The 288358-nt window shown below is 41.2% G+C and overlaps 2 protein-coding genes across 21 annotated transcripts; one reads left to right on the forward strand and one right to left on the reverse strand.

Annotated features, from left to right (window-relative positions):
* Positions 1-6719: 6719 nt before the first annotated feature.
* On the reverse strand, positions 6720-137157 carry LOC148035083 (folate transporter 1, chloroplastic-like). Of its 19 annotated transcripts, none has more exons than XM_087680021.1 (13): positions 136876-137147; positions 97202-97550; positions 96953-97029; positions 96782-96858; positions 96417-96579; positions 50986-51082; positions 18773-18846; positions 9072-9182; positions 8831-8911; positions 8739-8759; positions 8584-8651; positions 8279-8463; positions 6720-7288 (listed from the first exon to the last, which is right to left on the reverse strand). In XM_087680021.1, exons 3-12 carry the CDS (start codon positions 96962-96964, stop codon positions 8346-8348), a joined length of 822 nt encoding a protein of 273 aa, XP_087536147.1. In that variant the 5' UTR covers positions 96965-97029; positions 97202-97550; positions 136876-137147; the 3' UTR covers positions 6720-7288; positions 8279-8345. The 19 variants fall into 19 exon arrangements, with proteins under 19 accessions (XP_087536147.1, XP_087536146.1, XP_087536137.1 ...); XM_087680020.1 differs by lacking the exon at positions 136876-137147 and adding an exon at positions 98903-111373 and having other exon boundaries at positions 97202-98773; XM_087680011.1 differs by lacking the exon at positions 97202-97550 and having other exon boundaries at positions 6722-7288.
* Positions 137158-252865: 115708 nt separating this feature from the next.
* On the forward strand, positions 252866-280636 carry LOC148035084 (mitochondrial carrier protein CoAc1-like). 2 transcript variants are annotated; one of them, XM_087680032.1, is made up of 9 exons: positions 252866-253023; positions 253232-253548; positions 253683-253886; positions 254209-254294; positions 254388-254595; positions 254787-254889; positions 279896-280080; positions 280190-280309; positions 280425-280636. In XM_087680032.1, the coding sequence occupies exons 3-9, from the start codon at positions 253683-253685 to the stop codon at positions 280515-280517; spliced, it is 999 nt and encodes a 332-aa protein (XP_087536158.1). In that variant the 5' UTR covers positions 252866-253023; positions 253232-253548; the 3' UTR covers positions 280518-280636. The 2 variants fall into 2 exon arrangements, with proteins under 2 accessions (XP_087536158.1, XP_087536157.1); XM_087680031.1 differs by having other exon boundaries at positions 252912-253054; positions 253232-253886.
* Positions 280637-288358: the final 7722 nt, after the last annotated feature.

Consider the following 288358-nt stretch of genomic DNA (forward strand, 5'->3'; position numbering starts at 1 on the left):
TAGGCCATGATTGTTTCCATGCTTTGCTATTAAGCACTCTTCTAGTAAGTTGCAGCAACTTCCTTCTAAGGTTCTCAACTATGTTCTGTTTACCTTGTTTTATAATTTCTATTAGGATATTGGCAAAGCTTTGTTGTTGTACTTGCATCATTTCTTCCATTACCCTTGTATTTTCTTTTGCCTAGTTCCACTCACACTCTGATTGTGCCAATTTTATTTCTTTGTTTTTTCTCATCCTTTGCTCACCTTTTTTCCTCTAGCTCCCTCTTTAATTGCTCTTACAATTGTGTCTTCATATTTACTTCTCCTTCTAGCCAAGGCCTCGTCCTTTATGGCTGTTGCAAATTTGTTTTCCAGCAACACTCAATTCTCTCTCTCCACTTCATATTGTTCCTACAACTCGTCATGCCTTTTTCCTGTACCCTCTCTAAATTTAAGGATTGTTAATTCTTTTTTCAAGTTGAAGGACTTTCTAATTGCCTCTATCAATATATTGTATGGGTCTATTTTTCCTTTTCAAGGGCAGCTAAGGTGGTCTTTCTTTCCTCATCCACTTGATCTCTTTGATCCTCCTATTCTTTTCGTAGATCTTCAAACTCTTGTGTAAGGCTTTGCAAGAGTAAATGTATAAAAGTCAAGGATCCTTCAAACTTTTGTGCACTACTTTGCAATAGTAGAGGTACAAAAGTAAAGGATCCTTCAATCCTAGATACATTAGGTGCTCTTTGTTCAAATCCTACATCTATGTTTACTAGCCTTTTAGCACTTCTCTGGTAGTGACTTTCTCTGATCTCATTTAGGAGAGGGCTACAAGTTTTGCTTCCAATTTATATACCCTATCTTTTAATTTGCCCTTGGATTTTCCCTTAGCCGTGGTTGAAATAAATCTTGTGATGGTCATGATTGGGCAATGATGCCTTGCCTTTGTCAACCACTATGAAAGCTACGAAGTTTCTATTGCACTTGGACGTGCACCTTGGTTGGTGCATGCTTTTGTCAAAATCTCAAATTTGGACCCCTTGAATGCTACTTCTTCGGCCATTATTGGTTTCTCTACAAACCTTCTGATAGCTAAGGCTTAATCCTTTACTTCTTTTCTCCCAAGTGAAGTCTTCCTCTTGTTGCCTTTGCTTCCGTTCCTCCTTTTCATTTCTAGATTCCTCCTTAGCTCTTTCTACAACCTTCTCCTCCTTAGATGCAACCTTCCCCCTTTTAGATAATTTAACGTGATGAACTTTCTTCTTCCTCCCTCATCAGAGGTGGTTGATCTTGGGTACTCTAGATATGCTACCTATTTTTGTTATAGAGTTTCAACTCCAACACAATGTGGATCCTAAAATATTTTTCTTATCTCCATCGATGGTCATTCTAGTGCTTGAGATTGAGAGGTTTCTATTGTTGTGCATTTTTGGTTGATTGACTTTCTCTTTCTTTCCTAGCTAGACTTCCCTTGGAGGCTCTGGCTTGATGTTTTCTTATAGGATTTTGACCATGCCTTGAGCTTCCGATGTGTTTTTGTAAGTTGCATCTTCCTTTGCTTTTTATTGCAAATACTTTACCTCCTCCACCCCTAGATTAGTGTAGGATCTTATTTTGATATTCCTTCGAGGAAAGACACTTCCAACACAGATATGCTAGGAGGCTTGGGACCTTTCTTGCTTATAAGCCATTGATGTCACCTCCTTTGTGATTGTAGTCAAGATGTCCCGGAGCCCTGCCAATGTAGCATTGGTTGTAGTCTTTTTCCTCTCTACTCCCTTGCTTACTACTAGTGTGGATTCAAATTCTTAACATCCTACAGTTTAAGTTGACACGCTCCATTTCTAAGCCCCTAGCTCTTTTACCACCACTCACTCTCAAGGCCCATCGGGACAACACTCCAAATGTTCACAATCACAAACCTTCACAACATAATAAGGTAGACATACCCCTTGGGAAGTGCATCTCTTTTGATTGTAGGTTCACAAAATGAAGATGAGTGAAGACCCCAATGACATCAATGACCCTTGAAACACTACTTTCTGCCTCTCCTTAGCTATGAGATGTACCAAGACAACCAACCCTCATTCCCTCTCTATGTATAATAATAAACCAAACCCCACATCGGCTCCCTTCATCACTCCCTAGTATCATCCTCTTCATGACCCAGCAACACCGAATTTGAAGAGTAACCAAAAGACAACAGTTTTCTATATTCAACTTGGTTGAAAAGAATAAATAACTTATATCAACTTTTTCTAAATTTCAATCATCATCTAAAATGTTTTGGAGTGAAGAGAAATTAAGGAATAAGAAAGTACAATAAGTTCTTAAGGCTTTCATGAAGGTTCTAAAAATGGGGTAGCAAGTTGAAGCTTCAAGCATTAACCAAATCCTCTTCCTTCTCCTCAAAGACACTATTGCGAATGGTTGAGGCAATCGAGGGTGGAAGCAAGATTGATAAGGAGGCTTATGCATCTATAGCAAGCCCTTTATGAATCTTCTTTGATAGGTATCAAACATAGACATATGAATCTTGATGAGATAAGTCCCTAGGTAAACAAGAAGATAAGATAGTAAGTAATACGTTCACTTTGCTCTTCCTAGTGCAAGATCTCTCTCTTGAGTCTCAAATTTCTTGCTTACAGATTACACTTCATAAATTATCTTTGAACTTTCAATTGCTGATTGTACAAGAATTGGACATCAAGATTTGTTTTTTCACTTACATAACCAACATACTAATAAGCAAAGTAGCCACAACATTCACAAAGAATAATCAACCCATTAAATGTATTGGAAATTAGTGAAAGGATTGAAGAGAAAATACCATTCATTTCGAAAGGATATTTCTATGTATGAAGTCTTGGGTACAAAGGGACCAAGGATTTGATGTATGAAGGCAACCATCACTCCTTGCATAAGGCTACATAATCCCACCTAGGTTATGCCTATGGCATTTGAGGGAGAATTCACTTTAACCATGCACATTCGCGATTGATCTTGAGATTAAAGGCTCCTGAGATTTTAAAATAAGATAAAAATCTTCAATTTTTTCCAAAAATATGGATATTTAATCAATTAAATTGAAAATTCTAGGCCCACCACATATGGGAGGGGCAAGCTATTCAAATAAGCAATTCTCTACATAGGTGTGTTGGTCATTGTGTTGAAATGCTAGCTTTATCATGTATGGAAGTTCTAAGGTATCCAATTAAGTGACCCTCAATGGAGGAGGTGTGTCGGTCATTATGTTAGTTCTCTAGCCTTTGAAATTTATCAAGAGCTTCCTTGCTAATGGGTGTTGTGGCTCCTAAGATAATTCATCTCAACTTATTGTACATGTATGACCCAAAGTTTGCGTTAAGTCTTCATTGTACCAAAGAGGAATATCAAATAACTTGACTTGTAGATACACAATGTTAGTAATCTAAGTAGGAAAAATTATGCATCTTAAAGATAGCTTTAAAATGAGCTATGAAACTTCTATGATAAATTAGGAGCAATTTTGTCTAGGTTGGTCCTAAGTTGGCTATGGCTATCAACAAAGCCCTCTACTTGGCATCCTTAAATGTTGCACTTTATACCAACAACGCATAGGGAGTCTATGATCTAAAGAAGCTCTTAAAAATCAAACTTAAAAAGCTCAAGAATTAGACATGTTTCCAAAGAACCCAACTTGACCTTTGAGCCTAGGTTTGGCTACATATAATGAGATATAAAGCTAATGGACCATGTTGTGATCCAACTATGGTGTTTGAGAGTCTAAGAATGGTTTGGAGTGCATGACATGACATGGTGCCATGTTAAAAAGCCTCCGAGATCAACCATGAGTGAAAGAAGTTTGATTATGTTAACCAAGATGCCATTAAAATAGGCAAAGATTCGAACCTATGGATCTAGATATTGGGTCTCTACTCCCATTTTCACTTCACCTCCTCTGATCCATTATTAAAATATCACAGCTCATAGTAGTCACCTTTATTTCTAGTTCATATGTCAAAATTACCCTTGTTTTTTAACACTAAATATTCTTCATGATAATCGACACGGTGCTTTTTACCTTTTAGTTTGATTTCATCCCAATTTACACCTTCCCAAAACCTTTCAACTTTTAAGGTTCTACAACTGAAGTGTATTTGGACGAGAACTTCACATGTCCTAATACACGTTCCATTAAAAACAAGGTCTAATTTCACAAGATTAACCTAGTCACACTACATTAAGGTTCATTTTTCACAAGCTTCATAATGTGACGTATTAAAAACAATGTCTAATTTCACAAAATTAAACTAGTCACACTACACTAAGGTTTATTTTTCATAAGCTTAACCCAATCAAAAGGCATGAAGGATGTCTCGTGCATCTTGTATAATAATCATAATATTATTGGCTTGTGTCACAAACACACTCATTTCATGTTTCTAAAGATGAGCCATGGAAAGCATAGAGAAGGTTTCAATTCATGTTGTGAAAGACATGCCATGAAGGACATAGGGTGCAAGAGGTACAATGTAGTTATACATCCTAAGGGCATCATAATCATGACTCCAAACACAATCTAAAATGTAAAAAGAACAAGGTTTATAACTAAGATGGCATTTTTGTATTTGTGCATAAATAATTGTCCTCTTGGATGATTCTCACAACTTCAAGATACTCACCATTGAAAGATTTTGAGAGCCTAAACTTATCTTATTCTTAGAGCTTGTGAGCACTACTTATATACAAAAACATCAAGTCAAGTTATAGTGCAAAGAAGGGATTGATTAGTCATGAAGAGATAACCATGGGTCATCAATGGAAATGCAACTTTAGATACCAACTATCATATTCTATAAACATTTAATGATGGATAATATAACTTTAATAGTTGTTGATATGCACCTTTAATTAATAAGCCACTTATTATCCTACTACTAGTAACTATCAACCTAGCTATTAGTATAATATTAAAATATGTATCAATAGCTATTAGATTAACTATTAACCTAGCACTTAGCCAACTTGTAATGACAACATTGATCTAGCTATTAAACATGCCATAACTAATAAGTATTACTAGCTATTAAACACATCATGAAATTATGGCAAGAGTCCAAAACATAACAAAGTTTACTAATGTCTCCTCTCTCAAGCTTGTGTTATTGTAAAACCAAGGCATTAAATGTTTATTTTAAGATATATGTAGCAAATCCATCATGATAATAAGTCAATAAAACATAGGGGCTATTGTAAAAGCTATATTCTATTGGAAAGTGTATGATGTGAGAACTTCATCGATTTTGAAGCCACATGTGATGTGTATCATGTAAGCATACTCATTGAAAGTCTAGAGGTTTAACCCATTGGTGATAAATGGACATTTTTTCAACCTATATAGTGCATACAACTATCAAGGTAGACTATTAGATTTTCATTCACTATATCATTGATAATCAACACCCTCTTCAAGAAAATATTAAAAAATTATTATGCTTATTCTCCATGTAAAGGGCCTAATGACTTTTGCTTGGACACATCTTTGTGATATGAATCTAAAGTTAAAGTCATTTTAGTGTTGGAAGACCTACAAGTGGATACTTTGATTGTTGATGTAGCCACCTTAAATGTCTTACCACTAAGGTGCAACTTTTACTGGATTGCCTTATTTGATTGACCTCTCCAATCAATACCCACCGCTATCTCCCAACAAAGTCTATTAGAAAGCCTAAACAAGCTATGGCCTTGTTTAGAAAATGTTGAATTGATTATCATTGATTTTGTCAAAGTCGAAGAGAAGTAGAACAAGAGTGGAACGTTGTGTGGGATATCCCCTATTATAAAATGGTTGCGTCATTCTTTAGGTTGCATAATAGAGGGAGTTGTAACATCCCTTAGGGTAAAGCAACATGGTCTAGGATATCGCCTTTTATGAAATAGCCACAAGTATAAACAAAAATAAGGACTTGCATGGATTTGGCACACAATTCTGCTTATGAAAAACGAAAACCCATCTCCATATGAGCAACTAAAGGAACATGGCCGCAAATTACTAATTAGTTGTATATTTTAAGTTTTTACTTATGATACTTGTGTCATATCCTAAAGCTCAAAATGGAAGCTAAGACTCCCAAGTCTAGCCCTTGTATCCTTGTTTGTAATTAAATATCTAAAGCTTATGGGTCATATATTCAGATAAAGGTAAAGTGTTGCAAGCAAGGATGACAAATTTGAAGATCCTACCATTAGGTATATCCTTTCCATATGTGTTGCTTCATGTAGCAATGTTTATGTAAATACACACCTCACCATACAAAGCTATGACAATTTTGTCTTTGAAATAGAACACCTTAATCCCTTCAAAAAACATAAAAGAGGATATGGTTATTCTACATGCAAATAGCCTAAAGACTCTTTTGTGTAGATGTAGCTATATACTATCAATCTAAAGTTCAAGTTATTTCAGTGTTAGAAGACCCACAAGTAGATCCTTTGATTGTTCATGTAACACCTTAAATGTCCTACCATCAAGGTGCAACTTTTGCTGGAGTGTACAAGTTTAAGGTCATTTCAATAGTCCTAACCGACAAAACATGATCAACGAAAGGGAACCTTGAATGGGTAACGTTTTTAATATTGTAACAATGTAGCAAAGGAAATAATTTAAGATAATAATTGTGAGAGAAATTTTATCTATATGGATATTAGAGGGATCAATTCACTACAACATAGGAATACAAAAATTGACATTAAATCCATCCATAAAAGGTTTTTTGGTATTACATTTCAACGCACATCCAATACAAAACAAGACATTTCCTACAACATGGTGATTTCTTAAAACAAGATACTCTACACCATATAGCTTTACCCTTGTGGACTAAAGAACGAGGCCATCGTTTGATAAAAATAGATCCTACACAATGTTCTTTTATTTTTGTTATACTCCTCTTTTGACTTTGACAAATCTTGCAATAAGTTTATTAGAATTTTTTGGAGGGGAGGAGACCATGGCTAATCTAGCCTTTTAGTAGACTTTGTTGGGAGATAGGAGCAACGTTTCAATAGGAGTTCAATCAAATAAGGCAATCCCCTTGCTTTCTACAAATTCTTATTCTTTGCCAAAACAATGATGTGCTTCCTACATTCGTGTGCTACAAGCCATTGAAGGATACTTTGAGTGAAAAGTTACTCTATTATTGCACCCTCACCATAGCTTTGAGACATGAAAGGAGTACTAAAAGGTCAGCAATCCTAAGAAATAATGTTGATCCTTTGCTAACAAAGACAATAAAATTGGCCATCCTTCTATTGCATGGGATTGTACCTGTGAAAAAAGGAAACATGTCTCCATATAAGCAACTAAAGCAATGTGGCCCCAAAATACTAAAATCAATTGTATGTTTTAAGTTTTTCCTAATGATACCTATGACATATTTTAAAGGTTTAGAATAGAAGTTAAGAGTCCAAGTTTAGCCGGCATGTCTCTATTGACAATTCTATAATCAAATGTTTAACACTTAAAAGTTACATCCCAGGATATGTGGTAAGCATTGCAAGCAAGGTTAACATACATGTTTCAAGAGAATCCTTCCCTATGTCTATCTTTACTGTGCATGTTGGTTCATCTAGCAGTAATTTTGTAGATACACACCTCATCATACGAAGGTGTGACAAATTCTTTCAAATCAACTTCAATGCTTTACACATATGTGGGCAACTCTATGCTACATTGACCTTTTATGTAGTTGCAAACGGAGCTATGATGAATAGCAACAAATCATTTCACAACATTATGTCAACAAGAGAAGTCATATGCTTCAAACTTCAGTCAAAGAGAGTGGACTACAAGAGACTACACACATCAAGGCTTGTTTCTAGCATTTCACCTATGACATCTAGACAAGATGATGCAATACGACTATGGAGCAATACAATACCTTTGACTTGCAAGATGCATATGTTTAGAGATATTGGGTGATAGTGCAAGTGATTCACATTGTAGGAGAGAAGTGCCCTCTCACAAATTTCATTTCGGGACGTGATACACAATTTGCCATTGTAGACTACTATATTGATTGTTTTGATAGCACTTGTACTAGCCTTTATCCCTCGAGAGTGGCCCAACTTTGGAGCTCTCAATTCCCAACACATTGTTCTATGGATATTTCTATTGGGGAAGTGAAAATAGTATCATGCAAGCTTTGGTGCGAGTGTCATTAGCCTAAAAGTCCCCATAGAACACAAGTCCGAGAGGCATCATTTTTGTCAAGCCTTATGGATCACTTCTTTATAGAAGCAATTTCTAGTGCCTTACCTTGGTGTTTGAGTGGAAGAAAAGCCATGGATTAATAACTCTTCCAGCCCAGAATGAGTGGACGATATTATCGCTTTAGTATTCTCAAAACAGCTTCATAAACAAGAAACGTCAAGGAGGACGCAGGCACGTTCTTCAACAAATTGGGCACCATTCCTTTGTATAAACCACGCACTCCCTCAAACCTAAGCAATGCATCAAACATGATGAAGGTTTAGACCTGTTAAGTTCCAGTAGAAGCAGAGAACCTAATTTGAATCGCATTCACCCATAAATTCATTTATCTACCAGTAAGATCGCCTCACCTCCATGTTTCTTGGAACGCATGCCAGCTGCTTGCATATTTGGACACACCCGAAGTGTCTGGCCGTTGCTGAAGATGCAAGTGCGAGCTTAGAAAATACAGCAACGAAAATCCAACATCATCGGCTTGAAAATCCATGAGTGAAAGAAGTAATACCTGAATCCTTGCTCGAACCACCTGGCAAGAAGACACACCCTTGTCAATTTAGATCCAAACGACAGCGTGTTGACATTTAATAAGACAAATACCTGATATGGGTATGTCACAGACGTGGCCACTACTTTAGAGAACGCACCCAAAATTGCGAAGTCCACCGGCTTCTGCACATGCTGAGCGAATCAATAATTCACACAGTACTAAAGTTGAACACCAGAATCTAACATGCCTCTTTACTGGCAGAGTCTAACCAACATGCTTTTCACTCCCATTCACTGAGCAATTCTCTCTTTTCATCAATGGCTACAATTTCCTTATAGGAAACAGGATTACCAAGAATTCCTCTCCATGATCCTTCAAATGATGGACGTTTTCAGCGCGTATGTTGTTGACAAGCTTCCGTCCCTCCTCATAAGCCATGAATTGAAGTGAACCATGAGAGACCTAGAAGGCAACATGAAAACCATCTATAAGGAATCTTGATTGAATAATAGCGGATCTTCGCACAAACCTGGTTACATGAGTTTAGAATGTGTACGTGATACACATCTGCCAATGCGATGCAGCATTGGCAGATGATTTTTTAATACATTTGTTTGTAGAAGATCCTATAACTACCAGACGTACAAATAGGCCATCTAACTTTACCTAGGAAAGATTTGAGGCAACTGGGTCAAAGGCAGCAACGCAGCACTAGTAGGCTCGACTGTCAACTATGGCTTATATGACATAATTTCTCTTCATCCCACCTTTAAGTTTACCTTTACAATAGAGTTCAAGACTGCGCCTCATAAAATAGTAGGATGCATAATATCATCTCTGTGTGACTAGTTCAGCCATGCCCAAGTTGACCAGTCGAAGGGTTGACCAAATTGACATCTACACTAGAGATAAAGTCAGATTTGGTGTACATTTTAAAGGCTACAATGAAAGCTAACAAACTAAAGCACTTGGTTGTCGGCAAAAATAAGAAACATGGTTGGACAAAACACAGTCGGGTAAAGTTTAGGGCCCCTCTCCTGACCAACAAATCTGAGTTCTAAAACATGGTTGGCCAAAACACAGTCAGGTAAAGTTTAGGGTCCCCCTCCTAACCAAGAAAACTGAGTTCTAAAACAAAACCCCAAAAATGTAGGAAATTTTCTCGAAATGCATCTCGGAGGCTTTGAAATGTTTCCATTTGGGCTCCCAAAACACTGTTTCAGCAACTATGAAATATACATATGACATTGAGGGCCTTGTTGAGCCAACAAATCGTAAGGACAGAATTAACAAGTAACTATCATGGATTAAGTCCTATTTTAGCTAAAAAGAACAACCCCAAAAAGATTTAATCAGTACAATGGCAGCTTATTTGATGATATGACAAATGCACAAATATCCGCTATGTAAAGACATGACGTGCACTCCAGATTTGTGTATTTTATTGCTTGCTGTAATTAGTGCTTCAGATTATTTACCACCCTTGTTGAGAAGGAAGCATGGTTTTAGGCCCGCTCTCTTGGAGAGAAACTCTCTCCACAGTAAACTTGAGGATCAAGAGCTTGTCCTTTGTGGAGTCCTTACCTAGGCCACTACAGGGGGCCCCTCTTGGAGGGAAACCCACTCCATATATCTAAATCGACAAACTTGAGGATCAAGGGCTTGTTCCTTGTGGAGTCCTTATCGACTCACCAAGCTCCCACCATAGAGGATGTGAGATTCACCACCTAGGTGGCCATGAATGCCCTTGACATCCTTTGTTGGACCATCTCTTTCCATCCTAGCACGCACATGGAAGCATGTACCTTTCGTCTCTCTTTTTCTCCTATGGCTGTAGCCTGTAAACTCTTCCTTTTGGAGAGATGACACCTTTTGTTCCTTGGTTATCTTGACCCATTTTGAGGTTTTTTCTGCCTCCGTTTGGGTATGTTTGGTTACCTATGCCCAAGTATGTGCTCTTTTTGTATGTTCAATAATCTGCGGTAACTTTGGTTTCAGCTCTTGAGCGTTTTCAGTTATTTTCCCCTCTTCCTTTTTCATTCTCTATGTGTTTCTGGCAACCCCTACCTACTTCGCATAGCTTGCTTGCTTGTGTTATGCACGCATCTAGGTGGTGTTGGATTTCAACCATCACTGTATACTCTTCCTTAGTCCTTCACTGTCAGCCCTCCATGATATTAGCTGCACACTCATTTCTTCGTATGTTTCAACTTTCCAAAACAGGAAAAGCAGCCGCAGTTCATCAAATTTTTCTTCCTTTGAGTCAATCAATTCCTTTGCCATTTCTCTCCTTGGTATCGATATAGGAAGAGAAGTTCTCAATGTTGGGAAGTTTCACAAGAAAGTAAAAGGTAAAACAATAGAAATACAAAGTATGGAAGGGCTCATCAATGTGTCGTTCAAGTTAGACTATCATAAGAGAGATTATTTCTTTAAATAAAAGATACCAGACTACTAATAAACAAGTCCATTTAATGAATACTTTAAAAAATAAATTTACAAAACAGGCCTGTATAGGGCTTCAATGATACCATAATATGAGAAGTTAAGAAATAAGAGTCTATTACAATGTCTGAGTAAACAGCAAATCCGGCAGTCTGTAATGCTAAACCATGTGGGACTCCAAGTGGAAGAAGGTGCGAGAATCCCAAGTATGAAGAAAAGCATCTCTCCTCCTCATACACTCATAGTCTTACGTGTGTCTCTGAATCAATAGAACTTGTCCTTGTTAGGTTCTTAGAGCAAGTGTGACTTTTGGTAGTTCACAACTATTTGAGGTCAAACTATAAGACCCATTTTGCACTGCAATGACTTTCTTAGTATAGCCCATGCAAAGATCTCTTTCAATGCTGTGTATTTTCTTTTAGGGGTCTATAGATACCAATATTTTCCATTCCAGATCTGTTCCATACTAGTTTGACCACAAGCTCTGCCATCACGTCGCCTGCTACCCCTGCCTCCCGACTACTCCCTCATGCTCAAGCCCGCCCTGATCGTCGCCTGCGCTGGTGCCCCCTCCTTCCCCGCCTGTGGCCCACCGCCCCGCCAGTCTTCTACTCTGCCCCGCCCTGCCCATCGCCCCGCCCTGCCTGTCGCCCCTCCCCGCCCTACCCGTCCCCCCACCTTGCCCATCATCCTGCCCATCGATCCCCCCCCCCCCCCCCGCGGCGCACTTCCCCCGTCCACAACCTCGGACCCATTCGTAGCAAACACAGCAGTGTTCCCCTCCCTTGCCATAGATTCCCCCACCCTCCAGTTGCTCCCTCCATCTGCAGCAACCCCCTCCTCAGGTAGCACCGCGACGTGATTGTTAGTCCTCTCAGTAGGGACACGGAATGGAAACCCTTGGTCAGACGCCGGTGCACTCAGCGAGTGCCCCCCAATCAAACACCTTGCGTGTAGCCCTCTCTGAGGAACAACTCTTAGCCGTCCGAGTTAAGGAGCTGGAGCTAATGGAAATAGCGATTTATGGTCAGGTAGTAGGACATTCCCCAGCCAGGGCCCAGCTTCGGGATTGGCTACACTCCACATTGCGCATCGGGATAGCGCAGATCGAGGAGGCGGTCCTATTGGGCCAAGGGATCTTCATGGTCCGGCTCAGCTCGGCAAACGCAACTCGCGAGTTACTCGCCAGTTCACCATATGCGTCCACGAAGGGGGTCATACACATGGTCCCTTGGTACAGCGGCTTAATTGTGGAGGCATTTGCACTCCACAACAAGTTTCTTCGGCATCCGGTCACTCTTCTTTTCACCGGCCTAGCGATTGAGTATCGCCAGTTGGTGAAAGACTTTGGAAGGCTTTTCGGCAATATCCTTCCCGCGTCCTTCACACATGCAGTGATAGCTGCAGGAGTCCCAAAGGTGCGGGTGGCAATGAAAGAGGTCAAGAATATCCCACAGTTCTTAGAGATTGAGATGGGCGGGCACTCCTTTAGGCAGCAGGTCATTGTGACGGGACAGCCAAGGCAGTGCCTGCGTTGTCACGACTTTAGGCATCAGGCAGCAAGTTGCACGTGTTTCGGAGCCGAGGTGGCTCTGCCGACAGGCCTGCAAGTGGACGCTGATGGCTTCACACGGATCCAGAGACGACAGAGAGGGAAACGGCAGGGGGGGGGGGGGGGGGGGGGGGGGGGCGGGCAGCCTGCGTCTCAAACCCAGCCTCGGCAGTAGGGAGCAGGTGGGCTTGCGACACCCCCTCATCAAAGCACTCCACAACCCCCTCCTACCCCCCCACCCGGCAAGACCGCAGCCCCCCACATCCACCCACCCACGCCACAGACTACCTCTCCTGAGTCCCCATAGCCCCCATACCCACCTCCCTCCACATCCCAGACCCCACCCCCCCCCCCCCCCCACTGACCCTCGCCCACAGCCCCCCACTTCCAGGACCACAAGCCCCCTCCCCACACCCGCCATGTACTTCCATCCACCCCACCATCCCTTGAACATCCTCCCCCCCACCACCTCCCGTACCAAACACCTCCCCTGATCCGCACCTGGTTCGAGCAATCCCCCCCCCCAGACCTGCCCCCTGCCTCCGACAAGAGGTGATGAGCCACACATGCCTACATACTCTTCGCACCAGCAGTCCTCCCCCTCCCATACAGCCACCAACTCATCCACCCTTGCCACATGTCACACCTTCCCGAGACAGGCACACCTGTTGCCACAGGGGTTCTTCCACAATGGCCCATGGTCCTACTTGAGAGTTGCGGAGCGCGAAGAGTTCCCACTACCTCTAGAGGTGGGGATCTTCGTGGTTCGTAAGTCGAGGAGGGGCAAGGCCCATCTACTAGCACCACCGGATGGACCAAACTATGCCTTTTTCCTTCAGTCCTCTCACTCACGGGAGTGGATGACCACACAGATAGAGAAAGAGTTGAAAAGTCAAGTGGCGGACCACACCTCCCAATGGATGGGAGAAGAAGGACTAGCACTGTTTGCACAGCGGTGGCCTGGTTGCATGATGGACATTAACTGGTGGGCTGGTGCCGAGGTCCCTCACCTGAGCGTTATCTTTCGAGCCCCTCCACAGTGGAGAGCTCCGAGGAACGTGATTCAGTGGCCCCTGGCACAGGCGGCCCGTTTCTACTATTGCACAGAGTCTGGACTCTCAGCATGGTTGATAGATGCATTGATAGTACCACCTGGAACTTCTATCACCCCGTTGGTCCAGCCGAGGGCCACCATGGGGGAATGAGCTCACCGTCCAAACCGGCGGCAAAGCGTATCTACATGCCTCATAGCTTCTCCTCTTCATCAACAGCCTCCACACCGAACAGATGCCTGTTCGGGCAGTCACAAGTTTCCCCATGAGCTTACATCTTGCATCCTGGAATGTGAATAGCCTCCACTATAGTGGGACACGTGGTTCCAGGAAATTGATTGTTCGGCACGAGTTACAGCCTGCCCTTGCTAGACGAATCGACATCTTACTTCTACAAGAGCACAATCTCACCCCTTCCCAGGCCCAGCGGGTAGGGAAGGTACTCCCAGGCAGCTCGCACACTTACTAGGAGCACGCCATAGGTGTCCACGGTAGGAGTGGAGGCGTATACACCTCTATTGGTCTGAGTCTTACCGCTTGTGTTCGAGACCATGGGAAGATAGTGGCAAGGAGGGTGCTATGGATCAGATTGGATATTTGGGACTCGTGCCTTGGAGTCCTTAATATCTATGCCCCTACGGAGGTTAGGGCACGCAGCAAGTTCTGGATGGAGATTGCGGAAGGACTCCCAAAGGTGGACTCCTAGATTGTTGGAGGAGACTTCAACAACCTCGAGGCTTTGGAGGACCAGCAGAGCAGAGGGAGAAACTACTAGGGCATGGCTAGGGAGGAGAAGAAACATGGGAGGTGTTTCTACTAGCAGTAGGAGCACGCAATGCCTGGAGAGACCCTGCTTTCCACAAGAGGGAGAGGTCGTTAGACTTCTCTTGGGGATACAGGCGGCTAGGTGGAGTTCTGCTGGAGCGGTTGGACAGGTTTTATGTGGGAGAGTGGGGAGGCTCTCGGGGAGGCTAGATTGGGCAGTTGGCGGGCACCACGTCCGATCATTGCCCGGTTCTCCTAACACTAGATCCCCCAGCATCTGCTCTAGACTCACGATCTTGTCAGATCCCTAACTCGATCTACAGGAGAGAGGAGGTGACAAGACAGATAGAGCAGATTTGGACTAGAGAGTGGGGCACGAGGGGCCAGATCGCAGAGGAGGTTGTTGAGGCCCTAGCTGAGTCGAGCACAATCTGCCAAGAAACAGTCATACATGCCAGGTAGCAAAGCTGGGAGGAGGAGAGAGCACTCCGGTGGGACCTTCCAGCCACGCAGAGATTATTATAGGTGGCACCAAGGGATCCCACTCTCCACGCACAGGAGGTGCGTGCACAAGCAGCCATTTCTGGCCTAGAGGACAGGCGCTCAGAGTTCTCTTTCCGCACCTCAGCAGCTTTCTCGGCGCGGAAGAGGGACACGATGTGCAAGGAGTTTTTTCAGGTGCACCAGTCTTGCACCTCTCGAGAGCAGATACACAACCTCCGAGATCAGTATGGGAGGACCCGTTCTAGCCCAGACGAGGTGATGGAGATTGCCACCGACTACTATAGTCGCCTCTTCCAGCAGGAGATAGCCTCAGCTAGAGGACAGCAATGTAGACAAAAGGTCTAGGATAATATCCTATTCCTCGTCACAGAGGAGATGGGATGCTCCCTCCTAGCCCCCTTCACAAAGAAGGAATTAGAGGAGGTTTTCCATACACAGGATGGGCAAAAATGCCCGGGAGAGGATGGCCTCTATAAGGCTTTCTTCACTACCTTTTGGGAAGTGGTGAAGGACCCCCTACTGTTGGCCTTTCAGGAGATTTTCACTTCAGGACAGATGTTAGGGAGTCTATCAACAGGCCTTATCAGTCTTCTCCCCAAAGGGGGAGACCGGTTGGAGCTTTCCTAGTGGAGACTGATCACCTTATTGTCAGTGGCCTATAAGGCACTGGCAAAGATGATTGGTAGGCAACTACGCCCCTTGCTTCCAAACATCATCCATGACACATAGACAAGCTTTGTCTAGGATAGGAGCATCCTGGACAATGTATTCACCTTCTTTGAGGCGACAGAGTGGGCCCAGTACAGTGGGCAGAGACTGGCCGTACTACTCTTGGATTTTGAGAAAGCCTATGACAGGGTGGATTGGGATTTCCTAGAGGGCACCATGGTGAGGTTGGGTTTCCCCCAGGCTTGCATTTTCAGGGTCTCTGCACTTTACAGATCGGCCACCAACAGTGTTCTCATAGGAGGGAGTGGAGGGGAGGAGTTTCGGCTCGAGAGATCGGTCTGATAGGGCTGCCCCCTGGCCCTGTACCTGTTCCTTCTCTTTGCAGAGGCGATGTCTCACTTCCTCAGGTCATGTGTGAGCGGTTTACGTGGCCTCCAACTTCCAATAAGAGAGGAGACCGAGTTATTAGACTCAGACTATGCAGATGACACAGCGCTCTACATAGAGGACGACGAATTGATACTGGAGAGAGTGAGGTTGGCTCTTGAGGTGTTCTGTACTGTAGCAGGAGCAAAAATCAATTGGTTTCCTCACAGACCCGGACTCTAGCATGGAGTGGAGCGTCCACCTGGGATTTGGATGGGTGAGCAAAGGATAGACCGTCCAGTACCTAGGGTTCCAGGTGGAGCTCGACATCACTCCCGCCCAATAGTTTATTTCAGTCCTCAATTCTATTCGGAGGAAGCTGACCTACTGGAGCACGGCTCTCCTCTCACTAGCCGGCCGAGCCCTGGTAGTTAACCAGGTCCTCCTAGCAACGACCTGGTACATCACCTCATGTTGGTGCTTCTCCTCCTCCTGTGTAATATAGCTTTGCCACCTAGTGCGGAATTTCCTTTGGTCCAGGTCAGATGGCTCCAGGGATTCCACGGCCAAGGTGGCGTGGGCGACCATTATACGACATCGGTCAGAGGGAGGGCTTGGGATCATAGGCCCACAGTATCAGAGTATGGCCCTCCTGGGCAAGCTAGTTGTCCGCGGCCTCACACCGGGAGGGCAGACTTAGAAGGTTCTATTGTAGGAGGGTCTTCAGGACTATAGACTGAGGCTTGGCGGTGAGTGGAGGCCGTCCCTGAGATGGATCTTCACGACAGCCCAAATCACCCCCCCAAATCACCCTTCCTACGTAGCTTGCTCTGTGTGTGGCAGGGCCTCCGTAAGGCCCTTATCTAGAGCCCTCCAAGCTGCCAGGAGGAGATAGATCGTTAGCCGGTGATTTGGAACCCCTAGGTCAGGGACCGGGAAGGGGCACAGATTGGCAAATGCCCCCACATCCAGTGGGCTGGTTGGGAGGCTCACCCGGCTCGTACAATCAGGACATGGCAGGAGGTATACAAGATGGCGGACGAGGAGGTGCTTAAGCAAGCTTCAGGCTGCCAGCAAGAAGTGGAGCTGAGGAGAAGGGAGATAGACGCAGCGATACCTTAGGAGTGGCTTCCTTCCCCGATCCAAGAGCCGATAGAGCCCGGGGAGGTATGGGTTGCTAGGTTTTCACTAGCAAGCATCCCCTTACAGGTGGTAGGAAGAGTGGGTGGCGCTCCACCTGGGACCTTTTTCACAGTGCAGGAGGGGGGGGCGTCTGGCTCTTGACAGAGGGCAGCAGGACGAGTGGATAGCTGTCCTTTCATGGAAGAGGATCCAGGTGGTTGGCTTTCAGGGGAAGACATGGCGGCTGGACCCTTTGGTCTTTTGGCAGGAGCTCAGGGAGTGGCGCCTCTGGATCTGGGAAGGAAGGCCACTTGATGAGATGGAGTGGGATCCGGGAGAATGGCTTTGGCCAGCCACTACGGTCGCCAAGAAGCCACCGAGGTTCCTGGAGTACACCACAAGGATTGGCAGACACGTGCTGATGCAGGACATAGACTGGGCGCCGCCATGTAGCAGGCATTGGGCGGAGCACAGCATCACGGAGCCGTTCAGACGGACCTTTTGGCGCTGCCTATGGGATAATTGGAGGCCAAAGAGGGTTTCGCACTTTTTATGGCTGGTGCCACATGGAGGCTTGGCGGTGGGAAGCTGGCTTGCCCAGATGCAAGAGGGAGTTTGTAAGTGCTGCACACAGCAGCTGATGGAAACCCCAAAGCACTGCCTTTGGTCGTGTGAGGTGGCACAGATCGTGTGGAGAGGAGTATGCCGCATCCTACACCGTATAGCACCCAGCCTTGGATGTATCTCTTGGGGTGCTTTCTGTTGGCTGGCGGTCAGCCAAGGTCGTCACCTTCTGTATGAGGCCAAGATACAGGACACGATATTCATGATCGAGGTAAGGTCGTGCGTAGTGGTGGGTTTAGAGGCTCTACCTATCCACTAGGTACTGGAGCCCACAGCAGACCGCTTTGAGGTATGGGAAATCATAGGGAGTCTTACTGGTTGGCATATCTGGAAGGCGCAGTGTCAGGTAGCTTTCGGGGAAGAGAGACCTTCAGTACAGGCAACCCTAGCGGAGCTCTAGACCTCCATCATCCACTTCCTTCGAGGCCGATGGGATCAAGTGCAGGGCGAGTCCAGGGCTCGTCAAGAGCTCCGAGGTCATTTCATGCGCACTTGGAGCGGCCAGGACCTGTTCTTCGTAATGCAGGCACGCAGCCCTAGATGGTGATACAACCCCCCTCCATGGCTTCTTGACCCTATCCCCCCCAGACCGCCTCGAGAGGCTTGTATATATGATGTATCTGTGACTCTCACGAGCTCCAACTTCGTCTATTGAGCATGAGCACTTCTTTGTATTTAGATTTTTTCTGAAGTAATATGATTAGCCACACTTTATTTGCAAAAAAAAGATACCAATATTTTGTAGTAAAAACTCGAACATTCTTTTCCTTGGAAAAAAGAAGCCTAATATACAAATTATTACACAATAAAATTAATATCAAAACTTGCATAAGAAATTTGGAAGTTACAAAGCATAATAGTGTTGATTGAAGGAGGAAGGAATGATTACATGAAGGCCACTATGACGTGTTCTAAAAATTTGACAAGGCATGTCCACAAAACGATTCACTTACAAGTAACAAACTTGGTCCAAGACCCTTGTAAAGTGCTTTCCATCCCTCATTCTTCACAATGTTGTACAATGCATCTGCAAAATAAGAATATTATTTAGATTAGAAACCAAAAACAAATTTTCTAGACTTTGCTAATCAATGGTAATCAAACAAGTCCAAACCAAGTTTAAAAATAGAAAGTTCCACCTCATCCTCGATATGTCCTTTTCCCTGCCATACCCAGTTACTTCCACAAGAATCCTTTTGCTGCGGTCCTTGCTCGGACATAAGAGTTGCGGTCCTTGCTTGGCACAGCTATTGCCACAGGAGTTCTGCAGTGGCCCATGGTCCTACTTGAGAGTTGCGAAGTGTGGAGAGTTCCCACTACCTCTAGAGATGGGGATTTTCGTGGTTCGTAAGTCAAGGAGGGGCAAGGTCCATCTACTAGCACCACCGAATGGACCAAATTACACTTTTTTCCTTCAGTCCTCTCACTCAGGGGATTGGACGACGACACAGATAGAGGAGTTGAAGAGTCAGGTGGCGGACCACATCTCCTAGTGGATGGGAGAAGGACTAGCACTGTTTGCACAACAGTGGCCTGGTTGCATGATGGACATTAACTGGTGGGCTAGTGCCGAGATCCCACACTTGAGCATTATCTTTTGAGCCCGTCCATAGTGGAGAGCTCTAAGGGATGTGATCGAGTGGCCCCTAGCACAAGCGGCCCATTTCTACCAGTGTATAGAGTCACGACTCTCAGCATGGCTGATAGATGCATTGATAGTACCACCTAGAGCATCTATCACTCCTATGGTCTCGACCGAGGGCCACCATGGGGGACTGGAGTTCACCATCTAGATTTGTAGCAAAGCGTATTTGCATGGCCCATAGTTTTTCCTCCTAATCAACAGCCTCCACACTGATCAGATGCCTGTTCGGTCAGTCGCAGGTTTCCCCATGCGCTTACACCTTGCATCTTGGAATATGAATAGTCTACACTACAAAGGGACAGGTGGTTCCAGGAAGTTGATTGTTCAGCAGGAGCTGCAGCTTGCCCTTGCCGGACGGATAGACATCTTACTTCTACATGAGCACAAGCTCACTCCCACCCAGGCCCAACGGGTAGGGAAGGTACTCCAGAGCAGCTCGCACACTTAATGGGAGCATGCCTTAGGTACCCACGACAAGAGTGGAGGCGTATGCACCTCTATTGGCCCGAGTCTCACCACCAGTGTACAAGACTATGGGACGATAGTGGCAAGGAGGGTTCTATGGATCAAATTGGATATTGGGAACTCGTGCCTTGGAGTCCTCAATGTCTTTGCCCCTACGGAGGTTAGGGCACGCAGCAGGTTTTGGGTGGAGATCGTGGATGGACACCCAGAAGTAGACTCTTGGATCGTTTGAGGAGACTTCAACAACCTGGAGGCTTTGGAGGACCAGCAGGGCAGAGGTTAAAACTACCAAGGCATGGCTGGGGAGGAGCAGGAGGTGCTCTTGACTATTAGGTTTAAAACCTCCATCTTATGCTCATTTGTATGTCTTTGGATGTGAGACTTCCTGCCATGTTTCCAAGGACAAGTGCAATAAGTTAGATTCTAAGTCCATGAAATGCATTTTTCTTGGTTATGTTGATGTATGTGAGGTGGGCTATCGCCTATGGGATCCACTAGCTTGGAAGGTCATCCGCTAGCCAAGATATTGCTTTCCATGAGAAAAAATGCATAAGTAGTTTGAGCAAATCATTGAGGTACAAAAGGTGATATTTTAGGAGGAGTCTCTTATTATTGTACAACCAACTAGATAGCTTGCAATAATTAATGCTCTAGTAGCCCAAGACCATGATGTTAGATAGGATATATAGGCTCCACAACTTATTTTGTTGGCAGTAGGAGCACGCGATGCCTGGAGAGATCCTGCCTTCCACAGAAGCGAGAGGTCACTGGACTTCTCTTGGGGATACAGGCGGCTAGGTGGAGTCCTGTTGGAGCGGTTGGACAGGTTTTATGTGGGAGAGTGGGGAGGCTCTCGTCGAGGCCAAATTGGGCAGTTGGCGGGCACCATGTTTGATCATTGCCCGATTCTCCTAACACTAGATCCCCCAACATCTGCCCTAGACATACGATCCTATCGAGTCCCTGACTCGATCTATAGGAGGGAGGAGGTGACGAGACAGATAGAGTTGATTTGGACCAGGGAGTGGGGTAGGAGGGACCGAATCCCAGTGGAGGTTGCAGAGGTCCTAGCCAAGTTGAGTAGAATCTGCCAAGAGGCAACCATACGGGCCAGGCAGCAGATCTGGGAGAGGAGGAGAGAGCTCTCCGGTGGAACCTTGCAGCCACACAGAGATTATTACAGGAGGCACCAAGGAATCCCACCCTCCACGCACAGGAGGTGCGTGCGCGAGCAGCCATTTCTGGCCTAGAGGACAAGTGCTCAAAGTTCTCTTTCCGCACCTCAGCAGCTTTCTAGGCGCGAGATGGATCTTCACGTCAGCCCAGATCACCCTCCCCACGTCACCTTTCCTACACAGCTTGCTCCATGTGTGGCAGGGCCTCCGTAAGGCCCTAATCCAAAGCCCCCTAGGCTGCCAGGAGGAGATAGACCGTTAATCGGTGATTTGGAACCCCCATGTCAAGGATCGGAAGGGGCATAGATTGGCCAAGCACACCCATATCCAATGGACTGGTTGGAAGGCTGGCCCAACTCGAATCATCAGGACATGACGGGAGGTGTACAAGATGGTGGACAAGGAGGTGCTGCAGCAAGTATCAAGCTGTCAGAGAGGAGTGGAGTTGAGGAGAAGGAAGATAGACGCAACAATACCTCAGGAGTGGCTTGCTCCCCTGATGCAAGAGCTGATAGAGCCTGTGGAGGTATGGGCCGCTTAATTTTCACCAGCAAGCATCCCCCTACAGGTGGCAGGTAGAGTGGGCGGCGCTCCAACCGGGACTTTCTTCACCATTCAGGAGAGGGACCGACTGGCTCTTGACAAAGGGCAGTAGGATGAGGGGATAACTGTCCTTACGTGGAAGAGGATCCAAGTGATCGGCCTTTAGGGGAAGATATGGCGGCTCGACCCTTTTGTCTTTTGGCAGGAGCTCAGGGAGTGGCGCCTCTAGATCTCGAGGGCAGGCCACTTGAGCTTGAGTGGAATCCGAGAGAGTGCCTATGGCCGGTCACTACAGTCGCCAAGAAGCCACCAAGGTTCCTAGAGTACACCGCCAGGATTAGCAAACATGTACCGATGCAAGAGGATATGGATTGGGCGCCATCATGTAGCAGGCATTAGGCAGAGCACAACATCACGGAGTCTTTTCGACGGACCTTCTGGCGCCACCTATGGGATAGTTGGTGGCCGAGGAGGGTATCATATTTTTTATGGCTAGTGGCACATGGAGGCTTGGCAGTGGAAAGTTAGCTTGCCCAAATGCAAAAGGAGGGAGGTTGTAAGCGCTGCACACAGCAACCTTTGGAAATACCAAAGCACTGCCTTTGGTTGTGTGAGGCAGCGCAGCTCATGTGGAGAGGAGCATGCCACATCCTTCGCCATATAGCACCTATCCTTAGATGTATCTCATGGGGAGCTTTCTGCTGGCAGGCAGTCAGCCAGGGCCGTCACCTTCTGTATGAGGCCGAGATGCCGGACACAATATTAATTATCGAGGGAGGGTCATGCGCAGTGGTCGGTTTAGAGGCTCTACCCATCCGCCTAGTACTCCACAGCAAACCGCTTTGAGGTATGGGAGATCATAGGGAGTCTTACTAGTTGGCATATCTAGAAGACGCAATGTCAGGAGGCTTTCGGCGAAGAGAGACTTTTAGTACGGGCGACCTTAGCAGAGCTCTGGACCTTCATTAGCCAGTCCCTCCGCAACCGACGAGATCAGGTGCAGGGCGAGTCCAAGGCTTGTCAGGAGCTCCGATGTCATTTCATGCACACTTGGGGCGGCCAAGACCTGTTTTCCATGATACAACCAGGCAACCCCAAATGGCGATACACCTCCCCTCCATGGCTTCTTGCCCCCATCCCCCCCAGACCACCTTGAGAGACTTGTATACATGATGTACTTGTAACTTTCATCAGCTCCAGCTAGTCTGTTGAGCATGAGCACTCCGCTGTAATCAGTTTTTTTGAGTAATATAATCAACCACATTTTACTTGCCAAAAAAAAAGTAAACAAGTACTCATGAAAGAAAGCTAGAACATTGTTTCTCAAGATATGGACACCTGTTGGCTCCAAGCTCAATGTCTCTCTCGGTATTTCTTGAGATTACCAAGACATTGTCCCAGTTTTAATACAATTTGCTGATGTTTCAACAGTTTCTTGCATCATGCCTATTCTTCGGATGCCCAATAGCTTGGGCATCTTCATTGTTAAACTATCTAGGTTCTTCCTCTCACAAACAAGAAGGATTTCTCACAAATTGCGAGAAAATCACATTCTTTGTGATAACAAAGTTATCCAAAAGTACATGGGCTCAGGATTTCAAAGAAGAAGAGAGGATTTCAGCCCATTGCATTGTAATAACTTCTTCTGATGAAATGACCAAAAACGGACCCAATACCTACTAATAATGGAGTATGGAGCTGTCCAATGGATCCCCCATGTGGAGAGGCAAAGATTGGCTACTGCCCTGACTCCATACACACTATCCGCTCATGCTCCATGACTCAAATTTGCAATATCTGCAAGAAAAAGAAGAATAATTGTCTCAAAACTTGGGCTACTCAAATGAGAGACAAATTGATGCCAAATAGCCAAATCAACTTTCTAAATGAACAACCAGCTGCTATTAATCGAAATTCTATTTGATTTAGGACTAATTAATCAATGGCTGATTAGTCATAAGTGACTTGCTCAGTAGACCAAACTTAAGCATCAGATGTCCATTACAGCTATGTGAGTTACTCTCTAGACAAACCATTCAAATGATTAGTAACTCTAAAGCGCAAACTTTTAATTTAATGGAAGTTTACCATTGCACCTTATTCCTTTTGTCTTAACCTTGCACCACATAGCATGTGCACTCGGTCCACTACATGCTTGGTGTCAACCAATGCAATGGCCAACATGGCCAAGAGCTAGATGTATCAAACTTTAGATTCATTTCAATCAAAAACCTTGGTGAAGTTTAATTTAATGGAAGTTTAACATTGCACCTTATTCCTTTTGTCTTAACCTTGCACCACATAGCATGTGCACTTGGTCCACTACATGCTTGGTGTCAACCAATGCAATGGCCAGCATGGCCAAGAGCTAGATGTATCAAAATTTAGATTCATTTCAATCAAAAATCTTGGTGAAGTTTAATAAAATCACTAGGTTCATTTAGCATTTTGGTGACATCTGCTGCCTTTAGGAGAGAGGAAAAAAGGGAGTTAAAATTGGTAACTATCATTTTGTCAAAAGCATTCATGGCATGAAAATCCCACGAACTATATAATTTCTTGTGATGCCCTTAAATTTGCCAAACTTCACTTCAATAAAGTTCTACTTCCCAAACATTAGCCAAACTTCCATTAGATGAAAGTTTCAATCTTTTAGCCTTAAATTTTCAAAATTTCAAAGATTCTAAACTCGTTATTTGGTCTTACCCTTGTGTCACAAGGCCTTGACTCTCTCCATTACCCATGACCTTCATTGATAATGTAATGGTCGCCAACTCTAGAGCATGAGGAAACTAGATTTAAGGTACTTTGATTAGAAATTTCTTGTGTAATTAGTTTAAAAAGTGTATATTCACATTTCACATTGGTGACATACCCTCCTCTTGAAACATTGCAAGCAACCCCAAAACACTCAAATAGAATCCAATAATGCATACCAAAGAGCAATACATGTGACAAAATAATTAAGGAACATTGCTATTATATAAATTATACTAAGGCACTCTAGTGCAGCTTGCTGTTGCACTAAGATCATTGGATTCTGTTGAATAAAGTACTCTCCAACTTGTGTCTCCTTTGGAAATGTCTCATTATAGACCTTGAATAGTTGAACCATCCCCATGCCTTGCCACTCAGCAAAGAGTCATACTTGCATACAACTCGATCTTGTCTTAGTATCTTTGAGACTAGAGTAGATGGATCTCTTTGTTTATCCACATACACATCCAACACTTCCTCCTAATTGTGCATTGATGGAGACCCTTGGCTCTACAAATGCTTGGATGGCACTTCATTAGAGGCTCTTCAACAACAAAATCTTTGTGGAGGAAGCCTGTTGCCATGAAAGGGGTGTTAAGCGTCACTTGACCACCCCCTATACCCCAACCCAAAATGGTTTGGCTGAGCGGATGAACGAATGCTTAATCAAGGGAACTATTTTATGGCTAGATGGTTTGGGATAGCTCTTCCACAAGTCCAACAAAAGTTGTATCTTCATTTTGACCTTTGCATCTAGGGTTCCGAGCATCCTTGGGCAACTTCTCTTTTGTTATATTGCTTAGTATTCATAAGGTGGACTCTCATGATGGGGCATTTATCTGCCATCTACTTCAAAGGTGGACTCCAAAGTCCCCTTTCCACGTCCTCACTAGGATTGAATGACTCCACCTAGAAATGACTTCCATTTCTCTCTCTGAGCAATATTTCCTTTTGTTTCTTCACAATGCGAGCCATGAGAAACCTAAAATATAAATAAAGAGAACTAAATACACTTTAATAATTTTTTTATTTATCAAAATTTTTAAAAATCCTTAAACTCTAATTTTGTTTCATGAGTAATTCATTAGATAGTTGTACGATACGAATTATCGTGTATTTTAATTGTAAGTGCTCAATGTTATAGGACCCAAAGTGTCACTTGCTAAACATACCAAAATGAGAAGCATCATGATCCAACTAGATGGGATTGATGCAAAAATTCTTTTAAAGGATGTAGGAACAATGCTAATAGACAGCCTCTCAAAAGAATATAACTCAAGAAATGACACTAATAAATTTAGAAGGTATTATTTTGGAACATGGTGCTTCCACTTTGTTGTTTAAAAAAAAAGAGCTCAAAGGACAACAAACCACTACCCCAATGAAAGATGTTGTCTTCTACTCAAGGAAACCTCCAACAAAGAGCACCAAGGTCAACATTTTCTTAAGGACAACTTCTTGAAGTTGCAGGCTACCACCACAAGAACAAGCCTGAGTGTGTAATGCACTAGGTCCTAGTTTACACAACTCAACAGAAGATGAGAGAATCCAAAAGGCAGAAGAGATCCTCAAATTTTTGTTTACAGCAGTTCAATTAGAGATTTGTACAGGTATAGATTCAAGAAGCCAAGCATGAGCCAGCACTATGAATCCACAACGTCACCTACCTATCCTGTCCAAGACAGCTCTTCACTCTGGCTCGAATTTGCCATGAACAGTCTTTGCCACAACCAAACCATGAACACTCCAGCTCGCCTCAATCACATGAGCACTCTAGCTCCTGGGCAAGGCTTGTTCTTTGCTGCTCCTCACAACTAGCACGATCAGCAGAAGATGTGATGCTGCACACATGATCACCCATGGTCCACCACAACACCCTTTTCAGCTGCCAACAGTCGCCTTTAATAGGCTGTTGTTAAGTGTGCAGTCCCAACACTTTAAAATGAAGCAGCCGTTTATTTTTCCTAATTAAAATAACTACTGACCCTTGTTGCAAGGTTGTTAAGCGTGCAGTCCAACACTTCAAAAAGCAGCCGTTTATTTTTTCTTAGTTAAAAGAACTGCTGACCCTTTGTTGTAAGTTTCACCACATCAACGATTAATGATCAAACTAGAGAAAAAGTGAAGCAACAACCCAACTGCCTTGCATGGATTGCTCCACAACTGCCCTGCACATGATCTGTGTCATCATCATGAACTGCTAGCTACATATGCGATCTGACCTGCTCACCTTGACATTGCCAGCCACACGGCTCTCCTGCCATGTCATCCTGCCTTGATCATGATTACACAAGCACTGTCCAGGTGCATTTGAAAGTGCATGAAGTGCAAAAAGATTAGACATAACATAAAATACTGTTAAGTAATCCAGCAAACATAATGGAGCAGAAGACAAACAATCAATAGCCTTAGGGATCTAAATACCCTCTTCTAAAGCCTTGTACTTATCCAAAGGAGAATCAATGTACATGTATTCTGCCCATAAAGAAGCCAATCCGCCGAGCATCAATTCTGAACTAACCAGCTATAATTCAAGAGGGCAATCAGATTTCAATGTAATTGATTGTTCTTTGATCAATTCTCTTCAATTTCTTCACATTGCTCTCTATCACATTGATCCTGACTAGTTTCAACAATTTTTGTCCAAGGCACTCCACCCTTTTGCACACTGACCAACCTGTAGTGGCCTCCCATCAGTCGTGTATACAAAAATACAATCATATTCTCATATTTATTAGTCATCACTCCACCCTTTCGCACACTGACCCACCTGTAGTGGCCTCCCATCAGTCGTGTCTACAAAAATACAATCATATTCTCATATTTATTGGTCATCACTGCCTTGGGCCAAACGCTTTCTGGAAGTCTTGAATGTGATAATATGGATGGGGAGATCTCAACTGCAATTCTATATGCCCTTTCAATTATTCTGTTTGGGAAAAGTCAATACGTGCAGTTGTTTGAAGATACCTTTTTACCTGCACAAATTTTAGAGGTCAGGGGCAATAAAGTCACCTCCGTTATCATTTGTCATCTTCTTAACCAAACGAAGTCAGTCATGAAGATCATCAACCATTGCTTTAACCTTTAAAGGATAAACCTGTATTATGAGCAAGTAATAGAGTGGTATCAGCCACCAAGACCAATCCAAGGTGAGACATGTGATTAAACTTAGGTCTCTCCTCTGATTTGTCCTCCCAAGAAAGCACATGATACACCACTAGAATTTCCATCTGCAATGAATTGGCAGCCAGACTATCCTTTGCCAGATGCCATTGATGATTGGACCTTGCAAAGCACCATTTTCCATGAACAAACCAAATGATTGAGAAAAATTGATGCAGATGTACAAAACTGACCCTCAGTATTAAGTACATGCCCCCATGAACCCTAAATCTTCGTATTATGGCAGCCTGCACATATGAGCACAACAGAGATTCTGAAGTTGTAGAACTCTCGATGATCATCATGGAAGCATCTACATCATGTTTGCTGCATTTCACAGCCAGCTGTGTATTAGAGCATGGAGCCATTTCCTCGGCCATCTCCTCAATGCGTGTGGACCATCTCATCTTCTGCCTCTGTATCCAACCCCAAAGAATCAACCACTTGGGCTATGAAAGCCATATTGAGCTCTGACATGATGACAAAAGGGTTGACTGCAGATTTATCTTCAAGGTTGCTGCCCACTGCCCCTCAATGATTCTGCCTCTCTTTTTTTTTTCATGAAGATAATTGAATTAAGTAGTAAATATTTACATCAGACCATCGGGTCAGCATTGAAAATAACAGACATGAAGGAAAGTCTACACAGACTCTAACACAGAAATGTCACACCAAAAGAACAGCTGGAGTCGAGCGAACAGTATCCAACCAAGGAGCAGCGATGTCAAGAAGAACTAGATCAGCAGACACCATAGAGGAGATTTGCCACAACACTAAACCCCGGATTCAGGCCACATGACCATGAATGCCGGATACCGAATCAAAAATGAAGGCATTCCGAGTACGCCAAACATGCCATCGGGCTGTCCATCTAAGGAAATGGAAAAGGCAGGGGTAATCTGAACTCGAAGAGGTCATGGAGATCATCTTTCCCATAATCCACGAACGATGTATTCTGCCTCTCTCTTTTTTCTTTCGTAAATCTCTCTCTCTCTCTCTCTCTCTCTCTCTCTCTCTCTCTCTCTCTCTCTCGTTGGGTGATTGTGAAGACTCACCCCTAGCTGGACTGTAAACCTGCACAACTGCCTGACAGTGCAAGGGTTGTGAAGGTTTGTTTATTGCCTGCAGAGCTGTGTACCTGTCTTAGAGGTCCTGGTTGTCTTGGTCTGTTGCGGGATTGCAAGACTGTTCACAGCACGTCTCCTGGACTGTGTGATTGTGCAGCTGATGATCTGACTGCCTCACCGGAGCTTAGCTGGACAGCACGTTTGCACAGCAGGTCGTCCTCTCTCACTCTCTCTCTGACTGGAAAAGCAGGTCCGCTCACAGGGAAATGGGTGGGCAGAGCTGCTATTTCTGTTCACAGGGGCAGGATGCCACTACAACAACAGGAATAAGTACAGGTCTGGGCACAGGGCAGAGCAGCGTCTGCACAGGCCTGCTAAATGCCGCTTCTCAGCAAATCTAATGCTCACTGGCAGTACTAGGGCAGCAGGTGCCAACCTGCAGAAGGTTCAAGCTGCACGTAGGATAGGGCTGGCCCAATTCATGGCTCAGGGTGGCACAGAGCAGGGCTCGCTCTCCCTGCAACACCATTCCTTCTTCTTTTTTGCAAATAAAATGTGGCTGATTATATTACTCAAAAAAACTGATTACAACGGAATGCTCATGCTCAACAGACTAGCTGGAGCTGCTGCAGAAACACAAATACATCATGTATACAAACCTCTCAAGGCGGTCTCAGGGGGATGGAGGCAAGAAGCCATGGAGAGAGGGTATATCGCCATCTGGGGCTGCCTGCCTGCATCACGAAAAACAGGTCCTGGCCGCCCCAAGTATGCATGAAATGACAACGGAGCTCCTAACGAGCACTAGACTCGCCTTGCACCTGATCCCAACGGCCGCGGAGGGAGTGGATGATGGAGGTCCAGAGCTCTACTAAGGTCGCCTGTGCTGAAAGTGTCTCTCCGCCGAAAGTCTCCTGACACCGCGCCTTCCAGATATGCCATCCAGTAAGACTCCCTATGATCTCCCATACCTCAAAGAGGTCTACTATGGGCTCCAATACCTAGCAGATGGGTAGAGCCTCCAAACCGACCACTACGCATGACCCTGCCTCAATGATGAATATCGTGTCCTGCATCCCGGACGCATACAGAAGGTGACGGCCCTAGCTGACTGCTTGCCAACATAAAGCTCCCCATGAGATACATCCAAGGCTGGGTGCTGTACAGCGAAGGATGCGGCATGCTCCTCTCCACACGAGCTACGCCTCCTCACATGACCAAAGGCAGTGCTTCGAGGTTTCCAAAGGCTGCTGTGTGCAACGCTTACAACCTCCCTCCTGCATCTGCGCAAGCCAACTTCCCACCGCCAAGCCTCCATGTGCCACCAACCATAAGAAATACGATACCCTCCTCAACCTCCAACTATCCCATAGGCAGTGCCAGAAGGTCCATCAGAACGGCTCCATGATGCTGTGCTCCGCCCAGTGCTTGCTACGCGCCCAATCCATATCCTCCTGTATCAGTACTTGTCTGCCAATCCTGGCAGTGTGCTCCAGGAACCTCGATGGCTTCTTGGCGACTGCAATGGTCAGCCATAGCCACTCTCCTGGATCCCACTCCAGCTCATCAAGTGGTCTGCCCTCCCAAATCCAAAGGTGCCACTCCCTAAGCTCCTTTCAAAAAACATAAGGGTCCAGTCGCCATGCCTTCCCCAGAAGGCCCACCACCCGAATCCTCCTCCACAAAAGGGCAACTATCCCCTCATCCTGCTGCCCTCTATCAAGGGCCAAACGCCCCCCCCCCCCACCCCTGAACGGTGAAGAAAATTCCTTGAGGGGCGCCGCCCACTCTACCTGCTACCTGTAGGGGGGTGCCTGCTTGTGAAAACCTAGCGGCCCATACCTCCCTGGGCTCTATCAACACTAGTATCGAGGGAGCAAGCCACTCCGGAGGTATTGTTGCGTCTATCTCCCTTCGCCTCAACTCCACTCCTCCGTGGCAGCCCGATACTCATTGCAGCACCTCCTCATCCGCCATCCTGTACACCTCCCACCATATCCTAATGGTACGAGCCAGGCCAGCCTCCCAACCAGCCCACTGGATGTGGGGGCGCTCGCCAATCTATGCCCCTTCCCAATCTTTGACCTGGGGGTTCCAAACACCAGCTTACAGTCTATCTCCTCCTGGCAGCCTAGGGAGCTCTGGATTAGGGTCTTATGGAGGCCCTGCCACACGCGGAGTAAGCTGTGTAGGAAAGGTGATCTGGGGGGCTGACCTGGGCTGACGTGAAGATCCATCTCAAGGACGGCCTCCACTCACCGCCAAGCCTCGGTCTACAATCCTGGAGACCCTCCTGCAAGCAATAGGACCTTCCAGGTCTACCCTCCCAGTGTGAGGCCGCGGACAACTAGCTTGCCCAAGATGGCCATGCTCTGAAACTTTGGGTCTATGATCCCAAGCCCTCCCTCCAACCGATGTCGTACGATGGTTGCCCACGCCACCCTGGCACGAGAATGCCTAGAGTCGTCTGACCCGGACCAAAATCAGTTCTGCATTAGGCAGCGAAGCTACACTATGCAGGATGAGGAGAAGCACCAACGCGAGGCGATGTACCAGGACGTCGCTAGGAGGACCTGGTTAACCACCAGGGCTCGGTCGGCTAGTGAAAGGTGACCCGTGCTCCAGTAGGTCATCTTCCCCCGAATAGAATCAAGGACTAGAAGAAACTGCTGGGCAGGAGTGATGTCGAGTCCCACCTGGAACCCTAGGTACCAGACGGTCTGCCCTCTACTCACCCATCTAAATCCTAGGTGAACGCCCCACTCTGTGCTAGAGTCCAGATCTGTGAGGAAACCAACTGACTTTCACCAATTGATTTTTGCTCTCGTTGCAGAACAAAATACCTCAGCCAGCCTCACTCTCTCCAGCATCAACTCATCATCCTCTATGTAGAGTGTTGTATCATCTGCATACTCTGAGTCTAGCAACTCAGTCTCCTCTCTCACAGGAAGTCGGAGGCCGCGTAATCCGCTCACACGAGACCTGAGAAAGTGAGACATCACCTCTACAAAGAGTAGGAACAGGTATGGGGCAAAGGGGCAGCCCTGTTGGACTGATCTCTCCAACCGAAACTCCTCCCCTCGTCTACCACCTATGAGAACCTTGCTAGTGGCCGATCTGTAAAGTGCGGCGACCCCGTGAATCCAAGCCTGGGGGAAACCCAACCTCACCATGGTGCCCTCTAGGAAATCCCAATCCACCTTGTCATAAGCTTTCTCGAAATCCAAGAGTAGTACGGCCAGTCTTTGCCCACTGTGCTGAGCCCACTCTGTCGCCTCAAAGAAGGTGAATACATTGTCTACCATACTCCTATCCTGGACAAAGCCTGTTTATGTGTCATGGATGATGTCTGGCAGCACGAGGTGTAGTCGCCTACCACTCATCTTTGCCAGTACCTTATAGGCCACTGACAATAAGGTGATCGGTCTCCACTGGGAAAGCTCCAATCGGTCTCTCCCTTTGGGGAGAAGATTGATAAGGCCTGCCAAAAGGCTCCCTGGAATTTGTCCTGAAGTGAAAATCTCTTGGAAGGCCATCACTAGGGGGCCCTTCACCACTTCCCAGAAGGTAATAAAGAAGGCCTTAGAGAGGCCATCCTCTCCCGGGCGTTTCTGACCATTCTGTGTATGGAAAGCCTCCTCCAGTTCCTTCTCTGTGAAGGGGGCAAGGAGGAAGCGTCCCATCTCTGTGACAAGGAACGGGATGTGATCCTAGACCTACTGCCTACATCGTTGTCTTCTAGCTGAGGCCATCTCCTCCTGGAAAAGGCATTTGTAGTAATCAGTGGCAATCTCCATCACCTTGTCTGGGATAGAACGAGTCCTCCCATACTGATCTTGAAGGCTACGTATCTGCTCTCCTGAGGTGCGAGGTTGGTGCACCTGGAAAAACTCCTTGCACATCGTGTTCCCCTTCCGCCCCCAAAAAGCTACTGAGGTGCGCAAAAGGGAACTCAGAGCGCCTGTCTTCTAGGCTAGCAAATGGCTGCTCGTGCTCGCACCTCCTGTGCGTGGAGGGTGGGATCCCCTGGTGCCTCCTGTAGTAGTCTTTGTGTGGCTGCAAGGTCCCACCGGAGCACTCTCTCCTCCCAGCTCTACTGCTTAGCCTGTATGGCTGCCTCTTGGCAGATTCTACTCGACTCGGCTAGGACCTTTGCAACCTCCTCTACGATCCGGTCCCTCCTACCCCACTCCCCAATCCAGAGCTGCTCTATCTGTCTCGTTGTAAACACCCCGAACAACGTAGTATGCTTAACAATTATGATATTCGCTTGTTTTCGAGATTTAATATAAAAGAGAATGAACACTTAAAGCTGAAAATGAAAATTACTCACAAAATTACAACCATGAAAATGTAAAAGTAATGGAGACAAGATTGAGGGTTGAAGATGGGCAACCCCCCCCCGAAGGAATGTATTTCTGCTCAACCCAAGTCCCTTAGGGAAGAGCTCAGTTACAATCAACCTGAGAGTGAGAAAAAGTAATTCTCACTCTCACAAGATCATGCAAAGATGTACAAACACACATGCATTATCTATTATGCAATGATAAGAACTGATTTCTTTACAGTATGAGAGAAGAAAAAGGGGAAATCAGCCTTTCTCCATCGTTGATCAGCAGTACATGGATAGGGCTTGCTTCTTGTTGCTAAAATGGAAGAAAGAGCTCGAGAAGGAGGTGCTGTAATAAATTTACAGGCTTGTTGTCCTGTAAACAGCAGTGATAGAAGAGGGAATATGGAGGAATTTGATAATGGAGAAGTGGGGGATGATGATGGGGATGGATGGGGCCAATTTCTAACTATCTGTGGGTGCTGTACATGAGTTTACAGCAAAGAAAAATGATGTTGAATGAAAAAAAACGAGCTCTTATTTATAGGAGAGGGGAGAGCTAGTACAAAAGGGGAAAGTGGAGTAGCACAAGACAAGTGTCCAGCCACATGTCATGAGATGTGATAAGTGGTGGAACACTTGGAAACTTGTGTGACAAGTGTCTTGACACTTGTCTCTTCTCTATGGCCTTCCTTTTTGGGTTGAATACTGTCAAGAATAGAAACAACCAAATTTAGTAAGCACAGTCAGAGTACAGAACTTACTATTTTTAGAATGACATCCCTATTTTTTAGGACTAGCATTTTTAGGCTAATTCGAGGCTCCTAAATTTTAGGGACCTCCTAAAATTTAGGAATCTCCTAAAATTTAGGGACCCCCCCAATATGGGTGTCATATGAAAGCTTTTTCCGTGTACATCGCAAAAATGGTATCCGAATCTTCATGTGACTTTCCTATGCAAAGAAATGTGCATTTCAAGCTTTCAGCCCACACATGCACATTATACAAGCATTTCATGATCTTGCCATCTTGTTGATTGTAACTGTATGTTCTGGTGGATCTAGCCCACACTTCAAGGCATCAATCCTTTCTGTGTGCGAGTCTAACCCTGATATGCGTGAGTTCTAGTCACAGGCGCTTAATCGGGCCATATAGGTGGAAGTGTGAACTATCTTTTCTCTAACCCACCGTGTGGGTCCACCATAACCTGTGACCACTCATCAGTGGCCAGCTCCAATGCACTTTTCTTTATATCTAATTAGTGCAAAGGAAATAAATTTAATAAATCATTATATAGACAAATTAATGAAAAAGGATACAAATTCTGTTTCTATAGAGTTGTGACAGCCCTCTGGCTTTTATTCAGCTGTCCTCAGCTGAAAAGCTTCTTGATATTGCTGTAGAATATTTGGATAATCCTTCATGAATTTTTCATCTACCCACTGTGCATCTGTTGTGGGTAGATTCTTGAATTTTAGTAAGAATTTTCGTGTCACAAGGCCACTTCTCGTGGTTCGATCCTTGAGAAACAAAATCTTTTCAGGTTCCAAGAGTTGCTCTGTTTCTTCAACTTCTGGGGGATCTTCAGTAATGGGTTCCTTTGGTTCTGGTCCTATGTAAGGTTTTAGCAAACTTACATGAAAAGCATTGTGTATTTTCCAATGAGTAGGAAGCTCAAGTCGATAAGAAACTTCATTTATTTTCTCAATCACTTTGAAGGGTCCAAAGTATATACTGGAGAGCTTTGGAAAAGATGAATTTTGACCAGAACCTTGTTTGAGCCTGCTTTTATCAAACTTTAGCAAGACATATTGACCTTTTTCAAAAGCCAAAGGTCTTCTTCGTTTATCCGCTTGCTTCTTTTGTCGCTCTTGGGCAACTTTGATAGTGGCTCGAACTTGATCCATTGCGGTTTTTAAATCTGAAGCAAACTCATCAGCAGCAAAAATCTTATCTTTAGTGCGAATAATTGGAGGAGGAATCACTTTACCCTGTACTATTTCATTTGGAGCTTTCCCTGTGGATGAGTGCACTGTATTGTTGTAAGCAAACTCCAATAATGGAAGATATTTCTCCCATTGTGACTTATGTTCACTAACATAAGCTTTCAACATATCCAAAAGAGTGAGATTCATCACCTCTGTTTGGCCGTCAGTTTGAGGATGAAAAGCTGAGGAGAACTTTAAAGTGGTTCCCAAATTCTCAAATAAAGCACGCCAAAAGTTACTTGTGAATTTGGAGTCTCTATCTGAAATGATCTCAGAAGGCATACCATGTAATCTGAAGATATGTTGAATGAAAAGTCTTGCAGCTTGTGCGGATTTCAATGTTTTATGACATGGAATAAAATGTGATTGTTTGCTGAATCTATCAATCATGACCCAAATCATATCATGACCTTGAGGTGTTCTTGGAATACCTGAGATGAAATCCATTGTGATAGATTCCCATAGATCTTTGGGCACTGGAAGAGGTTGCAACAATCCTGGAATCTTCTGCCTATCATATTTGGATTTTTGGCATACCAGACAAGCCTCAATGAAGTTATGTGTATCTTTTCGTAATGTTGGCCAATAAAAGTAGCACTCAATTGCACACTGAGTGGCTGCCCTCCCTCTATGCCCTGCATAAGGGGGTTCATGACTTTCTTTAAGCACCTTTTGTTGAACAGGAAGAGTGACACAAAGGCGATTGTTCATGAGAAGGTAACCGTCTTTGATGGAATAATCTGGATGAGAACCTCCTTGCTGTAAATTTGACCAAATTGCTGCAAAATCAGTATCTTCATCATAAGTATTCTTCATCATTTGAAAATCTTCATGATGAGCCACTGTAATAGTTGCAATGCGAGGCACTCTAGAAAGTGCATCAGCAACTACATTTTGTTTCCCTGGAGTGTACATAATTTGAAAATGAAACATAGACAAGAAATTTTCCCATCTTGCATGTTTCTCCTGCAAATGCTTTTGAGTCTTGAAATACTTCAAGCTTTGATGATCGGTTTTAATAAGGAATTCATTGCCTAAAAGATAATGTTTCCATATCTTTAAAGCATGAACCACTGCTAAGAGCTCCTTTTCATAAATGTCATACCTTTTCTCCACATCATTTAGACGGCGGCTTTCAAAGGCTACGGCATGGCCTTCTTGATTTAGCACTGCACCAATACAATCACCGCAAGCATCTGCTTCCACCACAAATGGTTTTACCAGATCTGGAATGATAAGAACAGGTCCAGAAGTAAGAGCTGTTTTCAGCCTTGTGAAGGCTGCCTTCTCTTTTTCCTTCCATTGGAAAGAGCTTTTCTTCTTTGTAAGGTCATGAAGTGGAGAAGCCATATGTGCAAAATGCTTGATGAAGCGGCGGTAATAAGAACATAAGCCAAGAAACGATCGCACCTCATGTACATCACGAAGATAAGGCCATTCTTGGATTATCCTGATCTTTTCAAGATCCATCTGAATCCCTTCAGAAGAGATGGCATGCCCAAGGTAATTTATTTTATGCATGAAAAATTCACTCTTTTTACCATTTACCAAGAGTTGATTTTGTTGTAGTAATTGTAGAACAATTTCCAAGTGTTGATGGTGATCCTCTTCATTCTTGCTAAAGACAAGAATATCATCAAAGAAAGTACCGACATATTGTCGATGCTCTCTAAAGATGCGCTACATCATTCGATTAAAGGTGGCTGGTGCATTGGTTAATCCGAAAGGAACCACTAAGAATTCATAAAGACCGTATGAAGTGCGGAAAGCAGTTTTGTGTACATCTTGTGGTATTACCCTAATTTGATAATAACTACTCTTTAGATCAATGTGGCTAAAAACCTTTGAGCCTCCTAGACGATCTAAAATGTCGTCAATTCTGGGAATAGGAAACCGATTCTTCACAGTGATTTTGTTGAGGGCTCGATAATCAATGCACATCCTGAATGTGCCATCTTTCTTTTGAACAAAAAGAACCGGTGAACAAAATGGTGAGCTACTTGGCCTAATTAGCCCACGGTTGAGTAGGTCTTCGACTTGCTTTCTAATTTCTTCTTGTTGAGGACGGCTCACACGGTATGGTGCTGTATTAGGAGGAGAACTGCCCGGGATAATATCAATATGATGGTCTTCTGGCCTTTCTGGGGGAAGCTGATAAGGAAGATCTTCCGAAAAACAATCTTTATACTTTTCCAAGAGCTGAAGTTGCTCTTGGTTTTCAGCATTCATATTATCTTTTACATCAGTGACATAAAGCAGACAACATTGAACACAATCCTTAATTGCTCTAGAGACTTACATATGGCTTACCATAGGTATGGTGTCTCCAGAAACTCCAGCTTGGATCTCGTACTTCTTACCTTTGTTGGTGAGTTCTACCTTCTTTTTCTGAGAGAAGATGGTTGAATCTACTCTATGATTCCAGGGCATGCTAAGAATCACATCGCAACCATCAAGGTCTCCGATATAGAAGGTATCTTCGTCACTGTAGCCTTGAATTTGAAACTTGAGCTTGCCAATGTAGGGTATCACAGTCTTCACTGTGTCACCTTCATCAGCATTTAAAGCTTGGCGAACTTCTGCCAGAGTGTCCATCTCTTCATTCTTTAATCCAAGCTCTTTAGCTAATTGCAAGGAAATGATATTTTCATTCGCCCCAAGATCTATCAAGAATAGTGCTTGCTTACCTTGCAACTGTCCCCAAGCTTTTAATAATTTGCACGTCTCTGGAGTGTGAGTTGTGTTTGCAACTACATCACTGATAGCATTGATTTTCACTGGCGACTTAGGCTTGTTGTCAGAATCCTTGCTTTGTCCCTTGTTTGGACATTGCTTCGCTATGTGGCCTGTTTGTCCACATTTAAAGCACTTCCCTTCTTTCATGAAGCGTTGCTTTTCTTCTTCGGAAAATTGCTTTGCTTATGGGTATAGATTGGAGCGAAATTGAGGAGCATTAAGAGGTGCATAGGGCTTCATCTTCTTTTGATTTGATGGCTGCTTTTGCCACTGTTTTTGTCCTTCATTTGGGGCTGAATACTCCTCATTGTCAGCTACTCTCTTGTTATCATTCTTTTGGAATGATTTGTTTCCATTGTGCTCCATTTCCCATGTCTCAGCATGGTCAATGAGTTCCCTGAGACTAGAACAATGATAATGATTAAGAGCAGTACGAAGTTTAAAATGCAAACCTCCTTGAAACTTCCTAAGCTTTTCCGAACTGCTGATCTTCTTGAAATGTTGGACCTTCAAAAGTAGCTCCCAAAATCTCTTGGTATAGTCACCAAGTGACTCATTTTTCCTTTGCCAAAGCCGATCCCATTCCATTTTTATATCTCTTTTGAAATGAACAGGAAGAAATTGGCTTTGTATCATGCGAACAAAGGACTGCCATGATTTTGGGGCAGCATGATCATATTCCAACCACGTCCACCAAGTATGGGCTAAGTCGGTTAAATGTAAAGCTGCAAACTTAATCTTTTATTTTTCTTTATACTTGTCACGACCATACAAAATTTGAAATTGACGAATAAACTTCAAAAGAAGATCAGGATTTCGGGAACCATCATACATACTGAACTTGATCTTCTTTTCAAGTTGAGATAGTGACTTAGTCTTCTTCTTCTTCTTATGCCTTCGTCCATGCTCGGATCTTGAGGTTGAAGATGATGAAGTGCTTGATCGGGATGAAGATGGAGACGAGGGTGAAGAATGTCGACGCCTTTGACGATGATGAGGTCTTCCACGAGAAGGGTGTGACTCTTCATTACTAGAAGAGGATCCATCAGAATAGGCGCCAGATGACTTTGAAGAAGAGGATGAGCTTCGACGCGATCTCTTTCTTTGTCTTGAAGTAGAATGGGACTGCCTCTTAGAAGTAGTTGGACTTCTTGATCGGCTCCTTTCATTGGTATGGCTTTGTCTCCTTGAAGTAGATGGGCTTCTTTCCTTGAATTCTTTGGGATTCTCAACTTTTTCTAGTTTGAGAAGTTGCTCACGAATTTGCTGATTCTCCTCTCTAAGACTTTGAATGGCTTGAAGGATAGCACTCGATTGATCCATTGAGACTAAAGAAAAAAATATGCTCAAGCACTCAATGCAAGGGCTGAAAACAAATAAACTTATAGTTGTAAGCACTACCAGTGTTGGGGGTGAGGACCGAGCCAAAGCTCTGATACCACTGTAAACACCTCGAACAACGTAGTATGCTTAGCAATTATGATATTCGCTTGTTTTCGAGATTTAATATAAAAGAGAATGAACACTTAAAGCTGAAAATGAAAATTACTCACAAAATTACAGCCATGAAAATGTAAAAGTAATGGAGACAAGATTGAGGGTTGAAGATGGGCAACCCCCCCCCCCCCCCCCCGAAGGAATGTATTTCTGCTCAACCCAAGTCCCTTAGGGAAGAGCTCAGTTACAATCAACCTGAGAGTGAGAAAAAGTAATTCTCACTCTCACAAGATCATGCAAAGATGTACAAACACACATGCATTATCTATTATGCAATGATAAGAACTGATTTCTTTACAGTATGAGAGAAGAAAAAGGGGAAATCAGCCTTTCTCCATCGTTGATCAGCAGTACATGGATAGGGCTTGCTTCTTGTTGCTAAAATGAAAGAAAGAGCTCAAGAAGGAGGTGTTGTAATAAATTTACAGGCTTGCTGTCCTGTAAACAGCAGTGATAGAAGAGGGAATATGGAGGAATTTGATAATGGAAAAGTGGGGGATAATAATGGGGATGGATGGGGCCAGTTTCTCGCTATCTGTGGGTGCTGTACATGAGTTTACAGCAAAGAAAAATGATGTTGAATGAAGAAAAACGAACTCTTATTTGTAGGAGAGGGGAGAGCTAATACAAAAGGGGAAAGTGGAGTAGCACAAGACAAGTGTCCAGCCACATGTCATGAGATGTGACAAGTGGTGGGACACTTGGAAACTTGTGTGACAAGTGTCTTGACACTTGTCTCTTCTCTATGGCCTTCCTTTTTGGGTTGAATACTGTCAAGAATAGAAACAACCAAATTTAGTAAGCACAGTCAGAGTACAGAACTTACTATTTTTAGAATGACATCCCTATTTTTTAGGACTAGCATTTTTAGGCTAATTCGAGGCTCCTAAATTTTAGGGACCTCCTAAAATTTAGGAATCTCCTAAAATTTAGGGACCCCCCCAATATGGGTGTCATATGAAAGCTTTTTCCGTGTACATCGCAAAAACGGTATCAAAATCTTCATGTGACTTTCCTATGCAAAGAAATGTGCATTTCAAGCTTTCAGCCCACACATGCACATTATACAAGCATTTCATGATCTTGCCATCTTGTTGATTGTAACTGTATGTTCTGGTGGATCTAGCCCACACTTCAAGGCATCAATCCTTTCTGTGTGCGAGTCTAACCCTGATATGCGTGAGTTCTAGTCACAGGCGCCCAATCGGGCCATATAGGTGGAAGTGTGAACTATCTTTTCTCTAACCCACCGCGTGGGTCCACCATAACCTGTGACCACTCATCAGTGGCCAGCTCCAATGCACTTTTCTTTATATCTAATTAGTGCAAAGGAAATAAATTTAATAAATCATTATATAGACAAATTAATGAAAAAGGATACAAATTCTGTTTCTATAGAGTTGTGACACTCGTCACCTCCGCCCTCCTATAGATCGAGTCAGGGATCCTACACGATCAAGTGTCTAGGGCAGATGCTGGGGGATCTAGTGTCAAGAGAATCGAGCAATGATCAGACAACGTGGTGCCTGCCAAATCTAGCCTCCACGAAAGTCTTCCCACTCTCCCACATAAAACCTGTCCAAGCACTCCAGCAAGACTCTACCTAACCGCCTGTATCCCCAACAGAAGTCCAGCGACCTCTCCCTCCTATGGAAAGCAAGGTCTCTCCAAGCATCACGTGCACCTAGCACCAACAGAAATACTTCCCATGCCTCCTGCTCCTCCCTGGTCATGCCCTGATAGTTTCTGCCTCTGCCTTGCTGATCCTCCAAAGTCTCCAGGTTGTTGAAGACTCGTGCAACGATCCAGGAGTCCATCCGCGATCTCCACCCAGAACCTGCTGCGTGCCCTAGCCTCTGTAGGGGCATAGACGTTGAGGACTCCAAGGCACGAGTCCCCAATATCCAGTCTGATCCATAGAACCCTCGCTGCCACTTCGTCCCGCGGTCTCATACACAGGCGGTGAGACTCGGGCCAATAAAGGTGCATACATTTCCATTTCTGTCGTGGGCACCTATAGCGTGCTCCTAATAAGTGTGCAAGCTGCCCGAGAGTACCTTCCCTACCCATTGGACCTAGGAGAGAGTGAGCTTCTGCTCCTGCAGAAGTAAAATGTTGATCCGTCCGGCAAGGGCAGGCTACAGCTCCTGCTGAACAATCAACTTCCTGGAACCACATGCCCCACTGTAGTGGAGACTATTCACATTCCAGGATGCAAGGTGTAAGCTCATGGGGAAACCTGCAATTGACCGAACAGACATCTGTTTGGTGTGGAGGCTGCTGATGAGGATGAGAAACTATGGGGCATGCAAGTAGGCTTTGCCACAAGTCTAGATGGCGAACTCTAGTCCCCCATGGTGGCCCTTGGCCTAACCATAGGAGTGATAGATGCTCCAGGTAGTACTATCAATGCATCTATCAACCATGCTGAGAGTCCTGACTCCGTACACTAGTAGAAACTTGCCGCCTGTACTAGGGGCCACTCGATCACATCCCTCACAGCCCTCCACTGTGGAGGGGCTCGAAAGATAATGCTGAAGTGTGGGACCTCGGCACTAGCCCACCAGTTAATGTCCATCATATAACCAAGCCATTGCTATGCAAGCAATGCTAGTCTTTCTTCTCCTATCCATTGAGAGATGTGGTCCGCCACCTGACTCTTCAACTCCTCTATCTGTGTCGTCGTCCAATCCCCTGAGTGAGAGAACTGAAAGAAGAAAGAGTAGTTCGGTCCATCCAGTGGTGCTAGTAGATGGACCTTACCCCTCCTTGACTTGTGAACCACGAAGATCCCCATCTCTAGAGGTAGTGGAAACTCTCTGCACTCCGTAACTCTCTGGTAGGACCATGGGCCACTACGGAAGAACTCCTATGGAAACAGTTGTGCCTGTCTTGGGAAGGTGTGACAAGCAGCAGGGGCAGATGAGCTCGTGACTGTGTGGAAGGGGGAAGACTACTGGTGCGAGGAGGATGTAGGCGTGCGTGGCTCATCACCTCCTGTAAGAGGAGCGGGAGTGGGTCTGGGGAAGATTACCTGAAATGGGTGCGGATCAGGGAGGGTGCTCGACAGGGGAGATGCTGGAGGGGAAGAGGATCGAGAGATGGTGGGATGGTCGGAAGTATGTGGCGGGTGTGGGGTGTTGTGCTAAGAAATGCACTTAGCCACTTAAACAGCCCCAACACATGCTTAATTTAGGCTTATTTTAGCCAAAACCCTAAAACAGGGAGCGGGTCAAGAAAGTTAAGTGGAAGAGAATCTAAAACCCGTTACCAGCTTGCTGCCCACACCCTAGTCACGGAGGACATCTCAGCCCTTGCTGTCCATCACTGTTCCCTACAGTCTGGCGCATGTTTCCAGCCCTCCGCACACTGATTGCTGCTGTTTCTGCCTGGCAACTGACTGTTGTTCATCTGCACTGCTGTCGTACAGCCTGCCATGCCAGCAAACTACTGCGTTTGCAGGCTCCAGCTGCCACCCTGACAGTTTTCTCTCTCCTGCTGCAGTGGCTGCACTGTTTCTCACCTGCCTGCGTTTTTAGTCTTTCTCTCTCCTGCAAGCTGTCCTGCCTGCGTTTTTAGCCTTTTCTCTCCTGCAAGCTCCGTTTTTAGTCTTTCTCTCTCCTGCAGGCTGTCCTACTTGTGTTTTTAGTCTTTCTCTCTCCTGCAGGCTCCGTTTTTAGTATTTCTCTCTCCTCACTGCTGTCTGCATCAGATCCAGCTTCTCACTACTGCGTTTGCAAGTGTTCGACATCCGGAGGCTGCCTTGCTGCGATTCGGGATCCATTTGGAGTATGACACACTCTCCAACTCATTACCCCTGCCCTGATCCTAGAGATACAGGAGTTTGAGGTTCAGTATTCATTCACTGCATAGTGTGTTTGCTGCATGAGCATCGTATTATTAGTAGTCATATCATTTCATTTATTCGTTGTGTTCATTGTCTCTGAGTTACTCTAACCCTAACCCTAACTATGTTCTTTTTATCAGTCTATGCTTTGTCGTACGGTTTTTGTTTATGTTTTTGTGTTAGGGTATTTTTTTTTACATGGTATCAGAGCCTGGTACTCTCTGAGAAACCTAGGCCTTTGATCTGAAAGCTCTTCCCAAGAAGCAAGAACAACAGTAGGTTCAAATGCCTTTGAACACATCAACACCGATTCAGTCTCCAGATCAGCCTATGCCGAGAACCGAGCGAGAGTGGGCCGATCAGCTTGCTCCACAAAGTTCCGACATGGTGGGAGAAACATCTGAGTAGATGGAAGAAAAAATAGGCAAGCTGACCTCTAAGAAATATAAACTGATCATAGCCTATCGACAAAAGAAGATTGAGAAGCTCGATCGAAGGATTGCCCTTCAAGAAAAGCTTCTAAATGAAGGTAAGCATGGATTTCACTCTTCAAATGTTGCACGTAAGTCTGATGATGTTGCAGGGCCGTCGAGACCTCCATCAGGGATGGGCCCCCCTCTTGGAGAGCAAGATCCGGAGTATGCTCCATTTTTTCAGACTCTTCCGTCCTCTTCGGTGCAAGGTACTTTTGATTCATCTTATGTGCCTTCTTTTTTTACCTCTTCTGTTTTGCAATATACTAGTAGAGATCATGTGGAAGAAAGAGTCCAATCTGTTGATTACGGAAAAGGTCCTCTAGAGGAACAATTCTTGTATGTTAACACACATCACGGGGATTATAAGAAAAAGCCAGGTAACTCTTCTTCTGTCCTTCCTTTTCTGTCTACTTCACATAATCAGAATGAATTTGGTGTTCCTTTCACTTCATTATATGGTATATCATCATCTTCACAGTTTCATTTTCAGCCTTTAATGATAAAAATGAACAAAAAGAATCTCCACCTCATACACCTCACTTTCAAAACCCACCCATCCCACCACATTCTTCCGCTGCTTCACCACTTCCATTTACACCATTTACATTTCCATTTTAGACACCTCATGTTGCACCGCACATCACTCCGGGGGTTTATGGAAACATAGGCACATCCTTTAAGACCTCATCCTTCTCTCAGCCGAGTGGTGTTCCACCTACCTCATACACACTTTCGGGATCATTGCAGCCTGGGTATCCCACTCAGTCTCTCCCAAGTGTGGATCAATTGCCTCCACAGTTTGCCTCCATGGCATTGCTTAGTGGACCTTCTCGTTATAATGTTGTGTCACAGCCTTACTTTGGACAAGGCTACTGTGTCCCAGTGCCTCCACCTACACCGGCACCTTATGGAAACATTCATGTTCCAATGTCTCCGCATCAATCGGCACTCATTGGACACTCACAGCCTACTTCTGCCTACCCACCTCTTCCCCCTCCTTACTCTTATCAGACACTCTCACCTCCACCATCTTTTCCACCATCATCTTACTCCACCTACTCTACACATCATGGTTCTAGCTCATCTTCTGCTAAGAATGCATTTAATGACAAGACTCGTTTTAACGGGTCGAACTTTACTACTTGGTCGAATTTGATGAGACGTGTCCTTGATTCACAGAACCTATGGGATCTAGTCCAAGGGTTGAAACCCCACCCGATTCCGCAATTGTTCCATACGAGGTCGTCCGCTCATGGAAGGCTAGGAATGCCTTCGCTATTGTCGAGCTAATGTAAGGCTTATTACAAGAGTTTCATTCTCAGCTTTAGCATTTTGACTTAGCGTCAGAGCGATGGGTACACTTGACTGACCGCTATGCGGCTCGAGATAGGACCCGTCGTATTAATCTTGACCATGAGCTTCAGCTTTTCAAAATCACTGACCCGGATGACTTGAAAGTCAAGTTGGCTGAGTATTGGCATCTCCTCACTGAATTCTCCACTACGGGGACTTCCAAGTCCTCTGACGATTAGGTCACATTGTTCCTAAATAAACTCCCCAAGAAATACTTCAATTTTGTGGAAGGAATAGTTTCAAAGCCTACCATGCCTACATTCTATGAATTTGAGTGTCAGTTGTTGCGTTACGCACGGTTGTTCGATCAGTTTCATATGAATTCCTCTTCAGAGGGGGCTCTTCTTGCTCATTCTCAGAAAGGGCAACAAGGGAAGGGCAAACCAAACCAAACCTCCACTCAAAATCAAAATCAAACTCAAAAGCTAAATCAATCTGGGGATTCTCAAGGAAACTCCCAGTCACAACTCAAACCTCGGTGGCAGAATGTACCTAAAAAGAATAGGTATTGTCAACATTGTCAAAAGGCTGGCCATTTTGACGACGAGTGTCGATCAAAGGCACGAGGCACAGCACCAAAACCTAAGTCTCAGACCCCCGTCCCTCAGTTGGGCAACCCCCAACAGGAAAGGCAAGGTGATGGCAAGGGGCAGTTTAAAGGTCAGACTCACACTGCCACCGCACAGTCATCTCAGTCGACAATGTTCTCAACTCCAGAGGGCTTGTCTGACTGGTCTACAGAGGCCCATATCGTCTCCATAGAGACATCACATGCGAGTCTCGTCCACATTTGTGAGTTGCTTCCCGACGAGGTTACTGCAGAGGCCCACTCGTCACAGCCGAGCACTTCAGCTCCAATTTGGATTGTGGACAGTGGAGCTACATATCACATGACTCCTACAGAGGACATTTCCGTACCCGAGCCCCTGCAGCCGAGCGGGTCCATGTAGGAAACAACTCCTCAATCAAGATTCAAGCTCAAGGTTGCATCAGTTTTGCCACTGACAAGGGTCCGAATCTGGCTTCGTTGGACAATGTATATCATGTCCCTCAGCTTAGGGTGAACTTGTTATTTGTTCAGCAGCTTTGCCGGTTGGGGCGAGCAGTTTTCTTTATAGCGACCACAGTCCAGATCCTTGACTCTCTGACTGGTTTAGTGATTGCTCGCAGTGAGGCACAGCCTAATGGCCTATACCACATGACACACTTTCTGACCGAGCTAACCGCTGAAGGCTCCATGTTCCATAGCTTCCAGGCCTTAGCCACATCTCGGGGGCCTACGCACAATGAGCATCTTTGGCACTTTCGCTTAGGGCATCTTGGTTATGACTCACTTTATGAGTTGTCACGCCGTGAGCTGGTTGAGGGCCTTCCATGCCTGAAGCTAGCTCGAGATGTCTGTAAAACTTGTCAGCTTGGGAAGCAACACCGTACCCCATTTCCTCAGCAGTCTACACATAGAACTGAGGATCCTCTTAGACTGATTCATGTTGATCTATGTGGGCCGACATCCACTGCTGCTTTGAACGGCGCACTGTACTTCTTTTTGATAGTGGATGATCATTCTCGATACATGTGGCTATACTTCCTCAAGCATAAGTCAGATGCTTTCACATATTTTTCTGCTTGGATGATGCTGGTTCGTAACCAAACTCGTCGTCATGTTGGGTGCATGAGGAGTGATAGAGGTGGTGAGTTTATCTCCCACGAGTTTTCTGAGTTTCTATAGAGGCATGGCATTTCTCGCCACCTCACCTCTACCAACTCCCCCTCTCAGAATGGAGTCATAGAGCATAGGAACCGCACAGTCATGGAAATGGCACGCTCTATGCCGTTCGCAGTAGAGCTTCCTAAGCGCCTTTGGGTCGAGGCTATTAACACTTCGGTGTACATCCTCAACCAGTGCCCGACTGCGGCTCTTCCTCAGAAGACCCCGTATGAGGCATTTTTTGGCTCTCGGCATGTTATTTCCCATTTCAGAGTCTTCGGGTGTCGTGCGTACATACGCACGCCTGATGACAAGATAGGAAAGCTTACTCCCCGAGCTGATCTCCTTATTCTTGTGGAACATTCCTCTAAAGCGAAAGCTTATCATTCTATTGTAGGAAAACTTCTTTGGTTAATTCACACTAGGCCAGATTTAGCTTACTCAGTTAGCATACTAAGTCAGGATTTCACAGCACCTAGGATGTCACATTAGATTGCATGTCTTCGTGTGTTGCGTTATTTGCGGTGTACTTTTTCTTATGGCTTGACATATGGTTCTGGTTTATGTTTGCAGGGGTACACTGATTCTAATTGGGCAAGAAATCTTGACACCCGGCGTTCCCATGGTGGCTACCTCTTTACCTTGGGCACGGCTCCCATTTCTTGATCCAGCCGTAAGCAAGAGACGGTGGCGGCTTCCACGGCTGAGGCTGAGTACCGGGCTCTCTTCGATGGCACCACCGAGGCCATCTATCTGAGGAGTTTACTGGCGGCACTTCATTTTCCATGTGACTCTCCCACAGTTGTCTACTACAACAACCAAAGTGCCATTGCCCTTGCAGACAATCCGATCATCACACCACAGACACGGCATGTCGAAGTCCACTTTCACTTTTCCAGAGAGCAGGTTGAGCTAGGCACTATTCGCCTAGAGTTTGTGCCTTCATCAGATAATTTTGCGGATATCTTGACCAAAGCGGTCAACCGGCCGGTTCTTCAATACCTGCTACCCAGGATCGGCTTGCGTACACCCTCTCCTACTTCTTCAACTTGACGGGGACAGGGTGCTTCCCTCTTGCTTTACCTTCCAGTTTGAGAGGGAGCAGCTTCTACTCTTGATCGTGACAGTGATAATGCTTATAGTTTTTAGACATTACATTCATTTATTCTTTTATATTATATTATGGACATTTGTAACTTCATCCGCACTATCAGGATAACATGATTATAACAGGACACTTGGACAAGTGAACAATTCCCTTGCGAGGGCACTGTCCCAGTGTCACCGTTGCATAGCATATTGCATGAGCATGACATTTTGCATCTCCCTTTGCATTACCCTATGCATTGGCATTCTGTTCATGTCAACATGCATCTGTGCGTATTTATCCCTTTTCGGCCTTTTGCAGTAGTCGACTCTAGGATCCACCATATTCGTAGCATAACACATGACAGTTCTTCTAAAGGCAGTTTCCCTACCCTTGCTTGCTTGCTTGCTTTGCTTGTCTTGCTAAGCCCACCGTTTTTTTTGCCTCTCACATATTCAACACATGATTGGCACATACACTCACTTTTATCATCCTTAGGCACTTATTCTCGTCAATGCGAGGGATTGGCTTGCTAGTTTTGTGAATAACTTGGATTGAAAACTCTCTTTATCTTTTCCTATCTGTCACTTAATCGGCCGCTGTCCCTATATTACTTATGTATTTTCAAAACACTTTTCAAAAAAAAAAACAAAACAAAACAAAACAAAACAAACAAGTCCATTGTTGATTCCATCCGCCTTTGTAGGCCTTGGTAGGCCCTTGGGCAGCCGACGAGCACCCTTGGTCCGATGCCCTGACCTCTCTGGGGTGATCACTTGGGCTCCCTTCGTAGGCCACTGGGCAGCCAACGTGCACCTTTTGTCTGATGCCCTAGCTGCTTTGGGGTGGGACGCCTTGGGGTAAATCAAAATTTAGACTGGCCTACTTTTCTCGCCCTATTTTAGGCGTGAGAGGTGGTGTTGTGCTAAGAAATGCACTTAGCGACTTAAATAGCCCCAAAACATGCTTTATTTTAGGCTTATTTTAGCCAAAATCCTAAAACATGGAGCAGATCAAGAAAGTTAAGTGGGACAAAATCTAAAACCCTAATTTTCTATAAATTAGCAGCCAACCCTCCACTCTTTCACAATCTCGTTTTTGCAGGTTTCAGGTGTTATCAGCTTGCTGCCCACACCCCGGTCACGAAGGACATCTCAGCCCTTGCTGTCCATCATTATTCCCTACAGTCTGGCGCCTGCGTCCAGCCCTCCACACGCTGATTGCTGGTGTTTCTGCCTGGCGAGGTATGACTGCTGTTCATCTGCACTACTGTCGTATAGCCTGCCATGCCAGCAAACTGCTGCGTCTACAGGCTCCAGCTGCCACACTGATAGTTTTCTCTCCCCTGCTGCAATCACTGCGGTGTTTCTCTCACCTGCCTGCAGTCGTTTTTAGTCTTTCTCTCCTGCATGCTGTCCTGCTTGCGTTTTTAGTCTTTCTCTCTCCTGCAGGGTCCGTTTTTAGTCTCTCTCTCTTGCAGGCTATCCTGCTTGCGTTTTTAGTCTTTCTCTCTCCTGTAGACTCCGTTTTTAGTTTTTCTCTCTCCTCACTGCTGTCTGCATCACATCCAGCTTCTCACTGCTGCATTTGCTGGTGTTCGACATCTAGAGGCTGCCTTGCTGCGATTCGGGATCCGTTCGGAGTACAACACACTCTCCAGCTCATTACCCCTGCCCCGATCCTAGAGATACAGGAGTTCGAGGTTCAGTATTCATTCACTGCATAGTGTATTTGCTGCATGAGCATTGTATTATTAGTAGTCATATCATTTCATTTATTCACTGTGTTCATTGTCTCTAAGTTACTCTAACCCTAACCCTAACTGTGTTCTTTTTATCAGTCTGTGCTTTGTCGTATGGTTTCTGTTTATGTTTCTGTGTTAGGGTATTTTTCTTAACATGGGGGGGGCTGGTGGCTGTGGAAGGGGCACGCTGTGGGCCAGGGTCAATGGGAGGGAGCCTGGGAGGTGGGGGAGGGTGGGTGTGGGGGCTGTGGGATCTCAGGTGGGATAGTCTGTGGCACAAGTGGTAGCTGTGGGGGACTGTGGTCCTGCCGGGTGGGACAGGCAGGGGGAGCTGCAGAGTACTCTGCCGAGGGGGCATCACTCGCCCTCCTGTGCCCTACTGTCCGGGAAAAAGTAGGGTGACTGGGTATCTGCAAAAACTATTGTGAAGCGCAAATGACTCCACTATGAAGCCGCTATACCAGGGAACCATGTAGATGACCCCCTTTGTGGAGGCATAGGGCGAGCTCTCCTTCAACTCACGGGCTGCGTTCACAGAGGTGAGTTGAACCATGAAGATCCCTCGGCCCATGAGCACTACCTCCAAGATCTGCATTGTACCAATGCGCAACGTGGAGTGGAGACAATCCCATAGTTGGGCCCTCGATAGGAAATGTCCATCAACCTGACCAAAGATCGTTGTTTCTTTCAGCTCCAACTCTGTGGCCCTGATGGCCAAGAGCTGTTTCTCAGAGAGGATGATGCTCAAGGTGTTTGACTGGGGGGCACTTGTAGAATGCACCGGCGTCTAACCAGAGGTTTCCATTGCGCGTCCCAGCTGAGGACCTACCACTCACACTGCTGCGCTGGCGGGGGGGGGGGGGGGGGGGGGGGGGGGGGGGCGATGGATGGCGGGGAGCTGGTGGCACATGCCACAGGACAGCCGGGGGCGCACTGGAGATGTCGGGGGCGATAGAGCAACGAGGCGTTTCCTTTTTTATTTCCTAGTACTTGCACATTAAAATAAACTGAACAGCCATCATCTCTTCAAAGCTTAAGGTCCATAAAGGCTGGTTTTCACTGTTGCCCCAATTTGGAGAGAACCTCCCAACTTTCATCAATCAGAGATAGCCTTATCTCTGAAATAACAACCATCTTCTGAAGTGGGCTTGCATCATACAAAATCACCTTACTGTGGCCTTCATGCGCTTTTTCCTTTTTAACAAGGCATAAACAGTCTCTTTGAAGATGTTAATGAAACTTTATTTTTCTCTTTCAAACACTTCCTCCTACTCATGCTCTGATAGGAAGAGTCATCTTCAAGAACTGAGGCAACTTCCAAACCCCTTTTTGGTTGCAAACTGATTTAACCTAGAAAGCATCACAGGTTTCAATTTGAATACAAATAACTACATGTTTCTAGCTTTAAGTTTGCAATCCTTTCACCCCCACATAACTTCCCATAAAACCCAATAAAACTGTTGTTGAGAAGTGAAATCCCTTTCAAGATGAAAAGAAAGTCATGTCCTTACAAACTGCAAAATATAGGTGCCAAACTTCTTTGTGAAAAGAGCACTCATGCTGATCAGCTCATGAGCTTTTACCTGTGAACCCTAAATATGGTTTATGGCCACTCAAAACTGGAGCTTGAAGTTGGAGACGAGTTTTCACAAGCCATATTGGGTTTGTTACAAGACACACCTGCCCAAATCAATAAGATATCTTATCTTCTCAATACTAACTGTACAGGTCCCAGGAAATCTATCATAAGATTAGTAGTTCATGTGAGCAAGGTTAATTGTAGAAAAGTTGAAACATCATGTCACATTATCATACATCAATTTGAGCCTACCTCTTGGGAAAACTATTAACCTTGTCACATGAACTACAATATCGTAAGATTAGTGGTTGTTCTAGACTGAAGATTCTTTGCTGTATGCCATTATCCTATTTCAGGATTGAGAAGCTATGCATGTTAGGCATGATCAGCACTTGAGTCACTGCAGTTCTACAGCAAAGAAATGTCATAGCTGGCCTTAGGAAAACACACTACACTTTCAGTTTTATATCTCACAGGACAGGCAGGTTTTAATCTATGCTTCCCAAGCTAACCTGGATTTTTTTTTTTGGATGACAAAAAAGAGTGGGGAATTAATTACTCAGAATAAAAATACAACTAAGTATAAGTGGTCCACAGTCTAGCTGGAGCTAATTGCCAAACGAATCAAATATGTACAAGGCATCACAAGGTGTCTAGGGGAAATGGGAAAGAGACCATCGTCTTTTGCCATCTTCTTTTTTCTTTTCTTGGAACGACGCCAAAAGAAAAGGGGGAAAGGAAAACAAAGGGTTTTGGTGTGGGGGTGGGGGTGGTGGTGGTGGGTGTGTGGGTGGTGGTATATGTGGTGGGGGTGGTGTGTGGGTTTTAACGGTTTATGACAGCACCGAGGCTTCCCATCTTGTCAAGTGAAAACCAAGCTATTCCAAGCCCAAGCATGAAGGAAAAATTACCAAAGCTTTTGTCAGTGATGCAAGCTGCCTTGAGGTTGCTCCCATTGGCCTCAAAGGGATTGGATGATGGATGACCAACTCTCTCCCAAGAAGCTCCCACACTTCCAATGTTGTGGGCTCAAGTACATGTTAGTTGGGCAATGCTTCCATGACCACCGCTACACAAGGAATCGGCCTCAATAAGGCAAATCATGCCATGCATCTTGCCTCATAGAGTAGATGGCATCTATGATTGATTGACTGCCAGCAAAAAGCTCCAAAATAAGGCACTCGAGGCCGGGCTCTACTCAACAATGGCCCGTATAGACTGCTCTCCCAAATGGGCTACGCTCCCTCACAAGACCACAAACAATGCTTTGTGGTCTCTAGGTGGCAAAACTATAGGCAACACTAGTAAACCCTGTCCTCTTGCATCTAAGTCAACCAGCACCCCCAATTAGCCACCAATCATAAGATGTACGAGACTTCTTAAGTACTAGCTATCCCAAAGGCATCTTTAGAAAGTGTCCTTGAAACCGACCTATAGATCTAATCTGTAGGGCAATGAACATAAACTTATAGCATGCACACTCTTCAATTCAACAAAGAACATGAGAGCTAGAGTGCTCTTGCACTGTAGACAACATCAAATTGGTGCTCAAGTGAGTGCCCCTTACGTTATTTCTTTAATACTAAAGATGAGCCTTTACACAAACCACTTGTGATCTGCCCGTCAGATCAAAATGGTTGTTACGAATCAGCACTCTTTTTGCTAATGATTCCTCGTGTGTCTGGCTCTTCAATGGACCACATTCGCTTCAGCTACTATGTCCTCAATCGCTCTCACCAACCTTGACTAACAAGCTTTGTCTCAATTACACGCTCAAGCTAGTGTGACTACAAGTCCTAGACTAATCTAATGAGGCCTCAACCTTGATTGACCAACATGTTGAGTTAGTTGCAATGGAGCTTCTGTGTAGAGATATAGGTTGAGAGAGAGAAGAGACAAAGATACATGATTTGTGGCACTACTGAAGAGTGTGTACCTCAATAATGATTTTAGATAGATATATTGTACTATGTACAACCTAGCACTTACGGGCGAATACGGGCACTACCCTTTATCCCAACAACCTCCCCCCTAAAGGCAATGTGCCCAAAGGTAGAGGAAAAGAATCAGCTAAGAAGTATGTACAAAGCTGAAGAGACTATACCTATCCAATATCCATAATCTGCCGGCAATGGGCAAACCTCTCTGCTAGAAGATCTTTCATGAGAAGGCCTGCAAGGTTATCATCAGTGTGTACCTTGACCAACTCAATGCTCTTGCTATCAAGTACTTCTCTGATAAATGGTACTTCACCTGTATGTGTCTTGTCTTTATATGTGAAAGATAGGGTTCCGTGCTAACATGATAGCACTCTGACTATCACAATGGAGAACAGGAACCTTAGTTATCCCAAGCTCAGCAACTAAACATGACAGCCATAAGGCCTCTTTGCATGCCTCAGTGGCAGCCATATACTATGCCTCCATAGTAGACAGTGCAACACACTTCTGCAGCCTAGATATCCAAGAGACAGATCCCCCTGTGAAGTTAAACACATATCCTGTAGTGGACTTCCTACAATCTGCATATCCATCATAGTTTGCATCCGTAAAGCCAACGACAAATGTCTTCTACTTACCGAAGAAAATGCACAAATCCTTTGTGCCCTTGAGGTATCTCATAATACCTTTCACTGCTTCCCAATGCTTCTTGCCAAGGTTTGCCATGTACCTGCTAACCACTCCCACTACAAAGGCAATGTCAAGACGTGTAGCAACCATAGAATACATCAAACTGCCAACAACTGAAGTATACGAAATCTTGGCCATTTCTGCCTTCTCATCATCAAATGTAGCGTTGTCCTCTACACTGAGTTTAAAATATGGAGGCAATGGAACTCCGATTGCTTTCCCCCCCTCCATATTAAAACGTTGTAAAATCTTGAATACATACTCCTACTGAGATGGATAGAGTAACCCCTTCGATCTATCTCCGAGTATCCACATCCCAAGAATATGATTGGCATCACCAAGATCCTTCATGTCAAAGCTGCCATGAAGACTTTGCTTCAATGAATCCAAGGCATGAGTATCCCTGCCAGCAATCAGCATGTCATCAACATACAGGACCAAGATAATCAGGCTGCCATCTACTGTCTTCTTAGTGTGCAAGCAGTGATCAACTTGACTTCTCTGAAAGCCATGAGATTGCATGAAAGTATCAAACTTATGATACCATTCCCTCGGTGCCTATTTCAACCCATACAAACTCCGTTTTAGTTTACAGACCATCGTATCTTTGCCTTTACCAACAAAACCTTCAAGCTGCTACATATATATGTCCTAATGCAGATCACCATGTAAGAGTGCAATCTTTACATCCATCTGTATGAACTCCATATCTTCAGCTGCAGCTAAGCCCAAAATGGTTCTTAGAGTAGCCATCTTGACTACGGGAGAGAAAAATCTCATCAAAGTCAATTCCATGTTCCTGCTTGTACCCCTTTGCAACTAATCGTGCTTTGTACTTTGGTGAAGAACTAGAAGTGACCTTCATCTTGTAAACCACTTGCATGGAAGAGTTTTCTGCCCTTAAGGCAACTACACCAAGTCCCAAGCGCCATTCTTATCAAGTGGTTCCATTTCCAACAGCATGGCCTTGAACCACTTCTTGCTGTCCGGTCTAGTCATTGCTTCCTTGAAGCATGACGGCTCACCACAATCAGTAACCATGACATAATCTGCAGTATACTGCACACCAAGAACAAACCTATTGGGCAACCTTGAAAGTTGGGTTGACCTATGCAGAAAAGGTTCTGCATTTGCTGGTTGCCGGGCCTGCAAATCTGCATTTACAAGTCGCTGTCCTAAAATACGAGCCTGTAATCCTGCATGTATAGGTTGCTGTCCTGAAATTCCAACATGCTGTCCTGATAGTTCATGCTGTCCTAACTGCATGTTTTCAAGCTAAAACTGTGGTGTATCATGGGCAATACCTTGCTGGTCATTTCCAGCACCATTTCCTGCTTTCAGGAATATTTACAACAGGTATATGCTGCTGTCCACTGGGCACAAATGGTTGTGACGTCATTGCTGCGTACTATCTTTCTTTTCTCGGGATCCCAAAGTCTATAACCCATCTCACCCTCGTCACCGTATCCTAGAAATATGCATTTACAAGACTTTGGTTCTAGTTTGTTGCGTACTTCTTTCCATATGTGCACAAAAGCCTCGCAGCGAAACACTTGCAAATGAGCATAAGAAGGTGGCTTGCTTGACCACTCTTCCTAAGGGACTCTCCCCCTCGAAAGACCTGTTCGGTGACCTGTTAATTAGATGAACGGCTGCCATAATAGCCTCTACCCAAAAGCCATGGGGTAATCCAGCATGAGACAGCATCGTACGGACCTTATCTTGTATGGTCCGATTCATGTGCTCTGCAACTCCATTTTGGGGTGGATTATGAGGGGTAGTGAGCTCCCTCTTTATCCCCTTGCTATCACACAGAAATTTCTGAAACTTGTCGAGCACTTCGTTCTTGCTACAAATAGGGTAAACCCATACCTTTTGAGTAGCATCATTGACAAATGTGACAAAGTATTTCTTTCCTTTTTTTGCAAATAAGTGTGGCTAATTATATTACTTCAGAAAAAACCTAAATACAAGAGAGTGTTCATGCTCAACAGACTAGCTGGAGCTGATGCAGAGTCAGAGATATATCAAATATGCAGGCCTCTCAGGCGATCTAGGGGGGACGGGGGCAAGAAGCCATGGAAGGGGGGGTGTATCGCCATTTGGGGCTGCCTGCTTGCATCACGAAAAACAAGTCCTGACAGCCCCAAGTACACATGAAGTGAAGACGGAGCTCCTAATGAGCTCGAGACTCACCCTGCACCTGGCCCCATCGGCCGCGAAGGGAGTGGATGATGGAGGTCCAGGGCTCTGGCAAAGTCGCCTTTACAAACAGTCTCTCTCCTCCAAAAAGCTCTTGACACCGCGCCTTCTAGATATGCCATGCAGTGAGACTCCCTACAATCTCCCATACCTCAGAGCAGTCTACTGGGCTCTAATACCTGGCGGATGGGTAGAGCCTCCAAGCCGGCTACTACGCACGACGCAGCCTCAATAAGGAAGATCGTGTCCTGCATCCCAACCTCATACAGAATATGACGACCTTGGTTGACTGCCTGCCAGCAAAAAGCTCCCAATGAGATACATCCAAGACTGGGCGCTATGCGGCGCAGGATGCGGCATGCTCCTCTCCACACTAGCTCCGCTGCCTCACACGACCAAAGGCAATGCTTGGGAGTTTCCAGAAGTTGCTGTGTGCAGCGTTTACATCCTCCATTCTTTTGCATCCGGGCTAACCAACTTCCTACCGCCAAGCCTCCATGTGCCACCAGCCATATGAAATACAATACCCTCCTCAACCTTCAGTTGTCCCATACGTGGCACCAAAAAGTCCATTGGAAAGCATCCGTGATGCTGAGCTCCACCTAGTACCTGCTACGCGACAGCGCCTAATCCATGTTCTCCTACATCAACATGTGTCTGTCAATCCTCGCTGTGTACTCCAAGAACCTCGGTGGCTTCTTGGCAACCGCAGTGGCTAGCCATAGCCACTCTCCTAGATTCCACTCTAGCTCATCAAGTGGTCTCTCCTCCCAAATCCAGAGGCGCCACTCCCGCAGCTCCTTCAGAAAACATAGGGATCCAGACACCATGTCTTTCCCCAAAGGACCACCACCCGAATCCTCCTCCACAAAAGGACAACTATCCCCTCATCCTCCTGCCCTCTGTCAAGGGCTAGATACCCCCCCTCTTGAACGGTGAAGAAAGTCCCATGTGGGGCACTGCCCACTCTACCTACCACCTATAAGGGGATACCTGTTGAAAAAAACTTAGCGGCCCATACGTCCCGGAGCTCTACCAACTCTCATACCGAGGGGCCAACGAGCCACTACTGAGATATTGCTGCATCAATCTCCCTTCTCCTCAACTCAACTCCTCTCTGGCAACCTAATGCCCGCAACAACACCTCCTCGTCAACCAACCTCTAAACCTCTCGCCAGGTCCTAATGGTGAGAGCCGGGCTGGCCTCCCAACCAGCCCATTGGATGTAGGGGCGCTCAACAATCTGTACCCCCTCCTGATCTCTAACCTGGGGGTTCCAGATCACTGACTAGCAGTCTATCTTCTCCTGGCAACCTGGGGTCTCTGAATTGGGGCCTTATGGAGACCCTACCACATACAAAGTAAGCTACGTAAGAAGGGGGATCTGGGGGACGTAATCTGGGTCGTCATAAAGATCCATCTCAAGGACAGTCTCCAATCCCCGCCAAGCCTCACTCTGCATTCCTGGAGACCCTCCTGCAGTAGGACCATCCAGCTCTGCCCTCCTGGTGTAAGACCGCGGACTACAAGCTTGCCCAAAAGGGCGATACCCTGATACTCTGGGTCAATGATCCCAAACCCTCCCTCTGACCGATGCCGGATGATGGTCACCACCTTGGCCTGAGAGTCCCTAGAACCATCCGACCTGGCCCAGAGGAAATTCTGCACTAGGCGGCGAAGCTGAGCAATACACAACGAGGAAAAGCACCAACATGAGGTGATGTACCAAGCCGTCGCTAGGAGGACCTGATTGACCACCAAGGCTCAGCCTGCTAGGGAGAGGCGAGCAATACTCCAATAGGTCAACTTTCTCCTAATAGACTCGAGGACTGGGAGAAACTGCTGGGCGGCAGGGTGATGTCGAGTCCCACCAGGAACCCTAGGTAGCGGATGGTTTACCCTCTACACACCCATCTAAATCCCAAGTGGACACCCCATTCTGTACTAGAGTCCAGGTCTATAAGGAAACCAACTGACTTCCGCCACTTAATTTTCACTCCTGCTGTAGTACAAAACACCTCAAGAGCTGGTCTCTCTTTCCAACATCAACTTATCGTCCTCTATGTAACGTGTTGTATTATCTGCATACTCTGAGTCTAGCCCCGTCTCCTCTCTCACCGGAAATCGGAGGCCATGCAGCCCACTCACCCATGATCTAAGGAAGTGAGACATTGCCTCTGCAAAGAGTAGGAACAGATACGGGGCCAATGGACAGCCTTGCCGTACCGATCTCTCTAGCCAAAACTCCTCCTCTCTCTTCCCATCTATGAAGACCCTGCTAGTAGCCGATCTGTATAGTGCAAAGACCCTATGGATCCATGCCTAACCTCTCTATGGTGCCCTTAAGGAATTCCCAGTCCACCCTATCAGAGGCTTTCTCAAAATCCAGGAGTAGTACAGCCGATCCCTGACCACTGTGCTGGGCCCACTCTGTTGCCTCAAAGAAGGTGAAGAGATTGTCTAGGATGCTCCTATCCTAGACAAAGTCTATCTATGTGTCATGAATGATGTTTAAAAGTACGGGGCAGAGTCACCTACCAATCATCTTTGCCATTGCCTTATAGGCAACTGGCAACAAGGTGATCGGTCTCCACTGGAATAGATCCAACCGGTCTCCCCCTGGCATCCACCTAAACTGAAAATTTCCTGGAAAGCCAACAGTAAGGGGTCCTTCACTACCTCCTAGAAGGTGTTGAAGAAGGCCTTAGAGAGGCTATCCTCTCCTGGGCATTTCTGCTCATCCTGTGTGTGGAAAGCCTCCTCTAATTCCTTCTCTGTGAAGGAAGCTAGGAGGGAGTGTCCCATCTCTATGACGAGGGTCTGAATGTGATTCTAGATATGCTGTCTGCAACGATGTCCTCTGGCCAACGAGGCTGTCTCCTATTGAAAAAGGTGTCTGTAGTAGTCGGTGGCAATCTCCATCACCTCATTTGGGCAGGAGCAAATCCTCCCATACTTATCTCAAAGGCTGCGTATCTACTTTCCTGAGGTGCGGGGCTCATGTGCCAGACAAAACTCCCTGCACATCCTGTCCCCCTTTCACACCCAAAAGGCTACTGAGGTGCAGAATGAGAACTCTGAGCGTTTGTCCTCTAGGCCAGCGATGGCCGCTCGTGCACGCACCTCTTGTGTGTGGAGGATGGGATCCCTTGGTGTCTCCTATAATTATCTATGCATGGCTGCTAAGTCCCTAATTCTCTCTCCTCCTCCCAACACTGCTGCTTGGCATGTAGGCCTGCCTCCTAATAGATACTGTCCAACATGGCTAGGACCTGTGCAACCTCCTCTGCGATCCGGTCCCTCTTGCCCCACTCCCTAGTTCAAATCTGCTCAATCTGTCTCTTCACCTCCTCCCTCCTGTAGACGAAGTCAGGGATCTGACAAGATCGTGTACCTAGGGAGAAAGTTGGGGGATCCACTGTTAAGAGGACCGGGCAATTATAGCAGATAAAGTGGTGCCAGCCAACTGCCCTATCTGGCCTCTACGAGAGCATCCCCGCTCTCCCACATAGAACCTGTCCCCCAACCGCTCCAGCAAGACTCTGCCTAGCCGCCTGTATCCCCACGAGAAGTCCGACGACCTTTCCCCCCTGGGGAAAGCTAGGTCTCTCCAAGCGTCACAAGCTCCTACTGCCAGTAGGAAGACCTCCCATGCCTCCTACTCCTCCCCAACCATGCCCTGGTAGTTTCTACCTCTACTTTGCTGGTCCTCTAAGGTCTCCAAGTTGTTGAAGTCTCCTCCAACAATCCAAGAGCCCATCTTTGGGAGTCCTGCTGCAATCTCCACCCACAACCTGCTGCGTGCCCTGACCTCAGTGGGGGCATAGACATTGAGGACTTCAAGGCACGAGTCCCCAGTATCCAATCTAATCCATAGAACCCTCCCTGCCACAATCATCCCATGGTCCCGTACACAGGCAATGAGGCTCGGGCCAATCGAGGTGCATATCCCTCCACTCCTATCGTGGGCACCGATGGAGTGCTCCCAATAAGTGTATGACTTTCCCGAGAGTATCTTCCCTACTTGGTGGGCCTGGGCGGGAGTGAGCTTCTGCTCTTGTAATAGTAAGATGCCGATCTGTCTAGCAAGGGCATGCTGTAGCTCTTGCCGAACGATCAGCTTCTTGGAACCCCGTGCTCCACTATAGTGGAGGTTGTTCACATTCCAGGATGCAAGATATAAGCTCATAGAGAAAACCTGTGACTAACCGAACAAGCATCTGTTTCGGTGTGGAGGCTACTGACAAAGAGGAGAGGAGGAGCTATGAGGCATGCGGATATGCTTCACTGCCGGCATGGACGGTGAACTCCATTCCCCCATAGTAGCCCTCGGGTGAACCATGGGAGTGATGGATGCGCCTAATGGTACCAGCAGGGCATCTATCAGCCAAATTAAGAGGCGAGGCTTTGTGCACTGATAGAACTCGGCCGCCTGTGCTATTGGCCACTCGATCACGTCCATCGGAGCTCTCCACTACGGGGGGGCTCGAAAGATAATACTCAGATGTGGGACCTCGACCACAGCCCGCCAATTGAAATCCATCATGTAACCTGGCCACTACTGAGAGAAAAGTGTCAGTCCTCCTTTTCCCATCCACTAGGAGATGTGATTTGCCACCTGGCTCTTCACCTCCTCTATCTGAGGCATCGTCCAGTCTTTTGTGTGAGAGGTTTGAAGAAAGAAAGCGCAGTTTGATCCATCCGACGGTGCTATTAGATGGACCTTGCCGCTCCTTGACTTGCATACCACAAAGATTCCCACTTCCAGGGGAGTGGTAACTCTCCGCACTCCGCAACTCTCAGAGCGGCGTGGGCAGACGAACTGGTGGTTGTATGGGGGGGGAGGGAAGGGGGAGCTAGACAGCTTGTGAGTGAAGGATGTCAACGTATAGCACTCCTCACCTCCTGCAGGGAAAGGGGAGGGGGGGATGGGTCGCCTGTACTGGATGGTGATAAAGGAGGGTGGTCGGCTAGGGTGATGATGGGGAGGGGGAGGGCCGAGGGATCGAGGGATCGAGGGATGGTCAAATGCACAAGGCGGATGTTGGGGGGAGGGGCGAGGGGGGAACCGTGGGGAGGAGGGAGAGGAGGGTGTGAGGGGTATGTGTCCCCAAGTGAGGTAGCATGTGACACCTCCGTGGGTGGTGGGTGTGTAGGCCTGTGGTCTTGTCGAGTGGAGCGGGGAGGGGGGCCATGTGGCGTTCTGCCATGGGGGGAACGCTCACCCTCTTTCCCCCTGCTTCCGTGGCTGTGTACAAGGGGCTGGTTGCAGCCCCGCCTGCCATCTCTCTCCCTATGGTCTCCGGACCCATGTAAAGCCATCCACATCTACCTATGGGCCTATCGGCGAGGCCGCCTTGGCTCCAAAGCACGTGCACACTGCTGCCTGATGCCCAAAGCCATGGCAATGCAGGCACTGCCCTGGCTACCCAGTCACAATAACCTGCTGCCTAAAAGAGTGTCCACCTACTTCGATCTCTAGAAACTATGGTATATTCTGTCTCTTTCACTGCCACCCGTACCTATTTAAAGCAAGACTTTAATGGCCAAAAGATTGAAGAGGACAATTTTGAAGTGCATGAAATTTCCATAGGGTGAACTCACCAGTAACTCACGAGCTACATCTGCTGAGGTGAGTCGTACTATGAAGATCTCTTGACCCATCATAACCGCCTTCACGATCTATGTTGTGCCAATGCGCACTGTGGAATGAAGCCAATCCTGAAGCTGGGCCCTGGATGGATAGTGTCCTACTACCTGACCGAAGGTCGCTATTTCTTTAAGCTCTAGCTCTGTGGCACAGATTGCTAAGAGTTGTTCCTCAAAGAGGACGATGCACAAGGTCTTTGACTGGGGGGCGCTCATAGAATGCACCGATGTCTAACGAGAGGTTTCCATTGCACGTCTCTGCTGAGAACCTACCAATCACGCTACTATGCTAACGGAGGGGGGGTGTTGCTGCAAATGGAGGGAGCAACAGTAGGAGGGGGGGAGGGGGGATCCAGATGCTCCTGTCTGGTAGTGGGGGAGGTACTGGTCTCCATGGAAGGCTAAATCCCGATAGAATACATGAGTGGGGACTGCCGGACGGGGGCCGCAGGGCTAGGGAAGCGAGGGCACCACGAGGGAGGGAGGGGGGCGGAGGGGAAAAGGCCTGTTACAAGCTTTGGGCCACGCGGGACATTCTGGTGGCCAACGAGGCAAGGGGGTGGTTAGGCGAGAGGCCAACGCGGGGGGGGGGGGGGGGGGGGTTTTGGTGGAAGGACAAAGGATGAACTGGCGGGAGAAGGGGGGTGCACAGCGCCAGGCTGTAGGGGAGCATAGTGCAACTGGACGAAGGGAAGGGAAGGCTGGGTGGCGAAAGGAGGGGTAGGCGAATGCTATTAGGGGCGCGAGAGGCACTGGGTGAGAGCGACGGCGGCATTGGGTGGGTGCAATGGCGACAAAAGCGTGACGGGATAGGGAACTCTTGTTTTTCAGTAACCTAGGCCGAAACTGACTAAGTATTTCTTTCCTCCTAGAGATAACCCTGGCATCTAACATACATCGAAAATTGAAAGGTACTAACTCTAGAGGCAAAGATTTTAGTGAAAGAGACTTTTTATGAAATTTCTGCGCATGCTTACTATAAACACAATGATCACAGTGCTCAAAATCAGCATAACGAAGATAAGGCAAGTAACCCAAACGAGAAAGTACTTTCATTCCTGTTTGACTCATGTGTCCCAATCAGCCATGCCACAAGGGAACACTTGGCTGCTCAGTCACGGCAACAACATGGTCGTGCACACTAGATACATGGAGAGGATACAAAGTATCGCTCTTTGAGCCTCTGGCAATAACCCTAGATCCTCTACAGATCTTCCATTTCCCATCGCCAAAGGTGGTATGAAACCCATCGTCATCTAGCTATCCAAAACTAATCAAGGTCTTCTTAAGCTGCGGTACATGCCTTGCATTCTGAAGAGTGAAGACAAATCCATACTGAAACTGCAATTGCACACTGCCAATGTTTGCAATGTCACATGCATAATTGTCCCCAAGATGGGCAATACCATGACGACCTCTTGTATAGTCTGTAAACCACTCACAATGAGGGGTGATATGAAAAGAGGCACCTGAATCCAAAATCCAAGTGTACATGTCATCACCTGTATCGGCTATCAAAGCATGTGCACTGAAACATGAAGAGACGAAGAGAACATCATTCCCACTATTGCTCTCATGGCTAACTACATTCACCTCTTCAATCTTTACAATGCTCTTCTTAGCAAGCTGACTCTTTTTTTTATTCCTTGTCATCCGTCTTCTTGCCCTTCCCTTTCTCTTTCTTCAACTCAATGGTTGAGCGTGCAAACTCATTTAACTCATCCCAATCGTCCTAGTCTACATCAGCTGGTTTTGTTCCCTTTACTTTAATCGGCTTTGCTTACTTCTTCTGCAACAAGATATTATAGCACTGCTTTTGCCAAACTGCAAAGTTGTGTGCTCCTTCAAGCTTCTTGATATGCATAAGATGATTGTCATTGTTGCTAGCCATGATTCACAACCAAATAACTATATGATAGTAAATGACAGCTAATACCAACAATGGAAGCTCCAAAATCCACTCAGTAGTATATTAGGAATATTTCCAAGTATGTAGCAGCAAGAACATACATCAGTTCATTGCCTAAAATGCCTCAAAAGCATTCAATGACAGTAAACATACCAATTTCCTGACAAAAACAGAGTGCACTATAGAAATTCCTAAAAATACAGGTGGTTGTCCTGCAATTCAGGAGTGCAGTCTTGGCATTCAAGAAAAATCTGTTCTAAAAATTCATAACTGAAATAACCTCTCAAACTGACTAAGATTGAGCTCCAAAGATCATACAAAGCTGCTCAAAACATCACCATAATGTTCTTGCATGAAAATATATCAAATTTCCTGACAGTGAGAAATGCTGTCTTGAATATGCAAGAAATTGTCCTGAATGTACAGCAGTAGACCTGTAGGTAAAGCTGATCCAAAAATGAGCTTTAATCACTACTCAAATGCATTCCGAAATCAAATCAAAGCAGGTAACATCAACCATAAGCATGAATACATGGTTTAGAATGCCCGAGACCAAGTCTGGAAGCAAGACATAATGCATACGCAATCAAAATGTCATTCAGCCCTGCTATTCCAACATCCAAATCTCTGTCAGAACCAAGCAAAATGATGACTCTAATCACCCCAAAACGATCTCTAATCATGGACATAACATCTCCAAGTCATATAGTACCAAATGGGCATCAGATAGTCATCACCTAAGTGAATCATAAGCATTATTCACTCAAGAAATAGTTGCTACCCTGTTTCCAGCCACAAATATGTTTGCAAAATGAGCCAAATTCTTGCCAAGGTTAGCACAAAACGGCCTCAAGACAATGCCACATGGTTCCCAAAGCATCCAACATCAAGATACATCCAAGTAGCTATCATATGAGCATCAATCTCAAGAGAGCAGGTGTTGCCCAATTTATTACAAATCTGAATACTGTGTATTTCAGACTGAAGCTGAATATATATCAGCCCCAAGTGTAATACTACACTTCAATGCTCAATGTTTAGCATTAGATGCAAAGTCTGGAGCACAACCACGAAGCCAAATGAAGAGGAGCAGCTGTTGTAGGTCCTGAGTATGCTGAAAACCAGATCTGCATACCACGCTGATGGCGCCCTCAGCCCTGAAGAGATTGGAATGTTGGTCCAAGTGTTGGAGATGATGGGGAGGGTCCCCAAGTAGCCAATGATGGCTGCCAACAAGCTCAAATGAAGAGGAAAGCTTCAAGCTTCAGAAAGAAGCTTCAAACCTTGTTGCCCTACCTGCAAACTCTTCACAGTGAACTCTTCTTCAACTTCAAGCTCCTGCACCTGAAGAAATGCCAAGCTCCTGATTGCATGAACCAAGCTCTGATACCACTTTGTTGAGTTAGCTGCAATGGAGCTTCTATACAGAGATGCAAGTTGAGAGAGAGAAGAGACAGACACACACGATTCACGGTACTGAAGAGTGTGTATCTCAATAATGATTTTAGATAGGTATATGTACTATGTAAAACCTGGCCCTTACGGGCGGACACGGGCACTACCCTTTATCCCAACACAACAATCTTAGAACTTTGCCCTAACCAATGCACCTTCAATTCACTATCAAATTGATCTAATTCAAACCTATAAACCTGCTATCCATAAACCCTAATCTCTCACATGCATTTGCTCTTGTTTGGATGCTCAATTTATTGCTTTCAATGGCTGGAAAATTAGATTTGCATGTCTGAATACATTTTCTCTCATGTGTGCAGTGAATCTTCAATAATTTGGCAATCCAAAACAAGGGGAAAATCGAGGCTTTTGGTTGGAATGTCTTCAGCAACCAATTTCTACAATCCCTAGACATTGATTTCCTGTAAACAGCAAACCCTAATTCCGATATGTTGTAAAACAGAGCTTGCTCTGCCTAAGAGAGAGTAAGGAGAAGGAGGAGATTGATTCCCAATAGTCCAGCACCATGGGGTGGTTGCAAAACACTCTCCTCTTATTGTTCATTGTGAAAAATCGGCAAGCATACATCTTTTTTTGTTGCTACAGCTCTCCAAACTTGGGCTGCTCCAAAAATGAGAGAGAGAAAGAGAGCCCCAAATAGCCAAGATCAAATTTCCAAACGAATAACCAATTGCTCCTTAATCAAATCACGTCTTTGATTAAGGGCTAATCAATGACTTGATCATTATTCATAAGTCAGCTACTCGCTAGCTAATCTTTAGCTTAGGGCATGCTTAATAAAAGTGCCCGAAGTGAGCTGCTCAATGGGCAAAACTTTCAATATAACTCAATTCTAAGGTGCAAACTTTCAATTTAATAGAAGTTTCACATTGCATCTTGATCCTTTTGGCCTTGCCTTGTACCAATAGTTTGCATACTTGTCCATTGCATGCCGCGGTATCAAATCTCTCACTCCTAGTGCAATGGTCACTATGCCAAGAGCTAGGGGTACTAGAATTAGAGTTCATTTTAATTAAATCATTAAGCCCATTTGTCACTTTGGTGACAGCCCTTGCAAGTTCTATCATGTTATGCTCTACATGATGTCCATTACATGGATAGGGGGTCCAGTCCATATCATCTTGCATCAAAATGTTTGTCGTTTTGTGTCATATAGGCAAAAAAGTTCATTGTCATCTGCTGCAAAACTCCTATAGGATCGTTGCATCGTCCTTGCCTACTGAAGGATCCCCAACCCTACATTCAAAGCCTTCCAAGCAGCCTAGAGAATGTATGCACACCTTCCAAGTTGCAAACTGTTGCTATGTAACTAGCATGTCTCCTTGGATAGGGTGATACTAACCTGATTTAACACCAATACAGCCAGTAATTAATTCACATAAATTGAAATACACATTTTTCCACTTTAATCCTGGACAATGGATAGGCTATTGGCCTCAAAACTGATGCCCCTTGCAGTATTTCTTTAGCTTTTATTGCAAATGGATGGAATACAATTGAGATTCTCTAATCTCCTCCGCTAATCTAAGTGCCTCTTGTTGTGAAAACTGACCAACAACCTCCAAACCAATTTACCCCTTGGTTTGCTGGGGATTGGCCTTCACCTTGCTCCTTGAAAGACAAATTAAGCCCCAAATCTAATATGGACTAGTTGCCCACTTGAATCTCCTTGAAATTTTTTAATTTTAGCTATTGAAATTCAAGTCCTAGGCCGTCAATTTTGAGCATGCATCCCAAGGCTAATTTCTGCTGTAAATTAGAGTTTACAGCAGCGATTATCCAATATCTCCACCTTTGATGACTCAAATTATTGGAAAATGTTCAGGGCAGTTGAGAAATGGCCATAGTACCAAAGAGAATGTCAAAGAAAGAAATTTTAGACTTCCATTCTGAGAAAATGGAAGAAATCTATTCCCACGTTGTCTAGACAGCCATGAAAGTTATCTCCACTAAAATGGAACACACCAAATACAATATTATTTGGCTGAAAATAGCCCTCAAACTGGTGTCACCTAATGATCTAGTCTCTTCAGGTATTTTTCTGCCTAAGTCACTCCCCCACATTAGAGGATTGTGTTTCGCTCCCTTGATAGCTGGCGATCATCCTCCGCATTTTCAATGATATCAAAGAACTAGATTCACTCCCTCGATAACTATCCTTTACCTTCCCTTCACTAGAGGTGTTGCCATCATATGCAGACACAACAATGCAGTTATCTTTTGAGCTTCGACTCCACTGTATCAACTTTTCTTCTCATAGCATGATTTAGTGTATCATCATCGTGTGCTTTTTGTGTTTCTAAGTTCCTCTTCTCTCTCAGTGTTTGCCGTACACACACTCTGTTTCTCCTCGCAAAATTTACTATCTCTCTAGTCTCTTTGTTATTTTCTTGACATGATACTAGAGCCTTTTTTTGTTTGTCATTTTTCTTACATGGTATCAAAGCCAAAGGTACTCAATGAGCCACAAAGATCTTCTGCATCAAGGAAGGCAAAGATAGGTTGTGCATTGGGCATCATCTACTAATTTCCCTCTTCATTTCTCTTACATCACCAGGAGATTGAGATACCCTTCTCTTCCTCTCCAACCCACCCACCCTTTTACTGGTGCTATAACCTCTCCACAAGTAGCTATACAAATCACTAGGTGCTCCTCTTCCAACATCATCGGCACCCCCATCGATACTTGCCAACATGGACCCTTGCTCCCTACGCCGCCGGAGTATATGCGTCTACTCCTAGCCACTCCTTGTGCCACCTCTCCCTTTTGGGCCACAAAGTTTATTCTGCACCGGATTTTAGATTTTTATGCTTAAGCCAATAAGGCACATCTAATACGCACTAAGCTCTTTTGAGCCACAAGAGGACTGACTAGTACCATGGCCTCCTCGTGACCGCCGCAATGCGCTACAGAGGTTGCTTCTACTTCATCTAGGGTTTCAGGAATGCCACTTCGACAACTTGCAGTTCTAAAGTCCGCTCCACCGCAAGACAGTGATTGTTGAATATTGCCCCCTCGGCACTCCACTCCTTCATGAGATAGTGCATGTTCGACACATTTCATTATGTCGGCTCAGCAGTCCGCTCCATTGAGAGATAGTGATTGTAGCCCACCCTTGGCTCAGCATGACCCTCACCTATCCCCACCCTCGACTCAAGTTCAAGAGGCCACCATTGGGAGTTCTTTGACAACTTTGACACCCTAGGTACCTTCCTTGACACAACCGACAGCACTTTCTTCGTCCTCATATGATTGAAGTCTATGATCCATTAGTCTTTAGATTTCCTCTCTTATTGAGGGGGATGTACTCTCTTTGCCCTCATAGGGGGCTTCTATTTCTTCAACTTTAGAGGCCCCTACACCTCCATCCTTAGAGAAACCCCTACTCATCATGAAGTTCATCCACCATTTACTCTTTTGGAATGGTTGTCATCAAGCAATTCTTTCTCCTGCAGATTATCCAAGATCTTTGGGTACCGCCTAGATCGAGGCATTGGGGATTCAACCACGACTTGGTGACAAAGGCCTTCAAAATCCTTCCAACATGGAGTTATGGAGCTAGTGGCTTCTCTCTCGAGGTGAAGTTAGGTTCTATAGTTCATCCCGTCTACAACTCCTTGCTACAAGTTATCTTTTAGGTGGAAATCTTGAATCTTCACGATCCTCTACATCTTCTTTGTATCTCTCTTTGCTCCTCTTTCTTTATCCTTTTTTGGGCCTGAGAGGAGGTGTTAATAAACCACTTTTTCAGTTTAAACACTTTATTTACCGTTTCACACTAGTAGCCCCAAAAATGGCTAGTTTTCACATTTTGGCCACTTTTTCAGTGGGCACCCATATAGTGGTACGCCACCCTAGATAGCTTGCGCCTATAAATAGGCAATCACTTCATTCATTCTTTACTATCTTCTTCAGTTACCACCACCACTCTTTCAGTCATTATCTACTTCTCTTCTTCCGTCACTCTGATAGTCTTCCCACACCGTTGCCGCCCACCCCCCCTTGCGGAGAACATTGCAGTTCATAGCCTTCTTCCACCTGGCATCAATCTCCACTAGCTGGCATCATCTTCCCCTCTGTATTTGCTGCATCCGGAGTGCCTCCACCAGCTGGTGTCAGCTCTCATCATCTTGGCAACTTGCTGGCATATGCGTTTACCATTTGGAGGCCTTCTCTTTGCCAAGTGTCAACTTCCTACACCTGGCGACCGCATTCCGCAATTGATGATTGCCTTCTTATCCCTTGCTCCAATCCGACACACCCCAAGTATTTGAGTTTTGCAACCTAGAAACTTTCTCTGTATCTAGCGTCATCACCTGATTCTTGGCATTAGCATCTAGGCTGCTCCCCTTGCGTTTGACAACTCTTAACACTCTGAGATTTGCATTTTGCTGCCCAGGTTACTCCCCAACATAGGGGACTGTGTTTTGCTCCCTTGACAGCTCGTGATCGTTCTTTGCATCTCCAACGGCATTAGAGGACTGCAGTTTGCTCCCTCGATAATTGTCCTTCACCTTCCAATGATTACTTCGATAGCCCACTTCCCAAAGAACTGCATTTCTCTTCCTTCACTGTGCAGATTTCCACATGTGTTGCCGCCTAATTCGAATAGGACAATGCAATTATCTTTTGAGCTTTGGCTCCATTGTATCATATTTTCTTCTGCTATCATGATTCAATGTATCATCACTATGTTCTTTTTGTGTTTTTGAGTTCCTCTTCTCTCTCATTGTTTGTCGTACACACAACTGTGTTTGTCCCCACAAAACCCTACTATCTCTTTGGTCTCTTTGTCATTTTCTTGAAGTGGTATCAAAGCCTTCCTCTATTTATCATTTTTTTGACATAGTGGGCTATAAAATCATCTGCTACATAAAATGGAAGTATTTCCTTGGAAGCTTGTTAAGAAACAATGTATCTGATTATTTGCAGACTTAAGAAGCCCCATGGTAGAGAACTCAGCAAGGAGCTATTGACACTCAGTCGACTTAACTTTCAAGTCATCCCAATCTAGAATTTTAGAGTTTCAAATTGATATGACGAGTCATATCTGGAGCCGCATAGTGGTTAGTGGAGTGTGTCCAACGCTTGGATGCTAAATCAAAATATTAAAGTTGTGAATGAAATTCAAATAATAGACCTTGCATAACTTCAACAATAGCAAAGGCATTCCTAGTCTTCGATGAGCAAATAACCTCGTATGGAACAAGTGTAGGATCACGTTGGGATTCCAACCCCTACACAAGATCCCTATGAGTCAAGGACATGTTCCATCAGGTTTGACCAAGTAGTGAAGTTTGACCCACTAAAATGGATCTTGTCATTAAAGGCACGTTTGATTGATGAGGAGAAACAACCATGAGGTGTTGGATAAGTGGAATAGGATGGATAAGTAGGAGGTGGAGGAGGTGGGTAGGCAAAAATATTGTAAAAATGTCCAATGGGTTCCGATTGATGCGGAGGCACTAGAACATGAATGTTTCCATAAAGGGCCACTAAAAATGGAGACACTGGGACACGTAAGCCCTATCCAATGGTTGGTTAGGGCACAACATAGTGACTAGAAGGCCCACTAAGTAATGCCATGGGGGAAAATTGTGATACCAACAGATCCACAGTTAATGATGGCTAGGTAACATTCCCAAGTCATGAAAAACCAAAAAGTGTGTGGATGGGAGGATGAACCTCCATCACGGAGAAACCACTGGACTGAGGAAAATGTGACATTCTAAAGGACATGCCTAAGGGTGAAGGACCCCTTGGTGTGATGTATGAAGATATGAAAGATGCACTTAATGGAGGTTGAAAGAAGATGCAATGAAACAAGTGGGTGGGATGCGTGGGAGATTAAATGGATTTATCATTTGTGTAGTAGTGGGAAATGAGTTAGATTCTTTTTGTCCATTAAATGCAAATGAAGAAAAATATGATTCACTAAAATTAAATTGACCATGAGATGTAGAAATTGAAGAAAAAGATAAAGAAAGAGCACTCATTAATGAATCTTGCAACTTTTGCTTGTCTTTTCTTCATTTAAAATAAAACAATCTATCCTCTTTGGGATTATGAACCAATACTTCGTATGAAGAGTGCTTTCATCTCGAGCATCACCAATATCTTAAGGGAAAGAGAAAGTAAATTTAAAAGATTAAGAAGTATTAATATATATACTTGACACAGGAGTGAATGAAGGTGGAGAAGTGTATGGAAAAGAAGAAATAGGTAGAGATGGAATTGATTATGGTAGAGAGAAAAATGGTTTGTACTACATGCAAGTTTCCACGTTAGAGTGATTAGTCCTTTGTGGAGTTGCTATTCTTCGTGCAACATCATCAAATTAGTGCAGCAAATCTAAAGGGAAAAACTCAAATTTAGCTTCAATCAGCTCTTGAGCTCAATACATAAGAATGAGATCATATTCGGCTCGTGAGATCTTGTATAGTCTCTAGACTCTATGGTAATCTGAAGACTTTCCAGCCATGTCAGAAGTAGCAAGAGAAAGCTATGAGGCCCACTCCATCTCGTGTCTTGATGTGCTAGGCACAAGAACATCATAATGATGTGCTAAGCGCAGGAACATCATAATGATGTGGTGAAGATGAGTTCGAAGTCATATTGCCCTCCTGTTGTTCTAGCTTTTTGTGAAGGGATTTCAAATCAAACACCGAGGTTTCATCGAAGAGAACCATACCATGTGAAGAGATATCCTACCATAGAAACATAAATAAAAGTGTATGACAAAGCATAAACTCAATAGAACATAGTTAGGATTAGGGTAACTTAGAGACAATGAACACTGAAGATTTAAATGATTGAATACTAAATAGGCAATGCTCATGCAACAAACAGACCGTGCAGAGAATGAAAATTGTATTCTGAACTCTAGTGTTTGGAGGATTGAGACAAAGATAATGAGCCGGAGAGTGTGTCGTACTCCTAACGATCCTGAATTGCAGCAAGGCAATCTCCAAGATATCTGACAGTAGTAAACATAGCAAGGGTAACGGCGGATCAATATAGGACAAGTAGAGGAGAGAGAAAACTTCAAACGCACAAGGCTGATGATGACATGGCAAGCTGATAGCAGCAAAAACGCACATATGATGACATGGCAGGCTGAGGGCAGTAAAAACGCAGCTATGATGATGTGGCAATCCGTATAGTAGCCATAGATTACAAACCCAGCAGTTTAGCAAGTCGCCAACTATAGATGATGTGCTTGATCAGCAAACGTAGCAAAAATCAATGTAGACTGCATGATGGAGGCTTAAAATAGGTGCCGAATGGATGGAGATGAAGTTAGGTAGCCTCTGCTGAGATGTCCTCCGTGGATAGAGTACGGGCAACGAAGCTAGATCACTTGAAACTTGCAAAAATGAGATTGGGCTGAGGGGAGGGCAGCCTACCTATTTATAGAAAGTTTGAGGACCTCATACCACGCACCGTTTTAAACTCTCTAAAGCCGCGCACCATTTTAGGGTATTCATTAATTAAGCATTTTAGGGCTATTTAAGAGGCTAATTCAACATGTAATGCTTATTTTAGCAACACACGGTACCCTCCAAGGACTCCCAATCAACCTTGTCATAGCCTCAAAATGCATTTTCACTTTTTGAACAACACAAGAACGAGACTTCTTTTGGCTCTACCAATTTTCTATAAAAGAAACTCTGTGCCCACAACACTCTTCAACCCTGGTCTTCCTTTTGGCCTATCCCTGTCTTCCACAATCACTGCCATCATCATTACCATCATCATCTGTGGTGGTACCACTGCACTCAGGATTTCTACACGGAGGATGACGCTCTCCCTCAGCCCACTCCCACGAGTCACTAGTTGTTCAACATCTCTACTCCTTGAGCATCACATCTGTATCGTCTTCTTCTCTCATTCTTATTCAGCATTCCTTCATTCATCAAACTCTGCTATTTCCCTCTTTTGGTGTTTTTGAGTTTTTGTTTAAATAATTGTGTTTTAATTGTCTTCATACATTATGTGTTTTCTTAATGAAAACAACCTTCCTCCTCAAATCGAGTGGTAAATAAACTGATTTAAAAATAATTACAGCAAGCATAAAATTCACATAAACTCAAAATGCACACTTTATCACTTTAGTCTTGGACAATGGATAGCATGTTGGCCCCAAAACTGATAACCCTTGCAATATTTCTTTAGATTTTATTGCAAATGGATGGAGTATAACTGAGATTCTCTGATCTCCTCCGCTAATCCAAGTGCCTCTTGCTATCAAAATTGACTAGCAAGTCTTCAAACCCATTTGCCCCTTGTTTTGCTTAGGGATTGGCCTTCACCTTGCTCTTTGAAAGACAAATTAGGCACCAAATCTGATATGGGCTACCCAGCCTCTCAGATCTCCATCAAATTCTTGAATTGCTACTAGAATTCAAGTCCTAGGCCCTCAATTCTAAGCACACATCTTGAGGTAGCTATCACATTTCCACTGCAAATCACAGTTTACCGCAGAGATTTTCCAATATCTCTACCTCTGATGACTCAAAGTAGCTGCATTTTGCTGAGATAACTTGAGAGGTGACTATAAGATGAGATAGAATGTTGTACATAGAGAAATATTAGAGTTTCATCATAAGAAACACACAAAAGGTGCTGTTACCTTGCTCAAACAGCCATGGAAGCTCTCATCTATGACTTAAGACCACCAAAAAGGCCACTCCTCTTTTGTATGCTCTTATCTGTACCAGAAGGATCTTGGGTTGCTGTCATTTGTACCTCAAGGGCTCCAAATTGTTGTCACTTGCTATAGGATTGGCCCCTAGTGGCTGCAAATCATATCGATAACATCTCCTTGATATTTAATAGCTTCCTTCTCTCTCATAATGGCTGAAATAAACTTCCACCAAACCCCAAAAACGTTTTCTCCACTTGCATGGGCAAGTTTGGCCAAATCGCAATCTTCTAATCCCATTTTTCAGCATTATTCAACTTATTAAATTAGTTTTTAAAATATTAAATTTGAAAAATAATTTAATGATTCTTCTAGTGTCTAGAAAAATAATTCCACAAGTCAATAATTAGATTGGCTAGGCCAATTTGTCTTCCAAGTATCCTTGTGCTGTTACTAGTTTTTAGACCAATAATAATTAATGAATTAATACCTAGTCTCTAATGTCACCCATTGGCATTAGTGAGCAATAAATTGGTCTAGGCCAAAATTTGACACCGAGTACCACCTAGTGCCTATCAAACAACTGCAAATGTGACCCCAAAATAATCACGAACTGGTAGTAAAAATTAATCAACATCAATGCAAAAAACCGATCCCAAAAGTGACCAAAGCATGTCTATGGCAATTAACTGCCTCCTTTTGCTTTTCCTGAGATCTCTAAAGTGCATAATTTATTCTTGCATAGGCTATATCCAAGTTTTCCACATAACAATCAGCCTCAAAGATCTTATCCTTAGTTTAGAAGATAGGCGGTACCTTCTTGCCCCCTCAACCACTTGAAATGGAGCTTTGCTAGTGGAACTATACACTATATTGTTATATGCAAACTCGACTAATGGCAAATAGTGCTCCCATTGTGTCTTGTGATCTGAAACATAGCACCTTAAAAGATCCAATATTGTAAAATTTGCTTCCTCAAATTGACCATCTGTCTATGGATGGAAGGATAATAAGAATCTAGACATGGTATCCATATTCTTAAACAACCCCTTCTAAAATAAGCTGATCATGCGAGGATCTCGATTACTTACGATAGATTCTAGCATACCATGATACTTAAAGATGTACTGCAACCACTTGAAGTTCATAGTGAGCGCTCACACCCTTCACGTCGCAAGCCCTCCCCCCCATCACATCTGATCGCGCCCGCCCAGATCATTCGCACTGCCACGTCAGCTGACCCCCCCACGCCCCGACACCTCGCGATTGTCTCATGCCCCGCCTATCTGTCTGTCCCCCGCCTCGATAGTTCGCCCCCCCCCCCCCCCCCCCAACAAACTCCGCCACCTGTCACTGCCTATATCCCAACTGCCCCCTGCCGCCTGTCTCCACCTATACCCCGCCCGCCCCCCTGCCACCTGTCTCCACCTGCCCCCCGCCCGCCCTACAGTCCCTACCATACCTGCCCACGCTGCTGTCTCCCCCTCCCCCCAACACACTGTCTCCATCCACAATCGCGGTTCTATCTGCGGTGTCCAACAAACGCCCCTCCCCCCAAACTACCAAAAACAACAACCTTTCCCCCCCCCCCACCCGCCAGTTGCTCCCTCTCCAACAACAACCTTCCCCCTCAGGTAGCACCGTGACGTGATTGGTAGTTCTCTCAAAAGGGTTGCGCAATGGAAACCTCTGGTCAGATGCAGGCGGACTCAATGAGTGCCCCCCAGTCAAACACCTTACGTGTCGTTCTCTCTAAGGAGCAGCTCTTAGCCGTCCGAGCTAGGGAGTTGGAGCCAAAGGAAACAGCAATTTATGGTCAAGTAGTAGGACATTCCCCAGCCAGGGCCCAGCTTCGAGACTGGCTTCACTCCACGTTGCGCATCAGCACGGCGCAAATCGCAGAGGCGGTCCTAATGGGCCAAGCGATCTTCATGGTTAGGCTTAGTTCAGCAGACGCAGCCCGCGAGTTACTTGCAAGTTCACCATATGCGTCCACGAAGGGGATCATATACATGGTCCCTTGGTACAGTGGCTTTATTGTGGAGGCATTTGTGCTCCACAACAGGTTTTTTCGACACCCAGTCACCCTTCTTTTCCCCGGCCTAGCAATAAAGTATCGCCAGTTGGTGGAAGACTTTGGACAGCTCTTTGGCATTGTCCTTCCTGCATCTTTCGCACATACAGTGACAACAGCAGGAGTCCCAAAGGTACGGGTGGCAATGAAAGAGGTCAAGAATATCCCATAGTTCCTAGAGATTGAAGCCGGTGGGCACTCCTTTAGTGCAGCAAGTCATTGTGACGGGGCAGCCAGGGCAATGTCTACGTTGCCACGACTTTGGGTATCAAGCAGCAGTGTGTACGCGTTTCAGAGCCAAGGCGACTCCGTCAACAGGCCCGTAGGTGGATGTTGATGGCTTCACGCGGGTCCAGAGACGACAGAGAGGGAGACGGCAAGGGGAGCGCAGCCAGCTCCTAAGACACAGCCTCGACAAACCCCCCACTGACCCTAGCCCACAGTCCCCCCTTTCCAATGCCACCACCCCCCCCCAACACCCGCCATGCACCTTCGTCCATCCCACCATCCCTCGATCCTCCTTCCCCCCACCACCTCCCCTACCGAGCACCCCCCTTGATCTGCACCCGATACAAGTGGTCCCCCTCAGACCCACTGCCCCTCCTCCCACAAAAGGTGATGAGTCACACACGCTGATACAAGTGGTTCCCCCCAGACCCACCGCCCCTCCTCCCACAAAAGGTGATTGGCCACACACGCCTACATCCTTTTCGCACCAGCAGTCTTCCCGCTCCCATATAGCCACTAGCTCATCCACCCTCGTCGCCCATCACACTTTCCCGAGACAAGCGCAATTGTTGCCACAGGAGTTTTTCCGCAATGGCCCATGGTCCTACCTAAGAGTTGTGGAGCGTGGAGAGTTCCCACTACCTCTGGAGGTAGGGATCTTCGTAGTTCGCAAGTTAAGGAGGGGCAAGGTCCATCTACTAGCACCACCGGATGGACCAAACTATGCCTTTTTTCTTCAGTCCTCTCATTCAAGGGAGTGGGCGACTACACAGATAGAGAAAGCATTGAAGAGTCAAGTGACGCACCACATCTCCCGGTGGATGGGAGAAGGACTAGCACTGTTTGCACAGTACTGGCCTGGTTGCATAATGGACTTTAACTAGTAGGCTGGTGCCAAGGTCCCACACTTGAGCATTATCTTTCGAGCCCCTCCACATTGGAGAGCTCCGAGAGATGTGATCGAGTAGCCCCCAGCACAAGCGGCCTGTCTTTACCAGTCTACAGATTTACGACTCTCAGCATGGCTGATAGATGCATTGATAGTACTACCTGGACCATCTATCACCCCTATGGTCCAGATGAGGGCCACCATGGGGGACTAGAGTTCGTCATCCAAACCGGCGGCAAAATGTACTTGCATGCCTCATAGCTTCTCCTCCTCATCAGCAGCCTCCATACCAAACAGATGCCTGTTTGGTCAATCACAGGTTTTCCCATGAGCTTACACCTTGCATCCTAAAATGTAAATAGTCTCCACTACAATGGGACAGGTGGTTTCAAAAAGTTTATTGTTCGACAGGAGCTACAGTCTGCCCCTGCCAGATGGATCGACATCCTACTTCTACAGAAGCACAAGCTAACCCCCACCCAGGACCAGCGGATTGGGAATGTACTTCCGGGCAGCTCGCACACTTACTAGGAGCACGCCATAGGCACCCACGGCAGGAGTGGAGCCGTATGCACCTCTATTGGCCCAAGTCTCACCACCTGTATACAAGACCACGGGATGATAGTGGCAAGGAGGGTTCTCTGGATTAGATTGGATGTTGGGGACTCGTGCCTTGGAGTCCTCAATCACTATGCCTCTACGGAGATTAGGGCACGCAGCAGGTTCTGGGTGGAGATCGCGGACGGACTCCCAGAGCTGGACACCTAAATCATTGGAGGAGACTTCAACAACCTAGAGGCTTTGGAGGACCAACAGGGCAGAGGCAGAAACTACCACGGCATGGTTGGGAAGGAGAAGGAGGCATGGGAGGTCTTTGTGCTAGCAGTAGGAGCACGCGATGCCTACAGAGACCATGCCTTCCACAGGCGGGAGAGGTCATTGGGCTTCTCTTGGGAATACAGGTGGCTAGAGGGAGTCTTGCTAGAGCAGTTGGACAGGTTCTATGTGGGAGCGTGGGGAGGCTCTTGTGAAGGCCAAATTGAGGAGTTGGCAGGCACCATGTTGTCTAATCATTGCACGGTTCTGCTCACACTTGATCCCCCAGCATCCGCTCTAGACACACAATCCTGTCAGATCCTTGACTCGATCTATAGGAGGGAGGAGGTGACGAGACAGATAGAGCAGATTTGGACCAGAGAGTGGGACAGGAGGGACCGGATAGCAGAGGAGGTTGCAAAGGTCCTAGCCAAGTCGAGCAAAATCTGCCAAGAGGCAGCCATACAGGCCAGGCAACAGAGCTAGGAGGAGGAGAGAGCACTCCGGCGGGACCTAGAAGCCACGTAGAGATTATTACAGGAGGCACCAGGGGATCCCACCCTTCATGCACAGAAGATGCGCACGCGAGCAGCCATTGACAACCTAGATGACAGGCGTTCAAAGTTCTCCTTCCGAACCTCAGCAGCCTTTTGCACGCGGAAGGAATACACGATGTGCAAGGAGTTCATCCACGTGCATCAGACTCGCACCGCAAGAGAGCAGATACGCAGCCGTTGGGATCAAGATGGGAGGACTTGTTCTAGCCCAAACGATATAATGGAGATTGCCACACACCGACTATAACACGCATCTTTTCCAGCAAGAGACAGCTTCAACTAGAGAATAGAGATATAGACAACAGATCTGGGATCACATCCCATTCCTCATCACAGAGGAGATGGGACGCTCCCTCCTAGCCCCCTTCACAGAGAAGAAACTAGAGGAGGCTTTCCATACACAGAACGGGCAAAAATGCCCAGGAGAGGATGGCCTCTCTAAGGCCTTCTTTACTACCTACTGGGAAGTGGTGAAGCATCCCCTACTAATGGCCTTCCAGGAGATTTTCACTTCAGGACAATACAGATACCAGGGAGTCTTTCAGCAAGCTTGATGAGTCTTCCTCCCAAAGGGGAAGACTGGTTAGAGCTTTCCCAATGGAGACCAATCACCTTATTGTCAGTGGCCTATAAGGCACTGGCAAAGATTGTCCAGGATAGGAGTATCCTTGACAATATATTTACCTTCTTTAAGGCGAAAAATTTGGCTAAGCACAGTGGACAGAGATTGGTCATAGTACTCTTGGATTGGGATTTCCTAGAGGGCACCACCCTTTATATAGATCGGCCACCAGCAGGGTTCTCATAATTGGAAGGCGAGGGGAGGAATTTTGGCTAGAGAGATCGGTTCGACAGGGGTGCCCCCTGGCCCCATATCTGTTTCTACCCTTTGCAAAGGCGATGTCTCACTTCCTCAGGTCACGTGTGAGTGAACTACGCAGCCTTCGACTTCCAGTGAGAGGAGACTAAGTTGTTAGATTCAGAGTATGCAAATGATACAGCACTCTACATAGAGGACGATGAGTTGATACTGAAGAGAGTGAGGCTAGCTCTTGACGTGTTCTGTTTTGTAACTGAAGCGAAAATCAACTAGCAAAACTCGGTTGGTTTCCTCACAGACCCGAACTCTAGCACGGAGTGGAGCGGATGTTGATTTGTTGGTTGCATTTTCAGAACCGCTTGCTATGACAGTGGAGGACATGTATATCACTAAAACAGATGTGATAGATGCTTTGTTGTCAGCTCATGACAGTTTGTCACAATTGTGGATTGTTGACAGCGGTGCTTCTTTTCATGTAACTCCATCTCTGGAGTGTTTTTCTACTTATGCAAAAGATAATCTCGGAAAAGTCTACCTCGGCAACAATCATGCATGTGATATTGAAGGAATGGGCACCACACACCTGGCTCTAGAAATTGGTCAAGAATTGATACCTCGCATTAAAAAGAGTTTGCTTTCTATTGGGTAGCTAGACAGCAAAGGTTACTTCACTACTTTTGGTGATGGTATGTGGAAAATACAAAAAGGATCTATACTAGTCACTAGAGATGGTAAAAAGGGGACTTTGTATTATCTCTACTGCAAGGCACTTCCTAGAAAGTTTGTTGCAGTTACTGAAGTACAAGTGTCTTGGACACATGAGGCAAAAGGGTTTGCAAGCACTTTCTTCACTTGGAAGAGTTGATGTGAAAAACTCAAAGCTCGACTTTTGTGATGATTGTGTTCTTGGTAAACATGTAAAGAGTCCATATTCTCATGGAGCCTCTAGGAAGGCATGTATCTTGGATTTAGTCCATTCTGATGTTTACACCATGCTAATAAAAACTCATAGTGGTTTCCGTTATTTTGTCTTTTATTAATGACCATTCTAGGAAGCTATGGGTCTACTTGCTTAAGTAGAAAAGTGAGGCATTGGATGCTTTTAAAAGGTTTTATGCATTGGTTAATACTCAAAAGGGCTTAAAGTTAAAATACATAAGAACAAATAATGGGAAAGAGTATATATCTAAAGAATTCAATAAGTTTTGTGATGAAAATGGGATTAAACGAGAGCTTACAGCTCCTTACAATCCATCATCTAATGGAGGGGCTGAGCAAATGAATCACACGTTATATGAGAAGATTCGGTGCATGCTATCCACAGCTAATCTCTCACAATCGTTTTGGGGAGAGGCACTTAAAACCGAGGTGCATATTTGCAACTGATCTCCACATTGTGCACTTGAAAGTGGCATCCCTAAAGAGGTTTGGTCTGACAAACCTGTTTCATATGACCACTTAAGAATCTTTGGCTGCGAATGCTATGTGCATGTACCTACTAATGGCAGAACCAAACTTGACATGAAATCTCATAGAGGCATCTTCATGGGTTATGGAGATGAAGGTGAAATGGGCAATAGAGTTTGGGTTCCAAGCATCAAAAAGGTGCTAAGCAGCCGGGATGTGCTATTCAATGAGTCAAAGCTGCTGGAAAATGTCACATCTAATGACTCAGACAAAAAGAAAGTTAAATTTCAGTATGACTAGTTACTTGAGCAGCCATCAGCCACTGAAAATTCAGCTCCTTTTGATGCTGATTATGACAACCAGTGTATCATTATTGAGCCAGATGAAAATCGGCAGCAAGGGGATGTTGAACATCAGCTTGAGCACCAAAATCAACATGCAGAAAATGAATTACAGCAACCTGAAATTGTATTACAGCAACCTGAACATGCAGTTCACCAGCCAAACAATGAGGTCATTGACATTCCCTTGGATGTAGATCCATTACGTGATAACACAGATCATTGGGTAAGAAGTTCTACACGTGTCAGAAGACCTATACAAAGATTTGATCCTTCTTTGGACTGCATTTGCTCACAAATGAAGGTGAGCCTCTTACGTGTAAAGAGGCTTTATCATGTGAATTAAAGAAAAAGTGGAAGCTAGCTATGCAGGAAGAAATGAAGTCATTGAATCAGAACGATACTTGGGATTTGGTTACATTGCCGAAGGATAGAAAAGCCATTCCTAACAAATGGGTTTATAAAATCAAATGTATGGATGGCAAGCCCAAATACAAAGCCAGATTTGTGGGCATTGATTTTCAAGAAGTGTTTTCCCCTGTTGTCAAAAACACCACTCTTCGAGTGTTATTTGCCATTGTAGCATCTATGGATCTTGAACTTGATTAGATGGATGTTAGAACTGTGTTTCAACATGGTGATCTAGAAAAAGAGCTTTACATGAAATAGCCCGAAGGCTTTGTTATACAAGGAAAGGAGCATTTGGTATGTAAGCTTAAGAGAAGCTTGTATGGTTTGAAATAGGCTCTTAGACAATGGTACAAAAAGTTTGATGCCTTCATGCTCTCACATAGATTTAAAAGGAGTAGTGCATATCACTGCCTATATATTAAGAAGGCTGATGATGGAAGCCTTATTATACTTGTGCTTTATGTGGATGATATGCTTATTGCTAGTAAGCATAAAAGCCAGATTAATGCATTAAAAGACAGTTAAATTCAGCCTTCTCCATGAAGGATTTGGGTGCAACTGAACATATTTTGGGCATGCATGTAACACGAGATAGAGAGCAACAGCTCTTATTTCTCTCACAAGAAAAGTACATCAACAAAGTACTTAATCGTTTTTCTATGGCCGATGCTAAGCCTCTTGGTGTATCTTTTCCACCTTATCTTAAGCTTAGCAAAGCAAATTTCCCAAAAGATGATAAGGCAGTCAGTACTATGAAGGATGTTCCTTATGCTTCAGCTTGTGGTTCACTCATGTATGCTATGGTGCCACTAGACCTAACATTGCTTATGCAATAGGAGTTGTAAGCAATTCATGTCAAATCTTGGCAAAGCACATTGGGAAGCAATGAAATGTATTTTACCGTACCCTAAGGGCACGGCACACAAAGAAAATGTATTTGCTATGGCAAGGGTACGTTAGATCTATAGGGGTATTGTGATGCAAACATGGCAAGTGACTTGGATACTCGCAAGTCTACTAGCGAGTATATCTTTACCTTGATGGGTGGAGCGATTTCTTGGTTCTCTAGATTGCAAAAAATAGTAGCACTCTCTACCACTGAGGCGGAATATATTTCAGCCACTAAAGCTTCAAAAGAAGCAGTTTGGCTTGGTCGTTTGGTCAAGGATTTTGGGCTGCCCATCAAAACACCTGTACTTAGATGTGATAGCCAGGGCGTTGTATGCCTGGCTAAGAATGCCATATTTCATGCATGTACCAAACATATTGATGTTCGGTATCATTTTATCAGACAGGTTCTGGATGATGGTCTAGTCACCCTGACTAAGATCAAATCACACGATAACCCTGTAGATGTTCTCACTAAAAGTTTTGCAAAGGCTCCACATGAGCATTGCATCAGACTTGTGGGAGTTGGTTAAAGGTTCACTTCGAACCTTTAAGTGGGAGGTTGTTGGTGTAAAGGCCCTTTACGAGCTCTCCCATGTATATATTACTTCACACATGTGAACTCACCCTAGCGGGTGTCTGTGTACCATACCCTAAGTATAAATACATTCTTTTTTTCTTTGTGTGTACCACACTGGTACACACCTATCGGTCAACTCTCACTCTCACACTCGCTCACTTTTCAACGCCTCGATTGATGTGCATGCTCTCTCTACTTCTACTCCTGCTCATTATCCCCTCTGCCTTTTGCAGTCGGGACTCCCCAATAACATATCTTGGACCTTATGGGAAAAAGCAACAAAGAGCAATATATAGCATTCGGCCATGGGAGATCTTCACTCTGATCCACATGTATCACGTGTCGCAATCTCGTGCCATGATGTGGACTCTCTCCTGTGACTCTTGCCTAATCAGTATCACCGCTACTCCTAATCCTCGAGTGGTGCCCCAATATCTCGTGCAACTCCCGTATATGGACTCTCATACATATACCTATACTCTGGGCAATTCCCTCTTGGGACTCTAGTGCGTCTCTCTAATCAAAATCAGCTCATGATCCTCCATCACCTCCCCCATCCTCCCTAGGTATGTCCATAATAAGCCATTACAATTCTATATTGTCATCTGTATCTCTGAAATGTCTATCTTAAAGGCCGCATGCCCCTATTCAATTGCCTTGTCATCAATGATGACTCGGCCATTGCCTTCTTGCCCTCCTTCCTAGCTTGGATTATTTTGGGCATCTTTGCATGCCTATGTTCCAACTTGTATCTTGGTATGGTCATCGTCAAGGTAGATAGGATCCATGAGAGTCCATGCAGTACGCCTTTCTTCCTCATGAAGACCATCCTCTTCATTTCATCTTAAAACCTCAAGATGAGTGTGCACTTTTGTGGGTCTTTTCCAACTCTCCAAGCTTTTGTAAAGGGAAGTGCTTCTTCGTCTTTGTATCTGAGGCGTATGCACAAGGCCTTATGAAACCAGCCTTCCTTCTTGGAATGGGTGGTGATAACCTGATTTAAGAGTTAATTACAGCAATAAATAAATGCACATAAAATGAAATACACACTTTACCATAACATTCTTGGACAGTAGGCACCCTGTTGGCCCCAAAATTGGCGCCCCTAGCGGTATTTCTTTAGCTTTCATTCAATTGGAAGGAGTACAACTTGAGATTCTTCAATCTCCTCCTACTAACCAATTTCTCTTGCTGTCATAAATGTCCAGCAAGCCTTTTGGGTCATTTGCCCCTTGTTTCACCCAGGACTTCTTCTCCAATTTGACCCTTGGCTGGCCAAATGCTGCCCAAATCAATTCGGGATGGGCTGGCTCCTGAAATCCCTTGATAATCTTCAATTATCAGCTGCTGATTTCAGTCCCTTGAGCCTTCAATCTCTGGCACGGATCCCAAGGTGGCTGCTAAACCCTAATTTCTGCTGTGAATTAGGGTTTACTGCAGAAATTACAGATCAGCCCACCAAAAATGACTGAGATCCCCTCCGAATGGCTGAGAATTGCTGAGAATGGCTAAGCATAGGTTGAAGGAGATGAGAGAATGCTGTAGAGAGAGAAAATTTTGAGATTTGTCGCAAAGAACTTATCAAAATCTGCTGCTCCCCTACTGTACCAGCCCCAAACGGATGCAGCAACAACAATTGGAGCATCAAAAACTGTGATCTTCAGGAGAAAGTGCATCAGCAACAATTGCCAGCTTCCCAAGGTCAAGAATATGCAATCTCCATCACCAAAATGGTCTCCAATGGCTGGGAATTGGCCCCAAAAGCTAGCAGCAACAGTCCAACACCTCTTTCCAACAGCTCCAAAATGAAAAAACGAGATTTCCCTCTCCCTTCAGCCCTATTTATCCTTTCCCCCACTTGCACGGGAAAGTTTTGCCAAGTGGCAGCTTTCTTAATCTATTTTCAGCAATTTCCAGTCATTTAATTAATTTTCAAATTTAATTAATTCTGAAAATTAATTCAACCCTTAATCCATGCCCAGAAAATTGACCTTGCCCATCCAAAAATTAATTGGCTAGGCCATTTGCAACCCAACGTGGTCCCATGCATTAATTGACCCTTGAACAAGCATTAATCCATTAATTAATGCCTAGTCCCTAGTGTCACCACTGACACTTAATGTCCAATTAATGGTCCTAGGGGCAAACTGACACCAAAATTCACCTAGAATCTAACAAGTGTAGCTTGTTACAACTTTTGCCTTTAACACCCATCTTTTTCACAAGGTCCTTCGGCCTTCAACTGTGAAAAAGTAGCTTGCACCCCACATTTGCAACACATGTGCATCTTTTAATTGCACATTTAATTAATCCTTTAATCAAATGTCAATTAAACATAAGCAAAGCATTAAATTTTCACGTCCTCGTGACACCTTATCATTCTCCTTGGGCTATGAACCCTCTTTGTCGGGTATGCCATTAACCCATATATTTAGTCGCCTTGCTTGTCTCATCCTCTCTTTTGCTAATGTGTATTCACAAAGTGTACCTCCTCCTTTTGATTGTCTTTTCCCACCTCCTTTTTTATATTCTTCTTCACTATCTCTACCCACCCTTGTTGCGTGGCCTAAAGCTTAGCTCTTCAATGTTACAATCTCTTCTTTGAGTTGTTGGATGCCATTACCACAGCTGCCTTCTCATTCTCATACTTCGGTTTCACTTTCAAGTTTTGTGATTTTGTCTAGTAGTCCTCCTAGACTTGATTAATGTTGTTGTCCAAGGTTTTTTCTGTATTGTTGATAACCACTTTCAAATTTCAATGCTTTCTCTAGCATATCTAGCTTGGCTTCCATGTTCGCCATCTGTTTGTGATGTTGTTGATCTTTGTTTCAAGTTTGGGTGGCTACATGAATGGCAAGGCAAGATGACCAAGGCCCCCAATGATGATAGTGGATGTGTGGATATAGGCAAGGGTTGCAAATGAGAGAGCTAACATGAATGCAACTCCATGAGAGAGAGAGAGAGAGAGAGCTCTTGCAAGTGCACAAGCTGAATAGATTGATGTGATACATGTTGTTGTAAGTACAATGGTTAGGGCCTCATTATATAGGCCTGAGGCTTTTTCTAAACCTTTGACCCTTATTAAATGTTGGAAGGTGTAAAAGGTGTTCACACCTTTGACACACGCACTTACACACCTAAGGTGTGTTCACACACGGGAGCATGTATAAAACTAACAGACCTTCCTTCGGATCATGGGTGGCTAAACGCATGACACGAAACACAAAGAAATGAAAATGGCAAGGTCTTACCTCAAAGAGATAGTGTCCAGTCCCATACAATGATTCTAGAAAAGGAGATATAAATGAGAGAGGTGTAACATGAGGATGACATGGACTATCGAGAAGCTCAATGAGGGAGCCTTGTACAACATATGAAGCTTCGCCCATATCGCTGAAGCAATCCTACAAAAGGTGACTACTAAAAGAACCTCTTCAGAGATACAACGAAGAAGGGAAGAATATGCATGGGTATAATCGGAATCCTATGTGAGCACAACTTCCTTGTGGTTGTCCTTGTTGAAATCAACTATAAGAGTAAGGTAAGGCATGGTGCAAAGGTTTGTGTACATGATTCAGAGGTTGATCAAAAGCCAACATGGCTCAAAGGCAATGCGCACATGACCAAAGATCAAATACAAGGGTATAGCTTTTGGGATCAACTCAAAGATCATGCCTAAAGTGGTTATACAAACCCCTTTGAAATGGAACTTCTAATATAATCATAAAAGGAAAGTACAAATCTTTTCAAATAAAAATTATGGCAACGTATCCACACGGTAAATAGATGTGTTGGAAAGGTCTTAACACATGCATTAGCATGGTTAGTGTATAATTAATTCCAAACACATTATTTATTTATTTATTTATTTATGATTTAATTCAAAACGCATATTGATAAAAGACAATGACATAATAGATATATTAAGGGCCTTGTTAGAATAGGTGGCTATTCAAGGTCACTATTAGATAGGGTATCATCATTGCCAAAAGACAATGATGATACCCTATCATCATTGCCAAAAGACAATGATTGAATAGATACATTAAGGGTCTTGTAAAAAGTAATAGGTGGCTATTCAGGGTCACTATTAGATAGGGTATCAACAACACTATAGTGGGTGTGTTGTTTGTCTTGCTGCTTGCCCTTTTTTTGTACCATCGGTTAACAATGTGACCAATATGCTTGCAATATCAGCACTTGGGCAGCTCTTTCTTGGTGTAAAAGGCTGACAGTGCTATGTCAATGTCAATTCTAATGAGGAACAATCAAAATAACCTATTTCATGACTAGGAAAAGAAAGAACAATGTAATGTTCGAAAAATATATGTCAAGTGTAAGTAAAAAGACCTTATGACAAGTGATTATATATTATAAGAGGAGACAACAAATCCTAGTATTTGACATTCGCAATTTCCACACCTAAATTGAGCTCACCATGGCGCCAATACCTCTTTGCTTTAGTATAGTTGCTTTTTTTGGTTTTTTAAGTAATCGGCATCTTTGTTGCACCTTTCGTTACCTAGAAGGACAATGACTATCTCCTCATATTTCCTTTCTCCAGATATCTTGAGAGCTGTCACGATGTCATTGAATTGTGCTTCTTTCACCAAGCTCTTGAGTAGTGCAATCTTTTTATCATTGTCATTTAGATGACTATTGAGACCAATCAATTGTTGATAACAGAGACTTAAACGATTGAGATGCAGCTTGAAAGTCTCTGAAGGATTGTAAGATCTACTAAACAATTGCATCTTCAAAAATAATTTGGAATTATTAACATCTTCCCCAAATGTGACTTGAAGGCCATCCCATACCTATTTTGCCATTTCTGTGAGATAAAGATAATGAAGAAGGTTGTCAAAGAGGCGGAGTCCAAAGATGGTGAGCGCATTGTTGTTCTTCTCGAGCCATTCCCAATGAAGCTCTAGTTTTCCCCAAACATGCTCTAGCTCGTTAGTGGACACAACTCTCCATGCACATTCCCACATAAGTATGAGCCGAATCTTTGTCTTCCAAATAGAGGACCCAATGCTCAAGAATTTCTCAATTGTGATGCCATATCTTGAGATCCCAATGATGGATGCCAAGGAGAGGGCTCAGATTAAATAACCCCAAATTTTGTGATAAAATTTTTGGAAATTTTTAAGGGGGAAAATTTGAAGATAAGATTTGGGTAAATTCAAGTGATTTAAAGTTAGATTTGATGATTGGTGCAAAAAACCCCAAACTTTACTAAGCAAAATTAAAAATTTTCAACTAAAAATTGAAATGTCCAACTTCATGTTAAAAACATTAAGCTTTAAGAAAACCTTATCATTGTTGAGTCAATGGCATGCCGGTAGTTGCAGAAGATAGGTGGGTCAAGGGACTACAAGCGACAGGCACATGGCTTGAGAAATGGCTCCACGCAGGGAGGTCACTACACAGGGCTGATGAGACAGAGATGTGATGCTCCACGTATGTGTTATGCGGGATTGGCGGCAGTGCATGGGCGGTGACACGAGACAAATCTATCGGGCAGTAGTAACACATGCACTGGCAATGTGGATGAAGATGGAGCATAATTGGTCAACGCACAACAAACCAAGGTGCAAAAAGGTGCCATGGTTGTGCATAAATAGCTTATTATCATGAGAGGGGAGCACAGCCGGGCCATGGTGGTGCACAGTTTAGGGCATCATCATCTTCTTCTTCTTCTTCAAGTGTACTACTAAGGATAGCCAACTAAGGCAATGCATGAACAACAACAAAGGTGATGTGAACATAGTGGTGGTGAGATATGGCTCTGATAACACTATTGGGTTCAACATCATGACGAGAGAGATGGGGAGAGAGAGAAAGAGCTAGCTAAGGTGGATTTAACTCCATGAGAGAGAGAGAGAGAGAGAGATAACTATAGCAAGTACACAACAAGGTGAAAATATTGATGTGATAGATGTTGTTGTAAGTACAATGGTTAGAGCCTCATTATATAGGTCTAGGGTTTCCCCTAAACCTTTGACCCTTATTAAATGTTGGGAGATGTAAAGGGTGCTCACACCTTTGACATACTCACTTACACACCTAATGTGTGTTCACACACGAGGGCACGTATAAAACTAATACTCTGTTTCTCATGGGGACATGAAATTTTGAGATGCTTTAATCTTGCTAATAGCATTTGATTGAGTTATTAATCAAATGTACAAGGTTGTTCAAGCACATGTGATGCACATGGCAAATATTCCATACTAATAGACCGAGAACCCTAAGGATGTAGTCGATGTTAAAGGCAAAAGTTGTGATAAGTTATGCTAACTGGGCTTTCTTAGTCAACTAGAATCGAATTTGACCCTAGGGCAGTGGTTTACCCAATAAGTGTCTGTGGTGATACTAGGAACTAGCATTAATTAATTAACTGATGCCAATCTAAGGGTCAATAGAGGTTGGAGACCACTCAAGTTGCAAATGGGCTAGCTTTTTAATTATGGATGGGCATATTTAAATTTGGACAAGGTCAAAAGGGCTGAATTTAATTTTAGAATTATTTAATTTTCAAAATTATATAAATGGTTGGATAATGCTGAAAAATGGGTTTAGAAGGCTGCCTAGCAAAAATGCCCACAAGACTAAAAAACCTTCTTGGAGGCGAGAGAGAGAGATTCAATGCATTTAGGCTAAGGAAAAGAAAGAGAACAGGCTGTTGTTCTGAGTTTTCTGTTGTGGAGGATCTTCTAGATGCTAGAGGAGCAAGAATCACGCATCTAATGCAAGCGACAGCAATTCTAGGACCTTTAAGAGTTGGAGATAGCTGATTGAGACAGGCAACAGTAGTTTGAGGCCTTTCTCGCGTGAAAATCAGAAATCTCTCTCTTCTGGCATTCTCTCACCTTCTCCAGCTTGTGCTCAATCATGCTCAACATTTCTTAGCCTTTTGGATCAGATTTTCACTCAATTTTGGTGGAAGCAGAGAGATATCTGCTGTAAACCCTAAATTTCTACAGAAATTAGGGTTTGACAGCCACCTCAAGACCAGTGCCAATTGGTAAAGGCATTGTACTCTAAATTCAGCACCTGAAATTTGTGTAATTGTCAAGCAATTCAAATGCCAGTCCATTCATTGTGAATTGGGGCAGCATTTGGCCAATTGATGGTTCCATTTGTGCAAGTCGCGGGTGAAGAATCAAGGGATAGTTGGCCTAAATCGATTGTTGATTGTTGCTACAACAAGAGGCTTTTGGAACAGCAAAGGAGATTGTGAATCTCAGCTTGTACTAATTGCATTAGCAATCAAGTTAAAGAAATACCGGAAGGAGCGCCAGTTTTAGGGCCAACGGGGTGTCCAATGTCTAAGATTATTAAGGTAATTTGCACATTTCAAGTTATGTTCGTTTGTTGATTGCTGTAATAAAGTGCTTAATCAGGGAATTACCACCCTTTCTAAGAAGGAAGGTTAGTTTCATGGTTCCATCGCCAAAATACCATCAATTCCGTTGAATTGGTGGGCCCAAGGAACCTAATTGAAGGTTAGAAGCTTTGCTCTAGTGCTGAAATTGCATTCAGCTAAGCATTACAACAAGAATGTTGTCACTTAGTGAGATGGGATCAAGCAAGGATGATGCCTCTCAATCTAAAAATTCACAAAGTGTTGGGAAAAATGCAATGCTTGATCTTGGACAAGGCATGCAGCATGGACAAAAAGCCAATAATGTTGGTTTAGACCAAAATGTGGATCCTTCTTAGCCTTTAGAAGCTGAAAACTAGCAAGAGCAACTGGAATTTAATGACCATTTTAAATATCAGCTCAGGACAGCAGCTGAAATGTTAATGCAATTGGCAAATGATCCTCAGTTCATACACTTTTTCAACCCCTTAAAGGAGGGCAACAAAGGCAAGAAGAGAAAACCACGTTCAAGAGGTTTAGGACAACAAGATGCACCACAGGAAGAGCCAACACAGTACCATGATGTTCCAAATGTGGGTAGTGAGCATAAGAAAATGATACCAGTGGAGCAATTGATTCAAATGCAAGGCCAACTTGGAAGTGTCAATCCAATGTTTTTTGGACACCAGGGCATGCATACAATGATGGGGCAGCCACGGCACTTTGTGGCACTACTGGTAGTATGCAAATTCCTATGCACAATCACATTGCAATGGTCCAAAGCATGCAAACAAGAATGTTTACTAATGCATCTGATGCTCCTAGCATGTCACATACACATGAGAGGCTAGTCAAGTGGATGCAATGTTGCATATTAGTTAAGTTGGAATTGCAACAATGTGAAAGTATAAAGCATTGCAATGCTCAAGGGAAAAAAAGGCCTACAACCCAGTGGAGGTTTGAGGCTAAGTAAAGTTAGAGGTAAAGTTTCCATATGTTTCTTGGTGAAGCTTTAGCATTGTTTCACCAGTAGATACAAAGTGGATGGAAGAGGATGACTTGGTAGAACCATCCTCAATTGTTGCGACTTTACCAAGATGTCTTTCACTTAGAGTGGACTTCAATTCAAACTCAGCCAGGTTCAACAGAGCAAGGGTCTAGAGTATTGCCTGATGCTCAAGGGAAAGGTAACACTTCCACTCTGCCAATTGTGGACAGCTCTCGTATGTAATGGATCTTGAATGTATTCAGCATGCATCCAAGGTAATGTGCTAATAGTATGTCTGCCATGAGATCACTAATCAGTATAATAGTCACTGTGAGATGTATGCAAATGAGTATGAGTTTCACCCGGGCATTGAAACTATACTTTTGCATCAATGTATGATAAGTTTGGCACAAGTTTTTGCTACAGTTTTGAGACAAAATTCTAATCAATTTCAGCTCAGTTTTTGATTAGTTTAAGAAGCATTTATGGTCACTTTTGGGATCAATTATGCATTACTTTTTGCATTGATTGCCAATCAGTTTTTGCAATGAGTTTGTGATCAGTTTAGGGTCGAATTTACAATAGTTTGTCATCAGTTCTCGAATCACTAAATGATCACTTTATGATTAGTTTTTTATGATTAGTTTATGCTCGGTTTTCAATAGTTTACAACTAGTTCCATGGACGGTAGCATATTAGTGAATGCCATTGATAGTTTTAACCATGGTTTATGCTGAAAATATGCTTTACTGTGGTTTTGAAGTCAGAATAGTTGAGAAACATGAGTTACGAATGTATCCAATGGGTTTCTAACAACAATTCTCAATTGTCTTTTAGATTTATGTCATTTATATCCTGGCTGAAGATTTTCAAAAAGGCTTGGGGGCATGTAACATGGTTGGACAATAGTGTACAATGTTGTGGCTATGATGCCTCATGGAAATTCCAGTGCAATATGCTTTTCCTTAAGGACAATGCAATGCAATCGAGGACGATTGCAAGGATTTCAAGGGGGAGGTCTATCACGAGGACGTGAAATTTTGAGATGCTTTAATCTTGCTTACTAATCAAATGTGCAAGGTTATTTAAGCACATGTGATTCCTATGGTAGATATTCCATAATAATATGCCAAGGACCCCGAGAATACAGTGGGTGTCAAAGGCAAAAGTTGTGATAAGTTATACTCATTGGGCTTTGTTGGTCAATTGGAATCAGATTTGACCCTAGGGTAGTGATTTGCCCAATAAGTGTCACTGGTACTAACACTAAAGACTAGCATTAATTAATTAATTAATGCCAATATAAGGATCAATAGAGCTTGGAGACCACTTCAAGTTGCAAACGGCCTAGCCAACTTAATTATGAATAGGCACATTTCATTTTGGGCAAGGTCAGAATGACTAAATTTAACTTTTAGAATTATTTAATTTTGAAACTTGATTAAATGGTTGAATAATGCTGAAAATGGGTTTAGAAGGCTGCCCCTTGGCGAAAATACCCATGCAAAACTAAAAAACGTTTTTGGAGGCTAGAGAGAGAGAGATTAAGTGCATTCAAGCTAAGAAAAAGAGAGAAAACAAGCTGCTGGTCTAAGTTTTCTGCTGAAGAACCTTCTCGAGGCTGGAGCAACAAGAATCAAGCCATTTAATGCAAGGGACAATAATTCTGAGTCCTTTAGGAGCTGATGACAATTGATTGAAGCAAGCAACAGTAGTTTGAGGCTCCTGGTAGCTGGCAACAATATTTAATGCTGTCTAGTATAGGCAGCAATCAAATTTCAAGCCTTTCTCGCGTGAAAATCACAAATCTCTCTCTTTTGGCATTCTCTCATCTTCTCTAGCTTGTGCTCAGCCATTCTCAGCATTTCACTTTGGTAGCCACCTCAAGACCAATGCCAATTGGTGAAGGCATCATACATTGAATTCAGCACCTAAATTTTGTATAATTGTCAAGGAATTTAGATGCCAACCCACTCATTGTAAATAGGGGAAACGTTTGACCAGTTGATGGTTCCATTTGTGTAAGCCTTGGGTGAAAAGTCAAGGGGCAATTGGGCTGAATTGATTGTTGATTGTTGCTACAGCAAGGGGCTTTTGGAACAGCAAAAAGGATAGGTAGAGTATCATATAAGCAACATTCATTGTCACCTCTATGACATATATGAATCTTAGCCGAGAAGTGTGGCTCAAGAAACATCCATAAGCATCACTACAAGCATGGCATAAGGAACAACATTTTGTGACACCATTAGCCACACTTATAGATGTTGCCTATGCTGCATTGAATTGCATTCCTTCTCCCCCCACCTTTTCCTTTCTTCCCTTGTAGTATATGTCGCTACAAGATTTCAAAACACAACTAATGGTGACTACATCCATGGAAATACCTTTGCCTTGCATGTGCCATCTGAGCAAGTCTTTGCTTCTACATGGTTGATGAGAACCTTTGAGGCTAATGTAATGACCGCTTGGCATAATTTGGATGCTTCCCAATGTTAAAACTTAGAGCAATATAACAAAAAGTTTTGGGAAGCATTGCTGCTCATTACTTCTTATCATCCTATGCACTTTTAGGAGCAAATAGAAAAGTATTGTGGTGGCCTACCCAAAGTAATTCGTGATTTTCACATAAAAACAACAACAATATTGACCAGCATGTCTTAATTTATAGAAACCGTGAACAGCAGATGCTTTGCTATCTAGTAAGTCCTTTGGCTTCCAAGGACTGATGAGAAGTCAAAAAAGCAGTCCTGTAAAACTAAAAAGAGGCAGAGGTCTGAATCTATGACTGAAAAGAGGTGAAAACAATGAGGAGGAACATGGGAAAATGCTGCCCAATGGAGCAAATTAATGGCTGCAAATAAATCTTTTGTTTTTTAACAAGAGGTTCACATCGCAAAGGACTGTCCTAAAAGGCAGCAAGCTGATAATGCTGAAAATAAGGGTGAACAGAAGGGGAAGAAGCCTAAAACCACCATTGGTTTGGTCCCCGATGTACTCAGTGATCAGCCCAATGATTGTGCAACAAAGCTCTGTTGAGCTTGTGGTAAAGTGAGGGATCAGTGTATTTTGAATTATTTTGATCCAAGTGGGTGTGCAAATTCATCCCCACAAACATTTTCAAGTTGGGCACAAGTTGACCTTCAATCTCTCCAGGCCAAATCATCAGATCAATAGCAATTTCTTCAATTATATTTGCTGCTCCGCTGCCCATGTCTTCAATTGGCAAGCACAATTCCCAAGGAGGCTAAGGGTTTGACAGCAGTAGATAACTACTGCCCTTCACCAAGGCTGGAAAATTCTAAGAACTGCAGAGGGAATGTCAGAAAATGAAAGGGCAGGCTGAGGAGAGAGAAATTTCTGAAATTTGTCACCCAAAATAGCTGGAATCAGCTGCTCTCCCTGCCAGAACAGCCCATCCAACCAGCATTCGTCTACAGCTCCATGCCCTCCAGATGCTTTTGCCTGCTCATGTAGACCCTTGGGATGTTGTCAGCTGCTGTCAAACAGCCTCCACAAGCTATTGCCTGCAGCTTCTGGCCTCTTCTTAACACACACCCAGCTCTAAACTACTTGCTAATAGCTGATTCTCTCTCTAAACTGCTACACTCACTGAGAATGGCTGAGCAAAGCCTCTTTGAGTCCCCAAAACAACCTCTCTCAGTTTGCATGGGCAAGTTTGCCAAGTGGCAGCATCCCAAAAACAATTTTCAACATCAATTAATTAATTCTCACAAATGAATTATCGAAAATGATGAATTCCATTTAACCCAACCCATTAATTGGCCTCAGTCCATATCACTTCATGTGCTAAGCCATTTGAAACTTAAAGTTGTTCCCAATCTAGCATTAATTAATTAATGCCTAGCTCAAATGTCTCCACAGGACATTTCTTGGGCCTAATTAATGCTCTAGGGCCAACTAAGACCGAGCACCTACAAGTATCTGTCCAAGACAGTTAACTTATAGCAACTTTTGCCAATGTCCCCCAATGCATTACTTATCTTTTGGACTATCATTGTGCCTAAACTGACTTGCACTTCACATGTGCACAACTTAATAATGCCAATACACATCCCCTGACCAACCTCCCCGTTGAAATCCTGACAATCGTACCCGATTGCACTGCAATGTGACATAAGCAAAAGTAAAGAACTGGAAATATCATAAGGCATCATAATCAAAGAACATCGGCCACTACTGCTCAACAATGCTACCGCCACATGCTGAAATTACCAGTCCCCCCTCTCTCTTGATTGATCGATCAATGAATACACACTGAATACTTCAATCACACATGTGCAGAAGAAGCCAATTGAGGAGGAGAAGAGAATTATGGAGGAGGATGGTGTTCATTCGGTTGCCACAGAGGCTAATACTGCTGAGGCCCCCATGGCTGCCAACACGCTTCAAGATGGCCTTCCTCCTGTCTGAGGTGGTGTGAGAGCATGTCTCCGCCAGCCTCATGCACTCTGCCACAAACACCTGCAGCATTGAGCTCTGGATCTATGCCACCACCTAATCACAGAGTCTCTTGTGGCAAAGCTCCCACGGCCAGCCCCCTCTCCATCAGCTTGGGCCTGATGCTTCCAAGATTAAGCCTGGAACCTCTGAGGAAAAAGGGGATGTGGACCTCCTGCTGGCCAACCTAAAAAAGGTTGAAAGCTGCTAGAGAAGGAGAGAGCAGCAAGAGAACAGTTAACCAGGGTTGGAGAGGCCCAAAGAGATGTAGTGCAGGAGACTGTCAGTACAGCAGGCACAGGGGTTTGTAGGCTGACAGCACTATACTGGTGATAGGGAGGAAGGGGAAGGCAGATAGCGACAGCGAGGTGATGGCAGGGATGAAGAGGGTGAGGAGGAGGCTTCAGACAATGGCTGCAGGATCAGCCACAAGCAAGCAAGCAGAGCAAGCAGGGCACGAGTGAAGCAGGGAAGACATTAGGTGGAGGCAGAAGACTTTAATACTTGGAGAGTTAGGAATGTAAATTGTAATTGTGAGTGCTTCCCCATTCCCTACTTTGGCAATCCCCCATATGTCACTGTTCCTTTCCCCATACCATGTTTCTATGTTGTAAGTTCACATCTCCTAAATGACACGGTTACTTGATCCTGAATTTGTAGCCACTGCACAATTGCTACAGGGGCAATCGCTCCACTTCTTGCTTTTTCTACAAGGCTTTGCCAGGTTGCAATTATTGCCAGCCATTCTTGGGATTGTAGATTCTTTCTTGCTCTTTCCCAAGATGGAGGATATGGTGTTACAGAGTGGTTGGTCATAGGCTGTTGCCAAAAAAGTAAGTAGACACAGTTGGTCTTTGCATCTTCAACCATAAAGAGTTTATACATACTACCAAAAACCTCATCATCAGTTTACAATACAATACAATAATCAGTTTAAATGACCAATGTTTGAAGTTTACACGTTCATCAGATGAATGTTTCAACACCAATTTCCAGTTTGCGTAACCAAAATGTTTGAAATGCAAAACTAAAAACCACAGCAACGAAATGTTTGCACATCGTAGATGAAGCAGTACAGGAGGACTGATTTTGTCAAACCTCCATGTTCATCAACATCTCAGATAAAATTCCTAATAGTGTTATCTTAAGCAAAGACACATTCCATACAAGAGAACCGGCCTCCGCTGCAGATATCATATGCAGTCCAGCAGTAGGGTCCTTCCCAGTCATGCGTTGATTCCAAGACTTTATGTTGCTATACCTGAGAAAACTTGTAAACTTAATAACTAATTACAGTATGGTTCAAGAGAATCTTTTTGTGCATGCATGGTCAACATGAACTTCACACCTAGATTTTGATTGCAAGTGAACCTTTTTGATAGATTTATCCTAAAGCTAAAATACTTGGCAAAGGCACTTCAAGCCCATAAACTTAGTCAAAACAGAGCCATTTGCATGCTTACAAGAAAAAATAGAATCCCCATGAGATACTTGATCCTAAAATACCCGGCATGGCACCAGCATAGAGTCCTTTCAAGCCCTGAAAACAATGTTCAGATCAGCTCAAACTTTACCACATTCTCTTTTTTTATGATAACAAATTCCGAAAGCCCAATTCACATTAGAACCAATACCTCAGTACGCATGATTGTGTATAAAGCATGACCGGTGCCCCTATATCTGGGCACTACTGCTTCACGTCCATCATGTACTGCATATGAAGGATTATATGAGGATGAGACTTGCAAAGACAGACAAAAGAACACTAACACAAAATGTTTCAATTTAGCTAGCTCTGCAATAATGCCAACGAACATCCTCAAATGTTTATTCTCATTTACAGCACTATTTGTTGAGTAAAATTCTACTTGATTGATGTATACCAATTGAGTCAATCCTCCAATCACCAGTAGATGCAGGTCCAAACAACAGGCACCATAATTTGAGATTGCCCGCTAAAATCCCTTGCAAACAGTTTTGAAGAAATGTGATGACAACACTTACATCAAATCAGTAGCTGTATAGGTTCAATGACCTAGATTAGAGCCAACAATAACACTTCCTTTTGCTTCATCAAGTGTGTACAAAGTATCACCACAGCATGATGATTTGTCCAAATTAAACAGCAGATGTTTTGGTCTATCAACCTCCATAACCATCTATTTATTTTTTCAAGTCATCTCATGCCCTTCGAGCCATTTTCCACACACGCACATCCTAAAGCCTGCACTCCTGGGTGGAAACAGCAGCAAGAAGATGTATCTCAATTGGCGATGTCCAAGAAAAGGTACAGCAGATGTGTCCTTGCCAGTAGCAGAATGCAAATGCATACCAGACTGATCAACACAAGAAACATCACTGCAAGAGAGATGCCTTTGAAAGTAAAGATATTTCACGTCTATGTTCTTGATAAGAAAAAAACAAAAAAAAAACAACTCACTCTCATTCAACGTACACAGTGAACAAGAGAAGGAACAATCACTAATGATGAAGCAATAAAATGAGTGTAAAACGATCCCCTATAAAGAGACCAAACATAAGACACCACTCGAATTGTGCCAATGTACAAAAATAGGGGTGCCCACAATGGGCATAACCAAAATGAAGCTTGACCCACTATCTCAACACCCCTTATCAGAAACTTTCATGAAAACAACATGGAGATGAGATGAGAACCCAAATGAAGCTCCACAGAGAAACTTGGCAAGGAAAAAGCACGCCCTCTCTCAAACTACTAAGGTGGGGATCCAACCCAAACTCTTGCAAGTCGCTGATAAGTTTGCTTGAGATAATACGTCAGTGAGGACATGAGCCACAATGTCCTAGTAGGGGCAGACTCCAAAGTAATCACATGTTACCCAATCTAATGCTTGACAACTAATAATGAACTCCTATGTGCTTGATTCATGCCATTGCTAAAACCAACCTTCCTTCTTGAAGAGGGTGGTAATTCCCTGACTAAGCAGTTAATTACAGCAATCAGCAAATTAACATAAAATGAAATGCACAATCTACCTTAATAAACTTCGACAATGGACACCCTGTTGGCCCCAAAATTGGCGCCCTTTCGGTATTTCTTTAACTTTGATTGCTGATGGAATGAGTACAAGTTGGGATTCGACGGTCTCCTTTGTTGTTCCAAAAGCCCCTTGCTGTAGCAACAATAAAAATAAATTTGGACCAATTGCCCCTTGATTCTTCGCCTAGGACTTGCACAAATGGAACCAACAATTGGCTAAATGCTGCCCCAATTTACAATGAATGGGCTGGCATTTGAATTCCCTCATAATTACACGAATTTTAGGTGATGAATTCAATATGCGATGCCTTCACCGATTGGCACAGGTCCCAACGTGGCTATCAAACCCTAATTTCTATAGAAATGTAGGGTTTAGATCAACTAAGATCACTCTACTGTCCACCAAATTTGATTGTTGAGATCTTTTGACAAATTACTAAAGAAGGTGAGAGAAAGCCAAGATGAGAGAGAAATTTGATTTTCTTCATAAGAAAACCCTAAAATTTTCCTACAACTTGCTGCTTGCTCCAACCTGCATTTAATGAGACTATCTACTGCAACGCACCTCCAAAATGTTGTCATCTAATCAACAATGTTGTTGCCAGCCTCTAGAAGGTCTCCCTGCTGTCCCCTGCTTACTGAAGCCCCTAGAAGGCAATCTTCTGCAACAAATTGCTATTCCCTTATCAAAAAATGGACCAACTCTCTCTCTCTCTCTCTCTCTCTCTCTCTCTCTCTCTCTCTCTCTCTCTCCAAGATTATAAACTAACTAAATGATTGAGACGCAACCCCCCTAAAACGTTTTCTCGATTTGCATAGGCATTTTTGCTAAGTGGCAGCCTTTTAAACCCATTTTTCAGTAATATCTAGCCATTAAATTTATTTTCAAAATTAAATAATCTTGAAAATTAATTCCAACCTTTTTGACCCGCCCAAAATTAAATACGCCCATCCATAATTAAATTGGCTAGGCCATTTGCAACCTGGAGTGATCGCCAAAACCTCTATTGACCCTCAAACTAGTGTTAAATTATTAATTAATGCTAGTCCCTAGTGTCACCACCACTGACCCCCAAAGACCAACTAACATAACTTATCACAATCCTTGCAATTAACACCCACTGCATCCTCGAGGTCCTTGGCTTGTTACCATGAAATAACTGCCATGTGTATTACATATGCTAAACAACCTTGCACATTTGATTAATAACTTAATCAAATGTTATCAACAAGATTAAAGCATCTTAAAATTTCACATCCCCGTGGCAAACCTTCCCCTTGAAATCCTTGCAATCATCCTTGATTGCACTTCATTGTGTCAAAAGAAAAGCATGCTGCACCGGAATTTCCATAAGGCATCACAATCACAACATTGGCCACTGTTGTCTAACCATGCTATATATTCCAAAGCTTACTGAAAATTTTAAGCTTGCACAAACATCACAGAACTGTTGCTAGAAACCCATTGGATGCATCCATAAATCATGTTTCTCGACTGTTTTGACTTTAAAACCACAGTAAAGCATATTCTTAGCATAAACCATGGCTGAAACTATCAAAGGCATTTACTAACATGTTGATGTCCATGGAGCCATTTGTAAACCATTGAAAACTAAGCATAATCTGATCATAAGCTAATCACTTGCTGATTTAATAACTTATCACAAACTGACACCCACTGCATCCTCGAGGTCCTTGGCTTGTTACCATGAAATAACTGCCATGTGTCTTACATATGCTAAACAACCTTGCACATTTGATTAATAACTTAATCAAATGTTATCAACAAGATTAAAGCATCTTAAAATTTCACATCCCCGTGACAAACCTCCCCCTTGAAATCCTTGCAATCATCCTTGATTGCACTTCATTGTGTCAAAAGAAAAGCATGTTGCAGCGGAATTTCCATAAGGCATCACAATCACAACATTGGCCACTGTTGTCTAACCATGCTATATGTCCCAAAGCTTACTGAAAATTTTAAGCTTGCATAAACATCACAAAACTGTTGCTAGAAACCCATTGGATGCATCCATAAATCATGTTTCTCGACTGTTTTGACTTTAAAACCACAGTAAAGCATATTCTTAGCATAAACCATGGCTGAAACTATCAAAGGCATTTACTAACATGTTGATGTCCATGGAGCCAGTTGTAAACCATTGAAAACTAAGCATAATCTGATCATAAACTAATCACTGATTTAATAACTTGTCACAAACTATTGCAAATAAGACCTCAAACTAATCACAAACTAATGGCAAAAACTGAACTGCAACAACCAATGCAAAATTGATCCCAAAAGTGACCATAAAAGGTTCTCAAACTTATCAAAAACTAAGCTGAAATTGATCTCCAAACTGAGGCAAAAGTTCATACCCAACTCATCATGAATTGATCCCAAACTAATGCAAAGTATAGTCTCAAAGCCATGATAACAACCATGCTCATCTGCATACATCTCACAGTGACTAGTACACTGACTAGTGACCCCATGGCAAACATATTGTCAGCATAGTACCTTGGATACATGTTCAATACATCCGAGATCCACTACATACAAGAGCTATGCACAACAAGAGGACTGGAAGTGCTACCTTCCCCTTGAGTATCAGGTAATACTTTGCATCCTTGTTGTGTTGAACTTGACTGAACCCGAATTGAAGTCGACTCTAACTGAAAAGCATCTAGGTAAAGCCGCAACAATTGAGAATGGTCTGCCAAGTCATCCTCTTTCATCCATTTTGCATCCATTGGTAAATAATTCTGAAACTTTACCAAATATCTTCTAGAAACTTTATCTCTAGCCTTTCTTTCTTTCTATACCAAGATCTACTCAGGTACCAAAATCTCATCTAGCTCCTCAACCTCGGGCTGAATTTCAGCAGACATATCCTCTAGCACATCACAACGAAAAGGCCTCAACGAACTGACATGAAAGGCATTGTGTATCTGCTAATGTGGAGGTAATTTCAGCCGATATGCTACATCGTTGATCTTTTTCAACACTTGGAAGGGCCCATAGTATCGCATACTTAACTTCGGATACAATCTCTCTCTTCCTTTTATCTTTTTCAGCCTCGCCTTTCAAAACGCACCAATACATAATTGTCCTCTGTAAACTGCAAAGCACATCTATAGCAATCAGCTACCTTCTTTTGCTTTTCTTGTGATCTTTGAAGTGCGTACTTTATCTTTGCATACACTGCATCCAAGTTTTCCACATAAGGATCAACTTTAAAGATCTTGTTCTTAGTCTGCAAGATAGATGGTATCTTCTTGCCATCCTCAACCACCTCAAATGGAGCTTTGCTAGTGGAATTATTCACTGTATTATTGTAAGTAAACTCAACTAAGGGCAAATACTACTCCCACTATGTCTTGTGGTTTAAGACATAGCACCTCAAAAGATCTAACATTGAGGAATTTGCTTCCTCAAACTAACCATCTGTCTACGGATGGAAGGATGATGAGAATTTCAGCGTAGTATCCATATTCTCAAACAGCCCCTTCCAAAACAAACCGAGCATCCGAGAGTCTTGATCACCGAGAATTGACTCTAGCATACCATGATACTTAAAAGATATGCTACAAAAACAATCGTGCCATATAATCAGCCTTTATTTTCTTCCTCACCGGAATGAAATGGACTTGTATGCTAAACCTACAAGCGATAGTCTATATCCCATCATTCCCTATAGGTACCCTAGGAAGCTCAAAAATAAAGTCCATTGCAATGCTTTGCCAAGGCCTATTTTGGAATATCCAAAGGCTTCAAGAAGTCCAACATCTTTTACCTATCATACTTTACCTCTTGATATACGATGCATGTCCCGATAAACTCTTCTATATCATGTCTCAAAGTTGGCCAATAAAAGAAATGATCCACTGTCTTGAGTGTGGCATCAATACCTTTGTATCGTGCATATGGAGGATCATGACTTTCAGTGATAACTCTAGGCCTCAACTACTTTGTGACACAGTCATCCATGCATCATCAAAAATTCATCTCTAAGCACAAAGTGCTCATGCCTCGGGCCATTGCAAAGTTGATCATAAATATTAGCTAAGTCCAAATCAGCAATATATTACTCTTTCATGGCATCCAACTAAGTAATAAACCATGTTGACGGCTGAAATTTATGACTTACGTGACATTGGATTAGTCACAACAATCTTCTTACCATCAATATGTACAATCTGAAAATGAAACATAGAAAGAAAAATCGTCCATCTTATATGCTTCTCCAACAACTTTGTCTACATCAAAAAGTACCTCAAAGTCTAATATATGTCTACACTGTTAAATCAATCTAGCAACAAATAATATTTCCACGTACACAGTGCATGAATTATAGCCAAGAGCTCTTTCTCATAGACCTGTAAATTCTTCTCTACACCGTGGAGAATTCAGCTCTCATAAGACACAGCACAGCCATCTTGCATAAGAATAGCTCCAATGCTATTACTATAAGCAGCACATTGAACCACCAATGACTTCCTTGGATCGGGCAACACAAGCACAGGATCTAAAGTCATCTTATCCTTCAACTTTTCAAATGCTGAAATTTCCACTACTATCCATCTAATTGGTACATTCTTCTTTTGCAAGGCATACAATAGAGATGTAATTTTAACAAACCCAAGTACACACTTCCTGTAGTAAGAACATAATCCAAGTAGGTACGGATCTCATACATGTTTCCCAAAGGTGACCATGATCATATTGCCTCAACCTTTACAAGGTCCATCCAAATACCATCAACCGTTATACTATGTCCCAATGTGTGGATTTCATATAAAATGAATTCAATTTTCTTGTCATTGATAACCAACCTATGTTCACACAATTCATTGGATACAATTTCCAAGTGTCTCCTATGCTCTTACTCATTCTTTGAATAGACAATTATGTCATTGAAGAAAGTGCCCACAAATTCTCTATGTGGCCTAAAAGTGTGATCCATCATTCAATTAAAAGTGGCAGGAGCATTCATAAGCCCAAACGGCATGATAAGAAACTCATATAGCCCAAGGGATATTTTGAAAGCTATCTTAGACACATCCTCCAATCTAATGTATATCTCATGATATCCGCTTTTCAAATCTATATGACTGAATATGGCTGCCCCGTGCAATCTATCCATAACATTATTGATCTGAGTAATTCGAAAGTGATTCTTTACCGTGATCTTGTTCAAAGAATGATAATCAATGCACATACACAATTGGAAAGTAATTCTTTATCGTGATCTTGTTCAAAGCACGATAAACAATGCACATACGCCACAAACCATCATTTTTATGCACCAAAATAACTGGAGAACAAAAGTGTCAGACATAATAACCTTCAGCCAGGCAAGTAGCCCAAGACGGCCATTAATTAGTGTGTCCTAAACAAGGGCAAGAAGTGCCAAGGTCCGAAGCTCGGGGGATACCCTCAGATTTCTTACTAAATTGGGCAGGACTTGTCTATTTGGGAACACCGGTCGGGTGCACCATGAAAACAGGCCCTAGAGACCCAATTAGAAGGTAGGAAGAGGGTATATTTGGTTGGGAGGTGAGTAAGACACACAAGAAATCTTCTTCTCTCTCACATTTGGTATCAGAGCGCGCGGGTTTCCAAAAAAAAAAGATTTGGGGTTTTTTTTTTTTGTTATGACACACAGGTGAGATCGTGCGGCAATCACGAGAGCGCACAGGAGTGGGCAGCATGAAGGCATCTCTGCAACACGCCACAGAAGACAGCACAGCGCCTCTTTTTGGTGACACCCACCACAAGGCCCAGCGCATAGTTGCACTCGTACGTAGTACGAACTGGTTTGTACTATACGGTTCGTACCATACCGTACCGTATGAAATCGTACCCTTTTTTTTCTTTTCTTTTCTTTTCTTTTTTTTTTTCGTGGTGGTTGTTGGTGGTGGTGGTTTGGGTTGTTGACTGTTGTTGTTGTGGTGGTGGTGGTGATGATTTTGTAGCCTTGATCGATCAACCAAGAAAAGGGGTGGAAGCTTGATTAGACTCCTCATACATGTTTTGTTATGATTTATCCTAGAGCCAAAGGCCATACATAAGGTATCCAAGGAGTTCCAAATGTTTCTAATTGATGTCCCATCATTTTTCACAATATGTTAGTGTCATCAATAAATAAATTCAGCACCATTTGAGAATCATCAAGTAGCTTAATCCTATTGATTTTACCTTTGTTCACATCTCATTTTGCACCACCCAACCCAAAGCAGTAGTACACATTGCTAATAAAACTAGGCCAGAGGATAGCTTGGCCTAATGTACCTTCTGAGAGTACACGAATTAGTGAATGTACCATCGGTAGCTGCTTTAGCCTTAGCAATGCCAAACAAAACCATAACAAATTTCATAAATCTTTTATCAAAACCTTTGGTGGTTTGTTTAGTAATTGTTGGTCTCACACGTCATTTTGGCCTCTTGTAGATATTAATAAAGCATCTCATGTCATTTCATCTCTCTCTCTCTCTCTCTCTCTCTCTCTCTCTCTCTCTCTCTCTCTCTCTCTCTCTCTCTCTCTCTCTCTCTCTCTCTCTATGCGACAGAGAGCCAGAGACAGAGGAACACTACATCTGCCGATGCACTGTATATTATGACATACGAGGTAGATACCACTGTCTGTTTCGAGAGGGTTTTGAACCCCTGATACGGATCATGCAGTTTGAGGATTAGAGATGCTTGGGATTTTTCCTCTTGGAGCTCCAGAGGCGTAGAGCAACAATTCTACGGAGTAGGAGGCCCCCACAGCTCGGTTCACATAAACAGAGAGCAGTCACTGACTTTTTCACTGATACACGACAGAGTATGGCAGATACCACTACTACTGCCACACAGCCTACAGGAGTACATCATCATTGGACCTCATCCTCTGTAGGTGTCCCTTTGGATAGAGCAGTGGCACTTAGCCGGTCTAGGCGCCCACATCCACGCGGACGAAGGCCTAGACATCCACACCACAGACAAATTAAAGCCATCATTGAGCGCCACAGGAGACAGATGCCGAGACGCCTCAACCATGCAAAGGTACACCTCCCTAGAGAACAGACATATCATTGATGGAGAGTTTTCCTTTTCCTTTCTCTACTCTCACTTTCAGATCACTGACATATTTCCCCTTTTATAGGACACTACTTCATTTCTTTTTCAGTCTTATAGGCATGTTTTTCATCTTTTTTCTCATTCCAGATGAGAAGCACACCATCATTGTATGTACTGCTTTGGTCTCATAGGCCACATTGGCCTTTTAGAGACGTTAATATACTCTCACTCTCACTCACACACACACACACACACACACACACTCTCTCTCTCTCTCTCTCTCTCTCTCTCTCTCTCTCTCTCTCTCTCTCTCTCTCATGTCATTTCATTTTGGTTAGATTTGCATCTCATCCCACCACCTGAGGATTGAGACATGCAAATGGGAAGGTATATAGACAGAAGAACGCATATGCCCACTATGTGGCAGAGAGCCAGAGACAGAGAAACACTACATCTGCCGATACACTGTATATTATGACATACGAGGTAGATACCACTGTCTGTTTCGAGAGGGTTTTGGACCCCTGAGACGGATCATGCAGTTTGAGGATCAGAGATGCTTGGGATTCTTCCTCTTGGAGCTCCAGAGACGCAGAGCAACAATTCTACGAAGTAGAAGGCCCCCACAGCTCGGCTCACATAGACAGAGAGCAATCCCTGACTTTTTCACTGATACACGACAGAGTATGGCAGATACCACTACTACTGCCACACAGCCTACAGGAGTACATCATCATTGGACCTCATCTTCTGTAGGTGTCCCTTTGGATAGAGCAGTGGCACTTAGCCGGTCTAAGCGCCCACGTCCACCCGGACGAAGGCCTAGACATCCACACCACAGACAAATTAAAGCCATCATTGAGCGCCACAGGAGACAAATGCCGAGACGCCTCAACCATGCAAAGGTACACCTCCTTAGAGAACAAACATATCATTGATGGAGAGTTTTCCTTTTTCTACTCTCACTTTCAGATCATTGACATGTTTCCCTTTTATAGGACACTATTTCATTTTTTTCAATCTTATAGGCATGTTTTTCATCTTTTTCTCGTTCCAGATGAGAAACACACCATCATTGTATGTATTGCTTTGGTCTCATAGGCCACATTGGCCTTTTAGAGACGTTAATATACTCTCTCTCTCTCTCTCTCTCTCTCTCTCTCTCTCTCTCTCTCTCTCTCTCAAGCATACATGCCTCTTATTTGTATGATCATTCATGTATGATGTATCCACTCCTATGTATGTACTTGTAAGTTGTAGCGCATGTTGCGCATGCGGCATATGCCATAGAGGTTTTGGTGTGTTACCCTTAAGTATTCATCTTATATACTCCAATAGCATTGCTATTTAGACTCTTAACATTTGTTCTATCATCTATAGTTCAAAATAATGAAGTTAATTTTTTTCGTACTAATATAGTACCGTACCTTATAAAATCTTAAGGTACCATTTAGTACCGTATTTTATCGTACCGTACCGTACCGTACATCTCATATCTAACAACTATGGCCCAACGGTAGCCCAAAATCACGCCAATAGCACCACCAAGGCCAAGGCACACTTCATCACATAAGAGAGCTCTCTGAAAGAATGACTATCTCCCTTTCACCTTTTATTCTTGGTAAATTCCTTGTGGCACTCTGCATGTGGGATAGAATCCCGTTTTTACCAAGCTTGTGAGCCCTCCATCCCCTTGTAAAAAAAAAAGAGTGTTTTTCTCCTCTTTTCTGAGCACATTTTCTAAGATCTATAACTTCTTGGTACAACATCCAAATTGCAAACCGATTTTACGAGCTGCGAGAATGATTTGAAGACAAGCTTTTGAAGCATTATCATTGCCAATTGAGCTTGGGAGCACTTCCGAAATTTCGCGCCAAAGTGACCTCTTGAGACGGGCAAAAATTGGGATTTTTGGGCTCCATGGGAGAGAATATTAGACATAATAACCTTCGGCCGGGCAAGTAGCCCAAGACGGCCATTAATTAGTGTATCCCGGACAAGGGCAAGAAGTGCCAAGTTCCAAAGCTCAGGGGATACCCTCAGATTTCTTACTAAATTGGGCAGGACTTGTCTATTTGGGAACACCGATCGGGTGCACCATGAAAACAGTCCCTAGAGACCCAATTAGAAGGTGGGAAGAGGGTATATTTGGTTGGGAGGTGAGTAAGACACACAAGAAATCTTCTTCTCTCTCACAAAAAGGGAGGTAAGTTGGACACAATCAGCCCTTTTTCTGACAGCTCATTCACTTGATTCATAATCTCCTGCTGGGCTGCACCGACTCTATAGGGTGGCTTATTAGGTGGGCTACTTCCAAGGATAAGATATATGTAAACTAGGTCTTCAAGACCAAGTATCTTGCCGATGGGACCTCAGATAAGCATAAGGCACGGCTTGTTGCCAAGGGATTCTCTCAAAGGCTAAGTTTGGATTATTTTAAGACTTTCGCACCGATCTGATGTCCTCCATTTGAGATATCTTGGCTTTGGCCACCCAATACCAATGGCCCGTTTATCAAACGGAGACATAAAGTCGACCTTTTTGAATGGCATCTTAGAGGAGGAAATTTATGTCTCACAACCTCGTGGTTTGGTTGTGCAGGGAAATGCGGACCATGCTTATAGGTTGAGGAGGGCCCTCTATGATCTGAAGCAAGCTCGTAGGGCTCGATATCAATGGATTGATGGCTTCTTCTTGGACAATGACTTCCATCAATCACATCATGACCCCAACATTTATTACAAGGTTGTGGAGGACATGTACATCTTGGTCATCTTGTATATTAATAACCTCATCATTACAGAGAGCAACACAGGAGGTTGATCAAACTCGATAGATATTGAGACAGGAGTTCCACATGACCAATCTTGGGATCCTAGACTTCTTCCTTAGCATGGAGATTTATCAAATGACACAATGTATTTTTATCTCTCATTATAGGTACATCTCCAAGCCTCTTTCGAAGTTTGGTATGGCTGACTATCGGCCTATTTCTTGCCCCATGGATCCAAAATCCAAGCTTTTGGCAGCAATAGATTCCTCAGTGATACCACCTGTTACAAGTGCTCATTGCCTCTTTGATCTAGCTGATCCACACTCGGTCGGGCATCTCTTCTATGGTGGCTTTGTTGTCTTCTTTTATGAAGAATCCTACTCAGGCTCACTGGTGAGCAGCTCTGAAGTTCTACGCTACCTACACAATCCTACAAGATCTTGTATGGAGAGGGGGCCGCTCTTTGAGGACGGAGTGACTTTAATTGGGAAAGTGATATGGGCTCGATAGTCTACTACTAGTTATGCCTTCTCCCTTGGATCGAGAGCTCTCTCTTGCAATAATAAGAAGCAACCTATTGTGGCTCTTTCATCTATAGAGGCCGAGTACAGTGTCCTTTGTTCTACAGCTATGGAGGCAATTTGGATCCATTGTTTGTTGGCAAAGATCGGCTTTTCACAAATAGGACCTACAAAGCTGCACATGGACAGATAGAGTGCCCTCGCTTTGGTGAAGAACCCCGTGTTTCATACTCACATAAAGCACGTTAAGGTTAAGTACCACTATGTTCAAGAGCGGATTATGGATTCCGAGTTAGTGGTGGCCTGCTTTCCTACTGAGGACAATGCAATAGACCTCATCACAAAGCCTTTGCCCAAGGCTTCTATGCTTCATCACATGAGATTGTTGGGTCTACTGACACTCCCGCAATTTGAGAGGGGATGTTAGCCCAATTTGAGAGGGGATGTTAGCCTGTCACTTTTAGTATTGTCAGTCTCTCATCTCCCAGTTGCGCAATCCTGTCAGAGTCTAATAGAAACATTGGAAATCTAGCAAATTAGCATGCATTTCTCCTATTTTAGGCTCTGTTCTTATGCCTATCAATCAATTTCCATCTCTTGTCACTCACACGCTGTCAGGTATGCCCTGACATTATTTATATCATTTTTGTATACAGTCGGACTGCATTTATTGAGTCCTATGGTGATTTCCAACTGGTTGTTGGCCCATTTCTACAGGTCGGCCAGATTTGGGGAATTTCAGCTATTTATAACCGGTCCCCCTACACTTTGGTCATCATCTGCTTATGCAAGCTGCTCCTTCGACTCCGGACACACTCCTCCATCTCTAATGCTATTGCCACCATCATCATTTCCAGTAAGATCTGGTGCCCTCACTGACACCTTGGGCTGCGTGCAAGGACTGATCAGTCCTCATGTTTGTATTCAACATTTATTTCAATCAATGCAGATTTCTTTCTTCCTTCATCTTCCTGCACTGTGTTTGAGTTCCTTCTTGTGTTGCGCACTCTCACAAGATCAAGCTGATCGCAAAGGTACTTCAACGAATGGTGGTCAAACCATATAATGAACTGGATGTCATACAAATAATGACACCAAATTTTAAGCACATGGATAACCACCAATAGTTTCTTCTTCTAAGTGGTGTAATGTATTTGGATATCCGTGAGCTTATGGCTCTCAAATGCAATGGGTCAACCATGCTAATAGAGAATAGCACCCATAGCATAATCACACATATCAGTATGAATCTCAAAATGTATATTCGGATCGATAATCTGCAACATCACCCTACGCACCACATTGCAACTCCACCTTAGACCAAAACGAGGGCAATCAGCATGGCGCCAATCATCCCGTCTCTCTCTCTCTCTCTCTCTCTTTCTCTCTCTCTCTCTCTCTCTCTCTCTCTCTCTCTCTCTCTCTCTCTCTCTCTCTCTCTCTCTCTCTCTCTCATCCACAACTAGTCCTGCTGGCATCACATGTGTCATCAGCTTTTGTAAACGCCCTGAACAACATAATGTGCTTAACAATTATGATATTCGCTTGTTTTCAAGGTTTAATATAAAAGAGAATAAACACTTAAAGCTGAAAATGAAAATTACTCACAAAATTACAGCCATAAAAATGTAAAAGTAATGGAGACAAGATTGAGGGTTGAAGATGGGCAACCCCCCCCCGAAGGAATGTATTTCTGCTCAACCCAAATTCCTTAGGAAAGAGCTCAATTACAATCAACCTGAGAGTGAGGAAAAGTAATTCTCACTCTCACAAGATCATGCAAAGATGTACAAACACACATGCAATATCTATTATGCAATGATAAGAACTAATTTCTTTACAGTATGAGAGAAGAAAGAGGGGAAATCAGCCTTTCTTCATCGTTGATCAGAAGTACATGGATAGAGCTTGCTTCTTGTTGCTAAAATGGAAGAAAGAGCTCGAGAAGGAGGTGTTGTAATGAATATACAAGCTTGCTGTCCTGTAAAAAAGCAGTGATAGAAGAGGGAATATGGAGGAATTTGATAATGGAGAAGTGGGGGATGATGATGGGGATGGATGGGGCCAATTTCTGGCTATCTATGGGTGTTGTACATGAGTTTACAGCAAAGAAAAATGACACTGAATGAAGAAAAACGAGCTCTTATTTATAGGAGAGGAAAGAGCTAGTACAAAAGGGGAAAGTGGAGTAGCACAAGACAAGTGTCCAGCCACATGTCATGAGATGTGACAAGTGGTGGGACACTTGGAAACTTGTGTGACAAGTGTCTTGACACTTGTCTCTTCTCTATGGCCTTCCTTTTTTGGCTGAATACTATCAAGAATAGAAACAACCAAATTTAGTAAGCACAGTCAGGGTACAGAATTCATTATTTTTAGAATGTCATCCCTATTTTTTAGGACTAGCATTTTTAGGCTAATTCAAGGCTCCTAAAATTTAGGAGCCCCCCCAATATGGGTGTCATATGAAAGCTTTTTCCGTGTACATCGCAAAAACGGTATCAAAATCTTCATGTGACTTTCCTATGCAAAGAAATGTGCATTTCAAGCTTTCAGCCCACACATGCACATTGTACAAGCATTTCATAATCATGCCATCTTGTTGATTGTAACTGTTTGTTCTGGCGGATCTAGCCCACACTTCAAGGCATCAATCCTTTCTGTGTGCAAGTCTAACCCTGATATGCGTGAGTTCTGGTCACAGGCGCCCAATCGGCCATATAGGTGAAAGTGTGAACTATCTTTTCTCTAACCCACCACGTGGGTTCACCATAACCTGTGACCACTCATTAGTGGCCAGCTCCAATGCACTTTTCTTTATATCTAATTAGTGCAAAGGAAACAATTTTAATAAACCATTATATAGACAAATTAATGAAAAAGGATACAAATTCTGTTTCTATAGAGTTGTGACAGCTTTTGTCTCCTAATACATCCAGTCTAGCTAGTAGCACACGCCATCACTTTTCTCTCTCCCAATACGACCTTCTGTCTCCCTCCCTCTCACTTGATTAATTTTTTTGCTTCTTCACGATACCACAACCTACACAACAATCACATAAGGTTTAGGGTTTAAAATCATGTTAACATTAGCATTTTCAGCAAAATCAACATTTTAAAAAACAAATGAATAATATCAACATTAAATATTCATGTCATATCAATGTTTAACATCCCATTAACATTAACAATAACAATTAAATTGGCATTAAATATCGAAGTTGGGACAAATTACTAATGTTAAATTGAGTCGCAAAACTTTGATAGTTGACGGTGGTCTACCATGCCCTCAAAGTGGTAGCTCCCCAAGCTCCAACAATCAATACAACTAAAAATATTTGCATACTAGCATCATCTCAACACAATCTAAGCACAAGTATGAGACAAAAAACATACCTTGTTGTACTTGTCACTTCCAATGCAAACCCGTTGAGCACACTACTCTCCTTGGCAGTGTCCTATACCGCCCTAAAGCATGCACGTAAAGCATGAACCATGATGATTCCGTAAGTAAAAGTGGTTTTCTGCACATCATTGAATCTTGGGCCTAGCAAATAGACACTCTGATACCACTGAAACATCCACCTAGGATCTAACATACACATGAGACATGACACATGCTATATCCTCAAATATAAAGGGATTGAACATCACTTGTTGAAAATGGAGAGAGAGAGAGAGAGAGAGAGAGAGAGAGAGAGTGTGTGTGTGTGTGTGTGTGAACACAAGACAATGAGCAAGAGTGGGCAACACTTCCGCACTCAAAAGATGCAAGTGCTAGAATAATAGAATGAAAGCACAATATGTCTTAAGTAAGTTAGACCTATCCCTAACTCAACTAAAGTTAATTTAGCTCTGAAACTAGCTCTAGAAGTGGTGACACAACTTATTAATGTAGTTGTGTTCACACTACAAACCAACTAACTAAAACATTGGGCACTGCCCACAGAATTGGAACATTCTAACACCCCCCTGCAATATCAATGTAGTAGAAGTACACGAAGATCAATCATCAAAGGGTAGCAAGTCCAAGGACTTTCGAAAAGGCCTCAAACTTCCCACGAGAAAATGCTTTGGTGAAAATGTTTGCAACATTCTCCTATATAGAGACATACATCAAACTAATCTCTCCTACATAGCATCTCTCTCCAACATAATGATAATATATGTCAATGTCTTTAGTACAAGCATGAAACACAGGATTCTGTGCCACTGCAATAACAGTCTCTAACTATCAAAAAGAATGGATGTAGAACCCTCCAAAGAAATCTATGGATTAGCCAATAATCTACGCAGCCATGTACATTTCATTATTATTGTGAAAGTTGCCTTGTACTTAGCCTCACAAGACGTGGTAGCCATTGTAGGCTTTTTCTTACTTAGCCATGAAATGCATGAACGGACTAGAAAGAAACAGTGTTCACTAGTAGACTACCTAGTGTCTACATCACCAACCCAATCCGAATCACTGTAAGCCTATAGATGCAAGTCTCCCCCCTGGGAAATAATAATTCATGTGATTGAGTACCTTGCAAATATCTGAAGATCTGCTTAATAGCTTGTCAATGTATGGTCCGTGGGTTGTGCATATACCCGCTCACCTGAGATACTACATACTAAATGTCAAGGCACACGTTGCAAAGATGAATAAGACAGCCAACAGCTTGGCTGTAAATTGCAACATCAAACATCTCTTCACCATCATGCATAGACAGCTTCAAGCTTGGCTCCATATGAGTGCATATAGGTTTGCAATCTTGCATATAAAATCTATGTAACAACTTATCCACATATGACTGTGACATGATGATACTATGCTGATTTTGGGGAGCTGAATCCCCAAATAATAGTGTAGGCAACCCATATCTAACATAGCAAAAGCATGTTTTAATTTAGCTTTAAAATCTGCATTTTTCTCTCTGTAGGTCCAATGAGCAACATGTCATCTACATAAAAAATGATAATCAGCTAGTCCCCCCCCTATATTCTTAATGCGCAAAGTGGGAGCAATCAAACTATTTTTGAACCCTTTGCTAGCCAAATAAGCATCAATTTTAGAGTGCCATGCATGAGGAGCCTGTTTGAGACCATAAAGAACCTGATGCAACTTGCATATCATGTGCTCTTTCACTTTAACCACAAACACTGGAGGTTGTTATACATAAACATCCTCATGCAATTCCCCATTTAAGAATGTTATCTTAATGTCCAACTGATGTACTTTCGAGCCATTATGTGCAGCCATTGCAATCACACATCTCACCATACTCATACAAAATGTAGGAGCAAAAGTTTCCTCATAATATATGCCTTTCTTCTGTGCATAGCCTTTTGTTACCAACCGTGGCTTGTACCTATCAATTGTACCATCAACTTTACATTTGAGTTTGAAAGCCCACTTCCTGCCAATGGCCATCTTGCAAGGTAGTAGATCCACAAGATCCCATGTACAGTTAATGGCAATGGAGTCCACCAACTCCTCTTGCACGGCTTGCATCCAATGCACATCTTGCTGAGCTTCGTCCAATGAAGTAAGCTCATCATCATCCAACAATGAGCTCATAAACGCATACTCATCACAATCATCTACTTCTGTTATATCAGCCAAATGTGGCCCCCTGCATCATGTGCTACATGCCTAGCAACCCATCTAGTACACTGAGGCGATGGGACATCCATTTTATTCTCTTGGAGAGTTTGTAACAACCATCTCAAGACTATTTTTTCTGCATTTACAAGAGCCCTTTGATATTGAACTGTTGCCTCTACTACATGTAGCAAATCCTCATTAATATCCTACTATTTGGGACCATATGGAGTAGCAACAGCTTGTTATAACAGCATGTCCTTCCATTTACAATAGGCACAGACTCCCAAGAAACTGGTAAAAGGCCTTCAAAAACATCACCAATGTCATGTGTGGCTGGCATTTGAAACAAGTCATGTGAAAATGCTGCATTTTGAGCAAATATGGCATCCCTACTAACAAACATCTTCTTCGTGTGTGGGTCATGCATGTAATAGCCTTTGCTTTCTAAACTGTAGCCTATAAAAATGCATTTTACAGCCTTATCACGAAGCTTCCCACAAAGCTTTTTCGGAACATGCGCATAAACTATGCAACAAACACCCAAAAGCAGTCAACTTTGGATTTCTTGCCATACTAAGCTTCAAACAATGTGATCGTCTTCAAAGCCTTTGTAGGTGCACGATTTAATACATGATTAGAACATTGAAGCCCTTCTAACCAAAATTTAAAGGCAACCCCTTGCTTTTCAACATACAAGTAGTCATTTCCATCATAGTGCAATTCTTCCTTTCAACAACTCCATTTTGCTGAGTCATTCTAACAATGGCTTAATGTGTAATGCCACAATCCAACAAATATATCTCAAATGCACGAGACATGTATTCCCTCTTTCTATCTATGCAAATTATCTGCACTTTTAAACAAATTTCAACCACAAGCTTTGCCCCAAGATGCTTAAAATGCATGAATACATCAAATTTAGCCTTCAACCTATACACCCATATATACCTCAAGTAGTCATCAATAAATGTAACAAAGTAAAGATGACCCCCATGTGCACGTGTCCTCATCACACCACAAACATCAGAGTGAATAAGCTCCATTTTTTGGACAGCACGCACTACACCATCCTTTTTGAAGGCAAACCTATGCATCTTTCCCAAAATATATCCCTCGCATGCATGAGAAGGTGGAATCTCCACTGGAGGCCACAAATCTACCATATGACACATCTGAAGGATCATCAAACTCCCAAAGCTCATATGTCCATAACGGGCAGGCCCAAGCTTCACATTCTGCATAGTGGGCATAAGACTAGTGAGTGCCAGATCATCGTGAGATTGTCGATCATAAGTGTCTTATAAAAATAAACCCTTGTACAGGGTGTCAGGAAGCCTGAGTACATAGTGCATCTCTCTATCTCTGACAATACATTTGTCATCCTCAAAGATGACTTAAAAGCCATACTTATTAAAAGTAGAGATAGACAACAAGTTCTTTGTAATGCTAGGCACAAACAAGATATCTAGAAGCATGAAATTAGAACCATCTGCAACAATAATAGTGACTATCCCAATGCCACATACATCATAATTACTATTGTTCACACACGTGAGACGCTTCCTAGCAAGGGCTTAATGCAAAGAGGTAAACAAGCACTTCCTAGAAGTAATGTACTTTGAAGCACCATTGTCAAAATGTTTGATGTGTTTCAATAGCATTAAATGTTGAATCAGCCATAGAAGAATCATAACTACATGTGAGAAATGCATATCCTCCTCTACCAAATTGGTTGAAGCATTGATAGCTATTGATTTGCTAGTTGATGTCTCTTGGACAACCAAACCGGAGTCTTTCTTCTTCTTCTTAGCCAATCTCTTTCGGCACTCATCAATATAATGACCTGCTTCTTGCAATGATGGTATTTTCCCTTCTTTTTAGACTTATCTGAGTCTTGGACAAGCTTGTTTAATGGCTGTTCAACATCACCCTTTTGCTTATTTATTGCATTTCACCTAACTTTTCCTTTGCCTTTGAACTTGAAAAGAATAGCCATATCACCTAAACGTAATGCAACATTCTTCCGAGTCTATTCCTTTTGCAGCAAGAGGCTTTCCAACTAGACAAATATAAAGGGCTGCCCCCCCCCCCCCCCAAAAAAAAGACAACATCAAAGAGGTATGGAAACCAAGATATGAATCTGGAAGAGAGTTCACTGTGATGTTTATTAATTTAGCATCCTAAATAATCTCATCAACATTAAGCAGTTGCTCATGCAAATCCTGTACATGAGTAAGGTGATCTGTCATGCTATCAACCTCATCCATGTTTACATTTCTCAACTCTCTACAGAGATGGAAGATCCTAGTTGCAATGCGGACAACAAATATACGCTCCAATCTGTCCCATCATGATTTTGAGCTCTTGCAAGACTGAATGTGCGAATGATGGCCTTTTTTACTAACAATGCTATCAAAGAAAGTGCCTGAGCATCCTTCAAATCCCATTTCCCTAATCCTCTGTCCAAGGGAGAGGAGCACCACCAGCATCAACAACCTGTCCTCGAGTGTAACCCTGAGGTGTCTGAGGTCCAATATCTCCTTGTTGCTGCAAATCCCCTATTACATAGTCCCATAAGTCCTTCACAATAAAAAGGTTGCAGACCATAAAACTCCATAAGGAATAGTTTGTGCCATCAAGTTTGTCCTCCTAAGTGAGCAAACCAAGAAAGCTGCTCTAATCATTATTTTCCTCATGTGCCATACTATTAGTAATGGAAAAAATATATGTAGCCAAATACTTCAATGCTGAAGTATGATGTGTATGCCTCAAAGTACCAAAAATCCCTACACAATTATCAAACAAGTGTCAAACTGCATTATAAATGTCAAAGTGTACACAATGTCACCCAAATTAGCACTTAGCCACAAGAATAACAGCAATGCCCTATTATATACTACTGTAATATACCTGTCTCGTAATGTGTGTCCACAAAATTACAAATTCCAACAATTTAATGCAAATTCTCACCAAAATTTCTAAATTTTCCAAAAATCTACTACTCAATCTCACTATAGTAACAATTAAATGTTGTTGTACCACTAATTTCCTACCTTGGAATGCATACAAGGCAAAAGCACCAAATTTCTTCTCAAAATTTCAAAGAAATTGAAGAAATTTATACCTTACAATCCAAATTTCTATAGAAATGTCACCTCGGACCGCATGCAAACAATAACATAGCCACAATTGTGATAGGTTATGATAACTGGGTTTTGGTGGTCAATTGGTATTAGATTTAACCCTGGGACAATTGTTTGGTCAATAAGTGTCAGTGATGACACTAGGGACTAGCATTAATTAATTAATTAATGCTAGTCTAAGGGTTAACAAAGGTTGGGGACCACTCCAAGTTGCAAATGGCCTAACCAATTTAATTATGGATGGGTACATTTAATTTTGGGCAAGGTCAAAAGGGCTGAAATTAATTTTTAGAATAATTTAATTCTGAAAAGTCATTTAATGGCTGGATAATGCTGCAAAATGGGTTTAGAAGGCTACCACTTGGCAAAAATACCCATGAAAGACTGAGAAACGTTCTTGGGGCTGGGTCTTACCCATTTAGTTAATTTACAACTTGGAAAAGAGAGAGAAGAAGCTAAAGTCCATTTTCTAATCAGAGAATAGCAATCTACTACAAGAGACAGCCATCAGGAGATCTCAGTAAGGAGGGGATAGTAGGGAGACACCTTCCAGGGGCTGGCAATAACATTGTTGATCAAGTGACAGCATTTTGGAGGTACTTGGCAGTAGGTGATTGCATTAAATGCAGATTGGAGCAAGCAATAGGCAGAATTTAGGGTTTTCTTGCGACGAAAATCAAATTTCTCTCTCATCTCGGCTTTCTCTCACCTTCTCCAATCCATTCTCAAGAGATCTCGACCATTTCGAGTAGATCTCAGTCAAATTTTGTGGACAACAGAGAGATCTTTGCTTTAAACACTAAATTTATGCAAAAATTAGGGTTTAGCAGCCACCTTCGGACCTGTACCAACAAGAGAAGACATCATACACTGAAATCAGCACCTGAAATTCGTAGAATTAATAGGGATTTCAGATGCCAAGCCATCCATTGTGAATTGGGGTAACATTTGGCCAGTCGGTGATTCCATTTGTGCAATTCCTGGGTGAAAATCGAGGGGCAATTGACCCAAATTGCTTGTTGATTGTATATACAACAAGGGGCTTTTGGATTAGCAAAGGAGATTATACTCCATCCATTAGCAATTAAAGTTAAAGAAATACGGAAAGAGACACTAGTTTTGGGGCCAACCGGGTGTCTATTGTCCAAGATTGTTAAGATAATGTGTGCATTTCACATTATGCTTAATTATTAATTGTTGTAATTAACTGCTTGATTAAGTTTTACCACCCTATCCAAGAAGGAGGGCTGGTTTCATTGTATTAGAAATGCCTTGGTATAGAAGAATAGATCCAAACATTGATTGGAATCAAAATAAGTTTAGATTCTGTTTCAAGAATAAAAATGTTTAATGTGGGAATGCAAAGAAATTATATTCCCATCTTAGAGTCTAGAATTAAAGAACCTTGGATTGAAGATTTCATCATTACTTTGCCCCCTTTAACAATTTTGTTGTGCCATGTATCCTTTTGTGCCTCCATTGTCCGGTACATAGTTCTGGTGCAAATAGAAATTCTCATAACGAGTTACCATCAAAGAGACCAAAAGTTCATCACATTGATATCATTCCTAAGAGCTCGCCTCCAAATAGGCAACCCTATCGTGTGAGTCCACCAACATAACAAGAGAAGATTATGACGCAAGTAAATGAGCTCTTGGAGAAGGGTCTATTAAAGCCTAGTTTCTCGCCTTTTTACTCTCTAGTCCTCTTAGTACAAAAGAAAGATGGATCTTGGTGCATGTGTATAGACTATACGATACTCAACAAAATCAAAATTTGAAATAGATTTCCCATTCCAAGAATTAATGATATCTTGGATAGATTAGATGGATCCAAAGTATTCAACCGGATTGACTTGAAGAGCATCTACCATCAGATAAGGATTGCTCCTCAAGAAATTTATAAAGCAACATTCAAAACAACATTTAGTTTGTATCAGTTTCTTGTGCTACCATTTCGTCTCACCAACCCTCCTACAACCTTTAATAGAATTATGGAAAGAATCTTTAGAGCACATCGGAAGTTTATAGGTGCTTTCTTTGATGATATTTTGGCTCATTCAAAAGATAAAGAAAAGCATATGCAACACTTGAAAATAGTGTTTCAAAAACTCTACAAACCCAAACTTTATGTGAATGGAAAACAATGTGAATTTTTCCTAGAAGAGATTCACTACTTGGGCCATATTGTATATCCGAATTGACTAGTGCTCGTGAAGTTCGAAGTTTCTTGGGATTATACTCTTATTATAAGAGATTCATTAAATAGTTTAAACTCGTTGCTAGACCATTGCATCATTTAACCAAGAAAGTAATGGCATTTCGGTGGACCAAACTAGAGAATGAAGCTTTTGAAGCTCTAAAATTCTATATCAACAAAGGACCTATTTTGATTATACCTAATTTGTCAAAATTTTTCTTTGTGGAATAAAATAGTGCTTTCAGAGACTGCATTGGTGCAATCTTAAACGAGGAAGGACATGCAGTTGCTTGTACAAGCAAAAGGTTACAAAATGCAAAAAAAAATGTTGCTACCTATGAAAAGCAGTTAATGGCTATTATTCAAGATTTAAAAGATTGGAGACATTATCTTTTAGATGGCGAATTTCTCATCAAGATAGACCATGATGGCCTGAGATATTTTCTCAACCAACCAAAGATTTATGAGAAGCATATATGATGGGCCAATTATTTAGCTCAATTTAACTTTTAAATACTTCATATTCATGGGAAGCAAAACAAGGTAAGATTTCACTAGTATAAGAGATATATATGCTTCTGATAAATATTTTAAAACCCTCTAGAAGAGTTTACAACTTGGTGAAAGTCTTATGTTATCAAAGATTAATTTCTTTTAATGGAAAATAAGTTATGCGTTACTAAAGATTTAGAGCTAAAGTAATGAAAGAATGCCATGTGGCTCCTCATGGTATTTTGGCCACAACCAAGGCACTTAAAATGTATTTCTTTTAGCTAAGTCTTCGACGAGATATTGCACAGTTTGTCAAAGAATGACTCGTATGCCAAAAGATTAAGGTTTGATCATCAAAAGCCTACAAAGCTTTTGCAACAACCATTACCAATTGTGAGCCAAACTTGGGAAAGCATTGCTATGAATTTTATTTTTGGCTTGCCAAAATCAAAAAATAGCAATGATGGTATATTAACTATTATTGATAGATTTAGCAAACATGCTCATTTCATTCCAATCAAGAAGACTATCGAGCCTCAACATATGGCTATAAGATTTATCCAACAAATCTTTAAGTATCATACATTACCACAATTCATTGTGGATGATTGAGATCCACGAACTACTAGTCTCTTTTGGCGAGCTCTTTTTGAAAATTTTGATACAAAGCTTGCTTTTTTTTCTTCTTATCATCTGCAAACAAATGGTCAAAGTGAGAGTCAATCTCACAATATTGGATATACTAAAATGCTATTGCCATGAAGCCAACCAACAATAGAAAAAGTATTTACATTTGGTAGAATATGCTTATAATAACACAGTTTATACTTCTATAGGTAACGCATCATTTGAGATCGTATATGGACAACCACTCTTATTACCTATTCTCAAAACAAAGGAGAAGATAATTCATGCCGATGGGTTTGTGCATAATATGGATACAACTTTGGTCCAAGTTAGATGAGCTATCCAATGATCTCAAGAAAAACAAAAGAAAAAAATAGGTGAACATTGAAGGCACTTGATTTTACAAAAAGGAGATTGGATGTGGCTGAAATTTGATAAAGCTTGTCTAAGAAGCTCTAACAAGCCTTCATCCCAAATCACTAAGCTCACAACAAGAAATTATGGGTCATTTCAAGTCATTGAAAAGATCATTGATGTTTATAACAAGCTACAACTTTCAAAGAATTGGAGAATTTACAATGCTTTTCATGTCCACCTTTTGAACCCTTATGAATGGCCTCCACTATTGAAATCTGCAACAAAGGATCCACTGAAGTAGATGAACAGGAGGAGATACTTCAACCAAAGCAAATAGTCTTTCATATGATTGGGAAACGAAAAAGCCCTCAAAGAAAATATGGCTTCATCTACCATAAGAAGATCTAGGACACCATACTTAACCTAGCTGCTTTTGTTGATTGGGTGATAGCTAGTAGACATAAGGCAATTCTCATCAGTATGGATTTTGATGAAGCATATGATTGCATAAGTTGACACTTCATTCTTTCAACCATGGAAATCCTAGGTGTTGGTGACTAGTATGCGAGGATGGTCAAAATATTGTTCTCTAATGCCTTGGCCTAGGTATGCATCAATGGTTCTCTCTCAAAGGAATTCTCCTTACAAAGATCTATTAGACAAGGCTACCCCTTGGTCCCTCTCTTTTTGCTATAGCCATAGAATACACCGCATGCGAAGGTATGGTACAGTGTCACGTACAATGACATGCGTGCCAAGAAACTTGATGAGGAGAGAGAGAGGATTGACAAGTCCCTTGAGCCCATGCATGCTGGTTAGGCGAAGTACGGATGGTCTATTCTATCTGATGGATGGAGTGACCACAAAAAAAGTGGGGTCATCAACATCCTCATCTCTTGCCCACTTGACACATATTTCCTACGAGCGGTGGATGTAGACACAAGGGGAAGGAGAATCATTGCCTCATTCATGTATCACCACAAACAGCAAGCCATCATTGAGATAATGCTTCTAAATCCATTATTTTGCAATCTCTCTTTTCTTTTAACCTCCCAAATTTATTCTAACTTCATCATGTATAATCTTGTAGGTTGGGCCACAAAATGTGGTGCAAGTTGTCACAGACAACACCTCGAATTATGCATCTATGGGGCGAAAACTTGAGACCAAGTTTCCGTCCATAGCATGGACACCATACACTACACATTGTATAGATCTTCTTATGGAAAATATTGGTAAGTTGGAGTGGGTGGTGAGGATTGCCAACAATGCTTGCACAATCATTGGCTTTGTCAACTCCAAGGTTCGAGTTCTTGCGATTTATCCCTCATACTCGGACTTGGATTTGAAGAAGCCTCGAAGACTCAATTTGCAATCGTGCGGCTTCTCCTCGAGCGTCTCTATGACATTCGCAATAAGCTACAAAAAAGGTCGTATCAGATACGAGTTCAAGGAGTGGCTTGAAGGGGAGTCTACATCAAGACAAGTGGAAGCAAAGATCGTTCAAAGGCTTTGTTTAAATGAGAAATTTTGGATGGATATAAGAGACATTGTCATTGCCATCACTCCCATCTACAAGGTATTTCACATGACAGACAATGGGGGGGCTACTATTGGCCTCCTCTATCATCTTATGGCGGATGCGATAAAGGAGATACAATCATCGACCATCTTAGATGGGGAGGCCTCTTCTTCATGGTATTCTTTTTGTTTCTTTTTTTTTAATGATTCATGCTTCTTTTTAGTTTTAGATTTTATAATTTATATTGTCTCACTCTTTTTCTTTTCAAATTTTACCTCTAAATCTCCCTATAAATCTATATCCTCTTACACCTATTGTAGTGATATCTTAGATACCACCCCTAAAAGAAATGATATTCTTTTTTTGACGAAGAAGAAATGTGAGTGGATGAAGCGACCCATACATGGGTTTGCGGCACTCCTACATCCCGCCTTCAGAAAACCCTCTCCCTTCATGGATGCCAATTTCCTTGTCGATTGCGATGCCTTTCTTCCAAAGGCTTTTGCGGAAGAGCACCATGGTGTTTGCCTTCACAAAAATTCGTAATAACCTTATGTCTATTCCCTCATGCACACCAAAATTCGTAATAACCTTAGCGCACGATAATTAGAGCGACTAATTTATTGTTGCTCCAATTTACGCATGCTATGCAACATGCATGAGATGTCTATGGCAAGACCGGTATCGTATATCCAATTTTTATACTTCTTAGTTCATAACTTTATTCATAGATTACGAAATATATTTAGAGAAGTTTCATTTATTTAATCTAAGTTTTTCATCCTTTAAATGTATAGATAAGTGTGGATTCACTCGAGCTCTCTGCTAGCGCACTTAAAAGTGTGACTCATGAGAGAGACTTAGAGGAGAAGCAAATATTTAGGGAGCTTTACTTGGAGCTCCAAAAGATAGACCGGCAAGTCTCTCACACTCATGCACACCATGGCCCGTGCCCGTGTTGAATCTTGATATTTGCCCTCGCGCCGGTAGCAATGTAGCTTCCACTTCGGCATCCACATCGACTGTCCGTGATGCTCGTAAAGCCCTCAGATGCTACACAATGCATGGAAGTAGCTTGAGAAGTACTCCTAGTTCGGCCCAAGAGGACATACCTATCACTACCTCTCACATAGAGCTTAGAGAGCCTGAGTATATTGACAAGGGCAATGTCATTAGTGAGGGTGATTTTGTTGAGAAGGGTGATGACTCCTCAAGCGGCGACGCGAGGATGCTTCCACCTTCAATGCCGAGAATGATATGAGCACCTAGAGTAATCATGTATCTTGATTCAAATTGAGCCATGGATAATGGCTTTTATCTCAATCCTCCATTTTTGTATACTTTTTGTGTGAGATTGCACATTTGGCTCATAATAAAGTTGTCAATTTCATTATTCATGCTATACTTTTTGTGTGAGATTGCACATTTTTGTATACTTTTTGTGTGAGATTGCACGTTTGGCTCATAATAAAGTTGTCAATTTCATTATTCATGCTATACTCTTGAGTCTTGTTTCAACACTCTTTTGGACTTACTTTTGACTTGAATCTCTAAGTTTATGTTTTGACTTTTAAGTCCAAACATTAAGCATAAACTTAAAATTATATGTATTTTTCTCTTTCATCGAACATAAGTCCAAGATTTATTAGTCTGATTAGTACCGTACTAGCATCAGACTGTACTAATCGGACGCCATTGGACCTGACGACTAGCGTCCCTCTCAATGTGGTGTCAATTCCTCTCTTTTTTTTTCGTAAAGGTGTCAATTCCTCTCTCTCTCTCTCTCTCTCTCTCTCTCATGGTGATAATTGATCAAGTTGGCCCCACACTTATATATTTGAGGTCTTTCTTTCTCTTCATTTGGAACAAGCTCTCATGTTGAGATTTCAACCACATGCTTTGTACTCTCCTATCTATATCTCATCCATGAAGCACCTTCTACTTAGCTTGATCTACTCCAAGCACTAAAGAAGAAAATCAATTTGCTGCCTAAACTTTGCTAAAATTAGGGTTTCGAAACCCTCATTTTCAAAATTGTAGCAAATCAGCCCTTTTGTATATGATTCAGGCACTCCGTGCCCCTAGTTTATTTCAATAAATTCCTATAAATGGGGAGGGGTTGGTTCTCCTCTCAATGTGATGTCGACTCCGCTCCCCTCCCTCCCTCTCCCCCCCCTCTCTCTCTCTCTCTCTCTCTCTCTCTCTCTCCTAATTTTCATGGTGATAATTGTTCGAGTTAGTTAAGTTCAAAGTATTGCCATTCCCACATTCTTATCCGCACTTACAATGGAAACAACTCCTCTATCAAGATTCATGGTCTAGGTCATGTCAAGTTTGATACTAATGAGGGCCAAGATCTCACTTCATTGGACAACGTATATTATGTCCCCTAGCTTGGGGTAAACCTTCTATCATTCAAAAGCTTTGCCGATTGGGACGAGTAGTTTTCTTTATTGCAACAACAATCAAGGTCACAGACTCTCTGACTCGTTTAGTGATTGCTCACGGCAAGGCACAACCTAGCAGTCTCTACATGATGACTCTATTCCTTTCCCAGCAGACAGTCAAGGACTCAGAGTTTCACCACTTCTAGCTTTAACCACCACACAGAAGCCTACGAACAATGAGCGTCTTCGGCATTATTGCTTCAAACACCTTGGATACAACTCACTCTATGAGCTGCCATGCCATTAGATGGTTGAGGGCCTTCCACACCTTAAACTATCCAAGGATGTCTATCCAACCTATCAACTTGGGAAACAACGCCGCACACCATTCCCTCAGTAGACCTCACATAGGACTAAGACATCCCTGTGATTAATTCATGTTGATCTTTGTGGGATGACATCAACTGCCACCCTTAATGGTGCATTGTACTTCTTTTTTATAATGAATGATTTTTCATGATATATATGGGTGTATTTTCTAAAGCATAAGCATTCACCTACTTCGTAGTAGTGGTGAGTTTATCTCCCAAGAGTTTACCAAGTTCCTACAGGAGCACAACATTTATCGCAAACTCACCTCTACTAACTCTCTCTCTCACAATGGAGTCATAAAGCTCAGGAATCGAACTGTCATAAACATACCATGCTCTATATTGCTCACAACAGAGCTCCCTGAGCACCTTTGGATCGAGACAGTTAACACTTCAGTATACATCCTCAACCGGTGCCCAACTCTAGCAATCCCTCAGAGATCCCCCTTCAAGGTAATTTTTAGCACTTAGCCTGTTATTTTCCACTTCAAAGTTTTTCGGTGTCACGCTTACACACACACTCCTAATGATAAGATAGGAAAGCTCACTCCCCGAGCTGATCTTTTTATTTTTATTGGATATTCCTCTTAGGCAAAAGCCTATCATTTGTTCGATCCTTGGACGAACAAGATGATTGTCCGAAGAGATGTCATTTTTTATGAGAGGGATATTTTGCAACCCATATACCAACCTCTCAGTCGATTTGCCACCTACTATATCAAAGATAGTGCTATCTGAGTCAAGTTTGCTATCTGCTCCTGACGACCCACCTCTAGAATCAGCACCCAAGTCCCCCTCCACGAGACCTACTACCTCATTGTTACTAGCAAACCATGCAAGATTCAAGGATCCTTCCACCGGACTTTACTCCAGGAGGCCCTAGAAGATCTACCTAGCTTGCACCTTGAAACCAGCTTGCAAATCTAATGTATAGGGTAATGAACATAAATTTACAACACACACACTATTCAACTCAGCAAAGAAAATAAATGATACAAAGAACTTGAGAGCTAGAGTACTCTTGCATAGTAGATGACACCAAATTGGCCCTTAAGGTAAGTATCTCTTTTAAGGTATTTCTTTAATATTGAAGATCAGCCTTTACATGAACTACTTGTGACCCTCCTGTGTGATCAACATGATTGTCACAAATCAGCTACTAATGATTTCTCAAACACATGGCTCTTCAATGGATCATATTTACTCCAATTGCTATGCCCTCATCTCTTGCCAACCTTGACCAATAAGCTTTGAATCTATCTAAATTGCACACTCAAACGTGTTTTCAAGCATACAAAGCTACAATCACTCCAATCCTGACCAACATATAATTAAGAAATGCATCCATGGTCTCTCACCACTACCACATTGCAATCAATGCAAAATTCGCATAAATCTCAATCCTAGGCTGATCCGATTTGCCAAATAAGGTCTTAGTCCTGATTGTCCAACAAACTTAAAGCTTTGCCTGGGCCCTAGCCAATGCACCTTCATTTCACTGTCAAACATAAGTAATTCAAACCTGTAAACCTATTGTTCATAAACCCTAATCTTTGACATGCATTTGCCCCAAGTGAATAAATTTTCCTTGATATCTGCCCCAAACCTTCAATATTTTGGCAATCCAAAACAAGGGGAAAATTTGGAGTTTTGGTTGAAATGTCTTCAATAAGCAATTCTATACTCATAATGACTGATTTCTATAAACCCTAGCCACTAATCTACTATAAATTGCAAACCCTAGCCCTTGATTTACTCTAAATAGCAAATCCTAGTTCTGACCTGCTGTAAAGCAGAGCTTACACAGCCCAAGGGAGAGAAAGGAAAATAAAGAGATTAATTTCCGGCTGTTCAACACCTCGAGATGGCTGCAAAACACTCTCCTCATGATATTCATTGCAAAAAATCAGCAAGCATATCCTTTTGTTGCTACAACTCTCCAAACTTGGCCTGCTCCAAAAGTATGAGAGAAAGCAGGAGAAAGAGAGCCCCAAATAGCCAAGATCAAGTTTCCAAATGAATAACCAACTGCTCCTTGATCAAATCACGTTTTTAATTGAGGGCTAATTAATGACTTAATTATTAATCAATAGTGAGTTGCTCACTAGACGAAACTTTAGCTCAACTCCTACTTAATAACTTAAGTATCCTACGTGAGTTGCTTGCTAAACAAAACTTTCAATGAAACTCAATTCAAATGTGCAAACTTTCAATTTCATGAAAGTTTCACATTGCACCTTGTGTCAAAAGATGACATACCAACGAGACAGTAGGATTTGTGGGGAGGAATACAAAGTGAACTCGGCAAACATGGAAGAGAGAAGAAAAGAGAGAAAAAACTATGATGGATGGAATAATGAAGTTCTGAATCATGGAGTGAATGTGATACAAGGAAACAAGGGTGCCATAGCACAAGGAAGATGATAAAGACAGCCACGAACCACGATCCGCAATGTCCTCTTGAAGGGATGTGAGGACAGTGGAGAGGCTCGAGAGAAAAGGTGACGGGCTGAATGAATCAACCGTAAAGAATGAGTAACATAGACAGCCTATAAATAGACAAGAGACTGTCTAGGGTGCCGCCCGGAGGGAGGGCGTCAGCTATCTAGGGTGGCACCACATTGTGGGCGCCCAGTCCCTTCTAGGGGCTGTCCATTGTGAAACGCAAAAGCAGAACGCAAAACCCTAAACACAAAATGCAGAACACAAACTACATGTGAAGGGTTTCTCAACAACCCCTCTCAGGCCCAAAAAGGGAAAGAAGAGAAGAGTGAGGTGGAGATGGAATGCCACATGCTAAAGAATGCCCATGCAACACGTGCCACTTGGACAATGTTCCTCGTGGGAAAATTATTCACTTGCCCAAGCGCCCTAGTACAAAGATGATGAAATCATGCAATGCGTAGGAGGAATGTTGGACTTTGTGTGGTGCCGAGAACCATAAGGATATGCCCGTACTCGATCTCAAGAGTTGGCTCCATGCTGACCAAGTGACCAAGGCAAGAAGAAAAGGAGGAAGAAGATGTAGAGGATTCCTAAGATCCAAGATTTTCACCTGAAAGGTAACATGTAGTAAAGAACAATAGACAGAGTGAACTAGAGAACCCGAAACTCAACCTCGGGAGAGAAGCCACTAGCTCCATGCATCCATGCAAAAAGGAATACGAAGGCCTAGTCACCAAATCGCAGCTAAACCTCAAAGGCCCCGATCTAGGTAGATCCTCGAGATCCTGGGAATTAATAGGTGAGATGACTGATGGAAGGAAACCACCCCATCCAAAGGTAGAAGAAGAAGGTAAAAGGCCTCCGCCAAGGTGTGCGAAGGATTGAGCGGTGGGTGGGGACCTCCCTTGAAACTGGAGGAATAGGAGCCCCCTCTGAAGTCGCAATAGATGTAGATGCCCCCTCGGAGGGCAAAGAAAGATCACGCCCCTTTGAATCCCCCTCTAAGTAGATAGGGAATCCAAAAACTCATGGATCACGGACTCCGAAATGTCTTAAGGATAAAGGAAGTGCTACACAGAATATCACCACTAACAGTCTGGTTGAGCTGCCAGCAACACGGAGGAGCCGCTAGCAGTCTAGCTAGGCCACCAACAACAGAGAATAGCTGCTAGCAGCAAGGAGGAGCCGCCAACAGTCTAACTGAGCCACCAACAGTAGAGAACAACTGCCAGTAGTAGGGAGGAGCTGCCAGTAGCAACAAGGAGAAGCCGCCAACTAACTGGGAGGTAGAGGCAGCAACAGCAGCCCTAAACACAGGCTGAAAAACAACAAACGCAAGAGGAAGTAATCGTCGGTTAGGATGTTGATGCAGCGGAAGAAGAAGAGAAGTGGGTGCCAAACCCGCCACCGGCCTTTGTCTTCACTGGAGTGGAGGATCTTTGCCACTATTTGAGCAAATCTAGCTCTCATACCATATCAACAGATAGTGTACCAGCGAGAGAGTAGGGTTTGTAGGGAGGAACACAAAGTGAACTCCGCAAACATGGCGAAGAGAAAAGAAGGGAGAAGAAACTTTGATTAATGGAATGATGAAGTTCTGAATCATGGAGTGAATGTGATACAAGGGAACAAGGATGCCGTAGCACAGGGAAGATGATAAAGACAGCCACGAACCACGAACCGCAATGTCCTCTTGAAGGGGTATGAGGGCAATGGAGAGGCTAGAGAGAAGAGGTGACAAATTGAATGAATCAACCGTAAAGAATGAGTGATAGAGGCAGCCTATAAATAGGCAAGAGACTATCTAGGGTGGTTCCCGGAGAGAGGGCGTTAGCTGTCTAGGGTGGCACCACACTGTGGGTGCCCAATCCCTTTTTGGGACAATCCACTGTGAAACGTAAAACGCAAAACGCAAAACCCTAAACACAACACAGAACACAAACTGCATGTGAAGGGTTTCTCAACACCTTGTTCCTTTTGTCCTGGCCTTGTCCCACATAGCCTGAACACTTATCCACTACATGCCCCAGTGTCAAATCCTTCACTACCTATGCGACGATCACCATGCCAAGAGCTAGAGATACCACAATTGAAGTTCATTATAATTAAAAATCTTCATTAAGTTTTATTCAATCATTAAGTTCATTTCTCATTCTAGTGACATACCCCCCTCTTGAAATATCACAAGCAACCCAAATTGCACACTGTTAAAATCCAACATGGCATACGAAATGCCCAATCACCAATTCATGTTTTCCAACAACCAAGCATAGTGCCATTACTACATGTTTTCCAACAACCATGCATACTATCATTGCTGCATGTATTGTCAATGTACAATTATTCATATATGTTTCCAAGTAACCAAGCACGCTGCTATTACTCCATGTACTAGCAATATATAATTATGTAAGATGATAGTCATTGCACTAGTAAACAACCAATCACAACTGGACAATCCATGGCTATTAAAGTGATACTTACTACACTATTGAAGTGTTTGCCACACTAATCACAGTAAGTCTTGTTGAGTGTTGAAATGACCTATTTTTTGGCTGATTTTTTGTTGTTTTTTAAAGCTGAATGGTTGATTTTATGAGATGATTGATTGGTTTGGAAGTGGTTTGAGAGTGTTTTGGATAGGTTGGAATAGTTTTATTAAGCTCATGATGTTTATTAGTAGAGATGTGATGTTCTGATATGTTCTGATTGGTCCTGATTGGTTCTGATGAGCTTCTGTTTTGTTCTGATTTGTTCTGTTTTCTCTCTGTAAGGAGAGATGGAGTATTGATTGATAGGGTTTGAGATTGTTTGAAAGCTTATTGAGTGATTTTTGATGGTTTGGAATGGTTTTGGTATGAGTTATGTGGTTCTGATGCTTTCTGTTGACCTTCTGTAACTCTCTGATGAGTTTCTGGTAAGCTTCTGTAGACCTTCTGTATGCTTCTGTATGTGTTCTGATGGATGAGAGTGTAGCTTGGGAAAATTTTCTAACCTTGGAAAGAGGTGAATACAAGTGCAAAAGAGCTAAAAGAAGTCAAAGAAGTAGCTGCTGAAGACTCAAGTAAAGACTGGAGTGAAGTGACAGTGGTGAGCTACGAAAGGACACTGTAGTGGCTCCGGTGCCTCTTCATATCAAACATACCTCTTGGGAGGTGTATCCACGACCTAAAAAGGATTATTGAGAGTGATTATTGAGAGATTGTAGTGAGGATATGATGTATTATTGATGGAGAGAGAGAGAGAGAGTCAGAGATAGTCAAATCTATCAAAACATTGTAATTGTATATGAGAGATTGAGAGAGAAGACTATGAAGACATTGAAGATGAATACTATGTGATGTATTTCCATTCAAAGATGGTGTATTCCTTTGCTTTCTTTGTTATATTGATGGATTTTGTGAAGATATTGAAGAATATGGTCGATTCTATCAAATCCGTGGGAGATCTACATGATGCTGCATGAAGATTTGTTGTGTCTGGTGTTCTTTTCTTCATTCTGATCATATAAAACCTAATAAAAAAGCTTGTTGATGTTACAAGACAGATTTTCTTGCAAGAGAATTCCCTTTTCCTTGGTGTTCCTCTTGGGGCTCCAAGTCTCAAAGCTCATTGTCTACTAAGAAGGGTGCAACAAACCCAATAGCTTTTTATTCAAGCAATGTGAATCCCTTACAAAAGCATCAATCTCGACTTAAAATTGGCCAAAGAGTCTTAATTGCTTTCTCAATAGCATTACTACATCGATACTCTACAACTATAAACCCCAACTTCTTTTGACACCAAAGTCGACTATACATTTCAAAGAATCCATCCCATTCAGTTGTCAAACTCAGTATAGCATATGCTTTTCCTACTAGCAATCCAAACACACCAAGCTACCACAATAAGAAATTCACCCATTCCCATATCAACTATGTATCATCCTCAAAGCTCACACCTACAATCAAAAGATCAGATGTATAAAAACAGCCAATTAACATATGCAAAAAGCCCTCAACACAAGTCCATGACTAAAGCCTTAAAGATCATGAAGACAAAGGCTTTGGATAGCTGTAACTTACAGCACTACAATAGCTCATGTCACAATGCAACTGATCTATCATGTGGCCATCCAAAAGCCATACTTTGTGCAAACATGAATTTGCCAACAATGCAAATAGAAGCAATATCCTCAAGTGCATTCCAAAAAGCAACTCATATCTCTTGCTTAGTTCTTCAAGAACCAAAGAGAAAACCATGCACGAATCCACATGCCACACTCTAATGCTTTCACAAACACTATGCTCAACAAGATCTCTCAATCACCTATAGCCGCTACTTTACAAGACTTATGCCCATAGCTATGGCTTCTTCAAAAGACTTATGTCTATGGCCATCCCTAGAGATCCATACTGCTTCACAAGACTTACAGTCATGGCCATCCCAAGAGATCCACATTGGTGACAACATAAAGCATTCCATTCAAGGTATGCATTTAGTGTCGTGCACTTTGCATATCAAGCAAAATACAATGACACAAAATGACCCGAAGCAATGTATGCACTACTACTACCATATGCATATCCACAACTATAGTCCAAATCACAATTATCCAAAAAGTATGATACTCAATGCTATGGTAAGCCTCCATACACAACTACATAACAACATATATAGCATCTAGAACACTAATCAACTATCTACCATGTCATCAGCAATTGATGCACTTGTTGTTCTGCACTACTACCTACCCAATCCCGCCATCATAGAGTTGCATTTGTTGTTACCAAACATCATCGTAGACTGCCTGCTACATTTCAGGATCTATTAGGGTATGACACACTCTTCATTTCATACTCTCTGTCCAATCCCTAAGACATGAGTTCAAGCTTCAATATTCACCTTGCATATTGTGTTTGCTGCATTGAGCATTGTACTTTGTACTTATTCATTATTCAAATTTATTAATCTTCTATGCACATGGTCTCTATGTTACCATAACCCTAATTGTGTTTCTTTATAAGTCTGTGTTTGTTGTACAATTGTGTTTGTATTCTATTTTCAAGCATTTCTTTACACCCAGCTACTATCCTAATCATCACAGTCTGGTGGACTACTCTAATGAATACACCTTCGCCTCCTCAATGACAAGATTATTACTACTTTCAATAAAGGAAACCTTGCATGTCCTCATAAGAAAGGCATGCAAATTGCATCTTCATACAATCAAAACCCCTTTTGCCACCCGAGGGGGGTAGAGAGAAAGTGCTTGAAGAATTACTTAAGGCACAAAAGGCAAAGAAAAAGTCAATAAGGTTGTAGTATGCTCTCATAATGAAGGATTTGATTTAAATATTCTAACCTTTGATTACTAAAATGACATTGCCTAGCCCCAAGCGCACAAATGTGACAATCAACCCATACAAGGGAACACCATGCACTCCCTTGGGGAAGTGTAGGATCCCAAAGACACTAGAAACTAAAAGTATACACCCTATCTTCTCTATGTTTCCAAATTGGAAAGTTTCGAGGAAATAAATTTTTCTTGGAAAGAGCTTCAATTGAATAGATGAGTGTAACATCAACTTTGATATCCTTCGATACTGCTTCTCCCTAGCACTTTTTCAGCTTTGCCTAGCCATTGGTTTGTTATAATGACTACTTAGGCTGCCTTGATTGCCATGTCATCATACATGCTCCAGCTTGCTGCATTTTGTAGTTTTTTGCATCAATCTACTCTGTGCTTTCATCTATGTGAGGTCATTTTTGCATTTTCAATACTTTTCTTCACCAATCTTTGCTCCAACTCGTGGTTATTGCACTTGGAATCTATCTTCGACGAATAATATACTCTCTTAACACCTCCTTCAGCCCACTCCCATGAGAGTCGTCGATTGTTGGACTACTCTACCTTTCAGCCCACTCCCATGAGAGTCGTCGATTGTTGGACTACTCTACCTTTTAGCATTGTATACATACATTCATTTTCATTAGCGTTAATTCAATTTTATAATATTGTCTTCTACTCTGCATTTTATATTTTTGTCTGAGTTAGTGTGTTTTAGTTGTTTTTCCACATTTTGTGTTTTCTACATGCAAACCCTAGCATAACTTCACACAGTACAAGAGCTTATGCTCTACTATAGAGTATCTTACAGCTATCATGAGCCTTGGTTTATGAGAGATAGACAAGCGATACGTAACCAACTTACAATGGTTGAGACACCTTACTCTTGAGAGGCTATCATCTCTTCTTAGGCTTCTCCTTCAGTGGAGACCTTGAGGGGGCATTATGTTCTCAACGAGGAGGACAATTCATCTTCCCCTATCTTCACTCAACTCTTTGATAGGAGATACACAAGTCAAAGTCTATTGGGTGAAGCTAGCCACCTCTCCACTGAGGGAAGGCATACCACATTTTAGACAACTAGCGAATCCTCCTCTTACTATCTTCATCACAATCATGCCCGAAGTCAAGTTCATATAATACTTTTGATTTGTATGAACCAAAACTTTTCTTTGTTACTCTTATTGTGCAAAATTTGGTTGTGACTTGTAAGTTGCCATGGAAACCACGACCAATATTAATATGTTAATGTCCATAGAGGCAACTCTACAGACAAACATGTATCTTCATGTATACCTACTATGTTACCTCTTTTTCTTTTTCAATTAGAAAATTTACCTACCCACAAGTGCATACCACCCTGCACCCTAGTGTCACAAGTGGTGCACCAATGGCAGCATAGACAAGTGCTGAGATAAATTGTTGAACACAAGACAAAAGAGAGAGAAAACGGATGAACACTGCAAAAGAAGAGAACTCAAAGACATGCCACGTATGGTGGAAGGTGCCTCGTACAATATCTGAAGCTTCGACCATATCTCGAGAGAGGTCCTACAAGAGTTAACCGCCGGTAAAACTTCTTTAGAAATAGATCCAAGAATAGCAAAATAGGCATGCACATCATCTGAAGCCCATGTAAGCACAACTTCCTCATGGTTGTCCTTATCAAAATCTTCGGAAAGTGGAAAAGGACACTGAGGACAGGAAATAGCTCAACAAACAATGTACCAAATCTGCTTTTGCACGAACCAGACTTCCATCACAGCGCTCCATATAAGATAATCAGTTCCACGTAAATTATCATCTCTAGAAGTGCATGGAGGAGTTTTATGTAGAGGATAAGAAGAGAAGATAGAAGGCACAGAGAGAGAAGACACCCAACCAGACAGCACAAACTGCACAAAAATAGAGTTCACATGCAGTACTCCCACACTGATCACAAAAACACAATGCGGCCACTACCAAAATCTGCAAGAAATAGTCAAAAGATATCACCCAGCAGTGGAGAATGGTCAGATGCTGAAAATGCAGGAAATCTGAGTAAAAACAGCAGATGATAGCAGTACGGGGGCCTGCCAAAGGCAGCCAAGTGGGCACAGCCTGAAAACACAAATCTTGGGAGGGCTGACAGCAGCTGACACTGCATTATACGCAGAAAAAAACAGAGGAAAATCTGCACAATTGACAGCAGCCAACAGTCGCCTGATTAGCAAATGAAGGGAAAGACCTGAAATCAATAGAGAAATCGCAGCAGGAAAGTGCAATCGAATACCATGTCAGAAGTGGTGGAGCAAAGGAAGCATAGACAAGTGCTGAGATAAATTGTTGAACACAAGACAGAAGAGAAAGAAAACAAAAGAACACTACAAAAGAAAAAAATTCAAAGATGTGCTCACGAGATGGAATCCATATACCAAACACAAGACTGTCACATACAACTATGAGTCACTAGCTACGTCAACACCAGCACTGGCTCCTCACTCCAACAAGAAGTTCACCTGTTGAATGATAGTGACTAAGGAGGAGGAGGAGCCCCTCCAAATATAGGCACAAAATAGGCCAAATATAGCAGTTGGTTGTCCAACATTAAATGCTGGTCAATAGGCATAAAATGCCACAAACAAATCACTATAATAATCCCTAAAATAATAATGATGTGCCCAACCCTATCAAGCATGCACAAACTCACAGTTGAGCTGACAATCCTGCTAACACCTAGTACTCCATACCTTACACTTATCCACAAGTGAACACGCCTATCTATCCTAACATGGTTGTGTTGGGTATCCCCTCGCTCCCCTAGGACATATATCCATAGCCACTCAAATACGGGGATATCTATCGTCTACTTATGGTGCACGTTTACGCAATCCATGGACCACTCAGATATAAGGATTCCCACATCTTCTTATTGTGGGCACTTTGGTGCAAGCGCCAAAGTGTGCTCAAGTGTCCTAACCACCCTTTCTATTCACCACTTAGCATTGCACACTCCAATTGCTACAACCAAGAATGCTTCTACTGATAAGACTTGTTTTAACAGGTTGAATTTCACAACTTGGTCGAACCTAATGCAACAAGTACTTGAGCCTCAAGGTCTTTGGAACCTATAAATTGGCCTAGCAACCACATCAAACCTTCAACTCATCCATTCCAATCATATCTGCCAATGGAAGGCTCACAATGTTACAACACATGTCAAGTTGATAGAAGGGTACTTTCTGAGTTTCACCCACAATTATAGAACTTTTCCCTAGCATCCAATCGCTGGAGTCATCGCATTGACCATTACGTACCAAGAGATCAAACCCAACATATCAATCTTGGTCACAAGATACTGCAAGTTCTCCAAGTCAGCATGGTGGGGTTTAGGCACCGACTCCCCAATTCGCCACCACAAGCTAACTGAAGTCAGATGATGATCAAACCTCTTGCTTATTGGAAAGTGTTGAAATATGGAAAATCTAAGCTGCGATAAGTTTGCATACGCATTCTACATTTTGCTTTCAATGATTGTTTGAAACTCTTTCAAGCGCCCCTAGCTAACAAACATCGACTAATGGGTGCTCACAGCTGCCCTGACTTATAAGGTTTCCCCGTAAACTTCCAGACACACTGTGCGGATATCCTTGCGCATCACGCTTAATCTTCGGGAAAAACCGAAAACCACAGAAACCAAATAATGAAAAACAAGGAGGAGAGATCCCGGCGTAAACCTTGAAAACGAGTGCGGACAACGTCGAGAGGGTGGAGAGCAACAACCGTAGTTAGACCCGCCACTGCTCCAGCGACAGCATTCTCGATTTCCCATGTTGCCATAGCCTCTCCGCTTACGCCATAGAGCTCCAAGGCTCTCTCCTTCTTCTTCTTCCTTTTCTCTCTCTCTCTCTCTCTCTCTCTCTCTCTCTCTCTCTCTGCGCGCCAAGTCAGCATCTGAATTTTCCAGGGACTGATGGCAACAAGAGTTTCGTAGGGCACACATGCTGGAACTCACGTTGGGACTCTAGTTTTCAATCTCGGCCCATTTTCTTTATTCACTATCAGAATGCTTTCTTTATCGGAAATTTCAAACTTGCACCTCGTGGCTTAGATTTTGCTTCACATGTGCCCTTGTAACTCTATTGAAGAGAATAGCAAGCAAAACATACAATCAATTAAAACGGTATTTCTTTGTTGAGTTTGAGAAAAGAGATATGTATGTAACTTTCTAGTTTAGTTAAAAGTTTACATGTGTTTTTTCGCAAATTTAATGTGCTTGCAATGAGCTTAAACAAGAGTGATATTGCTTGCTTTAGCATAGAGAAATTCCTTCAAAAGTCATGTTGTTAAACATCTTGGTTAAAAGAATCTTGGCGCAGAGCACCTACTAGTAAATTGTCATACAATTAGGGTAGAGTCTAAGGGCTCCGCCTAGTGAATTTAATAATCTTAAAATTAGAGCACAAGAGTGAAGTCCACTAAATTAGATTAGTAGAATCCTAGAAAAAAAAGTGAGGGAAGTGAAGTCTTTGGGTGCAATTGCTTGGCTTCCCTCACATAAAACTCTCTCTCTCTCTCTCTCTCTCTCTCTCTCTCTCTCTCTCTCTCTCTCTCTCTCTCTCAGGGAGCCTAAGGTTTTGCTTGGGGAGTTTAATATGCATGTGTGTGTGCGTGCATATTTTTATGCACATACACATTTGTATAGGTATTAGAGTTGGAAGACATTAAGATTCTATGATGAGTCACAAGGTTTCAAGGTAGGCAATGTTTACAAGGTTTAATTGGGACTCTAAGATCGAGATTTCAAGGTGGATAAGGAGCTATGGTTGGCGCACAATGAATGCTAGGGTACTTAGGCTACAAGGGAACCTAATTCATCACATAGTACTTTACTTCCCTTTAATGGCTTTGTGTATATCATGGGTGTATACTCTTTAGTAGGAATTTTATTGGTTTTGTACATATCATGCGTATACTCACTCTTTAGTAGGCACTTTATTGTGCATTTTATTAGGCTTTAGTGGGCATGTTAGTGGATAGTGGGTCAAAACATTTGTGAGTTAGGTGATATCGTTTACAATCGTCAAGCCAATTCTTTAGGCCTCTTAGCAGCTATATAGCCCCCAACTCCTCCGCATCATCATCTTGGCATCACTTGCATCCTTCGAGAGAGGGATTGGAGGTGTTATGGTTGATCAGTAGTAGGTGTTGTTTACTCTAGTAGTACTTACTTTGTTCTTATGCTTTTTTTTTGGATTTCATTGCCATTCATGAGCCCTCTCTGATTTCATTATTATTTCTTATCCATTGTCCATTATGTTGTGTTTCATTGTAGCATACCCAGCCCACCCTTGGCTAAGCCAAAGGAGGTAACATTTAATAGTTACTTAAATACCTCTTGGAGACTAGCACTATCTAGACCATATGGATGTTATAGTCCTTCTCCATACAAATACACAAATTAACAAAAATTTCATGAAACTCATGAATTGCAAGAGAGAAGAGAATAAAGAAAGGGTGCATGACACAAGATTGTGTACAATCCCCCCACCCCCCAATACACAACAAGCACCTCCCCCATGCATGTATTTATGGATTTGTATTTAGCTTTTTGTGCTAAAAAATAATTCAAAAGCATCCTCTTTTTGAACTCTTACTTTATTTGAATGATTGCTATGCTTTTGTCCTAATATTGTCTAACTCCTATTCTAACAAACATTGTAATATATATCAAATATTGAAAATTCATGGGAAATTTTTTTATTCTTCTCCCGTCGGCAACAATCGAGCTGGAAGGGGAGAAGGGAATAGAAGAGCTAGCAAGCTCCTCGCTGGAGCTTGCTCAGCCTCACAGCCATGTCGCCTGACACGTTAGGAGAGGGAGGATCCCCCTCCCTCCCCTATTTTAACAGACGAGGGCTGCTGTGATGAGGCAAAGGGACGGCTGGACGTTGCATTGACGGACGGAGGGCCGGATATTTTGGAGAAGAGACGCCATACGCCATCATTGCAGAGAGGGAGAGAGTGAGCCTCTCCCCTCGACTCGTGAGGGTGTGATCTACCCGCTGCCAGTCCTCCCAGCACCGTCGCCTGCACCGCAGGCCTCGCCGCCTCACAAACATGCCGTCAGACCGTCGCCGATACGGCGTTGAATTTCCCCTCCTGCCACGTATGAAGCAATAGAAGCTAGTGAAGAGAAGCTTCTAAGGGGGCTAGATAAGCCCCCTTTCACCCCCCTTGTTGTGCCTTTCAAAAACCTTTCACCCCCCCCCCCTGTGTCTAAACCCCCCTTTCTGATGGGTGTTAGAACCCCCATGTTTTACCCATTAACCCTTTCCCGTAGGCCTTAAAAACCCTTTTCCTCCCCGGTTGTAACACCCTATAACCCCCTTTTCCTTGGGCTTCAAAACTACTCACCCCCCTTTCCCCTCGGGGTTAATCCCTTAAACCCCTATTCCTTGGCTTTGGAACCACCCCTCTTTCCTCCGTGTTCAAACCTTCCCTAGTCCCTCCCCTTGTGGCGTATTGAAACCCCTTTTCTCCAAGTTTGACCTAAGGGTCCTTCGACCTTACTTATAACCTTTACGGTTACTATATTCTCTTGGAGTTCTCTCCCGCACCTTGTGTCTTTTCCATCCCTTTTCATTCCTCGTTTGAACGAGTTATTAAAAGGCCATTAAGCCTTCCCCATGGCTTCAATGGGTCTTAGTCGTAAAAGATTCTGAAACACCCTTTCGAATCCCCGACTTCAAGGAGGAAGCCTTCCAAAAACTACTTTCGACGAGCGGTGCAAGGGAGCGACATTGGAATTCTAAGGAGGAGTTGTAAAGCTGCTTCCACGTCCAAAAAACTACAATTGCGATGCCTCCTAAGAAAGTCCAAGGCGTAGCCGCAGGAGAGTCATCTCCGGGCATCCATGTGGATATCTCACCCCAAGCCCAGGTTTTCCTTCCTAATTATTATTTGATATTGTTATAATTCAATATTTCAAGGTTAATTGTTAGAAATAGGATATATTTTTGTCCTAGATGCTCACGACGAAGGAACTTAGTCGTTAATACTTTTAATGAAACATGCAAAATAAAGAAAGCATAAAGGCATTTCTAGCAAATAGCTTATGCATTGAAATGAATTATAAGATTAGATTATTATCCATTGAAATAGTATACTTCGATTAAGCCTAGAAGTATAAACTACATCTCGTACTATTAATCCATATCCTCTTTGCAATGAATCATCATGGAAAGTGCAAGCATGAAATGATTCTTACGATGCATAAACTCTAGGAAAATATCGTTTGTCAACAGCATAGGCCTGAAGGGAGTGGCAGCTTCAGTTACCCCCGACTGCCTGCCTAACCCTAACCAAGGGGGGTGTTGACCGCGCCGGGAAAGTGGACCGAACCCGCTGCAAGAGGTCTCTCCGTTGAGCGCTACTTGGAGCAGGAGGACGCTTGGGTGCCAGGGGGGCTCTGGCTGTAAATCCCTCGTCTTCCGGGTCCTGCACAAGAGGCTAACGTGACTCGGGATTGGATCTCGAGGCCCGCATACTAGTCTACGGGCGGAAACTTGGAATAGTGATCCCTGTGGATTGCTGGATAGCCTTCGGGCGGATTGTGGATAAGCCTACGGGCTGGACTCTTTGTATTTCAAAGATAAATATGATAACATGTTAATAAGGAACTTGTCTGATATTGTTTTTCTATGTCAGGTGATAAGATTACGTGAAGGAACCAGTGCCTAACAGGTTAATTAAAGAAGCTGATTGTTACATGTCCAACTAATGTGTTAGGTAATTAAATAACTAAAACAACCCGAGGAAAGTGTGGAGGATGGGCCATAGGTCCGTCCTACGGATGGGTGGTCCCAGTTGGCCGGGAACTTTTCTCAAATTGCGATGGACAGCAGGAAGATCGTTAAAGAACACGAACAATAAAAGCGTTGATCTAGAGTTATGATTAAACCCGATTTATGTTGTTTTAGGGGAACGGAATGGGACTATGCCTTATGGCAGAGAGGTTGAGCTTTGCATCCCTCTCGTTTCCCATTCTCCTTGAACCAAGTGCAGCGTGAATTCGCTTCAGACTTGGCGTTTCTGCGTAAAGTAGTTCGCTTGGGTCCGACCCTAGTTGCTGTTAGGAAATGACCAATCAGGAAAACGCTAATTCAGGTCGATCCTAAGTGGGAACGGCCAAAATACTTCCGCTACGTGGCAGACATGGAAAGCCCTAGATCGCAAACCCTGTAACATTCCATGGGAGTGCCGGGCGGAGCTTTCTAGACATCCTTTCCGATGGACTGCTAAGATGTGTCCTGGATGATACTAGTGGACACGTTACAAACATATTTTAAAGTTTACAAAAAATAATAATGATGATCTAGCCCTTTAGGCCATGCACAAGAGTTATATCCAAATAAATAGATTACACGTGCATGCATATAATATCTTTGTACTAGAGAGCATCCAGAAATACAATAATCTCATGCTATGAAATACTCAATAATAAATAATTTCTACCCATTAAAATGAGCTCCTCAAAATATTTATTCCATATAACTTTGTCTAATAATTTGCTCACCATAATACAAAGCACACTAACTCCATACCACCTATCTACCAAGTATAATGCAACCAGTATCACATATGGATTTACGCATAATAAGTCATAATCGTACAACAAATAGACAAAGAAATTTTACTAAAATAAATAAATAAACATCATCTTATTTTCATAGTAGCTTTCATAACATTGCTTGGGGGTTAAAAAGCAACCATGCTCATTTGATAAAACAAACAAACCTATATGGGTCCCTAACTATATGCTAGTGTTGCCTTATGCACCGAATCTACACTATCAATAAGGAAATCAAAATGTAAATGTGATGCCTCGTGTAGTGAGTCTCTACATATCCTATGAAAACAAGGCAACCATGGATTTTTATAGAATACATGTAGCAAATCAATGCCCATCGAATATTAATATGATTGTGAGTGGTAGGCAACTATTAGACAATTATAAGTCGAAGTTAGTATTAATTTTTGAATCCATTGAGAGCCCTCAAGAAAATGGATTATATATTTAACTTGATACCAATGGTATTGATTACCAATTCTAATAATAGTTTGGTCATGGTCAAGAATAACTTTAGTTACTAATATTTCATTGTCTGCTTCTAACAATGATGGGTCATCTACAATTGAAGTTACTAGTGGGGTCCCCTTAAAAGGTTTCAATAAACTAATATAGAATAAATTATGAATTTGCCAATGAGAGGAATGCTTAATCTGAATGCATTATCATGGATTTTATAAACAATACCGAATGGCCCATAGTATCTTAGAGCTAGTTTAATTTTAAGATGCCTTTCAATGGATTTCAAACTCCTCTTTTAAATCATTTTTGTTGAATGTAATAGCCTTGTGTTTCTTATTTACTTGAGCTGCTTATCTCAATTGTAGTTACTTAATATTTTTAATCACATCTTTTTTAAAAAAAATCATTAGCTAAAGTATCATGAGCTAAAACATTAGTAGCAATGATGGTCATAGGGACAAGTAATTTCTTGCCATAGACGACTTCAAAGGGTGCTCTACTAGTAGCACATTGTGGACTATTATTGCAAGAAAATTGGAGGGTAAGTATTGGTTCCAATTGTCTGATTGGTCAATTGTGTGGGATCCAAGAAGATCAAGGATAATAGTATTAGATGCTTCTGCTTGACCATTGGTTTCAAGGTTAAAAGTTGAGGTATAATCTATTTGAAAACCTATATTTTTAAATAATACTACCCAAAATTGATTACAAAATCTACCATCACGATTAGAAAGTATTATCTTTGGAAATTCGAGATGAGAAAATATTGTATTAATGAATAGTTTAGTAGCTTATGCTCAAGTCAGTGTCTTTTTACAAGGGACAAAGGAAGCTTGTTTATTAAATCTATCCACTATTGTCCATAATGTCATTCATTGTGTGTAGATATCATGGGAAGACTAGTAACAAAATCTATAAATATTTGCTCATGCTTCACTTCAAGCCTGTGAAAATATTCCAATGCCTCTATGTCCTATTTAGGCTGATGCATGAATTTCATTCATTTCAATGTTCCTAGATGGTGTATTAACACACATCTTTCTTTGATAATACAAGATTTAATCAACATACATATAATGATCAAAGAGAGAGGTATTAATATTTTGAGATCTATGCCATACAATAGAAAAATTAGAATTCAATGTATATGTAGGAATCATGGCATCAAAAGTTTGAGCTTTGATAATAGAAATACAATTCAAGTACACTTTTAATTTTATTAAAACCAAGCAGATGATGTGACAAAACATTTTTGCTAGCCCTATGACTCGATGCATCTACAACTATGTTAGCATATCCAGTTTGGTATTAGATCATTGAGTGAAAGTTGTTTATGAAAGATATCCATTTGATATGGGAATCAAAGATGAGTGATTGGTTCAATAAGTTCTTGATGACTTATTGCTTTGTTTTGATAAAAAATTAAAATCCCATAAGATAATGTTTCTAGATATCTAAGGCATGCACGATAGTCAATAGTTCATTATCATAGGTACTATAATTTCATTCTAAAGATTTAGGATTTTAGCTTACTAGGTAATAGGGTGATAACTTTGTATTAAGGCCTAACTCACTAGCGTTACTCACTGCTAGAAAGAAAGGCTGGGAAAAATCTAACAATTGGAGTATAGTTGCATGGCTCAAAAGATATTTTAAAGAATCAAAAGACTTCTACTAGCTTGGACCCCATTAGAAAATAATTTTTTAATGCAATAACATAGTTAAAGGTAAGGGAATCAATCAAAAATTTCAAATACCATAGCGATTCCTTCAGTAGAAACTATATATCCCAAGTACTTAATTTGATTTTGGAAAAACAAACTCTTGACAAAATTTGCATACAAGTCTTTTAACTCAGTAAGTCAAACACAATTCTAAGATGCTTCTTATGTTACTCTTCCAACTTACTAAAAACAAGAATATCATCACAAAAAGATAGTCATATCATCCATGCAAGCATATTAGTGCATTGGTAAGATTGAAAGGTATAAGTGTAAATTCATAATGATTAAACTATGTCCTAAATGTAGTCTTAAATACATTAGTTAAATCCATGTAATTTTGATGTATTCATTTAATTCATTTGGATAGACATAAGCAAAGCAGTGTTTACATAAATCCAATAACTTTTTTTATGAGGTGGTTAATCCAAAAGATTCAGTAGCCTTGACTTCAATCACAAGAATTATACATGCTTTTTGCTATTTTCTAAGGCTTGCTTGGCTTGTGTGTGACTAATGAGTGGAAATAATTCAATTGCATGTCAATAACTCCAAAGTTATGGGGTACATGTGGCAATCAATGTTTGGATTGTACTAATGCCTAAAAGGCATACCCAAGATCATGCCACATGATTGAGGAGATGCAACTAAAAAATCAAGCTTTTCTTTATATGTACCCATATATATACTTTAGCCCTTCAATTTTTGTGTATCCCTATATCTAACGTCCGAACTGCAAACTTGACTTTATACAATGAAGAACTAGTCTCTAATTGTAATCTCTTAATCAAGTTTTTAGAAATAAAATCACGGGGACTACCAACATCGTGGCAAATAGTAACATTGAAAACTTTTGCAAGACCTTTCATCTTTAGCAAAGAGTGCAAAGAGATATGCATATCTAATTTTCCATGGTTTGATACTTCTTATTGTAAGGAATGCATAGTCTAATTAGACGTGCAATCGCGTACTTTCTTGATGTTGTGCAAGTGAACCATGATATTATTATTGTCGGATGAAAGTTTTACTTGAGGATTTTCTCAAAAGTGACTTTGACTTGCTTGTCTGCAATGGTAACAAGTAACTTAAATCTTTTGTGTTGGGCATTGAGGTTTTACCTTGTTATCTCTAAGATTTTATTCGGCCCCACTTTTTTGTTGAATTTTGAAGGCTGGTTAGGTTGAAAGGAATTATGACAATAAGAATTGAAAGGTTTCTTTGGGTTGGGGGTTGTTGTTGAAGGGTTAGGATTACTTGGCTTGTTGTCCATGAAGAATTGAGGCAATGTTTTGGAATTCTTTCTCCACATCATGGGCATAGAAAATAGCATCACTATAGAAGTGGGTTTAGAAGATTGAGCTAAGCTTGGATGCTCGTCTTTGTATTTGCATTTCACGTTATCTTAGGAACTTTCTTAAGCATGCACAAAAGCAAAATTTGTTGCCAAAATCTTTTAGTGTAGGTAGCCACACTATCCCTTCTTGCCAAGACAAGTTTGCCCAATTTTACCTTGTATGAAGATGGAACTAAGGTGGAAAGAAAGATTCTTTAACTTTTTTTAAAAACTCATTCCAAGTTTTTGGTCGATTCATGTTATGATGAAGGACATTCCACCATAGCAATGCTTTATCCATCAAATAGTTGATGGCATACTAGATTTATTTATTTTTTCTAAGAAAGCTTCTTTGCCAAAATAGTCATCAAACTGGCTCAACTAAAACAAAATAGTTTTTCCATCCTCTTTACCATCAAATTTAAAAATTGAAAGCAAATGAATTTTTAAATCTTTCCCACTCTCGACGAAGATCAATTTGCCACTATAAAGTTATCTCAAGAAGAGGTGATACCATATTGAAGGTCCCAACATTATTGATGATAGAAGCCCTTGTGTAAGGACAATCTTTTAAATGATTCCCATAATAAATAATTCACGTACAATGGTAGTTCATGCATGTAAATATTCTTTTGGGAAAATTTAAAGCTTTTAAAAAATTTGTTTTTGCATATAAAATTGTCAATACATGTGCATGCAAGGTTTCTTTTGAAACCTTAGAGAATGATAACATGTAAGAAAGAGGAGCTAATGATAGGGCTTGGTTTTTTAAATTAAAAAACAAATGTTTAAAAAGAACACTTGCTATAAAATCGATCCAATGAAGTTGGATTGGTGGACTACATTAAAAAATAAGTCCTTTGAAGGTTTTTATGGCAACCGTTCAAAACAATCAATTGAAAAATCAAGGCACAAATCCGTAGTGCAAATTCAAGCTATCAATAAAATAGTGGGACCAAGTTGGAAGTGTAGTGCCAATCAAAGGGCAAATTTAGAGTAAGGACAATGATGCGATTCAATCTATGGTAGTCAATCTCATTGGGGCTACAAGTTTAGAAAAACCCACTATGCATGTCCAAAACCAGTAATGAGCATCGTATTAAAAAAGGTTGGTGGTTTTTCTTTCCAAAGGAGGCCTTTGAGTTCAAGGATGTTCGCACACATTTTAATACACGAAAGAAGTATGAACCATAAGATAATGCCTTTACCCTAAGGACAAAATAAGGTTCTCTCCTTATGATGATATTGTTGATGAATCCAAGGATGATGGATAGCTCTTCTTGATATTGACTTCTAGACCTATCACCTTGTTTGGATACCAATATTGTGTCCTTCACCATGTAATTGAACAAATTAACAAGAAAAGAAATTCATGAAACTCACAAATTCCAAGAGAGAAGAGAATAGAGAAAGAATGCATGACACAAGATTGGGTACAATCTCCCCCCATGCATGGGCGAGCACCTCCCCCATGCATGTGTTTGTGGATTTGTATTAAACTCTTTATACTAAAGAATCATTAAGAAGCATCCCCTTTTTGGGCTCTTGCTTTCTTTGCATGAATTCTATGCTATTGTCCTAATATTGTCTAAGTTCTATTATAATCAATCTATTCTAAAGTTTACAAATAATAATAATAATCTATACCTTTATATCTTACACAAATTGAAGTAAATCATATAGTATGTATGTACATATAATATCTCCACACTAGAGAGTGTCCAAAAATACAATAACTTCGTGCTATAAAGCACCCAGTAATAAATAATTTCTATGTACTAACATTTGCTCCTCAAAAATTTTATTAGGTATAACTTCATTTAATAGTTCCTTGCCATCTATCTACTAGGTATAATGTAACTAGCTTCACACATGGGCCCACAGATAACAAGTTAGGATCATGTGGCAAATAGAGAAAGAAAATCTACAAAGATAAATAAAGAAGAATATTTTTATATTCATAGCAATTTTCATACAATAGAATACATGAACTTGGTTGGTTGCGGGTAGTCTCTGATTCTCCAAAAAAACGTCAAGGCCTCATTCCAAAGGATTAACCTAAGCATCCTTACTTCTAAGGTCTTTCCATAAACAACAACCTAATATTGTCCATTTGTAGTAGTCACTTTACAGCCAATCATTATGAGGGTAACTAACATTGCTATATAGCTTGTCACCTTGGAGACATATATCCAATCATCACCGGATATCTCAACCCTTCTCAAGTTCATATTCCAGTCTTCTTTGGACTAACACCCATTTATCTCAATTCAAATCTTCCAATATCCTCAAAAGTTAGGCAAAGAGAGACTTTTTTCGATCATAAGACCAACGTGGAAACATGGAGAGCCCTCCTTGTTTTAGAGATACCATAGGAGCGAATCTTCATCCTTAGGGGCATTTTCACGAATTGACTCCATCAGCCAATGTCCTGAACAATGCTCTTCCTAATTTGTCATCAGCCAATGTCCTGAATAATGCTCTTCCCAATTTGCCATCAGCAAATCAATGACATGGTGGAGGACCTTGAGAATAGTCCACAACCATACAATCTCCACTCATTTGATCCATTCATATTCTTTACACCAAGTGAATACCCTTCTCTTCAAGTAGTTACTTTAATAATCACAAATAGCAACCAACCAAGTACAACAACAATCCTTTCAAATAATTCAATCACTTCAAGGTTACAAAACTACATGCACAATGCATTTGAGATAATACAACCACATAAGCCTAAGCCTTATATAGCAATGCATTCACATATACAATAAATGATAATCAACATACATATAAAAAGTAAATAAGTATCCACTTAGTTATTACATTAGCTATCTCCTTCTAGTGGTCCCTGAGCAAACCTAAGGTATCTTTTAATAAGAGTCCAATATTTTGTTTGAGTTGCTCTAAGCATGCATTGGAGAGCCCTTAAGTGATATGTTTCCAATAATTGTTTTGAGCATTTTCCCTTTGATCTAGTTGAAGATGATACCCTAGAATTCACTTCCAATTATATAACATTTGGGTTTGCTACTCAATATAGGGTTGTTCTACTAAGGCAAGGTTATCATTCCATATCATCCTAAAACATCGCTCCTTTAGCAAGAATATAATTATGTGGCTATTATCTATCATTCTCACTTATGGGCTTAAGATATTAGTCTTTTTCAATAATGATGGCTTGCCTTAGTTAGCATATCAATAGGAGGTATGGTTTGTATAGTGTGTATAGTGAGAATTGGATAGATATCCACACACACACACACAGACACACACACACACACACACAGAGAGAGAGAGAGAGAGAGAGAGAGAGAGAGAGAGAGAGAGAGAGAGAGAGAGAGAGAGAGAGAGAGAGAGAGAGAGAGAGAGAGAGAGAGAGAGAGAGAGAGAGAGAGAGAGAGAGAGAGAGAGAGAGAGAGAGAGAGAGAGAGAGAGAGAGAGAGAGAGAGAGAGAGAGAGAGAGTGTGTGTGTGTGTGTGTGTGTGTGTGGTGGGTTTACCACTTTGTCAATTGCTTAGATAAACAATGAGAGTGTATTGAAATCTAGATAATATAACCAATATAATATCTCTATTGTATGAAGAGTCAAGAGTGTGTGCATGATTTGCCATTTTTTGAAGATATTAAAGGTGTGATTGTGTTGTTTATGGGGGTTGTATGTTGAGCAATATTAGCAAGGTGGCAACAATGGGGTCTTCTATAGAATCAAGAATTGAGGCAAATGGTCACAATACTTCAATTTTTGGGAAATTTCTTCAAGTCTATAAATGAGTGAAAATTGATTGTCCTTTGAGCTATAATGGCTATAAGGAAGGATTATGAAGCATTTGAGCATTTAAGCCTTCTCCAACTAATTGAAATAGTCATTTTTCTTCAATTCTAGATCTCTCTAATTCATTTGTTAAGAGAGATCAAAGAATTGAAGCTTCTATCGAATCTTACTTTAATTCATTGTTAGAATGAGCCTCTTATTCAAAAAAGTGAACTAGAAGCCTCTTGTATGCATTCATGGATTACCATTGGGCTTGAATCTTAACTAGGAAAACTTGATTATGAGTGATTCAGTCTTTGCAAATTTAATTGCTAATCCATAACCTGTGTTTGATTTCATTCTTGATAAATTTCATGCAGGAGAGTAACTATTTTATATGGGCAGTGAGTCGTTGATCCTAGTAAGTACTCTTTAAAAGTTTTACTTATTACTACACAGCCATGCCACTTTCAAGTTTAGAACTAGGTCTATCATCTCATGCTATCCCTAATATCATTTAATACTCATAGACCCACCTGTTTACTTTAACTAAGGTCTAGGGAACCAAGACTTGATTCAGTCAATGTAGCTAACCTGATGTTCAATTAATTCAATGTTACATTTTTTTTAATGAGCTCTCATTTCATACATAATACTAAGCTTTGAGGTTGACGTGCAGTATTGGGGAGCCAACTCTTTGGTTGTGTTTCTTGATCCACATGGTGTTATCCCATGGTCTTGTTTGGGCATCCTTTACACTTGCGTAGCAATGAAAGAACTCAATTAATGGTGGGATAGATTGGTGAATTGATAAGTCACACACATGTACACACACGCACACACACACACACACACACACACACTCTCTCTCTCTCTCTCTCTCTCTCTCTCGCTCTCTCTCTCTCTCTCATGCACAAGGGGGCTTACCCATTTAGAAGAGGGTGAGAGGGAGGCATTTATAGTTGATTAGGTTAATGGGGGGAAGTGAGGCAAGTGTGAGGTGGCATCCAAAGAGGGAATGGGGGGTGTGGTGGTGAGAGGCATCCTAAACAATGAGCAAGGTGAAACGAGCAAGAAAAAGAACGTGCAACATCACAACTTTTAAAGAGTAATAGAAAGTCCAAAGAGTGTTCCCACACGATCTATATCACAATAATATTAAAAAGTCTTTCAAAGGCCAAAGTACTACTCACAACTTTCATAAAGTATTAGAAATGAAAGTCCAAAGAGTATGACAATTTTATTTCATAAATTTCAAATACGTGTAAGAATCAGACAAAAGGTACTTCTACTCACACTTTCAAAGACATGCAACACATAGATCGAAAGCCCAAAGAGTATTTCATTGCTATCTAAATGAGAATTATGTGTCACCAAAAAGAAATAGTTAGTTTCAAGTTGTGTCTCCCTTACATAAAGAGGAAGTAAAATGCACCCAAGAAGAAGATTTTGCACACAAGGTTGCAAAGGAGTGGAAGTAAAGGAAGATAATTTTATAGAAATACATCATAAGTTTTTTATTTTTCTCTCTAATCTTAAGGGCATCCACAACACGATCTTAAACATTATTGTTGCCTTAAATGCTTTGATCATCCAAGGACATGCATTTTCTATAATGAAGTTCCTTCATTCTTTGGTTGCAACGTGGATCACAAGCCATATTCCTCGCTATAGCATCCGTGTACTCTAGCAAAACATTATAAATAAATGCAAAACAAGTGTATTCACATCACATCAACATAATGTTAATCAAATAGTCTACAAGAAAATAATTCTAATTTAGTCTTACTTCTACTTACAAGGTTCAAATATACCTAAACACTAGACAAAAGGCCAAAGGAGTACTCCATCACCATGTGAACGAGACTTGAATGATACCAAAGAGAAATACTTAGATTCAACCATTTGAGCATTGTAACCCTAAAATGATACCAACACAAAATATAAAATGATTATAGACACCAAATAAGCAAATGATCCCAAACCATGATAAAATATTAATGTCAAAAGTTTACACTTTATAATAGTCTAGATGCTCACTAGTCATTATATGAAGAGATGCCCACTACAATGTCAATTGCATCATCATCTACTTATGAGCTGCTAGCCACCACCTCAATTTGACTCTTCTTTGGATGAAGAAGAGGTAAAATATGCAATGAAATCAACGTCTCATCATCATCCAATGAAATACACGAGCACTGTGTTTGGAGGCAGCCCTGAAGCAATATAGCGATGGCCACATACTAAAAATTGTCTTGACTCACCTCCACCTTAGCAATTGCTATCTCCACATAGCCATAAAGCGAATGATGCAAAACTAAAGCATGATGCCATATTTCCATATCAAACACATGTGCATCTCTCTCTATCCATCCCATAGGAGTGAAGGTAATGAGCCCTAAAGTGGAAGCACAGAGCGGAAGCAAGAGCTATGGTGGGGGAGAGAGAGAGAGAGAGAGAGAGAGAGAGAGAGAGAGAGAGAGAGAGAGAGAGAGAGAGAGAGAGAATGCGGGAACTCCAACAGTCACAATATGTGACTGGCCTTCCCCTTATTCAAATGTCACTAAAAGAATAAAGAGACTAAAGTGACAGTGATGGGAACTCGCCACCTATAGTAAGTTGACTTGACATCCATTTGAGAAAGATCTAAGTCAAGTTGAGCAACCAAAGCCAGTACCAAGCATAGGATAGTCATATTCACAATAGGAGAAAATACTTCATCAAAGTCCTTACTATGTTCCTAGTTGAAGCCCTTACATGAGCAATTGATCTAGATTTGCATCCTAGCTTGGGGCATCCAACATGAGTACTTTTCAACTTATACACCCACTTGCATGGCAAAGCATGCTTGTCACTAGGCAAAGGAACCAAATCCCATGTATGATTTTTGTGCAGTGAGTCATACTTTAACTGCATGGCCCTCTTCCAATAGTGACTATCACCTCTATGCATGGCCTCATCATAAGTAAGAGGCTCACTAGCATCTATTACAATAACATAATTCATGGAGGGCTCAAATCGTATACACTGTTGTCTGTCTCTAGTAGATCGATTATGGGGCCTATGCATCTTGTGAAGCATTAGCGACCTAGGCCATGGGGGCATCAACTGCTGTTGCTGCAAGCTCTCTAGCTGGCTGTACAACAATAGGAGGCTCCTCCTAAAATATCACATTGTGTAGCTCAATGACAAGCTCATGCTGCTTATGCATTTTCTTCTCATGAAAAATAAGATAATTGCTACGAGGGTAACCTTTCAAGCTTGTGGATCCCATTGGCAATAGCCCATCTCATTTGCATCCCCATAACCAAGAAATATGCATTTCTTAGACTTAGGATCTAGCTTATTGTGCTTGTTCTTGGGTACATGGTAGAAAGCCTCACACAACCAAAGACACGCAAATGAGTATATGAGGGAGGTTTTCCATACCATACCTTCTCTGCAACACCTTGATAGTCAAGAGCAATACATGGGGACCGATTTATCAAGTGTAGGGCAGTAGTAACTGCCTCAGCCCAAAAATATTGTGGTAAGCTTGCTTGGCTAAGCATACTATAAACTCGCTCTTGAATCGTCCTATTCATATGCTCAGCCATACCATTCTAGGGTGGGGTATATGGGGTAGCCAATTGATGCTTAACACCCCTCTCATCACAAAACTACTCAAAGGCGGAGACATACTCACCCCCATTATCTGACCTTAGGCATTTCAGCATATACCTAGACTGGTTCTCAACCAAAGCAAGCCAATGCTGAGATGTAGCCAAAACTTTCAATTTTTGCTTGATAGAATATGCCCAAACCATTATGCATATAGTCATCAATGAAAGTAACGAAATACTTTGCACCATCTAACGACTTGCAGGGCATGGGACCACATATATCCAAATGAATAAGAGCCAAAGTAGGCTCACCCATGCATGTCATACTAGACTTTTTATGCACATTGCATGTCTACCTACCATATAAACAAATGATCACAAGACTTAAAACACTTATATTCAAGGGGTGGAAGATATTGCAAACATGTAAGTATTTTCATTCCTTTTAAGGACATGTGCCCTTAAACAATGCTTACTCATCTCCTATAGCAAGAGAAAAGTTTGAGCAACAACCTAGGAACTAGAAGAGTTGAAACAGTTAACTGACTTTGACTCTTTCTTTTTGTGAAAACGGTATGCTCTATGTCTCCAATGGGAACAAGAGGGCTACCAAATTATGATTAATGCTAAAAAAAAGGCACGCAATTAAAACCTCTGAGTACCATTCAACCTACGTGGCTCCTACCTCGTTCAGAGTATTGGCCATCACTCACGATCGACCTTTAGAATAGTATGTTATGGCCCATCCCTATTTGGATCGAGACTCCTAACCAAGGAAGAATGTCACATTACTATCAGGGCAATGATGCCACAAAGATACACGTGGAACTGTATCCATTGCCAAAATATAGTCAATTGACCTAGATACAAGCAAGGGGTAGAGAGTATTGGACTTAGTACCACGTACAATGACAAGATTCCTACATGTAATTTTCCACGAGGAAACACCAAAAGAAACTACATAACCTAAATTATCCAAAGTGACAACATGGATAAGATTCTTCATGAAAGTTGGTACATGGCGTATATCATAGACAGATCCATTGAAATTGCAATAGAAGTGAAACCACTCTATATGAGCAGTCACATGAAAGAAAGCCCATGAATCTATCAACCAACACTGAGTATATCTTGACAAAACATCAGTTAGCTGCGAAGTATCAAGAGAAGGAGTTGCAAGTATGAAATCATTATTAGAATCAGTCTAGAAAATATTACTCTCTTCAATCTTAACACTAGACTTTCTAGGGAGAATGCTACGATAATCATTTATCCTATACTTTACTCTTACCTTTTTCATTGCACTTGTCTTCACACTTTATGGCATTGTGGCCGAATATGTTTTGCTTTGCCATAGTAATGACAAGTCAATGAGGACTTGCGGCCATGGGACTTACTATGAGACTATCCATGTGATTGAGAGTGAGATTGTTGAGAGTCTCTCCCACGATGGTCATTACTGCTCCTACCATTATTGCCTCTAATTGTCAAAGCATGAGAGGTGCATAAATCATTGACATTCTTTTTATCAACCTCTTCAGTCAAGAGTGCACCCTCTACATCTTGCAACTGTAACCCATCAGTAGGTATGTTGGCACACATAGCAATATGAAAGGTACTCCATGATTCAAGTACTATAACTAAGGGTAACAAAGGAAGAAGAGTGCTCTTGAATTCCATCCCCTGTGAAGACAAATGATGAAGAATGGAATGAAACTCATTTAAGTGGGCTGACATAGAAGTGTCCTCCTTCATGTGAAGGTCCATGAGTTCTTTAACTAATACATCTTAGAAGCAAGGCTCTATCTGTCATAGACTTTGCGAATCTTTCCCCATAATTCCCATGTGGACTGCCCATTAGAGGCAACATTATAGAACACTTGCTTAGAGAGGGGTAATATGATGGTGGACTTACATAGCTCATCTAATTCAACCCAATCCTCTAGATCAATAAGTTTGGACTTGACACCCTTATGTTTCAAAGGCCTAGCCTACATTTTTTGCACTAAAACTTGCCAAATTTGCCTTCCAATAGCTGTAGTTGGTGCCATCCAACTTTTCAATTTTAAAAATAGCATTTTCACTCAAGCCACTAGCCATAATGAAGGCAAGCAAATACACAAACTATCAAAACAAGTTGTTGTAATTACTGGAAACAGCCCTAAAACCACTGCCAAATCATGTTGAAAAACAAGGGGTATTGACCAAGTAATGAATTGTCCACAAACTCAATGCAAAGAACTATCAAATGGAGGTGATTGCTCGTATAAACAGTGCAGTAAACCGCAGTTACAACATGTTGAAAATGAAGTATAATAGTAAAAAATCAATGCCAAAGAGGGGCAATCACTAATATAAGACAAACTACAACTGCTAGGAAATAGCTCCAATTAGCAGTGAGTGAAATGCGACTAGCACTGAGAAGAACCATCATGCATAGAGTGGGCCTCATGGGTAATAGAAGAGACCAATTAAAGGCACAAGGGATTGAGCAATGTAACAAAAGCTCAATACATAACCAACCAAGATGCATACTTCACTGACAAGATCATGGCAGAGATAGGTACCGGACCAAGAGGAATATCAAATCAGCCCACTAAGCATCAACGATGTACATACAACATTATAAGAGTATGTACATATCACCAAGTTCCACGGTCTCATTGAAACTCCTTCAAGCTCAACTACGTAACCAAATGCTCAATGTAATATTCAAGTGTCAAGTAGTGACTCTTCACATGATGTTTTGAGCAAACAAAGCTCAAAACATCACGTGAAAGGCATCCATATGCCTCAGATCCAAGTAGCATATATTCGAGAGCATAAAACTCGATATGTACTCTTCAAGCCCGTAACAACAATGGAAGCATAAAACCAATCAAGGTACTAAAGTATCCAATGTGGCTCAAAATGGAGTCTCAAATTTCACCATAGACATGTCCAATCCCGTACATTAGTGCCAAGTATGTACTTTAACATTTGTTTGACCTGAGAAGCATATAAGTCTTCAATGCATAAAGCTTTCAAGTAAAATACTTGTTGTCCACTGTATATTCAGCAAAGAACCTTGCTTGAAACTTAGTAAAGAAAGCTCAAACCTATCCAACAAGCATCTCAGGTGTATGACCATCAGTGAAGCTCAAACAGTGAAGTAATGGTTGTCCTTGTTGCATGACAGCATGCTATCCTATCGAAACACTGAATAGCTGAAGCATTCAACCTCAAACCAATACTACAAACTGAGTACCAATGCTGAGGAGGGAGGCAAACAATGTCTACTTAATGCCAAGTGTCACACGGGCCAGAATAGAGCCGCCAATGTTTGGAGGAGAAGCATGGAAGACTAGTCTTAAAATAGATGCAAATCATGATGATGTTACTGTTGGTCCTGCAGGTGCTAATGATTACTACTGTGTACTTGTGTTGAAGCTCAAACAAGGGTTTTCAAGCTCTCAAACAAATCTCAAGTGGAGGAAATAGTCGAGGAAGAAGCGAGAGTAAGATTCATACCTCGGGAAGATGAGGACTGAACTGCCATGGAATCTTCAAGTTGAAGCTTTTCTCGGGCTGAAGTGAACTAAAGAGAAGAGCTCCTCAATATCAATGCAATGGCTCTGATACTAGTTGAAGGCAGTGAGCCCTAAAGTGGAAGCACGAAGTGGAAGCAAGAGCTATGGTGGTGGAAGGGGGGAGAGAGAGAGAGAGAGAGAGAGAGAGAGAGAGAGAGAGAGAGAGAGAGAGAGAGAGAGAGAGAGAGAGAGAGAGAGAGAGAGAGAGAGAGAGAGAGAGAGAGAGAGAGAGAGAGAGAGAGAGAGAGAGTGCGTGCACGTGCGCGCGCACTTCAATAGTCACAATGTGTGATTGGTCTTCCCTTTATTCAAATATCATTGAAAGAATAAAGAATGAAGTGATAGTGATAGGCGCCCGCCACTTGGAGTGTTGTTTACCGTAGCACAGAGGAGCGGGAAATGGAAAAAAGGAATAGCAAAAGGCGTAGGACAAAAAGAAGAAAAAGGTGCCTTAACCGACAACCAAACTGGAAAAAATGAAAAGAACAGGCACGACCCTCAAGAAGTCTTAACGTCGCCCAAGGAGAGTAAAAGAGTAAAAAGCGCACCATTAAGTGCGAAAACGCTCCCAAATCCTTATAAGAGAGCGCCAGGCTCAGTCCTGTGCAAATTGTATGCATTAGTTGGGGGTAGGATAGACTAGAACGGTGGGAAATGAGAAATGGGCCTAGGCTAATGGCCGGCCATGTAAAAAAGGGGATGACCGCCCATGAAAAGTAGGGGATGTATATAAAGTTGAAAAGTGCACGAGAAGCTCATTCTTGTGTGTGGCCAAAGCTTCTTCTTCTTCTCCTCTTGTTTCTTGCCTTCTTCCTTGTGCTTGAGAGAGGGATTGAGAGAGTGAGGGAGTGATTGTGTGGGAGTGAGGGATCTTGGAGAAGAAGCTCTCCATCTCCTCTCTTCATCTTCCCTTCCTCTCTTCTCTTCTCTTGTCTCGCGTGAGGCTATGGAGGATGAAGCTCTTGGGAGAGGGATTGAGGTTGCTTGAGCTTGCCTCAAGGATCGTGGAGCTACCGGTGTGCAAGAAAGAGGAGGGTGCTCGATCGAGCATCAAGGTAAGCTCACTACACCCATAAGGTAGGCATTGTGCGTCGACTATGTGAGAGGTAGCCATGGCCGCTCGGTTCGAAACACTTGAGCAATAAGTGGTCTGTAGGTCTCGGGGTAGAGCTTGTAGCTCCCCTCCATTTTGGTTCCGTTGCCGGGACTGACGGAATCGAGCCTTGAGTGCCGCGCGCATCAAATCGAGCATAGAAGTAGGGTTTGCAGCCTAAACCGGTGCTCGAGATAACTAGGAGATTTAGGAGGGTTTAATCCGTGAAACAAGTAAGTATTTGGGTTTGTTGGAAGCATTAGATTAGGACTACCATTCTGCATTTCTGTTTTGCATGTTGGCTGCACTAGATTAAGGGTAGATTAGGTTAAGAAAAGAGAAAACAGAGGTTCTGGCTGCTGCTGGAAACAGGGACTAGATTCAAGTTTCTGGGTGAAACAGGGAAAGGGAACTGGATGTAAGGTTTTGCAGTGCTAGGAAAGGACCTTAAGAGGCTTGGGAGGCCAAGACAAACCTCATTTCTTTGGTTAGCCGAGAGAGAGAGAGAGAGAGAGAGAGAGAGAGAGAGAGAGAGAGAGAGAGAGAGAGAGAGAGAGAGAGAGAGAGAGGGAGCTTCTGGTTGACAGGAACAGGGAGCGCTATCACGATTCTGGATGCCATCGATTCGTGCTGCTCCAGATGAGTCTGGTGTTTTTTAATAGTGCTCTAATTAGATATGGAAAGTCTGTAGTGATTGTGTGCAGCAGACATTAAGAGGGATCCAAACGCGTTGGAATCACACCCGCACGCAGTCGGGGACCAACTCGCAGTGGTCCGATTCCCAGAATCGGACCACCTGAATCCTGGGGTCGGACCGTCCAACTCCCAGAATCGGACTGTCCGATTGAGAGAGTTGGACTAGCTCTGTTCGATTGCAGGAATCGGACCACCCGATCGGACGTGCCACGTGGCACTCGGACTGCCACTAGAGTCGGACCATTATAGTCGGACTCGGACCAGTCCATAATTGGACCACTTTGAAAATAGGACCACCCTCTTGATCCGATTCCCAGAATCAGACCACCAGAATCGGACCAACCTCGTCCGACTACTAGAGTCGGACCAGACCTGTTCGACTTCAAGAATCGGACCGTCCGACTCCTAGAATTGGACCAGCTCTATCCGATTCCCAGAATCGGACCATCCTGCCAGAAGGAAAAGATAAGGATCTTTAGTTGACCCTACCACAGACCTGATCCCTAGGACGCAACCCCGAACACCCCCAAGACCTAGTTTGACCATTAGAACCTCAGAGACCAATCAAACTTAGGGCAGAATAGAAAACGCAGCACACACCTACAGAACGACCGTAGAATAGCCGGGAACCGAGTTGAGAACTCAAATTAGGCTGGGAATGTGGGTGGAAACAAGGTGGAGTTCGCATTAAACGCTTTCTGCATCGGCACTTCACTCTTGTGCCCCACTAAGTCTGCATAGCAAGAAAAGAGAAAAGCCTATTTTCGCACCAAGCACCATGAAAGCACTAAGCACAACGTGTGAATAAGGATCGCAGCTGCTTTTGAATAACAAGGAACACACCATGATATCTAACAACATTAAGGAACCCACTAGCAGGAGAAGACCCCAAGACTTAGACAGGTGCCTGAGTGCCCTACTAGTAGTACCTGGAGAAGACACGAAGACAGGGGAAGCAACAAGGTAAAGGAGTGGACGCTGCTGGAGCTGATTGGATTCATTGACATCTTCGTGGAGCTGGAAGCAAAAACAATGTCAGGATCAAGAGGCGAACAAGGGGAAGACCAATTAGACTTAGGAGAATTTTCAGCCTCGGTCCAGGAACTGGTCCACGACTACGATCTACTCACCAGGACCGTGATCCAAGGCAAACCTGTAGAGGAAGTGGTAGCTAACCTGGAAGAAGAGAGAAGAGCTATCAAGAGAGCACTGGAAGGCATAATTGCCTACAACCATGAGCAAAGGGCTAGAAGGCTGCAGCAAGACATAGATATGTACGAGGCTAGACGAGTACTAGACCTAGCTGGAGCAGCCAAATCCGGACCGAACGTAGAGAGGGAACGGGCAGTAGAGGCTGACATGACATTGAGTGAACTGGTAGCAAAGCGACTCATGGACAATACGTCCGTGGAACGGAGCGCTACTACCCTAGCCACCGCACTACTATCAGGATTAGGAGCCATGTAAGGGGCTGAAGGGTAGGCTAGAATCCCCATAGTAGAAAAGCAACTAGCTCGATATGAACCTAGCAGTGACCCGTACAACTTCATGGAGCAGTTCGAGCAAGTATGTGAGGCAAACAGTCTTACTGACCCTGCGCAGCAAGCTTAAGCCTTCGGCCTGTGCTTAGGCAATAAGGGGAGGACCTTGTATTCTAGTCTGGATGATGCAGAGCGTACGAACTTTGCTCGCCTTAAGGGCCTCTTCATCAAGAGGTTTTTGGAGGTGGGGTATTCAGATAACCTCATTGTTAGGTTGATGAATATCAGTCAAAGGGAGAAAGAGGACGTTAGGGATTACGTCACTCAGGTGCGCAGCCTCTACAAGAGAATCCCTGCCAATGAGCGACCTACCGAGAGGGTAGTGTCTACAGTGTTCATGAACGGGATTCGAGTCTTCGAGGAGGCAATACGCATAGATGATCAACTCAGGGAACGTAGCATGAGGACTACCAAACAACCGAGATAGTGCAAGCCAGAGGGACCCTGAGAGATCAACCACTTTGGGGGAAAAAGCAACTGCTAGTGTGCAGGATAAGGGAAAGAGTATAGACCACGACCAAGGGATGGCGGAGATGAGAATGGAGATTGCACGGTTGCAAGAGCTCGTGAGGAAGCCTGTGAGATCGCATGTACAATGTGTATACTACGTCGGCAATCACCTCCCAGTTGAGTGCCAAGATCCTAGATCTCGACCGTGCTCAAATTGCGGTAGATTCGGGCATGATGCAGTGCATTGCAGAATGCTGAGGAGATTCCCATACACGCAGCAGTACAACCCTCCATACTTAGGTAATAGGCCACCTAATTTCTTTGGCAGGGGAGCCCAGTTAGCTCTTCCAGCACCGACTGACTCAAGACCTACCGTGCCTAGGCTGGAGATGAACCCAACTAGTATACCCAGGCCACCAGGGCCTTTTGTAACCCACCCATCTAGCAATGCTCCTGTTCATTTTGTGGAGGAGCCTAATGAGGAAGAAACATACGTCAACCCGTACATATCCTATGACGAGGAGGGCAACCCAGTCCTGATGGACTATCATCCAGTGTCAATGATGGCTTTAGGAAGAGGAAGAGGCAGAGGCTTTGGAGGGCCCAGTCAAGATCCAGTCACATGCTAGACTTGCGGCCACCCAGGCCACATTTCATCATGCTGCCTAGAACGAGAACAAGCTAACAAGGACAAAGCGGATCTCCGATGCACAGAGTGTGGAATCACACATCTGTTTCCTGACTGTCCTAGGCGGAAGCCATCAACCAGCTCTGCCAACATGCCAACGGTGCTGTTGGGGCTCTTTGGAGTGGAAACCTTTGGTAGTGAGGATACGCCCATCCCACTACATGCTATGACGCGAGCTCAAATGAAACAAGCAGGTATCTCCTTGCCAGGGCCAAGTAACCTTGATGCAACCTCAATTGGGAAGAAAAGCCGGAGGAGACGGAAAAAGAGAACCGATGCAAAGATAACCCTTAAAACCGAGGAAGCGACTACGCTACGGGAAAGAAGGTCACGGACGCAGAGGCAGAGACCTCGGCCCCTAAGATAGCTGAGCTAGGGAGTGCCAAGGTAGGGGAATACCCCCACCCCAAACGGCAACTCAAGGCTATAGCCAAGGACAAGGAGTGGGTCAAGGACGCCCAAAAGCACCTCGAGGATGCTGAACCCATATTGGAAGATCCTATGGACGACTTCTCCAGTGTGAGCACACCAGTCTCACCCTCAAAACCACAGGCTGCGAGCATACCTGCACCACTGGGAGCGACTCAGCAGCAAGGCCGGGGGAAACTTACCAGGGCAGATAGAACGCATGGCCTAGAACTACTAGCCTCAGAGGAAGACAAGAGTCCAGTAACCTCCTCACAACCTTGTTGTCCACTCTAGTAACTCTAAGCTTGGAAGATCTGCTTAGGTAAAATCATTCCTTGTGGCAAGAGTTAAAAGACTTGATTGAGGGACACACAGGACTTGCGGGTGCTGATCCACAAGATCATGATGTAGTTACACGGATCCCAAGTCTAACTCTACACTCAAATCCTAAGTCTTTGCACATCAATGCTTTTTGGGAAGGCACTGAAATGCACGCAGTTTTGCCCGTTCTAGCCTTAGGAGACATGACTCGAAAAGGAATTGTAGACACATGCGCTGGTGTTAGTGTGCTAAACCATGCAGTCTTAGAGGCATGGGGAAACCCTCCTGTAGAGACTGCTAGGTTTAATGTCACGTTAGCAAATGGAATGAGGGTAAGACTATTTGGGATCTTAAAGAATTGGCCAGTAAAGATTGCTGGTGTGCAATTTTTGGTAAACTTCATTGTCATGAAGGGAGTGGATTACGACATACTATTAGGCCGACCTTGGATGAGGAATGCACGTGTCATAGAGGACTGGGGCAATGGGTCGATTTTCCTAGGGAATAGAACTAGTGCAGTGAGGGTAGAGATGGACACTTGGAAGACGACACCTGTTGACCTAGCTGCCATCTCGGCTATGCTAAAAGGCCATACTCAAACGACCAAACCCTATGGACCGCTCACTAAATATATTCCTTGCCCTGAGGATGAGAGGGATTGGATGCACATTTTGGCAACCATTGACCTACCATTCTCGGATGAGGAAGAACCATATCGGCAGGCTGCTAAAGCCGCAACCATGACAACTGAGGAGCTAGTTGTGCCACTTTGCATGATGGCAGGAAGCTCACTCAATCTGGGCAAACCAGCCTCGTCCCACATCCCCAACAACAAATTAGAGCTTCAAGAAATCGTAGAGTATCTGACCAATAAATTGGACGGCAATTTGGCTGCTAACTTAAAACGTCTACATGATCTTTTAGCTAAACCAGAATGGAAATGGACCAAGGTCCACGACCTGAATTTGTTATATAACTGGGCTTTAGTTACTGATGACAAGGAGATTGAAGAGGGAAGCTTAGGGGATGATGAGCAGTCAAAAGGACAGGACTCAGATGATGAGGAGTATGAGGACTGTCACTCTACGAGAGAAGAGAGTGAAGAAGAGATAGACACAATAGAGTACGACACGGAAGGAAAAGCGATAGAACAAATCAGGGCAGACTCGAGGCCTAGGAAAGAAGGGACCAGTCAGAATGACAAAGGAGTCATGCGGATGGAGTGTGACAGATCCTGGCTAGAACGCATAGGAGCCGTGGATTACGAGCAAGCCGGAGTAGCACAACCATGGGTAATCCTTGTGCTCAAGACGGATGCACCTACGGCACTACGACCCCCCTGGGGAAACACCTCCCTCAAGTGAGGAATGCGAGATTAACTCAGAGTCAGAAGTCAGCAGTGAGAGCGATCTCGAGATACTGCAACCCTCTAAGATCAAATGCACCAAGGGAGACTTGCTAGTCCACCTGAGGCGCAAGAGGCTAAAAGAGGAGGCCAGAAAGCAAGCAAGGGACTCGGAAGCAGAAAGGCAAAAGAAACTGCAGGATCTACCCAAACGGTTTACAAAATTTAAAAAAGGGTGACAAAGTGGTGATTCTGTTTGGTGCAAAAAGACAAGGTCAGACTAGTGAACCGATCGAGGGACCCGCCAAAGTCAAAGAGGTTAACTTGGCTGGGGAAGGTGAAAAACCAAGACCGGTGTTCATTGCAGATGACTTGGCGGAGGATGAAGAGACCAAACTCGTTGCGCTCCTGCAAGAGTACATTGACGTATTTACCTGGAATCCCAAGCACGCCCATGCAGTAAAAGAGGAGATTGATAAACTCATGAGGGTAGGATTCATATATGAGATCGAGCACACGGACTAGGTATTACCTATCATGATTGTCATGAAGAAAAAAAATCCGAGTGTGCGTGAACTACAAGAAAGTGAATGCCGCTACGAAGAGGGATAACTATCCTTTACCTTACACCGAGCACATGCTTGAGAGGGTAGTAGGAAAAGAAGCCTACAGTTTTCTGGATGGTTTCTCGGGCTACAATCAAGTGCAAGTGCACCTCGACGACAGGAAAAAGATTGCCTTTGCCACGGAATGGGGTGTATTCCCCTACATTGTCATGCCTTTTGGGCTAATGAACGCACCTGCAACTTTTCAACGCCTAATGTGCACTGTTTTTAAGGACATGCTTAGGCACAAACTAGAAGTGTTTGTAGACGACTTATGTTTACACTCTAGTTGGGCCGAACACTTGGAGAAATTGAGAGCTATTTTTGAAAGGTGTAGGTTGTACCACCTCTTGTTGAACCCCTTAAAGTGCCAGTTCTGGGTGAAACACGGATGCATCTTAGGGCATGTAGTGTCAAGGAACGGCATTGCTACTGACTTTTCCAAAGTCAGAGTCATTGTTGACTTACCACCACCCGATAACTACAAGGGAGTTCAGTGCTTCTTAGGACACACTGGATATTATCGACGCTTTGTACTAAATTACGCACTAATTGCTAGACCATTGTACAAGCTATTGATAGTATTCGAGTGGACGGAGCACTGCCAGTGCGCATATGAGGAGTTGAAAAAGGCTCTTACGACTGCACCAATCTTACGAGCCCCAGACTGGAACATAACGTTTCATGTACACATAGACGCCTCTAAGTTCGCTATTGGGGTCGTGCTATGCTAGCCTGGTGAACATAACTTGGATTACCCGGTGAGTTTTACCAGCAGGCAGCTCACAGAGACCGAGATGAACTATTCCACGATAGAAAGGGAGGGGTTGGCCATGGTATTTGCGGTAAAGAAATTTAGGCATTACCTCGTCATCATTGAAGAAACAACAATCTTTGTACTCGTTGTTAGAATCTTCCTCATTAGACTATTCATAATCAGCTAGGTCTTGACATCGCGTTTCCTTTTCATTGGTTTGACTAAGGCTGACTAAGGCCCAATTTTTTACATCAAATTCAGGTTGTGAACCTTGGTTCACTGCCACATGGGTTCATCCAAGAGATCCTCGACGGTTTGAGATAAGCAGTTGGGTTGCTGGCTAGCTTGTCCGCTAGGTGCTCTAACATCTCATGGAGGTCTCATTTATTGCTTGGAATATGGAATGTAACAGGGGTGGGCCATCTTTGCGAGCTTCTAGCCATCATGCAGATTGGTACTGAGGGAGTGCCACTAGGTTTACCCATTGCCTTAGTGGCTTGCTCATACTCCTCATTATCTGAGAATGGCAGATTGATCATGGCTAGCACATGCATCCAATCTCACTCATCCTTAGGACAAGGGATATACTTGGTGAGTGGCATGTACAATTTTCTAACTTGCGTATCACCCTTTAGCATGGCTAAGATGGCATCCAAGTCGATTGAAGTGGTCTTCCAAGTGTCCATCTCCACTCTCATAGCTTTCGTTCGATTGCCTAGGAAGATCAGACCATTGCCCTAGTCCTCTATGAATCGCGCATTCCTCATTCAGGGCCAGCCTAGTAGCATGTCGTAGTCTACTCCCTTCATGACAATGAAGTTCACAGAAAACTGGTCACATGTGATCTTCGACTCCTAGCCCTATGAGCAATGAGGTCGTAAGTGTTGTTGCGCTCTGCTTTGCTGACATGTTATCTAATAGTTGCTTCATAAGAAGCTCGCTCAACATAAGATCTCCCTCTAGTGCTCACTCTCTCCCTACGTGAGTACTCTTGATCGATTTCTATTTGCTAAGGCTAACACTCGCTGGATCTCACCCATTTCTATGTTATTTCACAAGCTTCTAGCGTGTTGTTCCTAGTTGTATGCCACTATGCCTTGCAAAGCTTCCTGCGCTAGTCTCCTCTCCTCTTCAAGGTCTGATGTGATATCCTCAGATGGCCTACCGTGGTGGTCCATTCCGGTTTGCAAGTTGTACTTGCTCACCATCTGTTGGATTTCATTCGAGAAATCCCCTAGATCGAGCTCTTTGTTGCGTCTACAGTTCGTGCTCATCTTTGCCATATGTGCAGTCTCTTGTTCCACCAAGGTGTCGATGAGGTTGATTAAATCAAGTAATTCACTCCTACAATGATGTCAGACCTTTGATTCGTCTAGCTATTGTTTTGCGTCTTCCTTTTGGTCTTACCACGTGGGGTTCTTGGTTCTTCCAACATAAAAAAACAATGTGGGGTGCATTGTAGAATGCTAAATGCAACTTCAGCACTCCTGTCTACGTTCTTGGTTGAATAGGGCTATAAGCTTGGTTGTCGCTAGTTGCTCTTATTGGTCTCTAGGGTTTATGTTATGTCCTTCTGCTCAGTCAACGTTGAGGATCTACAGCTTAGTTTGGCGCTCTCAACGAGGTGGATAGCTAGCAAGTTGGCTAATGTCATTGCTAAATTTGCAATTCACTGGTTTTTCGTTTCTTACGCTAGAAAGGTGTTCTATTCATCTATATCGCTCTTGGGAGTTCGTATGGCTATGATCCAGGTTAGTGAGGGTCTATAGATGTCAAATCTAACAAATTCTAGATTCGGCCTGACTGGTCTGAATTGCAAGCTTCGAGTATCAGATTCGACATGTTCGAGTAGCCTAGGGCTGAATGATATTAGGGCCGAATATGAGGGCTAAGCATCCAAGGGCTAACATAAGGCCATCCGAATGCCACTTGGCAAGGTGGGTTGAATGGTTGATCCTTCGATTCAGACGGCCCAAATAGTGTGGCCCAAGTGGACCAAATGGTAGTTAGAAATTGGGTGGGCTGAATTTTAGGTGGTTGAGTCTAGTTGGGATGAGTGGGTAGAATGTAAGCAGGTCGAGGGCCGGTTCTGGGGCTCGACCAAGAGTGGTCCTCTGAATCTAGGACTTGACCGAGAGTGGTCCTCTGAATCTAGGACTCGGACAAGCTGAGTGCAATGACGTGTGTTGGCAAGGGTGATGATTTTGGCTTGAATCAATCGATTCCTAGCATCCTAGGTCATGGGCACTTCTACAACAGATCAATGGACAAAGATCAAGGTTTGCATATACCTAACGTGCTCAAAAACCTTGGAAACAAATCGATCAATCTGCTGCAAGGGTCTGGTCTCTCTAAGCTCTCTCTTTCTCTCTCAATGCTACTACTGCAAATGAGCTCTCCCTTGACCTCTTGGGTTTTAAACCCTTGACCTTCCCGCACTCCGCTTGTGACATTAATACATCTAGGTGCTCCTTCCCCCATTTCTTCCTTGTTTGTGCCCTGTTTGGGCCTATTTTATAGCATCAACCCTAAAGCTTCTTGCTTTGATTTCTCAATCCTCTCGGGTTTTAAACTCTTGCCCAACTGCCTTCCCACCCCTTGCAACATTGACACATTTAAGCGCTCTTTTCCCCCATTTCTTCCTTGTTTGTGCCCTATTTTACAACATCAACCCTAAAGCTTTTTGCTTCGATTTCTCAATCCTCTTGGGTTTTAAACCCTTGCCCAACTACCTTCCCGCACTCCCCTTGCGACATTAACACATCTAAGCGCTCTTTTCCCCCATTTCTTCCTTGTTTGTGCCCTGCTTTACAGCATCAACCCTAAAGCTTTTCGCTTCGATTTCTCAATCCTCTTGGGTTTTAAACCCTTGCCCAACTACCTTCCCGCACTCCCCTTGCGATATTAACACATCTAAGCACTCTTTTCCCCCTTTTATTCCTTGTTTGTGCCCTGTTTTACAGCATCAACCCTAAAGCTTTTCACTTTGATTTCTCAATCCTCTTGGGTTTTAAACTCTTGCCCAACAACCTTTCCGCACTCCCCTTGTGACATTAACACATCTAAGCACTCGTTCCCCCCATTTTTTCATTGTTTGTGCCCTATTTGGGCCTATTTTGCAGTATCAATCCTAAAGCTTTTCACTTCGATTTATTAATCCTATCCTACTCTAAATGCAAGAAAAATCAAAACCCAAATACTGAAATGAATCCTCATACTTGCCTAATCATCAAAAAATTCAAATACTTGTTGTGAAGATTAAAACCCTAAAATCTCCTTCCTATTCAAAGCTCCGGTTCAGGGATGAAACCCTTACTTTGTTGCTCGATTTGAGGCACGCAAGTGCTCAAGCTTGAACTTATTGGTCTCAGTAGCAACAGAACCAAAATGTTGTGGGAGCTCACACTCAACCGCTAAGACCCACGGACTGCTTATTCTTTCAAGCGTTTCAAGCCAGTACAAATGGCTATCTCTCACCTAGCTGACACGCCTTCGATTTTACGATGGTGTAGTGAGCTTATCTTGATGCTCGAATGAGTAGCCTCCTCCCTCAAGCAACTCGATAGCTCCACGATTCGAGATGCAAGCTCAAGCAACCTTAAGCCTCCACCTTTAAGCTCCATTCTCCATAGCTGTGTGCAAGAGGAGAAGAAGAAGAAGAAGAAGAAGAAGAAGAAGAAGAAGAAGAAGAAGAAGAAGAAGAAGAAGAGAGGAGATGATGGAGAGCTTCTTCTCCACGATCCCTCACCCTCACACTCTCATTCCCTCACATTCTCACACTCCCTCTCTCAACTGCACACAACTAAGCAAGAAGGAGAGAAGAAGGGAAGAAGAAGAGTCCACTTTAGCCACACACCAAAGAATGAGATTCTCATTCAGTTTTTGAGTTTATATACAAAACCCTTATCCCTTTGGGCGGTCATCCCCTTCTTTACATGGCCGGCCATGGCCTAGGCCCTCTTTCCTATTGTCCTCCTATGTTCTTAACTTCCTTTCTACTGCTTGTCTAACCTTACAATTTGCACAAGAGGGAGCCTGGCGCTCTTTTACAAAAAATTTGGGGGCGCCTTGCATTTAAAAATGCGCTTTTGCCTTTGACTTAGATATTGAGGCCGCTCTTGTACTTTCAGCCGTTTCTCTTCTTGCTTCTTTCTTTGTGTCCGATTTCCTTTTGGGCATCTCTTTCAACTCCTGACTTGTGCTTTTTCACTTTTTTGACTTTTTCTTGTGCTAAGGTTAACATCAAACATCCACTTTAGTTGTGAAAGCCTCAAAAGCTCTTTTGCAAACTCCAAGTTCACTTCTCTCCATATTGGATCATACCCCTCCATAATCTCATGAGCTACCAAGGTTTGCTTACTAGCATGAGTACAAACATAGATAATAAAAACTTCCTTCTTCAAAATATACCCCTCCTTTCCAAATGCAATATTTAATCCTCAGAGATCATCCCTAAGCCCACATACCTTGGTATATGGGAGAAGACAACACAACGATAGAGGGGGCACTCATGACAACTAGCAATCCTTATTTTCCTCAAAATGTCCTCACCCTCAAATATAATCATACCCTCTTCACTTTTTGTGTTCTCTTTAGTTAGAACCTCTGGGTGCACCACATATGGTGTGATTTGCAATTGTGTTAGATCATCAACATTGTGGTCTAGGTCAACTTGCTCTTCCTGAGATTGATTGGCTCTTCCATCATGTTTTTCTCACCCACATCCTCAATTATTGTGTCAAGAGTGGACCTCCCACTCTTTCTCCATTTTCTACCCCCTCCCCTATGTGGGGAGATACTATGACTGAACAAATCAAAGCCCAAACACACATATATGACTTCAAAAATGTTTCTTAACTTTCAAAGATAGAGTGAAATATTACGTCATCATAAAATACATCGTGTGGAGACATTGCAAGCAAACAAGCTCCAACAACCTTGTTAGGGCTTGAATTCCACCACATATTTAATGCTATTTCATACCTTAGTCTTTGTGTGGATGTAGTTATGTGGGATCAATCTATGTAAAAATGACCTTTTATGTCATATGATGTCTTTACCTGAAATACATGTGTCTATCTTGAATTTGAGAAGTTGTATCTTTTGATATCAAATGAATGAAAGTGAAAATGCAAGATGACAATGCCACGCTTTTGCTAGTCATTGATGGTTGATCTTTACTATCATGTTTTGTTTCCCTAATTATTGAAGTTGTTGATTATGAATTCCTATGTTTCAACAAATTTGTATGTTCATGTATTTTCTATTCTGGTTATGATTGGCCAGAACACTTTGGGGATCCTGCTAGTTTCATGAAAATAATTCTCTTGATTTAGGCATCAGGAGTAGAACCAATTCCTGTAAGATTAGGCGACAATATTAGGTTTCAGGAGTGCTGATGGCAATGAGGGTGTATTAGGTGCCTTTATGGGGAGCATTTATGTCGGACAACTACCCTTATCTCTCCAATACTATCCTTACCAAGAGCAGGTCCCAAGAATTTAGGAAAGCCTTGGCAAGGTAGGAACAATGGGTGGCAGGTTTGGATGATAGGAGTGGAGTAGAGGGATTAGGCATGTTGGATAAAGAGCAGTTTACTGATGCAGGGAGAACCCTCTTGGAGTGCATACCTCTACTGGTACTTCAACAATGTATCACTCTTCTAATACTTCTATAGAATCCCCTCCATCTCCTTCAAATACACCTACTTTGTTAGAGGATGATGAAATTGTATTACCCTCTAACTATTAGGATACTCCTCCTAGTCAAGCATTTGAAAGATTGTAACATATAGTGTTAGGGAGAACATTCCTTTTGCATAGTGCAAGGATTCTAACCAGAAAATCTTTGAGATTTAATCCTTTACCACCTTAGAGGAAGTTAAAAAAGTAAAATATCATGAACTTGAATCAATTAGCTAACACAAAAGTGCAAGCATTTAAATTTTCAGGTAGGAAGAAGGAGGATCCTAACTATCATGTTACTCAATTTGAAACTAGATGGATAGCCAGTGGATTTAATCAGATGTATGGAGATTAGGCTAAGTTGCAACAATTTGGAGCCACTCTATAGGGAAAAGCAATGGATTGGTTTTCCAACTATGGCATGGCAGCATTTAATTTGATATGATAACTTAAGGATTACATTTTTGGGTAGGTTTCAAAATGATAAAATCCTTGGAGATATATTTAGAAAGATCAAGAATATAAAGCAAAAGAGTATGCTGGTTGAAGATCATGCCCAAAAGTTTAGGAACTTGCTGAATAGGTTAAATGCTGCTAATGCACCATCAATGGGGATGCAAATAATTTATTTCATTAAGGGATTGAGGGGTAACATCAGGAACCCCATTGTTAATGTGGAGCTAGGTCAAAATGGTACATTAGATACTATGATCTAGGGGGTTGCTATGAGGGTTAAGAGAAGGTTGGGCATTTCACGATCAAGGGAGTCATAAGGATAATGATTCTTCAGGGCCAAATTTTGATATACAGATGCAAATTCCAAATAAAAAAAGTGATACTAATGATCAGGATAGTGATTATAGTTTAAACTCAAAGGATGAATCCACTGATTTGGATGACGAGTCTAGTAGACAGAAGCATAGCAAGAAGAAAAAGAGACCAGTTTCAGAGAAATCTAAGAAGAAGAAATCAAAAGGTAAGTAAAAAAGGAGGATACAGGAGACAAACTAGATAAGAAAATAAAACAAAATTTGAAGGATTTGGGTCTTTCTAATGTCAAGAGGAAAGAAAATATTGTGAGACATTAAACTAGGACTTATTGGTACAATCCTAATGTTAGGATGGCACTCAATGATGCAGCCTAGACCAAGATTTGCTCATTTAGTTGTAGCCAATATGGTTATTACTAACACAATGCTTCAAAGGCCCTTTAGGGGACCTAGAAGAATGTAGACAAGGCAGCCTTGGGAAGATGTTCATCCACAACAACAAACTACCCAAATGAGAGCATGCAATTATTGTGGAGGTCAAGGACACTTTGTCGGGGACCAAACTATGAGCTTTGGGCAAGGCATAGGATTGAGAGAGGAATACTAGTAGCAAGGATCCACAATGACAAAAGATTTGCAGGAGCTCCTCATCCATAGCATCTACTTGCCCCAGTTGCAGCAATCCTTATAGAATTATCTGACCAAGATGATCAAAGGCAATTTCATGGTGGTACATTTGCTGCTGGTTATGAACAAATTCACAAGAACAAATTCAAGAAAACAACGAGGAGGTGTTAGGTAATTTGGATACTGTAAGTATGTATGCTGAATGTGATTTTTCTAATTGTATTAAAGTTGAGGATTATTTGGACGAACCTATAGTATTAGCTATTACCAAAAGTCAAGAATGTCTGAAGCTTGATTGGCAGGAATGAGAAACGACAAGGAAAAAGGCAACAAAGCAAGTTGGAAAATTGCAAAAACTTATTGAAAAACTAGAATTTGATCAAATTGATGATGTAGGGGATTTAGGTATTCAGAAGCTTGAACTACAGGAGCATGTTCCTAAGTAGCATGATTAGTTCTCTAATTAATAGGACTAGTTTCCTAATAGTGCAATTTGTGGAAAGTTACAACAAAGAGGTTCAGAAGAGCTATTTTGAGCTCTAACAAAGTACTCTTTGTAGTTAACCCTAGAGCATATATTGGATTTAATACCATGATTTAAGGAAAAGTTGCTCGTGAAGATCAAGCAAAAGCAATAGGAAGTTCTTGAATGTATAGGAGTTCAGGATCAAGTAGTTCTTGACCGTCTGAATAGTTGTACCAATCGAAGTTGTGGATTATCAAGTGTCTACTATTCAAGTTGAGTATGCAAGAAGAAAGCATGATGATGTCATGTTGGATGGGGGTTAAGGAGTTAATATACTTCATGAATACATATATTTGGCAATCAACCAGGAGGAGCTGCTACCAACCCCATTTCAGGTCAGGATGGTAGATCAAAGGAGGTTACAACCCTTGGGTATCCTTAGGAATCAACAAATTAGAGTGGCTGGCTTGAAATTTAGGGTGAGTTTTGTTGTGTTAAGAATGTCAGAAATTCAAGGTGAGTTTTTTTGTGAATGTTAGAAATTGGGGATTCTTATACAATGCTCTTGGGTAGACCATGGTTTAAATTGGCCAAATTGACACAAGATTAGGGAAATGATTATGTATGTATCCCTAGAGGACTCAAGGAGATCAGATTCTCAGCAGTTAATAAGGTAATATTAAAGAGTTCTTGTAGACCTGTAGTAGCTCAAACTATTAACCTTGCAGATGAAGTGGAAGATGAATGACGAGGAGGAATTATTTCTTTAGAAAAAACCCTCTATGATTTCAGTCTTTAAAGTAGATGTTGACAGTATTATTCAGGAGTACTAGGATCATCCTATGAGTGCAAGAAATGAAGTTTTGGAACACCAAGCTATTCGAATTGCAATCCAAAATTAGTGTAGGACAGAATCCTAAAAGCTTTCCTAAAGTTTAGGAGTAGCCTGAATTTTAGGACAGGTTAGGGAATGAGCAACATAAAGTGGTTCCGGGCCCTTTGTTGATGCTTCTGACCTAGCTGTGGGAGCTATACTTATGCAGGATAAGATACCTAATTGGTATAGACCAATCTATTATGCAAGCAAGAGATTGAGTGCTCCTAAAAAGAATTATTCAGTTATAGAAAGAGAAGCACTTGGGATGGTTTTCTCTGTGCAGAAATTTAGGCATTATTTGTTGGGTAATCAAGTAATTTTTCATGTGATCATCATGCACTTTTGTTTTTAATTAACAAACCTTAGTTAACAAATAGGTTGGCTAGATGGATGTTGTTGTTGCAAGATTCCTTAAAATCCACATGTCTTCTTTTCTCGTCCGCATAGACCTTCATTGTCTCTTGAGCTTTATGAATGTTGTCCTTGCATTGCTTCATAAGGGCCTCCATCTTTTCCAACTCCTCATGTGCTTGTGGATTTACATATTCATGAAACAATGCGGAGGGTACTTGTACTTTGTAGCCATATAAAGCTTTAAAAGGAGACATTCCAATGCTCATATGGTAAGTATTGTTGTAACAAAACTCTGCAAGATGGAGCCATTGGTCCCATGCATTTTGTTTCTCATGGAAAAAGTGCCTCAAATAAACTTCTAGCCATTTGTTAACTCTTTCGATTTGTCTATCCGTTTGTAGGTGATATGAGGTACTAGGAGTCAAAAGAGTCCCCATTGAAGAGAACAAACTCCTTCAAAAGGTGCCCATAAACTTAGTGTCACGATCGAACACAATCTTCAGTGACAAACCATGAAGTACATTCTATGAATTGTTGAGCCACTTGCTTTGCTGTAAATTGGGCCTTAGTAGGGATGAAATGGGCTAATTTAGTCAACTGATCAACCACCACATAAATGCTATTCCACCCAGGCTTAGTTGTAGGCAATCCCACAATAAAATCCATAGAGATATCAGTCTGCTTGCCTTGAGGAATAGGGAGTGACTAAAGTAAGCCGTCGGGTAGAAGAGATGAGTCTTTATTTTGTTGACATGGAAGACATTGCATCACATAATCCTTGACATCCTGCTAAATGCCCTTCCAATAGAAGATCTTATGGATGTTGTCAAATGTTTTGAACAGCCCGTGATGACCCACTAAAGGTGAAGAATGCATCTCATGCAAAATACGGTCTTTGAAAGAGGATTGTGGTGTCAAGTAGACTCTACCATGATACCATAAAAGAACCATTGCGCCATTGAAATTGGGATACTCTTCTCCTTTTCCTTGCTGAAATTCCTTCATCATCTTTGATGCTTGGTCATCAAGCAAATATTCTTCTTGGATGTCATGAATCCAATCCTTATGTACAATTGAAATTGAAGATAAAGAACATGCCCACATACGTGATAAAGCATCCGCCACAACATTATCTTTTCTAGCCATGTAGGATATTTCAAAATCATAGCTTTGAATAGTAGCTAGCCACCTCCTTTGTTTAGGGGACAAATTTGGTTGGGAAAGGACGTATTTCAACACACAATGATGGCTTTTCACCTTGAAATGGCTGCCATATATATAGTGATGCCACTTTTTGATAGCATGCAAAATTGCCAACATCTCTTGTTCATAGACATGTAGTTGACGCTCCTTGTTGTCAAGCTTGCAACTTTCATAGGCTATAACTCTATGGTCTTGATACAAAATAGCCCCAACTCCTCTTCCACTAGCATCCGCACATATGATGAATTCCTTAGAGAAATAGGGCATATAAGAATAGGTGCTGAAACTAATAGAGATTTCAGCTCATTGAAGCTCTTGTTAGCTATGGAGTCCCAAAAGAAAGCTTCTTTCTTTAGCCTATCGGTCAAAGGAGCCACCACATGAGCATAATTTTTGATAAACCTGCTATAGAATGACAACAATCCAAGGAAACTCCTCAAGGAAGTAGAATTCGTAGGAGTAGGCCACTCTTTGATACATTTCACCTTGCTAGGATCCACACGAATGCCTTGCTCTCCTACAAAGTGACCCAAGTATTCCACTTCATCTTCCATGAAAGAACACTTTGATATTTTGACAAAGAGTATGTGTCTTCTTAATATGTCAAAGACCTCTCATACATGCATCAAATGCTCATCCTTGGATTTGCTATAAATGAGGATATCATCAAAGAATACAAGAACCGTTTTGAACAAGAAAGGCTATGATATCTTATTCATGAGTGCTTGAAAAGTAGCAAGCGCATTTGAAAGCCCAAATGGCATGACCAAGAAGTGGTATAACCCTCTTTTAGTCCTAAAGGTTGTTTTATACTCATCCCCTTTCTTTATTTGAATTTGATGATAGTCCGAATGAAGATCAATATTGGTGAAGATCTTTGCATCTTTGAGCTCATCCAAGAGGTCATCAATGCGAGGAATCGAGTATATATTCTTCACCATAGACTTATTAAGCTCCCTATAATTAGTGCACATGCAAAAATATTCATCTTTCTTCTTTAGCAATAGCACAGGCGAGGCAAACAGAGATTGACTTGGCTGAATTAAACCCATTTGCAGCAACTCTTTAACTTGTATTTCCACTTATTCCCTTTCAAACTTTGACAAGCGATAGGGAGATTTGTTGATGGGTTTTATGTTGGGTAGCAAGTCAATAGGGTGGTCTACCTCTCTCTTTGGAGGCAAAGATGATGGTTGCTGAAATAAATCTTTGTATTCCTCCAATAGCTCTTCCATTCTTAGATCCTTTTGCTTTGAAGAAGATGATGGCTTATTTGGTAACTACTCTTCATCCACTTTTGCAAGCAAAAGAGTAAATATGCATGACCGTGCATTGATTTCTTTATGCATTTTCTTCATAGAGATGAGTTCCATTTACTTTTGACCAATGCCCTTCAATATTATAGGCTGTCTATTCCATTGGAATTCCATCATCATGTTTTGCAAGTCCAAATAAAAATTTCCAATGGTTTTCAACCAATCGCAGCTAATGACAATATCTATGGGACCCATTTCCAAAGTGATCAAGTCCACTTCTATAATATATGAAGGAGATAGAGTAACATGAGTGTGTAGGGATACTTCATTACTTGCAAGTCAAATAATCAAAAATTTATGAATTACACCATTTCTGCAAAGAAATACAAGAAATACACCATGTTTGCAAGGAAGCCATAGCCAAGGTAGCTAGGCATGAAATACTATTGCCATGGAAGGCTGAGAATCATATATGTAAGCTGCAACATGAATACTCACCTCATGTTAAGGTGGGACATGGTATACACCCCATATCTTGGTGGCTAAGAGCATGCACCCTCTTAGTTGGTGGGAGGAAGGAATCTCAAAGCATGTATTTCTTGAAATGGCAAAAAGATCAAACATGATTTACATTGGCACCCTCTTGCCTTTTATACTCCGGTCCAAACTAGGCTAATTTTCTAATCAAAGCAACATGAAAATTAATTTATTAAAATCCATCCCTGCCCAAAAGTTTTGTCCTCAAAACTTTGAAGAGTGAAAGGACAAATGAATGATAAGTGTGAAGAAATGAGAGGCCAATGCTGAATATCCTTATTGAAGTTGTCCATTGAAGAAGATAATCTGCCATTGAGAACAATCTCCAAAGTAAGCTCAAAATAGTGGAAATCTAGAATGTTGTCTTGAACAAGGTCGTGATAGTAAATGACCCATAAATTTGGACTAAAATGTCCAAATTCAATGTTTGAGGTGTAGATACGAAATACGTATCATAAACATGACTATGATTAACATGCTACTGCTGCCCAAAAGAATTAGGGTCTAAATTGGCATAATCATCATGATCATAACCATAAAAAGAATGCTGCTTATAAGAACTATGCCCATACATTCCATCTTGTACTACATATTCACGTCTAATCATGCCACCATAATCGAATCCATAACCATTCATTGGAGTAGCAATTGATCCTAACATATGATGTCCATAGACATTACTTCTACTTACATTAAAGTCTCCACATGCATGAGTTTGATGGTGCCCAACATTGCTACATAAGATATGAGCACTATGTTGTCCATAAGACCCAAGATATGCATGATTTTCTACGCAACCATCAAAATTTTCATGTCTGTCACCCCTGTGGTACATGCTATCCATAGTGACCTATTAGTACTCACAATATGAAAGAGGGTGAATAATATGAAGCAAGAGAAATGGGATAGGGCAATACTCACAATAGTAACTCACTGCTCATTACTCATTCCTTACCATTGTTTCCATATTTTTTTCTCATGGAAACATAGCAATGTCAAAATCCAAGGTTAGGAAGTGAGAATGAAGCATTATAATGGATTTAGGTGATTAGAACTGAAAGGTAATACTCAATTGAAACAGGGGAAGCTCCAGGTATTAAAGATAGGCTTCAAGATTAGTGAATTAGGATTGAAATACACTCTTCCTTCTCCATTTCATCATGATAGTAATGGCTCAACAAAAGGTATTCAATAGGAGACCAAGAATGATCAAGAAGTACCTTGAATGGTTGATGAAGAGGAGAAGGGCATCGGTGGATGCTTCAAACCTTTCGCATAGACTTGTGGAATGTGTCTTCAGCTTGCAAAGGTCCAAGAATCTTCAAATTTAGCTCTCCAATGATAATGTCTAGCTTCTTGATTAAGATTCTTGATGAAGAGTGCTCCCATGGACCATTAGACTCAAGAATTGATGGAGAAGGCTTCAATAGGGATGCCGCTGGAGTTGAGGATGTTGATAAGTCTTAAAAGTATGAAATAGTTTCCAAGAAGTCTTCACAATTTGTAGAATAGTCCAATAATTGCTCTTCTTCAACTGGCAATGATTGCCCCTTCCATAATTCCTTTAAGAATCCACTCTAAAAATGCAAACAAGAGGATGGCATTGATTTTGTCTAAAGGAGAAGCACCATCACGAATTAGTCTTGTAGCTAGCGATTGAAATCGCTTCCTGACTTCGATGGCAAGGGCTTCTTGATGTAGGTGTCTCAGAGAACTATGGTGCAAGCAATGGTAATATGTCTATTGAAACAACACTTAAACAATGCCAGGTTTCTACAACGAGAACAGTTGAGAACCTCTTACAAACAATTGATGCTCAACATAGTAAAAACAAGGTGCTATACTCATCCTTGAAAAGAGGAACATGGACAAGCTTTGAATGCATTTGTTAAAGACATAAAAGCAGAAATTGGGACCTTAAAGACTGCAATAGACTTACTGCAATCAGAACACAAGGAACTACTTTCTGAGATTGGTATGTGTCAAGACAATCATTCTAGGGATCAAGCTGAACTAAAACATTTGAAAGGAGAACTTGAAGAAACTTTGGATGGTCTTGAAACTAGTCGTCGCAAACTAGCTGCACTCAGGAATCAGAGTGAGGGCACATTGCCTACGTCTAGCTCAATATATTGCTCAACTTGACAAAGCCAGATTCTGAGAGAAGAGGTTGAATGTTATCAAGTTCCGCAAAAGCTGCACAATCAATGTACTGTCCTTGTATGACTCCTCCCCTAAATCAGCATACTGTCCTTGATGCAAAAGCTGCATAATTAGCTTTCTATCCTTGTATGACTTCTCCCCTAAAGTATCCAGCTCCGAGATTGCATCATCAAATGCCTATTTTTCCATTGTGCAGGCACGATCAGGAAAGTTTAGGATTTCATAGTAGAAGACCAAGAAATGCAAGGCAAGTCCCAAGAGGATGGGATGAGTGAGGGCAAGGTCTGCAATGGCGATGTCCTAAGCAGCCTTCTATGTTGGCGCAGTCCATGCTGCTGCTATCCGTGTGTTGAAGAGAGCAAGAAGAAGGCTAATAGAGTCAAATCACCATTCTACTTGAAGCTCATGAGATAGAGAACAAGGCTGTGAAGTCCATTGGAAAGATAGAGATCACGGGCAAGAGATTTGATCAACCTTTGGCCATGGATTCTTAAGGCCAGCTTGAAAGGAAAGGGAAGAAACCCCTATTCTTGAAAAAGTAACTCAAGTTTAAACCAAACTAAGCCATGTAACCCTCATTTTGTCCATCTCTCTTCATTTTAAGACCAAAATTGAGCTAGGGCCTGCTAAAATTGACTGGAGCCGACCATTATCCACTAGTTCATGCCAAGAACCTGCATCTTAGTCACGTTTTGAACTGTGTAGACCCCTGTGACTAAATTTTTGGCTCCCAGTCACCCTGTAACCATGCTGTGACTAAGATTCTCCATGAAAATGACCCTTCCCATGGATCAAAGTCCATGCTCTAATACCAATGTAATATACTAGTTCTCACAACAAGTCAAATAGCTAGAAATATACGAATTACACCATACTTGCAAAGAAATACAAGAAATACACCATGTTTGCAATGAAGCTATAGCCAAGGTAGCTAGGCATGAAATATTATTGCCATGGAAGGCTGAGAATCATAGATGTAAGCTGCAACATGAATATTCACCTCATGTCAAGGTGGGACATGGTATGCACCCCATATCTTGGTGGCTAAGAGCATAGACCCTCTTAGTTGGTGGGAGGAAGGAACCTCAAAGCATGTATTGCTTGAAATGACAAAAAGAGCAAAGATGATTTACATTGGCACCCTCTTGCCTTTTATACTCCAATCCAAACTAGGCTAATTTCCTAATTAAAGTAACATGAAAATTGCTTTATTACAATTGAGTTCCATTTGCTTTTGACCAATGTCCTTCAATATTATAGCATGTCCATTCCATTGGAATTCCATGAGCATGCTTTACAAGTCCAAGGAAAAATTTCCAATGGTTTTCAACCAATCGTAGCCAATGACAATATCTATGGAACCCATTTCCAAAGTGATCAAGTCCACTTCCATAATACATGAAGGAGATAGAGTAATAGGAGTGTGTAGGCATACTTCATTACTTGATTCATAAGCTCCATTAGCTACCTAAATCTTCAATGGCACTTGCATTTTTTGAGGAAGAAATCTCAGCCCATGCAAAGATTTGGTATTAATGAAGCTATGGGTACTTCCCGTATCAATCAAAAGGTGATGTGTTTTACCATTGATCAGCCTCTCAAGTCTAAGGGTGTTTTCTCCTTCATAACTGGTCCATGAATCACGAGAGATTGCACATAAAGAACCACACATATCAAAAGGAAAACTATCTACAATATCATAGAATTCATCATCATTTCCTTCATCCTCATCATGCATTTCTTCACCCATAGGGTTTGCTTCCACATGAAATACATTTCCCTCTTCATTTCATCCTCATTTGACTCATCGATGATGACAAACTTAAGCTTGCCATTTTTGGATTTGCATTTCAGCCTATGGTCTTGTGTCCACTTTTCTCCACACTTGAAACATAACCCTTTGGCCCTCATGTCTTTTATTTGTTCATTTAAAATGACTTTGCTGTAAATGTTGTTTTGAAATTCCTTTTGTGCATTTTCAACCCTTGCAAAGCTTTGTTTTGCTTCAATCATTGGTCTATAATCGTTTTCTCCACTTGGTTTTGATCCATAGACCATTGGATATGTAGGCAACTTGCTGTAATTACTGTTGTAGGTACTAGTTCCCTTGTCTTTTTGCCTATAAACATCCCTTTGCTGGTTGAAATTTGCTCCAACCCTTGAAGGCTAATTAGGCAATGAATACCCTACACTTTTTGGCTGAACCCCCATTGATTCTCTTCTATATTTTTGCCCATACCTTTTAGTATATATAAAATAGCTTCATGAATTGTCTTGGGTTGCATTGCACCTACTTCCGAAGAGAGGGCTGAATCTAAACCAAAGATGTATTTTTTAAACTTGGCCAAATCATCAATCCCTTCAATATACATAGAAAGATTAAGGAATATATTAGAGTAATCACGAACGAACATGTCCCTTTGTTGAAGACCATACCATCTTCTTTGCAATCTTTCTTTCTCCATTGGAGAGACAAACACTTCCAACATTGCCTTCTTAAAATCCTCCCAAGAAGCAAAATTGTGGCCAACTCTTTGCATATATCTCCACCATGTATGTGCGTAACCTTCAAGATGGAGTGCCACAAAATAGATCTTGGCTTCATCATGGCGAGGGAAAAGTGTAAAGTACATCTCTAATTTGTTTGCCTATTCTTCCCACTCCATTGGAGATGAATTATCCCCCTTGAAGTTGGAAATGGTAATCTTTTCTTTGTACTCCCTTTCATTATAGGTTGGCTAGAAATTATTGGAGTGCTACCCAAGAGATGATTGTTACCAAGAATCTCTATTCATTGGATCTCTTCCTAAAGAGTTTGGTCTAGAAATATTACAACCGTGATTTGGTTGTCCCAATCCAAAAGAATGATGCTGTCCAATTGTGGGCTAACCATGAAATGACTTGTCTTTGTTGGTGATATCATGAAATGATCTTCTTTCATCAAATCTTCCACTCTTATCATGAAAATCCAATTCCTTTTGCTTGATAATTGATTGAGAGGGAAAAATTTTATAGAAGGGGTCACATCCATGAAACTCTTCATTCTCTTCTTCTCTTAAGTCCTCCTCTTCTTCATAAGCAACCTCACGTCTTGAATTGAATTGAGGACGGGTATGATGGCTTTGATGACATTGGTGGTTGATAATGATCACTCTTCAATGTTGATGGCTCTCCTTTCTCAAATGTTGACATTATAGGCTAATGAATCACCTTTCCTTTCATATTGGAGGGTTAGGCTGAAGCATTTTCAATATGTGAAGTGGGTACATTTGGTGGGAAAGACGTGGTTTGAGTCTTCAAGTCCTTGATAACTGCTACTACATCTTCAAATCCACTCTTTATAAAATTGACTAGCTGCTGTCGAAATCCTTCATCCACTTTGTTGGATGTGTTCTCAATCTTTTCCAAGGATTTGGATAGTTGCTCATAATGATCATACATCCCAATGTTCAGTATCCACATCTCTCTTGAAAGCATAGAGTCTTCAAAAGGTTCGTGAGACAAAGGATTTCCACCATTACCCATTCATGCACTATGAGCATTACCAATGCTTACAACATCATATTGTTAGTCATGATTGAGGGCTTCATTAGTGTTGTTTTGATCATTGATATATTCTCCGATTTTTATGTGTGAAATAAACTGAAACAATACATCCTTGTCAGCCTGTCTAGGTGCAGTCCCACTAGACTCCCTGTCAGAAAAATTGCTATAACTTTTGCTCTCGCAATCTAATTACTAAAGTTATTGATTCAAACGAAAGCTAGACATCCTCTCTTCAAAACAAGCTATCAAGCTCCCAAATCAAATTATGACAGAAATTCCTATAAAAGAAACTGTGAACCTATCTTGTGAATTCCTGCAACCTGTAAACACCCTGTGGAAACCCTGTTTCACCCTGAAATAGGTCCTGTAGTACTTGTAGACCCCCGAAATAACTAATACATTAGTGATGGGCTATAGGGCACCTGTAGGTATCCAGGAAACACCTGCAATTGATAGGTACCTGTTGGAAATACCTGTATATCTATTCAAGAATGTCACAAACTACCCTATTTGGTACCACTAGTCTTCCATTCTTTATCCACTCTTTCCCAAGTGGTGTTCTGTGTCCATCACCTGTGGTGAGAGATAAAACGGCAGGACGGGCATCTAAATGGGCTTTGAAACTCCAGAATGTGTGAAAAGTTTATTTCAGGCCAGGTTGTGCATCCCTATGGAGTCTTAAATAGCAAGGGAGGGTCACTCTCTATTGTCTTGCTATCCCGTTCGACTTCGACCTTTTTCCTCGGTGGTCAGAATATACATGGCAAGGCTAGTTTTCTAACAATCAATGTGTGATATGCATGGCTAAATCAAAATTTTTCCATTTCATGATATGCAAGAACGGAAATGGAATAGGGCTGGAATTGAAATGGGGATAGGTAAGAAATACTTACAGCAGTGACTCACTGCTTTACAATTTTATTCCACTTACCACTTGATTCTACTCTCAGCCAAATTGCATTCAATCCATCAAGCAATCAAGGTAAGGATTAGGCATATAGTTTCCAACAAATGGAGAAGATTATTATCAATTGGCTTTTGATTTTTATTGAGATGGATGAAAAGATTTCAGCACAACATCATTCAGCCCTATGTTGGGTCTAAATGCAATCAAATGGTAATTCTTAAATGGGACTACTCTTAATTCTCCTTTTCAACAATTGGATGGCTTAAGCAATTGGATATTAAAGGGATTAAGAGTGAAATTTAGAAATACCTCTTTCATTGTTGGAGTAGATGATTATGGAAGCTCCAACTACCGTTTGATACTTGAAATTCTTGATCTCCCGCTTGATGTAGCCAAGAATATTCTCAAATTGCAATCCCCATTATGAGTATGTCGCTCATAAACTCCAATTTTCCTTCAAGAAAACTCCAATATCCAAAAGCTTTGATAGAAGTGATCCTTGTAGCCCAAATTGGCTGGAAATTTGAAAGGGAATCAATGATAAGCATCAAAAGGGGTAGAAGACTTCAATCCGTGATGGAAAACTTTTCCATTGAAGCACATAAGCTTGCATATGCTGCCTATACACTTGCAATGCCAAGAAGAAGCCCTATTCTTGCAATATTGATGCAAGACCATGAATTCTTGATATAATCTTGTGCATAGAAGCTTTAGGACACATCAAGAACCAAAAACCCCACGATTTCATCCTTCAAAGTCTAAAAATTCTGAAAGTTCAAGTGGCTGCCCTATTTTGACTCATTTCAAGAGTAGAAGTGCTCTAGTCTTGCAAGAAATCTTCAATGTCACTTCAATGAGTACTGAAAAAGCTCAAGGATGATTGATAGAACAAAAGGCCTTTGATACTTTGAAGAAATTTTAGAAAAAACTCATTGCTATCATAAATCTGCCATAGCCAAGGTTTGGAAAGCTCAAGAATGATCAAGAAGGTGAGAGATATCACTGATCACTTACTGAGATCGAGTAATCTTGGTAGAAGCTTGGAGTAATCCATTGCAAGAGGCCATGTAGCTGAAATTTTCGTGGAGGAGGAGGGGTTGAAATCAGCGCAATTTGCGCAAACTACTCCTCTTGTCCTGGAGGATGAAACTTACTTAGGCTAAGCAATAGACTACTCTACATGAAGCTTGTGGCATAAAGAATAAGCCCTGGTGTCTCATTAGTGAGCAATGATCATTAGAGAAAGATTGAAGCAATGGAACCCATGGATTCTTGGAGAAAAGCTTGAGAAGAGAAGAGAAGAGAGAAAGTCTGCCTCTCAAAAGTAACTCTTTTTTTACCTCATTTAGTCACTGTAGGTCATCCTTTTATCCAAGAAGACTCAAAATGACCTTCAAATGGACCACAACCTACTAAAATGACCTTGAACCCACCATTTTTCCTTCCAGACTCCTTCAAATTCCACCAACTTGGTCCCGACTTGCTAAAGAACACTTCCACTAGTCACAGTTTAAGCTCTGTAAGCCCCGTGACCAAATTTTGGCCTCCCAATCACCCTGTAACCAAGTTGTGACTAGACCCACCATGAAAATGACTTGCCACATGGATCAAAATCCATGCTTTGACACCAATGTAATGTACTAGTTCTCACAGCAAGTCAAATAAGTGGAAATTTAGGAATTACACCATAGTTGCAAAGAAATACAAGAAATACACCATGTTTGCAAGGAAGCCATAGCCAAGGTAGCTAGGCATGAAATAGTATTGTCATGGAAGGCTGAGAATCGTAGATGTAAGCTACAACATGAATACTCACCTCATGTCAAGGTGGGACATGGTGTGCACCCCATATCTTGGTGGCTAAGAGCGTGTAAGCTACAACATGAATACTCACCTCATGTCAAGGTAGGAGATGGTGTGCACCCCATATCTTGGTGGCTAAGAGCATGCACCCTCTTAGTTGGTGGGAGGAAGGAACCTCAAAGCATGTATTGCTTGAAATGGCAAAAAGATCTCTCACAAGTTACATCTCCACCTTTTATACTTAACCCTAGACTACTCTAGACTAAGGTGACTTATGATTTATTACATTAGTTGGCAACAGTTTTGTAGTCTGGGTGGGTTGTGATGACTCACGACCCCCCTCCCTAGGCTTGGTCCTTGGTAGCTCTGTTGGTGGCATGGCAAGCTTGGGAGGAGCCTCACTCCCCTTGTTGAAGGCTGTCACGATTCGAATGTTGCCAATGGCAAGGTGAATACATTGCAGATCATAGTCTACGTTGCACTATGCTTGCTTCTTAAAAGTGCATCCCAATAACGATTCTTGACCTGTATCTTTTGTATTTGGAAATACATAGAAGATAAGTGATAGGCTCTCAAGCTCAATAGAGATTGTGATCTTGCACTTCCCTAGGAGTGCATATGACTTGCCCTCGAATGGACTAAGTTTAGTGTGAGTGGGTTGTAGCTGTGGAGTTGATTAATGAGGGTCCAATGAGCGTGAGTTAAGACATTGCAGTCAACTCCTTCATCAATCAAGACATCAAAGCGTGCATGCGCCAAGCGGTGGCCATGATGCATATGCATGCTGGTGCTACTACCGCTTCATCCTTGTCCTCTAGTTCGGTGATGGTGGCTATGCGTACATTGACAGGGGTTTCTAGCATAGGGGGCTCATGTAGTGGGTGTGTGGGAGGGTAGTATTTCTTTATGCAATTACCATTAAAGAAGCCTATGCCCTCACCTTCAAGGGTTTCAAAGTCCCAACCCTAGGAATTTCATTTTTTGCTTGTGGCCCTTTACCGAGTAGAGCAAAACAAGGTCTTCTTGCTCAAAGTTGCATTGTTTGACATGTTTGTCGAGCCACAACTTTCTTCGTGCTTTCTCACAAATTAGGGCGTGGGTGGCTTGGAGCCGAGTCTCAGTGAGTTGCTCCAATTCCATGAGGCAATTGGTCCAAGCTTCCTTCCCTTCCCACCTCTCATGTACTGCTATCCTCAGGTTAGAGACAAAGAATTCTAATTGCAAAATTGCCTCAGTCCCATATGTCATCCTAAAGGGCATTTGTCCCATAGCCATTTTATAGGCCGTCCGATAAGCCCATAATGCTGCCATAAGCTTGTTGTCCCAGTGACTTTGTGAGGTAGAAACTACCTTCGTAAGGATGTTGACTAAGATCTTGTTCGTGGATTCTACTTGGCCATTAGCTTGAGGGTAGTAGGGTGAGGATTTCTTGTTGATGACTAAGAAGATTGAGAGCATGTGGGCAATCACCTCGTTGATGAAGTGTGTGTCTTAGTTGCTTACTAGTTCAATAGGGCAACCAAATCATGAGATGACTTGCTCCCACACAAGAACTTCGTTGTAGTCCTCGTGTTGTTCTTCCTCGTGGCTCATGCCTCGACCCATTTCGTAAGATAGTCAGTTGCTATGATGATGTATCTAGCCAGTGAGTATTGTGCCGCGGGATTGATGCGAGTCCAATGAAGTCGACTCCCCATTTCTCAAAGGATTGCCCTACAATGATGGGGATCAACTCCATCTTATCCTTTCGAGCAAGAACTTTAGTCCTTTGCCACTAATCGCAATTCTTTATGAATTGAGCAGCATCATGGAATAGGGTGGGCCACCACAGATATAGTTGGATCCTGCATAATTGTTAGTCTCGCATCTCCATATTCATATGCTATTTTGGGATTTTCCCTTGTCCTTATACTATAGCTCTCCCTGTCTCACTGCTAGGTTGAATTGTATCTTGGCTTTCATCCATGTTGCCTTAGTGGTGAAAGCCAAGAAAAGGGAGCCTAGGAGCTCAAATCATTTTGCAATCAGTATTGAGCTACAAATGGTTTTAGAAGGGGATGCTTAGGAATTCGGCACAATAGTCTATGTGAAGAACTTATAATTGCAAATGCAACAATTATAGCTTCGGCCTAATCAACAAGTGCATATGATCAGGCTACCTTTATGCTTGTTGAAAGCCATATGGCCGTGTTGATACTACAGAAACACATGTACAACAAGAGTTGAGAAGAGTTGAGCCAGTCACCATCTCACCAAGGCATCAGGAGTTTTATTAATCGCTCAAAAATGGTCAAAGCCCCATGTTGACACTGTAGAAATACATCAATAGCTCAGAAATGGTCAGCGCCATATGGGGGAAGAAAGATCATTTGAAGCTTCCATTAAAAAAAAGAACTAATGTTTCTCTTTGCATGAAACAGAGATGTGCACATCAATCAATGGCATCTGAAATTTTCAAACTGGATCTGACAGCAGCTGAGAAACTCCAAGGTTGTGGGAAAGGCATGGTAATGCTAGAGTAACAAAAGGCTTGGTAATGCTGGAGTAATTGAAAAGGATGCAATTTGCAGAAGGGACATGTATGACTCTACAAGGGTTGCTGTTGAAAACCATAAAATACCTTCATCTGGAGTTACTGACTAGAGGCAAGCTATTGCAAGGGTTTTGACTTCTCAAAAAAAATCACTTAGAGTTATTGACCAAAGGCAACAAGCTACTATAGGGGTTTTGGCTTCTCAAAAACAGTTGGGAAATAAGTATAGAACTGCACAATCAAATTATGGATGCTTGCCATGAATCTTGTCAATAGAGATAAGTCAACAAGCCATAATAGATCATGAATTATTTGCATCAAAAGTTCTCTTATAGCTAGTTCCAACTAGTGGTCTCTTAATAAGTGTCAAGAAAGTTTCTCCTCTAGTTCTTTGATGTGTGAGAACACATTGAAGTGGCATTACTAACCCTACTAAGAAGAGCATGATTGATGTAGAGACAAGCATAGATTGATGTAGACCATGATTGATACATTGATGTAGAGAACCGGAGTCAACAACCTATTTGGTAAAGATATGGAGGGTTTACACTAGACCCATAGACTTGGGTCCAAACTGAAAACATATCATTCCCAAATTGACTTAAGAGATAATACTGATATTGTAACAACCTTTCATAGACATATGAGTAGACTGATTGGAGATAGCAATAAGCTTGTGGGGTGGCACTAACACCCTTGCTCCTCAATCGTTTTGGAGTACTTGCATACAAAACTATAATCATAGTGCTTTCACTCAATTGCCAAAACAATGGTTGAATGCAAAAGCAATGATTGGCTACAAAAACCACAGTTGGCTACAAAAACCACAGTTGGCTACAAAGGCCACAGTTTGCTAAGGAGGCTATTTCGTTCTAGATCTTTGATTGCAGCTAGTTAGGGAAAAAGTCAGATTATTTTATTCCAGATCTTTGATTGCACCTAGTCATGGCAAAAGCTGCAATATACGAAGAAGACTATTTCATTCCAACACATCCACAAGTGAAATTATTACAATTTTTTCATCCTAATAAACTAGGCAATGGCCTTTTGTGATGTCCTTATTTGCCATTTCCATGATCTAATTTTAGCACCACATATAAATCTAATAACCACAGGGACATGATTTCAATTGTTTTTCAGTTAAATACATCTCCTCCGTTCATAATGGGTAGCACTTATCCCAATTTTAAGAAACTTCATCCATGGAAAACTTGACTTGATAAGGCATTGCTTATTAAGGCAGCTCAATAGTAGCAAGGCTTGGAAACATTCATCATTCAAGTTTCACTAGGACCAATTACTGATGGTGCATACAGGTAGAGAATGTGGACCATGATGTTTGGACCTAAACTAGTGTATCCACATCCTTGGGATTAGACTCTCATCAAAGAAGCCTATGTCTACTTCAACTCCCTTGATGCCATTGGTGCTATAGCAGTGATACCAAGTGTGGCGACAGTAGTAGCAATAGTTACTATTGGTTAGAATTTCTCCCTTGATGCCATTGGTGCTTCAACAATGGTACCAGTTGTCGCAATAGTAGTAGCAATGGTTACTACTAGTTAGAATTGCAAGCAACAATGGTAGGAAAAATTCATCAAGAATTGTGGTTTATGATGCAAAAAACATCTTAGCAAGAGTATTGCTCACATGGTTTTGATCCTTATCTGTATCACAAGGCAATATTGACTCTAAAGTTTCCTATAGGAGGCAAGTGGCATCTAGTAACAATATTATGAGCATCATAAGAGCATTGGAATTCAGCAAGTTAGTTGCTCACATGATTGACATGATGGATGTGTTGGCATATGCACTTATGGAGTTTGATGCAACCATGATGGCATCTAAAGTGATAGATGCCATCTAGATAGAGCACTTGTCAAACATTTGAAATCTCATATGGATCAGTTGGTACATCCATGTGTCTTGGAAGCTCTCATCAATCTTTATGGTAATGTTGTTTTGCAAGAGGGTTTAGTGCATATACATGAAAAGTATATGTTGGTTGTATCAATTGCCATGGCTAATGCATAGTTCAACAAGACTTATTGCAATCATTGCTAAATATGTATAGCAATGAGTATAGCCAATCACTCTCCCATGGACAACAATACCTATATAGACAGCAATATGACTATGAGCAACATTCACGTACTTTCAGTCATATGCTTCTCATGAGTACCATGGACAACATTCATGTACTTCTCAATCGTATGCTTATTATGAGTACCATGGACAACAGTATGATTATTCTATTGTTGATCTATATAGTGATGATATGGGCAACATTGGGTCTACAACCCATAAAGCTCGACAATTAACTAGTGATCGGATTAGAGAGTTGCATGCTCAAGGGTTATGCTATAGATGTGCTGAACCAATGCATTTTAATCACAAAGAATGTGCAAAGCAAAGAATGCAAGGATATCTGTGGTACTTGAATATTCAGATGAAGAGGATAAAGACTATCATGCTGAAGACAATTTTGATGATGATCAAGAGGAAGATAAAGGGTTTATGGTTGCAGCCTATGAAGTTTCTAATGAGGAAGAGCATGACCATGGGTTTCTATTTGATTCAATTGCTTATGCTTTTTTGGATTCATTCGTGCATGCATATTATTTCATGAGTGATGATATCTCTGATTTGGTCGTCATGATGCATGGACTGGATATTACTTTTCCTTTTGACCCAAGTAGCTCAGGGTTGGACTTAACTCTCTGCATGGACCAACATCACTTTGGGAATGATGTTATTGCCTTCATGAATTTTGAGACAACTATCATGCTAACTAGTCGGCTTTGTCTCACTGTAGAACAACTCTTAGTTTTGGACTAGATTTCATGTGGAATTAATGACAGAGATTTGTGAGTCATATGACTTGAAAGTACTTAAAGAGAGCTTTGTATGGAGCTATAGTATGTCTAATTCAGATCAGCCATAGTCCAAAGTTATTATAGATTTAGTACATCAAGGTCTGTAGTGGACAACACAGAGTCTCCATCTAGGAGGAGCTCTTAATGGCAACATTTTGGTCCAAGATTTCATTTTCATATTTCCCAATGGTTGTCAATGCTTTGTACTTGATTCTTAGTCCTCTAGTTGTACTTATTTCATGAATCCTTGAATATTAGGCTAATCTATTTTAGTCCATGCAGAGTTCCCTGTCCCTTTCCACCACTTGGCAATTTGTAATAAGTCCTATTTTGCTTTTGAGGACAAAAACATTAGAGTGGGGATGGAATGTAAAGAACTAAATTAGGGGCATATAAAAGGGCAAAGGACACATGTACAGGTATTCGGTTTTTACACAATTATACAACTTTGTCATTCTTCTCTCTCTAGCTCCTCATGTCCTTTCATGGCTTCCAATCATCTCTCTTCTTCTTTCGAGTTTTTCTCTCTCCATTTCTAGTCTTTTTCTCTCCTCTTCACTCTCTTTTTCTCACCTCTACACTTCTTTTCTCTCTTTTGCAATCTTCTCTCTCCTATTTCTCTCTCTCCAGTTCACTTCTTGACATTGGATACATCCTTCGAAAGGGAAAGTGATACAAAATGTTTTCAAAGAAAGTATTTGTGATTGTTTCTATGTATATGCATTTCAAGGAACCTTATTTAATTAGTTAACTAAGGTAGATATTTTTATATAACCATATAGTTAAGTAGCATGTTGTGCTTAGATAATTAAATTTGATTTGCATGCATGAGTGGAGAATGGGTCAATGTTACCTTGAATGGGTTTATTCTACAGCTAAGTAGATTTGATTACTTGGGTAAAGTTTCAATCACAAATAATAGATTAGTGATTAGATTAGGTCATTAAAACCTTTAATCAACTAATTTTTGAGAAAAGTGATGGTAGAGTTCTGGTTCTTGAGGCCGTGGAAGTGGTTGCTACCTTCCATGAACCAAGTGCAAGTTGATTTGTGTTTCCTATTAGCATCTTTGGCCCAAAAGCTACTACATCTAAAACTAGAATTGCCTAAGATGACAAATGGCATTTGCATATCTGATTTATACAATTAAGATATTGCAATTAGTTTTAGAGACTAAGTGGTTACTTTGAGCTACATAAGAGAGAGTTTGGGGGAGACCTAACAACTCTTTTGAGCTTTGAATGGATCTATTGTCCAATTGGAATAGGTGCATTGCACATTTTGGCTCTACCTAGATGAATTTATAGTAGTCTTCTTCAATGACATCCTAGCATATTCAAAGTCTCTTTAAGATCGTGAAGGAAAGATAAAGATAGTGCTATAGGCTCTTTGGCAAAATCAATTCAATGTTGAAAAAGTAAATACATATTTTGCATGAACATAATTGATTATCTAGGGGATATAGTTTTAGTTGAAGGAATGGTGGTTATCCTACCAAGGTTATGGTAAATTGGCCATTACAAGACCAATCAAGGTAGTTAGAAAATTCTGAGGATATACAAGATGGTTTCATATTTTCATAAAAGATTATTCCCTTATAGCAACATGTATAGTTAATCTTCTCAAGAAACATGCATAAATAATATGCCTAGTTGATGTTAGCAAAGATTTGATAAATTGAAAGGATATATCATGTCTAAATATTAGGCATTGTAAGTAGATATGAGAAGGACAAAGGGTTGAGCATATATATATAGTGTTTTAAAATCAATGGAGTGCTCATTCTTATAGATGCAAACTTTGAGTCTCTTCTTCTCTATCTTCTCTTTCACTAAGATTGCAACATGCATAGCTTGAGAGTGAGGGAGAGACTAAGAGAGTATATAAGAGAGGGAATGGTAAGAGAAAAGCTCTTCCTTCTCTTCTTTCACTTCATGGGAATGGAGTGGATGAAGCATCCTAGCTTAGAGCTAGAGTATGAGGTAGTTATTTTGAGTCCTAAGTGGATATTTACCTAGTCAAAACTAGACATGAATTAGAGAAGATGGGTAGAAACCTTATAGGAGTTTGATTATGATGTCAAATAGAGGTAGGAAAGGATAATGTAGTAGCCAATGCCTTAAGTAGAAATGCCAATTAAAAGACACTTTTAGGTATAAAGGGTCTCAAATTGATATCTATATCTTATAATCCTTCTAATCCTTTCTACACACATTAAATATTAAGAAAAAACATGCAAAAAATAAGTGGTATCCATGTACATACACATATGCAAGACATTTTCATGCATAAGTGTATTCATGTACATACACATATGCATGACATATTCATACATGACAATGGTGTGTGCACGCACGCACACATGCACACACACACGCGTGCGCGCACGCACACGCGCATGCACACGCACACGCACACGCACACACACGCGCGCGCGCGCACACACACACACACACACACACACACACACATATTATGCCATATTTTAAAGATGGACTATGAATCTAAAGCTATATGTTCATTCCACTTCTTTCTTACTTCTAAATATCCTAATTAGAATTAATATGACTAGTTATTGGAATGTATATGGCTACCTCTTAACAAAAATTCATATAGATACGCCCTTGTGATCACATCACCTATAATGCTAAAGTCATTATATCCTCCCATTCCATGTTTGCATCATATGATTTCTCTGACTAAATTTGCATTTTGTCATTATTCCAAACCTTCATGACTACAATTATCATATTGTCTCTTCTTTCATTTAATTGCATCTACTCTACACGGTTTGGCATTCTCAAACCTCAATAGTTTGAAAGAAAGAGAAATTTCCAATTTACATAAGACCTAGAAGAATCTTCTTGTTACATTTTTTAGAAGTATTAGGATTGGATTGCATCAACTTCAATCTCTTCACTTGCATGCACTAAACATGCCTCTACATACTTGAGAATGAAAACTAAAAGACATCGGGAAATATGTTAGGCCCCAATAGTTACACATTTTGTATATAATCTATAACAAGTAGGTTACAAAGAAGTAAAGACATGCTTTTGATTAGGCTTGTTGTGGTGCTAAACTCAAGTATACATTATTGAGCAAGGTTTCACGTTTTTCTAGAGCTCACACGAATTCTCCTCGTGTTTTTTTCTACTTATAAGAACGCATGGTTTTTCTTTGAACAATCAGCAATGTTTTCCTTCCTACAATGTGTACTTTGTTCAGACCACAAAAAGTGTTGTGGTTGACTTACTAAGACATTATGCTAGTATCTCGAATATCTTACTTTTTTAAAAGGAGAACATTGAAATTCATAAGATATATTTCCTTTCATCCTTTGTTTGAATGGAGATAGAGCATGTAAACATTCATGCTTTGCCAATTGTTGCTATAATTACATTCGAGGGTAGAGAATAAAGTAATAGATCCATATCTCAAAATGTTCTTTTTCTTTCTCTACTTTAATTAATAGTCAATGTTTATGACTTCTCTCAATTGAAACCTTCTAGATGACCATCTCCTCTCCTTGACAAGATTGTGAACTTATTAGATTTAAATGTAGCATTAAAATTTTATCTAGTTTAAAGGCAAGAAAAACCATATTTTCAAAATTTTAATGAGTAGATGATACATCCTACTTGATACATTAGAGATCTAGACTTTATTTTCATGATGTAGAACTACATTCTCAATTATTCCATATGTTAGAGATACATCCCACTTTTTAATGTTATTGAATACATTCACACTTGGCCATACAAATGAAGCTCATAAAATAGATAGAAGAATTGAAAAAGATACTCCAATTTTAACCCAACAATGTCCCCATTGTAATATCCATAAGATAAACTTATTCATACATTCATTTGTTCTATAAAAATATTTTAATGCTAGCTAGCTAGTAACCTTTCCTTACATATTATATATTTGTTTGTTCTTAGCTATTTGATAAAACAAATGTCTATGCCTCACTTTATTTAGATTCATGCTATCACATGAGCAATCTATAACATTTTAAATTAACACAAGAGCTAAAGTTATATAGGAGATTATAGATACATAATCTTCTCCTACAAGGATGATTAAAGCACAAGAGAGTGAAGTATAGATTTCTCCAAAGCCAAAAGAGTAATTGATCAACACAAAACAAACATATAAGATTGTTAAAGTCGCTAAACTTACAAGTAAGCCATCAGTTACGGATGTTCTAGGCACTTGAACATGTGAAATGTGCCTCGTCTTTGGACACCTTGTGAGAACAAGTCTCGAACAAGTTCTAGATGTTTAATTGGAGGAAAAGTAATTCAATGTTCACCAATGTGAATTCTTTGTAATTATGCAACTATACTAACTTAAAGAATTATCTAATGGATTCCTTAAAGAAAAAGATGGTATGTTTAATGGAACATTTTGGTACTCTATGTTCAAATAAAATACCTCATACAAGAAAGTGTCTTTTGCTTTGAAATTTGAGGAAAATGAGGCATGCACATAAGATTGCCCAAAGGAGATTAAGCTATTTGTAAAGTTTCTTGTTACAAGTCACACCTTTTACTATATTGTACATACATAATATATTCTTTTGCATTATTGTTATATAGTTAACTTTGAAATTATTGATGTAAATGATGGTTTAAAAGTTACTAAAATGACCTTCATTCTAAAACACAATATGAATTATTTTAGTTCACCAATGAGATAGCCAATGAGCCATAAAGTGGAATATTCTTTTACATTAGGAAGTTGTTCCTTTGTAGTATGCTTTTTGAGACTAGGAATATGTCCCATGTAACATATTTTAAAGGTCCAATTGTCCTTCCTATTGGTTAGTTCTTCTTTTAGCCTCTCCATTGGTCATTTTGAGAAAGGCACAACACATGGATAACATGCCTCCAAATGAGCCAAAATCATTAAGGTTAGCTTTCCTTAAGATTTAAATGTGTATAGGGCATTGTATAATTAAATATCAAGGATAGTTAATCCATTCAGTCCAACCTTTTATGCTCTATTGGGCACACGTGCACACACACACAGACACCCCAAAGAAATCTCTCTCTCTCTCTCTCTCTCTCTCTCTCTCTCTCTCTCTCTCTCTCTCTCTCTCTCTCTCTCTCTCTCTCTCTCTCTCTCTCTCTCTCTCTCTCTCTCTCTCTCTCTCTCTCTCTCTCTCTCTCTCTCTCTCTCTTTGTGGTCATCATAATAGGGAAACACTAGGACATAAAAGGCATCATGTAATGTTACAAGACATGTATTAATATTTATTTATTTATACATTCGGAGGCTTCAAGGTTTTGGCAATGGTTGGCCCTGTGTGATTGATATGAATGGTTTCTAGGTGATGGTGTCACTAAAATTTTTGCAAGGACCAATGATGATTGTGGTAAGTTTGGCAGATGTAGCTTTGAAATTACCTACATAATAGCATTGCACATGTAGCAATGCCTTTGGGATCCATCTACCTTGGGAATTGTTGCAAGGATGATGCTTCTGTTCTCAGTCAAATGGTGAGAGATGGATTTTCTTGGCCAATAAATCTATGTCATAACTTTTATGTATTGGTGTTCAACCTTTGGGATCCACTTCTAATAGTTCTTAGTTAGTTTAGCTCATATACTTATTGGCATGTGGTGGCCTACTTGCACTTGGAGTAGCTAATTGACCAGATTTATTCTCCTCCTTAGAGATCATACAGATTGAGGTTGAGCCCATTTGTGGCAACACATGCTTCGAAGAAACAAGTGTGCCCTTATTGAAGACCATGATGATTTTTATGTTGGGAAGCTCTAGGTGTATGCGCTACATATAATAATCGACTAGAAACCTATCATGTCATTTAAATGGTTTTCCTAACAATGTCTCTTTCCCAACTCCTTCTATATTGTGCAATACATAAAAAAATAGTGTGTAAGTTTTCAATCTCGATAGTTAACATTTTCCAGCAAGGTGTAAGGAGTGCCCCCATACAAATTGACCTTGGTAGTAGTTGGGATGAGCTAAGGTCACTCGATATTGTCCAATAATCATATATCATGATATTGCAATCTCGTCCCTCATCAATTAGGGGATTAGTTATGTGTTCATTCTTTGTTATGAGCTTGATCCTAAGATAGCCTATTGGTACCTAGTTATCATCTTCGAGGGAAAGTTCAATAATGTTCATAGCACTTACAACAATTGATGGCAACATCATTTGTGGTTCATGTAATTGGTGCGCGGGTGGATAACACTTTTTGATGTGGCTACCATTAAAAAAGGTTGATGCCTTCTCTCTCAAGAATGTCAAGTTTCACATCGCTGGTGCTACTAATTTATTGTACTTTGAGAGGGTCAAGACCTCTAAATTTCATCTTCAATTTATGGCATTTAATGGAGTAGAGCAACACTAGGTTACGCTTTTCAACGTCTCTTTGGTTGACGTGCTTGTCAAACTAGGCTTTTTGTTTGGATTTTTTTGCAAATCAAGGGATGCATCACCAATAGTCTTGTTTTGGATAGTTAGTCAAATTCCAAGCAATTGATCTAAGCTTCTAGACTATCCCATCATTCTTGCACAACCACCCTCAAGCTCAAATAAAGAATTCCACTAGCATTATGGTGTAGGTATTGTAATTTAATTTGAATGGGACTTGACCAATGGTCATTTTGTAGGCTACTTATAGGCCCACAATGCTACCATAATTGTCTTGCCCCATTTGCTTTAATGAAAAAAACTATTTATGTTACCACTTTAATCAAGATTTTTTTTGGTTGCTTCTTCTTAGCTATTTGTTTGAGGGTAGTACGGCAATGATTTTCCGTGAATGACCATGAACATGGAAAACAAATGAGCAATCACTTCATTGACAAAGTGCATACCCTAGTCACTCACTATCTCAAGAGGATAGCCAAATCTAGAGATTACATGCTCCCACAAAAATTTTGTTGTTGTCCTAGCATCATTCTTACAATGGCCCTTGCTAGAGGAATCAATGGCCACAACAATGATATACTTAATACGTGAATAATGGGTCATAGGGCTTATAAGCCCCACAAAATTGATTCTCCACTTTTCACTAGCATAAGTTCCATTTTATCATTCCACAACAACACTTTTGTGTGATAGCATTGATCATAATGTTTAACAAATTTTATAACATCCTAGAAGAGGGTGGGCCACCATAACTAAGAATGCAAGTTTTTGCAAGTTGTCTGTTAAAGTGCCCTTCTAGAACTCCCATGTGTGTTTCTATCAAGACTTCACACATCTCATCCTCACAAACATATCATCTCACCAAGATGTCTTGGCCGAGCAAGTATAATTGCCCAACAATCAACATATAAGGTTGCAAATAAGGTGATGAAGCTGAGCCTTCTCTATTGCACAATCAAGTATTCCTTTTTTTTAAACACTTCTACAATGTCATCAGCCCACACAAGGTAAGATACTTTATAAAGATATTCTTCCCTAGAGATTTTTAATGAGTGCAAATGAAGGAGATCATTCGCAATGCCAGTTTCTACTACTTCATTGTTAGGTACTCATGATAAGTGATTTGTCATATAGTGTTGTTTTGCTTTTCTCACGATGTTTGAGAGGTTCAATTCAAGAATATTAATAACCATTGGGATATGTGTCTAGTTGTAGAAGGCTTGCTTACTAAGTAAAGTAGAGCTTAATGTCATCAACAAAACAAGTGAATGACATTGCTAGTGAATAGTGGTGAAACTTCTTCATTGAAAGTACCATCACCAAACCCTCTCGCTTTGTGGTGGAGTAGTTCATGTTTGTGTCAATGAAATGTCAATTAGCAAAGGCCGCTAGATATTCTAAATTTTGTTCTCCAAGCTGGCATAGGAAAACTTTGAGGCATTAATGTGAACGTGGAAGGTTGCACTCCAAACTGGGGGTTATAAAATTGGAATTAATGCTAGATCCTTTTTCAGTGCTGCCTTATAGGCACATTGCCATTTTTTGGTCCACTTGAAAATAATCAATAACTTGTATAGTGGTTAAGCGATCAGCACATAATTCAACACAAATCATTGATAGTATCATATGTGGCCAAGGAAGCATTGAACTCTGTTGTATTTAATTGGTGATGGTAGATCAACAATAACCTTGAATTTCAAGACGTCTATAGTGATGCCATTTTTGGAAATCATGTTCCTTGAAATATAATCATGCTTCACCTAGAACTAGCACTTCAAGGAATTTAGGGAGAAATTGATGGCATGCAACATTCATAGACTACTTAAAGCTTTTCTAAATGCTCTCTGTAGTTGGTGTGCATGTAGAGATTGTCTACAAACACTTGCGATAATTTACAAAACATGTCCTTGAAGATGGTACACATGAATTGCTAGAAGGTAACAGGTGTATTAGTGAGACTGAAGGGCATTACCACATGCATGAACACTTCCTGCTCAATGGTGAATGTCGTCTCGTGCATGTCATTTAGATGAACTTGCACTTGGTTGTAGCTTGAGAATCCACCAAGGAAGTTGTAAGCTTCCTTTCCTACAACCCTTTCCAATATGTGGTTAGTGTAAGGCAATGGTAATTATCCCTTTTTGTCATTGCATTGGATTTTTTGTAGTTAATGCATACTCTAATCTTAATGCTTTTCTTTAGCACAATGGTAATAGGTAAAACCCAATCCATATGCTCAATTTCATTAATGAATTATGCATTCAAAAGTTTGTAAATCTCTTCTTTGACAACATGCATGTGTTTCAAATCCATTGCTAAGCTCTTCCACGGACTAGGAAAATATGTATTTGAACTCTTTTAAGAGATTCACTAGATTAATCTCCTCTTCAATTAGGTCATCAACTATAAACACAAGTTGAGGCCTTTTTCCTTGACTATCTAAGTTGATTTCTTTTACCTTGGTAGATCCCTCTATCAGTTCACTACATTTTCCTTGACACTTTGCACATAGTAACACCATGATTTGATCTCCTTTTTTAAATTTGGTGAAGTGTTTGGGAAGATCCTAGGGTTTTTTCTATTGTTTAGCATCTAAAACCTTGTATGTTTTGTTTATTTTCTCCTTCAATCTTTTGTGCCACAAGTGGATTGGAATGTCCCCCTTGATACATTGGGTCTTAGATGGCAATGGAGATTTTGGATCACTATCAAATCTAACCACTAACTTGGAGTTACACTTGCTTGCCTCATTGGACAAGGGCATCTCACCTAATGATCTCACAACTTGGATTTCACTCCAACTTCATATAATGCAATTGGTTCCACTTGGCTTAGCCTTGCTCATTTGTAGTCCAACACCTCAAGATACTCAAGCCAAGTTCATCCATAGTCCATTTTGACCATTATATTAATGAGTAATGCAAGTGCTTTTAATAGTCAATGATGATGTGCTATATTGTATATATTGTATGCCCATCGATGCCATAGTTGATTGTCTCAAGCTATTAACCAATGCTTCTCCCTTGAATTCCCAATTAGTGTAAGCCTTTTTTGTGTCCACTTTATCAGAAGGTTCATATTTTGAAGTCATCTTTTGGCCTAGAGTGTTGCTCTCATCCAGAAGGGACCAATTGTACAAAAAGATTTAGGTCATGTACCTTATTCCATGTCTATTTTTGAGTGTCTAAGAGTTTCTTGAGAGGTTTCAAGTTTGTGTTAACATCATCTCATAGTTCTCTCTTTAGAAACTCTAAGATTCTCATCAACTCTAGTTTGTTGATAGCCACTTGATAGGTCAAGTGAGGTATTATGTTTACACTTCTCACTAGCGTATAGATCAGGACTGAGGATAAGGTAGTGTTTAAGGTGTCCCCACCCTCTCTTGCTTTCTTGCTTTGCTCACTCAATTGATTGCTTGTTTATAGTCATCCTCATCATCCAAGAAGAGCAAGTCAATGGTTGCAAGGGTGTGCATCCAGTCTCGCTTGTCCTCTAGGTAATTTGGTGGCATAGCTCAGATGGCATATAGGTCAACTAGTGAGTTATTCCATGTGTTCATCTCAATTGTAACTATCTCCATGTGATTGCCAAAGAATATGAGGCCATTGTCCTAGTATTTGATTGCATGTGCATTTCTCATCCATGATCTTCCCAGCAATATATCATAATCAACTCCCTTCATGACTATAAATCATTAAGAATTGGATACCCATGCTCTTAATTGGCCAGTCCTTTAGTCATTTAAAGGCTCTAACTATTATTCTATTGGCCAATGTAACATTAAAGTGAGTTGTTTCCACACTTGGACTATCCCACACTTGCAAAATCAAATAGCCCAAGATACTAACTCTTGCCCTAGTGTCAACAATTCCCTTTTTTGTTGTGTTGTATGCATATATTTCTATTTCTTTTCAAAAGGCATTGACTTGTAGAGCCCCTAACAAGGGGTTTAGGGTTAGGCTTGGTATATGCATTTTAGCATCGTATCCTTGCATAATTCCTACTTCTAGTTGTAATGGTCCTTCTATCCATTCCTTCAACACTTTCCAAAGCCTATAGGGATTTGTTTGAGTAACTATCTAAGTGGTAAAGAGATTGGTGTCGAGGTTAGAGAGGTAGGAAAACTAGCATTCAATCCTCCATGCTTATGTCTTCTAATGCTTCTATCTCCATTGCTCAGTGCCCAAATGGTGCTAAGCTCAAATGTATCATTGATGCACTTGGATTCTCAAATGTTATGTGCTTGATATATTGGGCCTTGTTGCATTGATACATTGAGCCTTGTTGCATTGTTTCTTGGCTCTTGGTCAAGTTCTTTAGGCATTCAATTTCCCTCTAATCCAATGTATGTGGGGGATGAAGACAAGCTCTTGAGAGGTCACATAGTTCATTTTCAAAATATGGATTTTACATCTTATTTTCAATTTTTCTTTCGGGTCAGGGTATTCTCTAGCTGTTGCACTCCCCTTTTCCTTCATGTTTGGAGCAAATGTTTGTGCCTTCACATCAAGGACTTATTTTCCCTTAGTTAATGTTGTGGGGTTCTCTGTTTTCGAGTTGAGTTTCGCTTTAATTCTCTTCTTTCTATTCTCTTTCTTATCGATGATGCACCTAGGTTACTGGGTCCTAACACTAAGATGTTAGCTTGCTTCACTTGGGCCCTAGTCATTGTGTTCAAAGGTATTAGGGTGGCATCATTGTTTGGTGCTTCCATACTGAAAGGTCCTAGTGGTAGCACTGAAGGCACAATTGTTGAGCTAATGGAGAGTTTTTGTCTAGGAGATGCTGCACTCAAGACATCTTAAATTTGCCTTGTTTAGCTTGTTCTTTCTTAGGACATCTCAATGAAATATAACTTGGTTGGCCACAAGTCCAACAAGTGAGATGTTTCTATGCTTCCCCCATCCTTGGACCTCTTCCTCTACCCAAATCCATCATGGAAACTAGTCTAAAATTCATGAGGATAGGATATCCTTCCTCATTTTAATAGACATAAGGGTTCATGTGTTCTTCTAGTGGCTTTTCCATTTCAAGTGCACTGCTAGGCAGATGAGTGACGATGGATCCATGCGGTATGGGGTTCTTGTTGGATTGATATTTGCCCTAGGTATTGTGGGTCCATGCTATTTGATGTGATCAAGGAAGATTTATACTCCTTTAACTATTGTGGGATTGATGATCTAAGAATGGTAATTACCTTTTTAAGGTATGGAGACAATCCTTTTGTAGAGACAATGTGACCCGTGATGGATCCTTAGACAAGTAAAATGTGGTACTTGAATAGCTCGAGCCATAGACTGTGCATGTTTCAAACACTTTCTCAAATAATAATCGTATTTAATCCAAGTGTTCATCCACACTACTTTGCTCATTACCTAAAGTGACTAGCAACCGCTCAAGACTTCAGTTGGGGTGAGATCTCCTTTGAGGACTCTTTCCTTATCAACATTTGTGACAATCTAGTTTTTCAAGCAACTGCCTATATATGTTGGACTTGGTTCAACTCAGCCTCCCTTCTTTGCCTATCAATCCTTCATGCTTGTGTGAACCAAGAAACTTGCTATAAATGATCTTTAGCTAGTCTCCATTCCTCTTCTAAGCCTACTAGTATCTCATATTTTATCCTTCATGCATGTACTATCCTTTTCTATCGGTCGTATTGTTACACTAGTAGTTGCTAAATTTCTATTGGAAATTTGCTAGGATCAAAACCTAGGTTATCAACATTTAAGCTTGAGGGGCACATGGTCTCTAACTCTTCTTGTTTTCACTAGGGTCTTGATAAGGTTAATCAATTCATATAGGGAGATGGCGGCTCTCGAGGGAGATACTTCTCACTCTAGAAGTTGTTGATTGACATGTTGCATGCTAAGTGGTAAAAGATCATTGCCTACTAATTCACCATCCTTGGCTAGTAAGTCTTGTTAAGCTCTGTGGTCCTTGTTGTGTGTATCCTTTAGGATGGTTTTGATAATAAGGTTTGCCTCCTGAGCACGTTTTCTTGGTTTAAGCTATGGTCATTGACTTTGTTTGATAGACAATATGAATTCTCTTTCTCTCTCAATTTACTTGGATTTTCCTTCCTTGCTTAGGGCTCACTTCATTGTTTTCTTAGGGTTGATTCATTCATTCTCCTATTGTTCGTTTTCTAATTTTATCTACTTATGTGTTTTGTGTTCCTTTTAGAGGCAACCAATCTTTTTACCAATTAATGCAAGTGCATTGTGCATAATCGAGATTTTTGTTTTTCCACAATTAGTGTGATCCATGCAATGCAAGTACTTTCTTTCATGGTGATGGTGCTCAAGCATGCTATTTACTTTCCCATCCAAATGTGATGTATGCAAATAAGTATTAACCCACAATTAATGCAACACATTTCACAATTTGTTGATTCACTTTTGATGATTGAACCACTCATGAATGATTTTTGTAGGTTACCTCAAATGTGGTCAAGTCTGCAACTAGATTAGTCACTATTGGCAACCTCACATGTGGCCTTGACAATTTCTAGTAGTTAACACCTCAACTCACGTTGTTCTTCACATGCATAATTCTCAAGTTGTCACTTGAGTTCACTTCACACGACATGTGTTAAACTTCTAGCAATCAGGCACCATATCAACTTCAAATTGGAAAGCCATGGATACCTCGATGCCCCCAATCTACATCCACAAAGAGCTTTAATCAGCAAAAGTGTAAATATGAGCTCCTTAGTACAATTGATGATCAATAGAGTGATATGATTGGCTCTAGCTAGGGTTGTGCTTAGGGTAAGTGGACTCTTAACTTGATTGAGTTGATGGTGGTTCTAAGTCAAGGCACAATTCTTGACCACAGTCTAGGAGAGTATTCCCAATTCTTGGGTTTGGTGATGAGTCATGGGTGTATGGCCTTTGATACATCATACACACCTGCGGTGGTTTATCCAAACTAGGGTTTTCTTCCTTCAAGCTAGCATGATTCAATCTGCAATGGACTTATCCACACTACCCAACAAGTTGCACACTAAAGATATTCTTCATAGAATTGCTTTGAGGGCATTACTTTGAGTATGGTTGTCTCTTTTTGAGTTTAAATGTTTGCAGACCCAAGTATCTTTTTGTTGGTGATCTAGAGGGAGTCAAGGCATGAAGAGAAGGCCTTCAACATACTTTGTAATGAACTACCTTGATGGGCATGAAGCAAGGCTTGCTTGTGCTACACCTTGTTTGGTGGTTGGGAGCTTTGTACCAAAATTGTGGCAAGCATCATGCATCCAATGTGAGAAAAAGAACGTTAGGTATTCATTCAGATAACACTTCAATGATTCCTAACCAAGGGTACAAGAGATCTCTCTCTTTTTCGGTCATTCAAGCATTGAATACCCCTAGATTAGTTTGCAATTCTTGCCTGCAATTAGTGTGACTCACGAAAGTCGAGGATCTTGAAATGTATTGATGATGGTCATTCATGACGATGAGGTTAATGTGTCTATACTACATGTGGCCAATAGAGTGCTTTCTTGGACTTAACAAGGTCAAGTGGGGTAGACACAAATGGATAAGGGATGGGTGTGTCCTATGTCCTAGTGATCATGGGAAGCTCAATTGTCCTTGGGTTTGTCAGTGTGCAACAAGAATAGTACCTATGAGGGTAGGTCACAAGGCCATATAACCAATGCAATATCCTTGAAATTTCATAGAATATAGCACAAGAATGCTAGTTGAGCGAGCTTTTGGCATGCTAAAGGCAATACTTCACATATTGTTGAAGAGATGTGACATGGATCTACATCACATACTAAACCTTATGACTACTTACATTGTGTTACATAACGTTTGTATATGCCATGGTGACTCTTTTGACATGGAATCAGTATATGAGGCTAAGGCAAGCTTGCAACTTTGAAGCTCAATGAAATAAGACAAATGAACATTAGCAAGCTCACTAGTTGAGGTACATGCAATTCATCCCATCCAATGAGAAGAGGCAATTGGATTAGCATAAAGAGGCGATAAAGGTGGCGGTGAAGCCGTGCAAATGACTTTGGTTCATAAACTAATCAGCACAACAATTTGCAAGATCAATGTATAGAGAACATGTAAGAAAGAAAATACATCAAGTATTTGGTGGCAACATTTTGACAATGGAGGCATCATCATCTTCCACCTAAAAGAAAATGTGTTGGCTCATGTATTTTTTCACTATGGTCTTTGTCACTTGATTTATCTCTCTTTCTTATCAATGTTATGATTAGATTTTATTACATATCTTGCTTTTCAAGTCTTCACAAATAGCACATTTTTATCAAATGGAAAATATTGTTTCTTGAATCTTCCATTGCTACTATATAAACTCAAGGGCTGCAAGAGTGTGTGCGAGAAGCAAGCTTTTAGAGTGAGCTTTTGAGCGAGCTTTTTTTGGCAACCTCAAGTTTTATTCCACATAGTCCACTTGGTTTTGTTTTTCTTTTGGGCATATATCAAGCACCAATGTTGCTCCTCCATTGCTGCCACCGCCGCCGCCACCACCACCACCACATCTTACTCTCCCCCTCTTCATTAGAGCCACAACCAATTCTCCTCTCTCTCTCCTCATATGTTGGGGACCAACCAACGACATCTCATTCCCCTTCAATAACATTACTACCACTAGCACTGCCACTACACCACCACATCTTACTCTCCTCCTCCTCATCACAACCACAATTCATTCTCCTCTCTCTCTCTCTCTCTCTCTCTCTCTCTCTCTCTCTCTCTCTAACAACACATTAGTAGTTCTCTCTCCTTCATTGCTTTACATCACTACATTAAGCTTGTGTGATTATTTTTTATAATATTATCACAATGTTAGTGGTTGAATTACACATACACAAGCGATATCACACTCCGTATACATTCACATCTCCCCTCTCTCAATTATTTATATATATGTTATAATTACATCATGATGTATTAGTACTTCTATTGTGCACACATAAGCAAAACCAGATACACTTACATGTTCCTCTCTCTCTCTCTCTCTCTCTCTCTCTCTCTCTCTCTCTCTCTCTCTCTCTCTCTCTCTCACAATGAATTAGTAGTCCTCTCTCAACTTATTTACATCACTAGATTAATCTTATGTGCTTATCTTTGATAATATTATCACAATGTTAATAGTTCAATTACGCATGCATATGAGATATCATACTACATTTACATTCACATTCCCCCTCTCTTCTTTGCATATATTTTATAATTACATCTTGATGTGTTAGTACTTTAGTTATGCACACACGAGCAAACTATAGACACATCCACTTGTACTTGCACATTGCTCTCTCTCTCTTCCTCGTTTGATTAGGCTTACATATAGATTGAAGTTATGCATTTAGTTGCAATAGACCCTTGCAAACAATTGCTTCACAATCTCCGTAAAATATAGCTATGTATTGCTTCATTACTTGTAATTGTTATTCCTTTCAAGAATTCTTCATTTTAAACTCCAAACTTCAACAATCAAATATTTTAATATATTGATATATTTCATATTATACTACATGAACTTACTATAAAACCTACAAAAACAATTTTCTAAATCCACAAATGCATTTGCAAGTTAGTGAACTACTATATGCAAAGCAAATGAACATATTTTTTGAAAACATTAAATATCAATCTAGCTCCAGTGCAGAAGGGTGAAATGGGTGTTCTCTAACAAACTCTTAGACTCCCTTGTGAAAACTTACTAGCTCACTCAAACATGGAAGCATGTATTTCAAGAGGATGGTATTCAATGGATTTTCCTCAGTCAAATAGGGAAGCATCTATTTGAAGAGGATGGTATCCATGGGATTTGTTGAAATGTAAATGGATATGTAAAGGAGAGGTGGGTTACATTGCATCTTCTTTATGCTATCATCCACAAATAGTATCATTGTAGGACTAAAGTGTGGCCAATCAATATCATCAAAAGATCTTAGAATTTGTGGTTTCACCCTAACTCCTTACTGAAGAATGAGTTACAAGAACAACTGCACTACAGGTATCACTTTCCTACAATCAGCCATATTCTCTTTTGAAGAAGACATAAAAGTGTGACATATTCTAAAGAATACATGTGGAATTACTCACCAAGAATATGGATCCTTATGTCTCTTGCACCTTTTTTCTTCCAGTATTTTTTGTATAATGTATTCTCGTTGGAGGAAAATTCACCTTTACGTAGTCGAGGAAGATAGAACATCTCTGTTACACCTCCTTGTTCCACTGTTACTCAATCTGGTGATCCTTATATGTGAGGTACTCCTTCTTCAAGTGCACCTAATCCCTGTATTTCCTTGGCAAAGTTTGCAACATCCCCTTCTCCAATTGCCTATACATGAACCTACCATTCATAGTTTTATTACATATGGAGAACACATTAACAAGATACCATTGTAAATATACTTCTATAGAAGGATACGGAGTTATGCTTGTACAGAAGTCTCCATGCTACTAACTTGCATGACTTCTGAGACTCAATATCATCATTTGGATTGAAATTCTATTTATCTCCTATGTGAACCAGAAGAACAAAACTTTATCCACTTGAATATTGTAGTAGTTTCCTCATTGAGAAAGAGAGAGACAGAGACATAGAGACATAGAGAGAGATTATGTGACTTTATCATCATCTCTCTAAGGGGACGTGAATTTTTTATTGCCGAATAGGGGTTGCTAGCAACTCTTTCTGAGAGAGAGAGAGAGAGAGAGAGAGAGAGAGAGAGAAAGAGTTTTGAATCACAACTCCCCTACATCATCTCTCTAAGGGAACATGAATTTTTTTGTCGCCAGATAGGGGTTGCCAGCAACCCCTTCTCGGTGAAAATTTTTTAGAAGTTGCCTCCATCTCTCTAAGGGGACTTATGAATTTTTTTTTGGCTAGGAAGGTTGTTGATACCTCCATGTTTAGTATTTAAAAAATTTAAGAGTGGACCTGTGAAAAAAAAATTTACCGAGAAGGGGTTGCCGACAACCCCCTGCTCGGCGAAAAAAAATTCACAAGTCCCCTCAAAGAAATGATGGAGAAGACTTGTGAAAAAAAAAATCATCTCAAAAAGGGGTTGCAAGCAATCCTCTTCTTGACAAGGACAAGTTGCTAGCAACCCCCTTCTCGACAAAAAAAAAGTCAAAGCAAGTCACATAATCTCTCTCTCTCTCTCTCTCTCTCTCTCTCTCTCTCTCTCTCTCTCTCTCTCTCTCTCTCTCTCTCTCTCTCTCTCTCTCTCTCTCTCTCTCTCTCATCTTTGTCTCTCTCTCCCCTCTCTTTATATTTGTCTCTCTCTCCCCTCTCTCTCTCTCCCCTCATTCATCTTTGTCTCTCTCTCCCCTCTCTTTATATTTCTATTGTAATTTTTCCACGCAATAAAAGTTATAGTCGACTAGTTCGAAAGTTAATTAGTCAGTTAATAAGTTAGTAAGATTACTAACTAAAGACTAACTAAGATAAAAACTAACTAACGTTATAGCTAATAATTTTTATTTAATTAAAAATATATTTAAAAATCAAGAGTCGTAAATCCAATATTTTTCTCAAATTGAAAAGGACCGTAGCCACCCTTCACGAAAGTTACAACGTGAACGAGACTTATGAGCCATATTAATCACTAGTATTAATGTGTATAGTTTGGATGGTCCAAAAATATTAGATTTTTGGGTTTTAAAAAACTAGTATATTTTATATATTATCCTAAAAAGATAGAACTGAAACTCATTTAAAAGAAAAGACAAGTGAAATTTTAGTTAGTTTTGGAGATTTTATAAAAAGAAAAATAAAGAAAAGTGACTGGTGAAATTGTGCGTGCTGTAATCGCATCTACAGGAGTAGACAGCACTTCGAACAGAGAAAAGAAGAAGGAGTGAATTGAGATTTTTCTAACCAAGTGTTCCGGGGTTTGATAACTAGGGTTTCCCGAGTTCACCTCGCAATGGAACGTTCGCGACCGAACCCACTAGGATTGACCTGAAATCTAGGTTCCTAGTTGTCAAGATCTCCTAACAGCATTCTAGCGTCGAATTTTGGACATCCTACTTTACGCAAAGATACCCAATCCGAAGCATATCCATACCGCACTTGGTTCAAAGAGAATGGGAAACGAGAGGGATGCGCTGATCAACCTCTTTGCCTGTAGGGCATAGTCCCATTCCGGTCCCCTAAAACGGCATGAATCAGGTTCTAACTTAACAATACCTAAAGTCATTGTCGATAAAGCCTTGTGAGAAGCCTCCCAATTCTCTGGGACCACCCAGCTGTAGAACGAACCCGTCGGGGATTCCGCCCACCTGCTTCCCTTGATAGCTTTAGTTTTCTAATTAGGTCCTACCACATTTATGTGTGACATTTAAAATCGGCTTCATTAATTAAGCCTTTTAGGGAACAAGGTTCGTTCGCATAATTTACAGCACATACATGAAAACATAGCAAGCAGACCTTTTGACAACTAGTAACTCAGATTTCAGGTCGATCCTAGTGGGTTTGGCCGCGAATGTTCCATTGTGAGACGGACTTGGGAAACCCTAGGCGTCAAACCCCGGAACATTCGATGAGAGTGCCGGGCGGCGACGCTTAGATTCGTTTCTCAATGGACCGCTAAAACATGCTTGGACAGTCAATAGGCAGGCATGTTACATCTATTTAGTAATTAACTAAAAAATTATTAGTACTTTAGTTATTACTTGAGCAATAAATTAATTTTTTTGCATTGTATATTTGGAAAAATAAAGACCTTATCAAAGTTTTTTTTAATTATACTATTGAAATTATAATCAAAATGTGACTTCTTAGTCTAATTGTACTTGGGCTAAAAACTTTTAAATAGAGGAATTTAATCTAAGTTGGAGAGAGAGAGAGAGAGAGAGAGAGAGAGAGAGAGAGAGAGAGAGAGAGAGAGAGAGAGAGAGAGAGAGAGATTATGTGGCATTGGGGTTGCTAGCAACCTTTTCTTGGGGAGAGAGAGAGAGAGAGAGAGAGCTTTGAATCACAACTCCCCTACATCATCTCTCTAAGGGGACATGAAATTTTTTATCGCCAAATAGGGGTTGCCAGCAACTCCTTCTCGGTGAAAAAAAATTTAGAAGTTGCCTGCATCTCTCTAAGGGGACTTATGAAAATTTTTTTGGTTAGGAAGGTTGTTGATAGCTCCATGTTTAGTGATAAAAAAATTTAGAGAGGACTTGTGAAAAAAAAAAATCGCCAAGAAGGGGCAACCCCCTCTTTAGAGGAAAAAAAAAATTTCAAAAAGGGGTTGCAAGCAATCCTCTTCTTGACAAGTTGCTAGCAACCCCCTTTTCGACTTAAAAAAAGTCAAAGCAAATCACACACACACACACACATGCACTCTCTCTCTCTCTCTCTCTCTCTCTCTCTCTCTCTCTCTCTCTCTCTCTCTCTATTTAGTAATTAACTAAAAAATGATTAGTACTATAGTTATTGCCTAAGCAATAAATTAAGTAGTACATGTGCGTATGCACGTCTCTCTCTCTATGTGTATGTGTATGGCCCTTATCTTCATTTCTCATTATGTGTACCTTTTGCAACTCTCTCTCTCTCTAGAGTCATTAGGACTATATATATATATAGTATGAGAGAGAAAAGGAGAAGAATGTTTTAAAATAATATTTGATGAGAGAGAAGAGATAAAAAATAACTACTAGCTAGGAAGATCAAATTGTGTGTATTTATGAATATGTTTTAATGTGAGACATAGTAAATTTAGACTTTTTGAATGAACTATATCGAAAATTTTGGACCTTATGAACAAAAAAAAGTTCTCTCTTTTAGGAAACTTTTTTGTCCTAACATACATAGAAAACTAATAATTAACATAACTTACAATGGCTATTGTCTTTTGCATTGTGTATTTGGAAAAATAAAGACCTTATCAAAGATTTAAAAAAGTTTTATACTATTGAAATTATAATCAAAATATGACTTCTTAGTCTAATTGTACTTGGGCTAAAAACTTTTAAATAGAGAAATTTGATCTAAGTTGGAGAGAGAGTGTGTATGTATGTATGTATATTTTGATAAAGGTCCAAAAAAGTATTAATGTAAGAGAATCCCAAAGGTAGTATTATATTATTATAGGAGAGAGTTACTATAGTTGTTTTAAGCCACACAAGAGAGAGAGAGAGAGAGAGAGAGAGAGAGAGAGAGAGAGAGAGAGTGTGTGTGTGTGTGTGTGTGTGTGTGTGTGTGTTGAAGATCCAAAGTTATTAATGTATAGGAAAGGCCCAAATGTAGTATTGTAAGAGAAAGTTAAAAAGAATTTTTTGGAGCCATACACATATACACACACAAATAGAGAAAGAGTGTGTGTGTGTGAGTGAGTGAGAGAGAGAGTGTGTGTGTGTGTGTGTTTTTTGATAAAGATCCAAAGCTATTAATATAGGAGAAGTTCAAAGGTAGTATTGTGTTGTTATAGGAGAGAGTTACTAATATTTTTTAAAGCCACATGGGAGAGAGAGAGAGAGATTGTGTGTGTGTTTTGATAAAAAATCAAAGCTATTAATATGTAAGAAAAGTCCAAAGATAATATTGTGGTATTGAGAGAGAGAGAGAGAGATAGAGAGTGAGTGAGTGAGTGAGTGAGTGAGTGAGTGAGTGTGTGTGTGTGTGTGTGTGTGTAAAGATCCAAGGCTATTAATGTAGGAGAGGTCTAAGGTAGTATTACAGGAGAGAGTGTTTCTAGCACTCTCTCCTATAATACTACAATACTACTTTTGCTCTCCTACATTAATTTGAAAAAGTTACCTCTCTATCCAAACTACTTTTCATATTTCTTTCTCTTCTCTCTTATTACTGATTTTTAAAAAGATACATCTTCCTTGTTTCTCATCAATAATTACTTTTATCTCCTCTCTCCCTCTCTCTCTCATCCAAAATCTATTTTTAGCTCTCTCTCCTCCCTCCCTTCTCCATTGAGTCCTAAGACCCTTCCATTAAAATTCATTGCATTCAAAGTATCTAAAATATATTTTTTATTTTAAAGAATTACTTAGTTAAGGTGGATTAGAGTTTATATGAGCAATAATCTTTAAAGCTGTGTCTTTAGTTCTCTAATATACACTCGATAAACCTACCTTGATTGTTCTCTCTATGTGTATGTGTGTGTGCATGCATGCATGCATGCGTGTATGTGTGTGTGTGTCTCATTAAAAACTTGTTTCTATCTCTCTCATTAATATATATACATATGTATATGTGCACGTATTTATGTGTGTATATTAGAAGTCTTAACATATGCACACACACATATGATTAGTTCAAAGAAGTATAACTATATTTTATAGCCTATAAATATTAATATTTCAACAACATGGTGTCAACTTAGCAAAGACGTGCACAATGAGAGACCAAGATGATGCTCTCTCTCTCTCTCTCTCTCTCTCTCTCTCTCTCTCTCTCTCTCTCTCTCTCTCTCTCTCTCTCTCATTAAGCATATTGTCTAAGCATCGAATTTATACTTGTTTTCACCAATCAATATCCCTTTTTGCCACCATAATAAATAATCTAAAAATATACAAGCTTTAATAATGAGTATTTATTTTTTAACCAATGTTTAATAAGGTTGCTAGAGCCATGTATAAACAAAAATGTTTAGTGAGTATTTGGAATGGATGCAAATGAAGATATGTTTATATATCAACCCATGCTTACCGAAGAGAAATTACATCTCATATTTGGAAAGAAAATAACTTTTCTAACGTCGCCCATAGTGTGACCAACAAAGCAAAGACTTTGCTAATTATTAGAGTAAATGCATTTTATTTTGTTGAGAAAATATAAGCATATCTCGCTTTGGTTAGCTATGATAATCTTTTACTATCATTATCTATCAATTTGTGAAACAATAGTACACTTACTAGAGATCAACGTAATATGAATCTAGATCCGGATTGCTTGCAAAAATTGTTTTGTATTGTAAATATGAGTATGAGAGAGAGAGAGAGAGAGCTATATATAGGTAAAGAATAATTGTTCATTGGAACACATGTCACAATCAAATAATGTAATACAAGTTCTATTGATTTGGAGTGCTTGCACAAATGTTTCTAGATTGCAAACATGAGAGAGAGAGAGAGAGAGAGAGAGAGAGAGAGAGAGAACTATTTGTTAAAACATCTTTCATAATATAATATAATACAGATTTTATCAATCCATAGAACTAGCACAAATTATTTTTGGGTTGCAAAAGAGAGAGAGAGAGAGGGATGGAGAAGGTAGTGGTGATGGTGAGATAGGTGGCATAATTTGAGAGAGAGAGAGAGAGAGAGAGAGAGAGAGTGTGTGTGTGTGTGTATGAGTAAGTGAGTGAGTGAAGGTGGTGGTGGTGGTGGTGGTGGTGCAAGTGGAAGTGGTGGTGCAAGTGGAAGTGGTGGTGGTGGTGGTGCAAGTGGAAGTGGAGGTGGAGGTGGATACATTTAAGGTTGGAATAAGTGAACTATGTGGAATAAGAATAGAGGGGTTGCCAAAAAAAATCGCTCAAAAGCTCACTCAAAAAACTCGCTTCTTGCCCTTCCCCGGGCTACAAAACATACAAAAAAGTCTATTTTGCCTATCCCATGTGAACAAAATACTATTAGAAGGGATATTTTTATATCATAGCCACTTGGACATGCATTCTTCAACCATCAACTTCCACCACCATTGTGTGAAACCATCTTGTATGTATTAATGCATTGTTATGCAATGATTGAAATAATCTTTGTTGTTCTTGGTTATTATTTGTGATGATTTAAGTGACTCCTTGAAGAGAAGAATATGCACTCGGTCCAAAGATGGTAAATATATCAAAACAATGGAGGGTCTACAATGTACCCTCAAGTTCCTTCACTTTGACACTAATATATGGTCTTTGAATCACAGAGAAAATGGTCCATTTCTCGAAGAAACTAGGTGCTCTAGTATGGAGCAATTGTTGGGTATATAAAGCACTTGACTTTGTATGAGGTAATTGCAATGGAACTCACCATCGCTATGTTGTAAAGTTCACATGATAATACCACTTGGTGTGCAAATATATCAGAACTAGGCCGGGTTTGCAAGAAATACAAAATAACACTCTCTCAAAATAGAAAAAATCATCTTCAACCAAGTGACTCATTGACTTGATCCATATAACAATGAATGAGGTTGAGATTATTAGATAGACATTCAAGAGCAAAGATTTGCAAGGTGTAAGCATCCAGTGCTTTCTTCCTCTAGCGTTGCATGAGATGATAATAGCCACATACCAAAGTATGTAACATCCATTGTGAATAAGGAGAAAACAACAATGATGGTTTTTTGGGCCAAGATATTTAGTGACTCATTGACTTGATCCGTATAACAATGAATGAGGTTGAGATTATTAGATAGAGGGTTATTTAAGAGCAAAGATTTGCAAGGTGTAAGCATCTAGTGCTTTCTTCCTCTAGCATTGCACTAGATGATAATAGCCACATATAAAGTATGTAACATCCATAGTGAATAAGGAGAAAACAACAATGATGGTTTTTGGTCCAAGATCTTCATCAACGTCAATCCTGAAAGAAAGAGTGATTGCCAAGAATTTGTGGGCAAATAGAAGGACGAGGCCAATATCAAAACTCATGTGCTTTAGGGTTCTTAAGGAATCAAAACATCGATGTGGTTCATTTATTAATCCCTCGGGTACATCACAACATGCTGGGGTGGCACACCTTGTTTTTGGGGTTGACACACCTTTTTCCCATCTACATCCTAGCAATGCATGTAGACACCACTCAAGTGATTGCATCACCTAGGCTAGCTCCTAGTGTATGGCCTACTACTGAGGGTACACACCTAACTCTAGAAGAGGGAGAATGTTTGGAGAAGATGGGATTCTTGCTAGAGAAAGATATGGTGTCCTCGATCACATCACATGCTGTAATAGGCTGTGCCCTTCTTAAAGAAGAATAAATTATTTCAAGCCTAAGTATTTAGGTGGAAATTTTATCTATTGGCTAACCTGACTCACTTAGGAGTTTAGAGACAATATGGAGAAAGATCTTTCTATTTTTGCATTTGTTGTACGGGAGAAAATCATCATTCGCAATGAGGGTCAAATGTTTCATGTGAGCATTGAGGGATCTTGAGCAATAGGGGTGCATTACGTAGTGATATTGTCTGAGTTTTTGAGTTGTTCATGTCCTGATTTTGAAAAGAGAGCATAAAAAAAGGCTAGGTATCTTGCATACAAGCACATATACTACATCTTCTTGCAAGTTTTGAACCTCGATGAAGCTGACCATGATTTCATGCACCAACAAGCTTTTACAAAAGTTAAGCTATTCTTGTAGGTTCATTGGTATCATGTAAACTTGCCAATGCCATGATAGTTTGTGGTGCTTTGCTACACGGCAACAACAATGTTGCTACTAGCATCATTGCTTATTATTTCATTTTTTGGCATTTGGGGATAATCGTAAATGGGAACTAGTTTTCTAAGATGTGATTTGCTCCTTGTTAGAGATGCAATGTGTATGTGCAAGCTACTTTTCATTTGCAATAAAGAACAATCAGTAGAGCTATGTAAGGAAGAAAACATTATCTTCTTTTGATCTTGCTAATATAGTCTACCTTTTTTCCTTAGGAGACTCATTGTGTGTTTTTCCAATCCTATCCAGATCTAGAATTTTTGTCCATATATGGTTTTTTTTTTCAGCCTTAACTCTAGTCCTCTAGGGATATTGCAAGTAGAACCAATTGCAATTGTGTAGTCACTTACTTGATATGTTTGGTCTTATAGTTGCTCATTCCTTGATTATGCTCATTCTCTCTTGCTCGTGGAATGGGAATCCTCTCTCTCTCTCTCTCTCTCTCTCTCTCTCTCTCTCTCTCTCTCTCTCTCTCTCTCTCTCTCTCTCTCTCTCTCTCTCTCTCTCTCTCTCTCTCTCTCTCTCTCTCTCTCTCTCTCTCTCTCTCTCTCTCTCTCTCTCTCTCTCTCTCTCTCTCTCATTGTATTACTTTTTTTTAAATTAACTATTAAACAATAATACATATACATAAATATATTTATAGGTACATATACATATAAATATAAACTATACCTATAAAGATAAAGATAAATACAAATAACAATATATGTATATATAATTATATTAAATATATGTATAAATATAAATTATAAATATACTTAATTTATGTATTAATATATAATATATACTAATTTATATTATATAATATTTACATACACACACATATACATACATTACATATATATTTATCATTAATTTATTAATGATTAAAACACATTAATAACGAATTACTTTGAATTAATGTATGTGATAAAACTTAATAATGTATGTATAATTAAAGTAATACATCTATTGTTATGTAATTAAGTTAGAAATATACATATACAACAACATGTTAATAATTAAACATTTCTATAATTATAAATATACATAATAATAAATATTTATAAAATAAATTAATATTAATATATATATTGATATATATATGTATGAGTATATATATTTATACATACAATAAATAATTCATAATGGTTATGATCATTGATAATGTGTGTGTAAGTTTGCCCTTGTATAGTGCAATATTTTCTTATCATATATAAGCAAAATTATTAACATAATTATAAATATTAATAAGGTTTGCACGCACACACACACATGCATAATGTATGTAATAAAGTAAAAGGAAAGCAATGGGGGAATGTGAGGTAGAAGCTATGGAGTGTAAGGGGGTTGAGAGAGAAGAACATGAGAGTTATGTGTGTACAAAATGAATGGATACCATTATTCTTTCTTATATTCACTTATGTATGACTATACAATGTGTACTTATACAAAGGATGCATATCTGGCTATAGGTCATTAGTCTTTACTCCAACAACCTTCCACTTAAAGGCTAGTGCACCTTTATGGGAGTATAAGAAGAAAGTGAAGATACTATCCAATGGCCATTAGCACTCTATAGTGTGCAAAGCGCTCAAAAGGTAAATTCTTTGTGAGAAGATGTGCAAGGTTATCATATGTATGGATCTTGACAAGCTCAAATGCACTTGTTCCTAAGAACCTCCCTGATGAAGTGATACTTCACCTCAATTTGTTTTGTCTTTGCATGAAAGATAGGATTCCATGCCCACTAAATAGCACTTTGAATATCAAAGTGCAACATAGAAAACTCTACTAGAATGCCCAAGTCTCCCACTAAATAAGAAATCCATATAGATTCCTTGTAAGCCTCGGTAGCTACAACATACTCTGCCTCAATGGTAGTTAAAGCTATGTATGGCAACAATTAAGAGACCCAAGACATTGCACCACCTGTAAAAGTGAAGAAAAACATATAATAAACCTTTTAAAGTCTACACTTTCTATAAAATTGGCATTTACATATCCAAGCATAGATGCATCCTTCCATTCGAAGCATATGCACATAGATTTAGTGCCATTCAAGTCTCTTATGATACTCTTTACTACCTCCCCATGCTTGTTGCCATGGTTTGCCATATATACTTGCTAACAACCCCCACCATATAGACAATATCTACACATGTAGCAACCATGGCGTATATCACGCTACTAACTATGGATGCATAAGGAACATTGGCCATTTCAATCCTTTGCGCATTTGACTTGGGGATGCCCTCCTAACTAAGTTTCAAACATGGAGACAATGGAACATTGATAGCCTTTCCCTTCTCCATATTGAAACACTCAAATATCTTCCCAATGTATTCCTTTTGAGATAAATAGAATATCTTTTTGTCTCAATCTCGCATAGCACACATACCAAGAATGTAAGAACCATGCAAAGTGTGGTAATCTTGACTAATGGAGAGAATATCTCATCAAATTCAATCCCCTTCTTCGTGGTTAAATCCTTTGGCCACCAATCTTGCCTCATACCCATGCATGCATCAAATGGAGATACCTTTAGCTTATACACCCACTTACATGGTAGTGCATGTTTGCCCTTAAGTAAAGGAATTAACTCCTAGATAGCATTCTTTTCCAAAGAATCCATCTCTGACTATGTAGCCCTCTTTTACTTATGACTATCATCCCTAGTCAAAGCATTTGGATAATAATAAGGCTCACCACAATCTATGAGCATGACATATTCTAGAGATGAAGTATCTATATCTAGTAGTTTAGAGACCCTAATAAACCTACATAAAACACATTGTCTCTATATCTAGGAGTCTAGAAGCCTTTGTAGACTTGCATTAAACTAGCTCAATAGGAGCCTTTGACTATCCTACCTATCTGTCCTGTAAGACACGAGGTTGTCCACTATCATGTGATACTCCACCTTAACATTAGCAAGCTGTCCAAGCCATGCATCATGTGAAACATGTCATACAATCTACTCATGTGTTGGTTGTACATCTTCTTGAAATACCACTCTATGAATCTCAACTATTTTGGTAAGCTACTTATGCATCTTATCCTCATTAAAGATGGCATCATGATTGTGTACTACCCTTCTAGACTTAGGATCCTATGAGTAATAGTCCATTTCACCTAACTCTCCATAGGCAATAAAAATGCATTTTTTGGACTTACACTCAAGCTTATTCTATTTGTTCCTAGGTATATCTATAAATGCCTCACAACCAAAAATACTCCATGATCATAACTAGGTCTCTAGCCATACCATAACTCCTATGGCATCTTGCCATCTAATAGCTTGTTAGGAGACTTATTGATCAAATGCATTGATGACTTTACAACTTTAGCCCAAAATCCATAAGTGAGTATTAGAGAGCACACTACAAATCCTTTCCTAAATGGTCCTATTCATCTTCAGCATTTTGAGCAGGATTCATAGGAGCTATCAACTCCCTCTTAATACTAGACTTGCACAAAAGTTTGTAAAGGTACGCAAGGTATACTCTCCATAATCATCAATCCTCAAGCACTTTGGCTTCTTAGTTGAATGATTTTTTGGAAACGCTAAGAACTTTTGAGATGCATCCAACACATCACTCTTCTTGCAAAGAAGATAAGCCCAAATCTTCCTTATGGCATCATTTATGAAAGTGATAAAGTAAGATAATCCGCTCAATGAAATCGTGGGTATTGATTGGCCTACACAAATATTTATGAACCAAATCAAGACATTTTGATCTTCTACTCCAATACCTCTCTTATGCAACAATTTCATTTGTCACCCAAAGAGACAATGCTCATAAAAACCAAGATCGAAAAAATCTAGATAAGGAGGATAGTTCAAACTGCACAAAGCTTTCATTCTGATGATTGATTTATGCCCCAAATAATGATGCCATAAAGAAACAAATGGTTGTTTGGTGATAGCCCTTTATCATCATAAACATGCAAAGGATACAAACTACATGATGAAGAAGCCATAATCACAAAAATATATATGCGCACCAAAAAAAACAATACATACACAACTACAAACTCAAAATAGACCAATAGATTGCAAACAGAGTGCCTCACATAGCCAACCAACAACTATCCAAATATCAAACTAGCATAAGATTTATATAAAAATAACATCTTTTCATTCCCAAAGGCATATGAACTTTTTACAAGCTTTTCCAAGTGTTCCAACTATTTTTTGAGCATAAAAACTAGCCATCACATATCAAGTACATAAAAATTGCCTTCACAAATTAGAATTAGCCTGCATAATCATTGCAAGTCGACCATAAACCAACATTAGAGAATATTAAATAGGATATATTTGTCCAATTTTGCGTTATGTAAAACTATTGATTATGCTAATTTATGTGCACTCCTATGTCTGCTTTCCATTCTCCAAATATAATGTACTTTGCCCTTCCCTTCTCCCACTCCTCCTATCTGTTAGAGAGAGAGAGAGAGAGAGAGAGAGAGAGAGAGAGAGAGAGAGAGAGAGAGAGAGAGAGAGAGAGAGAGAGAGAGAGAGAGAGAGAACACATACCATGTGGATGAAAGAAAGGCAAAAGCAATTCATTGAGAGATGCTATATATATATATATATATATATATATATATAGAGAGAGAGAGAGAGAGAGAGAGAGAGAGAGAGAGAGAGAGAGAAACATATGCCATATGGAGGAAAGAAAGATAAAAGCAAGTCATTGAGTGATGCTTTAATTGTATCTTATTACTATATTATTTTGGTTGTAGGTTCGAAACGCCCTGAACCTCTAGAGGGCTTCCCAAACCCCCTTTTTCAAACCTCCCTTCTTCAATGAGAACCCCTTCCCCTCCCCTCTCTCTCACGTGTAATCTCTCATTTTCTCCTCTTCTCTCTTTCACGTATAATCTCTCTCTTTCTTTTCATCCTCCCCTTTTTAGTTGAATTCCTTCCCCCTCTCTCTCACACATGTGTAGAGCCTAGGTTCTGTGTGTGTGTGTGTGTGTTCAAAAATCCCCGAACTTACCCCCTTTTCCAAACCTCCTTTTTTAATTAAAACCCCCTCCCCTCCCCCCTCTCTCTTGTGTAATCTCTCCTTTCCTCTTTCCCCTCCCCTTTTTAATTAAAAGCCCTTCTTTCCCCCCCTCTTTCTCATTGTAGGGCCTACTCTCTCTCTCTCTCTCTCTCTCTCTCTCTCTCTCTCTCTCTCTCTCTCTCTCTCTCTCTCTCTCTCTCTCTCTCTCTCTCTCTCAAATTAAAACCCCCTCCCCTCTCTCACATATAATTTCTCTCTTTCTTTTTTCCTCCCCTTTTTAATTAAATTGGTCCCTCCTCCCCCTCTCTCTCTCTCATGTATAGGGCCTAGGTTCTCTCTCTCTCTCTCTCTCTCTCTCTCTCTCTCTCTCTCTCTCTCTCTCTCTCTCTCTCTCTCTCTCTCTCTCTCTCTCTCTCTCTCTCATTAAATCAAAAGTTTAAATTAAAAAGTTTCATCTAACAGAGAGAGAGAGAAAAACGTTTAAATTAAAAATTTTAATCTAACTGAGAGAGAGAAAAAAAAACTTTCTTTTTAATTAAATATTTTTGAAATATTTTTTTAATTTAAAGATTTTCGAACATAGTTTTTCACACACTTTGAGAGAGAGAGAGAGAGAGAGAAGAAGAAGAAGAAGAAGAAAAAGAAGGATCAAAAAGGAAGAAAAAGAGAAAAAGACGAAGAGGGGGGAAAGAGGAAAGAGAATAGTCTTTTTTAAATTAAACTTTTTAATTCCCCCCTCACCCCCTCTCTCTCTCATGTGTAGGGCCTAGGTTCTCCCTCTCTCTCTCTTAATTAGATTAAACTTTTTAATTTAAAATTTCCTTTTAATTAAACATTTCTAAAGTTTTTTTTAATTTAAAGTTTTTTGGATATCTTTTTTCATGTACTTTATGAGGGAGATAAAAAAAGAAGGAGACAAGTTGCACTCTTCCTTTGCCTTGTCTTAACCATGACAGCAATAGCCACAACCTGGCTGATTCGGGTTAAAGAGAGAAGAAGAAATCAATGAATGTTGATGGCGTAAAGTTGGGGGAAGGTGCTGTTGTATGGGTGCAGGCGACAACACCCGAACCTTCCTTCCCATACTTTGCCCTTTCTCCACTTGCCTTACTTAACAACAAGTTGAACTCCTTGAAAAGAGAGAGATGATACTACACTGATAACTAGTTGTACTCATAGTGAATGTGACATAAGTCTCTTGTCTCCTCAAAAAGACATCATACAACTGAAATTTTATGACTTCATACACTTGAAGTACCAAAGGAACTGGAGTTAAAGCCTGTTGACCCTCTAAATCATGACACACAAATCTGAAATAGAAAGATAGAAGTCGCTTCAGGACCCATTCTCCCACAACCATGATATCACTTCCCCAAGTCATAATATCATGAGAAAAAGCCTTAGAAATACAATCCCCACAAGGCAAATTCCAATGACCAACTTTTAATGTCATATAGTGCCACCACTTCATGAAACTTCTTTGTACTTCTATCATCACCAAAAACAAGTCCAAAATACCCTGCACTTCATGAAGCACCATGGAATTTTGCATATTGTCTTTAGGAACTCCACAAGTAATGTAGAAAATAACATCATCTCCCAATATATGACAACAAAATAATGGTTCTTTGTGTAAAGAATCAAGCTAAGAAACCCTAAAAACAATTATAAGATTCAAAGAAGCAAAAACTTCTTTATGGGGTAAAATCCCATGACTTGCTCCATAAAGTACCACTGTTGGAACTTGGATCAAATTCACTGCAACTGTGGATATACTCTGATCTTCACGGGATGATTCATCATAAACTCGTTGCACTAATCTTCTTAATCGAAACCCGTTCACTACCAGCTTAATTACTTCGCCCTGCAAAGTAGCCAATACAAAAGTACCTTGTCCAACATCCTTTACAACTTCATAAGGTCCAGTGTACCTTAACTTGAGTTTCCCCGGATGCTTTCCAAGCTGTGAATTATACACCATAACCAAATCTCCTTCTTTAATTATCTTCTTTTTAATGTGCCTATTAATCCATGCATCTCTTCTTGAATGAACTACTCCATGAATGTAATGTGCCATGATCCAATCTTCCTCCAACTTCATCAATTGCTACAACCTATTATGAACCGATTCCTCAGGGCACAACTTATAAGTAACTACTATTCTAAAACCAGGCAAGCACCAATAACTCCATAGATACAACTGCCTCAAGACCATAAACCAACTTAAAAGGAGTCAAACCTGTTGAAACTTTATATGCTATACGAAAGGACCATAATATAAAATCCAATTTTGTGTCCCAATCCTTACAGTTATCAACAACAATTTTCTTAAGGATTCGAAGTAGAATTTTATTAAAACTTTTAACTTGTTGTAACGTGTCCCCCTGTCCACTTGTAGGACACGTCTTAGCAACCCATCGGGAAGAGAGTCTAGAAAGCGCCACCCGGCACTCACAAGGAATGTCACGGCGTTTGCGATCAAGGTCTTCCCGAGTCTGCCACGAAGCGAAAGCATCTGGCCGCTCCCACATAGGACCGACCTCAATCAGGGTTTTCCTATTAGTCAAGTTTCTAGGAAGTAGCTAGCATCGAGCCCCAGACGAACCACTTTGCGCAGAAACATCAGGGTCGAAGTGGATTTATACTGCACTTGGTTCAAGGAGAATGGAAAACGAGAGGGATGCGAAGCTCGACCTCTCTGCCCGTAAGGCATAGTCCCATTTCGTACCCCTAAAACAGCATAAATCGGGACTCTAACTCTATTGATTTCAGGTCATCGCTACTTCTCTAACAATTCCTTCGAGAAAAGTTCTCGGCTAACCGGGACCACCCTTCTGTAGGACGGACCCAGAGTTACGTCCACCGCACTTTCCTCAGGTTGCTTAGTTATCTAATTACCTACCACATTATGTTTGAGAAGCAAAAACAACTTCCTTAATTAACCAATTAAACACTGGTTCCTTCACGTAACTTAGGCATTAACATAGAAAAACAATGTCAAGCAAGTTCCTTTTTCAACATTTGATCTTTATTAATCATAGTCTTTGGAATACATCAAATATCCTGCCCGAAGGCTATCCAGCAATCCTCAGGGATTGCTACTCCAAGTTCCGCCCGTTGACTAGTATGCGGGCCTCGAGATCCCATCTCGAGTCACGTTGACCCCTTGTGCAGGATTCGAAGGCAAGGAATTTATGGCCAGAGCCTCCCCTGGCACCCAAGCGTCCTCCTACTCCACGCAGCACCCACGGAGAGACCTCTCGCGGCGGGTTCGGTCCACGTACCCGGTGCAGTTAATAACCCCCTTGGACAGGGTCAGGTAGACAGTCAGAGGTAACTGATATTGCATCTCCCTCCAGGCTTTTAACCCGAAGCATTAGTTGTTTTTTTCGAATTAGTTCCTTGAGCAAAGAAGTACAAACAATGCACCTAAGTGTACAATCACGAACATTCCAGTGGTCGTTCGTACGGCCAACTACTAAGGTGTGATTCCTTCTCCTCGAATACTTCCAACATTCGATCCTGGATCATTCGCGAATTGGCAAGATCCCAAGGGTTTAGCAAGCTGAGTTGCTTGTTTACCCTTTTACCTTGGATTAGGGTTTATACCCTGTTGACCCCAAATTGTCACCACCTTAGGTTTCCTTATATTATGGTCAGTAAATCCTGGACAACCCCATTGACTAACTTGGTTGGTCGATTTGCTTTTTGGCAATTCATCGCTGCCCGAAGCTTGACAAATCAGCTCCCAAGAGGGAGTGTTGTAGTAGGGCAACTACTCAATTCTTAGAGAAACTAACTAGTAATTAGAACTCGTCAACCTTGGTCTAAGGTGTAGCAGTACTAACTTGTGATTTAGTCGCAGGAGCATAGGACCTTGCACACTGATGCATGAGATAGGTGTCAGTACCTAACTTGTGGGATTATATCTCTCATCATACGGTATTTCTTGATCCAGAATAACTTTGATCAAGATATAGGGTTTGGGAGTCCTATTGACCCCAATCGAAGACTCTAATCCTACTAGGCTAATAAACATTTTGGCCCTAGGGCCCCTAGTCATCTGATCCTTAGGGTGAGAACCTTAGATCATTGTTACACGGGCGTTTAGATAAGCCTAACATTTCTGAATGTGGGTAGAACTTTTAAGAATGAAAATATTAAAATTAGCATCCTAAGTGCGATACTAAGCACAATTTTAACATAACTTAACCTAACCTAGCACATTGAGGTGATAGTCTTACGCTAACTATTCACGCCATTATGAATCTCATGTGAGTTACTCAATTACATGCGATTTACTTAATTGATCTAACTATCTTACAAATAAAGATGATCCTTTCCTTAGAGATGCAAATACTTCACTCTAAAATTTGCAAAGACTTCCCTTAAGAGATGAAAGTAACCGCAAGATGCATGAGATGTATCATTCCATGAGAATATGCAATTTCAAGACCATAGGCCTTTCACATTTATGCAACTATAGGATCTACAATGATCTTTCCATCTTTCCTTACGTTATACGATTTTGATTGACATTAAGAACTACCTCCTATAAACCCTACGTTTATGCATTGAACTCAAAGCTTTTGTATTTTAATGAAGGTACATCCTTTCCCCAATTGTGATCTTTGATAAAAGAACCCTATGCGTGAACGCATCATTCCTTTAGGTCCAGGTGCCAATGAATACATCATTGGTTTAATCCTTCCTTTACTACTTCACTTAGCCTAAATTGTATCTATCATTTCATGCGAGATGCATACTATATGTTTTTTTTGTTCCAAGTTCATAGATCTTCTTCTTTCATTGCAACTATTTATTCATCGTTAAACCACTCTCTACAATTATCCTATATGCGAACACAGCAAGGAATTTAATACATAAGTGTATCAAGTGCTATATGCCCCTTCCTTTCCAACAAAGTGAACCTTCAAATACGTAAGAACATCTCAAAAATTCATTTAACCTATATGCACGATGCAACAAGAACGTCTTTGCACAAGTGCATCCTTTTAACTCGTGTATCATATGTTCAAAATGCGACTACCCTTGACCATGGAAGTGCAAGTATTACAAGTTTCTCGTCATGCAACCGAGCAAAATATATAAATTTTCCAAGGCATTTAAGTTTTTCTATGTGAATTAAAACATGCTTTATGCATCCTTTCCATGCGAAGTTATTTTTCGAAACTTGAGCATTTAATATCTGGGCGTTGCCCACTCTTGTGCTTGGGTTGGAAGCTCCCGCAAGCGCTCCTCTCAACTTTTGCTTAGGAGCCATTGACGAAGTAAATTTCAACTCAACAAACTCTCCCTTGGCTCCCTTATGAGTTCCGAAGCTACTATTGCCCGAGATCTCCGTTGCACAGGAAATAGGCCTTGTAGGACATGGACTAAAAATCCCGAGAGACGCGGGTGAACTTGGTCTAGAGGAGCTTCAATAGAAGCTTCTCAAGCTTCTGGATGATCAGAGATGACGTGAGGAGATGTGATGGTGATGACGAATGGACTGATGATGGTGAGGATGACAATGATGAATCATGTGAGGGAGAGGAAGATGTTGGCGATGGTGGCGGCAACCTGGCGATGACGATGGTAGCCTGGTGACAGTTGATGGCGCAGGCAATTTGATGGCGGGCAGCTCGAGACGATGCGCCCCCAAGCTTGGGAGGGGGGGTTTATATAAGGTGAAGGTAGGGGGGGTGTGGGGGTGGCCACACAGGTGGCAGATTCCATGCTCTCCTTCCCATGCCCCTCCACAAGCTCCTACACACTCTCTCTCCCCCCTCCATGCAACGGGTGAAAGAGAGGGAGTTTATTAAAAAAAATACAAATTATTCATTATCTTTTTTCTTGGGGGGAGTTCCTATGGTGGTTTGCGGTTTTGAGCCACGGTGTCATATGCACAACGCAGGGGATGGTATTGTTAATACACAAGGATGGAGCACTTAGACCAGAGTTTCTTATTGCGGGAGATTACTTCGAATTGCTTTTGCGCAGGATCTAGGGTCTTTAATATTTTGTTGTAAAAATATTACATTCTCTCCCCCTTAGAGGAATCGAGATGTCCTCATCTCGTAAAGATCTGGGGTTATTGTTGGTTGAGAGTACTTTCATCCATCCAGGTGGCATCCTCTTCGAGGTAATCTTTCCACTGGATGAGGTATTCTCTCAAGGTCTTAGATCTTAAATGCCTCTCCTAACATCTAGGATTCTGTTAGGTCATAGCTCAAGGACCCCTTGGCTAGGCATTACAATTTGTTGACCATCAAGCACATGACTAGGGTTAGGCACATACTTTTTCAATATGCTGACATGGAATACATTATGAACTTTTAGGTTTTCAGGGAATTGAATTCTGTAGGCATTAGGCCCTAGGCACTTGAGAATCTTGTAGGATCCACAATACCTTGGACTTAGCTTTTTTCATTCACCCAAGGATAGGGAACTCTTCTTTGGACGTACGCGAATGAAGACCATATCACCTTCAATGAAGGATCTATCTTGCCATTTCAAGTCTCGTAGGCCTTCTGTCTGTCCTTGGCAGCTTTGATGTCTTGTCTTATTTATTTGATTTGGTCATCCATGTCTTCCAACATATGCTTTGAAGCTTCAACCCTCAAGGTTGGATCCGAAAAGATCAAAGGAGTACGACAATCGTGCCCATACAATGCTTGAAAAGGGGTCATCTGATGCTTTGTTGGTAAGAAGCATTGTAAGCAAACTCAACCAGTGGCAAATATTGAATCCACTTTTTGGGTTCGCAATAGCAGTGTGCCCTAAGCATATCTTCAATGACTTGGTTGACTTGTTCTGTTTGGCCATCAGTTTGGGGATGGTAAGCTGTACTGAAACAGAGTTGAGTCCCAAGGGCCTCGAAGATAGCCCTCCAGAAGTGTGAGGTGAAGAGAGAGTCACGATCACTAATGATTCTTCTGGGTAACCCATGCAGTTTGAATATTTCCTTGATAAATAACCTTGTGATGCTTGAGGCTTTATAGCTTGTCTTAACAGGGATAAGATGTGCAACCTTGGTGAGCATATCTACCACGACCATAATGGAGTTGTACCCTCCCTGAACTTGGGGCAAGCCAACAACAAAGTCCATACTAATGAATTCCCATTTCATTTGGGGAATATCTAGTGGTTGCAATTTCCCTGGCATTTTGACATGTTCGGCCTTAATGCATTGACAAGACAAGCATTCCGTGACATATTTGAGAACATCACCTTTGAGCCTATCCCAATAGTAGCTCTTTCTGACCGCATTAAGGGTCTTGGCATAGCCAGGATGTCCTGAGAAAGAGGAGTCATGGGCTTCCCAAAGTATCTTCTGCTTGAGTGATTGGCTTGCCAGGATACATAGTATTGTCCTAAAGTAGACAAGTCCACTATTGATAGAGAATTCTTGATACTTCGTTTTTAGCTTCGGGTCTTAAGCTTTGATGGGGATCTCCCTTAGCAATTTCTGATAGGTTGGGTCATGACATGCCTCTTCTCTAGCTAGCTCAAGAATTGGGTTGTTTGGCATGGATACCTTTGTGAGTAGAGATCTTGCTGTTGATGGATCTTGCAAAATCAAAGAATTTAGAAATGCCTTGTGAGTGAGTGCATCGGCAACTACATTCTCCTTTCCAGGCCGGTATTTGATTTCAAAATCATATTCTTCCAGTACTTCGATCCATCAACATTGCCTCATATTGAGCTCATTCTGGGTGAAAATCCACTTAAGACTCTTGTGGTCCGTCACTAAGGCGAATTTGTTACCTAACAAGTAGTGTCTCCAAAGTTTGAGAGCATGGATGACACCTAACAGCTCCAAATCATGGGTAGCATAATTTCTCTCATGGCTCTTCAGTTTCGTTGAAGAGTATGCTACAGGATGGCCTTCTTGTATAAGCACACATCCTAAGGCAAGTGCGCTAGCATCAGTTATCACTACAAACTCCTTACTAAGATCAGGAAGTTTCAGGATGGGTGCTAATACTAAGCTTTGCTTTAGTTTTTCAAAGCTGGTTTGTTCAGCAAGTGACCATATGATTGATACTTCCTTCTTTAGCAAATCAGTCAAAGGCACTGCAATCAAAGCATAGTTTTTTATAAAGACGCTGTACCATCCTGTCAATCCAAGAAAACTACATATTTCTTTGACAGAAGTTGGTGTTGGCCACTCCAGAACGTCTCTGACCTTGGCCGGATCCACTGAAATTCCTTCCAGTAATACAATGAATCCTAGATATTCAATCTGTCGCTTGAAAAATGCACACTTCTTCTTCTTAGCATAAAGCTTGTGTGCTCTCATTGTTTCAAGTACAATGCGAAGCTAGGGTTCATGATCTTTTTCCTGCTTGGAGTAGACTAGGGTATCGTCAAAGAAGACGAGTACGAAGTCATCAAGATAAGGCCTAAAGATATCCTGCATTAACCTGTTGAAGGTAGCAGGAGCATTTGTCAGCCCGAATGACATGACTAGGAATTCAAAGTGTCCATACCTTGTGCTGAATGCAATCTTCAGGATATCTTCTTCCTTGATCCTTATCTGATAACATCCAAACCTGAGATCTATCTTAGAGAAGATCTTCGCACCTTGAAGACGGTCAAGAAGTTCATCTATTCTTGGAATGGGGTATCTATTTTTAATGGTTGATTGATTCAACCCTCTGTTAGTCAATGCATAGCCAAAGCGTTCCATCTTTCTTCTTCTGGAACAGCACTGGAGCTCCCCATGGTGAGCTACTAGGACGGATGTAACCTTGGTCTAACAGTTGTTTGAGTTGCTCCTTCAGCTCAATCGCTTCCGGGACGAACATCCTATAGGGTCTCTTTGCGAACTGGTGCAACTCCTGGCGCCAGCTTGATTTTGTGATCGACTTCCCTTTGGGGAGGAAGTTCTGTTAGCTCTTCAGGAAATACGTTTGTGTATTCCTTTAGCCATGAAGGTTCTTCCATAGATTCCTGATTCTGATCTAGCTTATTTAGTTTAATCAATTAGACAAGTAGGCCCTTCCTAACTCCTTTTATTATTTGTGTTGCTTTTGCCAACTGAATTTTTGGCTTACCAACCTCTCCTTGAGTTGTAATTAGTTCCCCTTTAGAATTTCGAAAGGAGACTTGGCTCTTTCCATAGTGAATGTGGGCATCATTAGGTATTAGCCAATCCATTCCGAGCAAACATTCATGGACACCTAGGTTCATTACTCGAAATCTGACTGAAGTCGGCTCTCCTTCCAGTAGAAATTTCGCCTTAGCAGTTTGCCTGGTACAAGAGACCTCTCGACCATTTACTAATTTCACAATTAAGGTAGGTGCATCTTTTGTGGCTATTCCTAATCTTTTTGCACAGACTGGTGAAATGAAGGGATGTGTACTGCCACAATCAATCAAGGTTTTGAAGCTTTTACCTTGATAATCCGATGGAGTTTGAATCATCGAGAATTGGCAATTCGGGCCTTTCTTATGAAGAGCGGCATGAACCGTTGCCCTCTCAATGTCTGCTTCCATGGATGGATCTTCTTCATCACCCAGCTCCTTATTGGCAACACTGGAGGTTCTCCCTTTGGCCGTGACGGTGGCTCCTTGGCCATGGATGGCTCCTTGGAATGGCCATTGGTGTTGTGCTCTGCTAAGCTTGGGACACTGCCTTTTGAAGTGACCAGGCTCGTTGCAATGGAAGCAACGGAGATTGCGGCCATTACCTTGTGTGGAAACGAAGTTATTGACAGTGTTGGCCCTAGCTTTCTTCCTTTGTCCCTGATTTTGGCCTTGCGCTCTCTTAACCTGAGACCTATGCCTTCCCTTGTTCTGATCCTTGTAAGACCAAGTCATGTTATTCCTTGGCTTGGTCTGCACCTCCTGTATTATTGGTGCAACTCGAATGAGTGTGTCTTGTAGGTCCATTGGGCGCATTGATTCCAAGTGGGTGTTTATGGGTGGATTCAACCCAGCACAAAACTTTGACACCAGTTGTGTCATATTCATTTGTGGCGCGTACTTTAAGAGAGAGATGAACTTTGAATAATAAGCATCCAGGGATAGTCCAAGCTACTTTAATTCATAAAACTCGTTCATCTTCTGTGTGCGGTAGGCAGGTGGCAAGTATCTCCCTCGCACGGCTTTTTTAAGCTTCTCCCAAGTGACTGTCCCTTTCAAGATCCCTTGGTCTCTGCACCATTGTTTCCACCAAGTCTTGCTTCACCGATAAGCTTCAGTTTGGCGAGCATAGCTTGGTTAGCGGGTGTGGTTCCTGCTGCCTCGAAATAATCCTCCATGGACTTGATCCAGACCTCGGTGTCAGTTTTGACAGTCCTTCCCTTACCATCGAATTCGGGTGGCTTAATTTGTTTGAGAAGGAACTTCTTTTCTTGAGTTACAGTTGTACTTAGTGCAGGGGTCGGACTAGGAATCTGCACTTGAGGTTGCGCCTGGATAGTAAGATTCTTTACGTTAAAAACTTACCAAACGTTTCTCACATTACATTAATACACCCAGTATAGCTTTTAGCCAAGTGACCTAATCACTTAACTCCTTTACCAACACTTATAGCCATGACAGACAGTGATAAAAATCTTATTCATTCATGACGGCATAGCCCTTTTGAGTACATTTATTTTGGGAAAGTAGAACAAGCTGATTGGCACATCGGTTTGGAGAAAATAAGATTGTGTTACATTCGGCTACGGGGACTGAGTAATAATATGGAGAATGGTCATGGATTTTCAGGAATCGATAGGTCATAGGAAGCTTGGGGTATCCCTTCCTTTGATACCCGTTCTTCTCATAATGTCCCAGCACTTGATTCTATCGGCAGGGATCACTCGAGTCACTTCTTCGTACACATACTTGTTCTGCTTGACTTTCTGACTGCCGACATGCAGGGTTGCATTTGCGTGAGCCTCGACAAAGATGAACAACTTCACGATCTTTAAATACTCCATCCACTTGATTCTCTTCAAGTTGGTCTAAAGGTATACAAGTCGATGGGCTACTATGTAATATATTCCTGATTCGCCCGTCCATCTCTATTCCACGTACAGGGGTCAAGGATTGTAGATGCGATCTAGAATATTCATCATGCCTAACCTCCATCGATAATCCGAAGCACGCATTGCAGTCATAAACATAACATGAAACACCAAGAATTTATTCCATGCTTCGCAACTCTACAGCCCAGTATCCATAAGTAAGTAAGGAAATGTTCTCAACAACAACATTGCTCTACTTCACCCATTAAGTTCCCTTACAAATATTAGATCCCGTTGGTTTGCTCTAATACCAACTGTAACGTGTCCCCCTGTCCACTTGTAGGACACGTCTTAACAGCCCATTGGGAAGAGAGTCTAGAAAGCGCCACCCGGTGCTCACAAGGAATGTCACGGGGTTTGCGATCAAGGTCTTCCCGAGTTTGCTATGAAGCGGAAGCATCTGGCCGTTCCCACTTAGGACCGACCTCAATCATGATTTTTCTATTAGTCAAGTTTCTAGGAAGTAGCTAGCATCGAGCCCCACATGAACCACTTTGTGTAGAAACATCAAGGTCGAAGTGGATTTATATTGCACTTGGTTCAAGGAGAATGGGAAACGAGAGGGATGTGAAGCTTGACCTCTCTGCCTGTAAGGCATAGTCCCATTCTGTTCCCCTAAAACAGCATAAATTGGGACTCTAACTCTATTGATTCTAGGTCATCGCTACTTCACTAACAATTCCTTCGAGAAAAGTTTCCGGCTAACCGGGACCACCCTTTCGTAGGACGGACCTAGAGTCACGTCCACCGCACTTTCCTCGGGTTGCTTAGTTATCTAATTACCTACCACATTATGTTTGACAAGCAAAAACGGCTTTCTTAATTAACCAATTAAACACTGGTTCCTTCACGTAACTTAGGCACTGACGTAGAAAAACAATGTCAAGCAAGTTCCTTTTTCAACATTTGATCTTTATTAATCATAGTCTTTGGAATACATCAAATATCCTGCTCGAAGGCTATCCAGCAATCCTTAGGGATCGCTACTCCAAGTTCCGCCCATTGACTAGTATGCGGGCCTCGAGATCCCATCTCGAGTCACGTCGACCCCTTGTGCAGGATCCGGAGGCAAGGAATTTACGGCCAGAGCCTCCCCTGGCACCTAAGCGTCCTCCTGCTCCAAGCAGCACCCACGGAGGGACCTCTCGCAGCAGATTCAGTCCACGTACTCGGCGCGGCTAACAACCCCCTTGGATAGGGTCAGGCAGATAGTCGGAGGTAACTAATGCTGCCTCTCCCTCCAGGCTTTTAACCTAAAGCATTAGTTGTTTTTCTTGAATTAGTTCCTTGAGCAAAGAAGTACAAACAGTGCACCTAAGTGTACAATCACGAGCATTCCAGTGGTCGTTCGTACGGCCAACTACTAAGGTGTGATTCCTTCTCCCCGAATACTTCCAGCATTCGATCCTGGATCATTCGTGACTTGGCAAGATCCCAAGGGTTTAGCAAGCTGAGTTGCTTGTTTACCCTTTTACCTTGGGTTAGGGTTTATACCATGTTGACCCCAAATTGTCACTACCTTAGGTTTCCTTATATTATGGTCAGTAAATCCTGGACAACCCTGTCGTCCTAACTTGGTTGGTCAATTTACTTTTTGGCAATTCACCACTGCCTGAAGCTTGATAAATCAACTCCCAAGAGGGAGTGTTGTAATAGGGCAACTACTCAATTCTTAGAGAAACTAACTACTAATTAGAACTCGTCAAACTTGGTATAAGGTGTAGCAGTACTAACTTGTGATTTAGTCGCAGGAGCATAGGACCTTGTAGGCATGATGCACGAGATAGGTGTCAGTACCTAACTTGTGGGATTGTATCTCTCATCATACGGTATTTCTTGATCAAGAATACATTTGATCAAGATATAGGGTTTGGGAGTCCTATTAACCCCAATCCAAGATCCTAATCCTACTAGGCTGATAAACGTTTTGGCCCTAGGGCCCCTAAATTCCTTGCGAAGTCTAGCATTTGGTCATCTGATCCTTAGGGTGAGAACCCTAGATCATTGTTACACGGGCGTTTAGATAATCCTAACATTTCATGAATGTGGGTAGAACTTTTAAGAACGAAAATATTAAAATCGGCATACTAAGTGCGATACTAAGCACAATTTTAATATAACTTAACCTAACCTAGCACATTGAGGTGATCGTCTTCCGCTAACTATTCACGCCATTATGAATCTCATGTGAGTTACTCAATTACATGCAATTTACTAAATTGATCTAACTATCTTACGAATAAAGATGATCCTTCCCTTAGAGATGCAAATACTTCCCTCTAAAATTTGCAAGGACTTCCCTTAAGAGATGAAAGTAACCGCAAGATGCATGAGATGTATCATTCCATGCGAATATGCAATTTCAAGACCATAGGCCTTTCACCTTTATGCAACTATAGGATCTACAATGATCTTTCCATCTTTCCTTGCGTTATACGATTTTGATTGACATTAAGAACTACCTCCTATAAACCCTACATTTATGCATTGAATTCAAAGCTTTTGTATTTTAATGAAGGTACATCCTTTTCCCAATTGTGATCTTTGATAAAAGAACCCTATGCATGAATGCATCATTCATTTAGGTCCAGGTGCCAATGAATACATCATTGGTTTAATCTTTCCTTTACTACTTCACTTAGCCTAAATTGTTTCTATCATTTCATGCGAAATGCATACTATATGTTTTTTTTTGTTCTAAGTTCATAGATCTTCTCCTTTCATTGCAACTATTTATTCATCGTTAAACCACTCTCTACAATTGTCCTATATGCGAACACAGCAAGAAATTTAATACATAAGTGCATCAAGTGTTATATGCCCCTTCCTTTCCAACAAAGTGAACCTTCAAATACTTAAGAACATTTCAAAAATGCGTTTAACCTATATGTGCGATGCAACAAGAACGTCTTTGCACAAGTGCATCCTTTTAACTCGTGTATCATATGTTCAAAATGGGATTACCCTTGACCATGGAAGTGCAAGCATTACAAGTTCCTCGTCATGCAACTAAGCAAAATATATAAATTTTCTAATGCATTTAAGTTTTTCTATGTGAATTAAAACATGCTTTATGCATCCTTTCCATGCGAAGTTATTTTTCGAAACCTGGGCATTTAATATCGGAGTGTTGCCCACTCTCGTGCTTGGGTTGAAAGCTCCCGCATGCTCTCCTCTCGACTTTTGCTTAGGAGCCATTGACGAAGTAAATTTCGACTCAACAAACTCTCCCTTGTCTCCCTTAGGAGTTCCGAAGCTACTATTGCCCGAGATCTCCTTCGTTGCACAGGAAATAGGCCTTATAGAACACGGACTAAAAATCTCAGGAGTCGCAAGTGAACTTGGTCTAGAGGAGCTTCAATAGAAGCTTCTCAAGCTTCTGGATGATTAGAGATGACATGAGGAGATGTGATGGTGATGACGAATGGAGTGATGATGGTGAGGATGACGATGATGAATCGTGTGAGGGAGAGGAAGATGTTGGCGATGGTGGCGGCAGCCTGGCGATGATGGTGGCAGCCTGGCGGTGTGGCGGCAACTGATGGCGCATGCAGTTTGACGGCGAGCAGCTTCAAACGATGCCCCCCAAGCTTGGGAGGGGGGGTTTATATAAGGTGAAGGTAGGGGGGGTGTGGGGGTGGCCACACAGGTGGCAGATTGCATGCTCTCCTCCCCATGCCCCTCCACAAGCTCCTACACACACTCTCTCTCCCCACCATGCAATAGGTGAAGGAGAGGGAGTCTATAAAAAAGAAAAATTTGTAAATTATTCATTATCCTTTTTCTTGGGGGGGAGTTCCTACAGTGGTTTGCGGTTTTAAGCCATGGTTTCATATGCACAACACGGGGGATGGTATTGTTAATACACGAGGATGGAGCACTTAGACCAGAGTTTCTTGTTGCGGGAGATTACTTCAAATTACTTTTGCGTGGGATCTAGGGTCTTTAATATTTTGTTGTAGAAATATTACACTTACCCATTCGCTTGAGGGTGATAAGGCACAAACTTCTTATGTAGAATCATACGCTTAGAAGTCAACTCCTTAATCACTTCATTCAAAAAATGTTTACCTCGATCACTTACCAACTCTACGGGGCAACCAAAACGGATCATTATGTTAGAGTACAAAAACTGAGCCACACTTGCTGCTTTATTATCCCGCAAAGCTTTGGCTTCAGCCCACTTAGTACAATAGTCCGTGCAAACCAAAATATATTGATTCTTACTTTGATAAGCAACTAGCTTCATGGGGCCAACAAAATCAATCCTCCACTTTTGAAATGGTTCCAAAGGTAAAACTGGATGATCTTGCATTCTATCTGTAGATTGAGGTTGACCCTCCCTCATGCAAGTAATGCATTCCTTGGCATACTGAAGAGCATCTTTAAGAACGGTTGGCCACCATAATCCTGCTTGAAGAACCTTCCTAGCTATAATCTCACCTGAGAAATGCCCCCCAGTGAGTCCAGTGTGTGCTTCATACAGAACAGCAAGCTGCTCTTGAACAATGACACATCTTCTTAACACATTATCAATACCTCTCCTATAAGGAACCCCCAAAATCACTTGATAATTCCTGCTCTGCAAAGCCAACCTCCTACAATGATCTCTAAACAAATTAGTAGGCCTCACTCCATGAAGCAGAAAATGTAACATTTGATTGTAGAAGGAATTGAATTGGCTTGCTCAAACATTGAAAAGCTCTCCATCAGGCAATTGATCATTTACCCCCAATATATGGTCCATTGTCTCAAGTCTATTGAGAAAATCAACTATTGCATGCTCTTTTCGTAGTGTATGAACTACTTTGTGATCAAACTCTTGCAAAAGTAGTATCCACCTTGCCAATCTACCTGTAAGCTGTAGCTTATTAATAATATACAATAAAGCCTAATGATCTACATGAAAAATAACTTGATTCCCTAACAAATAATGTCTGAACTTTTGCAATGCAAAAATCATTCCAAGAGCTTCCCGTTCAGTGACAGTATAGTTCTTCTCCGATGTTGTAAGCCTCCTACTTGCATAGTAGACCGGTCTAAACCAACCTGAAATCCTCTCCTGCATCAAAACTGCCCCCATTGCAATATTAGATGCATCAACAAATACATGGAATGGAAGATCCCATTGTGGTGGTTGCAAAATTGGTGCTACTACCAACATCTTCTTCTATCTTGATCATGCCTCCAAACAAACTGAACTCCCTTCTTAGTAAGCGATGTAAGTGGAGCACAAATATGAGCTAGATACCTCAAATATCTATTATGCCATTTAACCTGCCCCACAAAGCGCATCACTTCGGGGACTGTTTTACGTATAGCAGCCTTCTGAACAACTTAAATTTTCCTTAAATCAATAGCCATACCCTTTTCTGAAATGATATAACCCAAAAGAACTCCTCTTTTGGCAGCAAAAACAGATTTGAAAGGATTAAGGGACATTCCAAATTGATGGCATCTTTCAAAACAAAGTCTAAGATGCTGCAAATGATCCACTTTCTTGCCAAATACACAAAAATCATCTATGAAAACCCTCATAAAATATGTATGATAAGGATCAAAAGTTTTATGAACTGCTCCTTGAAACTCTAGAGGTCCATTCTTTAATCCAAAATTCATGACAGTACTTACATAAGCTCCCCATTCCGTTATGAATGCCATCTTATCCATATCATCTGGATGCATGCAGATATGATTATATCTCGAGAAACCATCCAAAAAACTGTAAATCTCATGACCTACCACATCATCCAATAAAGAATCTGTAAATGGAAGAGGGAATGGATCAGTGATTGTTGCCACATTCAACTTTCTATAATCCACACAAACCCATATCTTGCCATTCTTTTTAAGCACCACCACAATTGGTGACAACCAAGTCACTGCATCTATAATATACTTATTCATGGTATGCTCATATTTTAACTCTGCGTCTATAATAGCTTGCTGACTTGCTTTGTCCAGATCCTCCTCCGCCTCTAAAGGGGTCTTCTTTTGATCTTTAATAGTTTCCAAACCAATGTCTTGACTTCCCTCAGAGGTACCATTGCTTTCCACAACCAAATTATTGTTTTGCTGTAGGAAATTACTATTATGCTCCATGAAGTCAGTGTTTTGCTTCATAAAGCATCAGCTTTGCTTCACAGGATTACTCTACTACTTCATGAAGTAAGTTTGTTGTTCTAGAGGTACAACCACTTTTGATGATAATATTGCTGGAGATAGCTTATACTGACACAAAATCTTTTCAATATCAACTTCAAAGACTGGTATAATTTTAGGATTAACTTGTAGAAAAAGTTCCTCCTCATCATCATCAATCTCCGTTGCAATATTAATTGTCTGAGCAACTAACGGACGGTACTTAGGTTTCAAAACCACTTGATTAATTATAGACAACTTGACTTCTTTACTTCCATGAGGAATAATTGTTATATCTGAACCCCAATCTTGCTTCAATTTAGCAAGTCTAGCCCAAGGTCTTCCCAATAGCATATTATAGGAATCTCCTAAACCTTCCATACAGAGAACAACAAAATTGACCTTGAACTTCAACCCGACTACTCGAATAAGCTGATTCTTTAATATTCCCAATGGCTATAATCTTCTTTGATATGCCATTTTAACCTGAAATGGTGCTGCAATAAGTCCTTGCAATTTATGTGCCAAGTACATCTCTTCAGGCAAAATGTTAACTCTTGAACCTCCATCCAGAAGAACATCATCAAATTTGCTACCCAAGTAATCAACTTGAATAGTCAGAACCTTGTAATCTACCACCTCCATTTGTGTGGGAATCACCGCTTGACATTCTGAAGTGTGTTCCCTGTCCATATCATAATGTTTCAACACTTTATCATGATTTGACTTAATCTTAGTTAGAAGCTTTTCCTTGAATCCTGGAATTAAATCAAGGATTTGCTCCAAAGTTAACTGTAATGCCGACTTAGTTAGTGCAACAAACAACTCATGAGAACCATACAATGCCTCATATGAATCCAAACTTTGAGGCTGCATACTAGACTGCATTCCTATCATGAACATATCTTGCTAATTTTCCTCATGAAGGAATTGACTGTCTTGCACTTCATGAGGCAATTTAGCATATTTAGGCTGCTTCATATATGCTGCTTCTTCTGTAACTTCAAAACTTCTTTGGAGGCTGCTTCCCTAGCCTTTTCCTGATCTTCCCAATTAATCTTTTGCTGAGCTTTTGCCCTAGTAATGGCCAAAACTGCTGTCTCATCCGCCCAATCTTCCACAACTATGCAATTTGAGCAATCACAACCAACCAGTGGATCTAAGCCATGCTTAGATACAATAAAGACACCCTTACCCAGCACCTCTTTTTGTAAAACTTCTTGGACTTGTTGGTTCAACTGATGGCTTACTGCCTGGCTCTCCATGACTTTTGCATATAACTCAACAAGAACTACTACTGCAGGTGCCAGTGGTTGCTGTCCACGAGGTAGTCCTGCCGGTTGCATTTCTTGTTGCTCCTCGGTCTACATTCCCCTTTCAACCCTATGGCGTACCCATAATTCATAGCTATGTCCTGACATGTGTTCCTGCCTACCATAGTAATAGCAAGGTCCTCTCTACCTCTATTGAACATTATTCCACTGTCGTGACTGGTCATTACCCCATTGCTTAGGTGTTTGACCTTTTCTTCCAAAACCTCTAAATCCTCTCTAGTGTACCATGTCTAGCACAATTTGATTTACCAGTGCCATTGGGGGTGCTATTTGTTGCCTTGCATTCCTCACTACTGGATTATATCAGCATTCCCTAGCTTCATGGCCAACTTTCTGGTAGATTGAGCATAACTTCCCTTTCCTTGAATAAGTCACTACTCCCATATCCAAGAGTTTTTTCTTTATCTTCTTTTCCAGCTTCTTCTCCAAAGTTGTTTTATCTCCTTTGTCCTTCCCCTTCTGCTTATCTTTAGAAAACCTTTTATCGTTCTTAGATTTCTTTTTGTGTTGTCTTTGTCTCCTTTTGCTATTTTCATCGTCTGAATCACTTGATTCAAAATCTGTCTCAGAGTTTGATGAGGTATCCTCATCATCCACCCTATCATCTGAATCAGAATCCTCAATATCAGAAAACTTGAAGAATCTCGGTTACTCTTCTTCTTGGATTTGCTCATGCCAAGCCTTCTTTCCACTCTTCGTGCCGCTTTAGCCAATGCATAAATGGTATTATTGTTCCCCACCTCTGCATTAGCAATAGCACCTGCAATACCCTTATCCAACCCCTTAACAAAGTATGAATATTGTAAATTCAATGAAGGTCTATCCTGTTGATTCAAGCTATTCACTGGGTTTTTAAATTTTTGGGCATAATCCTGCACTAACATGTTCCCTTGCTTAATTTGCTTCTTCTTGGATTTGCTCATGCCAAGCCTTCTTTCCACTCTTCGTGCCGCTTTAGCCAATGCATAAATGGTATTATTGTTCCCCACCTCTGCATTAGCAATAGCACCTGCAATACCCTTATCCAACCCCTTAACAAAGTATGAATATTGTAAATTCAATGAAGGTCTATCCTGTTGATTCAAGCTATTCACTGGGTTTTTAAATTTTTGGGCATAATCCTGCACTAACATGTTCCCTTGCTTAATTTGCTTCAACTTTTTAAGCACATCTTGAGCAGTCTTATATTTTCTAAACCTGCTTAGAAAAGTAGTTTTAAGATTATCATATGTTGTAAAATGTCCAGCATCATAAGCACTGTACCAATCCATGGCTTTACCCTTAAAGGTTGCTGCAAACTGCTGTAATTTAACTTGGTCCCCAAACATATTGTTGAAGCCATTTGCCACCCACCTTGTCTCAAACTGTGCAACAGGACAATCCGGATCCTCCTTCTTTTGCCCCGAAAACTTTGATGCCCTAACTTTAGGGTTGAGTGGTGGGTTGGGATTCATGGCTTTAGGCTTTCTCTTCTTTAGTGAAGGCAAAGAGACTTCCTTACTGTGATAACCCCACTCCTCAATAGGATTGTACTCCCCAGCACCAAATGCTACCATCTCTCTGCTGCTCTATCAGGAGGAGTTGCAGAATACTCCAATTTAGGTAGTCCATTATCATCTTCAATGGGACTTGGAGGAGATTCACTTGATGTAGCAAGAGAATGATAAGCTGTAATGGTACCCGTGGAGGTACCAATATCTTGAACATTGTCCTTAAACAATGAAATGACCTCTTCATCCAAGATGGGATTTCCTCCTGCTTCACTATCATCATTTTGCCCTGACCCCCATTGTTGTCCTGTCAATACTTCTGTGAATTCCCTGGATTTGCTTCGGGTTAAGATAAAATTTGATAATATGGGTAATTCTTTGACATAAATGCAAAGATACCAAAATAAATATTCAATCTGCATCATACTACTTCAAGCAATCTGCTTATGCTCCAAGAAGCAACTAAATTATCCAATACATATAATCAAAGGTAAATATCATGCATGTGCTTTAACATTAGAAAACAACATTACAAGACTTTAATAAGCTTGTCTCTAGGTTTTCACTGCTACTCCCAACCAAATTCTGCTTCATGCAAGCAACTGTTGCTTCATGCAACAACTATTGCTTCATGCAGCAAATTTGAAGCAAGTGTTGCTTCATGGAGCAATTTCAAATTTCTGGCCACAAACTGAGTCATTTTCAATTGTACCTTCCACCACATAATTAGAGAAATGATGACACAATCGATATGCGGAAAACCCTTTGAACTATGTACATAAAATTACATTTTCTTGCCAAGAACGAGGTCATGTTTTGAAAAAGCTTTCAACTAGAGGTTTGGATCGACAATGGCAAGATTGCCAAAGCATTTGTTGCCCTCTCTATGCAGAATGCCTAAAAGAACAGAGAATGCTTCATGAAGCAAATACTCCATATCATGCCCAAAAATCATAGAAACTCAGAAATAATCATATGATGACATAGATCTACTCTACTCAGCACTACAAATCAGAAAATGAGAACCATAATGCATAAAGCATGATGTAAATAGAACAGATACACTAGAAATGATGGCACCAACTGCCAAAGCCTTCATATTTCGAAGTGAATCCATCATACATCAGAAGTAGATATCAGAGATTATCAGATAAACAAAAAGAATACATGAAAATGCCTCTCTGGTCACGTTTTTACAACTACCCAAAACTGCACTTCATGAAGCAGTGAACTTCCTGAGACATATAAAGGCTGCTTCACATAAGAAATAACAATGACTAAGGTAATACACCATTCTAAGGGTAAATGTAGTGTCAAGCCAACGGCTAACAGTATAATGGCGAGAGAGAGAGAGAGAGAGAGAGAGAGAGAGAGAGAGAGAGAGAGAGAGAGAGAGAGAGAGAGAGAGAGAGAGAGAGAGAGAGAGAGAGGGGAGAGGAGGGAGATTAGTCGGCCTTTATTGAGCGATGTGTGTGCATGTGCTTAGGCATGGCCATATATGCATTTGGTTATGCATGTTGGGCCTAATGTGTGTGCATTCTTTCACTTTCAAGTCTAGGATATCCTCGAGACTAACATATCTTCAAGTTTGAGTGATTCTTGTTGGGCCTTTAGTGAGTGTCATGTGTACATGTGGATGAATGGACATCCATTGGAGAGGGGAATCATTAATTGGCTTTTCACTTGCACTATGTATGCATGTGCTCATGCATGGTTGTTTACGCATGTGTTTATGCATGACTATTCTTTTATCTTTGAGTCCAAGTCACTTTCAATTTAGGGTTTTCAATTGCAAATGTGTTTATCGATTGTGTCTTCAATGGCTTTGAGATTTCTCTATTGGGACTCTTATAATCTATTGAAAGTTTCGTATAGTCATCATGGAATAAAGCAAAGCCATGGATGATGTTCCAGAGATTTCTCTATTGGGACTCTTATACTCTATTGAAAGTTTCGTGTAGTTATCATGAAACAAAGCAAAGCCATGGACGATGTTCCAGACATAGTGTATTTGAATCCATTGAATGCAATTGATTTGATTGAATTAAAGAGAACAGCCATGACATTGTCTCTTCAACGGTTGCTGGCTTGGAGCCATTCACATGGGTATGGGAGATAATTGTTCTAATTGTATTTGCGTCAAGCTATTGTATATTTTTTGGGGAGATAGTCATTTGTGTATTTTGTTGCAACCAAAATGTGGAATTTAATAGAGTGAATAAAGTTAATGTACGAAAGATGAAAGAAGTGGCAAGGCAACAGGGAAGGCAAGTTACTAAATCTACAAGGACAGCAAGGATTTGAAGAAACACTGAAGTTATTTCAAGTTCTTCAGAGTTTAAACGCCTCGAGACCAAGATGAATGAGTGGATGGAATTGTAGATGAGTTTATCCACAAGTGTTAATCATGCGCTTGCCATTTACTCTGCAGAGTTGCATGAATAAGCTAAAGGTTTGTATGGTGTTGTGTGCAAGACAAAGCACACCTAGAGTGTTCTTTAATAAGTCTCAAGTATTTTGGGTGGTGAAGTGAGGGAACTTTTGACAGTTATCTCTGAGACAAGCATGTTGATGAATTTGTTGCTGAATGATATATGGGTATCGTTTTGGGGGCTTGAAATTAACCAGGAGCCTGTGATTTGCCATAGGGGCTGTCGACTACCGTTCTTGCAGTTTCAAATGAATGTTAATAGGTTTAATGCCTTGCTACATCAATTGAGCTGTCAAATGAATAGTCATAATTGAGGAGGACTTGCTCAAGATGAGGCTTATGATCTATTATTGTCTCACTTATATTATTTTAAAGTACTTGGGGCAGTGCTTTTTTTGTGATGATGTGTGCTTCCTTCTTGTAATGATATGAATTTAAGGACCTCAATTGTTTTGTAACATTACATCAAGCTGTGACAATGCCTATTGAGTGGTTTGCAAATGTTAGGCCAGGTATTGTTATTCTAATGTTAAGTAATCTTTGTTGATTGTAAATGTGTTTACATTTACGTTCTGGGCTTTTAAAATTTTAGGTGCAAGAAAGAGAGGAAAGATTATTATGTCCCCTGTACCGTCATCGGGACGAAGAGTGGCTATGGGACTTGCTTCACATGGCCATGCTGTGTTGGAAAATGGAAAATTTCCTAGTGATTCCTCAAAGAAAAGAAAGCTTCATTTTGGTTAGGCCCAATGGGAAGTTTCAAATTATTTGTAGCATTTGGATGTAGATGCATAGGCGTAATCAAAGAGTGACACTTTGTGGTTTGTTGATACTTGGGTTTATGGTACAAAGTTATTGGCACAGTCTCTGGAGCAAACTTTGGTTTTGGGCTTTGGTTCACCTATGTGGATTATTAATACTGCTGGGAGTCTGTATGTGATGCTTGGATACGCTTAAGCTTTGTGGTTCGTTTCAGCGTAGCAATGTTATTTCTGATTGTAACATCCACGTATCATGTAGAGCTACTTCTAACTGTTGTGAAGAGCAAGTATGGATGCAACTACGATATTGGTACATGGTCATTGCATGTATATCTGAGTCTATGTACTCCTAGATGCAAATGCATGTTTGGCCTTTTGTACATGCATGTAAGAGAGAGAGAGAGAGAGAGAGAGAGGGAGAGAGGGAGGGAGAGAGTGCGAGTGTGTGTGAATAGAGAGAGGAGAGGTGTAAAAGGGGTGAGAGATAGAATAGATGAGAGGTATAAAAGAGGGGAGGGAGAAAGAGGTGAAAAGGGGGGAGGGAGGAAGAGATAAAAGGTTGAGGAGGGAGAAGAAAGATAAAAAGGGAGGAGAGAGGGAATGAGGATGATAGATGTGAGAAAGAGAGATGGGTAACAAATATATACGAGAGAAGAGTCGTAAATGGAGGGGGGGTGAAGAGGGGTATGGAGAGGGAGGAAGAGGCCAAAAACAGTGAGAGAGATTTGGGATAGAGAGAAGATAGTGAGTAAGGATATGGTTTCCTGCACTCAAGGATACAAAATATGCATTTCATATGTCTTTTGTTTATGGTTTGGTGCAATATTATTTCCAAATGTAACATCTAAGGATCGTATAGAGCTACTTCTAGATATCATGCAAAGTACATATGGGTAAAGTTTACAAAATTGATGCATAAAAGACATTGCATACATATATGAGTCTCTATGAATCTAGATGCAAATACATGTCTATTCTTTTATGGATATGCATGAGAGAGAGAGAGAGAGAGAGAGAGAGAGAGAGAGAGAGAGAGAGAGAGAGAGAGAGAGAGAGAGAGAGAGAGAGAGAGAGAGAGAGAGAGAGAGAGAGAGTGTGTGTGTGTGTGTGTGTATGAAAAGATAGGGAGAGATGAAAAAATTGTATGGGAGAGGGGTCGCAAACAGAGGAGAGGCATAGACTAGGGGAGGGAGGAAGACATTGTGGATATACTCAATGTTTTCAAGTACATATGGGTGAAGCTGAACAGAATAAGAGGTTTCAACGATCTCACATTGATAAAATACCAAGAAAGTGGTTGATGTATGAATCTAAAGACCTCGATTGTTTTGTGACACTGCATCAAGCTATGACAATGCTACTGAGTGGTTTGCGGATGTTAGGCTAGGTATTGTTGTTTTAATGTTAAGTAGTATTTGTTGGTTGTTAGATGTGTTTACATTTATATTGTGGGTTTCTAAAATTTTAGGTGCAAGAAAGAGAGGAAAGACTATCATGTCCCCTGCACCATCAACAAGATGAAGAGTGGCAATGGGGCTTGCTTCGCCTAGCCATGTTATATTGGAGAATGAAAAATTTCCCAGTGATTTCTCAAAGAAAAGAAAGCTTAGTTTTGGTTAGGCCCCATGGGAAGTTTCAAAAATTTTGTAACATTTGGATGTAGATGCATATGCACAATCAATGAGTGACACTTTGTGGTTTGTTGATACTTGAATTTGTGGTGCAAGGTTGGTGCGCAGATCGGTCGCAGATAGCTCACGTGGTGAATCCCGGAAGGTCCCCAAGAACAAAGTACTCTACCTTTTTGCACAAAAAACCATGTAAAAGCATGCACGACAAGAGGCAAGAGACAAATTGGGTTCAATCTCCCCCATGCCTTGTGTGAGCGCTTCACAAAGCATGTATTTTATGTATATTTCCAATCTTCATGCTCAATAATAGCCCAATTACAAAAATATGACAAGCTTTTAGCTTTTGAGTTTGCTTTCTACAAAAATAGGAAAATAAAGCTAATGGACGGTGCCCATAGTGTCTGGCACGCCCAATCTCAATGTCCAAATAGAAATAACATATCCGGGCGCATAAGCGCATACAAAATAATAATCGATAATCAATGTCTCAATAGACATAACAAAATATAGGCGTGGCGCCTATCAAAATATAGTCCAAATGTTGAATACCCGCTAGACTCCAATGCTTTCCTCCACCACTGCTGCTATCTCTACACATCAACTGAAGCATTCACAATCGTTAGTAAAATAATACAATTAAACCGACAAAAGTGAATACCTAGCAGTCTTCAGCTACATAAATAAATCAACTGGTTAGAAATAAATCCTAACCTTAATTTATTACGAGTGCGCACTCTAAACTCATAAACGTTTATTAATTTAATATGCATTTTGCGGAATCACCCGCTATGGAATCACCCATGTATACACTAAATTAATGAAACGCCCAAAAAGGACAGGCGTCCCCATCAACTTCTCGCACAAAGAATCCTCTTTGCGTATGAGCCCCGGTCATCTAAGTTTACGGAATCCACCGTAAAACCTCACGGAATCCACCATGGAATATGCCTCCTGGCATCATACCCCCGGGGTGGGATAGCAATTGACCTCAATTGCTATTAGCTCAATGTGGAGCTAACAGAGTGGGGAAAGCATTTAAGTCTCTAGCGTGCATTCATTGTGCTTCCTCTACAGGATGGTTCTTAAATTTCACTAGATATCTAGAATACCTTCGGCTAGTTCTAGTGGTCATGTAGTCAGTGTCTATAATGGCTTCTGGTTCAAGTATTTCAGTCTCTTCTTCTAGTAAAGGTGGGTTTTCATAGACAGGGTGGATAGGTAATTGGCCTCTAAATGGTCTCAATAAACTAATATGAAATGTATTATGAATTTTCCAATGAGATGGCAATTCTAACTTGAATGCATTGTCATTAATCTTATGAATGATTCTAAATGGTCCATAGAATCTAGGAGCTAATTTGACAACTGGATGTCTATCTACACTTTGCAGTCTACGCTTTTCTATTCTAAGCCAAACATAATCATCAACTTTGAAATTCATGGCTTGTCTTTTCTTGTTGGCTTGTTTGGTATATGATTGTTGGGCTTTAGCAATCATATCCTTTACCTCATCAAAAATACTATTATGCATAACAGCAATATCATCAGCACTCTGTATTCTATTAGACAAAGATGCAACAGGTGTAGATAATCTATATCCATAAATAACTTCAAAAGGTGCTTTCTTTGTAGATGTGTGCGGTGTATTATTATATGCAAACTGTAATAAATGCAAATGAGTATCCCATGTCTGAGGTTTAGAAATAGTATATGCACGTAAAAGATCTAAAATGGTGCTATTTGTGGCTTCTGTTTGTCCATTTGTTTCTGGATGAAATGCAAATGAGAAATCAATCTTTGTGCCTAGATTTGCAAACAGTGTAATCCAAAAATTATTACAAAATCTAGAATCTCGATCTGAAATAATCACTTTTGGCAATCCATGGTTAGTAAAAACAGTTTTCAAAAATAACTGTGCTACTTGTGATGCTGTTAAAGTTTTCTTACATGCAATGAAATATGCTTGCTTACTAAATCTATCTACAATTGTCCAAATCATGTCATGGTTAGATTTAGTATTTGGTAAACCAGTAATGAAATCCATAGAAATATGTTCCCAAGATTTAGATGGAATAGATAAAGACATTAATAATCCATACTGTTTACCATGATGTCTCTTTATTCTTTGACAAATCAAACATTCAGAAACGAAATTAGATACATCTGCATCCATATGCGGCCAATAAAAATCTTCAGTTAACATGCGTAATGTAGAAATGATACCTCTATGACCTTGATATGGGGGACAATGAATTTCATTCAAAACAAAAGATCGGAATGGAATAGTAACACACAGTCTCTTTTCAAAGAACATAAATCCATCATTATATGACAATGAATCAACAGGAATGAAATTATTTTGAACTAATTTTTGCCAATCAGAATGAAAAGTAATATCCTGGTGATATGTGTCTTTCATAGCAATCAAAGAATCAAAAGATATGATGGAAATATTATGAATTGCAGGTCTTCTACTCAATGCATCAGCAACTACATTTTCTTTTCCAGGTTGGTATTGAATGATAGGATGAAAGCTTTGAATGAAGGAAGCCCATTTGATATGACGGTCAGAAATTTGGGGTTGGCTAAGTAGATGTCTAATGCTTTGCTAGTCAGTCTTTATCATGAATTCTGAACCCATTAATTAATGCTTCCATTGTTTTAATGCTTGTACAACTGCTAATAGTTCTTTGTCATAAGTGGAATATTTGAGCTCAGAGGGTTTCAGCTTAAAACTAGAATATGCTATTGGATGGTTGTCTTGCATTAATACGGCTCCTATTCCTGATCCGCTAGCATCAGTCACAACTAGAAAGAATGGTCTATTAAAGTCAGGCAATTGTAAAACAAGGGCATTGGTTAATGCACGTTTGAGTAAATCAAAGGATTTCTGCTGAGTTTCAGACCATTGATAAACAATTCCTTTCTTAAGAAGTTTGGTTAATGGTAAAGCAAGTAATGAGAAATTACGTACAAACTTCCTATAGAAACTAGCAAGACCAAGGAATGAGCGTAATTCATGTACATTTTTAGGAACAGGCCAATGCAATATTGCGTCAATTTTCTTAGGATCAACTTTAATTCCTTTTTTTGATACAATATGACCTAGATATTCTATTTCTGTCTTAAAGAATTCACTCTTTTCAGGATTTGCAAACAATAGATTTTCTTTCAATAATTGAAAAACTAATGATAAATGCTCATAATGCTCTTTTTCACTTTGACTGAACACTAAAATATCATCAAAGAAAACAATCACACAATACTGATATTTTAGAAAAATACGGTTCATCATTCTATTGAAAGTGGCAGGTGCATTAGTTAATCCGAATGGCATGACTAAGAATTCATAATGGCCAAACTGTGTCCTAAATGCAGTCTTAAATATGTCGGATCTATCTAGCCTCACCTGATGATATCCAGACTTAATGTCAATTTTACTAAATATAGAAGATCCTTACAGTTTGTCCATAAGGTCGTCAACTCTAGGTATAGGATACCTATTCTTTACAGTGATCTTATTTAATGCTCGGTAGTCAATACACATACGATAGGTATTATTCTTTTTCTTGACTAAGAGCACAGGTGCACCGAATGGAGAACTACTAGGTCGAATTAGGCCTCTATTTAGTAATTCTTCAACTTGACTCTGGATTTCTTTTTGCTCTATTTGATTGTGCCTATATGGTGCTTTGCAAGGTGGTTGTGTGCCAGGTATTAGATCAATCTTATGGTCTTCTGGACGTGATGGAGGTAAACCTGGTGGTAGGTCTTCTGCAAAACAGTCCTTAAAATATGCAAGAAATTCCTTATGCCTAGGATGCATATGATTTTCCTTTGCGTGCAATTCATTCACCCAAATGAGATATGATTTAGTATTCTTGTGTAGTGCACGTTTTGCTTGAGTATGTGAAAGCAGTGGAAAAATATGAGATGCATGTATACCAAATAATGTAATAGATTTTTCTTGAAAATTAATATTCATTGTGTGCGTAGAATAATCTATGTTTGGATTATGCTGGTGTCTCCATGGCATTCCTAGAATAATGTCACTTGACTGTAATGGGACAACTAAGAAATTTCTTCTTTCAATATATGGACCAATTTGAATTTCTAAATCTTGAACTTCTTGTGTGCTATTGTACCTAGTGCCTAAAAATGCAGCTTTTATGCGATAATGCGTAGGTATAGTATGCAATTTCAATTCCTTTACCAATTTTGCTGAAATAAAGTCATGGGTACTACCGTCATCATGCAATATAGTTCTTTCTTTTCCATGCACCATACATTTCATAGTCAATAATGAATGTGAAGTAGGCATACCTGGTAAAGTGTCGGAAGTAGTAGTAGGATCATCCTCATCTTCAGTGAAATCTGGCATATCCTCATGCTCGTCTTCGTCCATGGCTCCAAGGTAGTTGATATGTGCTGGTGGCTTCTTTGAATGACAATTTGCTACGAGATGCCCTGGCTGGTGACACTTATAGCATACTATTGGCTTAGCTTTGGTCACATTATTTGCAATGGCTGGGAGTCTGGGTACATTTGGAGTTGCTTGTGAAATAGGCTTTGGATTTGGATTGACAGTGGATGGTAATGCAGGTGGTTTAGGCCAATTCTTGCGGAAAGATGGTGATGAGAAACGACCTGGATTAAACCTTCTGAAATTGGAATTGAATTGTTTAGATCTATAATTACCGTTGGCTTGGAATTGCTGTGGTCGTCGATCTCTTCCGCGTAACTTATCTTCAGTGTCGTGAGCTAAGGAGATGGCGTCTTCAAGGGTAGCATGCTTGAACATGTTTACTTCAGCGTAGTAATGTCCAAGAAGTCCAGACATATACTTCTGCTTATGCGTCGTCTCTGGTATGTCTTCAAGCATGCGTAACTGTAGGAGTGCATTCCAAAAACGCTCTGTATACTATGGAATAGGCTCACGATCTCGCTGTTGTAGTAGATCCCATTGTTTGATAGCCTTCTCATGAAATTGCGGTGGAAGGAAATTTTGCATGAACTTCTTCTTGAATTCTTCCCATGTAGCAAGACATTCTATACTTTTGCGGACTACAGTCCACCAAAGTGATGCTCTGTCTATCAGATGATTAGTAACACACTTGATTTTATCTTTTTCGGGATAAGTTTCCTCATGGAAATAGTCATCAAACTGGCTAATGAATGATAAAACAGTCTTTCCTTCTCTTATGCCATTGAAAATGCGGAACTTGAAACTTCGTTTACTTATCTTGGATTCCTTGCGAATGGTTTGTGCTTCAAGAGTGGTGTCGATGGTACGGCGAATCAAATCTTCAGCTTGAGGTTCTTCTTTATCGGTGGATGCTCTTTGTAGCTTTGTCAATTGCGCTTGCAAGGCTTGCCTAGCTCTTCGCTCTTCTTCCAATTGTAGCATGATTAGATCCAGCTTTTGTTCCATGGTAGGCTCAGGTAGGTCGTCTTCAGCCATAGGATCATCCATATGTGGGGTAGTCATCCTGTAAAACTCAACAAACCTTTCTCACTCAAAATCAGTTAGCGGGATGAGCGTAGCTCAAATTTGGGGTTACAAGGCTATGTATTTTTGGGTATTTTCTTCTTTAATTTTCAGAATTTCTGCAATATTTCTGTCTCCATTTGCTGAAAGTACTTCAACGAACTTGTAGATAAATAGAACAGCTTGCTGCGAACAACTTTCCAATTCAGAGTTTTTGCATACGAACAAGTCTTCTATGAGTTTTAAGCACTAGTCAGTTCTGATTTAGTCTGACTTGCAGAGTTGCAGACTTAGCAGACTTGCAGAGTTGTTGACTTGCTGAACTTAGGCCGACTTGCAGAACTTGCAAAACTTGATTACTGTCGACTTGCGGAACTTAACTTCAGAAGTGCGAGACCTGGAGTTTGTGTACTTGTCGGACCTGTGTAACTTGCAGAAAGCCTTAAGCTTAAGTAATTAAGCTTAAGCTTATGAAGCTTAAGGAGAACTAACAGGCCACCGTTGATTTCGTGAGGGGGGGGTCCGTTTTTTGCGCCGGATTTCTCGGGATGAAGCCGTTTTGTGACGATTTGGATTGTTGGAGCTCCCTAAGCTTAAGATTAAGCTTTATTATGATAATTAACTTGATTATGAAGAGAGCTTATCTCAGTAACTCCACGACTTGATGATGGAAGTGTATGAGTGGTCCTCCCCCTGCAGAGCTTGGTCCTTCGCGATCTGACAATGGAAACAGAGGTTCTTGATCGCCAGAAGTCTGCTTGTATCGACGGTTCGCGACGAGATTGAATGTAGAGCCCGTTTGTTCCTGGAGCTCCGCCTTCGCCCGAGATTGGTAGCGATTGGAAGCTCTTGATCTCTGCTTCGCTCTGATACCACTGGTGCGCAGATCGGTCGCAGATAGCTCACGTGGTGAATCCCGGAAGGTCCCCAAGAACAAAGTACTCTACCTTTTTGCACAAAAAACCATGTAAAAGCATGCACGACAAGAGGCAAGAGACAAATTGGGTTCAATCTCCCCCATGCCTTGTGTGAGCGCTTCACAAAGCATGTATTTTATGTATATTTCCAATCTTCATGCTCAATAATAGCCCAATTACAAAAATATGACAAGCTTTTAGCTTTTGAGTTTGCTTTCTACAAAAATAGGAAAATAAAGCTAATGGACGGTGCCCATAGTGTCTGGCACGCCCAATCTCAATGTCCAAATAGAAATAACATATCCGGGCGCATAAGCGCATACAAAATAATAATCGATAATCAATGTCTCAATAGACATAACAAAATATAGGCGTGGCGCCTATCAAAATATAGTCCAAATGTCGAATACCCGCTAGACTCCAATGCTTTCCTCCGCCACTGCTGCTATCTCTACACATCAACTGAAGCATTCACAATCGTTAGTAAAATAATACAATTAAACCGACAAAAGTGAATACCTAGCAGTCTTCAGCTACATAAATAAATCAACTGGTTAGAAATAAATCCTAACCTTAATTTATTACGAGTGCGCACTCTAAACTCATAAACGTTTATTAATTTAATATGCATTTTGCGGAATCACCCGCTATGGAATCACCCATGTATACACTAAATTAATGAAACGCCCGAAAAGGACAGGCGTCCCCATCAACTTCTCGCACAAAGAATCCTCTTTGCGTATGAGCCCCGGTCATCTAAGTTTACGGAATCCACCGTAAAACCTCACGGAATCCACCGTGGAATATGCCTCCTGGCATCAAAGGTTATTGGCGCAGTCTCTAGAACAAACTTTAGTTTCTGGCTTTGCTTCACCTGTGTGGGTTATTAATACTGAGAGTCTATATGTAATACTTGGATACACTTAAACTTTGTGGTGTGGTTCAAGTATCTTTCAGTTGTGATTCATTTCACCGTAGCAATGTTATTTCTCATTGTAGCATCTAAGGATCATATAGAGCTACTTCTAATTGTTGTGTAGAGCAAGCGTTGATACAAGTTTACAAGTTTCGTGCATGGTCATTGCATGTATATATGAGTTTATGTACTCTTGGATGCAAATGCATGTGGCCTTTTATACATGCGTGTAAGAGAGAGAGAGAGAGAGGGTGAGAGAGGGAGGGAGAGAGTGATTGCGTGAGTGTGGATACAGAGGGGGGAGGTGTAAAAGAGGAGAGAGATAGAGGGGTTGCGAGTAGAGGAGAGTAAAGCATGTGATGTTTTTTGCACTCAAGGGTGGCAATGTTACTGTGCAGTATGGAAGTGAAACTGTCGTGTGATAGCATTAGCATGCGATAGTGAATCATGTGATGTTTTTGTGTAGCATTACCTACTGTGTGATAGGGAAGTGAAGCTGTCGTGCTATCGCATGACAGTTTTACATATATATATATATATATATATATATAGAGAGAGAGAGAGAGAGAGAGAGAGAGAGAGAGAGAGAGAGAGAGAGAGAGAGAGAGAGAGAGAGAGAGAGAGAGAGTGCCACCCATGTTTGTCTTTTCTTTGGTAAGAAATCATACATACATACATAGAGGGCCATATAGGATAGATATGTGCTGTCGGTTTGGCAAATATGCAACACAGGACACAACATGTACACACACAAACGTAGAGACAGGGAGATTGTAATGTTATATGGGTAACAGAACGTAGAAGTACAGATTGGAGTTAATCTATACTACATTATTATTGTGACTGTACCTTAGGTAATGTCCAAATCACAAAAATGTTGCCAAGCCTCCTTTTAAAACTTGCACGTTTTGCATGGACTCCAATCTATATCTATATCTATACTACAATATAGATATAGGTACAGTCACAATAATAATGTAGTATAGATTATTGTGATTGTACCTTAGGTAATGTTCAAATCACGAAAATGCTACCGAGCCTCCTTTTAAAACTTGCATGTTTTGCATGGAAAAGGATGTGCCAGGTGTGATCTATAGTCCCTCCACATTACTCCCACTCCTTCCTAGAATCATGCTGCGTCTAGTTAAAAAGATCGAGTGGGAGAGCTGGTCGTGCATTGCGCCAACGTGTCAAAGTGCAAGGGCATCACATGGGGCCCAGTTTAGAGCCGCGTTCGCGCATCTTACTGTGCTTCCAAAATCACACGCCTAATTTCCCAGAAGCTGTGGACAAGAGGATTCGTACCTCTTTCTCTCTCTTTCAGAGGAACGAAGAAAGAAGGCTCGAGAGCAGGTCTTCCTCGCATTCCCGCAATTTGGTCAGTGCGTCGATTGATGACTCTCGACAGTGTGCGTATAATGTCTCGTACGATTTGTTAAGAACAAGATTATGTTGGATTTGATTGAGAGAGAGAGATAGAGAGAGAGAGATTCGTTCTAAGCATTCTGAGTGCTAGGGTAGGTCGCTTTGTTTCATGTATCAGATATAAAGATTGCCTGTTACCTTATTTCGTGTTCTCCCTGCAGACATTTCCTGCTGTTCGAGTTCTGAAACGCCGGCCAACATCCGCCGGGAGTCATGCCAATTACTTGATCTATTCCTAGTGTTAGATTGCAGACCGCAGACGCACACATTTATGACTCTCTTGTTTACAACATTTGTGCTTGGGCAGTGGATGGTCTTGGAAGTCAGCTGCAGGCTTCCCCTCTTCAATCTTCATTGCCGTTACTGTCTGGCACGTGATCGATGGGATAAGGAATTTGCAAAGCTTGATATAGGTTGACGATGTGACATTGCCAAATTGGGGGTGCTTGTCAATCAAACATTTCAGTTTGTGAAACTGGTAACTTCTGCTGGTTGAAAGATTGCTGAGAGAGGGGGAAGGTGTGCTGGCACAAGTGAGAGTTTCACAGGAGTCATAGTTATTTTAGAAAAAGGAAGTTTACTCAGGAGTTGCTACATTCCTGTGAAAAATAGATGGAGTCTCAACATCGGCAACTGTCGGTGACAGAGTTGAAGTCTTCGACAATTGAGCCACACGCTGAACGACAGAATGGTGAAATGTTTTCTGTCAGTGAAAAGCTCCCAACATATATGAAAGAGCTAATTGCAGGAGGAGCTGCTGGAGGGTTTGCCAAAACTGTTGTTGCCCCGCTCGAGCGAGTGAAGATTCTTTATCAGGTAACTGACAAATTTTAATATCTTGCTTTGTCTCCCTGAGTGGAATTGTTTTAAATGGAGGCAATTAGTCTGGTGCAGTGAGATTGTTACACCGTTTTTCTTTGTCAAACTTGTACACACTGCCTTGCTTTAGCTTAACAAGAAAAATGCGAAATGACATTTTTAGTGTCAGAGTGTATCTAGCCGTTGCAGTTTCAGCCCTCCAAAGAAACAGTAACCTGCCATGTGAGAAGGAATGGATAGCTAATTGTACTTGTTTTATTGCCAATTTCTTGTTTTCTTTTCATAGTATTTTGAAACAACTACCAATGTTTACATGCAGACACAGTATATGAAATTTCAATCTCTAGGTGTAATTAGGTCGCTACACTGCATCTACAATAAAGAGGGAGCTTTAGGCTTTTACAGGCAAGCATTTTACAATATCCTAGCTTTGTATAGCACATTTTGTTCGTAGCTTGGGTATATGCTTGACATGCTGTTGTTGTACACCTACCGCAGGGGTAATGGAGCTAGTGTGATTCGCGTTGTACCATATGCAGCTCTGCATTTTATGACATATGAACAATATAGGAGATGGATTCTAGACTATTTTCCTTCAGCTCCTTCAGGTCCTTCTGTGGATCTGCTAGCTGGGTCTCTGGCAGGAGGCACTGCGGTCCTTTGCACTTATCCGTTAGATTTGGCTCGAACAATATTGGCATACCAGGTCAGATGTTGATGATTTCAATCTGGTGTTGCAAGGGTGCTGTTAAAAAAGGTTTCATGAATCTGTGAAAGATGCTGGTTTATTCCTAAATCTATTAGACAGTGACCAGTCTGCTTGTGTATAGATTTTGATTTTTCTCTGCTTTTGTCAGTGTATGAGGTTTTAATATTTGAGTTTTCATTCTGGAGCAGGTAAAGGATGTTTCAGCAGGCACAACAATTTACAAAGGGATTGGAGATGTTTTTTGTAAGGTTTCAAAGCAGAGTGGTTTGAGGGGCATGTATCGAGGAGTTGGTAAGTGATTTCCAGATGCATTTTATAAGCTTCTCTATTTTTTCCATGAACCCAAGGATCATCTTCCATAACTTTCACAATGTTTGTGCAGCTGCAATCCATGTGTTCTATTTGCAATCAGCAGGGTATTTGGGTCCCTGGGGGATGGGGGGAGCCTTTTCTTGTTGTCCTTGCTGTTACATAACTAATCTTTTAGTAAGAATGTGTGGAAAAATTGAACTGGTCTAACCACAAAGCTGGACTCATTGGGCAGATGTGAACTTCTTGAATGCTGGAACTTTCTCCCACATGTGCCTCAAAGTTGCAAGGTGCTATCTTCTACTTCATAGGTTGACCCAACTGTCTAACCTTACTAAATTTGGTTTAGTAGGGACTAGGCACAACCCAGACACTTGCAAAGAGAGGGCAGTTCAAGCAACAAAAGGTACAGGAGGGTGCATCTTTATAGGTGACACCTCCTAAAACTATAGGAGACTCCAAAATTGTGATTGCATTACCTAGAGAAGGGCTGCTGAAAGTCAAAGTCCCCAATGGATTTTAGGTTGGCTCACATGAGGAGATGTCTGGGAAACCACATTTTTCAAGACTTCTTTACACCGGGAATGGTGAGATGAAGTCTTTTAAATGGCAAATGCAATAATACAAATAATTTAACACTAGTTTTTGTGGCAAATGGGGAGTGGAGTTATTAGTAGAAGTGGAAGAGGGATAGGCTGATGATAACCTAGCACATTGATACCATGTTGGCTACCAGGAACTCAACTCAAGAAGAAAAAGGAGGACTCTCAACAATGAGCAATGATGAACAATGGATAGAGATGAAAGTGAGAAAGACAAGGTTACACAAGTGAATATCAGTACCCGTTTAACAACTAGTCAAGATACAATTGGATTATCCAATTGAGTGGAGATTGGATGCTTAAAAGTGAAAAGTAGAGGTTACAAATGACAAGTGTTTGCTTAAAATGATAAGTATTGAGCCAAATGACAAGTGTAAGGAGAGTTGTCTCTTCAAAATAACACGTCTTATTCTGGATCGCATATATTATCTTTCTTGAGAAAGAAACTTCTAAACCTTTTACTCTAAAAAGGTTAAGAATTTGAGATAGCCAATGAAGTCAAAACTATTCATTGCAAAATTTTGGAACCTTCGACGCAAACCAAATTTCTATTTGAGCAACTTTGAAAAATATTAAACTTCTAAATTTTAGAAGTTGCCAAATTTAGATTCTGGAGAGCTTAATTATATAGGTTCAGCGGTTCATGGTTTGTTTCTTTGATCACGAGTATTTGGTTTTGCTTTTTGAAACCTTTCATTATATGGGCTTATAGTCAATGTGACTACTCAAGTGTAAAAGTCTTAGGATTTTTGGTCGATTTGATTGCATGATTAAACTTTGAATTTCTATTGGATATCCCATCATTGATGACCTAGTATAATTATAGGGTATTTGGCTACCCTTAATTGTATATGTTTATTGGTTCATGTTTTCTTTCTTTGATCATGAGTATTTAGTTTCTTTTTGGAACTAGTCATTATATGGGCTTTTAGTCAATGTGACTACCTGACTGTAAAAATCTTAGTCATTTGGGCTTTTTGGTTAATGTGATCACAGGACTAAACTTTTAATTTCTCTTGGGTATCTTGTCCATGACAACCCAAGTATAAATATAGGGCATTTTGATCATTAGCTATCCTTGAATAGAAAGATAAACATTTAACCATATTTTGAAGCACTCGAATAATACAAATGGCCTTTCAAAGTATATGAGCATTTAATTAATTTGAATAATTGAGCTAATATGTCTTAGTAATAGCTGATATATAAAAGATTGGTTACGCTAGTTATTGGTAAGGAGCCAATTATCCAAAGTCTCTAAACAAGGATGCTTCAAGGCATTTAAAGCTCAAAGGTTATCCATATTCTAGCTTTGGTGGTGTAGAACTACCTTAAGCCTAAGTTTGATTATGAGTAAATAACTTATTTGTTGGACCTTGAAACGCTTGCCAAATCAGGTAATGTCCACACTTGTATAGAGTAAAAAGGAGCTTTCTATACAAACATTGATTAGTGAAGCTTTGGGTCCCTCAACTTAGGATTCTCATAGACAATGGGATACGCTTTTGCAAAAGTGCAATGACTTTACAACCATCAAGACTACTCTCCACAAATTGCTTTGAGGTTCGATGGTTTTGCAAATGCCTCACGAGCTTAGACATTGAACTCACTTGCTAGTTTCCAATATATGACCTTGATGTTGCTTGAGCATGAGTTTGCTTTATGATTACAAAGGAGGTTTCCATCTCATTCTTGTGGCCACCCTTTAGATACTTTGGATGCTTTAGAGAGGGGTGACACACAAAAGAAGAAAGAAGGGAAAAAAGGGCATCTTTGCAAGGATTGCAAGAAACTAGCGGCATTGTGGGAAGAGAAGAACAAGAAGAAGAAGAAGAGCAAGGATTGCTTTGACTCTATCATTCCCACTCCTGATTTTGCCATACGAAAAAGGCTATGGCCTCCTTGGAAGCATTCTACTAGGCCTAGTGGTGTTGGCATTAATTAGGACTCTTCAGTGCTAGAGAGGGAGTGTGAGTGAGTGGTGGTGGTGGTGTGGCATGAGAGGCCTCATCCATATGTAGGTGTGTTGGATCTTGAGCATGGCTTTTTACATACACTGACCGAGCTAGGTAGATTCAAATCTTGGGTGACGGGATGCTTGGCAGAGAACAATTTTTGCTCCTAGTATGTTCTCCCATGAGGGGACACTTTGGCAGCTAGCCAATGGGGGGATCCATGGTCATGATAGTACTTTCCATGGAGCTGATAGGCAGCAATATTCAGCTGTCTACTCTTTGTGATTAGGGATTGGCATGATTTCAACATCAACATTAGTGTCTTTTCAAGGCACCTTGGTGGCTTGATCACCCATTGCTTGGGTATCGGTGGTCTAATTTGATAGTTTTTGTTGTATGTACTATGGTGGGTCTTTCATCCTTGTATACTCCATTGTATTTATCACCCAATGATTTGAGATGTGTTAGCAATGTACATATCGTGGGTGTAAGGAGTCATTGTTAGAGTGCACTTCATTTCCTGAGGTGGTGCATTTAATGCTGGCTGACCTGCTTTTTATTTTGCATTTATAGAGCCTATTTAAGGCAGCTCCTCTTCTCCACACTATGAATTATGTGATATGAGCACATTGCCACTGGCTTCCCACAGCCTGTATCTTTGTACATGCTATCGTGCTTGGGTATGTGGATTCCGTTTCCAAGTTCATTATCTTGAGTTTGTGTGTTTTTGTTCTCTTTTTCAGTCAGTTCTCTCTCTTTGCTTCTATTGCTCCAAACCATTCTGACAGCAACAACTGCGCTGACGTAGAGGCTGTTTTTGCAGCAGTAAACAGAAGTGTAGGCAGCTGCATGGGCAGTAGGGGCAGCAGTAGCATGGCAATTTGGAGTATCATTGCCAGGTAGTAGGGAGGCAGCATTTTGCAGAAAGTAGGAGTTGTAATGGCTGCATTACAGCCAATAAGAACCTTTTAATATATATGTAACTTTCTTTTTGGGGCTGTAGATTTGCCAATAATTGAGAAATCAATGATGGGGACAACTTTTCATTGCTTAACAGTGGTCAATGTGGCATTGGCTGTCTTGCCTTGGCCGCTTGATATCAAGAAGTGGACTGGAGAGAGAGAATGAGGAGAAAGAAGACTAGATGAAAGAAGAAAGAGTGCAGAAGAGAGAGTGACGAGGAGAGAGAAAGAGAGGAAAGAGAAAGAAGCCATTGAAGCTGCGAGCAAGGTGAGAGAAGAAGGACAGTAATGTATTAATGTGTTAAAAGATAAGAAAAATTACATGTCCTCTTCTTTTATACCAATGTCAGTGTGACATGGTATGACATCAATATCATTTACACACTAAATCCTTATTTTTCCCAGCTTCTTACAATTCATCCCATCCCAAAGGTTTTTGCCCTAAAAATCAAACTTATAAAGATGGGAAAAGGATGGATAGAATAGAGTACTACTCTGGTACAAGTGGCTACAAAAATAGGAAAAGCACTAATATGTACTAAGTAATGGATGGAATCGGAAGTGGAAAAGTGAATAGACCATATGGACATCCACTTGAAACGATAAAACTGAAAACTAAACCACCATAACTCCAAGAAAAGACACCTGCAAACAATAGGCAGCTTGCTGTCTACTATAGAATCTGCTATAGTAAAATTGAGATATCTTTTGATGGGCACATCTAAATCAAGTGTGCTATGAGTCAAAAGAAAGCTCATCGGATATACTTGCAGCCTATATGTATTCCTCCTTTGTATCAAATCAGAATTGAAATTGAGCCAAAACAATAAGCTGTCCATAAACTGTCTGCAATAGAACAAGAGATAAAATGACTAGTTTTCAGCCAAACAAACCTTTGAAAGATAAAGATTTTGAATCCCAATATGGATGTTGGTCTAATGAAGGTGCAAAATCTTGCTCAGAACCTCTTGGATCAAAAGGTATACCATCATAATAATGATCAAGAGGAGAAGATTTGTCATTAAACTCATAATCTTGACCACCCGAGTCAAATGGGTAGGAAGAAAGATCCCTATAATCATCACCATAAGCATATCCATCATCCATCATATTATAACCATCATGAATTTCCTCATTATCAGCATACCAATCATCAAAATCATTATCCAAGTTTTCATAACCATGATCATTTGCATCCAACTCCTCTTCTAGTTGATGTAGTTCTTGATTTAGTGTGAACTGATGCATATCCTCAACTAATCCATCATAAGCATGATCAAGAACTTTAGATTCTTCATTTTTAGCATGCACATTTTTCTCCTCAAATGGTCCGAAGGGTTGATCACTTACCAAGTGATCTTCATATACATTGTCTTCTACTAGAGGATCAACTTGCTGATCAGCTTGGTCTTCTTCATATGGTTGATCTTCGTGATCTTCATCTCGGTCATTAGCCTCTTTATACTCTTCTTCTTTCCCATCATAGAACCCATTGTCCACTTTAGAGTCATCATTACCTTGAAGAGGCAAAGAATTCAGCATTGTAGTTGATTGATTCCCAGTGATTTGTTGTCCAAGATCTATGGAATAATCCTTTTCATCCTGGCTTTGTACAAAGTATACTTGCTGTCCATGATTTACTTCTCCAGATTTAGACATAAGAGCAGCATCAAGATATTCCAAAGAAGTAATCACATCTTGTAGAGTAGGCGGAGCACTATCCTTGAAGTCATTGCACGAAGTAGTAATTGATGCAAGCATTTTCTTTTTCCATGAAGCATGTTTCAGCAAAAGATTAATATCCATCTTTACACAATTACAGATATCCTCATGGTAAATACAGAGACGAATCAAGATGAAAGTAGCATATTCCTCTAAATTGGTAGAACATTTCCCAAGAAGTTTGACCAATGAAAGCATACCAACATCCAAGATTTCCCATGCTAGCTGTCCTTCTAATGAATTCTGTGATCGCCTACTAACCAATGGAGGTGTATGAACCATCGTAGCCCAGCCCATTGATTAGCATCAATCTGAGCAAAGAGAGTAGAAAGCAATACCAATGCATATTCTAACTGTTTATGAGACGATTGATTAAGCAATGATATTAACCAATGTAATGCATCCTTGCCTTGAAAAGACTGCAAAAGAGTAGTACCACTGCTGCAAAAATACTTCATTGATGCCCACAAATCAGCTTGAGGCTCCACTTTCTCCATGGTTAGTAATCCCAACAACATGCATTTAGCTTCAACATTATAAATACATCCTTGTAAGATACTGTTATCATAGAGATTGATAAGAGTTTGCATGACACTTTGCTAAACCAATTGAGAGGAATGTGGTTGCAATTGATGGATAAGTACTTGCTCAACCAAACTCATATCTATTACTTTTCCAATGCCATTTGAGAGTCATCATAAGCCATAAAAGCATGTGCCAAGGTACCCATAATGTCTACCAAAGGAATATCCAACCTATTAGAACTAACATCTCTAATTAGACCAATAATACTCTGCTTCCCTATTTGTGGAAAGTGCAGTCCTTGACCGTTGTAAGAGATCTGCCCACACATCTTAGTGCACATCACCCTCTGCTGCTCATAATTCTTTGAAAGCGGCCTCCTTGTGTATATCATGCTCAGCTTTGCTTGTTGCAATCAATGCTTGCAAGTACAATTCATGATGTGTCCCCAATCTCCTGATGAATTTCAAACTGTCCACAATTCATGATCTATCGTGTTTTGTTGACTTCTCTGTATTGACAGGATTCAGGGCAAGCATTCATCATTCGATTGTGCAGTTCTGTACTTTTTTCCCAGCTATTTTAAGAAGTTAAAACCCTTCTTGTCAAGTCCTTAAGCTTGTTGGAAAGGTCAGACCTGTTCAAGCCTGTAACAAGTAGCCCTTGAAGCATGCTACTATCCAAGATGCAAAGGTGAACATCAATCTAAACAAGGTAATTGCTTACAGTTCCACTGTTCAGCCTGGAAACTATTGCTGCCCTGTCAAGGCTCTCCATAGATTTCAGAATGACAAGGAGAGTGGCCATCAACTGCTTTTCCTTTTGCTATATTGATATGTGGACCAAGCATAGGCAGAAGGGGCTCAACTCTTGCTGACAATGGCTAAAGTAGGAACTTTTTGTGCATTCTTCACTTGTGCCTTAGTTGCATTCTGCATTAAGATGTACAACACTTCCTGTTGCCATGGCCCTCAAGGTTGTGGAGCTTGGCTAGACCAGACGGAAAATCTTTCGTATTATGGCTCAGTTGGAGGGTCAGTAAATCCTTGGTACTTTACCTGCAATAGTTAAAATCGTGCTTTCCAGGGAGGAAGAACAGAGACTTACTTCAGGCATGTCAGTGCCAGACTTACTTCAAGCATGTTACTTCATGCATGTCAGTGCTGCCAGGAAGCATGTCAGTGTCAGAAATGATGCTCTGCCATCCCGATCATCTAGTTGCCTTGCTACTTGGTACCTTGCAACATTGTTAAAAGGTCCTTATATGGGTAAATCATCTCAGACAACATGGGAAATGTTGCCCCCATAGATTACTGTCTGGTCAGCCATGATTAGCTGCTAGCAATATCACAAGCCCCTTGTTATGGTTCCCTTGAAAGCATGTAGTGAGGAAAAGCTTTTCAATATTTTTGCATTGCTTTGTGGGGTTGCTTCGTACTCCATCGAGGTTCTGATCTCAACATCCACCATAACCCAAAGGGAGGGCTTGTGGTTGTGGGCTCCTATATTCCCAAGACTGCAAAACAGAAATCAACCAAGTTGTTATAATTGGCAATGCATTACTTGCTGTTGGGAAGGATACTGTTATTATGACAAGTCGTGACCTCATGATGACACATAGAATCTTGCAACAAAAGCAATGGAGGCAGGTAGTGTTAAGAAGACTGCTAGGGTTTGCACTGAGGACACACAGAGTGTACGACCACTACAGAAACACAAAGACACAGACACAGACACAGAGGGCAAAACTCAAACCCTAAACGCAAAACTCAAAACTCAAACACAAACATAAGAAGGGAGAGAGAGAACACAACTCTGAAGTGAATGAATGCTGTAAATGAACGTAAGAGTGTACAGTGTGCTCAAGGGCAGAGCAATGTCGGAGTGTGACGTCAACCGAAGACGGATCCCAAGTTTGCGACCACCAGTCGGAGTGTAGGAGTGCTGAATAGTGAATGGCAGCAGGCTGGTCACCAAAACGCAATAGTCTGGAGGCTGGAAACTGGTAAACGCAGTAGTGTACCACCAATCGGGGGCTGGAAACTTTGCACAGTTTGCTGTAAACAGCAGGCTAAAAGAGTGTCAGGGCTTGCAATGCTGAAAACGTAGGCTGGCTGACCTTGGAGATGATGGACAGCAGATTGAACAGTAGTTTGGGACAGTCTGGAGCAGTCGCCAGCAGCTGAGAGTTGTCGCCTACAGCAATGGACAGGCTGAAGATGATGTGGCTGTAGTCGATGATGGCTGGACAACAGATGGAGGTGGGCTGTAGGCTGGAAACTTGGGGCCAACAGCAGTAGAGGGTGTGTGGGTTGGTGTAACCTGCAAAACAAGGATGACTACTGAATGGGGGCAGCCTGTCTATTTATAGATGTGGAAGGGCGTCCCAAAAATTAGGGTTTCCACTAAACTTTCTCGAACCGCTCCCCGTTTTAGGGTTTCCACTGAACTCTCTCGAACTGCTCCCTGTTTTAGGGTTTTACTCTAAAAGAGCATTTTTAGTGTGTTTTGGGGCTGTTTAAGAGGCTAATCAGCAAGTAATGCATATTTTAGCTCAACACCCCCTCTCAGGCCCAAACCAATCCTCTCCTTTTGCTACTGCTACATCATAATTTTTGTATCCAACCTCAAAATTTTGGGCCTTTTGAAAAGACTTCATTGCCGACACAGCTTGCGGTCAGAGGATGAAACAAAGTTGCAGAAGAGTTTGTGTCTTCTCGAAGATGAGTCTTCAAAAGACAACAGAGAGACCGAATTTGTAGATGTTCAGATGCACAACGCGGAGTTTGACCAACATGCTTATCTGGTAAAAAAATCTGAAGGTCTTGAGCAATTACTGGAAGAGCGTGGTGTTGATGATGCTGCCGATTTTGAAATACATGAGCAGTCAGACCATCCGAAGACTAATAACTTGCTAGAGGAAAAACTGGAGAAGCAAGTTGTTTCTTTAAGTCTTAAAGTTGAAGGTTGGGAGTGTCATCCAAAGGAATCTGAAGGAGACGAACGCTTTGACTATGGGACACAACACCAGATGATTTTCAAGATAGCCATATACATGAAGCTCAATCCAAGAAGCATAGGGCGGAGGTAGATGCTTGGAATCAATGTCTTTTGTGTTCTGAAAAAAAAATCAGAGAAAGGCTGGTGGAAGAGGCTTCTAAAGGAAAGGAAGCCACCTCCAAGGGCTTTTGTATCTTTGCTTACTTTGCTCTTCGTATTCATGTCCTCACTTCAACAAATACTGTTGTCTTGCTGTCCTCTGTACTCTAGGGTTTTCTGAGGATAAAGAAAAGGCCAAAGAAATTGAAGTTAAAGCTCAAATCTCCATCACATGAAGTGCCAATGCCATGGCTATGATCTCTTTGTTGATTAAGCTCTCCCAATGTAGTTTCTTTACTGAGAAAAGTGAAGAATTTTCCTGCTGTCTTGAAGCAAAAGTTTGTTAAACACTCCGTAAAATGGTGCTTGATCTCCTTTAAATCACGAATGGAAGGTCGTCCAACAACTCCTTGATGTTAGTAGATGAAGATGAAGGAGCAAAATGAAGTAGAGCCTGTGGTCTACCATGAAACTTGGAAGAGGTTTGGGAAAGTTGAAGAAGAAGAAGAAGACTCTTTGAAAAGTAACTATGTTTAAGTCTTCCTTGACTTCAGTGAAGCCTCTTTTTTCAAAATGCTTGTCAAAATTTAGCTAAAATTAAGTGATGACTTGCTATTTTGATCTTCCACCCCCATATCTGACCTTGAAGATCTCTAGGTGTAGTCTCCTGCTAATTGTAGATGGTTTGCAAACCTCTGCTAGTCATTGTCTTTGTTAAGTACTTGTCTGAAATTGATTTTGATGGAGAAAAATTGGACTGAAATAGAAGGAAAAATGGATCAAAGACCAATGCTCTGATACCACTTGTCAAGAAGTGGACCCGAGAGAGAGAATGAGAAGAGAGAAGACTGCAGAAGAAAGAAGAAAGAGTGCAGAAGAGAGAGAAATAGAGTGACGTTTACGAAAAAAAGAAATAGAGTGACGAGGAGAGAGAAAGATTAGATTAGGAGAGAGAAAGACAGGAAAGAGAAAGAAGCCATTGAAGCTATGAGCAAGGTGAGAGAAGAAGGACAGTAATGTATTAATGTGTCAAAAGATAAGGAAAATTACATGTCCTCTACTTTTATACCAATGTTAGTGTGACATGGCATGGCATCAATATTATTTACACACTAAATCCTTATTCTTCCCAGCTTCTTACACTTGAGAGCCAAATAAATTTGCCGATAATTTAGAAATCAATTGTGGCCTAACTTTTCATTGCTTAGCAGTAGTAAATATGGCAGTGGCTATCTTGCCTTGGTCGGTTCGGAGCCATGGTTCAGAGCCAAATAAGTTTGCCAATAATGAGAAATCAATTGTGATTTGTAGTCTAACTTTTCATTGCCTAACAGTAGTCAATGTGGCAGTGGTTGTCTTGCCTTTGCTGTATTATAGAGGTCAGCAGGTGTATTACAGCCAATGAGAACTTTTAATATTCATTTGATTTTCTTTTTGGGGCTGAATCAGAGCCAAATAAGTTTGCCAATCGTCAATAAATCAATCGTGGCATAACTTTTTCATTGTTTAACAATGGTCAATGTGGTCTTCCCTGCCACCAAGGAGTTATGATGACCTGAAGACACTTCCTAGTTCACCTGGTCATAGCAAAGACATTGAAATGTTGTGTTTCAGAGGGTGCAACAAGTGCCTGTACTAGAAATATTTGATAGACATCTAGAAGAGTGTTTTGTGTTTGGTTCTTCGTGGGGGTTACTTGTGTTTCATCTCTTTGCAGAAATCCATATTATTGCTCGTGAGATGATTTATGAGTCGCACTTTGCCATGTTCATTAGCTTTGGTTTCTCTTGGGGGTACTGGTTGTGTTTCATCTTTTTGCAGGAATCTAGTTTGCTGTGTGTGAGATGATTTGTGAATCTTGCTTTGATGTGTTCAGTGGCTGTGGGCATGACTATTCAGTATTTTTCTGACTGTGTGGCATCCAGTCTTCCATGGTTGAAGATTTGTGGATGTTCTTCTTGGAATATGGAGCTTTAGGCTTTTCCATGGACTTCTTTGACATTGGCAAGACTACTTGTGGGAGCGGGAGCTTTTCCTTCATGCTGTGGTTAATCCTTGTGCTATTTGTGATGTAGAACTAGTTTATGGAGCCGGATTGGCACATCCATGTTGTACATTGGATGATTTTCTTATATTGTGGTTCTTCTGCCTTCTAACCTTGTGAGCATTACTATGGTCCTCTTCTCTTGTTTGTACTTTGCACTATTTTGTTCATGTTCTTATGATGATACTTTGTTCTCTTTCTCTCTCTCTCTCTCCTACCTACCCCCCCCCCCCAAAAAAAAAAGCACTTCTCTCAAGCCCACTACAATCTCGACAATGTGATGACATTACCATGACCTGTACTTAGTTGATGTATACATGTTGAACTTTTCACATTTCATAGAATCGCATTTTTGGTGCTTATCTTTTTTATATAGTTGTACTGATGTCATTTCATGCTGAGTATCAAGGTGTTAGTAGAGTGTTTCAGAGAACCCAGGTACTCTACAGAGTACAGAGGTGTAAGTAGAGTGTTTCAGTGGACCCGCATACATGGAAGATACATCGAGTGACCTTGCACTCTGACCATGATGATAAATTGATTATAGGATCCTTCTTAAAGGCTCTCCAACTCAATGATTTGCATGTTAGCTTGACACTTCGCATGGCCTGACTGATTCAGTTCCTATGCATGTGCCTGCCTATCCATCACGATTCATCTCACATTTTTGTTTTCTTCGATATCTGTCCTGACCTTTCTATGGGTCCATGAAACTGCTGCCTGTTTGTTTATGGTACCTGTTCGTGTGGCCATGAGATTGTTAAGTCCTATTAGTAGTCTAGTCAGCTCATGTGTGAGTTTGGGCATGTCCAGTAGTGGGCCTGGCATTTTAGTATGATTTAGGTATTTTTACTTGTCATTATGGTGATTGTTTGAACATTTATTGCTGGGTTGACCAGCATTAAATGCTGGCTGACCTGATCACTATATTGGCATTATTTTGTCCTATTTTATTTGGGCTCCTCCTCCACAATTCTATGAGTCATCTCTTGTAGATTCCAATGCAAGGTTTTGTTGGAGAGAGGTAGCTGGTGCCAATGCCCACGCAGCTAGTGACTCATTGTTATACACGATTGTCTCGTGTTTGGTCTGTGGATTGCATTTCTTGAGCACATCTCTGAGTTCTCCTTTGCGGTGTTCTTGTGCTCTCTCTTTTCTCTCTCGTGTCTTGTGTTTTCTCTTTTCTCTCTCTTGTGTCTTGTGTTTAGCAATTTATTTCCATTGTTGCATCCACTTCTAACATGGTATCATATTCCAAGTTCTACGCTCCTGTTGCTGGTTTCTGCTGATTATTGATCATCTTTGTCACTGTAGCTGGATGACCAGTTTTTGGGCGTTTTCAGCAATCAGATATCTGCATTTTTGCTGCGTGATTCTCCTCTAGCTATTGTTAACTGCATTTTGTACTGATATTGCCTGCATTTACTGCTTTCCTACATTATTTTAATACTGGCGACAACATTTAATGCTTCTTTCTCTACGTTTGCTCCTTGTAGCATTTGTGTTCGCTGCCTCTTGGGCTCTTGAAGGCTGGGCGCCAGCTTTTCAGCCTCTGTTTGTCTTATCTTGGCTGATTCTTATTAGATTTTGCAGATTTTGTTGATCAGTTACCCTTGACAGTGCATGTGAACTCCATTTCATGCAATCTTTGCTGTGTTTTGGCTGTACTCTCTCTCTCTCTCTCTCTCTCTCTCTGTGTGTGTGTCTCTCTCTCTCCCCCCCGGCTCCTCCTTTTCTTTATTAGCTCTTCCTAACCTCTCTAGATGGCTCCCCCATGGTTGCTCTACTGATGACAAACTTCACACCTCTGATAACATGGAGTGTTGTTATGAAAGCATGGTTTGTGCAAAAGCAATTATGGTACGGTGTTTATGGAGTTATTGAGTGTCCCGAGTGCCCCACTCCTCTTTCAGCTGATTTTGATGAGGACAACCGCGAGGAAGCTATACTTACATGGGATTCCAATGATACCAGTACCCTTTGTCTCCACAAGCTCGTAGATTATGCAACCTTGGCCTTCCTTCATCTCTAGTGCATATTTTGCTCTTCTACACTGCATCTCTAAAGAAGTTCCACTGGCAATCACTTCTTTAGGACAACTTCAACGATATGGGTGAAGCTTCAGATGTTGTACGAGGCTTCGTTGACCATGCATGTAGTTACTCTCTATGGACAGCTCTAGCAGATGAAGTTTGAGCCACAGGATACTATCTAGTCATTCTTGTTTCAGTTACACAGGTATAGGATTAACTTTATCACATGTAGTCTGCCCTTTTAGAGGCTCATCTTGTGGGGAATGTGGTCTACAAGTCCCCTTCGAAGTTTGATGGAGTGGTCAATGCTTTTTTTGCGAACCTTGACATCATCGACGCTAGTGAGCTTTATACATGTTATTGATATTGCTTGAGCATGAGGTATATTTGGGGTTACATCTGTCACAACTCTATAGAAACAGAATTTGTATCCTTTTTCATTAATTTGTCTATATAATGATTTATTAAATTTGTTTCCTTTGCACTAATTAGATATAAAGAAAAGTGCATTGGAGCTGGCCACTGATGAGTGGTCACAGGTTATGGTGGACCCACGCGGTGGGTTAGAGAAAAGATAGTTCACACTTCCACCTATATGGCCGATTGGGTGCCTGTGACCAGAACTCACGCATATCAGGGTTAGACTCGCACACAGAAAGGATTGATGCCTTGAAGTGTGGGCTAGATCCGCCAGAACAGACAGTTACAATCAACAAGATGGCATGATCATGAAATGCTTGTACAATGTGCATGTGTGGGCTGAAAGCTTGTAATGTACATTTCTTTGCATAGGAAAGTCACATGAAGATTTTGATACTGTTCTTGTGATGTACACAGAAAAAGCTTTCATATGACACCCATATTGGGGGGTCCCTAAATTTTAGGAGGTCCCTAAATTTTTTGAGCCTCGAATTAGCCTAAAAATGCTAGTCTTAAAAAATAGGGATCTCATTCTAAAAATAGTAAATTTTGTTCTCTGACTGTGCTTACTGAATTTGGTTGTTTCTATTCTTGACAGTATTCAGCCCAAAAAGGAAGGCCATAGAGAAGAGACAAGTGTTAAGACACTTGTCACACAAGTTTCCAAGTGTCCCACCACTTGTCACATCTCATGACATGTGGCTAGACACTTGTCTTGTGCTATTCCACTTTCCCCTTTTGTACTAGCTCTTCCCTCTCCTATAAATAAGAGCTCGTTTTTCTTCATTTAGCATCATTTTTCTTTGCTGTAAACTCATGTACAGCACCCACAGATAGCCAGAAACTGGCCCAATCCATCCCCATCATCATCCCCCACTTCTCCATTATCAAATTCCTCCATATTCCCTCTTTCATCACTGCTGTTTTACAGGACAGCAAGCCTGTAAAATCATTACAGCAACTCTTTCTTCCATTTTAGTAACAAGAAGCAAGCCCTATCCATGTATAGCTGATCAACGATGGAAAAAGGCTGATTTCCCCTCTTTCTTCTCTCATACTGTAAAGAAATCAGTTTTTATCATTGCATAATAGATAATGCATGTGTGTTTGTACATCTTTGTATGATCTTGTGAGAGTGAGAATTACTTCTCCTCACTCTCAGGTTGATTGTAACTGAGCTCTTCCCTAAGGGACTTGGGTTGAGTAGAAATACATTCCTTCGGGGGGGGGGATTGCCCATCTTCAACCCTCAATCTTGTCTCCATTACTTTTACATTTTCATGGTTGTAATTTTGTGAGTAATTTTCATTTTCAGCTTTTAAGTGTTTATTCTCTTTTATATTAAATCTTGAAAACAAGCGAATATCATAATTGTTAAGCATACTACGTTGTTCGGGGCATTTACAACATCTCAGTATGGTAGCTCCAATGAGGCATTTTGGCTTTAGAGAGGGGTGACGAGAAACAAAAGCCAAAGGCTTGGTGTTATCACTGTGTAAGATGAGACATTTGTATAAGGATTGTAAAGAGTTAGCGGCTCCAAGGAAGAAGAAGGAAAGGAAGCAATAGGATACGGGCTTCTCCTCAAGTCATTTACCTTCTACGACTTTGACTTCGAGCCTCTGGCCAAGGCAAAGATCAAGGTGTGAAAAGGGTCTTCTTCAGATCAAGAAAAGGGCTTGATAGCTCCTTTTGCTGGGTCTAATCTCATATGAGAGGACACTTAAGTGGTCTTGGCCAAAGGTGGAGAATCCATATTCATGTATGCTCAGAGGTGTGACATCGATATCAGGTTCTCTTTGAGGCACGTGTGAGAGTGCATGACGGAAGAAGAAACGCGAGAGAGAGAGAGAGAGAGAGAGAGAGAGAGAGAGAGAGAGAGAGGAGAAAAGAGAAGATGAAGGAAGAAATACTGCACTGATTGAAGAAGAATGCTGAATACAATGACGAAGACTGATGAAGCCCGTCGAATCGGGTCCATGTTTAGATGACCATAACGAGCATGCCAAAGCACTCTAAGCTTGTGGAAAGACCTCGCGTCTAAGGCTGTGAGCTTCTTGTGTACTGGTCCAAAGAGCCACTCTCGTAGACTCATCCTCCATAGTCACTGTATTCCTAGTGAAGACCATGCGGGTACCTAGCTAGGTAAGACTGTAAACAGATAAGAGGTTGAAGCCCAACTTTGGAATATAAAGCTTTAATCTTGGCCGAAGAAGACTATCAGTCTAGTAAGAGAGGGATGGTTCCCATGCCATGGATGAGAACTGTAGAGTTGTTACCACTGGTATCGATGCCCTCTTTGGATCTCAAATCCTGAAGCCAATCTTGTCTGTAGGTCATATGAGAAGAAGTGCCACTATCCATGAGCCAAGGCTTCTCCTGGGAAGAAGTAAGAGCTGTATCCTCGTCGTCGAGTATATGCACAAAGACAGACTCTGTGGTAGCGGGGATCACCTTCGAATCCTTCTCCTTTGGCTTCAAATGGGGGTATTGAAACTAGCCTTCCTTTCGTGGATGGGCGGTAAATCCTTGATTACAACTTAATTACAACAGCAAACAATTAATGCAAATCTGAAAATACAAATTTACCTATTGATCTTGGGCAATGCACACTCCATTGGCCCCAAAATTGGCCCCCCTTTCGGTATTTCTTTAGCTTTATTGAAGAAAAAGTTAATTTACAATGGAATTCTCCCGATCCCCTTCGCAATCCAAACTCCCCTTGCTATCCAAAGTGACCAGCAAGTCTTCAATTTGATTTGCCCCTTGATTCAAGCATTTAATTGGCCTTCACCCACTTCATAAACGATGGAAATGCGCCAAATTCAATGGCTGGCTAGTTCTCCATTTGAATTTGCTGAAATTCACCTTCAGCCTTGTTGAATCCAAGTCTTGGAGCTTCCAATTTTTGGCATGCTTCCCAAGGCTGTTGCTAAATCCTAATTTCTGCTGTAAATTAGGGTTTATAGTAGAGAAATTTGCAATTTCTCAGCCTCCAAGGGTTCAAATGCTGAGATATTCAGAGTAAGGCTGTGAAATGATAAGGAGATGAGAGAGAAAGCTGAGGAGAGAGAAAATTCAAAGTTTTGTCGTGAAGAATGACTGAAAATTAGTCAAATGTAGCTGCTGCCCTGCTACAATAGCTTGTAGATGCAAAGAATTGAAGAAAATCAGTCATTTATTATTACTGCCTTGTCTCAATAGCCTGTAGATGCTGTCACCTGCTTTTGATTGGTCTTCTCTTGTCCTTGGCTGTCTCAGAAGGTCCTCCAATGGTTGCAAATCAAACCAACATCTCTCTCTCTCTTGCATGCTAAATACACTAAAAATGCCTCTCTTCAACCTCTAAAGACGTTTTTCAGTCTTGCATGGGCATTTTTGACAAGTGGTAGCCTTCCCAAATGGTTTTTTCAGCATTATTCATAATTAAATATTAATTTTCAGTCTTTAAATACTAAAAATTAATTTAATAATTATTTCGGTGCCCTGAAAAATAATGACTGGCTAGGCAACTTTCATTCTTGAGTGTCTTTGTGCTATCTTTGACCATCAGATTGATATTAAGTATCATTTAAATACCACTTCTCTAGTATCACCAACTGATACCTATGGCCAAATGAATGACCTAGGCCAACAATTGGTACTAGATACCACCAAGTACGTGTGCGCATAACTTATAGTAACTTTTGCCTTTGACATCCTGTGATTTCCTCGGATCTCGGGCTTGTAAATTTACTCTAACCCCAATTACACCTCACATGTACAACATTCACTTAACCATGTGGTTAAAAATTAATCCACATGTTAAGTGAGGTTTCAAAAATACATGTCTCCATGACAGCCCTCTCCCTTAAAATCCTTGCAATCGTCCTCGATTGCACTACCAAATGCATCAAAAGCAAAGTTACATTGGAATTTCCATAGGGTATCATAGTCAACACAACATTGCGCACTGTTATTCAACCATTCCATATGCCCAACATATATTGAAAATTACCAGCCAACATAACATAGCATAAGACTTACAAAGAATCTAAAAAACATTACTAGATTATCCTGGCATGTCCATTTCTCATGAGCTCAAGTCATCTGGTAAAACCAAACCATAGCATAGCATAACCAAGCATAAACCATGGCTAAAACATCAATGGCATCATAACATATGTTGTTGTCCATGGAACTAGATGTAAACCATAGAAAATTGAGCATAATCTGATCACTTGCTGATCTGAGAATTGATCACAAATTGCTGCAAACGTGACCCCAAATTGATCACAAGTTCATTGCAAAAACTGACCAGCAATCAATGCAAAAACTAATGCAAAACTGATTCAAAAAGTGACCATAAACGGTTCTCAAGCTGATAAAAAACTGAGCTGAAACTTATCAGAATTTTTGTCTTAAAACTGAGGCAAAATTCATGCTAAATTAATCATAAGCTGATGCAAAAGTATAGTTCCAGTGCCCGGGTGAAACTCATACTCATCTGCATACATCTCACAATGACTAGTACACTAAGTAGTGATCTCATAGCAAACATACTGTTAGCGCAGTACCTTGGATGCATGCTGAATACATCCGAGATCCACTATATACGAGAGCTGTCCATAACTGGAGGAGGGGAAGTGCTACCTACCCCTTGAGCATCAAGCAATACTCTGGACCCTTGCTCTGTTGAACCTGACGGAGCCCGAACTAAAGTCGGCTCTAAGTGAAAGGCATCTAGGTAAAGCTACAGCAACTGAGGATGGTCTGCTAAGTCATCCTCTTCCATCCATTTGGCATCCATTGGTGAATAATTCTGAAATTTCACCAAGTATCTTCTGGAAACTTTACCTTTGACCTTTCTTTCCTTATGTTCCAAAATTTGCTCAGGTACCAAATTCTCATCCAGCTCCTCAACCTCTGGCTGAATTTCAGCAGACATATCCTCTGGCACATCACCATGAAAGGGTCCAAGCAAGCTCACATGAAAGGCATTGTGTATCCGCGAGTGTGGATGCAATTTTAGCCTATAGCATGCATCACTGATTCTCTCCAACCCTTGAAATGGCCCATAGTATCTCATAGACAGCATTGGATACAATCGCTCTTTGCCCTTTATCTTTTTCAGCCGTGCCTTTTCAAATCGCAGCAATACATAATCGTCCTTTGCAAAGTGCAAAGCATTCCTATGACGATCAACTGCTCTCTTTTGCTTATCCTGTGATCTTTGAAGCGCATATTTAACCTTCTAATAAGTTGCATCCATGCTTTCCACATAGCGATCAAACTTAAAGATCTTATCTTTTGTGTGCAAAATAGGGGGTACTTTCTTACTACCCTCTACCATCTCAAATGGAGCTTTGCCCATAGAACTATGCACTGTGTTGTTGTAAGCAAACTCAACCAAGGGCAAAGACTACTCCCATTGTGTCTGTGGTATGAAACATAGCACCTCAAAAGATCTAACAGTGTGGAATTTGCTTTCTCAGATTGATCATCTGTTTGTGGATGGAAGGATGATAAGAATTTCAATGTGGTACCCATATTCTCAAACAAGCCCTTCCAAAATAAAATGGTCATTCGGGGATCTAAATCACTAACGATTGACTTTGGCATACCATGATACTTAAAGATGTGCTGTAAAAACAATCGTGCCATATGATCAGTCTTTATTTTCTTCCTCACCGGAATGAAATGGGCTTGTTTGCTAAACCTGCAAATGATAGTCCATATGCCATCATTCCCTGTAGGTGTCTTAGGAAGCTCAAAAATAAAATCCATTGCAATGCTCTGCCAAGGTCTATTTGGAACAGGCAAGGGCTGCAACAAACCCAACATCTTTTGCCTATCATGCTTTACCTTTTGGCATACAATGCATGTCTTAACAAACTGTTCTACATCATGCCTCAAAGCTGGCCAATAAAAGAAATGCTCCACTGCCTTGACCGTGGCATCAATATCTATGTGTCTTGCATACGGAGGAGCATGACTTTCAGTGATAACTCTAGGCCTTAACTGGTTTGTGACACAAAGCCGTCCATGCATCATTATAAATCCATCTCTTACACAAAGTGTCCATGCCTTTGGCCATTGCAAAGCTGATCATAAACATTAGCAAAGTTCGAATCAGCAACATATTTCTCTTTCTTGGCATCCAACTCAGTGTGATAAACCATATTGAAAGCCAACAACTGAGGTTTACGTGACGGTGCATCACTTTTCCTACTCTTTCTCTACGATCTGTTCCTCTTTCTAGCCCTATTTTTCAGATCTGCTTTGATTTTCAGCTTTATTTTCAGATTTACCCTTTTTCTTAGCCTTTCCCTCTTTGACATGTGACTTGGCATTATCATCATGGAATCCTGCATCCTTTCCACACAGCAATGTGTCGGCTATAGTAGTAGTTTCTATAAGCTGAGACAGGCTGGAAACAGTGGACTTAATGCAAAAATCCCGAATACCCATTGGCAAACTACAAATATACTTCTCCACTTGCTCATGGAGGGGTACTATACGATAAGAAGTAATTGGCAACAATGCATCCCAAAACTTCTTAATATACTGATCCAAGTTCTTGCAGTCTTTGGAATTCAATTGATTCCAAGCTGTCATAATGTCTACTTCAAAGGTACTTGTCAACCAATTTGAAGCAAACATTTGCTTGAACTGGACCCAAGTGGTAGGTGACTTCCCTTGAATAAGAAGTGTAGACCACCATTGCTATGCATTTCCCTTAAAAAAATGTGGCTGCCTTGCGTATCTTAGATGCCTCTATGAAATTGCCTCTAGAATAGGTTGCATCAATTTACTAAATAAAAACAAGTGCTTTCAGTCTATCTTGTGCACCATTGAATGGCTCAAACTTCACGCTCTTGCCACCTTCATCATAGTCCTTCGGCAGACCTATGGGAGTCAAGTTATCATAAACGGGCTGCTCCAAAAAGGGTGGATTGGCTGTATTTGCATAAAAACCAGCACTATCTGAAGCACCTACATGACCAGCACCAAATCCTTGTGCTCCAACAGTCCCTGGGGCTGCTGATACATATCCACATGGCCCACTTTGTGCCCCAAGCATCATGCCTATGCTGCTATACATGGGATTGGGCATTCCACTTGCATTACTCGGATACATTGGGTGTTGTGAGCCATGCATTGGCTGCTGTATACCATAGGGATTTGTGCCATACATTCTCGTATGTGGTGCCCGTCCAATCATAGCATGAAAAATGGTACTACCACCAAAGTATCCTTGCTGTCCCATGCTTGCATATGCATAATTGCCTTGCTGCCCATGTTTCTATGGATTGGCACTACCAAGTTGCCCATGCATTTTTACTTACTGCCGCACGGATACCAACTCTTTGTGCTCATTAGGCATTTTGTCCTCTTGTAAAGAAGGCTTAGGCATTTCCTTCGGTTTTTGTGGCTGTCCCGAAGTTGTAGAAGGTGGTTTCTTCTCTTTGCCTTTGCTGTCCTTCTTTGGGGTATTTAAGAATCGAGTAAACTAGGGATCCTTTGCCAATTCAGCAAAAAGATTTGCTGTTGTACGCATTCGATCCTTGAAGCTATCATCAAATTCTTCAATCCCTTGCTGGTCATCAGTCTCTTTATGCATTGAAGTGCCAACATTTGGGTCATGTCCCACATTTTCAGCATGCTGTCCATGCTGAGAACCATGCCTAACATTAGTCATTGCATTTCCCCCTTCACCACGTGATTGACCAAGGAGTGATATATCCTCTCCACTTGATCCCATATCACCATGTGAAGACATGCTTGCTGTAATTCATTGTTGAGAACAATTTCAGCAATAATGCAATAGTCCCAAGTTGTAATCAAGTACCATGGGCTTACCAATTCAAAGGATTTGATGGTATCCCGGCAACGGAACCATGAAACCAGCCTGGATAGGTGGTAAATCTCTGATTACAACTTAATTACAGCATCAAACAATTAATGCAAATCTGAAATAACAAATTTACCTATTGATCTTGGACAATGCACACTCGATTGGCCCCAAAATTGGTGTCCCTTTCGGTATTTCTTTAGCTTTATTGAAGAAAAAGTTGATTTACAATGGGATTCTCCCGATCCCCTTCACAATCCAAACTCCCCTTACTGTTCAAAGTGACCAGCAAGTCTTCAATCTGATTTGCCTCTCGATTCGGACACTTAATTGGCCTTCACCCACTTCATAGACGATGGAAATGCCCCAAATTCAATGGCTAGCTAGTCCTCCATTTGAATTTTCTGAAATTCACCTTTAGCTTTGTTGAATCCAAGTCTTGGAGATTTCAATTTTTGGCACGTTTCCCAAGGCTATCGCTAAATCCTAATTTTTGCTGTAAATTAGGGTTTACAATAGAGAAATTTGCAATTTCTCAGTCTCTAAGGGTCCAAATGTTGAGATATTTGGAGCAAGGTTGTGAAATAATTGGGAGATGAGAGGGAAAGCTGAGGAGAGAGAAAATTCAAAGTTTTGTCATGAAGAATGACTGAAAATTAGTCAAATGCAGTTGCTGCCCTGCCACAACAGCTTGTAGATGCAAAGAATTGAAGAGAATCAGTCATTTATTGTTGCTTCCTTGTCTCAATAGCTTGTAGATGCTGTCACCTCCTTGGTTGCCTCAAAAGGTCCTCCAATGGTTGCAAATCATACCAGCAACATCTCCTCCCTCCCTCCTGTAGGTTGAATACATAGTCTCTCTCTAGCCTCTAAAGACGTTTTTCAGTCTTGTATGGGCATTTTTGACAAGTGATAGTCTTTCCAAATGGTTTTTCTAGGATTATTCATAATTAAATATCATTTTTCAGTCTTTAAATACTGAAATTTATCTAATAATTATTTCGGTACCTTGAAAAATAATCTGACTGGCCAATAATTCAATTGGCTAGGCAACTTCCATTCTCGAGTGTCTCTGTCACTTTGACCATCGTATGAGCGTTAGGTACCATTAAACGTCACTTCTCTAGTGTCACCAACTGACACTTATGGTCAAATGAATAACCTAGGCCAACAATTGGCGCCAGATACCACCTAGTACTTGTGCGGCATAACTTATAGCAACTTTTGCCTTTGACATCCCGTGATTTTCTCGGGTCTTGGGCTCGTAAATTTACTCTAACCCCAATTACACCTCATATGTGCAACATTTACTTAACCATGTGATTAAAAATTAATCTACATGTTAAGTGAGGTTTCAAAAATACATGTCCTCACGACAGGTACTTTTGCCAACACTTCTCCTCAGGACGAGTGTCCTTTCCATAGTGTGGACACTTGGGCTTCTTCTCCTTCAAATCCTTCTTGTTCTTTTCCTTCTTCTTCTTGGCCTCCTCTTTCTGCTTCTTCTTCCCTCCTCCTGTAATTGCTATAAATGCCTTGGTGGAGCCAAAACCACTGGAGGCCACCTCTCTGAGTTGCTTGTCATGCTCCAATACAAGTGGTGAAAGCTCCTCCCATAAAAGTCTCTCATGGGTGCTCGAGGTGATACGACTAATGTAGAAGACATCAAACCGGGGAGAGGGCACCTGAGTCAAAAGAATCATAGCCATATTCTCAGAAGAGATCTTCCATTCGAGAGAGGTAAGCTCACCTCTCATATACTCCATTTTCATGATGTGCTCCTTCATAGAAGGAGAGTCATCAAGACTGAGCATCTGCAGCTTCTTCTCAAGGAAGATCTTGTGGGCAAACATCTTGTGCTAATACAAAGAAAGCTTGCTCCACACTTCTGCTGCAGTCTTCCACCTGTAAACATGAACAAGAATAGAATCCTATAGACTCATAAAGAGAAAATAAGTGGCTTGAGAATTGAGCTGATCCCATAAGATAGCATGGTTCATAGAAAGCCCATCACCTGGATCCTCGTGGGGATGAGGAATAGATGAAGAAATGAGCTCCCAAAGATCAAAGGTGTGGAGTATACACTCCACCTTGTAGGACCACAAGGAATAGTTGGAACCATCCAGTTTGTATTCTTTGGGTATTGAAGTGATAACATGCACTTGAATAGAGGGTATCAAGGAAGGCATTTTCACTGCAGATGGGGCCTTCACTTTAGATGGGGCCGGCTGTGATAGATGAGTGGAAGGACGGGTTCAAGGAGCCTCCTCCCATCGTTGGTAATCACGAAACTTGCGATAATCACGTCTTCGCTCAGACGAGTGATGTGAGATAAGCTCCTTGTCTGAGTCATCAAAGCCTTGAAATTGATAAGACATCTTCCAAATTTGCAATCACCTTGAAAGCTGCAACACAAGATAGGCAATGGAGTGTGCTGCTTGCACATGGCGACTTGTCGCCTAAGGAAGAGAGAGGAAAAGTTGCCGCCACCTCACCAAATGATGTCACCACCTCTTGAATGATGTCACCTACTCCTGTAGGGCTGTTGTCTCCTTTTGTACAGCTGCATTTGCAGCAAAACACAAATTTTGCCACCAAATAGTTGATGTCTCCTCCACAGAATGCTGCATTTGCAGAAAACGCAAGGGTTAAAGGCTGCGTTTGATGGTTTGGGATCCTCCTATGCAAAGGATCTCACTTCCATGCTCTTAATCGGGCTCTGATACCATGTGAGTGCGTGAGACGGAAGAAGAAACACAAGCGTAGAGAGAGAGAGAGAGAGAGAGAGAGAGAGAGAGAGAGAGAGAACAAAAGATGAAGGAAGAAATATTGCATTGACTAAAGAAGAATGCTGAATACAATGATGAGGACTGATCAGTCCTTGCACGCAGCCCGGAGCATCAGTGAGGCATCAGATCAGGCCGAGATGATGAAGGCAGCACCAATGACGGAGAGTGTCGGAGAGAGGTGTGCTGAAGATAACCTGCAGAAGTGAGAGAGCGATCAATGAGATGGCTATAAATAGCCAACACCCTCCAAATTTGGCTGACTGCTGCAGGAGGCCCTAAATCTGGCCGACTGCAATAAATGCGCAAAAGTGTCTGCATTTAGTGCAGTCTGACTGCTGAAAAAAGTAGGGAAAATAATGACAAAAACAATCAGCAGTCATGGAGCTGACACAGACCAGAGGTGGAAACCTCATGATAGACTAGGTCTGGCATTTTTTACTTGTCATTATGGTGATCATTTGAGCATTTGCTGCTGGATGACTAGCATTAAATGCTGGCCGATCCGATCACTTTATTGGCATTATTTTGTCCTATATATTCAGGCTTCTCCTCCATAGTTCTACCAGTCATCATTTGGAGATTCCAGTGCAGGGTTTCATTGGTGAGAGGAAGTTGGTGCCAGTGCCCACGCAGCCAGTGACTCACTGTTATATGTGACTGTCTCGTGTTTGGTATATGAATTCCATTTCCCGAGCACATCTTTGAGTTCTCTTTTGCACTGTTCTTGTGTTTTCTCTTTTCTCTGTCTTCGGTCTTGCATTCAGCAGTTTATTTCAGCATTCTTCTATGCTTCCATTGCTACATTCACTCTAGAAATCAGAGTTTCTAGTCAAAGAGCTTCTTGGGTGGATCCTCAATACTGACAACAGACTGCGTGCTGTGCAGTGTGCACTTCTTTTCTAGGAGAGCACTACTAAAATTGTAAACTGTAAGGAAGAAAGCTATAATAAACAAAGAGAAATCGCAAATGTTCCAAGTGTTCTCTCTCTTTGCTTTGTGCACACAGGTCCTACACTTTATGGAATGCTACCTTATGCTGGACTGAAATTCTATATCTATGAAAAGCTAAAAGGGTCATTACCAGAGGAGATTCAAGGATCTGTCTCTTCGAAGCTTGCTTGTGGAGCTATGGCAGGCATGATTGGACAAACTTTCACCTATCCACTTGATGTGGTGAGACGTCAAATGCAAGTACGTAACGATTTCCTCCACCCTGATCTTACTGTAGCTGCTTAAGGGTTTTTATGTACATTCTTTAAGTCTACTGGTCATTTGAATCTTTCATCATCGTCTTTCACAGGTACAAACTGCTCAAACCTCTGAGCAAGCTTACAGCAACACACTCAATGGCCTTGTCTGCATTGCTCGCACACGTGGAATGAAGCAGCTGTTTGCTGGTCTGAGTATCAATTACATGAAGGTACATGATTGTACACGGTGGAATTCTGTGCCTTTTCAAGCTTCAAAACTGGTCTGTTTTAGACTAATTGGCAGGCTAGTGGTGATACTTATGGGCTTGACTGTTGTGATTGCAGTTGGTTCCCTCAGTGGCTATAGGATTTGCAACATATGATGGCTTAAAGAGCTGGCTGAGGGTGCCTCCTCGTGAACATAAGAAAACAAACTAAACTTGAAGATTGACTCTTGCCATTTTCGTTGACATGCAAATATTTTGCTTGTCAATCTATTCCTGTGGTAAATGTGTAGTAATTACTGTGGTGCATTGTTCTATTTTGTCAGTGAGCAATGTGTGAACAAGTGGCCTAATCAAGTACATAAGTGCAATCTCTTCGAATAACAAATGAATGCTTAGATAAATGAAAAGTACAATCATGTAGTAGGAATGACTGAATGCCTACTAAATGCTGGCTGAGGGTGCCTCCTCTCATGAACATAAGAAAACAAACAAAACTTGAAGGTCAACTCTCTCATTTTCCTTGACATGCAAATATTTTGCTCGTCAATCTATTCTTGTGGTAAATTAGTGGTGATTGCTGTGGTACATTATTCTATTTTCTCAGTGAGCAATGTGAGAACAAGTGGCCTAATCAAGCGCATAAGTGCAATCTCTTTGAATAACAAATGAATGCTTAGATAAATGGAAAGTACAATGATGTAGGAATGACTGAATACCTACTAAATGCATAAGTGATGTACAGTGCAGTAGAATAGGGGTGCCCATTGCTGAAGGAGCCAAGGCTTGGAACAGGCGGTAGATGCCCACACAGGCCTCGAAGACGTGGGTCTGCGCTGTGGGTACTGAAGGTGGGGACAAAGGTACCCTGAATCAGCAGGATGTAAAGTTGTTAGGACTTCAAGGGGGACCCTGAACTACTGTGTATGGATGCTGGTGAAGAAGGAAATTTACGTCTGGCAGTAGCAGGCACCATGGGTGCAGGATGTTGCGTTTGCTGAAGAAGGCTGCATGGCAGGATGAAGAATCCAGTTGTAGCAGCAAGGGCTGTGATTTGGTAAGAACAGCAGCATGATGGTGGCAGACCGCAGTTGATAATTAAGTAACCAGTCGATGGGTAGCTGACACCTGCATTTAAGGGTAGGGACAGCAGTGTGTGACCTAGAGCAGCTGGAAGGGTAGCAGTGGTTGTGTTTTGGGTTGCCAATACAGTTGCGGAGGCTGGTGGCTGTCATGGCTGATGGAGAGCTAGATGTGGATAGCAGGAGGTTGAAGATCTGGTGCTGAACAGTGATGGCCTCTTTTATAGAGTTTTGGAGGCGTTTATAGAGTTTATAGCAGTGGTTGTGTTTCAGGTTGCCAGTAGGGTTGTGGAGGCTGATGGCTGTCATAGCTGATGGAGAGTTAGGCGTGGATAGCATGAGGTTGAAGATTTGGTGCTGAACAGTGATGGCCTCTTTTATAGAGTTTTGGAGGCTTTTGTCCTCCTAAAAATCAAATAAATAAGATAGTTTGGTTTGTCTTTTGGGGATGTTCTAGATCTGAATAAATTGGCCAACACTTCCATAATTAGTCTCGGCCTAATGCTGTCACATAACGGGCAAACCCTCCCCGGTTATCCAATTGTAAATGTAACCCAACTTTAAAGAGTTGCCTGCCAGAAGATTTTGGTCTTTCTTACCAAGGGCTTGAAGGAAAAGTAAGTTTCTTTACTAGGGGCTTGAAGGAAGGTAAAGTTTGTTTTACTAGGGGCTTGAACAAAGGTAAAGTTTGTTCCCTAAGTTTTGGCTTTCTTGCCAAGGTCTTGAATAAACTGTGAAATTTCTTATAAACTTACCTGCTCAAGCAAAGGTAAAGTTTGTTCCCTAAGTTTTGGCTTTCTTGCCAAGGTCTTGAATAAACTGTGAAATTTCTTATAACCTTACCTGCCTTGAACACCAATGAGTAGCTTCCAAATCAAGGGACGATTGACAGTACCGTAGCCTACCTAGCTCTAAAATACCAAAGATTCCCACCTGCTCTCAATACTCGTGAAGCCTCTAAACATTTGCTCGACATTGTAATCCTTTAGGTGCTGAATTATATTGGGATCACTATAATGCTGCACAAGAATGGACAGTATGTGCAACGTTGAATAAGAGACTCTAAGTTAATAGAATTGAGCATGGTGGAAGGGTGGAGCAAATGGGCCTGAGAACTGGCTTATCCTACTTTGCATAGTCTGACAGATGATAGAGTTAAGGTAAGGGTTTTTACTTTTCTGTATCCCTTCTTAAGAGCTTGAATGTCTTGTGTTGTAAACAGGTGGATGGAAATCTGTGCCAAATTCTCATGTGGGTTTTTCTTTGTTACATGCTTTCATTATGTTCAATGGTTCTTCATTTGCACCTTGTAATGAAGTGCTCGATAAGTATTTAGACAAACACTTCATAAATACTTTGGTACTACAATGGCCCAAGTATAAAAGGATGTAAGAGACTCATTTTCGTTTTTTACCACATTAATACATTGAGCAATCTTTCCATCTTACACCTTTCATTGCTTTCTTTGGCTTTCTCTCTTTTTTCTATGTTCTCTCCTCTCTTAGTATTTTTCTCCCTTGTCCTTGTAGCATGTGCCTAGCCATGTATATTTACTTTGCACATAGTGCTTGCATACCTATAAATTGTAGGTAGTGGCCACCCATCACTATCACTTTATTCATTATTCTTTCTATGACAATAGAATAAGAGAAGGTAGGTTACACATTGATTATTGGAAATTCCACATGTCATCTTGCTCTCTCTCTTGCTTGAACATTCATAGTTCTTGCTTCTACTTATGCTGTCACTTTTGCTCCACCTTTCAATTGGTATTAGTGTAGGTATTTGAGGAGCTACACCGACATTCACTTCAGCCATACAAGAGAGCTTCATTCTCAATTTCTACAACAATCACTCATTGAGATATGCATAAGTTTCATTGCTTTCATTTCTTTACAAGTGGTATCAAAGCTATGTCTTTGATCCATATCTTTTATATTTCCTTAATCTCCATACCTCAATTTCATAATTAATTTCAAGAAAATTTCACAACAGAGTTGTACAACTCCATTGATTATACTCATAATACTCAGAGAATCTTCTACAATTGATTGAGGACAAGTTCAGAATAATTTGGAGCAAAGATGATTAAACAAGTAGGAGAATGTACAAGTTTAGCAGGTTGTGATATATTTTGGGGCCATCTTGGTGGTCATTTTGTCCTCAAGATTTAATGGAGTTCGCAAGCTTCAATCTCTATCTTTCCATCCTTGGCACAAATGGACTACATAAGCTTTCACAGAGTTCGCAAGCTTCAGTTTCTGTCTCTCCATCCTTGGCACAAATAGACCGCACAAGAGCCTTCTAGGCAACATTGGTAGAAAATAGAGCACCATATTGAAGAGATTGTTTTGAGGAATTAATCAAGCCTTATCATTGGGCATTCCATGAGATTTGTATTGATTTTTAGTCATTCTCTTCATTTTCAACAAGAAACCACTCAATGATCATTGGCATCAAAGTTGGCATTCCTTTGGCTTATTTTGGTTGTCAAAACTTTTTTTCTTGGCATTCTTCACTCATGAAACACTAAAACTCAAGAGGGTGGCCATGGAATTTTTCTTCAAGCTTCAAAAAATTTCAAGGAAGCTTCATTTCTTGTTCGTATAACTTCTCTACATCAAGTACATTAAAGGTCTCAAGGCTAAAGTTGACTTATTGGATATGCTATTTTCTTTAGGGATAAGGTAATAATTAAGGAACTTGGTGTAGCTCATAGTTCGGTTTGCACATGGCCAAGAGTAGTGGAACAAGCCAAGTGGAAATGTTTTTGGGGGTTGAAAGGGGATTTATCCTTGGCTCATGTGATCTGACTAAGTAGCATTACCTTTGAGTATGACTTCATCTTTGCACGATGTAAACCACAATTCCTTTATCTCAAAGAAGCAACAAGGATGAAAGTCTTTGTGTTCAAAGTGATCTTTGATCTTAAATTGAGAGGTTGATTAGATGCAAGATGTATTGTAGTATAAGAAGAGAGATCACCAACGTGCCTTTGAAGACATTGTTGGGGAGATGCATGTAGCTTTGGAGGTGCCATCAAGCAGTCGCGACTGTGACGTTAGCCAAAGGAAGAGAGAAGCATTGAGGAGAGGGAGAACAACATTGAGTAGGCTCAAGTGAGGAGAGAAGTGTGCCTTGTTTGGATGACCAGAGGGAGTTATTAATGATGATAAGGAATGAGGGGTGGCAAATATTACGAGGGAAGGACAACTTAATATGAAAAAGGGAAAGCTAGCTAATAACCACGGAATGGGGGGACTAATTAACATTATAACATTAATTTTTATCAATCCCACTAACTTTACCTGACAAACTAGTTAGTTCCATAGTTCCATACTACGCAACATAAGGTTTTAGATATCTAATACTAACTTTTGACTTTATTTTTTGTTTTTCTATCATTAGAAGAAGACAGAATTTTCAAGATGATTTGTGAGATTGATGCCCGATCTAGTGGGTACATTGCAAGGCACCGTCAAAAGACCTTTATACTTCCAATCAATATTAGTAGTTGAGGCACCAACAAAAGATGCCTTTATATCCTTTTCTAATAGCAAATGCTTGCTTATTTGCACACATGATAAATCAATTTTTCTTGAAGTATTATTCTTTAGTACACCTTGTCATTACCCTTTTAATAAAAGTGAACAAACTTTGGTATTCTAGTAAGTAACCACTAGAAAAGTGGGTTACTATACCTCTATAGGACTTCTTTTTTCTTTTAAATGTGTGAAATGATCTCTCATTATTATTGATGAATATTGTCTTACCTTATTATATTCCTTCAATTTTTAGGCCTTAATCGATTGAGATAATTAGACTCTGTACATGATATACATTATCTAACATGATTAGTTAGTTTTAAAAGTTATTATAGATTTTATTTGACGTACCAAAATTTTTTTGTATTGACATGATAGATAGCATAGGACAAATTATGGCTTGATTTAATCTACTATAATTGATTGAAATCCATTCCTTAGCATTCATTCTTTTTTTGTCATAATATGCTAAATTTACTCAAATAGTTTAGTGGATATAACCTTAGGAATTTAGGAATATTCAACGTATTGCTGTAATCGTAGAAGTTTTTTACTTACGCACCAACTTTTTGGAAACAATAATTGTGCTACATCTAAGGTAGATAACATGCAATGTTTTGATTGGTAACTATGCTACATCTAAGATTACTGATATGCAAATGTGTTAACAAATGGAAATTATATACTAAGGGACTTTGGAGTATCTCTTGATTTCCTAGTGTATTTTCAATTTGTGGGAAAAGGATTTTATCAAGTGCTTCCAGCTTCACAAGTTGAGAGGTGTTGGGTTCTCACTTACTCAATTGGATACAGAAGAAATTTGGTTTATTGCTTCCCTTGGACCATAGGATTTACTCCTAAGGAATTGCTACTCATATTGAGTATTTGGTATGGGTTTCCCCAATCTACATGCTCTCTATTCAATAATGAGGTTTGCTGTATTATGTGTACCTCCTATTTTCTCAAATCCTAGAGGTGCAAAGCTTGTGTATATGTGATAGGGGGTTGAGCCCCTTGATATTCTAGAGCTTTGTAATAATCAAGCCTTTGTTGTTCAAGGTCTAAATTTAACAATTTCCTCAAGCCTTTGTTGTTCAAGGTCTAAATTTAACAATTTCCTAAGGCATGTTATTATTGCCATGCATTTGGTCATTTTACGAAATCTTGTCCTAAAAAGAATTATGAGAAAGAAGATGATCTAGTAGCATGAAGGTTCAATGAATAAGAAGCCAAAAACATATGAGGTAGGGAATCACATGATGATGAGATGGGCACCTTTGGATTGGGCCCACAATAGAGGGATAATAAGCATATCCAACCATATGGCAAGGTGATTCAAAAAGGTAAGAACTTTTCCAAAGAAATGGTAGTAAAAATGAGGTTGCAAGGCTAGAGAAGGAAAATGTTAAGATTGCAGGCGAAGGAGCAATGGTGCTAGAAATGATGAGTAGAAGATGGGTAGGAGGGGGTATTAGAACAAGATCTCTCACAAGAATCTTTCTTAGAGAGGCAATACCTTCACAAACATATATCCACCATTGGGGGAACTTGATAATAATACTTAAGGTTTGCATGGAAAGAGCTATAAGAAAATTACCTTAATAAGTTGGAATGTGTGTGAGGTTTGTTAACAAAAGAAGCAGCAGGCTATGCAGGGCTTATTGAAAAGGCATAAACCAAGCATTGTCTATTCGGAGGTGTTATAAGAATTTATGGAACAGATCATCTAAATAGATAAATAGACGAAATTCTTTTAAATATTAACCCTAGGTTCACAAAAATCAGTTTTGCAAAACCGGACGTGGAAATTTCCTACAATACGTTAGATATTTTTGAAGATTGGGTTACAAGTGTTTCAGCAATGCAAGTAATAGAGGGTAAGTGCCGCTATGATAGTAGCCAAATATGATTTTCATCTTAATGCATTTCTAAAAGATGAGGTATTATCTATATTTGAGATGGATTTTTTTGTTGATGGTAAGTAGGTGGATGTGATTTCTATCTATGCCTTCAAAGAGCGAGTACGTGGATGCCTTTTCTATCTATGTCTGGCGTATTGGGCAATGTAGCTCATTTCTAAAAATGGATGGCAACCAAAATTTCAAGGGAGGAGGCCTTCCTTTATGACAATTGGAATATGACAGAATACAATGTTGATGGATTTCATGGTATAGGTTTATGATCAATGATGAGGAGGCTAAGTACACATCCTTATCAGTTGGGGAAGCATTGATAGACATCATTTAACTTACATGGAGGGGGTTTTGGAGTTTTGAAATCACCTTTTAGGATATAGAGAGACTGCTTTAGACCAATAGAAGCAAAACCTCTGTGATGGAGCTTCTATTTTTGAAAAATTAAAATTTTATTTTTCAAAAATATATAAATATTTATAATTATATATTTTTATTGGAATAATTATTTTTGAACTCATGTGATGGTGATGATAATACTATTTATGTTAATGGCATAGAATCTACTCTACTTTACATTGATGATATAACCAAGATTACATGATAAAATTCATTGAATCAAAATTCAAAATAGGTTGGTTTCACACCAACCCAAACCCCTTGCCCAACCTTATAAATACAAGGGTACGATGCCATGTGTTGAAAGGTGTTCGTTTTGTAACTTTCAAGCCATGGATAAATGGGATGGGCAGTAGCCCCTACCCAAGTGAATCATCCGCACCTGAGGCATAAAAGACAAAGAATATCATCAATATAAAAGTAAATATATTAAGTGGTGTCTAAATTTGTGTCACTTCTTTAAAACCCAATTGGCTTAACCACTAGGCTACCATCACCTTTCAAAGGTATTTGTCCATTTCAATGTAAATAACTTGCACCCAGTTTATTAATTCTTTCAAGTGGGCAGGCAAGGGACTAGTGATGTGTAACTAGCCTTTGAAAAAGCTTGATGCTTCAAACTTTTCTCCCCCTTTTTTTCCCTCCATTGTCTTGTTCCTTTTTCTCTTTCTCGAGCAATCATGAATACACAAATTCAATCTTTAACACACCTAAACTCTCACATCACATCATGTCAGTATTTACTTCACTTTCAAACAATCGAAAATGGATTCCTACTATTATTAGCAAAGGTAGCTAGATCACCATATAGCATGCAAGATGTTTGAAAAGACAAGAATAAGAGAGCTCATTCATCTCTATTTTGAAGGGTAGACTCAAAGATTTCAAACTTGGAGTAAGTGAAAGTAGTGTAAAAAATATGTTAATACATGTTTTTGTGCATAGAGAGCTATGTGTGCAACCATGAAACCTCAAACCTTCCAATGCCTAGACCTAATTATAAGTATTTGATCCTTAGTGTTTATGTTTTTTCAAACTTGCTATTAGGCTTAATTATTATAAAATTTATTTGTTTGTAGATCCATCTAATCTTGACAAATGAAAGCCAATTGATTC

The sequence above is a fragment of the Lygodium microphyllum genome, chromosome 6, assembly GCF_053477565.2.
Source record: "Lygodium microphyllum isolate KBCC chromosome 6, Lygodium_microphyllum_v1.1.10, whole genome shotgun sequence".
Taxonomy (NCBI): Eukaryota; Viridiplantae; Streptophyta; class Polypodiopsida; order Schizaeales; family Lygodiaceae; genus Lygodium; species Lygodium microphyllum.

What these genes read in the sequence shown, in the direction of transcription:
- LOC148035083 (XM_087680011.1), bottom strand. Translation starts at nt 137,092, where the DNA reads ATGCTGACTTGGCGCGCAGAGAGAGAGAGAGAGAGAGAGAGAGAGAGA. An exon ending in TGGGGATTCTATTTTTTCTT is followed by an intron (nt 96,580 to 96,781) that starts GTAAGCATGCAA and finishes AAGTTTTCTCAG; the next exon opens with GTATAGCAACATAAAGTCTT. An exon ending in ACCATATTTAGGGTTCACAG is followed by an intron (nt 18,847 to 50,985) that starts GTAAAAGCTCAT and finishes CTTATTTTGCAG; the next exon opens with ATGCATTGTACAACATTGTG.
- LOC148035084 (XM_087680032.1), top strand. Translation starts at nt 253,683, where the DNA reads ATGGAGTCTCAACATCGGCAACTGTCGGTGACAGAGTTGAAGTCTTCG. An exon ending in GGGCATGTATCGAGGAGTTG is followed by an intron (nt 254,890 to 279,895) that starts GTAAGTGATTTC and finishes TTGTGCACACAG; the next exon opens with GTCCTACACTTTATGGAATG. An exon ending in TGGTGAGACGTCAAATGCAA is followed by an intron (nt 280,081 to 280,189) that starts GTACGTAACGAT and finishes CGTCTTTCACAG; the next exon opens with GTACAAACTGCTCAAACCTC.